The sequence below is a fragment of the Mobula birostris genome, chromosome 4, assembly GCF_030028105.1.
Source record: "Mobula birostris isolate sMobBir1 chromosome 4, sMobBir1.hap1, whole genome shotgun sequence".
Lineage (NCBI taxonomy): Eukaryota > Metazoa > Chordata > Chondrichthyes > Myliobatiformes > Myliobatidae > Mobula > Mobula birostris.
This window is the reverse complement of record NC_092373.1, coordinates 121,878,607-122,111,857: the sequence shown is the minus strand read 5'-3', so window position 1 is coordinate 122,111,857 and position 233,251 is coordinate 121,878,607. Positions and strand designations below refer to the sequence as shown.

The 233,251-nt window shown below is 41.6% G+C and overlaps 3 protein-coding genes across 8 annotated transcripts; 2 read left to right on the top strand and 1 right to left on the bottom strand.

The window, feature by feature from the left end:
• Nucleotides 1-282: 282 nt before the first annotated feature.
• On the top strand, nt 283-50,750 carry LOC140196570 (protein SPMIP2). Of its 3 annotated transcripts, XM_072256004.1 has the most exons (6): nt 283-598; nt 740-837; nt 17,401-17,633; nt 28,245-28,303; nt 39,847-40,036; nt 46,503-50,750. In XM_072256004.1, the coding sequence occupies exons 2-6, from the start codon at nt 756-758 to the stop codon at nt 46,638-46,640; spliced, it is 702 nt and encodes a 233-aa protein (XP_072112105.1). In that variant the 5' UTR covers nt 283-598; nt 740-755; the 3' UTR covers nt 46,641-50,750. The 3 variants fall into 3 exon arrangements, with proteins under 3 accessions (XP_072112105.1, XP_072112104.1, XP_072112106.1); XM_072256003.1 differs by lacking the exon at nt 283-598 and having other exon boundaries at nt 609-837; XM_072256005.1 differs by lacking the exons at nt 283-598; nt 46,503-50,750 and adding an exon at nt 33,034-33,193 and having other exon boundaries at nt 609-837; nt 39,847-40,013.
• LOC140196569 (folliculin-interacting protein 2-like) lies at nt 46,777-134,405 on the bottom strand. 3 transcript variants are annotated; one of them, XM_072255999.1, is made up of 18 exons: nt 134,219-134,405; nt 108,499-108,625; nt 93,770-93,895; nt 91,052-91,152; nt 90,503-90,574; nt 87,937-88,037; nt 87,751-87,840; nt 84,569-84,640; nt 84,190-84,325; nt 82,499-82,700; nt 76,973-77,061; nt 72,564-72,710; nt 70,837-71,006; nt 67,528-68,935; nt 60,811-60,967; nt 59,506-59,703; nt 56,475-56,590; nt 46,777-51,305 (listed from the first exon to the last, which is right to left on the bottom strand). In XM_072255999.1, exons 1-18 carry the CDS (start codon nt 134,305-134,307, stop codon nt 51,227-51,229), a joined length of 3,480 nt encoding a protein of 1,159 aa, XP_072112100.1. In that variant the 5' UTR covers nt 134,308-134,405; the 3' UTR covers nt 46,777-51,226. The 3 variants fall into 3 exon arrangements, with proteins under 3 accessions (XP_072112100.1, XP_072112101.1, XP_072112103.1); XM_072256000.1 differs by lacking the exon at nt 87,751-87,840; XM_072256002.1 differs by lacking the exons at nt 90,503-90,574; nt 91,052-91,152; nt 93,770-93,895; nt 108,499-108,625; nt 134,219-134,405 and adding an exon at nt 89,348-89,353.
• Nucleotides 134,406-169,699: 35,294 nt separating this feature from the next.
• On the top strand, nt 169,700-197,614 carry ppid (peptidylprolyl isomerase D). 2 transcript variants are annotated; one of them, XM_072255997.1, is made up of 10 exons: nt 169,700-169,794; nt 174,397-174,537; nt 174,671-174,777; nt 175,598-175,786; nt 182,431-182,553; nt 186,709-186,815; nt 193,542-193,689; nt 196,909-196,995; nt 197,162-197,204; nt 197,328-197,614. In XM_072255997.1, the coding sequence occupies exons 1-10, from the start codon at nt 169,752-169,754 to the stop codon at nt 197,414-197,416; spliced, it is 1,077 nt and encodes a 358-aa protein (XP_072112098.1). In that variant the 5' UTR covers nt 169,700-169,751; the 3' UTR covers nt 197,417-197,614. The 2 variants fall into 2 exon arrangements, with proteins under 2 accessions (XP_072112098.1, XP_072112099.1); XM_072255998.1 differs by lacking the exon at nt 169,700-169,794 and adding an exon at nt 170,278-170,408.
• Nucleotides 197,615-233,251: the final 35,637 nt, after the last annotated feature.

Here is a 233,251-nt window from a genome sequence, read left to right as displayed (position 1 = left end):
CTATGCATCTAAAATTTCGTATGGGAAATGATGGGAATTTATCGTCAGGGTCAGACTGACAGTAAAATTTGAATATGAATGGATCCGCATGAGTCAGGATGGAGAAATGTCTTTTGCCTACACTGCTTGACCATTTGAGGAGTTATCGTATGATAAGAAAAACAACTTCTACGGCCCTTCTCCCCTGCCTCTGATCTCAGACTGTGCTTTCTTCTGTCTGCTCCACTCCTTCTGATCTTTGCCCTTTTCCTACGTCTGTTCTCAGTTTCCGACTCCCCCCCCCCGCCGCCTCAATACACTCCTCCTGCCTCTGCCGTCTTCCTATCTGTGTTCTCGGTTCCCTATCACCCGTCACTGCCGTCTCTCAATCGCTAGTTCTCTATTCTTTCACTATCTTTGCACTGTCCCTGCCTATGTCCCCCTTCTTCTGCTTTCTTTCCATCGCAGTGCTGTCTCCAATCCTGTCCTTTTCCCTGTCTCTAATCATGCTCATTCCTCGTTTCTACACTTTTTAACGCTGCTCGCCCAAAACACCCGGGCTTTTTGCCACCCCTCCTCACCCGACCTTCGTCACTCACTCTACTGTCATTGCGACCAGGTTTGTGTCCCTGGCAACGCGACGCCATTATCACTTTTGTTCATGCCATGACACTCTCAGTTGAGGATTCCACTTGACACTGAATCTGTAGAACTCAATTCAAGCCTTTCGTGGGTAAATTTTACCGTTTTATTTGTACAGAAATATCCGGAAACACATGTCGCTCCTTGCGGGCGGGAGCAACCCTGTTCGCTCCTGGAGATATGCTGAAACAGGGACAGAATCCGTTGTATTTACAGGTACTTAATGCTGCAGTTTATAGATGCGAACAATTGCCGATCACAAGAGTTTTTGTTGATTTACATCGTTTCCATTACTTTAGTGTTTTAAATTTATTTTAATTAATGGGTAGAATTTGCAAACAAAACTAGAAATCGCGATGCAGAGACAGTTTATTTCGGAGCAGCATAGAAAAGTAACTAATTTCATTTTCAGATTAAGTTGATGTTCAGCTCCAGTGTTGTACACTCTAAATAATTCATGAAAGCAAAAGGTCATATTTCAATCCATCCTTCAACGTGGTAAGATGCCAAAAGGCACCTCATTGTAGTGCTGCAATTCAGAAATTTGATACATAGCAACGCAGTGACACCGTAGAACAGACAAGAAGTTTTTAAAGAGGAGTGAAGTTGGGTAAATGGAGAGATTGAGAAAAGATCACACACACAATGCTGGAGGAACTCAGCAAGTCAGGCAGCATTGATGGAAATGAATAAACAGTCAACATTTCTTCAGGACTAAGAAGGAAGGGAGAAGATGCAAATAAAAAGGTGGGGGGGGGAGGAAATAATGAAGCTAGCTGGGAGGTGATAGGTAAAGCCAGGTGGGTGGGAAAGGTCAAGGGCTGGAGAAGAAGGAATCTGATTGCAGAGAATAGTGGACAATAGGAGAAAGGAGAGGAGGAAGGGACCCAGGGAGAAGTAATAGGTAGGTGTGAAGAGGTAAAAGGTCAGAGAACAAATGTAAAAGGTTACTTCCCCCTTGGTCCCCTCCTCCTTCCCTTTCTCCTATAGTTCACTCTCCTCTTCTATCAGAATCCTTCGTTTCCAGTCCTTGACCTTTCCCATCCACTTGGCTTCATCTATCACTTTTCAGCTAGCCTCCTTCCCCTCCCCCACCTTTTTATTCTGGCATCTTCCCTTTTCCTTCTCAGTCCTGAAGAAGGGACTCGGCCTGAAATGTTGACTGTTTATTCATTGCCCTAGATGCTGCCTCACCTGCTGAGCTCCGCCTGCACTTTGTGTGTGTGTTGCTTCGGATTTCTAGCATCAGCAGACTTTCTTCTGTTTAAGATTGAGAAAGGAAATTGTCAAGTATGGTCTGGGCAATAGGGGTGGTTGATGACCCAATAAATATCAGCTGCCAGAATTACAAAGTGTTGCAGAGCAGCAGGATAAATGGAGTGGGTGTTAATGGAAAGCTTTCAAGATGATTAAAATTTTAATTTCCTGGCATTGCTGGATGACGACCAACATCGGTCACACAGAGGATATTGGCATGGGGACAAAGTGAGGCTAGGCCCTCAGTCACAGTTTTAAATTAAATAAAAAGGGAAAGCTGGAGAGAGTACGTCAGGTACATCAGAGGGAACATTTCAGATCCATGACCATTCTTCAGAAGTGTAAAAGTAAGAGAACAATTATGTTTTACATTGCAGTAAGAGGGAATAAATGCGTCCAGATTGAGACCTGGAATTGTCTCAGTGAGACAAATGATGGTGGTGCCTCCTAAAAAAAAAAAGGTGTTAACGACAGCTGAGCTGTCTGAAGGAGTGTGCACAAGGGAAAAGAGTGGGACGGTGGATAAAATATGCAGGGACTGAGCGATACAGACACAACTATGATGGAGACCGGAAGTAAGTGCTGAAACCCAAATGAGTGCTGAAAATGTTCATTGAATCGAGTAACTCTGGTTCTCTGGAGAGAGTAAAGACTGGAGTGAATAACCTCACATCAGAACAGAAAGCAAGGGCAAGACAGGTCTTTTGAGAATTTGACGGTAGCCAGAAGAAGCTTAAGAGGGACTTAGGAGAGGTAGAAGTGGGCCTGAGAAGAATTATGAGTAGAATTAAGGAAAACCCCAAAATGTGAAGAACAGGAGGGTGACTAGGATGAGGGTTGGACCAAACGAGAATAAACAAGGAAAAGTGTGCCTGGAGTTAGGAGAGGTAGGAGACGTCCATAATGAGTACATTTCTTCTGTATTTACTAGTGAGAGGGACCATGACGAACATGAGTCAATGTAGAACAAGTTGATATGCTGGAACATGAGAAGGTTAAGAAGGGGGATGTGCTGGTACTTTTGAAAATTTTTAGGATAGATACGCAAATCCCTGGGGGCAGATAGAATACACTCAGTTTATAAGGGAAGCGAGTAGAGAGATTGCTGCACTTTTGGCATTCATCTTTACATCCTTACTGGCGACAGGAGTGGTGCCAGAAAATGGAAGGTGGGAAATGTTATTCCTTTGTTCAAGAAAGGCAAAAAGGATAATCCAGGGAATTATAGACTAGTGAGTCTTATATAACAGTGGAGGGCAAACTATTGGAGAGTATTCCAGGAGAAAGGATTTACAAACATTTGGAAAGCTCATCACCTGCAGCCTATAACCCATCCACAGTCTTTTTTCACCCATCAAACCAGCCTGACTCAACCAGTTGCTCCTAGCCTTCAGTTACCTTGTTGCCTGTGGTATTTAGTATCTGTTCTCCCATATTTTATGGCCCCTTGTGGCTTGTTATTTTACAGTTTATTGGTAAAGTATCATTTACAGCTAAATTGTAGGTCAAGTCTCCTCTACATCTCCTGAAAGAAGGATAGTCTGATTAGGGATTGTCAGCATGGCTTTGTGAGGGAAGGCTGTGCCTTATGAGCCTGATTGAACTTTTTGAGAAAGTGACAAAATAAATTGATGAAGGTAGAGCAGTGGATGTGGTGCATATGGATTTTATCAATGCATTTGAGATGATTCCCAATGGTAAGCTCTTTAAGAAAGTCAGGAGGCACAGGATTCAGGAAACTGTATGGATTCAGAATTGACTTGTCCGCAAAAGGCAGAGGCTAGAAGTAGATCAAGTGCATTCTGCCTGGAGATCGGTGATCAGAGGTGGTCTGCAGAGATCTGTTCTGGGACCCTGCTCTTTGTGATTCTTATAAATGACTAAGATAAGGAAGTGGGTTTGTAAGTTTGCAGATGATATCAAGGTTGTTGATGTTGTGGATAATGTTCAAGGTTGTCATCGGTTACAACAGGACATTAGAGAGGGTGCAGAGGAGATTTACTAGGATGCTAGCTGGATTAGAAAGCATGTCTTATGAAGGAAGGTTGAGTGAGCTAGAACTTCCCTCTTTGGAGCAAAGAAGTATGAGAGGCAACTTGATAGAGGTGTACAAGATGATAAGAGGCCAGTTAGAGTGGACAGTATTTCCCAGAGTGGCAATGGCTTATTTTGTTTTTTTGTTAGAACAGTGTAGGAGGCCAAAGAGAGAGGTCAGAATTGGGTAGAATGGAGAATTATAGTAACAGGCAGTTTACTTAGAGTCAGTTTTCATATTGAAGTGTTCTGCAAAGCTATCAGCCTATGTGTACTTAGTTTCTTCAATGTAGAGGAAAATACTAAACTATAAAGAGTGTAACTGAATTCCTGCTTCACCAGTACAATCTGTTTAGATACCTGCCTGCTGAAAAGAGAAAAAGGACAGTTGTTGCATCTCCTGTACTTGCTTAAGAAAGTATTGTTGAAAGATAGACATGGAGGAGCAAACCAAGGATCTACAGAGGGAAGAATTTCTTTTGTATTTTGAAAAGGGAGGACAGGAGTTGTATCAGGAATCTCATTAAAGGCAGTAGAATTTATACAGGATGTTCTACTGAATGTGAAAACTGATGGGATGGAAGGTGAGAAAAGGGGGATATTTCTTCTTCCTCTACCTTGCTCTTGCTGGGAGGAGGAGGAGGCAGGTTTAGAATTACAGGAAATGGAAATTTACTTGAGAGCCTGCCAACTGCAGTAGAAAAGAAGTTACGGTTAAGGGAAGTGGAGACATTTTAGAGACACTGGTGAATTTGTTATATCAAAGAGATGCAAAAACCAGAGAAACTGAAAGAATGGAATGCAGACCTTGCAGGTAGTAGGGTGTGAAGAACTATCATAAAGATAGTTATGAGTCTGTGAGCTTGTAAGGAGAGAGGGGTAGAGAAAATAAAGGAAATGCCTGTGGTAGGGTGCAGACCTATTTCCATTTCTGTTTTCCCAAATTCCATTCCATGCATTTCTTTTCTCATTTCTTCTTTCTCTACCCAGGATAAAGTTATTCTTGTCCTCAGCTTCCATGCTGGCGACCACCATATTCAATGAATCTCCTGCAATTTCTACTTGTGTCAACATGATGTCATCATCAGACATAATTTCCAGCCTATTCTTTCAGCATTCCAAAAGGAGCTCTCTGGTTCACTCTTCCATCTCCACCAGTGCTTGCTCCCCTCCTTTTGCACTTTCTGATGCAATGGCAGAAAGTACCACACCTGATCTTTTTTTCTCTCTTTCCAGTTCACCTTCCAGGGACCCAAACAATGTAGTGACTCCACGACACTGTCTTCAGTTTATTCCTCTGTTTTTTTGGTGCTTACAGTACTGTCTCTTATACATTCTTTTTTTATTCGGAGATAACAGGCCCTTCTTGTCCAACGAGTCCACGCCATCCAATTACACTCATTTGACCAATCAACCTACTAACTTATACGTCTTTGGAATGTGAAAGGGCTATGTTAGTAGTTTGCAGAACTTCTCCATTCATTACACAAGAATGACCTTTAGCTTCAGTTCTTTAGCTCACTCCTAAACTGACCTTCCTGTTTTTGATCTCAAACAATGCTCCAAAGAAATTCAATGTAAACTTAAAGAACAGTAGTCTCATTGACCTTGACAAAAAAAAAGCCCTCAGGATTTGATGTGGAGTTCAAAGATTTCATATAATTAGCTTTTCTGGTTTGTTTCAGAACCAGCATGTTTTACACCATGATACATTCCAGCCTGTTTTTTAGCACCATAATCATACCAGACATCCCACCTCTCCTGGAAGTTCCGGGAGTCTCCCACTATTGATAGCGGCTCCCTGATGCCCGGAAATTATATACAATATCCCGCAAATCGATTTTTTTTGAGAGGGAGAGGGAGAGCAAGAGTGAGCATCCTGATTGGTCTCTCTTCGTGCTAAGTAGACCTATCAGTTTTCTCTGTGGGTGGGCTTTACAATCGACCTCAAAAGTAATGACAGTGTTGCTCACTGCACTGTTTGCAACAGTGACTTTTCTATGCCCGTGGTGGGTTAAAATGTAAAAGACATATTGAGGTGACATAACAGGTGTCATTCATTCATTAGCGTAGCTAATGTTATTTAATCTAGCTGCTAAGGAGCTACTCTATTGATGTCCTACGTGATGATGCCAAACTCCCTGTAGACTTGCTTAAAGTTGTAATAGAATAAACATGATAATATAATATATGTACATATTTTAATGTCACATTTTCTGTATATGCCCAACTTGGTTTACAGATTAGACAAAATCACTAAACAAAGTATTATATACACCCTTGGAGGTCGACCAAAGGGGGGGGGGCTGCTACCTCCCTGAAATGAGTTTTTGCAGGGTGGGATGTCTGTCATAGTAAGTGGAATAAATTCAAAGCAGATCTTCCCGGCTCAAAGTTGGATGTCCATGAGGAACTGTGGGCCTAAAGCCACAGCAGAAGTTTCACTACTACAATTTGTGATCTCGTTGCCTTCATTCTACCATTACTATTAATCCAAGAAGTAAACTCCAGTTCAATGGGGAATTGGGAAGGACATGACAAGAGGAACAACATATATCTAAAAATTAAGCTGCAATGCAAGATGAGACACAGGCTAAACTGCATTTTTTTGAAAGTGTAAACAACAGGAATTCTGCGGATGCTGGAAATTCAAGCAACACACATCAAAGTTGCTGGTGAATGCAGCAGGCCAGGCAGCATCTCTAGGAAGAGGTACAGTCGACTTTTCAGGCTGAGACCCTTCGTCAGGACTAACTGAAAGAAGAGCTAGTAAGAGATTTGGAAGTGGGAGGGGGAGAGGGAGATCCGAAATGATAGGAGAAGACAGGAGGGGGAGGGATGGAACCAAGAGCTGGACAGGTGATTGGCAAAGGTGATATGAGAGGATCATGGGACAGGAGGCCCAGGGAGAAAGACTGGGGTGGGGGAACCCAGAGGATGGGCAAGGGGTATAGTCAAAAGGACAGAGGGAGAAAAAGGAGAATGAGAGAAAGAATGTGTGTATAAAAATAAATAACGGATGGGGTACGAGGAGGAGGTGGGGTATAGTCAGAGGGACAGAGGGAGAAAAAGGACCTCGTACCCCACCTCCCCCTCGTACCCCATCTGTTATTTATTTTTATACACACATTCTTTCTCTCACTCTCGTTTTTCTCCCTCTGTCCCTCTGACTATACCCCTTGCCCATCCTCTGGGTCCCCCCCACCCCGTCTTTCTCCCTGGGCCTCCTGTCCTATGATCCTCTCATATCCCTTTTGCCTATCACCTGTCCAGCTCTTGGCTCCATCCCTCCCCCTCCTGTCTTCTCCTATCATTTTGGATCTCCCTCTCCCCCTCCCACTTTCAAATCTCTTACTAGCTCTTCCTTCAGTTAGTCCTGACGAAGGGTCTCGGCCTGAAACGTCGACTGTACCTCTTCCTAGAGATGCTGCCTGGCCTGCTGCGTTCACCAGCAACTTTGATGTGTGTTTTTTAAAAGTGTATTAAGTTGACGTGAGTGACTCACCTCTTGACACCTCAAATCTTTCCATCATCTACGAGTCAGTCAGTGGTGCAGTGGAGGAATGCAAGCCCATTGACACTCAAGGAGTTGGACACAATTCAGAACTATGTAATCTATTTGACTGATCTATTTGATGGAGTCCAATGTTAGCAAATGCAAGGTCATCCACTTTGGAAGGAAAAATGAAAGAACAGATTGTTAATTAAATGGTAAAAAATTGCAGCATGCTGCTGTGCAGAGGGGCTTGTGCATGAATCACAAAAGGTTGGTTTGCAGCTGCAGCAGGCTACCAAGAAGGCAAATGGAATATTGGCCTTCATTTCTAGAGGGATTGAATTTAAGAAAAGGGAGGTTGTGCTGCAACTGTACAGGGTACTGGTGAGGCCACTCCTGGAGTACTGCATGCAGTTCTGGTCCCCTTACTTGTGGAAGGATATATTGGCTTTGGAGGCAGTGCAGAGGAGGTTCACCAGGTGGATTCCAGAGATGAGGAGAAATTGAGTTGCCTGGGACTGTATTTGCTAGAATTCAGAAGAATGAGAGAAGATCTTATAGAAACATATAAAATTATGAAATGGGTAGATAAGATAGAGGCAGGAGCATTGTTTCCACTGGTAGGTGAGACTAGAACTAGGGGACATAGCTTCAAGATTCAGGGGAGTAGATTTAGGACGGAGATGAAAAGAAACTGCTTTTTCCAGAGAGTGGTGAAACTGTGGAATTCTCTGCCCAATGAAGCATTGAAGACTACCTCAGTAAATATAATTAAGACAAGGTCGGAGAGATTTTTGCATGGTAAGTGAATTAAGGGTTATGGGGAAAAGGCAAGTAGGTGGAGATGAGTCCATGGCTAGATCAGCCATGATCTTATTGAATGGCGGAGCAAGCTCAACAGGTCAGATGGCCTACTCCTGCTCCTATTTCTTATGTTCTTATAACTGGACTACCTCACAGTAGCATGCAAATGATACCTCACACAGCGAGAAAGATAATGCAGATGAGTGGGAACACACCACTATCAGGTTTCCTCCCTTCAGATCGCACACCATCCTGTTTTGTCCTACTATTGCCTCTTCATCAGCGTTGGATATCTATATAACCTAGCCTGTGGGAGTATCTTCACCAGTTTCATTGAAGCTGTTCAAGAAAGCCCTTCCTCACCGTCTCCCTGTGGGCAATTATGGATGGTCAATAGATACTGGCCTTACCAGTGATAACCAGAACCTAAATAATGAGCAAAAGTGCATTCTTTGCTCTATAGATGCTGTCTGACCTATTGAGTATTTCCAGCCCAATCTGTCTTTTACTTCAGATGTTCACCATGTGCAAAGTTTTATATTTTGCAATTCAGCATTTCCTTTTGTGTTCCTGTTTTAATTCATCACCTCCATATAGATAAGCTGTGATTAACAACACTTCACCATCTCTCATAGCCAGGACCACTAATTGTGGTCTCTCTTGAACTCTGTCACAGACATACCGTTTCTTTCCCCCAGCCTTCACTATTTTCTGCAATTTAATAAACATATGATTGCTAACTTTACTCAGTTCAGTGAAAATGAATTAACTTGAAATATTAATTTTCTTTTTTTTACTGATACTGTCAAACTTTTTGAGTATTTCTAGCTTCTGTTCTTGTTTCAGATTTCTATTAGTTGCTTTTTTAAAAACTGTGCTTCAGCAAGACAGATTACCTAGATGAATAATATTGTTGTTTGGTTACAGTTCAAAAGACTGCTTTTTGATCAGTAATACAATTTTGTCAATATCAAATATTGTTGAAGCAACTACATAGAGGAATGGAGGTGGAGCAGTATTAAAGGCAAAAATGGAAACTTGCACTTGTATGTAATGGCCGTGTTAAATACTGACCGAGTACTTTGCACCTGTCTCCACCAAAGGATAGGGTGCTTCCAAAATAATAGTGAAGGAGGAGATAGTTCAGATGTTAAATGTATTTAAAAAATAATCTCATGGAGGTACTAGAAAACTTGAAATAAGTTACTAGGACTGGAAAGAATGCATCCTAGGATTCTGAGAAGCTCTGGAAGGATATTATGAGAACACTGATCTCTCAATACACCTTGGATATATGAGTGTATCCAGAAGACTGGACAGAGATGAATTTTATCCTCTTGTTCAATAAAGAAACATGATAAGCCAAGAAACTACAGTTTAGTCATTTTAACAAGAGAGGAATGCTTTCAAAAACCTTGATCTAGAGCAGAATTAATACTCATCTGGAGGAAAAATGGATTAGTAAGGACGAGCCAGCCAGCAAGGACAAATCATGTTTAATCAGATTGATGGAATTAGTTGATGAATTAATGGATAGAGTTGATGAGAGTAATGCACTTGTTCTTGTATAGGTGAACCTCCACAAGGTTTTTGTTAAGTTGCCACATGACAGAATTTTCATCATAACTGATGCATATGGGATTAAAAGGGACATCAATAGCATGGATGCAAAGTAGGTATCAAATGCTATAATAAATAACTGAAGGAAAGTAGTTGTACTCCACAGGGATTGGTATTGGGCCAAAGTTGCAGAAAAATGTGAAGTGATGCATGTTGGTAGGAGGAATGAGGAGAGACAAGACGGGAATCATGCCAATCTTCTTATAACCTCAGTTGGGGTATTGTGCTCAATTCTGGACACTTCATTATATTTATTGTTGGTTATTTTTTTTTCTCTCAGTCCTCTGATTTTTCTCCCCGTTTTTCATTAAAAGGAGAGCTTGCATCCAATCCTAGGCAAATTAATTTAAACTTTTTCCACCATCAGTTATTTTTTCACAAGAATATTTGATCTTTGCTCATGAAGGTGCAATATATGCAACACCTTGACCAGGTACAGGCCTTGTTCTAACAGCCCAGAAATTTGAATCCCTCCTTTCTGCATTACTTTGAAACTGCTTTATCCCATAATTTCTCTATTTATATGTGTATAACACTGAAATTATTGTTTCCAAGGTCTTATTTCAACTTCACCCTTGCATTGGCCATAGGGCCTTACTCCTTTTCATTCTAATGTCATTGATTCTCAAGTGGGCAATGACATTGGCCTGCTCCCTATACATCCTCAAAAATTATTTCATCTTAGTGACAACTTTTACCCCTGCACTAGGAAGATGAGCCACCATCAGGGACTCACAATGGCATTTGCAGAAGTAGCCGTCTCCCAGAATATTCACTCTCCCATCACCATTGGGCTTGTACCATTTGGTGTACCCCTTCTGTTCAGTCATTTTCCTCACAGTACGAATAACAGTACTTTTAGATTATATATTTTTGGAATCCACATATCATTTTGGTAAATCTACATTGCATTCTTCTAGGACAAGATATCTTTCTTAAGAATTAATGTGCAGAGCTAATCACAATGTGCCAGGAGTGTCAAAGCAAGGTTTTGTAGAACAGTAGTATAACTTCTACCTCCTTAACCCCCCATTCCTCTTGATATAAGACCATTTATTCCATTACTCTTTTTTGCCCATCCATCAATTCCTAAACCTCCTTGGACCACCATTACTTCTAGATTTTTCATAATTTGAGGTAATCTTTTCAACCTTATCTTAAGTCCAAGGTAGATGAATTCATATTTGCTAATACTAAAATTCAGTTGTCACTGATTGGATACCATTTGCTCAGTAAATTCATATCTCTTCATACTTTTAATGTTTCCATCCTCACGTCTTGTAACTTCACCTCTCTATGTATCATTTGGTGATTTCTAGCTCATTATCTGAGATTTTTTTCCCCTCCAACATCTCAAAGACATTTGGGTTGGTAGAATAATTGTGTACTGTACATTATAAAGCCTGCGTAATAGAAATCTGGGAGGAGTTGTAAAGAGAGAAAAACAGGATAGATGTAAGTGGGGTTTTGATAGTCAGTGAGTTGAAGAACCTGTTTGGGTGTTGTATGATTCTATGCCTGGCTCTGATAATCATTAACTGAAGCCATAATGCAGATTTATGCAGCATAGCTTTATCTTGCCAAGCAACACACCTCAAAGTTGCTGGTGAACACAGCAGGCCAGGCAGCATCTCTAGGAAGAGGTACAGTCAATGTTTCAGGCCGAGACCCTTCATCAGGACTTGCAAAATTCCTGTTGTTTGCGATTATCTTGCCAATGCAGTTTTCATTATCCCTGCCATTGGCTTCTGCTATGGAGAAGGATTCCTTACAACATTGTATTTAACTGCATGAAATTCAGCTTCCGATTAATAGTCACTTACTGGGAGTTTTATCAAATGATTTGGGGAAGTCAATATAAAAGTACAAATTTATTCTCATCCCAGCTGCATTAATGACCTTTCAAAATGTTCAGTCAAATTCTTCATTTGTGAGTATCCTTTAGAAATCCACACTGGCTCTCTTAGAAATATTTAGAGGAGTGTTTAGTCATTCTTACTTTCATTGAAGTCTCCAGTAATCTTTCAACAATATCTAAGTTCCTGTTTCTGTTCTTAATTTCTTAAATGAAACAGAATGAACATTTCTGAAATCAAGGGACTGTTGGTAGATTTGTTTAAGACATGTAATATTGAAACCTTTGAATGTTATTAATTGAAAGGTTTTGAAGTTCTCAACTACTGTTACCTTTTTCATTACTAAGCTATTTGCTTACACTAATTTAGGCAAGAATGTTCAGAATTTATTTTCTCTGGACGCTATCATCTTCCTCTTTTATAAGTAATACCAAAAAGAAAACATTTGTACATCTATTCCAGTTTTTCAAACAATATTATTAGTTTGAATCAGAAGTCTATAATGAGTCTCAAATCCCACATTGTCTATACTTTCTCCTACCATGCCTCACATAGGACTTGAATCTATTCTCTGATTCCTCCATCTTGGTCAAATATTTGCAGATGGCATGAATTTCCAAATGAACCTGAGATGTTTTCCTTCTTACTGAACTGTGGTTTTCCCTCGACCAGAGCTGATGGAGCTCTTGACCACATCACATCTAGTTCTGATACCTCTATTTCAGGTGCAGGAAACAGATGAGATTCTGGACAAAGCAAAGACAGAATTCCCTTGGTCCTCACCTCACACACCACCGATTTACATTTTCAATAGATGATCCTTTGCCATTTCTTACAGCTTGAACAAGATTCCACCATCAGACACATCTTCCTCTCCACTCTGCTAATGAGATTTTGACTAGATTGTTTCCTTTGCAACCCCTGGATAGCTTTACACTGCCTATCAATCTCTCTTCTTATGACACTTCCCCCTTTTACTGCAAGAAATACAAACTGTCCTTCTACCTCTTCTCTTCTCACCATCCATGGACCCAAGTAGTCCTTCCAAGTGAAGCAGAGGTTCACTTGCATTAGTTTCAATCTGCTACATTCTCAATCCACAATAGAGACAATTCTACATTTAAGAAACAAAGATGCAGAGTGGGTAGTGGCATTCAGTTTGTACAGCTGACTCAGAAGAACTTTGTGCCTTCCTCTAGTCTCCATCCCACTCTGATCTATCTGTATCCAGCCTCCTGACTGTCATGAAAAGATCCAACGTAAGCTTGAGGACCAACAACTTGTTTTTTGTCTGGGCATTTCACAGCTGTCTGGGCTCAAATTCTGATAACTCACATTCTCCACCTGTATCAGAACTGGCCATTTCTAGTACAAGTCATCCATCAGAAATATCAGCTCAGTTTTCCTTCTCCATTAATACAGCCTGGTATGCCACACACATCCTAATTTGCGAATAGAATGTCTGCCGAAACAAATCTTCTACTCCCAGCTTAAAGAAGGCAAACGTAAAAAAGGCCGACAACAGAAGAGATTCAAAGACGTCTTAAAAGCCAACATGAAGAAATGTAACTTCGACATCAACAATTGGGAAACCAATGCCAAGGACAGGAAACTCTGGCAAGCCATCATCCGAGAAGGAACAGCAACTTTCGAAGCCAACAGATGTGCAGAATTAGAAGAAAAGAGAAGAAAATGGAAAGAGAGGCAGCAACAACCAAAGCCCGATCTGCCATCTGGAACTACCTGTCCTGAATGCGGAAGAACTTTCAAGCCAAGATTGGACTCTTAAGCCACTTGAGAGCCCATAAGTAGATCAACAGAACAAAGACCATCATCCTCAACCTCGAGGGATAGTCACGACAATGACGAGTTACACTGATATCAGGAACCTTTAAAAATTCCAGTTGGACGCCCAAATCTTCTTGTATTTATCATATATACAGTATTTATTTATATCTTTACATCACCATTTATCATTAAACAAGAAATTTAACACCAATTTTCCTTTCATATCTAAGGCTGAGCAGAATTTGATGAAATACTTCATAGAAGCATAGAAAACGTACAGCACAATACAGGCCCTTTGACCCACAAAGCTGTGCCAAACATGTCCTCTCCTTAGAACTACCTAGGCTTACCCATAGCCCTCTATTTTTCTAAGCTCCATGTACTCATCAAGGAGTCTCTTAAAAGACCCTATTGTTTCCACCTCCACCACCGCTGCTGGCAGCCCATTCCACGCACTCACCACTCTCTGCGTAAGAAACTTACGCCTTACCCTATACCTACTTCCAAGCACGTTAAAACTATGCCCTCTGGTGCTAGCCATTTCAGCCCTGGGAAAAAGCCTGTCATTGATCCACACGATTAATGCCTCTCATTATCTTGTACACCTCTATCAGGTCACCTCTCATCCCCCGGAGAAAAGTTCACTCAACCTATTCTCATAAGGCATGCTCCCCAATCCAGGCAACATCCTTGTAAATCTCCTCTGCACCATTTCTATAGCTTCCACATCCTTCCTGTAGTGAGGCGACCAGAACTGAGCACAGTACTCCAAGTGGGGTCTGACCAGGGTCCTATATAGCTGCAACATTACCTCTCGGCTCTTAAACTCAATCACACGATTGATGAAGGCCAATGCACCGTATGCTTTCTTAACTGCAGAGTCAACCTGCGTAGCAGCTTTGAGTGTCCTATAGACTCGTACCCCAAGATCCCTCTGATCTTCCACACTGCCAAGAGTCTTGCCATTAATGCTATATTCTACCATCATATTTGACCTACCAAAATGAATCACCTCACACTTACCTGGGTTGAACTCCATTTGCCACTTCTCAGCCCAGTTTTGCATCCTATCAGTGCACCGCTGTAACCTCTGACAGCCCTCCACACTATCCACAACACCCCCAACCTTTGTGTCATCAGCAAATTTACTAACCCATCCCTTCACTTCCGCATCCAGGTCATTTATAAAAATCACGCAGTGTAAGGGTCCCAGAACAGATCCCTGAGGCACACCACTGCTCACCGGCCTCCATGCAGAATATGACTCATCTACAACCACTCTTTGCCCTCTGTGGGCAAGCCAGTTCTGGATCCACAGAGCAATGTCCCCTTGGATCCCATGCCTCCTTACTTTCTCAATAAGCCTTGCATGGGGTACCTTATCAAATGCCTTGCTAAAATCCATATACACTAATCTACGGCTCTACCTTCATCAATGGTCTATAATTTCCTGGGCTATCCTTACTCCCTTTCTAGAATAAGGGAACAACATCCGCAACCCTTCAATCCTCCGGAACCTCTCCCGTCCTCATTGATGATGCAAAGATTATCGCCAGAGGCTCAGCAATCTCCTCCCTCACTTCCCGCAGTAGTCTGTGGTATATCCCGTCTGGTCCTGGTGACTTATCCAGCTTGATGCTTTCCAAAAGTTCTAGCTCATCTTCTTCCTTAATATCTACATGCTCAAGCTTCAGTTGTGCCCTAAGCAGTTTCTTGGACAGATTCAAATAACTACTTTTGTATTTTTCTGCCACTGTTTTTAAAGCTAAGGATCTTGTTTACTCTACTAATGCATAATGCCTGCTTTTTTCAAGAACTTGGGTACATAAACATTTGAGTCTTCCTGCACCTGTCCAGCATTTAGAATGGTGTAATTTAGTCTAAGTTGCACTATTTCTGAAAAAATTATTACTTCATACTGTGCTGCATTAAATTTCATCTGCCCATTCAGGAACTTGTCTTAAGTCTTGTTGCTATCCGTTAATTAGGCTCCTCATTGTTTACCGTATTTCCAGACCTTGTGGTAATTTTAGCCTCCACACCTATATCTAGTTCAAAACTGTTCCCAGGAATTACCCCCGGCAAACTGTCAGTCCACAAAGCAATCATTTACTACTACATCCTGCATTTTGTTTCTGAGGTAATTTCCTAATCATGCAGATACTTGCCCTTTAATCCCATGGACCCTAATTTTATCAATAAGTTCATTATGTGGGATGCTTTCATTGCAAGCTCCAGGAAGTACACTAACCTTACAAAGTCAAAGTTGAACTGCCAAACCCATATTAACCTTTCTATAATACGATTTTAAAACATATTGAAATTGACAACATGACTTCCTGAAAAGTTTACACATTCCCAATGTGCTCACTAAAATGATTATATTAACAAACGGCACTCTTGTATGGTCGCTGAGGTAAAGATTCTCTCGTGTGAAAGTACATAGTAACAAAAGTATCTCATGTTCTAGATACAACTGTAAGAAAGCTTGGACTGCAATAGACTGAAGTGTATGTAGGCGAGAAAACAGTTTTGGAATAAATTGTGACTGATAAATACTGATAAATAATGGTTTGCATTGAGGGATTTAAAAATAGGTGAAATTACAAAGTTTTGCTGCAAAATTCAGGAACTACCCCTTTACAATGGAAAATTGTCAATGTAATTCCATTATTTAAGAAGTCTTTCAGAGATTTTTGGTCACCCCACTATTGGAAGGTTGTTGAGGCTTTGAAGAGAGTGCAGAAGAGTTTTACCAGGACGCTGCCTGGTTTCGAGAGCATGTGATATCATCAGAGGCTGGATAAACTTGGGGAGTTTTCTCTGGAGTGCTGGGGACTAAGGGGAGATCTGATAGAGGTTTATAAGATTATGAGAGGCATAGATGGAGCAGGCAAGGAGTTTCTGTTACCCAGGGTTGGAATGTCTAATACCAGAGGGCATGTGTTGAAGGTGGGGGGGGGGGGGTAGGTTCATATGAGGGCTAAGTTTTTTTTACTCAGAGGTTGGTGGATGCCTAGAATGAGCTGCCCAGTATGGTGGTAGATGCAAATACATTAGTGGCTTATAAGAGATGTTTAGATAGGCACATGGATGTCAGGAAAATGGAGGGATATGGATATTGTGTATGTAGGAGTGATTAGTTTGTGGGTGTCTTTGATTTACTTTTTAGCTGGTTTGGCACAACATTGTGGGCCGAATGGTCTGCTCCTGTGCTGTACTCTTTTATGTTCGATGTTCTATGCAAACGAAAAAATATAGACCAATTGGTTTACTGCTAATTGTGAGAATTTTATTGGACTCTTATTAGAACAAAAGAATGGGGAGGAAACTTCAAACAAGTGAGCTGATTAGAGAAAACCAAAATAGAACTATGAAATGTTGATCATGCTTAACAATTGTAAATATATTGTAAATATGTCAATTGTAAATAGTAGTAGTAGTAGTCAAGGAATATTTATGGATAGAGTTTAAGGACACAAGTGGATAAAATTACAAGGGGACAATGATAGATGACGACAGTTGGATGCCATTAAGTTTAAGTGTTAGTTGATCCAGAAACTTTTTCTATTAATACTGAAGTTAGAATTACTAGAATTATAAAGAGCCATTGGGGTCTATGTACATACAGTAAATCATGAAAATGTGATAACCAGATACAAAAATATTCAAAAATGGGATTCAAAAGTGGTGGATATTCACTAAACGAAATCTGAGATCAACATAATTTCTCTGGACAAGGATAAAAATAGTTATAAATTCATAGCAGCTGGCTGGAGTTGAAGTACCTTTCAGTCATCACTGAACAGTGGGAAGGCTCAAGCCTTATGGTTTATTTATATTCTGTAACACTTTGAGACCTGATTAATAAAGTGTTGAAACATAGATCTAAATGTTGTTACTTCACAAGTTTTCCTTTTCTAGGACCAGATGCTTCAAGAGATTACAGATCAAAACTCCCTGACTTCCCACACTATATTGGTGAGAACAGGCACATCTCTGCTGAAAGTACTGGTGACCTAAACTACTTGTATCGTTCTGCACGTTATGATTCCTATCAAAAACGCAAGGACTGCTATGTAGGAGAGATTGGCTGGGGCCTGTGTTTCGGCCCAAAACTAAACAGATCTAATCTCTTAAGTGGAATGCAAATCAAGGTACAACTATAAATATTGATTTTTACAGTTTTGTTTAATTGTTAAATTTATGGTTTTTTGGTCAAATTTTGTGCCCCTCAACAATATGCCAGAGTTGAAATCAATGTTCCCCATACTCTCCAGTATTTGTCATTTCCATCCTTAAAAGATTCTAATTATCTCCCCTTTCTAATGCCTCTCATAATTTTATAAACCTTGAGTAAGCAAACTCTCAGCCTTTGATGCTCCAGAGAAAATAGTCCACGTTTGTCTGACCTCTCCTTACAGCTAATGTTCTCCAATTTAGGCAACATCCTGGGGAAATTCTTCAGCATCCTCACCAAAGACTCCACATCCTTCCTGCAACGCAGCAACCAGAATTGCACACGGTTTTCCAAATATGGCCTGACCAAAGTTTGATGCAGCTGCAACCTAACATGCTTACTTTTAGAGTCATGCTGTCATAATTATGTAACACAGAATCAGGCCAACCTTGTCCATACCAACCATGGTGTCTTCTTGGGCTTGTCCCGTTTACTGACATTTGGCCTAAATCCCTCCAGCCTTTCCTATCCAAGTACATGTGCAAACATTGCCACTTCCTGGGGCAGCTCAGCCCATATACCCACCTCCTACTGTGTGGAAAAATTGCCTTTTCAGGTTCCCTTTTAATCTTGCCCCTCTCACCTTCCATCTATGCCCTCTGGCTCTCGGCTCCACTACCTGGGAGAAAGAATGTAACAATCCATCTTATCAATGCCCCGTTATTTTATAAATCTCTATAAGATCACCCCTCAGCTTCCTTTGCTCCAGGAAAGCAGTCCTAGCAATATCCAGACTCTCCTTATAACTCAAGCTCATCAATCCTGGCAACATCCTCATGGAATTTCCTTAAAAATTCATGCTGTTCAAAATGCAAGTAAAGTTCGGTCCCTGAGAGTTGTCTCTAATAATTTCTTTTTCTCATACCACATTTGCTTCATCTACCGATTACATTCTCTTTTGTTTCCCTGGTTACATTCTCCCTCTCCACTTTACAATTTTCTTCCTCTGCTCCAAAACCATTTTCGTTTCCCTATTCATCCACTTAGTAAAGCTATCAGAGATGTCAAGAGACAATACCAGTCCAAAATGGAGTCCCAAGACCAGCCATCAGTTGCGGCAGAGTGCAGAGAACTATAAAACAAAGTTCAGCAGTATCGCTGACAACAGCACACCACTCTCAAAGAGCTTAATGCATTCTGTGCAGAAGGAAATTAGTATGTGTCCATCCACCTGACAACCCACAAAGCATCTGAACCCACAGTCAGTGTCGCAAACCTAAGATTATTCTTCTAGAGAGTGAATCCACAGAAAACCTGATGTCCCTGGGTATGTCCTTAGATCCTGTGCAGATAAACTGGCAGGGGTATTTGCAGACATTTAAGGCACTGTATGGATCAGCTAGCACCTATCTTCACTGAGATATGTAACAGCTCCCTGCAATTATGCAGGGTTCTGCTTTAAAGTTGTTACAATCATTCCAGTTCCCAAGAAAGACAAGATCACTTGAGTTAATGATTATATACCAGTCGCTCTGACTTCAGTAGTTATGAAACTGTTAAACATCTGATGGCCTATCTTAAATCCATTATTGATCCTCTTTTTGACCCACTACAGTTTGCTTTTAGAGAAAATCGCTCAGTTGAGGATGTAGTTAACTTGTGCCTTCATTACATTCTTCCACATTTGGACTCTCCAAACACTTCGTCTAATCCAATGTTGAGAAGCACAAACTCTTCCCAGGCCTGTATTCTTTCCCCCCTCCTTAGAAATAGCTGTACCTCCATGGACAAATCCATTAAATTTCAGATGTTTGTGAATGACATGACTGCAGTGAGTCTCATCACTAATAATTATCTGACCTGCTGTCAAAGGGAGGAAGACCATCTTGCAGAATGGTGTGCTCATAACAACTTGGAGCGTAATGCTATTAAGTCAGTGGAAAGGATGATTGACTTCTGCCGATAACCCCCTTGGAAATTAATGGTCAGATCAAGTTCAAACAAATTCCTGGGGATGACTATTCCCAGTACATTGAAGTGGGACATCATTAGGAAAGACCAACAGCGATTGTTCTTCCTACGCCAGCTTAGGAAATTTAACATCTCAGGGCATATCCTGATGAACCCTTACTCAGCCATCATTGAGAATGTTGTGATCACCTCCATCACCGTCTGGTTCCCCACATCTCGTCCCTCTTCAAGTCCAAGTTACAGTGAGTGGCCCACTAAGATCATTGGCTGTCAGCTACCGACATTAAAAGGCCTGTTCATTGACAGAACAAAGAAAAGAGCTGAAAAAGTTACAGCTGACTCCACCCACCCTAGCAGTCACCCATTTACCGGATTGCCATCAGGGAAATGCGACAAGTCCATCATCACCTGGACTACACGTCATCTCCAAAGCTTATTTCCTGTAGCTGTCCAGCTTCTCAACAAAACTAACTCAGTTGCAATACCCTAACTGTCCCTGCACAACATCTGGTAAATGGTCTTTCCTGCTCTCCTTGTTCTGTTGATAATTATGTAATCTGTTCATATGTGTCACATTTATTCAAGTTTGATTATTGATGTTTGCTCATGTGACCGTTCTGCTAATTGTTGATTGCTTGTGGCTGTTTGCACTGTTGTCTTGTAAATCGTTGGTTGCTATCGTGCTGTCTGTTATGGTATTGTCCCTGTGTTTTATGCTTGGCACTGAACCAGAATTAAATCTGGTATGTTTCACATACTGGCATTAAAGTGCTTCTGATTCTGATTTAATCTCTTCCTGCTTCAGGCTGTGGTTCCTTCCAGCTTTAAAAGGAACAATATAATCCCAATACCTTAGAAAAATAAGGTACCATGCCTTAATGAATACCACCCAGTGGCCCTGATATCAATCATCATGAAGTGTTTTGAGAGGCTGATCGCGGCACACATTAACTCTAGCTTTCCAGTGACCCTCTGCAATTCGCCTACCACTGAAACAGGTCTATGGTGGATGCCATCTCCCTGGTCCTACACTTATCTCCGGAGCATTTGGAAAGGCACCGATGCTAAACTATTGATTACAGCTCCAAGCAAACTCATCACCAAACTACAAGTCCTGGGAGTTAGAATCAGAAACCAGTTTATTAACACTGACGTATGTTGAGAAATTTGTTGTTTTGAGCAGTAGTACAATGCAATGCATAAAACTTACTTCGAATTACAATAAGAAAAAATATAAATATATACATATATAGTGCAAAAAGGAAGTAAAATACTGAGGTAGTGTTTATAGGGTCATGGACCATTCAGGAATCTGATGGCAGACTACATCAGTAAGGATGGGCAACAACCCCTCTGCCATAATTATATTTAAAAATTGGTGCTCCACAGAGTTGCGTCCGCAGCACCTTACTCATCTCTGGAGCAGCTGGACAGTAGAAACATTTACATTAGATTATAGTTTATCGACTTCTATACTATAATTCCAAGCAAACTCATCTCCCAACTCCACACCCTGCAAGTCAACATTTCCCTCTGCAATTGGACATTTGACTTGCTGACCAGCAGACTGCAATCAGTAACGTAGGCAGCAGCACCCAGCTCAGTTATTCTAAACACTGGTGCTCCACAAGATTGTACCCTCAGCTCCCTAGTCTCATGACTGCATAGCCACAATCTTCTCGAACTCCAAACCTGCAGATGATAGCGCCATTGAGGGCCGAAACTGAAATAATGTTGAGTCAGAATACAGGAAGGAGTTAGAGAACTTAGTGACATGGTGTCATGGCCACAACCTTTCCCTTAATGTCCACAAAACAAAAGAGCTGGTCTTTGAGTTCAGGAGAGGGGGGTGGTACATATGCTCCTGTCTCCATCAGTGGTGCTAAGGTTGAGAGGATTGAGAGGTTCAAGTTCCTAGGAGTGAATTTCACCAATCATCTGCCTTGATCCAACCACATAGACACCATGGCCAAGAAAACTCACTAATGCCTTCCGTTCTATTTACCTAGGGAGTTCTCATCTGTGATCCTCACCAGAGTTCACATACCACCAACTGCCAACCATAATCAAGCGCTCACAATACTGCATGATGCCAACTCCAAACAAGAAACAGTCCACCCCAACGCATTTCAAATCATAGTCGGAGACATCAGCCAGGCTTGTTTGAGGAAAACCCTGCCCAATTACCATCAGCATATAACCAGTAGCACCAGAGGTCCCAACACACTAGACCACTGTTATACTAAGATAAGGAATGCCCACCACTCTATGCCCAGATCACATTTCTGATGATCGCTTGGCTGTTCTTCTCCTACCTGCATATATAAGCAGAAGCTAAAGAGCATAGCCAGAGATTAAGACAACAAAGAGGTGGTCACAGGAGACAGAGAAGCAGCTGCAAGATTGCTTCGAGTCAGTGGACTGGGCCAAGTTCAAGACCTCATCTGCAGATCTGAATGAATACACCATGGTTGTAATGGACTTGATTAAAACAGCTGCAGACGAGTGTGTTCCCACAAAATCATACAGAGTCTTCCCCAGTCAGATGCCTGAATGAACCATGAGATTTGAAATCTGCTGAGAACCAGATCAGAGGCATTCAAGTCTGGTGACCAAGTAAGTTACAGGAGTTCCAAGCATGATCTCTGGAAAGTCATCTCACAGGCGAAGTGACAATTCCGGACCAAACATGAATCAATGGTGCTTGACATTTGTGACAGGGCTTGAATACTATCATCTCATAAAGTAAAATTAAGAGACGTTGGAGACAACAGAGACTTTGCTTCCAGATGACCTCAATGCCTTTTATGCTTGCTTTGACTGTCCAAACATTAAGGAACCATCATGGACTCCCACCGCCTCTGATGATGCTGTGATTTCAGTCCCTGAGGCCAATGTGTGAGCAGCCTTCAGGCGGGTGAACCAACAGGAAGCATCTGGCCCATAGGAGGTAGCTGGCCAAGTAGTATAGACCAGAGCAACAGGTTAACTGGTTGGGATGTTCACGGAGATCTTTAACCTCTCACTCTGTCAGTGTGTGGAACCCACTTGCTTCAAGTAGGCTTCAATTATACCCGTGCCTAAGAAGGACATGGTAATCTGCAACAATGGCTATCCTCCAGTAGCACTTACATCCACTGTGATGAATTATTTTGAGAGGTTGGTGATGAACTCCCACCTCCCCGATGATCCTGTGATTTCAGTCCCTGAGGCCAATGTGTGAGTAGCTTTCAGGAGGGTGAACCATCAGAAAGCACCTGGCCCAGATGGGGTAGCTGGCCAAGTACTAAAGACCGGAGCAACGGGTCCACAGCAGATGCTTGCTCATTAAATCTTCACTGAACCTTGGAACATCTGGACAGCAAAGACGCATACAGCAGAATGCTCTTTATCGACTACAGCTCAGTATTCAATACCATAATCCCATTAAAATTAATCAATAAGCTCAAAGTCCTAGGCCTCAATACTCCTTGTGCAATTGGATTCTGCATTTCTCAATTATAGACCCCATTTAGTTCAGACTGGCAACAACATCTCCTCCATGATCTCCATAGCACAGGTGCATCACAACTCGTGTGCTTTGTCCACTGCTCTACTTGTTTGGGTTTATGACCGTGTGGCTAAGCATACCTCCAATGCCTTATTCAAGTTTGCTAGTGACACCACTACCATAAGCTGAATCAAAAATGGTGATGAATCAGCATATACAAGGGACATTGAAAATCTGGCTGAGTGGTGTCATAACAACAATATATTACTGAATGACAGCAAGACAAAGGAGCTGATTAAGTGATCTCAGGAGAAGGAAACCAAAGGTCCACTGCCCAGTCCTCAGAGGATCAGAGGTGAAGAGGGTTAGCAACTTTAAATTCTCAGGTGTTATTTCAGAGGACCAGTCCTGGGTGCAGCGCATATAAGTGCGATTATGAAGGAAACAGTGCCTCTACTTCCTTAGGATTTTGCGGATTCAGCATGACATCTAAAACTTTGACAAACATCTATAGATGTGTGGTGGGGTATTCTGACTGGCTGCTTTACAGCCTGGTGTGGAAACTCCAATGCTCTTGAACAGAAAATCTGATAAAAAGTAGTGGATACAGCCCAGTTTGTCACAGGTAAAGCCCACCCTTATCTACATGAAATGTTGTCGTGGAGAGCAGCATCCATCATCAGGGACCCCCACCGCCCAATATATGCTCTCTTCTCACTGCTGCCATCAAGGAGGTGTTTCAGGAGCCTCGGAACCCACACCACCAGGTTCAGGAACAGTTATTACCCCTCAACCATCAGGCTCTTGAACCAAAGGGGATATCTTTATTCAACCCCACTTGCCCCTTCACTGAAATGTTCCCACAACCAATGGATTCACTTTCAAGGACTCTTCATCTCATGTTCTTGACTTCTATTGCTTATTTATTTTTATTTCTTTTTCTTGTATTTCCACCTATTGTTGTCTTCTGTGCTTTGGTTGAATGCTCCAGTTGGATGGTGTTTCATTGATTCTGTTAAGGTTATTATTCTGTAGATTTATTGAGTATTCCCACAAGAAAATGAATTTCAGGGTTGAATATGGTGACATAAATGTAATTTGATTTAAAAAAATATTTACTTTAAACTTCTTCCTCAAGAGGGTAAACAAATCTGGTACATTCTACTTGCCCTGACAAATTTTTATCAGTGCACCATAGAAAGCATCTTATCTGCACGTGGCTTGGTATTGCATCTGCTCTGACCATGACTACAAGAAACTGAAAATGGTTGTGGACGTAGTTCAGCACTTGACAGAAAACTAGGCTCAACCTCCTCGGACTCGGCGGTATCTCTCACTGCCTCAGTGAAGCAGCAAGAATGATCAAAGACCCCACCACCCTGGACAGTTGCCCTTCTCCCATCAGGCAGAAGATACAAAAGCCTGAAAGCACGTACCACCTGGCTCAAGGACAGCTTCTACTCTGCTGCTTTAAGATTATTGAATGTTTCCTTAGCACAATCAGAGCAGAGTCAGAGATCAGAATAAGAATCAGGATTGTTATCGCTGACATTCGTTGTTTTACAATACATAAAAATTACTTTAAAGCACAACAAGGATGTCTTAAAAAATAGATATTGCAAAATGAGGGCGAAGCAGTGAGGTGGTGTTCATGGGCCATTCAGAAATCTGATGGTGGAGGGCCAAAAGCTGTTCCTAAAGCTTTTGAGCGTATGTCTTCAGGTTCCCGTACCTCCTCCTTGGTGGTGGTAATGAGAAGAGGGCATGTCCAGAATCGTGAATGTCCTTGATGATGGATGTCACCTTCATGAGGCGTCACCTTCTGAAGATGTCCTCAACGGTGGGCTGGCTCGTGCTGTGATGCAGAGTTTACAATCCTCTCCAGCATCTTTTTTTCCCCAATCCTGTGCAGTGGACCATCCATACCAGACAGTGATGCAACCAGTCAGAATGCTCTCCAAGGTACACCTGTATAAATTTGCAGTAATCTTTGGTGACAGAACAAATCTCCTCAAACTTCTAATGAAATAGACACTGGCATGCCTTCTTCAGGGTTGCTTCAATATGTTGGGCCTAGGGTAGATCTTAGCCAGGAACTTGAAGATAGACTCTTGAACTCTTAATCTACCTTACATAATCTTTCACCTTATTGTCTATCTATGCTGCACTTTCTCTGGAGCTGTTACACTTGATTCTGCATTGTATTACTGCTTTATCTTGTAGAATCTCAATGCCCTGTGTAATGATTTGCACTGTATGAAAGGTATGCAAGACAAGCTTTTCACTGTATCTCAGTACATGCAACAATAATAAACCAATTCCAGTTCACTCCTATGCTCTCCCCAATGGTCCAAACAGCATTCAGGACACCTAGGCTTATAATCACCATAGAATTAAAATCTGTGTAATTTCAGATTTCAGAAAATAAGTTGAATATTTTATAAGCGCTAACTCTAAAGGAAGGAAGAACGATACAATCAAGATTATTGCAGGGGCAGGGGCTGATCGATGTAAAAAAGCGAACTGGTATGCACAATGAACTTGGAGAATGTTGTAGAGACAGCTCTGGTGGTATTTATCCAATGAGTTAATCAATATGCTCAGATGCCCATTGCAGACAATGCAGGTGTGAGAAGTTTATAAGAGGGCAGGGATTACTGTTGTCCAATTGGATGAGTGTTGTGTTGAAGATCTTGATCTTCAACAGCCTTTTCCTCATTCAATAAAGGCTGTGCTGGTCTGCTTATTGCAATGACTGCCTTTGCTGAAAGATAATTCCCAAGATATGGGAAATGGTCATGTTTTCCAGAGTCACAACGTGAACCTTAACTGTCAGAGGGGAATGTGGTTTAGTGAGGGCAGACAGGCGGATGACCCATCTGTGGTGTTTCAATGGCTCTAAGTAGACCTGAAAAAAAAAGGGAAGAATGAACTCCACAAAACTCTGCTTACAGCAATGTGAAGTGATCATTGAGAGACTACAGAAGAATGTGGGTTGTATTAAAAGGAAATACAGATTACTCATATCTGTGGGCACAGGTGAATTTAGCAGGAAAAACATTCAGTGCTGTAAAAACAAACCAGACGTATTAATGATAGAGCAGTTGTTACTTAACTTGTAATCCAGAGACCGAAGTTCAAAACCCATTCTGTCATGTGTGGAAATTAAATATTATGAATGATTTGGGAAAGCAACAACTGGTCTTGATAATAATGACCACAAAAGTGACTAGTTTGACATAAAGCCCCAGATATATGACTCCACCTTCTGATGTGGGTTAGGCCAGCCACTCAGTTGTACCATTACTGCAGCATTGAAACTGAGAAAGAATGACACTGGATTGGTATTGACTTCAGCTTACAATGTGGACATACTGTAGCAAAATTAATCCCGACCTAATCAATCTTGCAAAATCTCCCTCAAAGCCATCCAGGTACTGATGACAAAACTGAGGGAGTTCTCCAGTAAATAGTCAGGAAACAGCCTGAGATAGTGTCAGGCAGAGAATAATATATTCCAGACAACATGCTTCAGGATAATTTCTGTGCTTATTATACAGCACAGCAGAAGGGTGAAACTTTTGACCTGCTGCCTCAGCTGCAGTGACCCATGTTGAAGATTGACCTTAGGTTCTGTCAGTAAAAAGTTTGCCTGTTTTCCCTTTGACCATGTGGTTTCCTCTGGGTGCTCCAATTTCCTCCCACATTCCAAAGACGTGCGTTGGTCGGTTAATTTGGCAATATAAATTGTATAGTATCTGAAGACATCTGAGGTGAATGTGGGGACAATAAATTTGGGATTAGTATAAATGAGTGATTGATGGTCAGCATGACTCATTGAGCCAAAGGACCCGATCTCATTCGGTTTGATTCTAAGCTCTGTGACAAGGTGCCATTCCCTGGTTGTGGGACAGACCCACCAGGGTTGAGGCAATGATGTACAGGTAGGAGGGAGCTGCTCTGAGAACCCTGATGCCCATCATGTCAAACAATTATCATCTGGATCCTCGTACAGCTGTAGAATCCGTGTTCTTGAACAGCATTGAAGAAAGACTGGAAGAAGCAAGGGCACAGAATGTGGGAGAATCACGTCATCCATCGGGTAGTGTCACCCCTGAGCCGCAGTGTCCTGAAGGCCATTGTGGTCAGACTAGGATTGTTTTCCGAAATATTCCACTGGCGCAAAGTAACTGCCGCCAACCAAAAGCAGCACAGCTGGGGATTCTGTGGCAGCACCTCACAATAAAGACAACAGAGCCACTGGAACACCTCCTCCTGCAGGTTCCGTTCCAGAGGCCACACTGTTCTGACTTGGAACAAAATCACTCGTCCTTCATTGCTGGATCTAAATCCTCAAAATCCCAACCCAGAACAATGAAAATCCCAGTGGCAATAATATTAACTGAAATTAGGTAGAAATCCCAACAAGTTTGAAATGAGTGAGAAAATAAATTAATCACCAAGTATAACTTATATTTATCCCAAATTATATGGGCAGACAAATTAGGGAGTCTTTGTAATTTGGAAACAACTATTATGAGATCCATTTCAGTTTATTAAAAGTCTGCAATATATATTGGATCACAATCAAATTCTGATATTTGAAACTCAAATTTAAATTAAAATAGAACAAATGTAATAAAAATCAGAATATGACAAAGTGTTTTCATACAAACAAGAAAGTAATAAAATGGAAATCACAATCTGCAATTCTGCCAGTTGTTAAATAATTAACTGATCTTTATCATTATTGATTCAACAGGGAAGCAGTGTTATGAAATCGCATTTAGCAGATTAAGGTACACAACTCAGGAACAAGGAGTTTGAAAACCTATGGAACTTTCTTCATAATCAATCATTAAGTGGGCTACATGTGTGGTATGCATTTAGGTAACAGTGCTGTTTAACCACAGAAGGCAATGTTCCATGCAAATACACTTGATAAAAGAAACTGAAATTCAAATTTCAACTTTTTTTTTAAAATGAAAATTCCTTTTGCTTTGGACCTAATGAAATTATCTGGAAGCTCAACAAATTGCCTCATCTTTGAGAAGTTACCATTAAGTATTACATATAGAAAATATCGGCTTATTCTAAACCATTTTCTTTGTACATATTCATTTATAGCTTGGAGAATTCCGAGAGCGTGCTGAAGACAAAGTGACTCATCGGTATCAAAATCCATGGTGTGTATCTTTGAACATAACATAAAATTGTACAGAGCAGCCTTGAGACCACATCCATAAATTTAACAGAAACAATTTGAAATGATGGTTCTTTTGAGATTACAATGCTTGAGTTATTCACTCAGACATTCTCCTTGATGGTTGATGTTATTGATGTTTGTGAATATCTGCCAATGTACAGTATTTTACATACCAAATAGAATCTTGAAAAATATAATTTGTAAAGGCAGGGTTGCACTATATGTGATCTATTGATTTGCTAGATGCCTTTTATTGGCCACTTGCCAGAGTCTATAACATGGTGGCAAGGGCCAGATAAGCAGGAGGCCTTGCTGGGCAATTACTGTAGCTGGAAGCTCACTTTTGTTCCGCTCTGATAAATTGTTGTGGGCTAGTTAAATTCCAGTAGCAGCCCCGTATATATCTGATTGTCCTTACTGCTCTGTGTCAATCCACATGTAAAATTGCTGGAATTTGACAAGAGGAAAAAGATTTACTATTTCAGATCACTTTTCAGAAGAGGGACATGGATCTGAAATATTGACTTTGCTTCCCTCTCTATAAATGCTGCCTGACATGAAGAATGGTCCCAGCATTTTCTGTTTTAGATTTCTTGTATAACCATATAACAATTACAGCACGGAAACAGGCCATCTCGGCCCTTCTAGTCCATGCCAAACTCTTACTCTCACCTAGTCCCATTGACCTGCAATCAGCCCATAACCCTCCATTCCTTTCCTGTCCATATAGTTGATATAGTTGTATCTGTGGTTCTTTGGTTTTCTACAGTTGACTGTTAGAGGTCAGAAATGGGGCTTATGTGTCCATTAAGCACAGCACATCAGATAAACACAAATTCAGCAAACGTCTAATATTTTTGAAACAACTTGATCTGGAAACTCTTATTGATTGACTTGACCAGATAAAAATAAAACAAAAGCAGATTAGTGCTGAGAATGGAAGATGTTCGCAGGGAAAGTGTTTTCTCTTTCTGAACCACTATAACCACAAAATTTGAAACAATACTCATGTTATTCCACACACCTTTTCCTGTCTCATGAAACCCGAGTATGTACTTGCAGAATAAGAACAGAAAAAGCTGTGTGCAGAATCTGTGGAAGGAGAAACAGTTAGCATTTCAGGTTGTAAGCAATCCATCAGAAGTGGTACATGGGAGAAACTGAGTTAATTTTAAGCAGTGGAACTCAAGAATAACCCATGATTTGATAAATCCATGAACACTACCTTATTCTTTTTTTTGCACTATTGACTTATTCTGTAATTTAGTCATTTTTATGCCTTTGCACTGTACTGCTGCCACAAAACAACAAATTTCACGTCATATAAATCAGTGAAAATAAACATGATTCTAAATATCAGATTTTTCTCAATTTATAATTGGAAACATTTGTAAAAAGTTTCCATAAAAGAAAAAGCAAACTAACAATTCTGCAACTCTGAAATTAAAACAGAGTATGCTAGAACTCAAACAACAGGAAATCTGCAGATGCTGGAAAATTCAAGCAACACACATCAAAGTTGCTGGTGAACGCAGCAGGCCAGGCAGCATCTCTAGGAAGAGGTACAGTCGACGTTTCAGGCCGAAACCCCAAGGGTCTGTACCTCTTCCTAGAGATGCTGCCTGGGCTGCTGCGTTCACCAGCAACTTTGATGTGTGTATGCTAGAATTACTCAGATTGGCTAGTTTCTGTGGAGAGAAACAATAATGCCAATTGTCTTTCCACAGAGGTGCATGACTTGCTGGTTCTTTGTAATCTAATAAAGTAGTTAACCCTAGATCAAATGAAGAGCTGAGTAATTATCTAGTATAGAATAAATATGGATACAAGTGGCTAAATAAACTTTGGAGAGGAGGCAATGGAGAAAATGGTAGGGATTTTATAAAAAGTGAAAATAGACAATGCCAATGCCGCATGCATATTTTATGGAGGGACATTTACCCTGTAAAAGAGTGGCTATTTTAACAAAGACCCAAATGCTATTGAGTCACTGGGGCTGCTAAAGAATTTTAAAACGATTTCAATGAAATTAAGCTGTCAGATATATCAGAACACCAGTTGTAGTTCATTGCCTTTTAAACAAGGAAAACATTGTTGGCTTCTTGCTGTTTGGCAGCAATATGGGTAGAAGCCAGCTCACAAACAAACCTTAGAATGCACACTCATGTTTAATGCTACAAGTATCAGTTTCTAGTTGTATCTGATTAAAAGGGAACAGATTTTATATATAATAGCCTCAAAACTGATTCAAGGTTTCAATCTCTATCCATATTCTACACAAAAAAATGTGCACACTCCATTAAGACAACTATCTGCAACTATATATTACTTCTCCCTGGGTCCCCTCCTCCTTCCCATCCTCCTATGGTCCACTCTCCTCTCCTATCAGATTCCTACTCCTCCAAACCTTGACCTTTTCCACACACCTGGCTTCACCTACCACTTTCCAGCCCCTCTTCCCTATCTTTATATTCTGGCATCTTCCCCCCTCCCTTCTCAGTCCTGAAGAAGCATCTCAGTCCAAAACGTCAACTGTCCATTGGATGTTGCTTGACCTGCTGGGTTCCTCCAGCATTTAGTGGGTGTAACGATATGCAAAAGTCTACCTACCAGTTTGATTTTGATGCAAATTTTGAGCACGAAAGACTTTGGATCTGGATTGGTTTGTAAAATTAAATACTAATTGCAGTTTGAAGGTATCATAAATAGATGCAGGTCATCTTCTTTTGTCTCTTAACTATCAGGTTAACATCATGCTCATGTCCATTCCTTGAGTTCCAGATATGTAGTTACCAGACAGTCTACACTCAATCTCTCACGTTCTTCTCCACAGCAGTCATTAATCTTTTATGGTGGATGCAGCGCTTATTACATTAACCTCAGTCCAAATTTCCCTAGTAATAGCTATAACATGTTGAGCTCAAATGTAATTTTGATGCAAAAGTGGTTCAGGAGTAAGAATGGTAAGCTGAATGACAATGACAAAGTAGTGATGTCATTGGTACGCCATTCAAACATTAATCAATAAAAAAGTTTTTTTAAAATAATAGATTTTTCATATATCACAGGAACTCAAGAATAACCCATGATTTGATAAACCCATGAACACTAGCTTGTTATTTCTTTTTTCACTCAACTTATTCTGTAATTTGTAGACATTTGTACACCTCTGCACTGTACTAGCCAACTGCAAGAGACTGCAGAACCTGGAATCTGGAGCAAAAGGCAATATGTTGAAGGAACTAAGCAGGCCAGGCAGCATCTGTGCAAGGGAATGGACAGTCAACGTTTCTGGTCAAGACCTTTCATCTGGACTAGAAGATAGAGGGATGACAGGCAATATAAGAAAGTGACAGGCCTACCCCTTTACAGAGCAGAGTGCTCTCACCAGCCATCAAAAGGCAGGCAGCCAGCATTCATCTTCTGCATTCACCTCAGTCTCCCTCATTGCTTTAATCAGTGAAATGGAGCTGAGCATTGGCTCATGCCCCATTCCACAGCCTCCTCACCACAAGGTTAACTCATGCTACCTCTGCCTCCTGGAATCCTCTCAGAGACTGCAGAGTGCTGAAACATCCCAATGATCTCTAAACTACAAATCAGAGGACTCATCAGTTCCAGAATCCCACTCAAAACGAAAAACAAGCATAAAATACATAAAAGAAGCGAAATATGATCTATCCAGAAGATGTCGACCGAAGGAGCATTGTATGCAGGTGCCATCTTGACTGGAAGTTTCAACCTCCCTAACCTTCCAAGAAAGTAAAGATGTTAGCATGCTTAAAGAGGTTACAAATATCATGGACATTGAACCCATGAACAGTACTAACAACTTTTTAAAAATTTCTGTTTTTTACACTATTTAATTTTTTAAAAATGCAATATATTATATATTTTAATGTAATTCAGTCCCCCCCCCCCGATAATATATTGCATCTTACTGCTGTTGCAAAGTTAACAAACTTCACAACATATGCTGGTGATAGGACCTGAGTTATAAGGAATGATTGAATAGATCAGAACTTTATTCCCTAGGACACAGAAGATTGAGAGGAGGTTTGATAGAGATATACAAAATTATGAGGGGTATACAGTAGATAAGGTAAATGCAAGAAGGCTTTTTCTGGAGATTAGGTGAGACTTCAACTAGATGCCATGGGTTAAGGGTGAAAGTTGAAATGTTTAAGGGGAACATGAAGAGAAATTTCTTCACTCAGAGGGTGGTGAGAGTGCCAACTCAAGTAGTTGATGCAATTTTGATTTCAACATTTAAGAGAAATTTGGATAGCTACATGGATGGGAGGGGTAGGGAGGGTTATGGTCCAGGTGCAGGTCCATGGCAGTAGGCAGCTTAAATGGTTTAGCATGGACTAGTTGGACCAAAGAGCCGCTTTCTGTGTTGGAGTTTTCTATGACTCTATGCCTTGATCAGTGGTGAGTCATCAGCAGATACAGGACTGGTCCTGGGGAATGGGGTTCACTACCTGCAGTCATTGGCCTAGTTACCTCTCACCTCTTGGATGGGCCACAGAGTGATGGCTTCCAGTTTAATGGATCTTCTCACACCATACGGGTTAGTGGGACCACAAGGATCAGGATAAACCCGAGGGGCAGGTCAGGTCAAGCATGATAAAGTCCACGGTGGAAAGGTTCCTACAATCGCATGTGAGACCAATTGATCTAAAATACTAATATTCTCCTAATTGCTAGGCAACCTCCTCCTGCTGTACTTAATCACCTACGAGATGGCAGAGCCTTCCTAGCATGGCCCCTTAAAAGCGTTAGAGAAGGCAGGGAGTCTGCATGGTGGAAAATGACCACAGTCAGCCCCATTCACAATACCGACTCATCTACATCCAACGAAATGCTGGTATGTATTATTTTGTTATCTTACTCATCAAACATAAATCAGTGACATCTGACACCAGGATACTGCTGCACAGCTTCAATAATTCAGCCTTCATACTGACCTTTGCACCTTTTCCCTGTGAACCATTGGGTTTTCTCCAGATGCTTCTGTTTCCTCTGACATACCAAGCGTTGGGGTTAGTAGGTTAACTGGCAACTGCAGGTAGCTGAGTTGTAGAATATGGAGGCAGCGGATGGGAATGTGGGGAGAATAAAACACTTTCAGACTAATATTGACATGGACTTAGAGCCCAAACAAAGAGCTTGTTTCCATGCTGTTTCTCTTTATCAGTACGCTCTTTGGTTTCCAGTATAACTATTGTAAGTGCAATACAGATTGTCCATTTGATTCCTTGGTCTTAAAATGCTGCAGGATTTGAAGTCAGAGAACCTCAATGAGTTAATTGTTAAGGATGACAACATTGACGGTTTTGTGACCAAGTTTGCAGATTGGTACAAAGATAGGTCGAATGGCAGAAACTGTTGAGGAAGCAGGGAATCTGCAGAAGGACATAGGCAGATTAGGAGAATGGAAGAAGTGACGGAGAGAATACAGTGCAGGGAAGTGAACAGCCATGTTTGCTGTTAGAAGGAATAAAGGTGCAGGTTATTTTCTAAATGGGGAGTGAATACAGAAATCGGAGGTGCAAAGGGATGTGAGAGTCCTAGTCCAGGATTCCCTAAAGGTTAACTTACAGGTTGAGATGGTAGTAAGGAAGGCAAATGCAATGCTAGCGTTCATTTCAAGAGGACAAAAATATCAAAGCAACGATGCAATGCTGAGGCATTATAAGGCATTGGTTGGTCCATATTTCCAGTATTGTGGGCAGATTTAGGCCCCATATCAAAGAAAGGATTGGCTTAATTGAAGAATGAAAGGGTTGAAGTAAAAGGCCCATTTTAATGGCTTTGGTCTGTGCCTGCGGGAGTTTAGAAGAATGTTGGGAGATCTCATTCAAACTCATCCAATATTGAAAGGCCTAGACAGAGTAAACGGGGAGAGGATGTTTCGAATAATAGAAAGTCTAGGTCCAGAGGGTACTATTGTGCATTCAATATTTCAGTACTATTTGAATAATATTGTAAATGAATTGCTTAAGCATCTTCTGTTCTTTATATAATTCATTGCAGGTTATATGTAAAAGTACGTGAATGGCATACGTCATCACACCACCATGTCATTGGTGCGTGTCGCTAAAGTACAAACAAAACTAGAGTACATAGCAAACAACAGGAATTCTGCAGATGCTGGAAATTCAAGCAACACACACCAAAGTTGCTGGTGAACGCAGCAGGCCAGGTAGCATCTGTCGGAAGAGGTGCAGTCGACATTTCAGGCCGAGACCCTTCAGTCCTGACGAAGTGCGTTGATGTGTGTTGCTAGAGTACATAGCCTTAGGATTCAGGGGAGTAAATTTAAGATGGAGATGAGGAGGAACTGCTTTTCCCAGAGATTGGTGAATCTGTGGATTTCTCTGCCCAATGTGGAGGCTACCTCAGTAAATATACTTAAGACAAGGTTGGAGAGATTTTTGCACAGTAGGGGAATTAAGGGTTATGGGGAAAAGACAGGTAGGTGGAGATGAGTCCATGGCCAGATTAGCTGTGATCTTATTGAATGGCGGAGTGGGCTCGACGGGTCAGATGGCTGACTCCTGCTCCTATCCCTTATGTTCTTATGTAGACGAGTTATTCCCGGCTCGGTGTTTTTCTTTCAATTAGTTTTATGCTTTGGAGTTACAAAACATAACAGTGGCAATGAGGTAGTTTTCAGACAAGCCAGAGACAACACCTACCTGCTGAAGCACAGCAAGTCGTACAACTTTCTAAAAAAAGCACAGTGAGACATCAAAGTCTAAAAAAAATGCGTAGCACGTTTTATTTCTTTGGAACAGCACATAGTTTCTTCGGAAAAAGAGAGTAGAGTTTAAAAAAGGTGTTATAAACGGATTACTGAGTGATAATAATCGTAAATTTAAGAATAAAGGCAGAAATGGCTGGTTACATCAGAAAGATAGACTCGTTCAATTGCAGAAAGGATAACTGGGTGATATACACTGAGTAAATTGAGCAGTATTTTAAAGCAAATGAAATAACCAATGAAAAGCAAGTGCCAGTTTTGCTGAGAGTAATAGACAGAAGAGCACACAGTTTGCTTATAAATTTGACTGTTCCAATCAAGCCAGCGGAAATGAGCTTTGCTGCTATTGTGAAAGTAATGCAGGGACATTTAGAACCAAAATCGTTGCTGACTGCAGAACACTTTAGCTTTCATAAGTGGAATCAAAAAGGGAAACCCATTTCAGCATACGTGGCTGAATTGAAGAAAATGTCTGAGCATTAATGATAGGCTTAATGATGCACTGAGACATCGTTTAGTATGTGGAATCTTACAAGAAGGCATTCTAGAATGGCTTTTAACTGAACCACAACTCATTTAAAAGAACAGTTGAAATCACTGTATCAATGGAAACAGCACTCAGAAATGTAATTGAGTTGCAGTTAGCAATGAAAGTTAGTGTGAATAAACAAAAGCCAGCCTGGCCAAACAAATTCTGTTATTGTTGTGGCAAGTGCTCATATACACCAGACTTTAAAAGCAAAACTTGCAGAAAATGCAACAAAGTCGGACACATATAAAGAGCATGTTGTGCAGACAAAAATAAATGGACAACACAGGGAAGAGAAATAGATTAAGAAATCAACTTGAAGTTTCAAAAAGTGCCCCAAAAAAAGTGTTAAAAGATTTCGGTGAGAGTATTGTTGAATGTGACATTTGCTCTATTTTCAACCACATGGTGTCATAGAAAAATGCAACACATAGAGGCCTTTGGCCCATCTAGTCCATGCTGAATCGTTTAAACTGTATACTCCCATCAACCTGCACCCAGACCATAGCCCTCCATACCCCTACGCGAACTTGTCTTAAGTGTTGAAATCAAGCTTGCATGTACCACTTGTGCTGGCAACTTGTTCCATACTTTCACGACCCTCTGAGCGAAGAAGTTTCCTCCCAAGTTCCCCTTAAATGTTTCATCTCTCACCCTTAAGCCATGACCTTAAATTTTAGTTTCACCCAACATCAGTGGAAAAAACCTGCTTGCATTTACTCCATCTATACCCCTTATAATTTTGTATACCTGTGGCAAATCTCTCCTTAATCCTCTACATTCCAAAGAATAAAGTCCTGATGTATTCAGTCTTTCCTTATAACTCAGGTCCTCTAGTCCCAGCAACACCCTTGTAAATTTTCTCTGTACTCTTTCAAACTTATTTACATCTTTCCTGTAGATAGGTGACCAAAATGGCACACAATACTCCAAATTAGGCCTCACCAACGTCTTATACAACTTCAACATAACATCCCATCTCCTGTACTCAGTACTTTGATTTATGAAGGCAAAAGTGGCAAAAGCTTTCTGTGGCACCACTTTCAATGAATTATGGATCTGTATTCCCAAATCCCTTTGAATGGTAGGGCACCAAGGAGTGTGGTAGAACCTGGTTAGTCCTACCAAAGTGCAACACCTCACACTTGTCTGCATTAAATTCCATCTGCCATTTTTCTAGCTGGTCCAGATCCTTCTGCAAGCTCTGATAGTCTTCCTTGCTGTCCACTACAGCCCTCAATCTTGATATCATTCACAGATTTGCTGATCCATTTAACCAGCTACCATCTACTACCATTCTCTGTCTCCTCCCACAAAGCCAACGTCTAATCCAATTTACTACCTCATCTTGAATGTCGAGCAACTGAACCATCTTGACCAACCTCCCATGCATGACCTTGTCAAATACCTTACTAAAGTCCTTGTAGATAACATCCACTGCCTTGCCTTCATCCACTTTTCTAGGTAACTTCCTTGAAAAACTCTACAAGATTGGATTAGACACGACCTACCATGCAGGAAGCCACACTGACTATCCTTAATCAGTCCATGTCTATCCAAATACTTATACATCTGATCCCTTAGAATATTTTCCAATAACATTCCCACAACTGATGTCAGGCTCAGCAGCCTCTAATTTTCTGCTTTATGTCTAGAGCCTCTCTTCTCTTAAACAGTGGATCAACATCAGCTATCCCCCAATCCTCTGGTACCTCGCCTCTCACTAAGTATAGTTTAAGTATCTCTGCTCGGGTTTCTGCAATTTCTGCACTTGCCTCCCACAGGGTCCGAGGGAACGCCTTGTCAGGCCCTGGAGATTTATCCACTCTAATTTGCGTCAAGACGGCAAACACCTCCTCCTCTGTAATCTGTAGAGGATCCATGACCTCACTGCTGGTTTGCCTCACTGCTATAGACTCCATGTCAATCTCCCGAGTAGACACAGATGCAAAAATCCATTTAAGAACCCCCCCATCTCTTTTGGCTTCACGCATGGATTATCATTCTGATCTTCCAGAGGACCAATTTTTGTCCCTTGCAATCCTTTTGCTCCTAGCATATCTGTAGAATACCTTCGGATTTTCCTTCACCTTGTCTGCTAGGGCAACCTTATTCTCTGCATAGATTTCAAAAGCTGGTGTGCTCAGTACGCCCAAATTTAGCTCCAATGCAACCTCATAGCAGTTAATAGCAAGCAATCTGCAGTTATGCTAATTAATTAAGCTCACATTTTTAATTCTAATTTAATTACTACTACAGGGAGGTCATGCATCCCATTGGGTTCATGTCTGCTCCCAGCAAAGCAGTCCCATGAGTCTTATATTCCTTTATTTTTGTTTTTTTCTCTATTCCTACAACTTATTTGCTCTCAAACACCATTAACCCTTCATAGCTCCCCCCCCCACCTACCTACAGTAATTCATGGGCAACTTTCTAACCCACCTTGGGATATGAGAGAAAAAACAGAAGACTCTGGGAAAACCCATTTGGTGCAAGTGCCATACTGACAACACCAGAGATCAAAGTCCAACTCATGTCCCTGGAGTTGAGGCAACAGTGCTCTGCCACCATACCAACTAGTAATAAGGACATGGAGAAGGACTATTCCCCCCCCCCCCAAAAAAAAGGGTTTCTTACATTAGTTCCAACGTGTTTAGAAATACAGCATTCAAGATTTGTTACCTTTCTTTCAGCGTGGTTGTACGACAAACTAGGTAAATGCAAAACCACAAATTAGAGTGAACATTACTTCTGTTAATTCTCACTTCAGTTAAGATGATCAGCATAAATCACTGAATGCCTAGCACAGAATGCTGCTGTAATACTCAGCCATCTATGTCACTGCTCTGAAAAGGCCGATTTTAATGATGGGATCTAACTGGAATCATAGCATGGTTCCTTTCATATACAAATACAGGTAACTTCACTTGTGTCCTTTGACCTTAACCTTGAAAAATAAATCAGACTCTAGTGACACAAAGAAGACATCTTGTGGGTTGTACATAAACATACCACGAAGTAAACTTAAAATTAGTTCAGAGGAACCAAAGTCAGTTCTCCACGGAATCAAGTATGGCAAGCTGAGAAGTTTCATATGTTAAACACGTTTTGCCGATGAAAACTAACACCACCATTCAGAATTTAATATAAATAAATGGATAGAACTTTTCCTCTATGCAAAGCTTCAGAAATTACCAACTCTTAAGTTACTTGTGGGCCAATGGGTACCATTGTCTGGCAGCTTAGCTGCTCTCAGGGGGAAAAAAACACATTTGATGGATTAATAACTTTGAAGTTGGGCATCCATCTCAGACTGTTCTTGATTGCTACACAGTGATGGAGTTAGTGAATGAGGCTTGGATGTCTCCACAGTTAATTATCCTGCAGCCAGTCACTCCGGAATCTAAGAAGCAGAGTTAGGTTCCAGAATTTTGTGACCCATTTGAATAAAAGCCAGAAAGAAGCAGAACAGAAACTGTGTGTACACTATGCTAAAAGCAAAGCAACTCAAAATAATATTTGAATGTGTGAAAACATCGCACAGATGCCCTGAATTGAGCAAATAATTTATCTGTAGTGGCTAAAGAATGGAACTTCAATTTCCAATGTCTTAGTGACTCAGTTAATATCACCATTACTGGGTATTAAAGTTTCATAAAAGGTTGTTAAAGTATTCAATTACATTGCAAAAATATAAAAATAGTAAAAACTAAAAGGAATTTTCCTTATACTTGTAGAGTCATACATGTGACTTTTTGCCCATCTGCACCATTCATTATCCTCCTATGCCCTGCCTAGATAGGTTTGAATCATGTTCCAATATCGATATTCCCTTTAGAACTCCTGCTTCTCATCTTAAACCAATGCTGTCTGGGTGTCGATACCCCTACATTGGGGGAGATGAGGAGAGATTCGAGTACTGACTGTATCTATATCTCCTATCATTTTATATACCTCTACTCATCGAACCTGGACGGAAAGTTCTGATTCCTTCTTCACTTTTTTTTAAAATACACAAATGCAGTATGCCAGGATTGCATTTCACCTACAAAACCCTGGAGTTCCAAGTTATTCTACCTTGTTGATGCTCTAGATCTAGATGTTGTCCTTCAGTATACCACTTCTTGAAAGTAAACTGATTTTTTAAAAAAAATCATTGTGTGAACAAAAAATATTCTGAGTTGTCATTACATTATGTCCTAAAATGTAATATTTTTTCCTCTAGGATTGTGAGCCACTACCACCCTGTGAAGAGGGAGCTGCCATTCCATTCAACTCCAATGAAGACATCGCTGAAAGCCATTAGTTCAGATTGTTATGGATTTCCCTTTGAATTTCTCATCTCACTTTATTCCACGTTGATCACTGAAAATCTAACTGAATACAAGATGCAGCACGCTCAATACCTCAATCAGGTGCAGACTTTCAAATCATCTGCAGTTAGTTGAATCACTGTATTACATTCCATTTCAAAATGATCAGAAATTGCATCTTAACTATATTGATAACTTCCAGATGTACTTTTGGCAATGTAGATAATAAAAATAGATTTTACCATGAAATCTTAAATCACCTCTGCTTTAGTTAACAAATGTAATTATTCAGAGGCCTATTTGATGAAAAAAATTCAAGTCATTTAGTACTTACAGGAAATGATTTTTGTGAGAGTGTAAATTGTATCTGGTATGGAACAGGTATTATGCGGCAGGAAAATGTCTGTTCCTAGTGTAAGGAAAACAGGTTTCCAAAAGATTTTTCTGACATCAGTTTAGATTGCAAAACTTTGCAGATCGTTTTCCTACTTCCTTAGCAAGGACTACTTTCTTAGCAAAGGATTACTTTCTTTTAGGAAAAAAAAAATTGTTTGTATTGCAACTTTCTTGACTTCTGGGTGATCTATGGTACTTATTCCCAAAAAGTACTTTTCAAGTGTAGCCACATTTGTAATGTGGGAATTGGAACAACTAATTTATGCACAGCCAGCAACTGATGTGTGCTGACCATCTGAAAGACATCACTTCCAACAATGCAATACTCTCTCAAGACAGTGTAGGTGCATCACCCTGGATTTGCTCCCCAGTCTCTGACAGGTGAGAATACGGTCAACTACGTTATGGCTGTAATCATGCCTCAGGAGTGCCACCATGTGGACATATCTTTGTTGGCCAATTTTAATGCAAATGAAAATAAGCAAAACAAAAATGCAGATACTGGAAGGCTGAAACCAAAACAGAAAAACTCTGGGAAAACATGGCAGATCAAGCAACACACACAGAAAAAGAAACAGTCTAGGTGGTGACCCTTCAACAGAAACCGATATCAGGGCTTAGCCCAGTCACTGATTACCTTTCCGTACCTGTCCCACTGGTGATTGAGATTATCAGTTGGTACCACGGGTGATTGGCAATTGTAGCAGAGGGCCAGTACACACATGGTCTCCTGGCAAGATCGAATAAGCCCAATGGAAGCAAATCAAAAAACAATTTTTATTTGCATTACATCTTATAATAGAAAGTAGATTGATGTGCTAGATCAATGTTCAAAGTAAATTTTATTTTCAAAGTGCATATATGTCACTATATACAAACCTGAGATGCATTTTCCTGTGGGCATACTCAGCAAATCTATAGAATAGTAAATACAATAGAATCAATGAAAGATCAGAGTGCAGAAGACAACAAACTTTGAAAATGCAAATATAAATATAAATACTGGAAATAGCAATAAATAACTAGAACGTGGGATAAGATAGAGTCCTTAAGGTAAGATAATTGGTTGTGGAAACATTTCAGTTATGGGGCGAGTATAGTTATCCCCTTTTGTTCAAGAGCCTGACGGCTGAAGGGTAATAACCGTTCCTGAACCTGATGGTGCAAGTCCCGAGGCCCTTGTACCTTCTACCTGGTGGCAGCAATGAAAAGAGAGCATGAGCTGGGTGGTGGGAATCTCTGATGATGGATGCTGCTTTCCTATGACAGTGTTTCATGTAGATGTGCTCAGTGGTTGGGAGGACTTTACCTGTGACGTGCTGGGCCAAATCCACTACTGAACCCTAATGACCACAACACGCTGGCCAGTGTCTTTTCAGCGAGAGCGGCTCAGGACTGGACAGCAACTTTATCCAAATTAGATAGGTTGAGTTGTTCTCCGACCTTGGCAATTTACTTGCAAATGTTTTGTCACCATACAAGGAGACATCATGCTAATTGTGGTGTGTCCTCCAACTGCTTGGCCTTTATATACTTATCAATCAACTGATTGGTTGTCCTTTCAGACACTCAGTTGAGACGTGAGGAGGAAATCTCATCGCTGATTGGTTGCAGAGTGAACTTTGTGCATTGGGGTCTGGAATTTTGCCCGCATTAGCTCATAAATAGGATCAAGGTCTACCTACATGTCTGTTTACAGAATTGCTCAGGGAAAACCACGCTTCTAGGAATACTCCACAAGCTGATGCCCAGTTGAATTTGTGCTCCTCTCGATCTTCGTGGGTAGAGACGAGGGAGAGAGGGGTTTACCTAAGTTGCCTGAAGGAAAAGCATTCAATCACAAGGCAGTCACCTCTCAATATGGGACCACTGGCACCCCTCCTTCTGCCTCCCCTCAATACCTGTGCAGTGGTCATTCTGTCAGCCACCCAGCTCAGAGGCACAGTTTGACTAGTGACCAATGTTGTTTTAAATAGGACTTGTTTTGCAGAGCTACTGCTTCATGGGGAGACTCACCCCCAGAAACCTCTGCTAGGGGTGACACCAAGGGAAATTCACCTGTGTTTTTTCAGTCAGAGATAAACTGTCATTGCTTGGCTGCAGGCACCAATATCCTGATAATTCAACACTTTCAGGCTTGGGCACATCCTTTGCTGGTTATGGTCTAGGCCAGGAATAATCACACACATGCCAGTCTACTTCCTATAACAACGCCAGAAAGCTGCTAACTCAGCACTAGGTGAGATGGAGCACGATGGTCGCAAGAGTCGGGTTATCTGCATGAATCACACTAGATTCTGAAATTAATTTTCAGGATAGATGTTGAGTTGCCTTATGCAGTTGAAGCTAAAATGAGTTTTTTTGCAGCAGCTGATTGGTAAATAGGCATATGGAGAAGGGCTCATCCTTTCAAAGAAAAAGTTCAAAGTAAAATTTATTGAAGTCACCACATACGTGTCACCACGTACAACCCCCTGATTCTTTCTCCTGTGGGCATGCTCACCAATAGAATAGTAACTATAAACCGGATCAATGAATGAGCAAGAACATAGAAGACAACAAACTATGCAAATGCAAATATAAATATAAATAAACAATGAAGGCAGGAAATAAGACAGAGTCCTTAAAGTGAGATCATTGGTTGTGGGAACATCTCAATCGATAAGTGTAGTTATCCTCTTTTGTTAAAGAGTCCAATGGTCTTAGTTTGACATGTCAACTACCCATTTCCCTCCACGGATGCTGCCTGACCTGCTGAGTCCTTTAGGAGTGAGTCTGATGCTCTAGGTTAAAAGTTTGATATTGTTTGTAATGAAGAGGACAAGCTGAGGTTCATATTTCACATTTACAGGTTCATCCAGGAATGTAAGTTTGGCAGAGTAGAATTAAACACGATTTAATTCAAACCAGTTTGACAATGGTGAGAACAAAGCCAATGCTGTAGATAAAGTGGACAATTGTAAAATATCAGATGGATTAAACATGCAATATTCGGGCTCTGGTCTTTGCTGGGCCCAGAAATATATTGCACAGTGTTAGAAGAAGAAAGGGAAGACAAAACAATGGAACGATGTGATGGATCTATATGAAAATCAGCAGTCACACATTCAACTGAAAATAAAGGGCTGCAGCACTGAAAAGTTCAAAGAACTTTAGAATTCAGTCAACAGGACCTCAGCTGCAAACAACAGGCTTGCAGGCAGCAAGACAAAACATCAAAATTATTCATTAATTTCTGCCACATTGGAAGAAAGTTCATTTTCTGGTGTCATAACAGCTTAAATTAGAACACTTTTGACTTTTTGGTTCAAGAATGTGATTTTGTGGCCTGGAGTGTTTCGATGAGATTTCTAGCTTGTCATCTGCTCATTATATTTCGGTGTAACCAGATAACATTCATGATGGCTGAGAGCAGCTGGGTGGCATCAACATACTTCTGGTATTTTATAAATGACATTTAGATTTACAACATTTTTCCTTTGAGCTACATAGAATGACTGAGATCTTGCATGTTTGGATTTTTTTTTTACATCGATTCTTGCATTTGTGCATCAAGTCAAAAATTTTGCATTCACAAGTCAACCAAACTTCAGGCCCATTTGGCTCCTTCCCTATACCTCAGTCTATTTTAATAACATTTTAAAAGTTCAAACCAAAATTAATATCAGAGTATGTGTATGTCACCACATACAACCCTGTGATTCATTTTCTTGCAGGCATACTCAATAAATCCTATACCAAAAAAAAAATCAGTGAAAGACCACTCCAACAGGTCAGACAACCAGTGTGCTAAAGACAACAAAAAATGTAAATACAAGGGAAAAAAAAACAAATAAATAAATAAGCAATAAATTATGAGAACATGAGATGAAAGTGTGTTCATTGGTTGTGGGACCGGGTCAGTGATGAGGCAAGTGAAGTTATCCCCTCTGGTTCAAGAGTCTGATGATTGAAGGGTAATAACTGTTCCTGAACCTGCTAGTGTGAGTCTTGAGGCTCCTGGACTTTCTTCCTGATGGCAGCCCAATAAGAGAGCATGTCCTGTGCAGTGGGGGTCCCTGATGATGGATGCTGCTTTCCTGCAGCAGTGCTCCATGTGAATGTGCTCAATGGTGGTGAGGGTTTTACCGGCAATGGACTGGACCCTATCCACTACTATTGTAGGATTTTCTATTCAAGGGCATTGGTGTTTCCATACCAGGCTGATATACTCTCCACCACACATCTACAGAATTTTGTCAAAGTTTTTGATGTCATGCTGAATCTTCAGAAACTTCCAATGAAGTAGAGGCACTGCTGTGCTTTCTTCGTAATTGAATTTACACACTGAGCCCAGGACACACCCTTTGATGGCAGACAAATGTTCCACAGTTTCCTACTGTGACCACCTCAGATCCTTGTGCTTTCATAACCACCGACTAAACGACAAAATTCTGGAGTACCATATGAGAGTTCGTGTATTTGATAGCTTCCCTCACCAGCTGTGGCAATCTATTGCCTTAAGAGGACAGTTATCACAGGAGAGAAAGAATTCAGGACCGAAGCACGGATGATTCTAGCACAGAAGAAGCAGTAAGTCTGCTGAGGTCAGTACAAACATGTTGGCACAGTCTAATCTCAGACTGCTTAAGATCACATCCAACAGTGCAATATTAACTGGCTCTGCATTTCCTGCTGGTTCCCACCATGAACATCAAGGCCAAAATTTTCAAAGTGGGAATGGCTAAAAACTGTATTAAGACTGTTTTCAAGACCATTCTCTGAAACTAACCACCTTTTGCCAAAAACTTAATGGAATGATAAGTTGACTTTTAGTTTCAGTAGTAAAGTTTGACTTCCTATGGAGTGATTTAGCCTCTAGGACGCAGTTCCTTTTGTAAGAACTTCACTTCCTGTACACAAGTTTTTTTTAAAATATCATTTCCTGCACGTGATAATTCTGATTACATTTGATGACCATGGTACAAGATACTCATCTCATCCACTCTCTATTTGCCCTTGAAACAGCAATATCCATGAGACTGAAGTTTTTGGTTATATTGGTAAACATTTACTTAAGATATATTTTTAAGTATTATGTTTATTGCTTATTGTTATTAAGTTATCATCGCGCCACAAGTTTACTCTTGTTTACATGACAGAGTTACATAGGTTGACAACACTCTAGCCAAGAAGCAACCAAATGGATTGGGCTTCCATACATTTGAAATATCTCAGAAATGACAGCTCAACTGCTCCAAGAACAGAGAATTTCAGTTGCGCACAAACCAACAGCAGCGTTGATGAGAGTACTCTGCAGACCAAAAGAACAAACCAAGCTATTAGACAAGATTAGTGTGGTCTACATCTACAAAATCCTATGCGGGACTGCAGCAAATATTAAGTCAGCCAAACCGGGTGAAAACCATCCAGAAGGACCCATGAATGTCAACTGATTGTAAAGCAGCATGACCAACTCTCCGTAGTCTCTAGCCATTAAGACCGGGGCGACCACATATTTGACTGGGCATCGGTGAATGTTCTGGTGCAAGCGAACACATGGCATGCAAGAGAATTTCTAGAAGCATGGTTCTCTGCAAAACAATTCTGTAAACAGACATGCAGATCTCAATCCTATTTACGAGCCAATACAGGCAAAATTCCAGACTACAACACTCAGAGTTTGCCACGCTACCAATCTGCGACAAGACCTGCGTCACAGTTGAGTTTCAGAAAAGGCGGCTAATCAGCTGATTGATAAGTATATAAAGGCCAAGCATTCAGAGGACTCGCCACAAATGAACACATCACTGATGACGTCTCACTGTATGATGATGACGACAAGTTTGCAAATGGATTGCCAAGATCGGAGAACAATTCAATCCAACCATTTTGTAATCCACATGGATAGCTGATAACCCAATGATAGGAACACTGAAATTTCCAGGTCCAGGTAAGGAACAGCCCAAGCACTTTCCTCTAACACATATTTAATGGGCCCTAGTTTCTAATTCTCTTATTTGTTCATCGCTGCCATCCCCATCTTTGTTCCATCTGTCCATAAGCCCCTTCCCACCAAGCTCTATCCCCCACCACATCCACCCCCCCATCCTATAATAATGTATGCCAGTAACTTTTTGTGCTTGCTCAGACCTGATGCAGGTTCTTGAACTTAATACTTTTGTCTCCACAGATGCTGCTCGACTTGCTGAGTTCCATCAGTGTCCAGTTTTTTGTTACTCATTGGGTTGGGTACTCAGGTGACATAGACAACCCAACATTTTTAGAGCACACAAAGGATGAAGAAGAAAATACCGTGGAAAGCTGGTGAACGTGAGCTTCCCGTATCACGCTGATACGCAAAGCACAACTCAAAAATAAGTAGCAAGATTGATGAAAACCAAATGCATTCCACTCCAAAGACAACACATGCTATCAAATTACCAAAAACAAATTATATTCAATGCTTTATTGCACATAAAGATTCAAAATGATACATTGACATTTGCATGAAAATGTTCCTTTTCAATCCATCATAGAACTGAAGAGATAACAACAACAACACGGTAAATAGTAGAAGTTTCCTGGACATGAAAAATCCGATTACATTTTAATCTGAAACTTCTAATTCTGTACCATACACAAGTTATTTTTTCTTAAAGCTGCAGGATTTCAGAATTTGTCTCAAATTTCCATTGTTACTGTTTTAAACAATTTAAGTCTTGTTTGACAGCTAAAAATGTCAAAATACTGAAGTAAAAGATCAACATTAAGTACTATAGAATGTTACCCATTTGTTTCACTGATCATATAGCTACTAGAATAAAATGCAACTAGCTGGGATTGGTACAGGATTTCAAGAGTGTAAAGAACGTGAAGAGTTAAACAATGATATGAACAATAACAAATTAAGGAACACCTTTGTCAGCCATTTGTACTAAAAAGTTACATTCAAGAACTATTATCTTCCATGCAAACCAGTGTTTGTAAAATCCATTCAACACAAATTTTAAGATATCACAACAGAAAAGCTACACCAAAAATTATGCTTAGCATAATTAAAACATTCTCATCATGCCACATATCATTTTAGGAATTTTTTTGTAGCAAATTAAAAAAAACAGACGAATTTCGGAAGGTAAGATATTGCAAACATAAAGGAAGTTTGGATTCCTGTCAGCCAACTGAGGTAGTTTTAACAAGTAGCATTTCTCAGAAATTTTCAGCAAGTTCAAATTCCCACTTAAAATAGAAATGTACTTCAGTGTTTTCTTTTAAAAAAATAGCTTTATGAAAGTCTTTAGGCTTCTCAGCTTCTCCGTATTCGAACACTGATGTATTGAGATTAAGCTTTGACATTTATAGAGTAGCAAAGCCTGCTAAACCCCAGCCAATTAAATTCACAATCAGAATTTAGCAATGCGCAGAGTAACTGCAGCACTTGTTTCACTTGAGAAGCAGGACAGTGGTAACATTAAGATGCAAACATAAATAAGGTAAGCACATCCCATCTGGAATTGAAAACAATCTAAGCAGAAGATACTGAAAATTCCCCAAAATATTGTTCTCACTATTGCAAGTTACAGAGTGTTCTTACAGATTGAACAATGAAAATACAAACTCTGCATCAACTACACTATAGCAATAAGAGACAAATCAAGGCATTCATATACGAGTGCAATCATTAAGTACATACATTTACTCCTATAGCTTGAGTTTTTAAAATATAGACTGGAAGAATATTAACAGCAACTGAAAACTAAACCTTTCGCTACTGGTACAGTATTTCCGGATACTTGTATATTGGTCATTGGTTTGTATTCTTCAGTTACCCAGAAATTAATTTATACAATATAATGGCCAATGCTGACAGATAAAAAGGAATTAAGATACTCATGCAATTTATCCTTCTAACATTTAAATTCAGATGATCTGAAAGTTTTAAGTCTGATGAACTTAAAAAATATTGAAGTGTCAACATAGGACACTGAAGGATCAGGAAATATGCCAGACCACTAAATAATACCATAAGAAACATCTTCAGCAGAGTCAGCACATTATTGATGATTTTGATCTTCCCAGGCAAATTCTATGCTTGTCCAGAATCTGCTCCGATAAGTTTGTGAATTTACAGATCAAATATCTAAGCAACATTTTAGGAGCAGGGTCAACAGCAGCTCAAGTTAGTGACTACAACTATTGTGCCAAAGTTATGGAATATCAAGGAATTTTGTTCTGTTTCTAAGAGCTTTGTCACTTCCCTAATTCTAACAAAAGATCTGCAGCAAAAGGGTTAACTGTCCTCCTTTCACCAATACTGCCTGACCATTTGTTGTCTTATTTCAAATTACTTTTCAAATTAACTTGCACCGTTGAGAATTCAGCAGAGATACTCTACTTTTCTCCACAAAAAAAATGGTCAGCTTGTCAAGGTATCTAAAATCACAGCAGCTTTCTGAGCTGCCTCCCTAGAAAAGGTGAATCACTCTCAAATCTATATTAGGAAAGAGAATAAACTGTGTTGGTATTCAAAACAGAATGTATTAGGGTGCCAAAGTGATTCAGTGACAAGATTTAGATGCATGACTCAATAGGAACAAATTCCTTTTTATCTCTGAGTTCTTCTACCAAAGAATCAAAACGTGTGGTCACTAATAACTCAGCTTATGCAGTAAATCCTAATATTAATCTTTAAGTCAAGTGGCTGCAAACTCATTTAGGTTTTGTCTGTGTTGTAACTTATCTATTTTAAGATGACATGACTCCTCGTGTATTTCACTTTCCACCACAGCTATGGTGGGATTTCAGGAAAACAGCTATGGGCCTGTTGTGCAAGTCACAAAACAGCACGGGCTTGAAGCATAAGGGGGGAAAAAAAACACATGCTGGATAACACACCTCCCACTGCCTTGATGCATATCAAGTTATGGACCAAAGTAATGTGAATTTCCAGATGTTTGCAATGCAGATTACAAATGATCAGATCCCTTCATCACTGCAGAAAATTTTAAAAGGGGTTAAACTTCATCTGGAATATATTCAGTATTTTTTGTAGTTTACTCAATTGCTAAATTTTAGATCTGCAGCTGTTCTCATTGGCAACCTACAAGTATTTGTGGTAAGAAAAGTTAAATGCTGATTTGTTCTCAACCAGCAGCACAAGTGTTCTCAGATTTCCATGTTTTATCAAAACACCATTTGAAAATTTGAGGGCAAATCCATTTCACCTTTACCTAGCGACAGTAGGTTCAGGCACGATGCCCATAACTGTCCAAGAATAAACATGCAGACTTTAAAAACCTGTTGCATTTCTAGTTTCCATGGACTTTCCAAAAAGCTCCAGTTTTCCCATAATATTATGCCGGAAGGAAATACTGTACCAGCTTTATAACTGCTTAAAGTACCTGAACAGTAAAATAAAGCACCAATATTTGTTTCAAAATTTGATTGAATTCTTTCCATTAATTCTACTTGTAGTTTGTTAAATATAATCAATTGTAATAACATTGAGTGTAATAGAAATCTGCTTATAGGACCCCTGCCCACAGCCAGAACAAAACTAAAAATGTTGCACTCAATACTTAGCCTTTTCACAGAAACTATGAGGAGGTGATTTCCTCGTTACACTTGTGGGACAGAATAATGAGATTTCTCTGAAGACACAAGTGACCATAGATGCTGTCACCTAGAACGAAAAACAAACTAGGAAGAAGTCTTCCTTCAGTTTTGATGCAGGGTCTTGACGCAAAATGTTGACTACATCTTTGCCTGACCCACTGAGTTCCCCCAGCAGTTTGCTTCTTGCAATGAAGTTTCACTAGCCAATAATTATCTGAAAAGTTACTATTTGTAAAACAGTTTTTTTTGTACTTGGCTGGTCCTTCACAGTAAAATAAAATGGGAGAGAGATCATCTCAAAAGTCCTCTGAGCATTATTTCACATACGTAATGCACCAGTGAGCTTGGTATTCTGTTCCACAGAGAACAACGCTGGCTTAGATATACCCAGCTGTTTGTTAAATCGCTGTTACATTATTGGAGAGATTTTTAATCAAGAAGTTTCTAACACAATTCTCACTAGCCCACTCCATACTGTATGTATATAACACACCAGATTACAAATCATCCCTTCCCTCACTCCATTCAACATCATACATTTCTTTACAACGCAAAAGTTTCATTGAATTTTCTGTACAAAACTGTTATCAATATTAGTTCCAACATCCTGCTCAATTAATACAAGAATGTTAACTTGCATAAAATTATAAATCATCGTAAACACTCATTTAAAGATAACACAAACATTTAAAAAATGCCTTTGTCCCTTTGAATAGGCGTACATATAAATGAAAAAGTTGTCAAACTATTGTACAATGTAAACAGACAAATGCTCAAACTCTACTTCCTTTGTTATTTTTTGCAAGACAATACAGTATCCATGTGATTCAGAAATGTAGAATTAACAGATGTGATTGTAGGCATTTCTGAACAGGAATGCTATGTGTTGTTTTTCTAACACTCAGTTATGCACCAATTAAGGCAATTGTTGAACTGATTCAAAAGTTAAAGCACAGTAAAAGCAAGACATGTCAACCAGGCCTGTGTTTTTTTTTTGAATAACTGGTTTTGTTTGAAATACATGCTTTTAATTGCAACTTTTAGAATTTGACTCTCAAAAAAAAACTCCAAGCATTAGTTATTAAAATTCCTCACTGAGAGACACTCGTGCATGTCACAAAATGTCTGAAAAGTGGTGGAATATTTGCACTGCTTATTGGATGCACACTTCAGCTCTGATCCAGTCATCATTCTCATTGAGAAGTAAATACACATAACAAAACTTTCCAACTTTACAGCATCCAATGCTCAGTCCATTTCTTTTTGTCCCTTCTGGTCAACTGCTTTTGAGGTTTCAGTTCATAAGAGTATCTGGGCAACAGAAGGAGAATGAGTACTTGCTATTGCAGACAAGAGAGGCAAATCACTTGATTCAATTCTGCAAAAGAAAAGCAAAATTGCTAAGTTTCTTTTCTCTTTGATCCAACAAACCCCTATGTCGTTCCCTCTCCCCCATTATCTGCTGATCACCCACATATTCCTCCCACAGATTCCCCTCCTCCTATTCCATGTTCCACCATCCTTTCCAATCACATCCCATTTTCAGTCTTTTGTCATTTCCATCTATCACCTTCCAGCTTCAAATATCATTTGCATCCCATCAGCTCCCTCACCTGGATCCACCCATCACCTGCAGGTCCTTGTCCCTCCCCTTCCCCTTAGCCTTATAGTAGCTATCTTCCACTTTGCAGTGCAGATGAGGGGTCTCTGCCTGAAACACTGACAATCTATTTCCCTCCAACCTGATGGCATGAACATTGACTTCTCTAACTTCTGCTAATGCCGCACCTCCCCCTTGTACCCCATCCATTATTTATTTATATACACACATTCTTTTTCTCACTCTCCTTTATCTCCCTCTGTCCCTCTGACTATACCCCTTGCCCATCCTCTGGGTTTTTCCCCCACTCCCCCTTTTTTTCTCCCTGGGCCTCCTGTCCCATGATCCTCTCATACCCCTGTTGCCAGTCACCTATCCAGCTCTTGGCTCCATCCCTCCCCTTCCAGTCTTCTTCGATCATTTTGGATCTCTCCCCCTCCCCCTCTCAAATCTCTTACTAGCTCTTTCTTCAGTTAGTCCTGACGAAGGGTCTCGGCCTGAAACGTCCACTGTACCTCTTCCTGGAGATGCTGCCTGGCCTGCTGCGTTCACCAGCAACTTTGATGTGTGTTGCTTGAATTTCCAGCATCTGCAGAATTCCTCGTGTTTATCTATTTCCCTCTATAGATTCTGCCTGACCAACTTTCTCCAGGGTGTTGTGTTGCTCTAGATTCTAACATCTGCAGTCTCTTTGTCCCTCTTTAATTAGCAAAATAGTTGAAACCAACTTTTGGTAAAGAAGATGGGTCACCGGAAAATGCACAAATTTGAAGGGAGTTTGCAAACTAAACACACACACACACCCACCCCATTCAAACAAAGGTAGAACTTCCATCTTTAGAAGATCATAGACATCCCTGCAAGTTGACAGATTCCCCATCTGAATAAGGCAACATGGCAGGAGGATTAATAGGTCACCATGCCACAGGAAGAATGTGATTAATTTGGAAGGTGAGCAAAGACTTCACAAGGATGATGCCTGAACTGGTATTACAAGAACCTGGATAAGTTGGACATTTTTTTTCCCTGGAGCAAAGGAAGCTGAGGGGGAACTTAAAAGAGATTTATAAAATCATGCAAGGAATAGAACACTGGAAGAGGAAACCAGGAGGGCTGAAAGAAGGCATGAAATTGCTCTAGCGGGCATGGTTAAGGAGAATCCTAAGGGCTTCTAGAGATATATTAAGAGGAAAAGAATAGTAGACAAAATTGGTCCTCTGAAAGATCAGAGTGGTAGTTTATTCATACAGCTGAATAAGTTGGGTGATATCTTAAATGGATTTTTTGCATCTGTATTTACGTAGAGTCTATAGAACTGAGGCAAAAGAGCATTAAGGTTATGGACCATATACCAATTACAGAGGAGATGTTTGCTGTCTTGAGGCAAGTTAGGGTAGATAAATCCCAAGGTCCTCAGAAGATGTTCCCTTGGACCTTGTGGGAGGCAAGTGCAGAAATTGTAGGGGCCATAGCAGAAATATTTAAAATATCCTTAACAATGGGTGAGGTGCCAGAGGATAGCTAATGTTGCACTCACAACATGCTGGAGGAACTCAGCAGGTCGGGCAGCATCCGTGGAAACGATGAGTCGACGTTTCCGGCTGGAACCCTTCATCAGGACTGAAGAGAGAAGGGGCAGAGGCCCTATAAAGAAGGTGGGGGGAGGGTGGGAAGGAGAAGGCTGGTAGGTTCCAGGTGAAAAACCAGTAAGGGGAAAGATAAAGGGGTGGGGGTGGGAACTCGCGTGGGCCCTAGCTATGCCTGCCTCTTTGTTGGTTATGTGGAACAGTCTGTGCTCCAAACCTATTCTGGTACTGCTCCCCAACTTTTCCTTTGGTACATTGACGACTACATTGGTGCTGCTTCCTGCACCCATGCTGAGCTCGTTAATTTCATTGACTTTACTTCTAACTTCCACCCAGCCCTCAAATTCACTTACTCTATCTCGGACACTTCTCTCCCCTTTCTCGATCTCTCGGTCTCCATCTCTGGAGACAGACTGTCCACTGACATCTTCTACAAGCCCAATGACTCTCATAACTACCTCAACTATACCTCTTCCCACCCCGCCACATGCAAAAATGCCATTCCCTATTCCCAGTTCCTCCGTCTCCGCCGCATCTGCTCCGAGGATGAGGCTTTCCGTTCCAGGACATCTCAAATGTCGTCTTTCTTTAAGGATCGTGGTTTCCCTTCTGCTGTCATCAATAATGCCCTCACCCGCATCTCCAGTTCCCGCACTTCGGCTCTCACTCCATCCTCCCGCCACCACAACAGGGACAGAGTTCCCCTTGTCCTCACCTACCACCCCACCAGCCTCCGGATCCAACACATTATCCTCTGCAACTTCTGCCACCTTCAACAGGACCCCACCACTAAGCACATCTTTGCCTCTCCACCCCTCTCTGCCTTCCGCAGGGATCGGTCCCTCCCCACGGATCTCCCACCTGGCATTTATCCCTGTAAGCGCAAGTGCTACACCTGTCCTTACACCTCCTCTCTTGCCACCATTCAGGGCCCCAAACAGGACTTCCAAGTGAGGCAACACTTCACTTATGAGTCTGTTGGGGACATCTATTGCATCCAGTGCTCCCGGTGCGGCCTCCTCTACATCGGTGAAACCCGATGCAGCTTGGGGGACCGCTTCGTCGAGCACCTCCACTCCGTCCGCCACAACAGACAGGATCTCCCAGTAGCCACCCACTTCAACTCTGCTTCCCATTCCCATTCAGATATGTCCATACATGGCCTCCTCTACTGCCATGATGAGGCTAAACTCAGGTTGAAGAAGCAACACCTCATATACCACCTAGGTAGTCTCCAGCCCCTTGGTATGAATGTAGAATTCTCCAACTTCCGGTAATTCCCTCCCCCTATCCCTATGTCACTCTGCCCCCTCCCCCAGCTGCCTACCACCTCCCTCATGGTCCCGCCTCCTTCTACTACCCATTGTGTTTTCCCCTATTCTTTCTTCACCTTTCCTGCCTATCACCTCCCTGCCTCCCTTCCCCCACCCCTTTATCTTTCCCCTTACTGGTTTTTCACCTGGAACCTACCAGCCTTCTCCTTCCCACCCTCCCCCCACCTTCTTTATAGGGCCTCTGCCCCTTCCCTCTTCAGTCCTGACGAAGGGCTCTGGCCCGAAACGTCGACTCATCGTTTCCATGGATGCTGCCCGACCTGCTGAGTTCCTCCAACGTGTTGTGAGTGTTGCTTTGACCCCAGCATCTGCAGATTATTTTGTGTTTATGATAGCTAATGTTGTTCGGTTGTTTAAGAAAGGCGCTGAAAATAAGTCGGGAAATTATAGGCCAGGGAGCCTGACATCGGTAATGGACAAGTTATTAGAAGGTATTCTAAGGGGCCGGATACACCGGATAGACAGAGACTGATTTGGGACAGTCAACATAGCATTGTGTGTGGTAGGTTGTCTAACCAATCTTAAGAGTTTTTTGAGAAAGCTACCAGGAAAGGTGATGAAGGGAAGGCAGTGAATGTTGTCCACACAGACATTAGCAAGGTATTTGACAAGGTCCTGCATGGGAGATTGGTCAAGAAAGCTCAGTCATTTGGCATTCACGAGGAGGTAGTGAATTGAATTAGACATTGGCTTTACGGGAGAAACCAAAGTGGTAGTAGATGGTTGCCTCTCTGACTGAAGCAAGTGGGTCGCGGTGTACTGCAAGGATCGGTACTGGGTCTGTCTATAGAGACAATCTGGATGATAATGTAGTAACCTGGATCAACAAGTTTGCAGATGACACCAAGATTGGGGGCACAGTGGACAGCCAGGAAGGCAGTGGGATCTCGAACAGTTGGGAAAGTGGGCCAAACAATGGACAATGGAATTCAATGTAGACAAGTGTGTGGTGTTGCACTTTAGGAGGACAAACCAGGGGACGCCTTGCATGCTGAATGGTAGGGGACTGTGAAGTGTGCTAAAACAAAGAGGTCTGGAAACACAGATGCACAATTACTTGAAAGTGGCATTGCAGGTAGATGGGTTGTAAGGAGAGCTTTTGGTACATTGGCCTTCATAAATCAAAGTATTGAGTCCAGGAGTTGGGACATTCTGTTGAAGTTGTATCTGACGTTGGTGAGGTCTAATTTAGAGTATTATGTGCAATTCTGATCATCTACCTACAGGAAAGATATCAATAAGATAGAAAGAGTGGAAAGAAAATTTACAAGGATGTATCCGGGGTCTTGAGGACCTGGGAGATGGAGAGAGGTTGAATAGTTTTGGACTTTATTCCGTAGAACATAGGAGAAGGAGAGAGGATTTGATAGAGGTGTACTAAATTATGAGGGGACATAGACAGGGCAAATGCAAACAGGCTTTTTCCACTGTTGGGTGAGGTAGAACTAGAGGTCATAGGTTAAGGGTAAAAGGTGAAATGTTTGAAGGGAAAATGAGGGGGGAATTTCTTCACTCAGAGGATGGTGACTGTTGAATGAGGTGCAGGTTCAATTTCAATATTAAAGAGAAATTTGGATAGGTATCTGGATGGGAGGGGGATGGTATGGAGGGCTATGGTCCAGGTGCAGGTCAATGGGACTAGCCAGATTAATAGTTTGGCGTTGATTAAAGATATTGTAACTATAGCACAAAGGCAGAACTTCACTTTGAGACAGAAAAGCAAATTCAGAGAAAAAAAATACAAAAGTTGCCACAAAGTAACTTGTATAACTATAACATCAGCATAACTTGATTTAAAAAAAGATGCCATAGTATCTTTTACAGGCACCAAAGTAGTGGTTGCAGAGTTTAAGATTTGGAGCTTACTTCAGAATTTAATCTGCAAGTTACAATGGGCACATTTTCAATATTGCACTGGGATGACAAGCGAAAAATTTGAGTTCCAGTCACTGGGGTCTGGATAGGAACTTGAACACAGCCTTTTGACTCAAGCAAATAGGTGAAATTATTGAAATACTTTGATTTACCCGAGCACCACTCCCAGTTCTTTTACGTGGACTCTAGTGTGGCCTTTGAGGTATTCAGACAGCATCTTACTTTTAAAATACAACTCTTGAAGTCTATCCTCAAGATGGATTACACACTGTGATAAAAAAAATGTCAGAATTAACTTTACAAAAATGGAATTCTGTGTAATAAACATATATATATATATATATATATATACACACACACACATACACATATATACACACACATATATATACACATATACACACACACATATATACACACACACACATATATACACACACACATGCATATATATACACACACGCACGATATATACACACACACGCACACACACACATGTGCACACATATACACACACACGTGCACACATATACACACACGCGCACAGATATACACACCCGCGCACATATACACACACACGCACACACATATACACACACACACACATATACACACACACACATACACACACACATATACACACACACACATATACACAAACAAATACACATACACACACATACACACACACACATATACACAAACAAATACACATACACACACATACACACACACATATATACACACACATGCACACACACACATATACACACACGCACACATATACACACACGCACACATATACACACACGCACACACACATATATACACACACATACACACACACATATACACACACGCACACACATACACGCACACACATACACACACACATACACACACACGCACACATACACACACACACAGACATACACACACACACACACACACGCACACACACACATACACACACGTACAAATATACACACACATATATACACACACACACATATATATACACACACACACATACACACACACACATGCGCAAACACACATATACACACACGCGCACACATATATACACGCGCACACACACATACATACACGCGCGCGCACACATATATACACACACACGCACACATACACACACACATGCACAGATACACGCACACATATATACACGCGCACACACACATATACACACACACACATACACACGCACACATATACATACATGCACACATATATACACACGCACACATACACGCACACATGCATATACACACATGCACGCGCATATACACACGCACACGCGCATATACACACACACATACACACACACACATATACACACACACACACATACATACACACACACACGCACAGATACACGCACACATATATACACACACACACATACATATACACACACGCACAGATACACGCACACATATATACACACACACACATATATATACACACACACACACATACACACGCACACATATACACACACACGCGCGCACACACACACATATATACACGCGCACACATATACACACACATAGACACACACACAGACACACACACATACACACACACACATACATATATACATACACACAGACATACACATACACACACATACACACGCACACACACATATATACACGCACACACACATGCACAGATACACGCACACATATGTACACACACATATGTACACACACACGCACACATATATACACACACACACACATATACACACACACATATATATATACACACACACACACACACACACACACGCATATAATTCCTAATAAAACAATGTCAACATATGTGCAGTCACAAAATGCAAATAAATTCCTCTTGAAATAATTATTACCTCATGAATGGAAAAATGTAAATGGATTGACACAACAGGTAATAAAAAACACAACTTTTGCCATCATTTGATGGGAATTTTCCATTCAGATTATTTCAGCTGATTATCAAGGAGTTGTTTGTCTCACTCATTTTCAGCTGCAATAACTTGCATTTACATTGTCAATTTTGAAAAAAAAATGGCAGAACACAGGTGGACAGCTAAGAAAGCACCACTGGGGAGTTAAAATTCGGAGGTAACCAATAGAAAGCTCAAGAAAGTAGTTTTTGAAATTCATTCCAGCAATTTAAAAAAAAAACAAACTTGTACTGTCCTTCCATAATGCACATTTTGTACAACCATTTCTTGCACTGATTTTACTGGAATTGGTACTGCTAATTTGTAATCAGTTGTGGAATCTCAAAGGGATCAATGCTTTGGTCCCTGTTCTTCACAATGATTTGGATGAGGGAACAGAATATAATATTTCTGAAATTACCAGTAATACAAAAATGGTAAAAGTTTTGGTAAATGTACAAAGAGGTCTGAGTATCTTTGAACACCAAGTACTAAAACAAAACATGTTGATCCAGCAACAGAGTAGCATGTGTTATACAGATCTTCACTGCAAAATGTTTTGAGTATTGGGACTTGGTGAGACCCCTAGAGTGGTGTGTGCTATTGTGACTTCAACAGGCAGCAACAAAAGTTTATCAGGCTGACCCGTTGGACGGTGGGACTATCATATGAGGAGAGACTGGGTCAACAAGATCTGCATGCAGCAGAGTTTAGAAGAATAAGAGATCTGACTGACACACAAAATTCTGCCAAAACTTACTACATTGGATGTGGGGATGACATTTCCCTATCTGAGTGGGGAATGAAAGTGTCAAGAACTAGGGCATCAAGTATCATTTAGTATCTGATGAGAAGAGATTTCTCCACTTAAAGAGTGAATTAAAGATGGAATTTCTCACCAAAGAGAAATGTTGAATACTCTTTAAAGAGATAAGAATTTTAAACACAGAAGGCATCAAGCAGTAGGAGAGGCGGGAGTAGGATCACATTTTTATGAAAAGGCAGAAAGGCCTGCTTCTGCCCATTTATTGCTATGCTTCTTTCACATTTATAGTCGATGACCTTTCAAACTTTCCATCAGAAGCAAAATGAAAGAGGTAATGTTTCAGGTCAATGCTACTGCACTCCAGCACTTCTAGTTTTTAATTTCACATTTCCAGTCTCTGCAACTCTTTGCTTTTCAAGCACAAAAGTAGTTTGACAACCACAGCACTATTTTATAGTGATGTACTTACAAAATCAGCTGGAAGCTGTAGTTTATACAGTTGAAGAATCGACTGCAGTAGGCAGGACACTAAGTTAGAGACCTGTACTTCTTTGCCAAGTTTGTTATCCACCGCCTTCCTCTGGCTTGTTGCCACTTGGACTGACCATTTATCTGTGTCTGCAATAATGCAGATGGCTTCTGCAATGGGTTCATCTAAAACAGGATGCTAAAATGCCAAAGAGAAAAAAGGTGACATCAGCAATTTAACATTTCCCCCCTATAATGCATGACTATTAACTCACGTAATTGAAATCTATTCAATACACCGACAGTCACACAAATTCCATCCTTCCAAGTAAACTTCAATAATCTGTCCCTTTGACTAGTTACATGACCACATGGAGGAACTGGAAATCAGCAGGAGGTGGAGCTGGCAAGAGTGTTATTTCAATACGACCTTGCGTGCTCTGCAAGATTGGCAGATGTCATGATTGAAAGCTCACACAGGTATCAGAGTTCCTCTCACTCCTACACTTATGTAGCTGGTTATAAAGGCTCCCAAGGCAACCAATCCAACCAAGTCCCCCATCCACGAAACAAATCCCTTTTCGGAAGTAATGGCAAGAACTAAGGGACTAGAACCATTGACCTGTTCGGAGGTTTCCAAGCACTCTCGTATATTGACAACAAAACAGCATTTTAGATTTGTATTAAAGGAAAAGGTGGTGGTAAATGTGAATGGCTCCATTCCATTCTGGCATATAATTGGGATCCTACAGGATCCCAATATTTCAATGCTATTTCATGCTTTCTTTTAAGCTGAACTTTGGCCCTGATTAATCTTTTAACTCATCTTTTTAACCTAATAGCATAAAATTGATGCCACCGATTTTATCAACTCCACAGTGTGGTTTCAAATTTAATTCCATGTTTCGAATAAAGCAAAATGATACTTAACAATGAAATCATAGCTTTTTTTTTTGTAAAAGTATTACTTACTCCTGTCAGTTTTTATTTTTCCCAATATTTCTTAAACAATCCCGACACAAAGTTACGACAAGTGGTAAGCGACATTCAAAGTCCACTTATTATCAAAGTATGTATGCAGTATACAACTCAGATTTGTCTTCCCCACAGACGGCCACGAAACAAAGAAAATCATGGAGCCAATTCAATGAAGAACATCAGCCCCACCCTTATGCGCAAAAAAATCACGCAAATGGCAACAAGTATACTACCCCCCCCATGCACAAACGGCAACAACAAACTAGCGAGCGAAAACACTGAAAATAAAACAAGAACAAAAGGGACCTTATTCAGTAACATTACTGACCTGCACAGCATGAGCCAAATCTGCCATTAAACAATGCTTCAGCTTCTCATCTGAATTAATTCCATGCAAAACAAAATCTGGGACATACTGTGGACAGTAGCCACCAAACAAGGATTTTCCGAAGTTATTGAGACTTGGCTTGCTGTTCATTTTAATGCTGCAAGACAACCATAGGGAAAAGATGTAATTTGCAAACATTATGACATATACGTGTCTACCACCATGTATGGACACATACATCTAATCCACAATTGTTCAGCATTTAAGTATGTATCTTGCAAAGCAGCCTCTTTTTTTTTTTTTTTAAGACTCCAGGAGGTTTATCAGGACCCAGAAATTATGCTGCTGCAATAGGAGGTTAGCTAGGGTTGACAAAAGTCTGAGATGTACCAAACCACATACTGCATATAGGTGTGGTTCTCTATGGTACCACCAGCCAGCTCGATTAGGACATTAGACAAAGTAGCTACAGATGTGAGGTAGTTTTTTCTGAAGACTAAACTCAAAATAGATTGAGATTAGCAGATAAATTCCTGCCCAAGCACATCCTCGATGATATATAATAACCCTGTAATAAGATGTATTTTTTTTAAAAATGCGTTTAGCATCTGACCAGAAATGCAAATAGTGTTATTTACAAAATAACAGCAAATAATAAAAGTGCTACAGCACAAAAACATAGAAGTACTGAGACAGTACAATACAGATGCAATACTGCTTAGCGCTGTGATGAGAGGTTCAGCAGTGTCACAGCCTCAGGGAAGAAGCTCTTCCTGTGCCTGCTGGTGTGGGAGCGGAGGCTCCTGTAGCGCCTACCAGATGGGAAGAGAGTAAAAAGTCCAAGGTTAGGGTGAGATGCATCCCTGATAATGCTTTTCGCCCTGCCCAGGCAGCAATTATGATAGATGTTCTCAATGGTGGGCAATTGGGTGCCGATAATCCACTGGGCAGACAAATGGCAGGCAAACTAAGTATTCGGCATCAGTCTTCACTGAGGAAGACACTAGCAGTATGGTGGAAGTTCCAAGTGTCAGGGGTCATGACATGTGTGAATTTACCATTACCAGAGAGAAGGTTCTTAGGAAACAGAAAGGTCTGAAGGTAGATAAGTCACCTGGACCAGATGGTACATACCCCAGGGTTCTGAAAGAGGTGGCTGAAGGATTGCAGAGGCAATAGTAATAACCTTTCAAGAATCACTAGAATCACAGAAGACTGGAAAATTGCAAATGTCACTCCACTCTTCAAGAACAGAGAGAGGCAGAAGAGAGGAAATAACATACCAATCACTCTGACTTCAGTGATTGGGGAGATGTTGGAGTTGATTGTCATGGATGGGGCTTCGGGGTACTTGGAGGTACATGATAAAATAGGCCATAGTCAGCATGGTTTCTTCAAGGGAAAATCTTGCCTGACAAATCTGTTGGAATTCTTTGAAGAAATAACAAGTAGGATAGACAAAGAAGAATTGGTTGATGTTGTGTATTTGGATTATCGGAAGTCCTTTGACAAGATACCACACGAGGCTACTTAACAAGCTACAAGCCCATGGTATTACAGGAAAGATTCTAGCATCGATAAAGCTGTGGCTGATTGGCAGGAGGCAAAGAGTGGGAATAAAAGGATCCTTTTCCAGTTGGCTACTGGTGACTAGTGGTGTTCCACAGAGGTCTGTGTTGGGACCGATTCTTTTTACGTTACATGTCAATGATTTGGATGATGGAATTGAAGGCTTTATTGCAAAGTTTGCAGCTGATACGAAGATAGGTGAAGGGGCAGGTAGCTTTGAGGAAGAAGAGAGACTACAGAAGGATTTAGACAGATTCAGAGAATGGGCAAAGAAGTGGCAGATGGAATACAGTATCAGGAAGTGTATGGTCATGCACTTTGTTAGAAGAAATGATAGGGTTGACTAGTCTCTAAATGGGGAGAAAATATAAAAATCTGAAGCACAAAGGGACTTGGGAGTCCTTGTGCAGGATTCCCTAAAGGTTAATTTGCAGATTGAGTCTGGTGAGGAAGGCAAATATAATGTCAGCATTCCTTCCAAGAAGACAATATAAAAGCCAGAATGTAATATTGAAATTTTATAAAGCACTGGTGAGGCTTCACTTAAGAATATTGTGGAAGGACATGCTGAAACTGGAGAGGGTTCAAAGGAGATTCACATAAATGATTCCAGGTTTGAATGGCTTGTCATATGAAGAGCATTTGATGACTCTGTGCGTGTATTCACTGGAATTCAGAAAAATGAGAGGTGGCCTCACTGAAGCCTCTTGAATAGTGAAAGGCCTTGAGAGAGTGGATTTGGAGAGGATATTTCCTCTGGTGGGAGAATCTAAGACCAGAGGCCATGGCCTCAGAATAGAAGGGCATCCTTTTAGAACACAGATGAGGAGGAACCTCATTATCCAGAAAGTAATGAATCTGTGGAATTTGTTGCCACAGGCAGCTGTGGAGGCCAAATCTTTATGTATATTTAAGGCAGAGGTTGATAAATTCTTGATTGGTCAGGGCATTATGGGTTATGGACAGAAGGCAGGAGACTGGGGCCAAAAGGAAAAATGGATCAATCATGATGAAATGGTAGAGCAGACTCAATGGGCCTAATTCTACTCCTATATCTTATGGTCTTAATATACACTCAGTGGCTACCTTATTGGGAGCGTTCTGCACTTAATGAAGTCGTCACTAAGAGTATGTTCATGATCTGCTGCTGTAGCCCATCCACTTCAAGATCCAATGTGTTGTGTGTTCAGAGATGCTCTTCTGCACACCACTATTAAAACACATGGTTATTTGAAGTACTGCCACCATCCTGTTAGTTTGAACCAGTCTGGCCATTCTCCTCTGACCTCTGTCATTAACAAGGTGTTTTCATCCATAGAACAGCTGCTCACTGAATGTTTTTTGTTTTTCCACACCATCCTCTAAACTCTAGAGACTGTTGTGCTTGAAAATCCCTAAGAAATCAGCGGTGTCTGAGATACTTAAATCAACCCGACTCAAATCTGGCACCAACAATCCCTGCATGGTCAAAATTACTTGTATCTCATTTCTTCCCCATTCTAATGAACAGCAACGGAACTTTTTGACAATGTCTACATGCTGTTTGCATCGAGTTGTTGCTGATTAGATATTAGCATTAACGTATAGGTATTCCTAATAAAATGGCCACAGTCTATATCTAGGTGCTTAATATTGAATCAGTAATGAGGACTCACCATGATTAATGCACAAATTAATTATAAAGAAAACAATGATATTCATGAAAGATCAATCTTCAAAGACAAATGGTTTTCACCCTAGTGTTTAAAGTTAGCACATAATGTTAGTTCAGAGAGGCACCCTGGCAGACAGAGACCCCACTGACAGTAAGACAACTAGTAATAAATTAAGCTTAGAAATCAGAAGAAATTTCTCCATAGTTTGGTAATGACATGTATCATGATTGCATGATGTAGTTGATAAACTAGTATAGGTGTGCTTACGGATAGCCATATTAGTTTTCAGGGATTACAAGATTATGTTGATTGAATTAGAGTAGTAATTTTGGGCTAATGATTGAATAAAGCACAAAACATTCAACAGCCCATTTTGAGCTTTACATTTTAATCAAATGAAAACATTGCAACAGCTGTCAATTTCAATGCAGGGTGGAGCAGCGGCATTCATTTAGAACCATAAGTGATGCACGAAAATACTTTCGGAAAAGGATCATATTAAGACTGAAAATAACTTCGTGGTCCATGTACACAAATCATTAAAATACCAGGAAGGGCAAAAAAAAATATATTCAGAAGTTCAATAGAAATGCGATCTCAATATTTCACGATCAGAATAAAAGCGTTGGAATTCTGATCAGAATCAGAATTCAGACAGGCAGCATGAAATCCTTGCTGGAGCACACTAGGACATCACATTTTACATGTTACTGAAACAGGCCTTTTGAGCCACTGGGTCCATGCGAACTATCAAATATCTTATTTTCCCCACACTCCATTCAGAAGGACACACTGGCCTGAAGGGAGTGCAATTTAAATTATCAAAAATGTGGAATCCCAATGACTTTGAAGATCAAGTGATCTTATCAAATATTTCAAAATTTGAAGTGGTACTGTTAAGCTAAAGTAAAGCTATTTCTGGTCAGAAAAAATTCTTGACCCAAGCCACAAATAACATTGGACAGCAAATTTTTTCTAAAGTGTTGCTTCCGCAGAAATGTTTACACATTCACATAGGAATTTAGAGAAACAAGAAATCAACTTCTACTGCATGTTATTAACTTTTAATGCATTTAATTGCATAATGGTACTGATGCTTTGTAATAGTTCAATTAAGCTAAAAATGTTATACTGATGATTTTCTTTTGTATTCAGTATCTGAGGCTTCTCATTTAAGTGTCCAACAATAATGAGCCAGCATTGATGAATTCCAGTTGTCCAGAACAAGGGGTCACAATTTGAGGATAAAGGGGAAGCCTTTTAGGACCAAGATTAGGAAAAACTTCTTCACTCAGAGAGTGGTGAATCTGTGGAATTCTCTGCCACAGGAAGCAGTTGAGGCCAGTACATTGGCTATATTTAAGAGGGAGTTAGATATGGCCCTTGTGGCTACGGGGATCAGGGGGTATGGAGGGAAGGCTGGGGCGGGGTTCTGAGTTGGATGATCAGCCATGATCATAATAAATGGCGGTGCAGGCTCGAAGGGCCGAATGGCCTACTCCTGCACCTATTTTCTATGTTTCTATTTCTCCATGACCACAATTTCCTGATGAAACCTTTCACCATGTTCGTCAATGATAGTGTCAAGATTTGCAGGGAAGAAGTCTAAATGGGAATGCAGAAAATGAATCTTTAGTGACATGTTGCCCTTAATGGTTTTGTATGCTTGAAGCATGTTGTCAACCAGCTGTATGTGGTTTGGTGCTCTACAGCTGTGAAGAAAATTTTCAGCAACATTCATAAATGCCTTCATCCAGTCCCACTGGAAGTTCTTCGAACTGCCCGTCATTGATGACCCATTTGATTTATGGACCAACAAAAATGCCTTCTGTAATCTTGGCATCAGTTATTCTGGGAAACATTTGCTTCAAATATCAAAATTCTTCACCTTCCTTGTATACCGCTTTCACAAAATTTTTCATCAGCCCCAGTTTTATATGAAGAGGAGGCAAAAATATCTTTATTGGATCTGCAAGTGGCTTTTCAGCCACATTTCTCAGCCCCGGAATCAACTGCTTACGGAGTGGTCAATCCTCTTTAATGTAACGAGATTCTTTAGCATGGTTGTCCCATTCGCAAATGAAACAGAAATACTTGGTGTATCTGAGCTGCATTCCTAGTAGCAGCGTTACTACTTTCAGATCACCACAGATGTTGCAGTTATAGTTGCGGTACTGTAAATGCTTCAACAAGATTTCAAATTTCAGTAGTTATCTTTCATGTGTACTGCAAAGTCGATTGATATTGAAAGGTGGACGGTGCCATTGTGTAGCAAAACAGCTTTCAGGCTTAACACTGAGGAATCAATAAAAAGCTGCTATTGCTGTGGGTCATGCTGGCAACCCAAAGCACGCCCAGGGCTTGCCTGGGCAAGATAGAAAACTTTTCAGCTTACATCGCGGGCAATGTTTCAATTGACTTGAATTATAAATTCAAGTAACAAATACAGGTGATACCAAAAAAAAGTGCGTGATAGGGAAATCTCATGGTGATTTTCATGATCAGCAGCCCAAAATCCTTAAGACAGACCCAAAAGTATTCATGAAGCAAAATCTTTGTTGTCCAGTGTAATCAGAGGCAAACTTCTGAGGAAAGAAATTAGAAGCAATTCTACACACCAAGGCTTGTGAAGTTTGGAATTAATTCTCTTAATAAACAGCAATTTATTTTATGAGAATATACAATTTTAATCTGAGATCAATGAATGCTTTGTTAAATAATATAATGGTGAGTGACCAGGTGAGCAAGTCTGTGTCTTTATTGATGCTTTGCTGCAGGCTTGAGTGCTCGGTGGGGGGTGCAGATGCTGTTTTGCTGGTTGGGGGGCGGGTAGTCATTGCCTTGCTGCTGCTTGTGTGTGGGAGGGGGAGCTGGGGGGAGCTTTGAGGTTCTAACGTTTTAACTATCATTCATTCTTTGGGGTATTCCTCTGATATTGTGAGTGTTTGCGAAGAAAAAGAATTTCACTCTGAAATTAAATGTACCTATTGAAGAGATATGTGGGAAGGGCAGGTATACAAAGTCTGGCAACAGAAATGACAATCTCACTTATGGGAAGGCCTAGACATTATTCACCTTGTGGCAGAGGAATTTAGAAGAGGTCACATCACAAGCAACTTCAATTAAGTTAATTAGGTGGAAATCAAAATAAATTGAGAATGCTGGAAATTTTAAACAAAAACAAACAATACCGCGAGGTAGTCAGCAGGGACTATTTCTGGTTTTGCTCTAGTTAGGTTCAACCAGTTAGTTTTGTAGACTCAATGGCTATGTTGCACAAACAAAATTCCTATTCATAATCATTTCAAAACAACGTATACTCTTTCAATAAAACGCAAACAACAGGAATACTGCAGATGCTGGAAATTCAAGCAACACACATCAAAGTTGCTGGTGAACGCAGCAGGCCAGGCAGCATCTCTAGGAAAATACTCTTTCAATATTATTTTTCATTGTCCACTGAAAGAACTTTTCACTCCATTAATGATCTTACCTTGGTGCAGGAAGTTCAAACTTTGCCACCCGAGCTTGTGTCTCATTACAACATTCAAGTCCTTGTTTCGATGGATTATGGGATCCCTCTTCATCATCACTGTCTCCAAGGGCACTGTCAGAACTTTCATTTCGAGGAATGTCACCATCTATCCGTAGTGTAGATTTCTTCCCAGAATCCTCTTTTTCCCCATAGGGGATGTGGGGAATGATTCTGTCTTGACAGTCCTGATCACCAGAACTAGAGATAACCATAACAGAAGTAGTTTTCATGTTACAAGTCCTCATTGTTTCAACCATTTCTTTATCATTTTGCCCAGTTGGTACAGAGGATTCAGCCGCTGCATCTGTTTTGTTGCTGCAAGCAACCTTGGTGGTTCGTTCTCTTAGTGTACTTGATTCAATACTATTGTCCTCAGTGAAACATTCCAAGATACTTTTTTCACAAGGAACTCTTGAAAGGTGTTGCTGCCTCTTTGCCTCCACCCTTTCTTCAACTTCAGTTACCTCTAGCTGGTCCACAACAGGTTGACGGAAACCATCAATTTCTGACAAAGCAGTATCATTTGGTATGGGAACATCAGTACTGTTTTCTCCATCTTGATGTTCAATATTTCGCTCCACCACCTTCCTTCTAGAATCAATGTCTGAATCAGGTGAAAAAGAGCAGCCAAGTTGAAACATCACTCTGTCTTGCAGGTGTGGGCTCCTCTGAAGGGGCCTTTCTGGACAATTTATGCCCGTACTGGCACTGGAATCTGGAGATTTTTTCGCTGGCGCCAACTTAACTGTGCCTAATGGCATCAAATCAGAACTTTTAACCTGCCCAACTGCCTCATGCCCAAGTGTGTGTACCTCATCATTACACGCAACCGTATCTCTCACTGACTGCACCTTGGTTTCCTGAACTGGCACCGCAATCGCTCTTAAACTGACAGTATTGTCCAGATTGGTTTCATCTCCAGCTGAAGGTACTCTACAGCACTGTCCAGAGGTCTGCCTCTCACACGTATCAAGTTCAGTATTTCCACTATTTCCACTGCTGCTAGGTCTGAGACCTAAATCTACACTAGTGTGCTTGTCTTTTATTACAGCATTTCTTTGTCCAGCATTTGTCAGAGACTGAACTGGAGTCTTGGGACCAGGGTCATCCTTATGGACAGTGACTACAACATATTCAGATTCTTCCACTTCTCCCTTCTCTAGTATAGTGCTGATCACAGCTCCTGATTGGGCAGTCTCACTTTCCAAGAGCTTGCCGTTCCATAGCATCTCATTCTCCTGAAGATCTGAGCATCGTATGAAGTAACTAAGGACATAAAGTAGTTGCTGAACGAGTTCTCCACGCTTCCCAACTACCACAGTTTTGGTGAGCCTCACTGGTGAGCCAATTGCTCCATATAAATCGCCTTAAAAAAAGAGAAAAAAAATATTAACAGTTTTTAAAAGCTAAACAAAACTTCTTAAATACTTTAAAAACACCATTTTAAAAAATAAACACGTTAGGCACCAAGATGCACAAGGAAGTGTTCCAACCTACATTTATCCCTCAAGTAAACATGTTACAGTTCATTTACTTTATTAATGCTTATAGATCATTTGTTACTGTGCAGCTTGCATAATTGACAATATTTTGATGGCTGTGAAGGATCAGAATCAGGTTTAGTATCACCGGCATATGTTGTGTTATTAAATAAGTTGTGCAAAAATGAATATAGTGAGGTAGTGTTCGTGGGTTCAATATCCATTTAGAAATTAGATGGTAGAGGGGAAGAAGCTGTTCTTGAAACATTGAGTGTGTGTACCTCCTTCCTCACGGTAACAACGAGAAGACGACATGTCCTGGTTGATGAGGGTCCTTAATGATGGATGCCGCCTTTTTGAGGCATCACACCTTGAAGATGTCCTGGATATTATGGAGGCTTGTGCCCAAGATAGAGCTGACTTATAAAGATAGGAAAAGGACTAGAGAAAAGCCCACTTCTTTGCAATCTTGGAAAAGCACTAAATGAGTGCAGATTTTAAGATACTGGGCACTGCTCATTTAAAAGTAATTCCTATACACAGACCAGTATTTCTGTCTCTGCTCCTGTTTCACTCAATCCCACTGTTCTTTTCATTAAGCGAACCTTCCCAGGTCCACTTTGCAATGCGCTTTCATTCATACTGTCAAACATGTGAATGCCTGAAGGGACCAGAAGAGCAACTTTTTAAAATTCAGAGGTTGGTGCAGAGGAAGTGGTAGAAGTACGATTACAACATGAAAGGCATATGGACAGGTACATAAATAGGAAAGATTTAGAAGAATATGGGCCAAATATATTTCAAAAGACATGTATGATGTCTGTCTGTCTAGGTACCATATCTGATGCGGACGTTGGTGACCATGGTTTTCCATACAGATCTATCCTTCGTTCTTTGGATGACTTCCATTTCCTTGATGTGTAACCACCTGGCTAGTCTTTTGATGTACATAAGCCGAGGTCTTCCCCTAGGTTTGCTCTGCTCGATCTTTCCAGAGAGCATGAGTTTTTCTAGCTCTAGCATTTCTTTGTCCAGCATTTGTCAGAGACTGAACTGGAGTCATGGGACCAGGGTCATCCTTATGGACAGTGACTACTACATATTCAGATTGGATATGGATTATACAAGAGGTAAAAAATCATTTTGTATAGGAGTTGTTGTGATTCAGAATTCATGACAAATGGGTGGTGAAAGGTTTACAAAAGGGAATCCGATTAATGAGCTACACAAGAAAAAACTGGAAAAGCCAAGGAATAGGATAACTTGATGAAACAGACGTGATGCATGAATACCACAATTCTACGTGCCTTCAGGATTTAATCCATCACTTTATGCTGCACTTGTTCTAACCAATACCAACTACTCTCAAATTTATGTTGTATATGAAGCAGCAATGCTGCACCTGCTACTTTCAGAGCTTATTGCAGCTAACTGAAAAGCAAGCCATAATTCCAATTTCCTAATACAGATTCAAGATTTTGAAATCAGCAACTCTCAAGAAAAACTCCAAAATCTGGTTGCATACTTGATGCTTCCAAACAAAACTGGAAATTTCTAAGTGAAAACATTAAAGCTATGGAAGTTGGAAATCTGTAATAAAAACAGAAAGTCATTCAGCAAATCTGGCAGCATTAGTTGAAAAAGAAATGGAGTTAATAGCTCCAACATGAAGACCTTTCACGAGAATTGGGGGAAAAAGAGAAACCGCGCTTGTTTTAAGATTGAGGTATTGGGGAGACATAGCTAAGGCAAAGGGAATATTCTTGAAGAAGTGAGCCATACTTACCAAGTTGAGCCCAGAGAGGATTGTATGGATGTGATTTACCCAGTAAATTCACATTCTGTGATGCGTGTTTCTCATGAAATGTTTTTATAGGCGGAAGGTCATTTGGCATAACTGTGGGCACCCAGGCCAGGTGATATGTGAGCACAGCTGTCAGCAAAGCTGAAAGGAACCTGAAATTGGAGAAAAACCTGGCTTACCAATAGTTTCAAGACCACCTCAAATTTTGAATACTGATGAAATAGGCACGTCACAAAATTTGGGCTGCTTCCTGAGCCTGTGCCAATACCTCAGCTGCAGCTTTTGCAAGTCCAAAAGAATTTAAAGCCTCACTATTGCCATTGTCCTACAAAGCAAATCAGTCTGTGAGTGACTACTAGGCCTCAGACAGTGGATCCCAAGGTTCCATACCTGGACCACCTTAGTGTCCTTTTGACTGCTCACTGTTGTTATACACCTTTTAAAACAGTTTTTAAAATGCAAATGACTACCAAATTGTAATAAGTTGTATTGACCAGCACCTAAGTTGGTCATTCCCACTTTCAGGAATGAGCATGAAAGATGCCCTTTGGCACAATGCATTGAAGCTGATCAAAGTGCTAGCTAAGCTCGGCTGCGTGTGGCTAATATCCCTTTAAATCTTTCCTATCCTTGTCCATATGTCTTTAAAATGTGTAATTTCAACTACCTCTATCACTTCCCCTACAGATCATTTCTTGTACACAGCACCCTCTGTATCTGTCACTAATCAGTTCCTTCCCACAACTCACTAGACAATGAGCAGCCCAACTGAATGAAAATTATAGGAAGAACTAATCTTTTTTTTTTAAAATCAGTAATTTAAAGGCGATACGAAGGCTCATTTTTTTCTGATTATGGAACCACAATATGGAGAAAAGATACACACTGAGAAAATGTAGTAAGTACTGCCTCAGGTTACAAATGCAAGCAGGTTTAATAAAGAGAATTAAAAAATGCTATTAAACAGTAAGTGAAAAGAGCTGCTCTAAATGCCAAAATGGTGGAGAGATGTTATTAGCTAACTGACTGACTCCTACTCAAATTTAGATTATGGAAAAACAGAAATGCCACAGTTAGAAAGAATCAAAAATCTTTGAATGCACACGGTTGGTATCCAGACCACTTTGGATGAAACTATCTTTGTAACTATGTGACCAATGGATCAAAGTACCAAAATGAAGAGGTAGATGACAACAGGCCATTTTGCTCGATCCCAGGTTTGTTTTCTGTTGCCACATTGAGCTTCTGATATTCTCATCCATCCATCTTGCAAAGCAAAGCACTCAACCAGACCTTCGGTGGGAATCCTGAGGACCAGCTTTAGAATGACTCTCTTGTTGCGATCAAACACCTTTGACAATTACAAAGCATTGTGCTAATAGACTTTAAAAAAAAACAAAAAAATCTCTGACCTACAGTGGTGAGTCCAGACGACAGATGCATCAGCATGTGACCTCCAGTCACCTCGGGTTTCTACCCCCTCACATAGGAACACAGAAATCAGAGACAAGTCTAACAATGAGGATGACTTTGGCATAGGTTCTCTGCAGACTCAGTGGCAAAAGAACATTTCAGCCCAGTGTCTGAGTGAACACACCTAAGGTCAATACACAATTTATCAGCAGCTGTCTAACATGGTATAAACAACTTTGTGATACTTTGACATGAGAGAAATGTCAATTTTAATATTTAAGAGAATGTATACATACTGATTCTTAGTTAATTGCTCTATCAGCAAGGTAAAATCTCTGACAAAATGATGACACAGCTTTTTCTTTTCTGATGTATTAAACATCATGGTAAGCCAAGCGGGGTCAATGATCCTTGGTGCAGAGTAAAGATTGTATATTGTGGTCCTGAAAAGCAGAAACAATTATAAACATCAGCATTTTCTTGCCATACATTACTTATACATCAATACATGCATTACTTGATCAGAGAAGTTTACTTTCACACAACAGAATTAAAAATAGACTACTTGCTGTGGTCCAAATATCATTTTGTATTCTGTTAGTCTTTTCACAATTTTTCCGACTGTTTATTTTTGTAGTTAAAGCAGTTTTTATATTGAGGGAAGTTGATGGGCATCAGATTCAGATTTTTTTTTTGTCACATGTACATCAAAAGATACAGTGAAATATGTTGCTTGTATTAGCAACCAACACAAACTAAGGCACCAACATACATGCCCACAATGCTTGGCAGAACACCACTGGAAAAAAAACAGCAAAACAAGCCTTATTCCACCCTCTCACCCACCCACACAGTCCACCAACCCCAGGAGGTCTTGACTCCAGTCTGACTTCTAACTCTGCACATTCCTATCCCTAAGCTGATCCCTAACTCCCCTCTCTATCCTCAAAACCATCTCTACGAACCTAACACCTAAATCTGAGCCACAACCTCAATGGAGAGCGCAGTTCGGCGTCACCTTGACCAGAAAAAACTTGATAGTAAAGAGAAAGGTGGTGCGGAGATACAAGATCAGCCACAATATTATTAAATGGCAGAGTGGGAACAAAAGGCAAGTACCTTTTACATTCTGATTCAGGTATTATGTTAATCAGCATGAACTAAAGCATTTAATGATAAAGATATATTAGGAATTGCTTAAGCTGTAAGTGCCTGATGTAGGCATTGCCCAGACATGAGGATGTCATATTGAAACAGTAGGCATAGAGGGACAGGAATGCGCAGATTCAGAAACATTTGCAAGTCTGAAGCAAAAAAAAAAGAGAAACAGTTATATTTGGTCTAAGGTCTAAAGGAATGATGTCAAAGTTTAAACAGCTGTGGAGTAGAAATTGGTAGAAAACATTCAGGTAACTGAACTATGTAATGGTATGAATGGTAGGAGAAGATAGCGGCGCGCCTGCGCGTGCGCAACCCTTCAGTGAAAAATGATATCGTATCTGTTAAATAGGGGCCGTGGACAATTCTGATTTGATGGAGAATGGATGTGAAAGCACAGAGGAACATCTGGAGAAATTTCTGAAACGCTCGTTCGCTGCTGTCGTTACTGTGTGGTCGGGGATCTTTCGGAGGGTAGCCTCAAAATCCCCGGCCCTGCCTGCTTTTGGCGACCGAGAAGGAGGTTGAATCGTTCAGACAGAGATGGCGCTCAGTACTCAGTGTCGGACAGCTGATCAGAGCTCAAAGTTTTCAGATGACTCAGAGTCGGATTGTGGTTGGCATGGCAGGGAGCGTTTTCCTTCCTTCTCCTGTCTGCGGAAGATGTGGGACATTGGAGAGACCTTGAACTTCACTGTGCTCATGGACTTCTTCATCAAGTTATGGTATTGTTGCACTGTTGTAACTATATGTTATAATTATGTGGTTTTGTCAGTTTTTTCAGTCTTGGTCTGTCCCGTGTTTTGTGATATGACACCAGAGGAAATAATGTATCATTTCTTAACGCATGCATTACTAAATGACAATAAAAGGGGACTACATATCTTCATAATCTAAAAAAAATGGGCTCGGTAACATAGCAGTTTCTGTAATGTTACCACAGCTTCAATCCCACCACTGTCTTTAGAGCATTTCGACATTCTTCCCGTGATCTCATGAATTTCCTCCAGGCGATCCGGTTTCCTCCCACATTCCAAAAACGTACAGGTTCATATTGGTCACGAGTGTAATTGGGTGTCGGCAGCGCAGACCCATTGGACCAGGTAAAGTACTCAATGCACTGTATCTCTAAGTAACAATGACTTAACACCACAGTAAAACTTCCTGCAATGGCAGAGACACTAATTTACAGGCGTACCGTGCACCTGAGGTGGGGTGGCGGGGGGGAAAGAGGTCAGCTACATTTAGAAAGTGGGCTGCGTCATGATTTTCTATAGCACGAAGCTGCATCATCTCATGTCAAGAAATGTACTCTGAAGTAGGCAAACTCTACAGATGAAATTTAACATGGAACCGCAAATTATGAAAAGGATGATTCAACTGGATGGGAAGATGACAAATTGTAAACAAATGGCATTTATAAAGGGTACGCAAACAGCAAGATCTCTGCGTTTGTACACAGCTTTCAATGGTGGAGAAGGTTGCTTAAAAATACGGGATCCTCTCAGTTATATTAATGGACAAATGAAGCTTTTTTTTATTTTCATAACCCTCTTGCAGATAGAAGTAGTGCTGCTATCTCTACTCTTAAATAAGTACCAGGCTACAAACTGGAAAACTTATCAATGGGGCAACAATCAGATTCCATCACTGGAAGTCTTGTGCACCTCATTATTATCAGTGGATCTAGCAGGTGAATTGATTGGTTAATGCAGCACATTATTTGCATAAAAGAGCTGAAAAACACTCCCATAGAATGCAACAAGCTACTCCAAATATTGGTTAAATTATCGTTCATCTTTAGTTGGAGAATAGAGCAGTGAAAAGCCCTGAAACATGAGGAATGACATCCATAGAGTTGCCAACACCATCAAAAATAAGCATGTGGCTTCTGAAGAGAACAATAGGTGGGCAAGATCTGTTTTAGTCTGCCAGATTTTCATGAGCTCATTGGAACTATTGCTCCAAATAAAGTTTTGACGTATTTCCAAGGTCAGTAATAAGCCAAAGGACACCATAGAATTGGGGCTGTTATGTCTATTAGGTCACACCATCCCAGTCAGAAAAATAGAGTGTTTGTAATAAATTCACACAGTACAATCAATGTGTTATTTAAGTATGCAGCACCTTATCTAACTCTGAAATTGTTGCCAACTCTGCCTCTTCTCAACCCCTCTGGTTTACTCTGGTGTACTTGTACTGTTCCCATTTCCCACCCCTAACCAAAGATGAAGGGGTCAGCAGAGATTGGTCAACATATTCAATGTTATTTCCCATTGTTTCAATGCTGAATTAACTAACGCTTTTTTTCTTAAACACAAATGCCACAATAACATCTAGTTAATATCAAGGGGCACTGCCAAATTCAATGACTTAACAAGCTAACCCAGGACTTGACATCACTGATTCAGGGAAATAGTACAATCATGCTCCATGTTGCCTTTAAAAAAAATCATCACTGATTTCCTGTATGTTCTATATTTCCTTCCGCATTATCCCCTTAATTATACATTTATTTTTATTCAATCTCAAAGTGCACCCATGATTTTTGTTGCACTTTATCAACATAGTATATAAATGTCAACATCAAAGAATGGTGCAGAAGAGATTCTCTAGTATGATACCAGGAAGTGAACCAGTTTGAAGCAGAGGTTTTCTGAAGAGCTAGAAGTATTCAGAGTTACAATAAAGCTATGATAACACTGATTGTCTGAACAATCAACAAATTGATAGGTCGATGGAGTACATCCACTTGATCGAAGATGCAAAATGCAAGGCAGAATTTCACAATGGAGAAAGGTGCCATTTGATTCAACAAATCCATGAAGGTGTCTTGGCTTACATGAGCCATTTGAAAATTTATTTCATACTCCTGTTCCTTGTAGTTATCTAAAATCTTCTCAAATGCATATACGCTCTTTGCCTCAACATCATGCAGCAATTGGTTCCAAATTCTCATTTTCCAAGTTCAATTTCTTTCTCTTTGTTATTAGGTAATACAAATTATTTAAAAACAAAACAGAGGCTATCAGAGCATAGAAATCTTAAATCAGAAACAGTTAACATGAAATGGATAAATATTTGAAATAGAAAATTTGAAAACACAAGGTCTTTGCATGTTAGCTCAGATTCAACAAACAATGGTGATGGAAGATTAAACCAAATCACAAATAAGTTTTCAACTACAGTGCCACGTAAGGCTTCTATACAGCCCAACAACCTTAAATTCTAAATGTGCATTTGCATAATTCACATTACGTGTTTAACTATATATAAAAAAGACAGTGTGATCTTTTTCCTTATCTTTTAGACATGGGTTTCAAGAGACAAATCTTTTAAATTATATCTCTAAGAACTGACAGAAAGTAAAGTCATCTCCCTTTTACTTGGGCCAGGAAACACCTATTTAGGTACTTGGACTTCAATATATTATTTGTGGATTATATTAATCATTACTAAATATTTGCAGAGTAATTCTGATAACCTGCCATATAGGAAACCACAGTAGTACTCATGAGCAAAATTACTCAGTTCCTTCAGATCTTACCTGAATTCGCCCAGGCCCTCCATTACCCGGCTGATGTAAACTTGCACCCTCTGACTAGATTCGGCAATCTTTCTGGAAGAGATCATTGCCTAACAAGAAGATTTTAAATGGCTCAGATCAAGTTCTCATAAATTGTTGTTTACTCTCATTATAACATTTCATTGCCAATAAATAGAACACTTCCTAACCTCTTATTATTCAAATTACAAACACACAAGTACTTTGCCCTAACACTGCAAGACAGTGTAGGCTATGGAAGATGCTGTAATAGTGGAATATTTTCTATTTCTCCACACTTGCTGCCAGCAGAGCTTTGCAGAACAATTAAAAAGCTCAGTGTCAAACTATGCGATGTTAAATAAAGGGCTCTACACCAAAATCATGATTAGTGCTGTTGAGAGCACCTACACATATTATGCATGATATTGCATTGAGGCTCAGGTGAACTGAAGCAGCACGGGAGCATAAAGATCAGGAAGCTGAGCCAAAGAGTGGGAGGCCAAGAGGTTGAGGGAGAGAGTAAGGGCAAGCTAGGCTGTCAGCACCAATGTACAACATCACCGAAGGACAAGTAGGTGATATGTATATTTTACCCAGTCTTTCCTGACTGACACAGACTCCAGTATGGGCACGTTTATCTACACTACCCCTCAGCTTTGGAGCACCTGGACAACAGCAAGACAGCTGTTTAGCAATTACAGGTCAACAGTTTGCACCATCATCTCCTCACTACTGATTAGCAAACTTCAAAACAAGTGCCCTGGGCTTCTGATTCATCTCAGATGACAAGGTAGAGTACGGATCAGCTGGCTGACTGGTGTCAGAACAACAACCTTCCACTCAACAACAGCAAGACCAAGGAATTGATTGTAGACTTCAGGAAGAAGAAGTCACGAGAACACACACCAGTCCTCACTGATGAGTCAACAGCTCCAAATTCTTGGGTGTCAACATCTGAGATATCTATCTTGGGCCCATCAAACTGATGCTATCATGAAGCAGGCACACTAGTGGCTATATGTACTTCATTAAAAGTTTGAGAGCATTTCGTATGTTAGCAAAGACTCTTGCAAAGTTATACAGAGAATTCTCACTGGTTGCATCACCGGCTGGAATAGAGCCTACAATGAGCAGAATCGAGGGAGGCTGCAGACTAAGCCAGTCCCATCACAGACTAAACTCTCTCCACCTTTGAGGACAACTTCAAAAGTCAGTGCCTCAAGAAAGTGGCATTCATCACTGTTGAATCTCGCCATCTGAGACGTGCCCTCTGCTCACTACTGCTACTGGGGAGTAAGTACAGGAGCCACACTCAACATTTTGGGAATAGGTTCTTCCCCTCTACCATCAAATTTCTGAGCGTACGATCACCCTTTGAACACCATCTCACTATTCCTGTTTTGCACTTGTTTTGTGACAGTAATTTTTCTGTTTTGTACTGCTGTCACAAAACAAAAATTTTCTCATCAGTCATAATGAACTTGATGCCGTTATGTTCAGCGGTGAAAAGTTTGAAATAACGACATGGAACAGAGATGGCGGTGCTCTGATGTGCTGAAGCTGTAACCTGTGGAAACCAGTGGACCCCTCCAGACCAAACTCAAATCAAATGTTGGCCACTCAAGGACTTTGGCTCAGAGTTGCTGAGCTGGAGTTGGAGCTTCAGATACTGCCTCACATTTGTGAAGGAGAGAGTGTTACTTGGACACAATTAGCCTCAAAGTGGACATTGCCTGAGATTGCCTCAAATTTGATGAGCAGTCGGACATATGGATGTGACTACATTGGGAATAGTTGGGAGCTCTGGAGGAGTTTTCACTTTTACCCCAGTTTAACAGGCAAGTCATTGCTGTTCCCCATTTGGACAAGTGTAGAAACTGTAGGAAGGATGTATGTACCATTCAGAAAACCACAGGGGGAACTTCAGTGGGGCATGAATAGAAAAATGCCATCGAAGATAAAATAATGAGAACAAACATTGTTCTTTGCAGCAAACACAGAGCATTGAAGTCTGTGTTGCCTGCCTAGTATCAATCTTCTGGGAAGGAAAGGGACGAAGTTACTGTGGCCCACGTAGGCAGGAATCATGTACTTAAGGCCAAGGTGGTGTTTTGATGAGGGATTAGAAATAGTCCAGGGCAAAACTGATTAACTGGGCCACAAAGGGTGATAATCTCATATTATTCCCCAGCCCCATGCAAATTGGCAAATGATAACAAGATAGAAAGTAGACTGATGACTGAAAGACTGGTGTGAGAGTAATGGGTTCTGGTTCACAGGTGACTGGCACTGGACGAGGGGTGAAAGAGCTCTTTGGTTTCAAAAAGCTTCATTTGAACCTACTGAGACCAGCACTGTGACAAATGGCAATGGCACAAGTATGATTATAAACAGATCCTTGGCCAGAGCTGGGTTGGGGAAGAGGATTTGAGTAAGAGGAAGTTTAATAAATCTCAAAGCAATGAGACAGTAGTAGCACAGGGTAATAAAAGCTTGAATAATCAAACTGAAGGGATATACAAACACAAGCATGTCACAGAAAAACAGTGAAAAGTCAAAGCTTATAGCTGGTTATCTGAATGCATGCAACATTTGCAACAAGATAAATAGAAATAAATGAGCTGATTTAACAGCTATTATAGAAACACTGTTGCAGTGTTTCCCGGACAGGAACTCCATATTCCAGATAATTAATATTCCAATGGAATATGCAAAAGAAAGTGAAGGCAGGGTAGTGCTGTTAACTAAACATTGTTTCAGTGAGGTGTCAATGAACAAGGTACAAGTAATGACTAGCATTATACATCAGCTTGATAGCAATAACGAAAAGCAGGGGAAGGACAAGTTGGAATGGTCTACAAACCCCCAAAACAACTTTGACAACTACAAAACAGTAATACAAAGTATGTGAGGAAAAGTGAAAGGACATGAAAGAATGGAGACAAGACCCTGCAGATGCTGGAAATCTTGAACAACATAACAGTACTGGAAGAACTCAGGAGGCCAGGCAGCATCTATGAAGGGGAAATAAACAGCTTGGTATGAAGGCTCCAATGCATAAGACCGTGAAAGGTTGCTGTCGTAGGCACAACCCTTCCCACACTGACAACCTCATCAAGAGGTGGTACTTCAAAGAGGCGGAATCCATCACAAAGACACCTCACCATTTAGGATATGCCCTTTTCTCTTTACTACCATTGGGAGGTGATACAGGAGCCTGAAAACTCCCACTTAATGATTCCCCTCCACTGTAAAATTTTTGAATTGCCAATAAAACAAACAGTAGTTCATTATTCCTTTCTTTTGCAGTATTCCTGTAGTTTTTAGCAATTTTTATCTTTGCACTGTACTGTTGCTGTAAAACAATAAATTTCATGGCACATAAATAATATCTGATTTTGAGAACTTGTAATTCCTATCACAACTACTAAAGTATTAGAAAAACTAAAAACAGGCATGTTGCCTGGATGCAATTGCCAGTATCCAAGAGTACGAAAATCAGCTACACAGATGTTATAGCCATTAACATTTTTCAAAACTCACTTTGGAAGCCAACAGTTGATTGGAAAACAGTGAAGCCTTTGTTCAAGAAGGAAATGAGACAAAATGTGGAACAATAGATCAGTTAACTTAAAATCTATTGCTTAGAAAATGCCGGGCTCTGTAATCAAGGAAACGTAGGCTATTAAGGAAAGCTAAAAGTGATCAAGCCAAGTCTAGGTGGTGCTACCAAAGGAAAATCACTGGAAAAATTGCTAGTTCCGAGGATGCAACAAGCAAAATAGTTAGGAAGAGATCTACCAGGCAGTGTAGTCTATTTGGTTTTCTAGAAGGTATTTGATAAGGTGTCACGTAAAAGGCTGGTGCATAATACAAAAGTATGCGGCACTGAGGAAAGTGTTAACATGGATTAAAGAATGATAATCATATGGATGAAAAGGACTGAGTAAATGGGCTTTTTTTAAAAAAATGCCTTTTCAGTCTTAAAAAAAGTACCCCAAGGAACAGTCTTGGCCCTTTCATGTACACATTTGTACTTACCAGTTATGTTAATGACTTGGAAGGGACAGAGTCCAAGCTGGAATTTAGAGGGATGGGGGTGGGGGTGGGGGAAATCTCATTGAAACCTTTTGAACGTTGAAAGGCCTAGACAGAGTAGATGTGGAAAGGATGTTTCCCATGGTGGGGGTGTCGAGGACAAGATGGCACAGCCTCAGGATAGAGGGGTGTCCATTTAAAACAGAGATGTGGAGAAATTTCTTTAGCCAGAGGGAGGTGAATTTGTGGAATTTGTTGCGACAGGTAGCTGTGGAAGCCAGGATACTGGGTGTATTTAAGGCAGAGATTGATAGGTTATTGATTGGACATGGCATCAAAGGTTACGGGGAGAAGGCCAGGGAATGGGGCTGAAGAGGGGAAAAGGATCAACCATGATTGAATGGCAGAACAGACTCGATGGGCTAAATGGCCTAATTCTGCTCCTATGTCTTATGGTCTATATCCAAGTTGAGTGATGCCACAAATACCTCACTGTTCCAGTGACCCAGTTTCAATCCTGACTGCCAAAGGTGTTGCGTGACATTCACACACTTTTCTCTGTGATCGCTTGGGTTGAGTAGTCCAATACCAAAGAAGTGCAGACTGATGGGTTGCGATCCTCTGAAGTGTGTAGGTGACAGAATCTGTTGTATGCTGATTGGAGTGTGATCAGTATTTGAGCATTGATGTGGGCTTGTTGGGATGAACATGCTGCATGACTTCATAGCTAGTGGGAGAGCATACTGGGACTCCGTAATAGCACATGGACAAGTGAAATGAGCAGGGACATTTTTTGCCATTGGAGTTTAATGTAGGGAAGTAAGAGGTCATCCACATTGGTAAAAGGATTCCAAAGACAGCTTTGAAGTGGAGAAACTACAACTGAGAAAAAAAAATCTAAATATTCTGGTGCAAGAAAAGATACCATGCAGGTGAAGCAAGTAATTATGGAACAGCATACTGGCCTTGATTATGTTCGGGCTGGTGTTTAAAAAGAGCATTGTACAGGGTATTGGTGAGGCCACACCTGAAGTACAATATAGAAGCTTGATCTGTTTATTTAAGAAAGGGCATACCAGCACTGGAGGTAGTCCAGAAAAGATTCACAAGGACAATTCCTGGGAAGAGAGAATGTCCAATTCCAAAATTTTAAAATCAGATCTCTATTCTTCAGAGATTACAATTATTGAAAAAACAAGATCCTGACAGAGTATTGCAAGGTAAAAATGTATTTGCAAAGTTGGGCATGTTTGAGGGCTAAGCTCTTGCTCCTGTTTTCATCTGTTGTTAATTTTTCCATTCACGAACTACATAGTAAATTCAATAAAAGTTAACGATTATACATATGGAACACATACACTAATGCAGCTTTGCAAAAAAGAAAGTTCTGCATTTAAACTCCATTAACAGGTGGAAATAAACTAAAAGGCATTGTAATCAATAAAACTAACAGGAAAAGTTCTGAGTTGAAGTCTAACTGCTTGATACCTTCTCAATAGCAGTCTTCAGCTTGTTCAGGTGAGTCTCAAATAGGGGGAAGTGAGAGAAAAAGAACTCCTGAAAAGTTCTGTTCTCCTCTTCCTTCTCGGGCAAGGAGAAAACAACACTGATTGCAATCTTCTTTCTCCGGACCATCTGCGGGTTGCAAGTATAGCTCTCATCTGCCATCATGAATGTTTCCTCAGCCGACCTTGTAATAAGCACAGAAATAGAATGTTTTGGAAATATGAATACGAAAATACTAATTTCGCCACCAAAAGGGGCAGCTCAATGTTAGTTAAAAAAGGTTGGGAATTGAACAGGTAAAACTTCCCATAAGTCTTCAGAAGGTGGAGGTTAACCAGCTTCTTGAACCCATGTAATCAATCATAAGGTAACCCCACACTCTCAATATCTATATGCTTTCTACTGATTTTGAAGAAAAGGAACTTCTTTTCTTGTCCTTGTTACTTGAGACATTAGGGTGTAGGAGGCGTTTTGCATCACAGTTGCACTCACTCAAGAAAGATCACGTTAGTTCTTCCTAATAAACTTAGCAGTTTTAATATTATGAAATAACACAAGGAACTTTATACGAGTTACATCCCGGCGGCACTATAGTGGAGCGACTAGCATTACACTGGATGCCAGCAACCCAAGATCAATTTCGTCTGTATCTGTACGGAGTCTGTAGGTTCTCCCCACGACCAAAGGGCCCCAGTTTCCTCCCACATTCCAAAGATGGACAGGTTAATAGTTTAAATGAGCACAGGCTTGTTGGGATGGAGGGGCCTGTTACAGTGCTGTATCTCTGAATTTAAAAAAAATATGCTGTACATCTCCATAAGTTTACAAAGTACTGTGGTTTCCGGTTAATTGGGATACATCAGGACCAGTCCATTATGGCCCAATTAAGCAGCTGCCGCAATTGGCCTTGGTTTCATAGAGAACGTTAAGGTACAAAAAGACAAACTTGCATTTAACTGAGTAATTCATCATGTATTTAAGTGAAATATATAACAAATTAGAATACTACCAAAACTACTGCAGGTTGCCTGTCATATCAGATGATGACAGGAAACTTGTGCGGGAGAGTTTAAAGTGAAAACCCCATTGCTCTGGGGCAGTTACACTTTCTCAATCTCAAAAGTCTGGGTCTAATGGTATGAGTAACACAGACAAAATGCTCTAGGAACTCAGCAGGTCAGGCAGCATCAATGGAAAAAGGGTACAGTTGACATTTCGGGCCAAGACCCTTCAGCAGGACTGGACAATGTTTCATTTCCACTCCCGGCCATTTCTGGCATCTCCAAGACTAAATACTTGAAACCACAGTGAGCAAAACAGTTCTGCATTGTCATACTGCTTAGATCTCACCAGCTATCACTGAACACAAACATGCAACTGACACAATTTAAAACCAGTAGACTTCAAGCACGGCGTAGTGTGTCTAACTGGCACTAGTTAGAAACTGTTCAGCAATAGTCTCCTGTATCAATTAGGCGGTGTCCCAAATGAACAAAGGGAATATCAGCTATTTTCTCAATAAGTTGTCCCAAGTAAGCAGCTGCTCTGACTAACCGATGGCCCAGTTAACCAGAATCCAGCTGTATTTTAATATTACAGAGTTATCAGCTTCTTTCTTCAGAGATTGTAATACAGCAACCCTTGCCTTGGTTAAAAACAATCTTTAAACCTACCATCTGGGAAGAATGCCATTTTCAAGGCTGGTGGTCTGATTGCGCAGCCAGCGCCGTTGAAAACTACTGGCACAATTAGTGGAAAAGGAAGAATTTGGAGAGGGGAGTGGTGTAATCAAAAGACTGCTCAGGGAAGCTGTAAGGCAGAACAGAAGCAGAATAGGTTAGAAACTTCAGCCATTGAATATATTACAGACAGAATGTAAAAATACTGAGAATTTTTAAAAGATCTTCTCACCATACCAGTTTAGTTTCTGAAATAACTTCTTTGAACTGAGGGTTTAAAACCCACCTCAAAATCTAGAAAGCTTATCATTTAACTTCCTTCCTTTACTTCATTACACATTGAAATTCAGAAGTAGTTTTTTAAAAAATCTACCTGATCTTGCTATACCACTGTCTCCGTCTTCATTTTGACCTCGACTTGGCATGTCTACTGGTGTACTATGAGCTGAACACAAAAGATTTTATTAGGACCTTGCAACATATATAAAAAAAAATCTCTACTCAATTGACCTTCATTTCTGCAAATTAAGCAACAATTAATCCATATGGAGAAAAGATGGAAGATACTTTTAGATTAAATACAAATTAGCTTCAATGATCCAGATTATGCTTGACCCTGACTAGCTCACATTCACTGCCACTGGATTCTTGAAGCTGCTAGGCTATCCAGTCAGGAAGAGTGGCAATAAATCTCAGGCACCCTTAACACACAAAATTCAGCCACCCCAAATTTCATTGTAGAGACCTCATGTAAAACAAGTATTGCTGAACACACTCAGCTCTCTCCAACAGCATACTAATACATGGACAAGTAAAAGAATAGATTTTATAATATTCTTCTCAATGTTACATGATTTTATTCTTGATTTGCTGTGCTGACAAGAAACAAAAAATAATGACCATTGCATTAGAAATTAAGATTGAATACAGTAATCCTAAAATCTAAACAATTCCAAGAGAAATAATGCATACAATGTTGTGAAAACCTAGGACGCAGGCTATTACATTCATGACATCATTTGCCTTTTTTTTAAAAAAAAGTCAGTTCTATTTAAAATTAATTTCCTTAAAATTAATAACAACCTATACATCCCCATTTTGTGCCTTCCATTATGAAAACTAATGAGAGGTATTTATGTGTAACTGCCATTGCTTTTTACCACATTATAAAACGTTTCAGCTTACTTCTTCCTTAGAGGTTTGGTATTAAAAGCCTCCCACATCCTTCCTTTCCTTACCTTAGAGAAAAATAACCAAATACTATCTGCTGATTTCTAGAATACTTCCAACCTTTAGGTTTAGTTATTCTTGTTATTACAACATTTCCTTTTAACCCAAGTATAATTGTTAATTTTCCCAAAGCCTTTACTTGTGCATTTAAAACTCCCAACAAATATGCACCCTCCTCCATGAGGATTACAACTTTATCGAAGGGTTTGGAGGCATGCGTGCTTCAATGACCCAGAGAGATGTGTTGGCTTGAGCCTTCTGCTTTGACTCTTGGTAGGGTGACCCATGCCAAACAGGTCAAAGGGTAGTAGCCAGACCAAGTGGTCTACCTGTGCTCCAGGTTTTGGGGTTCAACTCAGGGCTAACAACCCTAACGGGTCAAAAAAAAAATTGTTATGGAAACAGCAATGTAGAATCCTTCTTTGTTAATATGGACAAACAATGCTGGAGGACCTTCGTTGCTGCCCTAAACGCCAGTGGTGTAACGGTCGTAAGTAAACAAGTATACAGCTTAAAAAGTTTGCAAAATATATTTACCTACCAACATATCATTTATTTGAATTACTCTATCCATTTAGCCAACTCGCAACTCATAGCTGCCTTCAACAGTTGTATTATCACCTAGGATCACCACCCACTATTAATATCCCAATGCAATTCTGAATCTAATTGGGACTGACTCTAATTAGAATCAGAATTAGATTTTCCCCATCTATAGACTGCACCACCAGGGCACAGATTTTGACACACAGAAGTCACCACCAGAAGTGTGACAGAATAATTACTGCTCCTTTAGTGGGTGCAACTGCAAAGCATACAGTGCAGTTTGATTTATTGACACATCTGGCCCAAGGAAAGCACAACAGTACTTCATCAATATTTCAATATTCATGTTCTGTGAACCACTTAACCAAATGATTAGAATCACTTCTGTCCCCATGATCAAAACACATACAACAAATGAGGAACCAATATAACTTATTTCCAAGCCACATCATCCAGAGTCCCCCAGATAATGCCAATTCTGCATCATCATCGGATCAAGGTCCTGCAAATTCCCAACAGTGAAATGAAAATTGCCTAATAATGACAGATAATAATACAATGAGAATGCATGTCACAGGACAGCCACAAATACTAGGATTTAATGCACTAGAACTAACTGGATTAAGAGGAACATAACATATTTTTGACAGTTTGTAACACAAGTATAGAAATAATTTCCATCAGCTCAGAACTAATTCCTCAATGTGGGAAGGAAATGTTTCATAATGAAAGAATAGAAAATGCACAACAGAACTGCTGTTGAAATCATTAGAATTCAAGTGGAAATATGATGAGCAGTTGCAAGTGGCGTATACACCAAAAATGGAGCTAAACCTACAGCAAAACTCCAATAATCTCCTATTCAACTGTTCAGAAGTTTTGACATCCAGCTCATGGGTGCCTACTCGCATAGTTCTTTTTGCAGACCACTGTACCAGGCTCTAGGTTCCCTTGTGACCCACCTGGCCCTTGAACCCCCACACTTCCTTTAAAGTTACCAGGTTCACCTGAAATTTTGTTATTGTACTGCATTACACCTAATAACAAGTGAATTGATGACAAAACCCCATTGTCTGGAAAATCCGCTGATCTGTCACCAAAGCTCCATGCATGCTGGATTAAACAAATTTCACTATTATCTCAATTTTGAATGCCTTGGCTACAAAAAAAAAGTAAAATGCCTTCTCACAACAAAATATTAATTATTCAACTTTCTACTTCATGTGGGAAAATTAAGCTGACAAAACAAAATGCAATCAACATGCAGAATCATGCAGTTTAAAGAAGAGTGCCAAACATTATACAAATTCAGTGTCATTAGTAAGTTCAGATCTAAGCAGTTTAATTGGTGATTATGAATTTTTTCCTCTCAGTGCCCAGTTATACAAACAGAATAGGCATTTTATAGGAATAGTTAAGCACACAACATTACTGCACAACTGAAAGTTACACAAAACTGGTGGAGAGCATTGTTACTTGGAAGCAAAAACTGAAAACTGCATCCTTGTATCAATCAATCCACCAATTAAAATGCTCCTGAATGCACAGACAGAAATCAACCTCAAGTCTATTCTTTAACTATTTAGATCTCATTTACAAAAACACATCCTTTGGGATGAATTTCGAGAATTAAAACTTTGAACATACGCCAATGAATAGGATTTATTAAATGACTCTATAAAGCTTTCTGCCTTTGTATTCAGCTTTCCATCTAAACCAAATGAGACAATCAACGTGCTTATTGTGTGGTCCACACTCTGCTCAGCATTCCACACGAACCTGCAAAGAAAGAAGCGCTCCTGATGAGGTGGAGCGGTCCTGGATCAGTGGGACACAACAGCAGTTTGCTACCACAAACCACCAAACGACCTATTGATGCAAAACAAAGGGTAAAATAATAATGACCACACATGCAAAAATAGAAATTATTATAAAAATAATTAAAATATTTGTGTCCGTTCTTACCTAGGTTATTGCAAGCATGGAAATTGCTGCTACCATTCTGACCAGAACAAGGTTTTCCAGCAAAGTTTTCTTGGTTGATATATTCAAAGCTGTCATGCAGCCTGCAAAATATTGGTCCAAGATTAAGCACTAAAGCACACAAATAACTCGTGTCTGAACTAGTTAATTGATTAAAAATACTTTTACTGATATGAGCAATCAACTGATTCCAGAAGCTAGGAAAGTCTCATCAACTTTGATTGACAGCCATACCTTTACAAATATCCTCAGCACATGAAGAAAATGTGAGATCCTTTCTATTGCAAGTTCTTAATTTGATTAATATTAAGGTTTTCTTTGGTCCTATTGAAAGCAAGCATTTTAACTTTGGCACCCACAATTCTGGATGTGTTTCACACTTACCCAGTGACACTAAGGAACTCAGATAAGAAAGTTAACTTGATGATTCTACCTACAACAGTCCCAGCCATTGCTTGGTAAGCTAACTCTTATCGAAGACATAACCATGATACCACAAATCAGTATATGACAGAGACAAAGGAAGATTCACAGTATCATACAAATTTATACTGACAAAGGTTCCATTGCTCCCATCGTCTCTATGAAGAATTTAACAGTTCAGGCTCATAACCACCTGATTTTGTTAAATTCTTTCTCTCCATGGACTGCCTGAGTGCTGACCTTTTTCTACCATTTTCTGTTCATATTTCAGTTTTTCCAGCTTCCACTGCTAACAAGAAATATTCACTTTTAGCTATTGCATCCCTCAGAGCAAATGTAGCAAGATCTGAGAGTACACCTGGGCAGAAAATATGAAATATTACATTTTACGCTGCACAACAAATCCAAACAATTCAATCCAACAGCAAATATGAAACTAATTGCAGCTAATTCTAAACTGCAGAAATTAGTTAATGACGGTTCAAAAGGATGTTCACAATGAAAGAGTTGCAGATTAATTATAAGTAAATTGGGAAATGTCAGAATCAGGATTAATATCTCTGCCGCATGTCGTAAAACCTGTTCTGTGACAGCAGTACATTGTAATATATAATAATAAAAACTATTAATTACAATATGTATTAAGAGAGGGTAAATACTGAGGTAGTGTTCATGGGTTCTTTGTCCATTCAGAAGTCTGATGGCAGAGGGGAAGAAGCTGTTCTTAAACTGTACTTCCTCCTGATGGTAGCAATGAGAAGAGGGCATGTCCTGGCGGATGGGGGTCCCGAAATGGTGGATGCTGGGGAGGCTAGTGCCCATGATGGAGTTGAGCTGGCAGAGTTTACAACTTTCTGCAGTCTTTTATGATCCTGTACAATGGCCCTTCCATACCAGACAGTGATGCAGCCAGTTAAAATGCTCTCCACAGAACATCTGTAGAAAATTGCAAGGGTCTTTGGTAACATACCAGTTCTCCTCAATCTTCTAATGGAATACAGCTGTCGTCATGTCTTCTTTGTAGTTGCATCAATATGTTGGGACCAGGATAGATCCTCAGAGATGTTGACACCCGGAACTTGAAACTGCTCACCCTTTCCACTTTTCATCCCTTGATGAGGACTGGTATTCCCTTGACTTCCTCTTCCTGAAGTCCACAATAAATTCCTCGGTCTTACTGATGTTGAGTGCAAGTTTGTGCTGCAACACACCTCAACCAGCTGATCGCCCACTCTTGTACACTCCATCACCATTTAAAATTTTGCCAACAATAATTGTGTCATCGGCAAATTTATAGATGGCATTTGAGCTGTGCTATCTTATCATGCAAATTTAATTTCCTTGGTTTTTATTTGTTCAATCTTCCATTGAGTATAAAATGTTCAAAAGATTTGTAAATACAAAGAACATTTGTTTCCTCACAAAATATACAAGCAAAGAAGCAAGATTACTTGTACTTTGAGTAAGCTTGATTGGGGCAGTGCTATGGAAAATTACAAACAGCTATCAATGAAATGAAACCAACATGAATAAAGAAATCCTGATCAAGTACAAAGTGATTAAGTATAAGACAATCTACATTTTTTTTTAAAAGAGCAACACAGACAAAAATTGCTGGAGGAACTCAGCATGTCAGGCAGCATCTATGGACATCCCCAATTTTAATTCAAAAGTGTTTCTGAACTAAGTTGGAGGGTCCTCAAAAACCAACAGATAATGTACTACTTGACTTCCACAAATATTCACTATCACAATAAGGTAATTAAATAAGACCAAGGTCTACAGACTATTGTACAAACAACAAGCTGCTAAGTACATTCCGAGTGAAAACAATTAACAAGTTGCAATTGCTCTATACGGGTATTAATAATTAACAGGATCCTCAAGAAGAGGAGCTGCAATTGTTCTTCATTTTTATCAATGATAATAGATTCCAGTTTTATTTGCAGTAAATGTATCATGGAAATAGGCCCATATCAATATAAACAACTTAATACGCACAAATCTAAAATTAGTAACTGAAATGTTCAATACTCTATCATGCCTTATAAATCCAGAGATACCTCAGTTAAAGACAGGAATTTTTTAAAAATAAGAAACAGTCACACAGGTTGTAGAATCTCACATGTTTGAACTTCCACCAGCGGTTCCCATCTTGGCAGAGAAAACCTTACTGATCATCAACTGAGGGGGAGAGCTGAACAGAAAAATGCAAAACACTTCAATTATACAAGTGTAATGTACCAAAGCTGATATTTGCATTATGCTGACATTCATGTCCAAATTAATTGCAGCTTGCAGGAATGATTTTTGATTATCACACGTAAATAATTTGTTTTCAGCCCAAGAATTTACAATTATGTATTGCCAATTCATCAGGAATGTTCACACTAGCACAACAATTGAACCTACTATTGCCACTGATTTGCAGTATAGCAGCAAGCACTACATTATAATACATTTTTCACTATGGAGTAATTTCCCATGGGTTGCACAGAAAACAATCTGATCTGTTAATTTAAAAAAACATTGTTTTAAAATAAATGTGTAAATGTAAGGGCAAGAAGAATCAATGGGATGATTATTTTAATATTTCAAGCTAAATTAATTTGAGAATCTTTCACTACAAGTGCGGGCAGATAAGACTCAAAGAACTTTCCGGTGCATTGCTTACCGAATGTGATGTATTTTCAATGTAGAACCTTTGTAACTCATTGCAACAGAGCCAAACATCATTTCTCCAAGCATATTGACATCAGAAGCAGGTCGGGAATACTGTGTACAAAAGCTCATGTTGATGATATTCATACAGGATAAAAATGCAGCAGAATCACATGTTTCTTTTTCAGCTATAATCCGGGAGTGAAAAAGCAGAACTACAGTTGTAATGATGTTTTGAATATTATTACAACCCAAAATAAAAGGGCAATTACCCTCAAAGAGAATTGGGCTCTACAACCACGATCAGAGCGTATTAATTATTTTAGGCTTGAACGTTAAATTTTTAAACTAATAATCACAAAAGCCATCTCTGAAGATCCTTTTAAAGTATAAAAAATATAATGTTTATGGAAAATAGAAGTCAATTTCTTTAGTGCATTTTAATTTAAGAATGGTCTTTCAAAATGAAGATAATGGGACTTATTTGAAGATATAGTAGAATATCAAGTCAGTGACCAAGTGATCTCTTTGTTGAGGGATGTGGTAAGCAACCTAACCACGCAATTCAAACTGTAATTGCAGAGCCTATAAAAAGTATTCACCCCCTTGGAAGTTTTAAGTTTTATTGTTTTACAACATTGAATCATAGTGGATTTAATTTGGCTTTTTTGACACTGATCAACAGAAAAAGACTCTTTCGTGTCCAAGTGAAAATAGCTCTCTACAAAGCAATAACCGTAAAATAATTGATTGCATGAGTATTCACCCCGTTTAATATGACACACCAAATCATCACTGGTTCAGCCAATTGGTTTTAGAAGTCACATGATTAGTTAAATGGCGATCTGTTTTTGGAGAATTGTGTGCAGTCAAAGTGTTTTCAATTGATTGTAGTAAAAAAAATACATTTGTATCTGGAAGGTCCAACTGCTGGTGAGTCAGTATCCTGGCAAAAACTACACCATGAAGACAAAAGAACACTCCAAGCAACTCCACAAAAAGGTTATTGAAAAGCACAAGTCAGGAGATGGATACAAGAAAATTTTCAAATCACTGAATATCCCTCGGAGTACAGTTAAGTCAATCATCAAGAAATAGAAAGAATATGGCACAGCTGTAAATCTGACTACAGCAGGCCGTCATCAAAAACTGAGTTACCGTGCAAGAAGGGGACGAGTGAGGGAGGTCACCAAGAGACTTATGACAACTCTGGAGTTACAAGCTTCAGTGGCTGAGATGGGAGAGACTGCACATACAACGGTTGCCCAGGTACTTCACCAGTCACAGCTTCATGGAAGAGTGACAAAGAGAAAGCCACTGTTGATAAAAACATGGAATCTCAGCTAGAGTTTGCCTGAAGGCATGTGTGAGACTCTGAAGTCAGCTGGAAGAAGTTCTATGGTCTGATGAAACCAAAACTGAGCTTTTTGGCCATCAGACTAAATGCTACAGCATGGTGATGTCTGCATCATGCTGTGGGGATGCTTCACTGCAGCAGGCCCTGGAAGGCTTGTGAAAGTAGAGGGTAAAGTGAATGCAGCAAAATACAGGGAAATCCTTGAGGAAAACCTAGTGCAGTCTGCAAGAAAACTGCGACTTGGGAGAATGTTTGTTTTCCAGCAAGACAGTGACCCCAAGCATAAAGCCAAAGCTAAAACAACAATGGCTTAAAGACAACAAAGTTATGTCTTGGAGTGGCCAAGTCAGAGTCCAAACCTGAATCCAACTGAGAATGAGTCTTGAAAGGGCCTGTTCACTCATGATCCCCATGCAATCTGACAAAGCTTGAGCAGTTTTGTAAAGAAGAATGGGGAAAAATTGCAATGTCCAGATGTGCAAAGCTGATAGAGGTCTATTCACAAAGACTCAAGGCTATAATTGCTGCCAAACGTGCATCTACTAAATACTGACTTGAATTTTGTGTTTTATATTTGTAATTAATTTAGATCACTTTGTAGAGATCTGTTTTCACTTTGACATGAAAGGGTATTTTTCTGTTGATCATTGTCAAAAACAGCCAAATTAAATCCACTGTGATTCAATGTTGTAAAACAATAAAACATGAAAACTTCTAAGGGGGGTGAATACTTTTTACAGGCACAGTTTATTTGCATATTTCAATTTAATTTCTGATGAAAGCAGGTAAATGATATAGCTTTTTATAGTTGAGGCCCATTCGGGAGAAGTGTGTAGGGGGAGCAGCAAACCCTAGTTCAAACACATCATGTCAATCCATCCACACAAAAAAAAAATACTTCTGGTACTAATCAGCACACTGTCTGAAGTGTGCCTTGACATGTTTGACAACTCAAATAAATATTTAGTCATTCACCCCTTACTTTTGACAAATTGATATAACAAGTGAGGTTTTTACTTAACGAGTGGTAAAATGGCCACAGAAATAAATTGATTATTTGAAGTATTTTAGATAAACAATAACTGAAACTGTAAGTTAAACACAGGAACATAAGCATTGTGGCCCATAGAGACAAAATGGAGTATTAGTTGCAATTAAAAAGTCAATGAGCTACTCAGAACCACAGAAATTCACAGTTGTAAATTGTGCTTTTAATTCCATTTACATGGATATTTAAAATACAGATTAAAGTACTCAAACAGGCTATACTCCTTTAGCAAAAATTGTCATGACAATTATTTTTCATTTGATAAATTATTTTAATATTTAATCTGTCTACTGTAGTAAAATTGACTTGTAATTTTATGAACCTACCTGATATCTAGGCATGTGCTCCTTTGTGTTTGAAGCACTGGAAGATGAGGAATTTTGGGTGCAATTGCCACTGCTGCTTGTATGGCAACATTTTCCTTGCAATTTGGACAAATCATCCGAAGTTTTCTAGGACACAAAGATCAGTTTCCAGAATGCATGTTGTACAGTTAATATGCAACCCTTAATTTACTATATTCACAGGGATCCTACTTCAGACATGCATCCTAATTTACAGTGTCCAGAATTAGCCGCAATATTCCAGATGAAATCTAATCAGTGCTATAAAGCTATCAAGGTCAAATTCCTGTTTTTATATACTATTTCTGACTTTTAAAGTAGAAATTTGTGCATACTTAAATTTTAGCCTGTACCTGTTAAGACTTGAAATACAAGCCTTGGTGATCCTGCAACCCCTAAAAATCTACTCTTTCCATTATATCCATTCAAAAGGCTTTATGTCTGCCCATTCCACCAATGTGTCCTTCGCCACTTCAGGCTGCTCCTAACCTCTTCATTATGTACAGTATTCTCAGGTTGCATCGCCTGCAGAATTCAGCATGTCCTTCAGTGGCCTGGAATGGGAATATTGTACATTAAAAGACTAACGAGCTCAATTGAGAAAAGTCACTGGTAATATCTGAAAAGGAATGTTACAATATAATTCTCCAATGTCTTTTTACTAGTGCTGTGACTTTGTTAAACTCTGCAGATTTCAAATTATTGATTATGAAAACATTACAGTTCAAAGTAAATTTATTATCAAAGTACATATGTTTCACCATATACAACCCTGAGATTCATTTTCTTGCAGGCATACTCAAATCCATAATATAATAACCATAATATCAATGAAAGACTTCATCAACTTGGGCATACAACCAGTGTGCAAAAAAGACAAACTGTGCAAATACAAAAAGAGATATAAAAATAATAAATAAATAAACAATGAATATCGAGAACATGAGATGAAGAAATCTTGAAAGCGAGTCCAGTTCAGTGATAGGGAGAGTGAAGTTATCCCCCTATGGTTCAAGTGCCTGATGGTTGAGGGGCAATAACTATTCCTGAACCTGGTAGTGAGAACCTAGAGGCTTCTGTATCTTTTTCCTGATTAAGAGTTAAAAACCCTGTATGGCTGTGTGTTTGTTTTTTTTTTAAAAAGAGAAAAGCCAAGGTGGTGAGGAGTGGAGAGGAAGTAAGCAGACTGAATATTCACAATGTAACAAAAGGGTCTCAAACAAATCTGTTTGGATCATTAGGTTATTGAAAACAGACTGTCCAATGGACACTGCCTATCTCAGTTTTCAAACCAGCCTTTATCAAATTTTTCCACAATCGTGCACCAAATAGAAATTCTATATATACACATACACACACATATTTATTTACATTTATATTTGTTGAGAGATTCAAGATTAAGACATGGTTTTCTTTCTCATAGAAAGTGGTTATTAATCCCGATGGTTCTGCAGGAACAGCAAATGCTACAGAAATCAGAGATCAGTATCAGAATGTGAGCAAAACAAAAATGTCATTTCTGGAAATCCAAATTATAAACCATTCAAGGAAAGAAAATTGCAGGTGAATAGCCATTTATAAAGATTGGAAAAGTAGGAAAACAAACACTTTAAGATGCAGAGAGCTGCAAGGATGGAGCAGATAGAACTTCTGTAATAGCTCCTACCTTTATTCAGGTTTGAGGTTCTTTCTCAATCTTAAAATAAAGGGGAGGAGTACTGGGAGAATATGCAATTTGTTCAAGGGGAATAAAAGACCATTCAAATGGGTGGGGTTGAAAGGGATTAAGCATTTGATTTATTGAGTGCTATAATTAGCAAACAAGAAACAGCCTAACCTGCCGTCTTTCAAATCATTGTCAGGGACTTCAGCCAGGTTTGAAGGATTCTGTCTAATTATCATCAACATATCACTTGCAGCACTTGAGGTCCCGATACACTTGCCACTGTTACACTATGATTTGAAATACCTACCGTTCCATGCCTAGCCGCATTTCGGTAAATTCTATCATTTGGCTGTTCTCCTCTTACCTGCATACAGGCAGAGGCTAAAGAACAAGGCTCCAGAGATAAGGACAACAAAGAGGTGGTCACAGGAGAATGAGGAACAGCTACAGGATTGCTTCAAGTCAGGGACATGTTCAGGGACTCAGAGGATCTGAATGAATGCAACACGGCTGTCATGGACTTTATAGTAACAGTTGTAGACCATTGTGTCCCCATAAAATCATTGTCTTCCCTAACCAGAAACCTTGGATGAACCAGGAGATCTACAATCTCCTGAGGGCCAGATCAGTGGCATTCAGGTCTGATGACCAAGTTAAATAAAAGAAATCCAGTATGATCTCTAGAAAGCCATCTCACATATGAAGTGGCAATTACAGACCAAATTTTAATCACTGAAGGATATCCTACAGTTGTAGCAGGGGTTGAAAGCTATCACCCCCACAAGTGAAACCAAGCAACATAGGTGACAAGGCTTCGCGCCCAGATAAGCTCAGTGTCTTTTATGCTCTCTTTGACTGACAAAGCATGGAGGTACCTTCATGAACTCCCACAGTTCCCGACGATGCTATGATTTCAGTCTCTGAGGCTGACATGAGAACATCCTTTAGCAGAGTGATCTCACGAAAGCATCCAGCCCAGATGGGGGTATCTGGCTGAGAACTAAAGACCTGTGCTGATCAACTGGCTGGAGTGATCACCAATATCATTAACCTCTTGCTTTGTCAATGAGGTACCCACATGCTTCAAGCAGGCTTCAATTATACCAACGTCCATGAAGAATGTGGTAATTTGCCTCAATGACCATCATCCCGCAGCATTTATATCCACTGTGAAGCAATTTAAGAGGTTGGCAATTCAACTCCTTCCTGAAAAGCGACTTGGATCTAATTTGCCTACTGTCCCAACACGTCAACAGCAGATGTCATTCCATTGGCTCTCCTCTCAATCCTGGAACATCTGGACAGTGAAGAGGCATACATCAGGATGTTCTTCATTGACTACAGCTTGGCTTTCAGTACTATCATTCCATGAAAACTATTCAATAAACTTCAAGACCTAGGCCTTGATACCCCCTTGTGCAAATGGATCCTTAACTTTCCCTCTTGCAGACCCCAGTCAGTTCAGATTGGATTTAATACTTCAGTAATATTTAAGTTTGGGTGGCGGGGTGGAGATGCGCCTCTACCAAAGGAGGCTCTCCTTCCCTCTGCTAGTCTGCAGGTCACCCTTGTGCAAGGTGTAGTACCTGCTTAGCACACTCCACCCTCACCCCCCAATCAGGGTCACGTGAAGCCATGGGAGCAGGTGGTGGGTGGTCATATGAGCAGCTGGTGCACATCACAAGTCTTGGTTATGCAACCACTGATGCCAGGCAGACGATCTCTGATGAGTATTGATAATGGCTGAGGTCAACTGTCTAGTAAAGGCACTGCCCAGAAGGTGGCAATGGGAAACCACTACCGCAGAAAAAGTTGCCAAGAACAATCATGGTCAAAGATTATGACCTCACAAATCATTCAACATGTATGATGATGATGAATATTTAAGTAAATGTAAATATTGTTTGAGTAAGCATTCTTTTAGTTTAAATAATTGCGAGTTAAATGTAAAAATACGTAAATTGCATACCTCATGATGCTACGTGATACGTGCGTGTCTTGCTTAAAGTAAAAGACAAAGTTAGACTCGCATTTCAGGTTCTCTTATTTTCCTTTCGAATAATTTTCATGTCTTGGAGTTACAAAACATAACAGATTTGGCTTTTATGCAGAATGTCACAGCCATTTTAACTACATCACCTCCCACCTTGTTTCTTGGAAGGACTCCTATATCCCAATTTGTTTGATAGTGAGCTATTCCACACTAGTACCTTTAAGATGGCTTCCCTTTTCCTTACCTGCAGGTTTCCATCAACCACAGATGGCAGAGCTCACAAGAGTGTTGCCTCTACTTCAACTGTACAAAAATGTTGGTATATAGTAGGCTTTAGAAAATAGTGATCTTAACATCACCAAATTTCTGTTAGCTAGAGAAAGGATGAGCAACAATCCAAAGTAAAAGTAACTCATGAGGCGGTCTGGATCTGCTGCAGGTAAAACAGAATAATTCAACAAGAAAAACTACAGTAGAACAAGTTGTCTTTAAGGAACAGATGGTTTAGGTACAATTGAGATATACTTTATCAGCAGTTTGAAGAGGTTTGCCATGTCAACAAATTTACTCAAAAACTTTTATAGTTGTACCGTGGATAGCATTCTGACAGGCTGCATCACTGTCTGGTATGGAGGGGCTACTGAACAGGACCGAAAGAAGCTGCAGAAGTTGTAAATCTAGTCAGCTCCATCCAGGACATCTTTAGGGAGCGGTGTCTCAGAAAGGCAGCGTCCGTTATTAAGGACCGCCAGCACGCAGGGCCTGCCCTTTTCTCACTGTTACCATCAGGTAGGAGATACAGAAGCCTGAATGCACACAATCAGCAATTCAGGAACAGCTTCTTCTCCTCTGCCATCCGATTCCTAAATGGACACTGAAGCTTTGGACACTATCTCACTTTTAAAAAAAAATACAGTATTTCTGTTTTTGCACGTTTTCAAAATCTATAATTGATTTACTTGTTTAATTATTATGTTTATTTTATTTTTTTTCTCTCTTTGCTAGATTATGTATTGCATTGAACTGCTGCTGCTAAGTTAACAAATTTCATGTCACATGCTGGCGATAATAAACCTGATTCTAATATATTACCATGAAAACCCAAAGGGAAAAAAAAATCCAGAGCTCTCTGGATGTTGAAAGAAATGTTGTACTTTGGAAGTTAAAAGGTTGCACTTGACTAGAATCAGAATGCAAATAGCTACAAGAACCAGGCTGAACATGAAAGAAACAGGGGAGGTGAAAATTAAAGATAATAGATGCAAAGAGGATATGAAAGAAAGATCAGTTGTCAGATTAAATGGGGAGTTCAAAAGTCTTTTTGACATATCTGTAGTAAAAGGGTTGTACATGAAAGAATGCTGTTTGTCAAAGACAGAATGGGAACCCACACACAAATACCGAAGTTAATGTTAAGATAATAAATTAACACTTTATATCTCTATTTACCAAGGATATGGTGCTTTCTACATAATAGTGGAGAAGATATTTGAGACACTAGACATGCTAAAAATCAGAGATATTGTGAAACTTGGCTGAATCCAGTCCTGGCAACTTGAATTGGTGGTTGGAAAAACAAAAGGCATAGGGGACAGTGATTCAGAATTTTGTAACATTGGGATCTCTTCTGGGGCAGAGATGACTTGTATAAGAGGGAAAGACTTGAACTGGAGGGAGACCAGTATCCTGGCAGGTAGAGCTGCTAGTGCTTTCTGGATGGATTTAAACCAGATCGACAGGGATAATGGGATTCCAGCATCAGGGAAATAAGAGGCTGGAAAGTGATGCAGAAGTCAGTGAAAGCAAACTGAATAGCCATGACAGGCAGGAAAACAGCAGGGAGCAAGGAAAGCCTATTGAAGTGAATTGTATTTACTTCAATGTAGGAGGTCTCACCGGTAAAGCAGATGAACTAGAAAAGTAAATGGGAAGGTTTTGGGGGTGATCCACAATAGAGGTGGAGTTCGATTGCTTAAAAGACAAGTCTCCAGGGCCTGACCAGGTATAACCAAGAACACTGTGAGGTAGAAGAGAAATTACAGGATTCCTAGCTGAAATATTTGCATCATTGTTAGCCACAGGTGTAATGGCAGCAGAAAGGAGGAGAGCAAAGAAAAACCTGGGTTCTTTAGGCCAATGAGTCTAACATCTGTGGTACATAATCTACTAGAGAGGATTAGATTCTGAGGTACAAGATATTCATATATTTGGAAGAAAAGGGGCTGAACAGGGGTAGTCAGCATGAGTTTGTGCATGGGAGATCATGTCTTATGAACTTGATTTGAGTTTTCTTTGATAATGTGACCAAGGAAAGTGATGAGGGCAGGGTTATAGACATGGTTTATATGAACTTCAGTAAGGTCTTTGATAAAGTTCTAAATGGTAGACTGCCCTGGAAGATTAGGTCACATGAAATCCAGACAGCTGGCTAATTAGATGCATAACTTGCTTAATGGTAGAAGGCCGTTTCTCACACTTGAGGCCCAATGACTAATGGCGTGCCTCAGAAATCAGTGCTGGGCCCATTGGTCTTTGTCACCTATATCAATGATTTGGATAGGAACGTACAAGGCATGGTTGGAAAGTTTGCAGGTGACACTAGAATACGTGGTATACTGGATAATGAAGGAGGTTATCAAAAATTACAGGGGAATCTCAATAAGCTAAATGAAAGGGAATGGCAATTGGAGTTTAATTTGGATAAGCATAAAAAATGTTGCATTTTGGAAACTGAATCTAGGTAAGACTTCTATAGTGAAAGCCAGGGCCCTGGGGAGTACTATAGACAGAAGGATCTTGGAGTACAAACACATGGTTCACTGGAAGTGGAATTACAAATAGACAGGGTAGTGAAGGAGGCTTTTGGCATTTTGAGCTTCACAGATCAGGGCAATGACAATACATTTTGGGAGGTCACGGTGCAGTTCTACAGGATGCTAGTGAGTCCACACTTGGGGTAGGGCGTCCAGTTTTGGTTGCCCTGCTGTCAGAAAGATGTCATTAAACTGGAAAGAGTACTGAAAAGATTTACAAGGAGGCTGCCAGGACTTGAATTATAAGGAAAAGTTGGACAAGTTTCATTCTTTTGAGCATAGGAGACCAGAAGATTCATCTTATAAAGTATAAAATTGAGGGACATAGATAAGGTGAATGTATTGTTTCCTCTCCCCGTCTCCCCCCCGCCCAACACAGTTGGGAAATTAAGAACTAGAAGGCATAGGATTTAAGGTGAGAAGGGAAAGATTTAAAAAGGAACTTGAGAGTCTATATATATGCTTTATTATATATAATATGTATTCCGTACCATATCATAGGTTGGATTACAGGCTTGTATGATATCCCTGCTCATTCTTCTAAACTCTTGTGGACTGACCTTATCTCTCTCCACATATCAGTCTAACAATCATCTACAGAGGATAGGGAAATACATTTCCCATTACAGGTCCACAATCCCTTATCTGAAAGCCTTGGGGGCAGTTGCATTTCGGAATTCAGAATTTTTCAGATCTCGGAACCCCCCCCCCCCATCCCCGATACCAAAAAACATGTATGCTCAAGTCCCTTATTTAACCTGTCTCAGTGTGGTGGACTTTAGGACCCAGCGGCGCACCCAACCTACCCACATCCTCCTGTATGCTTTAAATCATCTCCAGATTACTTATAATACCTAACACAATGTAAGTGCTATGTAAATAGTTGTTATACTGTATTGTTTAGGGAATAATGACAAGAAAAAATTTATTTCCAACAAAAACATTCAATAAAACATAAAAATCTACGGCTTCAAATGAACCGAATCAAACACATGGTAAATGACTTATTGGAATAAATGCAGAACGTCACTGTCACTATAAAACTTCAGTAACTTGTCTTTCTGTTTATTTAAATCATATACAGTGGTAGTTCCGACACTATTTTCTTCAGTAAGACGCCGCACAGACACACCACGATAAAGCTTCTGCATAACTCCACTTTCTGCATTATTGATAAGAGAAGATTCCTTCTCTTTTTCTCATTGTTACCCATAGGGGTAACTACAGCTCTTTTTAACATTTTCACAGTGAAATTAAACACAAAGTCAACAGTGAACACAAAATATCTGCGAACAGCAAATGCACGTGTAACCAGTAAGAGCACTGAGCCACAACCGACGTCTGGTGGCCTCTGCTAGTGCTGCCACGTCACACTTGAGTGACATCAGCTGTTGGTGAAAAAAGCTTCGGTTTTCGGAGCTTTTTGGATTTCAGAATTTCGGATAAAGGAATATGCACCTGTACTATGGTTACGCAAACTTTACCTGATCATTTTAGAAAATTAGGAAACTTTCCAGAGGTTCCCCACCCCCACTGCTCTCCACAGTTTGGCTTAAATTTCCTCTTTTCCCCAGGGAACATTGTGGCTCTTAAATACAGCAGCGTCAGGCCATTAGCCTTAGGTGGGTTACTGGAATTTACCATCTGAGGATCTGAATAAGCATGAAGTTATTAGAAAGAATAACCATAGATCAGTGTCAAACAGGAGTGTTGAAGATGGTTGTGGATATGCAAAGACATTTGATATTGTAGTGGCAGAATATGACAGGTTCTGTAGGTTTAGATTCATAATACACCAAGTGTTTTAGATGAAGGAATGATGAATTAAATGTAAGCTTGAAGTCGCTAAATAAGGAGTTATGGAGTATTGAAGATGGAAAGGGAAAGTTAGAAAAGGTGCACATGTATATTAATTAGCAAATGGGCAAAATTCTGGCAGATATAGTTCAGCGTTTGGAAGCATGAACTTGCTTCAATACACTGGTATTGGACGACTTGATGAACCACTTCAGGGGCTATTCTAAGTCAACCACATTGTTATGTCCTGAATCATATATGGGCAAGGATGTCAGCAAAGTTCAAAGTTAATTTATTGTCAAAGTACATATATGTCACCATATACAACTGAGATTCATTTTCTTGCAGGCATACAAAGCAAATCCAAGAAACAATAGAATCAATGAAAGACCGCATCCAACAGAATGGACAAACAACCAATGTGCAAAAGACAACAAACTGCGAATACAAAAATAAAACAAAAAATAGAGAACATGAGTTGAAGAGTCCTTGAATGTGAGTCTATAGGTTATTGGACCAGTTCAGTGATGGGGACAGAAAAGTTGAGTAAAGTTATCTCCTCTAGTTCAAGAGGAGTAATAACTGTTCATGTACCTGATGGTGTGGGTCCTGAGGCCCCTGTACCTTCACCCTGATGGTAGCAGCAAGAGGAAAGCATGGCCTGGGTGGTGGAGGTCCTTGATGATGGATGCTGCCTTCCTGTAACAGTACTGTGTAGATGTGCTCAATGGTGGGGAAGGCTTTACCAGTGATGGATTGGACCACATCCATTGCTTTTTGTGGGATTTTCATTTCAAAGGCATTCATGTTTCTATACCAGGATGTGGTGCAACAAATCAATATACTCTCCACCACACATCTATAGAAGTTTGTCGAAGTTTTAGTTGTCATGCTGAATCCTGAAACACCTCAGTAGAGGTGCCACCATGCCTTCTTCAAAATTGTACTTATGAGCTGAGCCTATCATGTGTCCTCTGAAATGATAACACCAAGGAATTAAAGTTGCTGACTCTTTCCACCTCTGATCCCTGATGAGAACTGGCTCATTTCCTCCTCGTGAAGTCAATAATCATTTCCTTGGTCTTGCTGACGTTGAGTGATATGTTGTTGTTGTGACACGACTTGGCCAGACTTTCAATCTCCCTCATATATGCTGCTTTGTCAACACCTTTGATTTGGCCAACCACAGTGGTATCATTGGCAAATTTAAATATGGCATTGGAGCTGTGATTACCTCACAGTCACAAGTATAAAGAGTAGAACAGGATGCTAAACACTCAGACTTGTAGTGCACCTGTGATTGTGGAGGAGACGTTGTTGCCAATCCAAACTGACTGGGATCTGAAAGTGAGGAACTACAGGATGCAATTGCACAAGGAGATATTAAGCCCAAGTTCTTGGAAGTTTATTGCTTAGTTTTGAGGGGTGACAGTATTGAATGCATCCTGATATGTGCATCTTTGCTGTCCAGATGTTCCAGGGTTGAATGAAGAGCCAATGAAATGGCATCTGCTGTAGACCTGTTATGACGATATACAAATTGGAGCTGATCCAAGTCGCCTTTCAGGCAGGAGTTGATAGGTTTCATCACCACAATCTCTCAAAGCACTTCATCACAGTGGATACAAGTGCTACTAGATGATTGTCATTGAGGTAGGTGACCTCGTTCTTCTTAGGCACCAGTATAATTGAAGCCTGCTTGAGGCAGCTGGGTACCTCAGACTGCTGAAGCAAGATGTTAAGGATATTTGTAAACACTCCAGCTAGTTGATCAGCACAGGTCTTTAGTACTCTGCCAGGTGCCATATCTGGGCCAGATACTTTCCATAAGTTCATCCTCATGTCAGCCTCAGAGAGTGAAATCACAGGGACATTGGGGGCTTAGGAGTTCGTGATGGTTCCTCCATGTTTTCATGGTCAAAGCAAGCACAGAAAGCATTAAGCTCATCCGAGAGCTTAGCCTTGCTGTCACATATGTAGCTTGGTATCACTTTGTAAGGTGTAATAGCATACAGGCCCTGCCACAGCTGTCGAGCATTCTTCAGTGATTCAAGTTTGGTCCGGAATTGCTACTTGACACACGAGATGGCTTTCCACACATTATGCCCGGATCTCTTGTATTTTACTTGGTCTCCAGACCCGAATACCACTGATCAGACTCTCAGCAAACTGCGGATTTTGTGGTTCATCCAGGCTTCTGGTTGGGCAAGACTGAATGATTTTGTGGGGACACATTCATCTACAACTGTTCTTTTAAAGTCTGTGATGACCCTGGTGTACTTATTCAGATCCTCTGATGAGTCCTTAAACACACAAGAATACAAGAAATAGGAGCAGTAGGCCATCCGGCACGTCCAGCCTGCTCTGCCATTCAATCAGCCTGACCTGACCATGGACTCATCTCCACGTACCTGCCTTTTCCCATAACCCTTAATTCCCCAGCTATGCAAAAATCTCTCCAACCTTGTCTTAAGTATATTTACTGAGGTAGTCTCCACTGCTTCATTGGGCAGAGAATTCCACAGATTCACCACTCTCTGGAAAAGCAGTTCCTCTTCATCTCTGTCCTAAATTTACTGCCCCAAATCTTGAGGCTATGTCCCCTAGTTCTAGTCTCACCTACCAGTGGAAACAACTTTCCTTTTCATAATTTTATGTTTCTATAAGATTTCCTCTCATCCTTCTGAATTCCACATGGCCCAGTACACTGAGTCAAAACAATCCTGTAGCCATTCCTCTGCCTCCTGCGACCACCACTGTTGTCCTTATCAATAGAGCATTGCTCTTTAGCCTCTGCCTGTATGCAGGTGGGACAGCCAAGTGATTAGACTTCCCAAAATGCGGTCTAGGCATGGGAAGGTAAGCATTCCTAACCATTGTACAGCAGTGGTTGAGTGTGTTGGGACCCCTGGTGCTACAGGGCAGAGATGTCTTCAAACAAGCCTGACTGAAGTCCCTGACTCCAATATGAAATGCATCAGGGTGGGCTGTTTTTTATTTGGTGATGGCAGCATTCATCTGATTAACATTGGCTTTTGGTGGTATGTAAACTGTGGTGATGATCACGAAGGAGAACTCTCTTGATAAGTGGAATGGTTAGCACTTAACTATTAGATATTCCAGGTCAGGATAACAAGAGTGCAACAAGAGAAAGACCGTTGCATCCGAGCATCAGAGAGTTTATCTTGAAACACAGACCCCCATTTTTTGCCTTCTTCAGCAATTCAGTCCATCTGTGTATCAAGAGCCTTTGGGTCTTACTGACGTATCCAGAGTGAGCCAGGTCTCTGTGAAACACAGAATGCTGCAATTCCGCATTTCCCTCTGATATAGCAATCCTGTTCTTAGATCCTCAGTCTTCTTCTCCAGCGACTATATATTTGTTAACAAGATACTGGTTAGAGGAACTTTCACTTCTTAGCATTTCAATCTGCCTTGGAGTCCTCCACCCCTCGGTCGTCCAGCCATACCAATGTACTTTTGTCCAAAGGTGCCATACCTGCATGCTTGAGAGTTAAGTATGCCGAATTCATCAGGAGATTGTGATGTCGCTAGTTCACTAAGACAGTTGAAAAACAAATTGCTTAAAGGGAAATTAAAGGCTGCAGATTGCAGTGAGAGCAACTAAGAGGTATATTTATTAGTTTTGTAAGCAGCCTGCTACACATCACCACCCTTTATTCCCTGAAATACACTAGAAACCAAATTAATTCATTTTATAATAATCAAGTTATTATTACATATCTAATTACTTCTTTCTTCAAATTCCAAATTGTAAAACAAGTTTAAATTCCACAGCAGCCATGGTAGGATTTGAACTCATGTCATTGGATTGGCAGTCAGGTAAGGAGAACTGTTCTGCCACTACTGCTCCCTGTTTTAACATCTTATTTTTAACCACAGGCTGCTCAGCTTACCAAGCCTTGGGAACCCTGCAGCAGAGAGAAGACCTTTTTAGCATTGCTTGCAAACCCAAGCAGAGCAAAAGGTTTCTTTCCCTCTGGATTCAAACTAGTAAACACTCCTTACCTCGTGTCCCTTAAACATGAAATTGATACTGCCACTGGCCACCATCTTATCACCCCGTTGCATTTTGCTACCCAAAAAGCCTCTTGTCTGCAAATGGATACCCGACTTTAAAATGCTCCATTTCTCAGCCTCACACAACTCATCTACAGGTTCACATGCCAGTTGTGGAAAGCCCTATTAAATTTTGGAGAGAAAACATGAATTAACTTTAGCATGGGATGTGGCATAAACACTAGAATTATGACAGAGCCTTTGTGCAACATTGGGATTCTAGATTACCTACATCTATATTGCATTACTCAGAGGTTGGAAGGTTGAAAAGATAACCAGGCCTTTTTAAAATGAAAAGCTACAGATAAAGCGCAGGGACTGATAAACTGATATTTCTCATGAGATAATCCAGAACAAGGGAGTTATGCAGATTTACGATTAAAGCCATGCTCCTCTAAAGGAAAGGGAAAACAAATCACAAGTGCTACAATAGAACTCTTCACACCTCCGTTCCCACCCAGGAATGCATTGGATACAGTTCCAGTTAAAAATTTTAAAGGAAGAACACCAAAGATATGAATCACAGCAACACAAATGGAACTGACGTTACAGACCAGTTCTTCCACAACTGAATAGTGACACTAGCACAAGTGCTAAATAGTCAAATCCCATATCCAAGTTTGTGCATAACTGAACCTCAAAACCTTCTCACTTCCCCAAATGGCCTTCCAGTTTAGGTAATTATCGATTCTTTCCTTCATCTCTTTTTTTTTTTTGCAATTGCCTCTTTATACACCTACGCCCCATTCTAAATCTCTCCCAAAATACTGCATGTTTTTCTTCTAGACTCCCCTTGAGCTACATACTACAAGCTTTTGCTCAGTCCCAACTTCTTTAATTTGGCAATGGTTTCTCCTTACAATTTTGGAATTTTGTTATTGAAAATGTGATATAAAAGTGTGATATAATTATGGTTGATAAACTAGCAAAGAAATGAAGACAACACTGTTGTGTGATTATGGAGATATTTCATCTCCCTCCCCCCACTATTGACTAGATGCATCTCAGAACACCCTGCTTTCAGGACTAACAAAAGGTTGAGGTGACAGAAATAAATTATTAAATATGATTACAATATCATAAATAACTTCAGGTCAGAATCTGCCTCTGAGAGGATACACCCCAAATGAGTAATCCAGCAAATAATGCCAATCACATGTGGAGCAAGCAATAGAGTTACTGTTTCAGTTCAATGGTGTTACGGCAAAATTGCAAGTTAGATATGGAACAAAACTTCAGTATAAAGCGGTAGTGGTACGAGTGGGTTCGCGAGGGTTAAGGTTATGGTTTGAACTGTACAGAGAAATGGTCTGTGTTAAAAGTGGAGTCTAGAAGAGATTACTAGGAAATACTGAATAGGCTAGGGTTGCTTTATTTTTGGGGAACAGGTAAGATCGAGGAACTTACTGAAGGTGCATGATATTATGACTGGCCTGGAAGGAATAAATAGGAATACCCTGTTTTCCTTAGTTGGAGAGGAGGTTGCTTTAAGCAAGGGACCTGAATTTAAAGAAATTGCTGAAAAGATTAGAGTGGAGATGAGGAAAGTGATTTTCACCTTGGAAATGAAAAGGTTCTGAGCTCACTGCCCGAAAGACTAATCGAAGCAGAAAACCTCACCACGTTTTAAATGTGCAGGTCCATGAAGTGTAGGATCATATGCTGCTAGGTTTCTTTAGGTTCTGTAGTTTTCTTATAGCCCTGGCAAAAATAGCCTCTTTCCAAGCTGCTCAATTTCTATAATTTTATGAACCTTATGCACCACCTTGCAAGAAGCATATTCACCCCATCACAGGTCCTGTGTGACTACTACTGGTCCCCACTATTAAATATGTTCTTTCCTACCCACAGATTCCTTATCATTTACTCCATTTCAATGAATCAATTGTGTCAATTTCTGCCTTTTCATCCTTGAATTGATTCACTCCACCACCAGTGGAGTGTGCCAAAACTATCAAATGACAGTTTCATTCCCTCCACCTCTTTCCTGCTTGAAGACACCCATACCTCCTCTCCAGTTCTTTTAGTCATCTGCCCCGCTAGCTGCTTGACATCAAGCTTCAATTACATGATGTGGGAGGCTTTTATTCAGATTCAGACAGTAACAAAATTCATCAGGAGTTTCATTACCTTATTTATAAATTACAAACTGTACATTTCCACCTCATGACAAAGCAGGCTGCTGATTCATTTCTGAACATTTCCTCTCATTATAAACTGAACAGATTATACAATATACATATCACAAGCACTGTGAACTATACTACATCCGTCACATCATTCAAAAATATCACCCACCCAAACTTTTATCTTTAAGCAGTGAATTCAGACGTTCAGTATAATTTCAAACCATTGCCATTACCTGCACTTTGGCACCGTCAACTCTGTGCACCGCTTTAGAATCAAAAAGAACATGTCTACCTCGCCTTTCACAATCCTGGTAAACAATCAGTCGAATCTGGTTAACTTGAAACTCCGCAAGTGTCCAGCTGTAAAAGGAGGATATTAAGAATAAAAAATAATCTTTGGTGTATTTTACTGTTAAATCATTTGCATATTGCTTAAAAGAAATAAAAAGTGTAGAATGAGATAATGGAAAGTATTGCACCAAAATTACAAAGCGAATAATTTACAAATTTTGCATAATTATGGATGTGAGTGTAACCTTTTCTTTTCTTTCTTGGCTTTGTGGCTATCTGGAGAAGAATTTCAGAGTTGTATATTTGATAGTAAATGAACCTTTGAACCTAATGGGATAGCACAATGCAGTCTTATGCTCATCAATGTTTATTTTGAGATCTGAATGTCAAGGATTGCTAAGGGCAGCAGAAAGAAATCTACATTGAAATGGAAGTGACCTTCTATAGCTTTACTTCTCTGAAGGTTTCCAGATGTAGAAACTGATGGTACTGTCCTATAGACTTGCTAAGCCACACACACACACACACACACACACTCACTCTTGTCAATCCAAAGCTTTCTACATTACATTACAGCATCTGGCAAGAGGATAACCAGTCAATTATAATTATTTAACTATAAGCTGCATTTTCTACATCAGAATTGCTCAGTTAAACTATCCTTATAAACAACCAAGCCACAGAGCTTTAGAAACAGCAAACATTGAAGAATGTTGCTTATATCAGTGGAACTGAAACTACAATGTTTGGACAGGATCCATGAAGCATGTGCCAAAAAGTTGGTCAACATGCAGAGGATGTGAACACATTTTGTAGAGTTACTGGATATAACTCTAGACATTTATCTATATATATTTGTATACCATCAAATGAGACAATGTTTCTCTGGACCAGGGTGTAAAACACTGTAGTACCCAAAACACATAAACACATAATAATTTAGAAAATTAATAATTAAATCTATAAATGAATAACACATAAATAAACAAAGTAAAGTGCATAAATATTGTAGGGTACAGAAGGATTAAATGGTGACACTTTGAATATGATGTAGCAGGGAGTTCAGAAGCCTGATAATGGCCTGAGGGAAGAAAATGTTTCCCATCCTGACCGTTCTTGTCTTTATGCATCGGAGTCTCCTGCTGGGTGGTAGAAAGTCAAAGAGGATGATGGATGGATGGGTGGGAACCCTGATAATACCAAGGGCTCTGTGTAAACAGTGTTCCTGATAAATGTCCCTGATGGATGGTAGGGAGACCCCTATGATCCTCTTGGCCGTTCTCACAGTCCTTTGTCGGACTATGCTGTTGATATAGCATCAATACAAAGACAATCTGGTTAACAACATTTTGTCTAAAGCCCAAAAAGGCACGAATTGCAGCAGAATACTATAAACACAGAAGTGTAATAAATTGCACATCATCCACAGGTAATAAATGGAATTAGTAATTCTCTGACATTGGCCAAAGGTGATCAATACAAATTAGCAAACTGAAGTAGATATGGAAAAAAAATCCTAAAAATTGCTTAAGCACCATGATTTTCAATTTTAAGAGACGTTTGGTATCTTTGACACATTGGTTTTATAATGTAATCGATTTGTTGCTATTTTAAGCCATCTGACCCAACACCTGAAGCAAAGAATCTGGCACGGCAGTGCCAAAAATTCCAGGACTTAGCTGGAGCCCAGAACTTGGTGGCATGGTCTCAAACAACTGAGTGATTGCTCGTTAGAATAGTGGGAAAAAAATAACTCAAGCTGTTAAACTTCAGTTGAGTATATTCAGAGAAAAGTTACCCTCTATTCTGAGGGAATGCCTATGAAAGTATTCAACTTTAATGGAAGTACAATAGATGGAGCTTCAAATCTCTTATGTAAAAGATCTACATGCAAATTTAACAGCAACAGGTTGACTCCACTTCTAGTACTAGTGAAGACTTTTTTTATGGTCGGGTGTACATGTCAGTTATCTGCACAAGTTTGAAGTACTCTGTACCATTATGCAGGTAAATGTTGATTAGCCTTTCTCCTTATGTACTCGAACATCAGTACTCACCCCAATACTGTTAATACTTAATGTATAAATAAAAAGGTCCAAATTTCTAATCTTGACATGTTTCAATTTCTGTTATAATCCCTTATAGAATAAAATGACTGTTAATAAGGTTTTTGATTTTTGCATTGTCCCCTGATAAAATCCTCACGCTGGAGAACTCATTACTTCTAATCTGCTCAATTAATCCAGTTCTTTGTTTTTATGAAAGAACTTATTCTTACTTCAAAAAACATCTGAAACACAATTTGCAAAAAAATGCCACAGATCCCAGAAAGACACTCAGTAAATTTGCCAACTGACATAATCACAGTGACAAGTGAGATATTGTCAGACATGATTTCCTTGTGATTTTGGAAAACCATCGAACAAACAAGCTGCTGTAACTCTCATCACAAATTCAAATAGTCTACAATCAAAGTCATGTAGATTCACTTTCATTATTTTCTGAATTTTTGATATTATATGATTAAATGAATGAAAAGCATTAAAGCTATTTTCAAAAACTTGCCGAAAACTTTTTGGTCTGCTGTGGAAAAGGACTGCCTTGCCTCCTTAAAACATATCTGCTGAACTTGGTAACTAGCTCTTGTTGTTCCTAACTCTTTTGATCAAGCAGTTAGCACAGCAAGCTAAAAACTACAGTCCAAGGCTCAATACATGTTCAAAAGAAAAAGGAAAACACCTTTCATCTCAGCCTGAAACGTCGACTGTACCTCTTCCTAAAGATGCTGCCTGGCCTGCTGCGTTCACCAGCAACTTTGATGTGTGTTGCTTGAATTTCCAGCATCTGCAGAATTCCTGTTGTTTGCGAGGAAAACACCAAGGTGTTTTGTATGCTAATTGGAAAACAAGCCATTCTTCTTTAGTACAGATTGATGTCTGGTATAAAGACATTCTGGGAAACCATGCTCTAAGTAAAGATATATAATCAATTCCATTGAAGTTACATGCATACAAACAGGTTAAAATGATTAAGATTACTTAATCATTTTAACTTACTTGTATGCATGGATTTCTCAATTTGTGAAGACTACATACTTCAACACAGTTCCTATTATCTTTAAATTTAGTCAACATGATTTATTCAAATCAAGTTTATTGTCATTTAACTATATTCATGTATATAACATATATAACCATATAATGCATACAGAAACTACGCAATGTTTCTTCGAACCAGGGTGTAAAGCACAATATCATACACAGCACACGACAGCTTAGCAAGGATAAAATTTACAGATCAATCACACAAATAACAAACTAACGTGCATTAATATCAAATATTGTAAGGTACAGAACAGATTAACCAATGACACTTTGATTACGATGTGGTAGGGAGTTCATAAGCCTAATGGCCTGGGGGAAGAAACTGTTTCTCACCCTGGCCAGTCTTGTTTTTATGCATTGTAGTCTACTGCCTGATGGTGGAAAGTCAAAGAGGATACTGAATGGATGGGTGGGATCCTTGATAACACTAAGGGCCCTGCTTGTACAGCGCTGATAAATGTCCCCAATGGATGGTCGAGAGAGCCCTATGATTCTCTCAGCTGTTCTCACCGCCCTTTGTAGGGACTTCTGATCTGATGCTTGACTACTCCCATACCAGGTGGAGATTCAACTTGAAATACTAATTAAGGTACCAAAAGAATACATGGCTTCTATCAGTCATCCAGCCAATATCAACTCTATGCTCCCATCATTCTATTAAGACCAAAAGTTTGAAGGGTGTGAGACATCAATGAGCAATAGTCCCTGGCTGATGACCCTGCAGCTGACCCAAGGGCCACCTTGGAGGTACAGCAGGCAGCAACGCCAATCAGGAAACATCTTCCTGTAAATCTCGCTTGGCAAGTTTTTCAAATGTATTTAATTGCTACTGGAAATATGCCATGCATTGAATCAACCACAACTGCTTACGTACTCAATGCACACAAAAACAGCAAATATAATCTAGTTTAAAAATCTTATCCAGTTAATAATGGTGGAAAAAAATGGAAATAGAGATAGCATAGTCACTACTTCACTGTAGTAACTGCTTTACCAATGTACAATTGTCCAGGTAGGAAGGAGTCAACAAACTATGCCTTATTTGGTATACATAATGATTATACTTCAGAATACTTTCCCCATGGCTACGCTGCCTGAAAATGGAAAAAGAGACAAGAGGCCAAGGCTAAAGGCATTTGAAGTTATCTGTCAAAAAAACCTTGTGATGATCAAGTTTGGAGATCAAAATCTATTAGAAAGTGGAGAACAAATGGCAGGGATCTCAGGCGTCAATACAAAGAAAGACCTTGGGGTACAAGTTTATAGCTCCCTGAAAGCAGTGACAAAGGTGGGTAGGGTAGTGAAAAAGGCATTTGGTATGCTCATGCTCATAGGCTGAGGCAGAAAGTACAAGAGAAGGAATGTTATGGTGCAGTAGCGCAAAACATTGGTTAGACTGCACTTAACAGCATTGTGCACAATTCTGGTCGTCATACCACAGGAAATAAGAAATAGATTGCTAAAGAGATTCACCAGAATGTTGTTGGAATGGACAGCTGTAGTCATCAGAAGAAAAGACACACACTTTTTTGTTCAACTCCAGCTTCAGCAAAGCCCTGGACCTTACAATTCACCTACTACCACAACACACCCACTGCAGACATAATTTCACTGACGTTCGACTCTGCTTTGGAGCACCTAGACATCACCAAAACATCAGGCTGCTGTTTACCAATTACAGCTCAGCATTCAATACCAACATCCTCTCAGCACTAACAACCAAGTTTTGAAACCTGGGCCTCTACACCTCCCTAAATCCTCAACTTCATCAGGAGACCACCATCAGTATGGATTGGTTACAACATCTTGACAATACAAGAGCAAGTCAAAGATATGTGCTTAGCCCATTGCTCTACTCTCTCTACTCATTACTGTGTGGGCACTCAAACAACAACTATAAATTTGTCGATAACATCACAGTCATAAAATCTCAGATGGTGATAAGGAGGCACACAGGCATGAGATAGATCAGCTGTTTGAGTGGTGTCAGAACAATAAATTTGCACTCACTCAATGTCAGCAAGAAACTGATTGTAGGAAAGGGAAGTTGGAAGGCAGCGTCCATCGTGATGGGCCTTCACCACCCAGGACATGCACTGTTCTCTTTGCTGCCATCAGGAAAGCGGTACAGGAGCCTGAAGATCTATACTCAATGACTCATAAGCCATCAGATTTCAGAACAGTCCATGAACTCATGACCACTACCTCGTTATTTTTGAACCATTTTGAAATTTATATTAATTTCTGTCTCTGCACTGCACTGCTGCCCAAAAATAAATTTCACACAAGTCAATGGTAATAAACTAATGATTGTCAAGCTTTCTTAGGAAGACATGTCTGAATAAGGTCATCTTTTTTTTTAAAAACTCCAAGGAATGGACACAAAAGGATCTGTAAATGCAATGCGACCCCAAAATAAAAAATTAGTTTCGCTTACCTTAGATATTGCCTAACATCCAGCATTTTCTGTCAGAATCTAGTATCTGCAGTTTGGTTCTGATATTCAAATTCTGAATTATTCCCTACACAATCATCTTTTCAGCCCAATAAAATGAAACAAACAAAACACGTTTAAGCCAAAGAGAATGGAAGAGATGGTAATTTGTAAGTTTTCTTTTAAAAAAGATGCAAAATACATTTTAAATAAAAATCCACTAAGCATACAAAACCTGCAACTGCCATATGTATCAACGATAACCAAATTACATAACAGATGAACCATTTCTAACCAAGTACTTCATTAGTTAAACCAGTTGAGTGTGACACTTGTGTCATGAGTTAATAGCTTATCACATCATCACATGATACCTTGTGCTGCTCCTTCAGAAACAAGCTTTTATGAACTAGCTCTGCAAGGTTGTTCAAACATTGGCTACAATAGTCTAAATGCTATCATGTGAGTGGCTGTCATCTGACAGTTCTTGGCAGCCTTGCTGATCTCCGCAGGTCACACAGAAAGCAAATATATGGAAGCTTTCAAAAAAAAATGTAAATCTACAGTGCAACTGACATGAAGCTACTGAAATAGAATATGCTGAAAAAGAATTACTGAAAACTACAAACGAAAACCACCTATAGAAACTTCAAAAAGGAACACAGCATGTTGCCTTGTTCTTCAAAAACAGGAAAAATGTGTGTTTTCTATTCATCAAAAAAAAAAGCACTCAGGCATTTGAAAGGTCTTACATTTGGTAAGTTCTGAAAGCACATCAGTTGCACACAAAAAAGGTAAAAAGACACACAATCCACAGTTCTGGAGCAACTTCTTCCCCTTCCCTCCATCTGATTTCTGAATGAACAATAAACCCATGAATACTTAATCAGTATTTTATCCACTTTTTGCACTACTTATATGCTTGCAGTAACTTATAGTTTTATTATTATGTATTGCAATGTACCGCTGCCACAAAACAAATTTCATGACATATGCGGATGATATTAAACTTGGTTCTGATTAATCTTCATGTTCTGGTACTGACAGCAAAATAACAAGAGCACAATTAGATGACAAAACAAGGGCAACTAGATAAAATTACTGCTGTAAGACAGTTCAAGAACTTGGCCTCCAAATATGCAAACATCATTTGAAGCTCCAAGACCAATTCTGGGATATTCATGGTTTTGAAGTGGAGGCACTGGAGGTCAAATAAACGCTCCTGTCCAGTAAATTAAGTCCATCCTATCAAGTAGCTTGTTTGCAAGCGAGATGCACTGAGTTATTGAAGCATACAAAGAGAATAGGTTTCAATGAATATCTTCATAGTCTTTGTTTTCATGTTAAGTATGAAACCCATCTGTATTCCAACCTGCCAACACTCCATAAAAACAATAAAGGTCCACAATGAACCCTTCCCAAAAAAAAACAAAAAAGACCACTTCCCATACTTTAAGAGCCACCTTTCAGTACAAAAGATACCAACAATGAACTTTACTATTGCCTTTAGTGCACCTACCCAACCCTTAACTATCTGGGAGATAGAGTAATTGACAATCAACAGCTCAAACCTGGCACAAATCTTAAACATTTATTAAACAGTTGTGAACTCTGTATGCTTCTAAAAAATGAGGACAACTCTGAAGATGTTTGAGGTAGTTGAAAGTCAATCATTTCAGCCACGGGACATTTCTGCAGAAGTTCTTAGGTAGCATTCTAGACTCAACATTGTCAGATCCTTCAAATACCAGATCAGAAGTAGGGAGGTTCACTGATGATAGCACCATTTGCACTCCTTACGTTACACAACAGTCCACATGCAAATGCAGCAGGATCGAGACAAGGGAAGACAACGGCACCTACTTTACTTGCATCTTCAGAAATAGCTCTATTTCTATCTTTAATATCCTCTTTTTAATATCTTCCTTTTCAGGGTTCTTTTGAAGACTCTGACCTGGTTCTGACTCATGCTGACTTTGGTTCTTTGCGGGAATGGGATCCACTCTTGGGGTCTCACAATCAGCCGTTTCTCGATATGCCAAGGACGCGGTCTGGAAGACTAGCGCACCTTCGGGGTACCAGATTTTCGTGGCTCTGGAGGCAGGTGGACTCAAGTTTGGTGTCAACGTCTGGTGCATCGTGGAAGACAGAAGATCAAAAGCAGCGAGCTGGCTGCATGACCAGAGACCCAAGTTCTTTGGGCACAGAGCTCAGAAAAAGCGACAACATATTTTCAACACCATAAATCTGTGAGTTGTTTGGTTATGTCTCCCTTCTCACTGTGAAATGGATTCACCTTTTTCCTTTATTAGAGGGGGGGGAGAGGGGGGGGAGGGGGGAGAGGGGGGGGAGGGGGGAGAGGGGGGAAGGGGGAGGGGGGAAGGGGGAGGGGGGAAGGGGGAGGGGGGAAGGGGGAGGGGGGAAGGGGGAGGGGGGAAGGGGGAGGGGGGAAGGGGGAGGGGGGAAGGGGGGAGGGGGAAGGGGGGGACGAGTAGTGCAAGTCTGTATCTTTACTGATGCTTTGCTACACACTGGAGTGCTTGGTGGGAGTGCCTTTGCTTTGCTGCTGCTTATGCGTGGGAGGGGTGAGCTGGGGGGGGCTTTGGGGGTTCTAAAATTTAACTGTCATTCATTCTTTGGGACACTCCTTTAGCTTTTGTGGATGTTTGCAAAGAAAAAGAATTTCAGGATGTATATTGTATACATTTCTCTGACATTAAATATACCTATTGAACAATATGCTGGCCTGGGCTGATAGAACATTCACACCACATTAGTGCTGAGCAACCATGAAACCCCAGCAAAGAGAAAATCCAGTTATCACCGTTTGCCATTTGATGGCATTACCATCACCCAATCTCTCATCATCCGGTCATGTTAGGAGTGCAACTTTGCACGTGAGTGGATGAGTAGCTTTAACAAAACTGAATGACATACTGTCACACATCCTTCCGGGCGGAGCTGCCAAGTTTTGAAACGCTTAATTCTATCCTCTTCTGTTATTGTCACTTTTGTCACATTCCTATTTGCATTCTAGTTACTGCCATATTGTTCTGTTGTACACCCCTCTGTTGTTTTACACACAACTTGCTATTACCATGTACATTGCTTACAGGAGGAAATCCAATACACACTGGCGTATATGACAATAAACTAATCCGAATCTACAGCAGTCCACCTGACAGCCACTCCATCCATCCAAGGATAGTAGCAGCAGGTTGCACTAACTAAATATACAGCAGTGGCTCAACAAGACTCCTTAGGAGGCACCATCAAAGCCAGTTACAAGGACAATGGCCAGCAAAAGCATGGATCACCATCCTGAACTTGCTTTCCAAGCCACATACCATCCCAACTCCATCAGGTAGACAGTACAGTTAGTGCATTAGGCTGCTTTGTCCTATTAGCAACACATCACAAAGCAGCTCAATGCACTAACTGCTGCATGAATTCTCAGATTTATTGCCTTTGGTCAATTCGCTGCTCATCTCTCATTCCCAGTATGAAATGAGGACTGTTGGACATGAAGCCCACTTAAGTTCCCAGCATTTTCTTATATTGTAATTAGTGAGATCAACATAACTGCGGTCACATTGTTATATCTACTGTTCAAATCCCAAAATATCATTGTACTTAATGAAGGAGAGTCAGCAAGCTGTTATTAATGCATCCCCTGGCCTCACAACAGTGGAAAGGCACCATTCAGATGACGACTTTTGAATAGTTGCATTTTGCAGTACAGTGGATTCCTGTTAATTCAGCCATCTGTTAATTAGGTCAGCCGTTTATTTGGAACAACTCTGAAAGAACAAAAATCTAATGGAGAAAATCATCCAGATTCCCTCTGTTTATTTGGGACAATATGCCGCTTAAATGGGACAACTGACTGCTGCCAAACAGCCTCTCACTAGCGTCAGTTGTCTGCACTTGTGTGGCTGTTAGACACTACTTCAACAAGTTAGGAACTAGGAAGAATTAAGGTACCAACCAACAATCTTGAATGCGACCCTGAAAATGAAGATTTGGAAGAATCAATCGTCAAAAACATCGGATGAAGGCAGTTCATTATCTGCACTCGGTGATTTTGTTCATTTACAGTCAATCAAAAGAACACGGTAATGTTCACTGGGTGAATTCCTCCTTCGCTAAATATTAGGAACCAATGCAGTTTAAAGCACTGTAGAAGTATTAGCAGTATTCCAACTTGTTCTGCATTTCATTTAAATATTAATTTGTTAATCAGTTAAACTGCAGTTTGTCATTTTTTAAAAAATATCTTTTTAACTACTTCCATGAAACTTCAGCTCACTGGGGCAGCCACTTAATTGGGCAAAATCTGGTCCCAACATGTCCCAATTAACTGGAATCCACTTTATTTCATTTCTCACCTGAAGCTGCTTAATGTCAAATCAATAACATAATATGGCAAAGCACAATTGAGAACAGCTGTATTATGCTGCCCTCCAAAGAAAGGACAGCAATAAAAAAGTGGCTCTCTATTTTGGATTAAGTGGATCATGTATAGCAACAGAAATATCGTCATGCAAAATACATTAAGACAGATTTCCTTTCACCTCTCAGGAAAATCAAAAGAGAAAGGAAATAATCTTAATTGAGACATACAAGTTAAAAACTATTGTTTCAAACAGGGGTTCCGGACCATTTTTATGCCATGAACCTTTCCCATTAACTGAGGGGTCCGTGGACCCCAGTTTGGGTATCCCCGACAAAGGCTCCTGTATGCGGTAATGTCCGCCATTACTCTTAGTTACATCTGAAAACAGCAGTCATATCACCCTTTCCATATGACGTATTTTAATTGTGCTCTTTTAAACTCAAAACTGTTACAAAAAAACATGTCAACATTCAAGCTCAGAACTACCCCCACAGTACAAAGTCATCAACTGCGCCTATAAACAAACACATGATGCTCTTGCACCCTGGCACAGCTCAAATCAGAAGACAACTGCTAATCACAAAATTAAGCAAGTATGACAGGTCACATTTGGAGTTTAACTTGGTTGACAGAGGAGAAAAGCTGCCAGGACATGTTGCAATAGACACAACAGAACAAGTTATTTAAAAAATATTTTGAATAACAAAAAAAGAATTAATCAAGGGATTGAAATGTGCTCCACATCTTTTTCAATTAATCTTAAGTGACAAGGTTTTGGCAGAAACTTGAATTTAAAGTTTGGCTGAAACTCATAAGTTTTTTTTAAAAAATATGCAAAATTCAGTCTCCCTTGGCAACACACATCAAAGTTGCTGGTGAACGCAGCAGGCCAAGCAGCATCTCTAGGAAGAGGTGCAGTCGACGTTTCAGGCCGAGACCCTTCGTCAGGACTAACTGAAGGAAGAGTGAGTAAGGGATTTGAAAGTTGGAGGGGGAGGGGGAGATCCAAAATGATAGGAGAAGACAGGAGGGGGAGGGATAGAGCCAAGAGCTGGACAGGTGATAGGAAAAAGGGGATACGAGAGGATCATGGGACAGGAGGTCTGGGAAGAAAGACAAGGGGGGGGGACCCAGAGGATGGGCAAGAGGTATATTCAGAGGGACAGAGGGAGAAAAAGGAGAGTGAGAGAAAGAATGTGTGCATAAAAATGAGTAACAGATGGGGTACGAGGGGGAGGTGGGAACTTAGCGGAAGTTAGAGAAGTCGATGTTCATGCCATCAGGTTGGAGGCTACCCAGGCGGAATATAAGGTGTTGTTCCTCCAACCTGAGTGTGGCTTCATCTTTACAGCAGAGGAGGCCGTGGATAGACATGTCAGAATGGGAATGGGATATGGAATTAAAATGTGTGGCCACTGGGAGATCCTGCTTTCTCTGGCGGACAGAGCGTTGATGTTCAGCAAAGCGGTCTCCCAGTCTGCGTCGGGTCTCGCCAATATATAAAATGCCACATTGGGAGCACCGGACACAGTATATCACCCCAGTCGACTCACAGGTGAAGTATTGCCTCACCTGGAAGGACTGTTTGGGGCCCTGAATGGTGGTAAGGGAGGAAGTGTAAGGGCATGTGTAAGCACTTGTTCCGCTTACACGGATAAGTGCCAGGAGGGAGATCAGTGGGGAGGGATGGGGGGGATGAATGGACAGGGGAGTTGTGTAGGGAGCGATCCCTGCAGAATGCGGGGGGGGGGGGGGGGGAGGGAAAGATGTGCTTAGTGGTGGGATCCCGTAGGAGGTGGCGGAAGTTACGGAGAATAATATGTTGGACCTGGAGGCTGGTGGGGTGGTAGGTGAGGACCAGGGGAACCCTATTCCTAGTGGGGTGGCGGGAGGATGGAGTGAGAGCAGATGTACGTGAAATGGGGGAGATGTGTTTAAGAGCAGAGTTGATAGTGGAGGAAGGGAAGCCCCTTTCTTTAAAAAAGGAAGACATCTCCCTCGTCCTAGAATGAAAAGCCTCATCCTGAGAGCAGATGCGGTGGAGACGGAGGAATTGCGAGAAGGGGATGGCGTTTTTGCAAGAGACAGGGTGAGAAGAGGAATAGTCCAGATAGCTGTGAGAGTCAGTAGACTTATAGTAGACATCAGTGGATAAGCTGTCTCCAGAGACAGAGACAGAAAGATCTAGAAAGGGGAGGGAGGTGTCGGAAATGGACCAGGTAAACTTGAGGGCAGGGTGAAAGTTGGAGGCAAAGTTAATAAAGTCAACGAGTTCTGCCCTCCTGGCACTTATCCGTGTAAGCGGAACAAGTGCTACACATGCCCTTACACTTCCTCCCTTACCACCATTCAGGGCCCCAAACAGTCCTTCCAGGTGAGGCAACACTTCACCTGTGAGTCGACTGGGGTGATATACTGCGTCCGGTGCTCCCGATGTGGCCTCTTATATATTGGCGAGACCCGACGCAGACTGGGAGACCGCTTTGCTGAACATCTACGCTCTGTCCGCCAGAGAAAACAGGATCTCCCAGTGGCCACACATTTTAATTCCATATCCCATTCCCATTCTGACATGTCTATCCACGGCCTCCTCTACTGTAAAGATGAAGCCACACTCAGGTTGGAGGAACAACACCTTATATTCTGTCTGGGTAGCCTCCAACCTGATGGCATGAACATCGACTTCTCTAACTTCTGCTAAGGCCCCACCTCCCCCTCGTACCCCATCTGTTACTCATTTTTATGCACACATTCTTTCTCTCACTCTCCTTTTTCTCCCTCTGTCCCTCTGAAAATACCTCTTGCCCATCCTCTGGGTCCCCCCCCAACTTGTCTTTCTTCCCGGACCTCCTGTCCCATGATCCTCTCGTATCCCCTTTTGCCTATCACCTGTCCAGCTCTTGGCTCTATCCCTCCCCCTCCTGTCTTCTCCTATCATTTTGGATCTCCCCCTCCCCCTGCAACTTTCAAATCCCTTACTCACTCTTACTTCAGTTAGTCCTGACAAAGGGTCTTGGCCTGAAACGTCGACTGCACCTCTTCCTACAGATGCTGCTTGGCCTGCTGCGTTCACCAGCAACTTTGATGTGTGTTGCTTGAATTTCCAGCATCTGCAGAATTCCTGTTGTCTCCCTTGGCAGTTAGGAGGGAATTAAATCAAAAATATTTTTCTTATTTTACATCTCAATTTTTAAAAAAGATAGCATAGATCCAAAGAAACTTTGGCATAAAATAGCAGCAAAAGCAAAGGCAACAGGAGTTGTCCATTAGATTCCCAATGTGTGCCTGCATCTTGCCAGTTTTATGCATATAAACACTATGCCCATCTACACATCGCCATCTTTACAGCCTACAACCAGGGACAGTGCATTGTATGGGGCCCAAACAAACTCAGAGCAAAAATAAAAATGTCAGACCCACATCCATTCTTCATGTGGGAAGCATGCAAGGACATACCTCCTGCTTCTCATATGGTAGGAAAACCACTGAAGCAGTTTTTGAAGCCACTTTTTAATAGCCATATTTACCCCATCATGCACAAAAATACACCTTAGTGTGACAAATGCAATAAACAATTACAATTAATCTAAAGAATCTATCAGCAAACAGCCTTTACAAAATTTGGTTCCACTGTGTGACGAATAAATTGAACACAAATCTAATTAGGCATTGCTTGGTGAACTCATCGCATTGTTCCTTTTTATACCGAGTTTGGTAGGATTACAAATTGTGTATAGAAACATTAAATATACATAAACTTCATCATCCACAACCAACATTTCAATTTAAAGTTTCAGAGAAGTTGCAGATGTTAATAATATGTGGAGAGGGGAAGAAAAAGAGGCTTTGGTAATTTGCTGCAGAGAAAAGCAAAATTATTACTGATAATTTACATAACTGACCAGTTACAAAAACAGGAAGCAAGTTAGCTGTAAAATTTGAGTTCAATAAGAGGCTGAGAAGCTCCAAGTACCCCAAAAGAAGCAATGTTGTTCCTCCAGCTTCTGGTGGGTCTCATCGAAACAAAACAGGTCAGGGCTGCTTCCCACATACGAGTATTAGTGACTGGGTAGGCTTGCAAGGAGGGATGAGATCAGAGTCTGGGCTCGATACACTGATTCACATTTGCCAGTTGATTGGAGTGGCACACTCTAACGTCGGAGTAGCGTGGAGAATTAAAATGAACTGATCTTGTTGTAATGTTACTTTTCTTCTCTCTACTTTTATTGTCCAAAGCATTGGATGTTTCCAGAAATACGACCTGTACGTCTCAATATCCCTTTGTTATCTTCTGTAACTGCTCTCGTTCATTTATCAATCAGATGCTTCATCAGCAGCAACTCTGGCCTCACCCAAAAGATAGTCACCGTATCCTGTCCCTGCCTCTTCTATTCCCTCTGTGACCTAAACTATCATTTTCTCACTTCAACCAACACACATCAAAGTTGCTGGTGAATGCAGCAGGCTAGGTAGCATCTCTAGGAAGAGGTACAGTTGATGTTTCAGGCCGAGACCCTCCGTCAGTTCTCACTTCCCCCATTTTGACAAAAGACCTTCAGCCAGAAATTGTTTCTCTTTCCCCAGGTGTTGCCTGACCTCAGTGTTTTTCATTTATACTTCTGGTTCCAAAAGAACTACTTTAACCTCAGTTCATAACGTAATGGCTTCGATTATAACTTTGGACTCAAACCTAACACTTCCCACTGACATATCAGTACATTACTGAGAGGTATATTAAACTAAACTTTCCAATGGACAACTTTTCATGGTCTATTTTGGGCCTCAAACATTTTCTTATGGATATCAAATAACATGCAATAGATAACACATGAGTTAACACAGATTAATACAGAGCCCAGTTATGATAACGACTTGCAGTACTGGATCAGGACTTCCAAAGTCAAGAGAGTGGAACTATGAAACAGCTATTCCACTTTAAAAACTCTCCCACACAGGTTTCTGTCATCATTGGATACAAATGACAACTAATCAATCAATGGAGATTTTGAATACACCCCAGATATTGTCTTCACAACACTGAAAACATGATATGCAAGTATATAAATTGCTTAGAGGAAAGAGTGCAACAAGTTCACCTGCCAAACATTTCAACGCACTTGCACATGATTAAAATTAAACTGTGCCTTAAAGTCCTATAAGCACAGAAGTGTAAATTTCTCCAGAGAGCCAGACCCTCCAATCAATCTGCACATGTCAATCAGTGCATTGAGCCTCGATTGTGATTTTATCTCTCCTTCCATACCTACAAATTATATGACCTTATTGCTAAATAAGCTTTATACACTTTCACCGACTTCACAATGAAGTTACCATCCAGAGCAACTGAGATACAGCGGCTGACAGAATGCTGCAAGCACAACAACTTGTGTCTCAACATGGATAAGACTAAAGAGGTGATTTAGGAAGGTACAGGCTGACCAATCCTCAATTGTGCAAATACGCCTCCTCGGCTGAGAGGGTTAGGAGCACCAAGTTTCTGGGAGTGCATATAACGACAATCTCATTTGGTCCCTTACCACCACCTCTTTAGCCAAGAAAGCACAGCAACACTCCACTACATGAGAGATTGAAGCAAGCGAGGCTGCCTCCCCTCTTCCAATGTAACCAATTTTTACAGGAGCACCACTGAGTGTCCTAACCATCTACATCATCTTCTGGAAGGGGAATTGCAAAGCATCTGACCCCAAAGCCCTATGAATGATGCAAAGACTGCTGAGAGGATCTTATTGTTCACCCATCTGAGATATTTATCAAGAGCACCACATACACAGGGCCCTTAGCATTGTCAATGATCCCTCCCACCCATCCCACAATCTCTTTGACTCCTATCATCAGGCAGGAGGTACCATAGCATTAAGATAAGGACTGTTAGGATGGGAAACAGCTTACCCAAGGCTATGAGACGACTGAACTCCCTGCCACCACCCAGGTCTCATCATGCATGAAGCGCCAGTAGCATTTTACAGTTTACTTTTTAAACTTATTAACTTATTTTAAGCAAGTCACACAAGAAAGCTGATAAATAATGGGAAATTTGTCTTACAAGGTTGGCCAAGTTAAGCTAGTAGCTGTTGGAATGTATAAGTGTGAGAGAGGTCTTGAGGGTCTCAAAAGACTGAATGCAAAAAGGATGTTTTTACTTGTGAAGACATCTAGAATTATGACATATTGTTTAAAAATAAGGATTGCACACTTGGCGACAGAGAGGGTGCATAATTTTCTGAGGGCTGAGTGTCTTTGGAACTCTTTTCCTTTTAAGTGCATAAGAAGCAGTCTAAATATCTTAACACACAAGAAGTTATGCAAGGGGATGAGGGGTTACCAGTGCTGAAAATCCAGCCATTCATTGTGGATTACAGGCAAGAGGCCAAATGACCTGCTCTGAACTCATGGACATTGATCGTTCCCCATTTTAGAGCCATCTGTACCATCTTAAATTTCATATTAGATCCCAGTTTCTACATTTATAATGGAAAAGTCCGGGACTGCACGAGGGTGCAATTACAGTTTCAAATCAGAATCAGGTTTTTTTTAAATCACTGACAAATGTCGTGAAATTTGTTGCTTACGGCAGCAATACAATACATAACAATTACAAGGCTCTCCTCCGTTATGTCCTGTTTAAGTTTAGAGAAAATAAGTCGGACATTCGAAACACCCTTTAAATTTGAGCAAATCTGGCGACCTTTTAGCCAATATTTTCATTTAATTTGATTTATTACTCTTTCAATCTTTTTTCCCCCCCAAAGTTTTAGAGTTGATCGGAAAGTCTTTCTTTTTTGGTCTTATCCTCAAAATGGACTGCCCAGTCCCCTTTTTTTGTTTTTCTTTTAAATGTATAGTGCAGTGGGTTTTTTTTCTCTTCATTTAAAACTCTCTTTTCATAAACTGATAAGAGGAGAATTGCTGTTTTCAGTTTTTTTTTAATCTATTTTATACTAGTTTAACAATATCTATGATTTTGACAATGTCTATCTTAATCTTGGTTTGTATTATTACTGATAATATATTTGAGATAATTATGCTCCTTTTAAATAAAGAAAAATTACAATATTAAAAAATAAAAAGAGTGAGAGAGCAAAATAGTGACGTACTCTCCACAGACTCAATAAAAAAAAACCATAAGGCAATGCAAACACTGAAAAACATTCATACAAAGCCAGGCTATGGTAAGAATATGTGGGAGTTGGGTATAGTGAAGAGCAAAGGTTGTTTTGAGAATTATAGGAAATGTGTGTGGTTACCATCGACGTTCTTCCAGCAACCAACGTCCATTCTAAATGTTGATTATTTTTCTTGCCCCAAGACTCATTACTTCTCATCAAAATGGAATGGCAACAAAAAAAATTAAGAACAAACTAGAAAAAAATGAATGCAGATTCATCTGGATATGAATACAGACTCTAGCTGAACACCCACATACTGACAAGTGTCAGAGATGCTGCCTGACTTGCTGAGTTCCTCCAGCATGTTGTGTGTATTGCCATAGTTCTCCTTGCACATCTCTGATGGTGGTTTCACTATGCCATTTCTCTCAGTCTCTACCTTATCCGTGATCCACCTCTGCCTTCATGCTATAGTTCAACTAAATTCTGGAAGTGAACCCTTCATCTTCAAGGGCATCTTTGGACGCAAGCCAACTGATCACAGTTGCACCAGAAGAAACCTGGATAGGTCAAGTGTTCACTTCTAAAATTCAGCAGAGATTCCATTATCCCACTTTGAGCTGAGTTCACTCCACTATATAGCACCTCTCTGACTTTGCTCTGCAGAAATGCTCAAGTAAATTTTTCAGCAGCAAAATTTGATGGCTACATGAAAAAAGAAATCCTTGTAGCAGTTGAGGCACATAAATCTACATGACTGAGCAAGTGTTTTAAATGTCACTTGCTTTTTCTTTCTAGTTTAAAGAAATACGGTTGAACACCATTTTGGATTATAAAAAACACAGATTTTATAGATAAAAACTGAGGTGCCAATAGCATTGACTCTCTGAAAAAAAAAAGGCTCACTGAGAAGTTTAGGAACTTTTGGTCTAGACCTAGACCATACCCTTCACACATTCTCTTCATTCCACCTTCGAAGCATGTGATGCAATCTAATCCAAGCACCAGCTAAATAAAGCAGTTATGTTACCAGGCATATTATTGGTCTCTGCAATGCATACAGAGAACAATTACCAACTGCCACACAGTCTAATGGCTGTGTTCACCTCGCAAACTGCCAGGAAATGCTAACTTTAAAATCAGCCACATTATGCATGTATGATAGATTCAGATACATTCTAAATGAAACTCAAGTGAGAAAATAATTTCATGAATGAAATACTTCAATTTCTGATAGAAGAGCAGAATTAAATTTCTTCTGAAACAGAACTGAATGGTTGAGTTATTAGTTATTAAATTTTCTGTCAACATTAACTAGATTTTGCATTATAGTATTTACTATATGGTGTAATTAATTTTGCATTCTAATGCTTGTGTTAATCACAATGAGGTTCAGAAAGGCATTAAATTCCCAAGGAGAATTATGCCATCCTAGAATGTCCCATTGTAAATGTGCTCAAACATGTAAAACTAGATAATTTTATGACATGACATATTTGCCTGTCTGCATGGACTAGGGAGACAAGGTACACTGCATTAGAAGATAACACTCCCTATAAAGCATTTTTTCCCGAAGTGGTGCCCAGTAACAGACAATTACAGACCTACTCTTACAGTTTCTACGGTAAATCTGCTGGTGCAAACGTATCCAATTCTGTATCAATTGTTAATTTGCAAATTTATAAAGTTTCAGTAATGAACTGCATCTGTGGTACAAGACAAAGATTTATACAGAAATATGGATGATAACATGCTGCACTAAACCTCTAATACAAATACTTGCCATGAAGTGTAGCATTGGATTTTCAAGTGATATTTAAATGGTATTACTTACGTCCTTCGTATGAGTAAAAATCTTTACGTTATGTCTCTGTCTAAACGTACAATTTATCATATTTTATAATAAATATTACATACAACAGGATAGTCAATATAACATAGAAATACAAGCAATCATTAAATGTCTCCAATGTGCTTGCATTTAAGCACTCAGAATTCTCTTCCATTATATGCTTCAGAAACCAGCTTGTTTCACTCTGAGGTTTAAAAAGTTTCAATGAGATTTTATATATATACTTAATATCATTAACAATTTAGAGATAGATGAAAATTGTCTTCTCAGTAATGAACAAATATTTAAATCAGCAAGGCAAACTAAAAGTAAGATCACCTTACCTACATTCCTGCCTACAAGTGTGAATGGTCACATCTAGTACATTTCAGACTGAGTCCAATAAATATCAAATACTATTGAGGGAATTCAAATTCCAGATAGCTGCTATGTTCGGGAATACATCTACTTTCTGAGAATTGCTTTAAAATTACTCAATTGCCCACCTTCAATATTGTCCAATAACAATCACCAGAATCCTAAATGGCCCAACCACAAACACCACAGCTAGGTACTGTACAGACAATGCGTCAAGTTCTGATTCTTGAGCCTTTTTATCTTCTAAAGAATACTACTCTTCCTGCTGATATGAATTCTAGCATCATCCAGAATGATGCCCCTAATCAGAAACATAACCATTCCACCACCATCAACATCGATTTCTTCCAGCTCCTGTTTACATCATAAGATGAGTGGCAAAAACTGGAAGTTTCCCTGAAAGACTCCCAAACCTATGAATTCTCCCACCAAAAGGCTCAAAGGACAACAGGCACATGGGCTGTTTTCTGCTTCGTGGAGACCGCTTTCACTTGGTTACAAATCATTCCTTAATTGCCACTGGAGCGAAACTGTATAGGACTCCTCACCGAACAACACATATATAGGAATACCTAACTGTAGTGGTTCAAAATGATACCTCACTGCCACCATTTTATTGGCCATTAGGTATGTGGAATAAATAATGGCTTGTAAATCACCATGAGTAAACAAAGTCAAAATATAGAAAACGGCATTTCCTGGTCAAGGTTGAGTGCATTGTCATATACACAAGTAAATATATGCACAGGTTCAATGAGAAACACACTGGCACATTGCATCATATAAACAGCATTCACAAGAAAGACTAATTAAAAATTACACCTCCCCCCCCCACACACAATTAAATCAAAAGCCACTGTGATATTACAAAGGTATGAAACGTGACAAATTGATGAATCTTTCATATTTCCACACACACATAGAAATTACAGTTCGAACAACACCATGCCAATTCAGCATAGTGACACAGTAAAATTGACCTGTAAAGTTAGTTCGGAATTCTTCAAGTGGTAAAGTCACAAGCTGAACTTCTGTAGAGCTCCATGCCAATAAGGCTAATCTTTTGTCTGGGAAATAAAAACATTCCAGAAGAGAATCAATCACGTTATGAACACATATGGAGAGAACACAAAATCAAGTGACTTGTCAGAAGTTGAGTGAAACTCCTCTGCTAGCTGTTAAAGACCATAAAGGAAAGCAAAACTGAGAAAAGATCTATACTGATACTACCCACGTGACGCGTGCAAAATGAGGTACTATTTTCCGAAGGATGCAAAAAAGGGAAAAAAAATCCAGTTATACAGTGTATTTAACAACTTCAGATTCCCCCAGAAGTAATCCATGAGAGTATTAGTTATTCTAGGCTCAACAAAACCCCATAAACAACCACAGTAATAACCAAAAAATCTGTACTAGATGAGACAAATTCACCAAGACATCAGAGATATGCCTAAATAGCTTCCTACTATTTCTATGATGCAGAGCTTTGAGTGATCAGAAAGTTACTTTCTCCGGCCTTTCTGTTTTCCTCTCCTAGCTATTGCTACCCCAATACAAATGTCAGATGAATCTGAGAACCAGGCTCAGCTGTCTGTAAGCTACAACCAAGCTATACTAAAAGCAGATTCATGCTGTTATTAATCATACTGGAGATTGCTTTCAGTAACCCTGAGCTATGCAAACACATTTGTCATGATATTATTCCACCAGCATTAGCAAGGCAAAATGCATTCATCTTACACTGCAAATGAAGTACTGACAGGACAATAATTTTTTTTAAAAAGTTCGATATTCCATACTTGGGTTTGCTTGCCCATTATTTCTGTGAATTGACCAAAGGAACATGACATATTATTAACAGAGAAAGGAAAAGTACCTCAAATTATCTGAACTGCTCATGCCCCTGGTGCAAATTGAAAAGCTCACTGGAAACAAAATATAATGAATGGGTTTTCAGAATCTCTGGGCATTATTTGTTAACATTAAACAATCCTCATAATTGGCACTGAAGACATCAAACTATTGTCTTTGATCACTTTACTTTACTCTCTCCATTATTACACTGTTTATATGGTGAATAAAAATTTTCTGTTGTAGAATGTTGAAAAATCTTTCGTCTCCCATTACAATTTCCATTTCTTAACTATACATATCATAACCCACCCTTGAAGCCGCTTAAATCTGAACCACACTGCTTTTAATCGTGTTGACTGGGATGTTTTGACATTTCCATGCCTTCAAGTTCACAAACCTGCTTCAACTCATCTGGAGTTAAAACTCCAATCTGCATCTTTGTTCTCACTCAACTCCAATTCATATTCCAATTTTGCTTCCTTTGTTTTACTTTCTGTAAATTTTGCATTGAGCAAAACTCTACAATATTGTCTCAACTTTCGCACTCTCACCACCTTGTGCTCCCAATTACACATATTTTTGCTCCTGGTCTAGTTGCTCCACATTTCATCTTCTGTAATTGTACAACCAGAGACATCTATACTCTTCTAATTAAGGCCAGTTACTCATCCCCAAACTTCCGAGAGCCACCCTTTCAAATGCCCAAATCCAATCCCTGGAACTTACTTCACCCCCTTCCTTCTCTAAACCAAAAAAAGTCCTTTAACCAATCTTTTGGTCATCTCTTTAAAGTAGGTTAGAAAACTTGATAATATTTCCAATGAACTGTTTTGGGACAAGTTCTGGACAAAGTGTACCTCGATTAAAAAAATCGCAAACACCCGAGATAAGAAAACATAATGAAATCAATGGATTCTGTCTATGTATAACAGAAGTTACTTCACAGAATATCAAAAAAATAACCAGAGTATCTTTACATTTTGATTAACATATATAATTTATTGAAACAATAGATATAATCAATAACAGATTTTCAATTAATGACATGATCTGCTGAGATTTGAACCCAATCTGATTCCATGAAAAAATTGAGAGATTAACAATAAAAGTAAACTGAAGGACAAAGGTAGTTATAAAAATAGTATACAAATGTAACTAGCTATTATATCGCAATTGCTGCTGGAAGTCTGTGCATAGTCATTAAGCTGAGCCATGACTAACCTCAGACAAACGTGTTGCTGACTTAGATCAAGTTCATATTTGAAAGCTGAACACATAACCACGAGGGTGAAGAAAGATAACTCCACCCCTCACATGGGATGAAACAGCAGCCAAAAGGATTATAGCTACTAGGGAGGGTGAAAGCAGTTGACAAAGAAAAATAATGGGGCTATAACCGCTGCTGAGGAATATGATAAAAACCCCATAATGTTTCTATTAAAAGGGCTGTACTTCATGAGGCAAAAAAATATAAAAGGCACAGGAAAATTTCTGAAATTTCAGCACAATCTACAGTGAGGTAGAAATCACAGCATCACCTTTTTTTTAAAAAGAGCAAGCAATATTAGCAAGTGTTAATACTTAATGACGTGAAACATCACTCTCCACAAATGCTGCCTGACATGCTGAGAATTTCAAGGTACAAATGAGGCCTTCCGTTGATTGGGGTCAACCATGGATACTACATCCTAAACTGTTGCAAGTCGATATGCATGCCAGGGTGAGCGAGCTGTTGCCCATGCAGCAGGCTCCCTCACTTTCCACCTAATAAACCCAAAGGAACAGCAGAGACTGATACAGTTTGGCACGAGTGGCGTCTCTGAAGTTGCTAGTCAGCGTTGAACTCAACGAAGCCTTGGGATTCCAGCTCAGGATTTTCCTTGAGGCTTACTCCCGAAGCCATCCCCATGAGTGGGTACAGCTGCAAGGCAGCAGAGGTTTGAGATCAGAGTTTTTCTCCTCCAAGATGTCAACCACAGTTGACAAGCCCCATCTGCACAAAGCGACTGGTTTTAAGGTGCCAGTATCCCACCTTTGCCCCTTCTCCTGTCAGTAGAAACAATTCCAGGAGCTAAGCCACACGTGAAAGCCAGGAGCTGGACTTGGGTGTTAGAGGCTATTTGCCACATACACCATTGGGAACATGTAGTGGGAACTTACCCCCGCTACCTCCTATGGCTGTGACAACCTTACGGAATCTTCAAGATACAACTTGCTGCCTTTAAGTACGAGCAATTCTTGAAGCATTACATATGTCATTACTTTAAAAATACACATTTAACGAAAATGCAAACAAGGTTCTCTCAATTTTTTTTAAAGCATCAATCCAAATTCCTTCATATTGCTCCCTTCAAAACAATTTCATGATAAGCAAGGGCTTATCCTGGACACAAGGAATTCTGCAGATGCTGGAAATTCAAGCAACACACATCAAAGTTGCTTCTCCCTTGTGACTGAGGAAGCTTATACAACTTGGAAATGAGAAACCAGGCTTGCCCCTTTCTTTTCATAGATCACAGCAGTTGTGGAGGTTGTATCCCTAGAACACCATCCATACTCACAATGTTCCATAATGTGAAGTCCTATTTCCATTGAACCCCACACCTCAGAGAGAGAGCCTTTCCTACAGGAGGATTCTCTCTCATATTAAGCTATTTTATCCATGGTGACTAAATGATCAACCACCATAACTTATTAGCTAAGACCAATATTAGACTTCAAGATGGACAAAACTTATGCACCAGGAACAAGTTTAGAAGTGAAGATACCAGGGAAAGGAAAAGAGATTCAAGAACCAATTTCATGGGTAAAAGGTGGAGGAGTTCAGATGAGTAATGGGTTAAACTATGATGACTTTGTGGAGGTAGAGCCATCAGAGAAAATGACTCTCAGATAAAGAATGTGGCAGCACTGCATGCTGAGATATCTGTTCATTTCCTCAGACTGGAGCGACTCACCTGGGACTGCTAACCCAATCACAGAGGTCATATTCAAGTCTTATTGTTAGTATTGAGTACACAGATAAAAATTGAAAGGCAAGAGAAATTAATTATATTTCCCCACAGACAAATGCTGCAAAGGCAAATTTAATTCTCTCTCAAATTTTACATATAACTTGTCAATTTCCATTACCAAAACACACCGTAATGCAGGTGTCACTTGTACTTCTGGCTCAATCTTTCTCAATTTACATCCTAACATAGTTAACACAAGTGTTTCTCCAATTGAACACTCTAGTGTAGAACATGAAATGACTTTTATACTGACGTCATGTGATAGAAAAGTACTTAGAAAGTATTCACAAACTCAAATATACTTGAAATTCTGCTTCCCCTTAAAGGATTATAAAGCAAAGAACATCTGTGTTTTGGTAGCATAATTTTATTTTGTTGAAATATTAGTAGATGAGCTCCAAAGCTGCACAGATAGATCAATAAGCAAATACCATTGTTAAGTGCTATTTCTTTCAGTTTTATGAAGAACTTAAGAAATAGGAGTGGTCTATTTGTATCATCATGGAGGTTTTGACGATCAAAAGTCATTGATCTTTTACAAGTGTCACTTCTCTGCAGTAATTTCATTCTCTGTGATTCAATTAATACCTAAATAAAGTTTTTAAATGTGACTTATACTTAGTGACTAAACCTCCACAGCTTTCCTTCGGTTAAAAAAAAATGTATGATTTGCTACCTTTTGGGTGAAAAAATACTTTTGTCATCTTCATCATGAATGGCAAAATCATTACTTTGAGGCTGAGCCCTGGTTCAAGACACCAGAAATATCTGTGGAGATAAATAACTGCAATAGCTCTCATGAAATAGAAGCAAGCCCTTTAGCCCATCAAATTGATGCTGGCTCCCAAAACAATTCAATTCACCCAATTATTTCACTGTAACTCATTTTCTCACAAAAGTCCAGCAACTTCACCCCAATTATCCTACCAATGACCTACAATAGGGGCAATTTATTGCAGTTAATAATCTACAAGCCAGCAAATCTTTCAAATACAGTAGGAAAACAGGATCCAGAGGAAACACACAGAATCAAAATGAAAATATGCAAACGCCACAGATAGCATGAGAGGACAGAATCAAACTGGGGTAATGGAGGTACAAGGTATGAACAAAAGTAGCTGTCCACCCTTGTCATACTTCGAATCTTAATATGTATTTTAACTACACAGAACAAAAGCAAGTTATCAACACAGACGTGGTAGAAATTTCTATCCAAACATAATAACAGTCCTGGAATATTATCGTTAAACAAACTATTTATGACATACCCCAATTTGTGTTTTATCAGTATTAATACGTTCTGACGAGAAAAACTAATTATAGCAATACACAGCTAACAACACCAGGTTAACTTTCAATCAAAAGTACTAATCACTTATTGTCTTCAAGAAATTTTCAACTGATTGAAACAAGTGCTGATGATATTAAACGCTAAAGCCTTCAGCTGCCCCTCGAACCCGCCCAGCATCCGGACCCAGACCCCATTCCCTCTCAATACACATCAGGCATTTCACTCGACATTACCTAAACCCCGGACCCTCCTTGGAATTTTTCGAAGGCGATGCCGCATTTGCCCTTTTATTAAATAGCTTCTGTAGCAGAGTTGGAGCCATTTTGTACCATTTTATTGGTACAAAATAAGATCATTCGGTAGCATTGTAAATAAAAGTTAAACAACTCCATTTAGAGCTTCACAGTCATGTGACTAACATCGGCAGCCAGCCGCACCGTACGCTCCCATTGGACACCATGTCAACAACGACCAACTTTCTGATTGGATGTTGTCTCGGTACCGCTATTGATAATTGGACTGGAGCGTACAAATGGGCGTGTTTTCATTGGCTAAGTCCTGAACGCCCTACATCCTCCAATCAAAGCGATTGGATAGTAAGCGGCTGAAGCACGCCTTTCGCATGTGGCCGGTGAAACTCGAGTGGGCTCTGGCGGTTAGCCAGGTGCCTTCTTTCGGGATCGGGTAATGTGGCACCCAAGAGCAAGGTAACCGTAATACAGCAAATAACTGGCAATGAATCAGTAAAGGACACCACGGCTATAAATAGCGTACTCAGAGGATGCGCTTTAGTGCCTTCGAACTGGAGATGATCTCGTTGAATTGGATGAAGACAGCAGTGTTAAAGGTGGACACCGCCAACAAGTGACATCGTTTTTTAAAAAAAAAGTTGGTGGAAAATACGGGTTTCTAGATCAAAATGCTAAAGAATCAACGAGAAAACACTGATTTTTAGATCCAGTATTGCGTAATGAGAGAATGGTTGATTTAAAATGATAATTTTTAAGGGAAATAGCAACACACATCAAAGTTGCTGGTGAACGCAGCAGGCCAAGCAGCATCTCTAGGAAGAGGTGCAGTCGACGTTTCAGGCTGAGACCCTTTGTCAGGACTAACTGAAGGAAGAGTGAGTAAGGGATTTGAAAGTTGGATAGGGAGGGGGAGATCCAAAATGATAGGAGAAGACAGGAGGGGGAGGGATGGAGCCAAGAGCTGGACAGGTGATTGGCAAAGGGGATATGAGAGGATCATGGGACAGGAGTCCGAGAAGAAAGACAAGGGGGGGGGGACCCAGAGGATGGGCAAGAGGTATATTCAGAGGGACAGAGGAAGAAAAAGGAGAGTGAGAGAAAGAATGTGTGCATAAAAATGAGTAACAGATGGGGTACGAGGGGGAGGTGGGGCCTTAGCGGAAGTTAGAGAAGTCGATGTTCATGCCATCAGGTTGGAGGCTACCCAGGCGGAATATAAGGTGTTGTTCCTCCAACCTGAGTGTGGCTTCATCTTTACAGTAGAGGAGGCCGTGGATAGACATGTCAGAATGGGAATGGGATGTGGAATTAAAATGTGTGGCCAGTGGGAGATCCTGCTTTCTCTGGTGAACAGAGCGTTGATGTTCAGCAAAGCGGTCTCCCAGTCTGCGTCGGGTCTCGCCAATATATAAAAGGCCACATCGGGAGCACCGGACGCAGTATATCACCCCAGTCGACTCACAGGTGAAGTGTTGCCTCACCTGGAAGGACTGTTTGGGTCCCTGAATGGTGGTAAGGGAGGAAGTGTAAGGGCATGTGTAGCACTTGTTCCGCTTACACGGATAAGTGCCAGGAGAGAGATCAGTGGGGAGGGATGGGGGGGGGACGAATGGACAAGGGAGTTGTGTAGGGAGCGATCCCTGCGGAATGCAGAGAGAGGTGGGGAGGGAAAGGTGTGCTTAGTGGTGGGATCCCGTTGGAGGTGGCGGAAGTTACGGAGAATAATATGTTGAACCCGGAGGCTGGTGGGGTGGTAGGTGAGGACCAGGGGAACCCTATTCCTAATGGGGTGGTGGGAGGATGGAGTGAGAGCAGATGTACGTGAAATGGGGGAGATGCGTTTAAGAGCAGAGTTGATAGTGGAGGAAGGGAAGCCCCTTTCTTTAAAAAAGGAAGACATCTCCCTCGTCGTAGAATGAAAAGCCTCATCCTGAGAGCAGATGCGGCGGAGACGGAGGAATTGCGAGAAGGGGATGGCGTTTTTGCAAGAGACAGGGTGAGAAGAGGAATAGTCCAGATAGCTGTGAGAGTCAGTAGGCTTATAGTAGACATCAGTGGATAAGCTGTCTCCAGAGACAGAGACAGAAAGATCTAGAAAGGGGAGGGAGGTGTCGGAAATGGACCAGGTAAACTTGAGGGCAGGGTGAAAGTTGGAGGCAAAGTTAATAGGGTCAACGAGTTCTGCATGCGTACAGGAAGCAGCGCCAATGCAGTTGTCGATGTAGTGAAGGAAAAGTGGGGGGCAGATACCAGAATAGGCACGGAATGTAGATTGTTCCACAAACCCAACAAAAAGGCAGGCATAGCTAGGACCCATACGGGTGCCCATAGCTACACCTTTAGTTTGGAGGAAGTGCGAGGAGCCAAAGGAGAAATTATTAAGAGTAAGGACTAATTCCGCTAGACGGAGCAGAGTGGTGGTAGAGGGGAACTGATTAGGTCTGGAATCCAAAAAGAAGCGTAGAGCTTTGAGACCTTCCTGATGGGGGATGGAAGTATATAAGGACTAGACATCCATGGTGAAAATAAAGCGGTGGGGGCCAGGGAACTTAAAATCATCGAAAAGTTTAGGAGCGTGAGAAGTATCACGAACATAGGTCGGAAGGGATTGAACAAGGGGTGATAAAACAGTGTTGAGGTATGCAGAAATGAGTTCGGTGGGGCAGGAGCAAGCTGAGACAATAGGTCGGCCAGGACAGGCAGGTTTTTGGATCTTGGGTAGGAGGTAAAAACGGGAAGTGCGAGGTGTGGGAACTATAAGGTTGGTAGCAGTGGATGGGAGATCCCCTGAGCGGATAAAGTCGGTGATGGTGTGGGAGACAATGGCCTGGTGCTCCTTAGTGGGGTCACGATCGAGGGGTAAATAAGAGGAGGTATCCGCGAGTTGTCGCTGTGCCTCGGCAAGGTAGAGGTCAGTACGCCAGACTACAACAGCACCCCACTTATCGGCGGGTTTAATAATGTTAGGATTCGTGCGGAGGGAGTGGAGAGCAGAGCGTTCTGAAGGAGTGAGGTTGGAATGGGGACAAGGTGCGGTAAAGTCGAGATGGTTGATGTCCCGTCGGCAGTTAGTGATAAAGAGATCCAGAGCAGGCAGAAGACCAGAGCGGGGTGTCCATGAAGAAGAGGAGGGTTGAAGATGGGAGAAAGGGTCATCGGTGGGGGTGGAGAGTCCTTGCCGAAGAAGTAGGCTCGGAGATGGAGACGGCGGAAGAAAAGTTCTGCATCGTGGCGAACACGGAACTCGCTGAGGTGTGGGCGAAGGGGGACAAAGGTGAGGCCCTTACTGAGAACGGAGCATTCTGCCTCCGACAGTTGAAGGTTGGAGGGGATGGTAAAGACCCGGCACGGATGAGAGCTGGGATCAGAGGGGGGAGGCTGGGGGTGTCAATGGAGAGGGGAGGGTTGGGGTTAGAGGAAGATGGAGCCTCTGAGGGCCCAGGAGTTGACGGTGGGATCTGAGGAAGACAGGGCTGCGGAGTGGTGTTGGGGGAAGGGGAGACGGGAGTCACAACAGCAGCACATAAAGACCCGGCCTGGAGTTCAAGGCTGGCGTCGCAGTTGGTGGTTGCGCAATCGCTGTGAAGGTGTCCATGGCCTATTTTGCAAATTTGTTGTTCTATTTGAGAGGCACATTCAGACAGTTCCTTTTGATTTAGAGGTGATCTACTATAAACAGTACAATTTGTCCATAAGTGATTTATTCCATGAACTTCTCTCACTGAATCACCTACTGCAAGTTCTAATCTGTGATTACGACAGTGCCAAATTATCACATTGAGGTAATGTTCCTTGAGAATTGCAGCAGCACCAGATTTGACACCAAGCATTACTCTCGCCCCCATCACTAGCAAATGCTATAAGGTTCTGTTTCAAGTAAGAGTCATCAAACCCATACTTAGTGAGACAGTTCAATAGATGCTTAGCAATAGTTACAGCTTTCTGATGTAGATGAAGCTTGTGTTCAGAAACTGAGTTACAAGTTATTGTTCACCCATTCCCTGCAACATGAGCCTTCTACAACATCTGCATGACCGTGATCCTCTACCAAACTGTCCCTGCTGTACCACACTGCTCTTTGATAAAAGGTTATGACATTTTGTAAAATATGGACTACTTCGCATAACTTAACAAAATCAGGATCAGGTTTAATATCACCAGTGTATTTCAAGAAATTTGTTGGCTTTGTGGCACAGTACAATGCAATACATAATAATAGAAACAATGGTGAATTATAGTAAGTATATATAATAGTTAAATAGTGAAAAAATCTAAATTAAAAAAAAAAGTAAGGTAATGTCCATTCAGAAAGAAGCTGTTCTTTGAGTGTGCGCCTTCAGGCTTCTGTACCTCCTTCCTGATGGTAGCAACAAGGTGATGGGGGTCCTTAGTGATGGACACCACCTTTCTGAGGTATCACTCCTTGAAGATGTCCTGGAGGCTAGTGATAAGATGGAAGTTTACAACTCTCTGCAGCTTACTTCAATCCTGTGCAGTAACCCCCCTGCCACCTCCCCCCCGATACCAGATGGTGATGCAGCCAGTTAGAATGCTCTCTATAGTATATCTGTAGGAACCCTCGAGTGTTTTTGGTAACATACCAAATCTCAAACTCGTAATGAAATATAGCCACTGTCGTGCCTTCTTTGTAGCTGTATCGATATGTTGGGTCCGGGTTAGATCCTCAGAGGTATTGACACCCAGAAACTTGAAATTACTCACTTTTTCTACTTCTGATCCCTGTATGAGGACTGGACTATGTTCTCTCATCTTACTCTTTCTGAAGTCCACAATCAGTTCTTTGGTCTTACTGACTAGCTGGTATATCTTGCGCCTGTACGCCCTCTCATCACCATCTGAGATTCTGCCAACAACGGTTGTACCACGAGCAAATTCATAGGTGGCATTTGAGCTGTGCCTAGCCACATGGTCATTTCTTGACAGTCATAAACATTGAAAATGAAATTCATGGTCAGTTTCAATCCTCTAGCATTTAATTACAAACCAGAGAAAATCTGCAAATGCTGGAAATCCAAGCAACACACACAAAATTACTGCAGCATTTTGTGTGTGGTGCATGGCCTTTATTCAGCTGAGCAATTGGACATTTGAAGATCAGTACCTCAGACCTTGCAAAAAAAAAACCTCATGTTCCACAGGGCAGAGTGGTTCCTCTCTGCTCCTGCAGTTTGGATGACCTACAGCATGCACCTCAGTACTGACTACATACCATCAATCCTATTTCTGCAGAACCCTTCAAATTCACTGGAAGTATAAGGTAAGCATGGTCAATGGTCAACTCAACATCCTCAGCATTTTGGACTTAAATGCATTCAATTGGTTTCATTACACGGGCCATGTTGTTCATACTGTCTGCCTGACAATAGGCTCCTGATGTTGCAAAGTGGACAGAGAAAAAGGTTCAAGCCTCCTGGGGAAAAAAGTGCAACTAGTTTTTCAAAAGCCCTACTCTTTGACCCCACTGAAAGTGGGGAAAAGAGTATGGGAAACCTTGAGTCCATGCATCAGACCGTACAAAAACCCTGTGTAAACAATGGAAGGAACTCACCATCACCCCTTTGTTGCTCCTTCAACCACTGGTGGAAGAGTCTGCAGTTCTCATAGTGGCTTAATCAATCACACAACTCAAACATACAAATGAAAGCAAGTCAAAGTACATCTATTATCAAAGTATGTATGCAGTATACAACCCTGAGATTCGTCTACGCCACAGACAGCCACAAGACATGAATAACCATCGCATCCATTCAAAGAATTAAAACATCAACAGCCCTCCCCCACATGCAAAAAAACAAACTCTGTAAACGGCAGCAAAAAACACAGAATATAAAACACAAATTCAAAAGGCATATTTCAGTTCACCTCAGTGTTCCTCATCTACAAGCCACCCCAGATTGCCCGAACTACCAACAAAACAACAGAGCAACCAGAATAACTATAAACATATCCTAACGTCTTTCAGTCCGCAATCCACAAACTGTGTCGATTAAGCCTTGCTCCGGCACCATCCTCTGACAGCATTGGGGGAGAAAGAGAGAGAGAGAGAGATCTTTTGAATGTAAGGACCTTCCCTTAGAAACAGTGAGGGAGGAGGAGAGAGAGACAGTCACAGGCAGACACCTTCCTGCGGCAGCAGTGGGCAAAAGGCTGGTAGATAGCAGTGAACACTCACTTTCTGCACCTGCCCCAGCAGGCCAGGTAGCATCAATCTTCCTCAGTGCTTCAGTCAGTGAGATCATTGAGAAGTAGAGTTGACCAGTTGATGGGGCCCGTACCCCATCTCCAGGCTTCCTGCCTACAAGCTGCCTTGTGGAATCATCTCAGAGCCAGCAAAACACCAGATTGCTCAATGGGCCCAAATACGCACCACCAGACTGTAGATCACAGGCTCCAGCAGTAGTAGAACCACATATGAAATAAAAGGAAGGCACAAAAGAAGTGAAAGGAGTAGCTTCGTAAACCGTTTTGAGGACATCACCTTTCGTAGTGTTGTTTGCTGGCTTGAATACAGAGACTGCTGCAGAAGGTGATATATAAAAAGAAAAAGATTAATGTAAGCAACCCTCTTACAGACTGCAATAGGAACAAATATATTTGGCAGGTATTTAATCCAGCTGCCTTCATGGAATAAGAATAGAAAATCTTGCGTAAATTGGGGAAAACAAGTCTAGGATGAAGAAGGAGCTCAAAGACATTAGCGTCGGTGAAAAGGAAGTGTTCAAGGAATTCATTAGGTTGAATACCAAGTTTTTGACAGAAATAGCTGTGGATATGGCAATTGTACCTAGTTGTCACCTACAAAAGTTGCAAAGAATCTAGAAAGGTTTCCAGAAAAATCTGAAATTAACAAATATAAACCTGCAACACACAAAATGCTGGAGGAACTCAGCAGGCCAGGTAATATCTATGGAAAAGAGTACAGTTGACGTTTTGGGCCAAGAACCTTCATCATTAGTTTTCATATTTAAAGAGTTATATCCTCATATTCACAATACAGAACATTTTCACTATATCAGTTTCTGGGATAAAGATGTAGGAGTACAAAGGAGGAGTGCACAAGATGAGCTCAAACATGCGAGAGCACTATTTCCCAACCTTTTTTAGCCCAACACCTCCCAAAGCACTTTCATGCTTGCCAATGCCTCCCTAAAGCACCTTCATACTTGCTAGCATCCCTCTTAAGCACAATATACTTTCCAGGGCCCCCATAGTGTAAAAACATGTCTACTATATGCTAACATGAGAAAGATGATTCTGCTTTAAATTTTTATTTGTCTTTATACCTAGCTTACACAGTACCTGTGCACTGTACAGCAGTTTCGATATCAATGTGATTCTTGAGCTTGGTGGTTTTTAGCTAGAGTTGAAATATCTTTTTCAAGTGGTGACAGCAATAAACTTAAGTCCCCGTGCATAACAACGTCCAAATGGTTTCATTTTTTTGTGAGTATGTGGTTGACTGCACTGAAGCCTCTTTCAGCAAGGTATGAGGATAGAAAGGCAATGAAGAGCAGTTTGGCTCTTCTCCAAAGACCAGGAAACTTCGCATGACAGTGTAGCCCCATAGCACAAAAGCTGACATTTTTGCTTCTTCATCATTCTGAATTTTGATAATTCCTTCTTGCGAGCTCTCTTCCTGTTCTTCCGCCTTACAAAGGAATGGGTTAATTACCCAGTCTGGAGTTTCCAGATCATTTGAATGCTTGAATCAATTCTGAAAATCCTTCTTCAGTGACTGCAGGTGTAAGCAGTACTCTTACAAATCGCCATCTGTGAAAGAGAGTGCCATACTTCCCATGCAGGGAAACCATGAGAACATTCTTCTCCCGAAGTTTTGTTTATGTATTTCCAATTCTCTGATAATGATAGACACTAGACTTTTTGCCTGGATTAAATTGAAATTCTCACCCTGCAGTTTCCTATTTAACATGTTGATTTTGTCATACAGATCGGCTAGGTATGCCACATCTCTACGTAGAAGTTCAATCTTGTTTCCCAAGCTGCTGTTGACTTTGAGCAAAAATTCAACCACAGTGTCAAAAAGATGAAAGAAATGTTTTAAGCAGCAGCCTTTTGACTGCCAATGTACTTCAGTGTGAAGAAGCCAGTGTTCAAACTCTTCATCGTTATCTTGGCATAACTGGTGAAATATTTTGCTATTTAATGGATGAGCTTTAATTTTGTTGATAGATATTTACTTTTACTTTACTTTGTTGTTGCCAAACAATTGGTACTAGAATGTACAATCATCACAGCGATATTTGATTCTGCGCTTCACACTCCCTGGATTACACATATTAAATATTAAAGATATTAAAAATAGTTAAAAGTAGTAAATATTAAAATTTTAAATTATAAATCATAAATAGAAAAGAGAAAAATGGGAAGTAAGGTAATGCAAAAAAAACCGAGAGGCAGGTCCAGATATTTGGAGGGTATGGCCCAGATCTGGGTCAGGATCCATTCAGCAGTCTTATCACAGTTGGAAAGAAGCTATTCCCAAATCTGAGTCTTCAAGCTCCTGAACCTTCTCCCAGAGGGAAAAGGGACGAAAAATCTATTGCCAGAGTGGGTCGTGTCCTTGATTATCCTAGCAGCACTGCCCCGACAGCGTGCAGTGTAAAGTGATATTACAAGAGTCATGCTTGAAAAAAGTCGCTGACTGAAGTTTTGGGCTGCGAGATGTTGATGATGAATTACACAATGGATTGCAAACAGATTTGGAATTTCTTTTTCCATAAATGCCACAAAACCAGCATGGTGATCTGTCATACATGGTGCTCCATTTGTTGCACAAGAAATCATGTTTCTAATCGGAATAGTTTTACCCCCATTTTGAGCTCATCATAGCTTGATTCTCCATTGATATTTGTTTTTAACTTTTTACAAAAGAGAATCTCCATAAAATTTTCCATCTTTGATAAACTGTACATGTGCTATTAGCAATGCTTCATTGTGTCGCACAATCGTCTCATCCAGTTGTACCCCAAATTCTGTTTTTTGTAGCTCTGTGCATAGTTGATACTCAATGTCTTCACTCATTTTGTCAATATGATGAGCTATAGAGTCATTACTCAAAGGAATTGATTTTAAAATATTGATATCCTTTTTGAGAACAGTGGTGAGCACTTCTGATACAGCAGGCATTATTAATATTTCACCAACTATATGAGATTTACCACATTTTGCTCTCATTTTGGAAATGTTATATGAAGCATTGAGACCACTATCAGGGTCACTTTTAGCTTTCTTGGCAAATAGTGTGCAATACTTTTCTTTTCAAATCTTTTTATTGCATTATAATCAATTAAATGAACATATCAATAATAACAATACTAAGAGAACAGGATTACAATAATAGCAATAATATACACAAACATAAGTTCCAAATGTCATATCCAGACAAGTCCACCCGATCTCTTGATAATTGAAACAGGAAAAAGTTCAAAAGATCTGTTCAAAAAAAAACAAAAATCCCCTAAACTAAACACAAAACAAAACAAAACAAAAAACTGGGCTGCCATAATTTGTCAATTATAATCATTCTGTCCTTGACTCTGTTCCTCCTTCCATAAACGATTAAGTATTAGGAAAAAGGATTTTTAAAAAATCAGCTTAAGTCATATGTATGGAAATATTGAATGAAAGACTCCCAAGTTTCCTCAAACTTAATTGTGCCACTCCTAATTTTTTCTAGGTTTAAACAAGCTATGGTTTGAGAAAACTATTGAAGTGTAGTAGGGGGATCAAAACCTTTCCATTTAAAGAAAATGGATCTTCTGGCCATCAGCGTAACAAATGCTATCAAATGGCAGGCTGAAGATGATAAGTAACTAGAATCAATCATTGGTAATCCAAAAATTGCAGTAATAGGATGGAGTTGTAAATCGATATGTAAAACTGCTGAAACAATATCAAAGATGTTTTTCCAACATTTTTTCAAAAGAGGGCAGGACCAAAACATATGGGTTAAAGAAGCAACTTCGGAGTTACATCTGTCACACATAGGGTTTATATGGGAATAAAAACGGGCTAGTTTGTCTTTTGACATATATGTTCTATGAACCATTTTAAGTTGTATTAAAATATGTCTAGCACACATTGAAGAAGTATTAACTAATTTAAGAATCTTTTCCCATTCTTCTATGGATATACTTACTTGAAGTTCTCGCTCCCATTCATTCTTTATCTTATCAGATATACCTGAATGTATTTTCATAATCAAGTCGTAAATAGTTGCTATTACATTCTTCTGTAAGGGATTTAAACTTAAAATTTTTTCCGTAATTTCAGCTTGATGTGACATCAGAAAGGTAGGCAAAATAACATTCAAAAAATTTCTAATCTGTAGATATCTAAAAAGTGTGATCTAGGCAAACTGTATTTATTTGGTAACTGTTCAAAAGACATAAAACAGTTATCTATAAATAAATCACGAAAACAGTTTATTCCTTTCATTTTCCAAAAAAGAAAGGCTTGATCAATTCTGGATGGTTGAAAAAAATTAAATAAAATAGGGCTAGAAAGTATAGAGCTATACTTTTCAAATTGCTTCTTTCAGCTTCTTGAACTGAGTAATACCGTAAATAGCTTTTCAAGGTGTCTCTTACAGAGGTGTTCTTGTAATCTTGATGGTTTCATAGCTTCATTAGACAGTACAGTATTACAAATAAGATACATAGAGTGTCGCTGATCTGACGGAACAGAATAAACCGTACTCCAGGTATGTAGCATCGTATTGACACCCGCTGTAGTTTCTGTTTCTTAGCAGGATTAGAACTCAAGGCTTCACTGCCTTCAGACTCATAGAGGTCTCACCATACACATTTATCCATTATTTACGGGGCTAAATTAAAATAAAATATTAACATGAACTGGGAATGCTAACGGATGTTGACGATGGCAGCGAGTTAACACAGATGGAACGATGGTAGCGACACACAAAGGAATGACAAGGCGAAGATGAAGACGATCACAGCAATGAAAATTACTTTGACAAGGATTCAGATTGGAATCTGAACGTTAGTCAGGATAGAGCTGGTGTTTGGCAAGCTACCTTCATACTGTTCCAGTTAGGGTGATTGACCAGTCACGTAGGGTCTCATAATTATGGTGCCATAGTTAGGGTGCTGCTTACCACCCCCTAAAGAATCTTGAATGCCCCCCGACGACTTCTATTTCCCCTAACACCCGCTTAGGATACATAACCACCCATGTTGGAATCACTGTGTTAGGGATTGGAAGATTATTTGTCATATGTACATCAAAACATACAGTAAAATGCATCACTGGTATTAACAACCGGCACACCCAAGGATGTATTGAGGACAGCCTGCAAGAGTCTCCACACATTCCTATGCCAACATATCATGCCCACAATGTTTCACAGAACAACACCAGCAGCAACAGCAAAAAGAACAAAACAATTCCCTTTCCCAAATGCAGGTTTGAGAGCTGATTGTACTTCTGTTCCTGATGTTTAGGATCTTATAAAAGGAAAAGGAAAGACATCAGAAAGAAAATAAATAACACAAGAAAGCACCAAATGCACTAAATCAAGACTAAAAAGGCAGAACTTCGCCCCAGTTTCTTGGATTTGGACTGTGATTAATCACCAAGTGGGAGTACGTAAAGAGAGTTACCATTTCAATGAGGTCCACAATCGAAATTAAAAATGCAGAATAGTTTCTCAGATTTGGACTGCGACTGATCACTGAGCAGGAGTTATTAGAAAGAGTGAATAAAAATAACACAAGTGCAAGTGGAGTGGCCTTTGCTGTGAGTGGGTCAGTGTGTGGAGTGGCTTTGGTTCATCAGGCTGGGGTGAGGTAAAGTATCTGTGGCAAATTTTTCTTTTTGTTCTTAATTCTACATTCTTCATCTGCTAGGGCATAGTGATGCAGTGAGATTGGGTCCTGGGGCAGTATTTTGGTTTGTGTGTGATATGGGAGGATTCTGGGAGACAGTCAGCCTCCGGAATGATCACATCTGCACCAGGTGCATTGAGCTGCAGCTCCTTACGGAACGTATTAAGGAACTGGAGCTGTAGCTCAATGACCTTCAGCTCATACGGGAGAATGAGGAGGTGTTAGATCGGAGCTACAGGGAGGTAATTATCCCAACGTTGCAGGAGACAGGTAACTGGGTGACTGTCAGGAGAAGGAAAGGAAATGTACAGCCAGCGCTGAGTAACCCTCTGATGGTTCCTGTCAATAATATCACTTCAGATACTGTTGAGAGGGTCTGGGTCTCTAGCACTGAGTCTGGTGCTGTGTTCAAAAAGAGTAGAGAGTTGAAGAGGACCACAATGGTGATAGGAGATTCCATAGACAGGGGAACAGTGATGAGATTCTGTGGCTGCCAATATGGGGCACCAATAACTTAGGTGGAAAGGAGGTCCTGAAGAAGGAATTTCGAGAGCTTTGTAGAGAGCTGAAAAACAGGACCTCCAGCATTGGATTGCTGCCTGTGCCACACACCACTGAGGGTAAGAATAGGATGATTTGGCAGTTAAATGCGTGGCTGAGGAACTGGTGCAGAGGGCAGGGGTTCAGATTTATGGATCATTAGGATCTCTTCGGGGGAAGATACAACCTGTAGAAATATCCTTGTGGGCAGGTTTGCTAGAGTTGTTCGGGAGGATTTCAGCTAATTTGGCAGGGGGATACGAACTGGAGTAATGGTGCTGAGGATGAGGTAGTTGGTTTACAAACAGAGGGAATGTGTAGTGAGACCCCTGGCAAGGAGAGGCTGATGATAGGGCAAAATTGCAGTCGAGTGGATGAGTTGCAATGGAAAACATGGACAAAATTGAAAAGGGTGAAAAGACTGAAGGTGTTGTATTTGAATGCGCGCAGTATAGGGAGTAAGGTAGATTAACTGGTCGCACAGTTACCGATTGGCATGTATGGTGTTGTGGGCATCACTGAATCATGGCTGCAAGAAGATTATAGCTGGAAGCTTAACATCCAAAGATACACATTGTATTGAAAGGACAGCCAGAGAGGCAGAGAGGGTGGTGTGGCTCTGTTGGTTAAAAAACATGAAATCAAATCATTAGAGGTGACATAGGGTTGGAAGGTGTTAAATTCTTGTGGGTGGAGCTAAAGAACTGTAAGGTTACAAAGATGCTGATGGGAGTTGTATACAGATCTCCAAACAGTAGTAAGGATGTGGTCTACAACTTAGAACAGGAGATAGAAAATGCATACTAAAACAACAATTTTACAATAGTCATTGGTGATTTCAATATGCAGGTAGATTGGGAAAATTAGGTTCATGCTGGATTCCGAGAGGGAAATTTCTGGAATGCCTAAGAGATGGCTTATTTTTAAGCAGTTTGTGTTTGAGCCCACTGGTGGATCAGCTGTTCTGGATTGAGTGTTGTGAAATGTACCAGAATTGATTAGAGAGCTTAAGGTAAAGGAACCCGTAAAGCAAAGTGATCATATTATGACAGAAACTTGAGAAGTGGAAGTCAGATGTATCAATATTACAGTGGAGTAAGGGGAATTTCAGAGGTATGAGGCTGGTGAAAATTGACTGGAAAAGAACACTGGCAGGGATGATGGCAGAGCAGTAATGGCTGGAATTTCTGGAAACAATTCAGAAGGTGCAGGATATATACATCCCAAAGAGGAATAATCATTCTAAAGGCAAAATGACACAACCATGGCTAACAAGAGAAGTCAAAGACAACATAAAAGCCAAAAAGGGGACCCATAATAGAGCAAAAAATAGTGGGAAGTTAGAGGATTGGGAAGCTTTTAAAAACACTCAGAAAGCAACTAAAAAAGTAATTAAGAATGAAAATAATGGAGTACAAAAGTAAACTAGCCAATAATATTAAAAAGCATATCAAAAGTTTCTTCAAATACATAAAGTGTAAAAGAGAGGTGAGAGTGGATATCAGACAGATGGAGAATGATGCTGAAGAGGTAATAATGGGGGGGAAGGAAATGGCAGATGAACTGAATAAGTATTTTGCATCAGTCTTCACTGTGGAAGACACTGGAAGTATGCTGGAAGTTTGAGAGTGTCAGGGGGCAAAAGTGTGTAAAGTTACCATTACTAGGGAAAAGGTTCTAGGAAACTGAAAGGTCTGAAAGTAGATAATTCACCTGAACCAGATGGTGTACACCCTAGGGTTCTGAAAGAGGTGGCCAAAGAGATTGTGGAAGCATTAGTAATGATCTTTCACTAGATTCTGGAATGGTTCCAGAAGACTGGAAAATTGCAAATGTCACTCCACTCTTCAAGAATGGAGAGAGGCAGAAGAAAGGAAATTATGGGCCAGTTAGCTAGGGGAGATCTTAAACCTCAGTGGTTGGGAAGATGTTGGAGTTGATTGTTAAGAATGGGGTTTCGGGGTAGTTGGAGGCACATGATAAACTAGGCTGCAGTCAGTGTGCTCTTCACAGGGGAATATCTTGTCTGACCAATCTGTCGGAATTCTTTTAAGAAATAACAAGCATAATAGACAAAGGAGAATTGATGAATGTTGTGTCCTTGGATTTTCAGAAGTCCTTTGACAAGGTGCCACACTTGAGGCTGTTTAACAACAGGTATTATAGGAAAGATACCAGCGTGGATAAAGAGGTGAGAATAAAGGGAGCTTTTTCTGGTTGGCTGCCAGTGACTAGTGTTGTTCCACAGGGGTCTGTGTTGGGACCATTTCTTTTTACGTTATATGTCAATGATTTCGATAGCGGAATTGATGGCTTTGTTACAAAGTTTGCAGAAGATATGAAGATAGGTGGGGGGCAGGTAGTTTTGAGGAAATATAGAGGCTACAGAAGGACTTAAGACAGATTAGGAGAATCAGCAAAGAAGTGGCAAATGGAATACAGTGTCGGGAGGTATATGGTCAGGCACTTTGGTAGAAGTAATTCAGGGTTGATTATTTTCTAAATGGAGAGAAATTTCAAAAATCTGAGGTGCAAAGGGACTTGGGAGTCATTTTGGAGGATTTCTTAAAGGTTAATTTGCAGGTTGAGTCAGTGGTAAGGAAGGCAAATGCAATGTTTGCATTAATTTCAAGAGGACTAGAATATAAAAGCAAGGATATTATGTTGATGCTTTATAAGGTGCTGGCGAGGCCTCACCTGGAGTATTGTGAGCAGTTTTGGGCCTCTTATCTAAGAAAGGATATGCTGACATTAGAGAGGGTTCAAAGGAGGATCATGAAAATGATCCCAGGATTAAAAGGTTTGTCATATGAAGTGCATTTGATGGCTCTGGGCCTCCACTCACTGGAATTCAGAAGAATGAGGGGTGACCTCATTGAAACCTATCAAATCCTAAAGGATTCTACAGATACGTTAAGAGCAAAACAATTGCAAGAGACAAAATTGGTCTTCTGGAAGACCAGGATGGAAATCCATGTGTGGAGCCAAAACAAATGGGGAAGATCTTATTTGAATTATTTGCATCCATATTTACTTAGGAAATCAGAGACTATTGAAGTGAGGCAAAGTGGCATCAACTTCATAGACCCTGTACAGATTACAGAGGAGAAGGTGTTTGCTACTCTGAGGCGAATCAGGGTGGATAAATCCCCAGGGGCTTACAGGAGGCAAGTGCAGAAATATCTGGGGCCCTAGCAGAGATATTTAAATCATCCTTAGCGACAGGGGAAGTACCAGAAGATTGGAGGATTGCCAATGTAGTTCTACTTTTTTAAAAAAAGGCTCTAAACAGAAACAGAAAATCATAGGCCAGTGAGTCTGACATCAGATATGGGAAAGGTTGAAAGTTTTCTAAGGGACCGGATACAGTATATAAGTATCTGGATAGACAGGGACTGATTAAGGACAGCGTGGCTTCATGCATGGTAGGTGATGTCTAATCAATCTTATAGCCTTTTTTGAGGAAGTTACCAGGAAAGTGGATGAAGGCAGTGGATGCTGTCTACATGGACTTTAGTAAAGTATTTGACAAGGTCCTTCATGGGAGGCTGATCAGAAAGATTCAGTTGCCTGGCATTCAGAGTGAGGTAGTAAATTGGATTCGACATTGGACTTGTGGGAGAAGCCAGAGAGTGGTAGTAGACGGTTCCTTCTCTGACTGGAGGGCTGTGACTGGTGTGTGTTGCAAGGATCTGTGCTGGATCCTTTGTTGTTTGTAAGCTATATCAACGATCTGAATGATGATGTGGTTAACTGGATCAGCAAATTTGCAGATGACACCAAGATGATTGGTGATGCAGTGGACAGCGAGGAAGGCTATCAGGGCTTGCAGAGGGATCTGCATCAGCTGGAAAATGGCAGATGGAGTTTAATGCAGACAAGTACATGGTTTTTCACTTTGGTAGGACCAACCAGGGTAGGTCTTACACAGTGAATGGTAGGGCACTGAGGAGTGTCAGAGTACAAAGTGATCTTGGAGTAAAGATTCATAATTTGTTGAAAGTGGTGTCATGGGTAGATAGGGTCATAAAGAAAGCTTTTGGCACATTGGCCTTCATAAATCAATGTATTGGGTACAAGAGATCTGATATTGTTGAAGTTGTATTAAATGTTGGTGATGCCTAATTTGGAGTGTTGTGTGCAGTTTTGGTCACTTACCTAGAGGAAAGATGTAAATAAGGTTGAAATAGTACAGAGAAAATTTACATTGGCCTGAAGGACCTGAGTTATAAGGAAAGATTTAGACGATTAGGACTGTATTCTTTAGAACATAGAAGATTAAGAAGAGATTTGACTGAGATGGACAAAATTATGAGGGGTATAAATAGGGTAAATGCAAGCAGGCTTTTTCCACTGAGATTGGGTGGAACTACAACTAGAGGTCATGGTTTAGGTGTGAAAGGTGAAAAGTTTAAGGGGAACATGAGGGGAAACTTATTTACTCAGAGGGTTGTGAGCGTGTGGAACAAGCCACCAGCGCAAGCAAGCTCAATTTCAACATTTAAGAGAAGTTTGGATAGGTACGTTTGTACATGGATGGTAGGGGTATGGAGGGCTATGGTCCAGATGCTGGTCGATGGGAGTAGGCAGTAAATTTAAATGGTTCAGCACAGGAGATGGGCCAAAGAGCCTGTTTCTGTGCTGTGTTTTTTAATGACTCTATAAATTTATACTGTAGCACTTTATATTCTAAATATGTGAAATACATCACCTAAAATATTCCACCACCAGAAAGTTGAATTCTCAGGAGATTATAAGGTGGAATGAGCTGCCAGCACAAGTGGTGCATGCAAGCTCGATTTCAAATTTGAGGATTTTGGACAGGTACATGGATGGTAGGTGTATGGATGGCTATGGTCCCGGTACAGGTCGATAGGATTAGGCATGAACTAGATGGGCTGAAGAGCCTGTTTCTGTGCTGTACTTCTCTATGACTCGTTGACTCTATGTTGAAAGGCCTCGATAGACTGGATGTGGAGAGGATGTTTCCTATGGTGAGAGACCCGAAGACCAAAGGACATAGCCTCAGAATAGAGGGGCATCCTTTTAGAGCAGAGATGAGGAGGAATTTCTTTAGCCAGAGAGTGGTGAATCTGTGGAATTTGTTGCCACAGGTGGCTGTGGAGGCCAAGTCATTAGGTATAAACCAGAAGTGACAGCCTCAAAATAAGTGGTCAGCCATTCAAGCTAAGACAATAATTTTCTTTTCTTTGAAATTCCCTAACCTAGAGGCTCATTTACTAAATATTTTCAACTCAATAATCAATAGATTTGTAGATGTTAAAGAAGCAAAGATGAAATAAGTGCAGGAAAGTATACCAAAGGTAAAACAAATAGTATGATTTTACTGAAAGCTCCCGCAGGCATAAGAATCCAAATAGCCCTATTCGTATTTTACACAAGAAGAGTGTAAAATAAAGAGGAGGTAATTAAAAGGTTGGTGATGTGCAAAAGTCACTGAGTTTTAATGGATTGGAGCTTAAGTTAAGGGAAGTTGGAAGATAGGTGAAACCTAATGTAGAATTATGAAGTGATAGATTATAAAGTGAATGAGCAGAGGCAGTGTAATCTAGATAATTTCTTTATCAGATGTAAATGAAATCACATACTGGTTATTGTGTCACATTGTTCTAAAGTACAAAATACAAAGTAGATTATGTTATCAAAGTACATATATATCACCATTTTCAACCCAGAGGTTCATTCTCCTGGGCATACTCAACAAATCTATAGAATAATAACTATAACGGGATCAATGAAAGATCAACCAAAGTGCAGATGACAACAAACTGTGCAAATGCAATTATAAGTAAATAACTATAAATTACAAGAACATGAGATAATGAGGTAAAAGTCCTTAAAGTGAGATTGTTGGTTGTAGGAACATTTCAATGATGGGTCAAGCAAGTGTAGTTAGATTAGATTAGATTATGAGGACACTCAGTCCTCGTTTATTGTCAATTATAAATGCATGCATTAAGAAATGATACAATGTTCCTCCAGAGTGATATCAGAGAAAAACAGGACAAACCAAGACTAACACTGACAGAACCACATAATTATAACGTATAATTACAGCAGTGCAAAGCAATACCATAATATGATAAACAGCAGACCATGGGCACAGTAAAAAAAAGTCTCAAAGTCCCAATCAACTCCTGATAGTCCCCGATATCAGGGGGCAAAGGGTGAAGCTCCCTGCCATAAACCTCCAGGCACCAACAACCGCCGATGCATTGGAAGTACCTGACCACAGCTAACTCTGAGCCCATCCGCCTGAAAACTTTGAGCCTCCGACCAGCCCCTCCAATACAACCTCCTGAGCACCATCCTCTGCCGCGTGCCTTCGACCTTGCCCCAGCCGCCGAAACAAGCAAAGCTGAGGATTTGGGGCCTTCTCCTCCGGAGATTCCGGACCACACAGTAGCAGCGGCAGCGAAGCGGGCATTTCAGAAGTTTCTCCAGATGTTCCTCCATACTCTCACATCTGTCTCCATCAAATCAGAATTGTGCACGGTACCCTACTTGACACATACCAGATATCATTCACTGGAGTGGCCGTGCGCGCTGCGTCGCGCTGCCATCTTCTTCTCCTCCTCCTCCTTTTATCCCCTTTTATTCAAGAGCTTGATGGTTGAGGGGTAATAACTGTTCTTGAGCCTGGTGATACGAGTCCTGAAGTTCTTGTACCTTCTACCAGATGGCAGCAGCCATGACTTATCGTTCTTGCTGATGAGACCCACCACAGTCATGTCTTGATGATGTGGATCGAGCTGTGTGTTGCAGCACAGTTGTGTGTCAGCAGACTCCCTGTTGTACCAATGAGACGAAATGGAATGTGAGAATTGGGGCTGTGGTGAGTTTAATTGAAACTGGAGTCCCAGTGGCTAGGAATGAGAAGCAGGAACTGGGACCATTGTGATTGCAGATAATTGAGGTTTTACTGTATGCGGATAACATATTGTAATAGGTCACGTTGAAGCAGATAAGACAACAGGATTTTGATCAGGTTCAAACTGCATTGCAATCAACCCTTTGAGAGACTCCTTGAAATTCAAACTACCATCCATTTATGAGATTACCATTAAGGGAACAACAGGTAAATGGAGTATAAACAAGCTTGAGAACCACTATTAAAAAGAGCAGAAAATTCTGGAAACACATAGTAGGTCAAAGAGTATCTGTGGAAAGACAAACAGTTAATATTTCAGATCTGGGACCCTTCATCAGAATTTAAATGTTTTCCTTTCACAAATGCTGAGCGACATGCTTAGTGTTTGTGCCATTTTCTGGTTTTAGTTTGGATTTCCAACATTAATAATTCTTTTTCATTTTTATTCACTGTAAAAGTAGCTGTTAACAGTCAATCATTTGAAATAAATAAAATAAGCATAAACCAGATATTAAGCCACCAGATATTAGAGTTAGAGGTCCAAGGTGTTTCAATATTCAGGACATGTTCTCTCTTTTCATTACTACCATCAGGGAGGAGGTACAGGAGCTTGAAAAATACATCCATTGATTCAGAAACAGTGATCCCTGTGGAAAGTTGGGGGGGGTGTGTAGGGAAAGATGTATTTGGTAGTGGGATCCCACTGGACATGGTGGAAGTTGCGGAGAATTATGTGCTGGACGTGGAGGCTGGTGGGGTGGTAGGTGAGGCCAAGAGAAACTGGTAGGGTCACAGGAGGATGGGGTAAGAGCAGACGTGCGTGAAATGGAAGAGATGTGGTTGAGGGCAGCGTTGATAGTGGAAGAAGGGAAGGCCCTTTTTTTGAAGAAGGAGGATGTCTCTTTCGTTTTGGAATGAAAAGCCTCATCCTGAGAGCAGATGCAGCAGAGACAGAGGAATTGAGGGAAGAGGATTGCATTTTTACAATAACAGGGTTGGAGGAGGCATAGTCCAGGTCGGTGTGAGAGTCTGTGGGTTTGTAATAGGCATCAGTAGATAAACTGTCTCCCGGAGATCAAGAAAGGGGAGGGAGGTGTCGGAAATGAACCAGGTAAATTTGAGGGCAGGATGGAAGTTGGATACAAAGTGGATGAAGTCGACAAGTTCGGCACAGGTGCGGGAAGCAGCACCAACGTAGTCATCAATGTAGTGTAGGAAAAGTGCCGGACGGTCACCGGTATAGGCTTGGAACATAGATATTCCAAATAGCCGACAAACCATTCTAATATGTTTATCCATGGCCTCCTCCACTGTCGTGATGAGGCCACTCTTGGGTCGGAGGAACAAAACCTTATATTCAATCTGGGTAGCCTCCAACCTGATGGCACGAACATCGATTTCTTGAACTTCCGGTAATCCCCTCCCCCTTCATCTTTTCCCTCTCTCACCTTATCTCCTTGCCCGCCCACCACCTCCCTCTGGTGCTCCTCCCCACTTTTCCTTCTTCCATATCCTTCTGTCCTCTTCTATCAGACTCCCCCTTCTCCAGCCCTGTATCTCTTTCACCAATCAACCTCCCAGCTCTTTACTTCATTCCTCCCCTTTCTGGTTTCACCTATCATCTTTTGTTGTCCTCTACCCTCCCCCCACCTTTTAAATCTACTCCTCAGCTTTTGTTTTCTCCGGTTCTACTGAAGGGTTTCGGCCTGAAACATTGGTTGTACTCTCTTCCATAGATACTGCCTGGCCTGCTGAATTTGTCCAGCATTTTGTGTGTGTTCCTTGAAAAGATTTAAGAAAGCAATGCAAGTTTTCTATTCTTAAATATTGGCAAATAAAAACAACTAATAGCTTCACACACGAAATGCTGGAGGAACTCAGCAGGCTAGGCAGGACTGTCAGGGAAGAGAGTACAGTCAATGTTTTGGGCCGAATTAGACTGTCAGGAAGGGCAGGCCAGTGATGGGACTTAGATGCAGCCAACAGGCTGAGTATCAAAACATTTGGGATGCAGAATCAGAAAGGATGCAAATACGGTACTCAAGGTGTTGTATCTAAATGTGCGTAATATAAGAAATAAGGTGGATGATTTTGTTGCACTATTACAGATTGCCAGGTATGATGTTGTAGCCATGACTGAATCGTGGCTGAAGGATGGTTGTAGTTAGGAGCTGAATGTCCAGGGTTATACTTTATATCGGAGGGACAGGAAGGTACGCAGAGGGGGTGGTGTGGCTCTACTGGTAAAGAATGGCATCAAATCAGTAGAAAGATGTGACATAGGATCGGAATATGTTGAATCTTTGTGGGTTGAGTTAAGAAACTGCAAGGGTAAAAGGACGTTGATGGCAGTTATATACAGGCCTCCCAACAGTTTCTGGGAGGTGGATCACAGATTACAACAGGAAATAGAAAAGGCATGTCAAAAGGAAAACGTTATGGTAGTCATGGGAGATTTTAACATGCAGTTTGATTGGGAAAATCTGGTTGGTAAAGGATCTCAAGAGAGTGAGTTTGTTGAATGCCTAAGAGATAGTTTTTTAGAGCGGTTTGTTGTTGAGCCGACTAGGGGATTAGCTATACTGGATTGGGTGTTATGTAATGAACCGGAGGCGATTAGGGAGCTTAAGGTAAAAGAACCCTTAGGAACCAGTGATCACAATAGGATTGAGTTCAACTTGAAATTTGATAGGGAGAAAGTAAAGTCTGATGTAGCAGTATTTCAGTGGAGTAAGGAAAATTACAGTGGTATGAGAGAGGAGTTGGCCAAAGTAAATTGGAAGGAGCTGCTGGCAGGGGTGTAGGCAGAGCATCAATGGTGTACGTTTCTGGGAAAAAATGAGGGAGGTGCAGGATATATGTACCGTATTCCAAAAATGAAGAAGTACTTAAATGGTAAATAGTACAGCCATGGTTAACAAGGGAAGTCAAAGCTATTGTAGAAGCAAAAGAAAGGGCATACAACAAAGCAAGAATTAGTGAGAAGATAGAGGATTGGGAAGTCTCTAAAAACATACAGAGAGCAACCAAAAAAAATCATTAGAAGGGAAAAGATGTATTATGAAAGCAAGCTAGCAAATAATATCAAAGTGGATAGTAAAAGTTTTCTCAAGTATGTTAAAAATAAAAGAGAAATGAGAGTGGATATAGAACAGCTAGAAAATGATGCAGGAGAAATAATAGCAGGGGCAAGGAGATGGCAAATGAACTAAGTGAGTATTTTGCATCAGACTTCACTGTGGAAGACACTAGTAGTATGCCTGATGTTGTAGCTTGTGAGGGAAGAGAAGTGGGTGCAGTTACTATTGTAAGAGAGAAGGTGCTGAAAGACCTAAAGGTGGATAAGTCACCCGGACCAGATAAACTGTACTCTTCTGAAAGAGATAGCATTAGAGATTGTGGTGGCATTAGAAATGATTTTTCAAAAATTATTGGACTGAAATGGTGCAGAGGACTGGAAAACTGCAAAATTAACTCCACTCTTTAAGAAAGGAGGAAGGCAGCAGAAAGAAAATTATAGATCAGTTAGCCTGACCTCAGTGGTTGGAAGATGTTAGAGTCAATTGTTAAGGATGAGGTGATGGAGTACTTGGTGACATAGGACAAAGAAGTACAAAGTCAGCATGATTTCCTTCAGGGAAAATCCTGCCTGACAAACCTGTTTGAATGGTTGGGGGGTGGGAATCAAATTAAAGAGGCTAGGCGTGAGGAGGTTAGTTCACAACAGGGGGATGGCAACCAGTGCAGAGAGACAGAGGGGTGTAAAGTGAGGGTAGAAGCAAAAAGTACTAAGGAGAAAAGTAAAAGTGGCAGGCCGACAAATCCAGGGCAAGCATTAAAAAGGGCCACTTTTCAGCATAATTGTTTAAGGGCTAAGAGAGTTGTAAAAGAGCGCCTGAAGGCTTTGTGTGTCAATGCAAGGAGCATTCGTAATAAGGTGGATGAATTGAAAGTGCAGGTTGTTATTAATGATTATGATATAGTTGGGATCACAGAGACATGGCTCCAGGGTGACCAGGGGTGGGAGCTCAACGTTCAGGGATATTCAATATTCAGCAGGGATAGACATGAAGGAAGGGGAGGTGGGGTGGCGTTGCTGGTTAAAGAAGAGATTAACGCAATAGAAAGGAAGGACATAAGCCGGGAAGATGTGGAATCGATATGGGTAGAGCTGCGTAACACTAAGGGGCAGAAGACGCTGGTGGGAGTTGTGCACAGGCCACCTAACAGTAGTAGTGAGGTCAGAGATGGTATTAAACAGGAAATTAGAAATGTGTGCAATAAAGGAACAGCAGTTATAATGGGTGACTTCAATCTACATGTAGATTGGGTGAACCAAATTGGTAAAAGGTGCTGAGGAAGAGGATTTCTTGGAATGTATGCGGGATGGTTTTTTGAACCAACATGTCGAGGAACCAACTAGAGAGCAGGCTATTCTGGACTGGGTTTTGAGCAATGAGGAAGGGTTAATTAGCAATCTTGTCGTGAGAGGCCCCTTGGGTAAGAGTGACCATAATATGGTGGAATTCTTCATTAAGATGGAGAGTGACATAGTTAATTCAGAAACAAAGGTTCTGAACTTAAAGAAGGGTAACTTTGAAGGTATGAGACGTGAATTAGCTAAGATAGACTGGCAAATGACACTTAAAGGATTGACGGTGGATATGCAATGGCAAGCATTTAAAGGTTGCATGGATGAACTACAACAATTGTTCATCCCAGTTTGGCAAAAGAATAAATCAAGGAAGGTAGTGCACCCGTGGCTGACAAGAGAAATTAGGGATAGTATCAATTCCAAAGAAGAAGCATACAAATTAGCCAGAGAAAATGGCTCACCTGAGGACTGGGAGAAATTCAGAGTTCAGCAGAGGAGGACAAAGGGCTTAATTAGGAAGGGGAAAAAAGATTATGAGAGAAAACTGGCAGGGAACATAAAAATGGACTGTAAAAGCTTTTATAGATATGTAAAAAGGAAAAGACTGGTAAAGACAAATGTAGGTCCCCTACAGTCAGAAACAGGTGAATTGATTATGGGGAGCAAGGACATGGCAGACCAATTGAATAATTACTTTGGTTCTGTCTTCACTAAGGAGGACATAAATAATCTTCCAGAAATAGTAGGGGACAGAGGGTCCAGTGAGATGGAAGAACTGACGGAAATACATGTTAGTAGGGAAATGGTGTTAGGTAAATTGAAGGGATTGAAGGCAGATAAATCCCCAGGGCCAGATGGTCTGCATCCTAGAGTGCTTAAGGAAGTAGCCCAAGAAATAGTGGATGCATTAGTGATAATTTTTCAAAACTCGTTAGATTCTGGACTAGTTCCTGAGGATTGGAGGGTGGCTAATGTAACACCACTTTTTAAAAAAGGAGGGAGAGAGAAACCGGGGAATTATAGACCGGTTAGCCTAACGTCGATGGTGGGGAAACTGCTGGAGTCAGTTATCAAGGATGTGATAACAGCACATTTGGAAAGCGGTGAAATGATCAGACAAAGTCAGCATGGATTTGTGAAAGGAAAATCATGTCTGACAAATCTCATAGAATTTTTTGAGGATGTAACTAGTAGAGTGGATAGGGGAGAACCAGTGGATGTGGTATATTTGGATTTTCAAAAGGCTTTTGACAAGGTCCCACACAGGAGATTAGTATGCAAACTTAAAGCACACGGTATTGGGGGTAAGGTATTGGTGTGGGTGGAGAATTGGTTAACAGACAGGAAGCAAAGAGTGGGAGTAAACGGGACCTTTTCAGAATGGCAGGCGGTGACTAGTGGGGTACCGCAAGGCTCAGTGCTGGGACCCCAGTTGTTTACAATATATATTAATGACTTGGATGAGGGAATTAAATGCAGCATCTCCAAGTTTGTGGATGACACGAAGCTGGGTGGCAGTTTTAGCTGGGAGGAGGATGCTAAGAGGATGCAGGGTGACTTGGATAGGTTGGGTGAGTGGGCAAATTCATGGCAGATGCAATTTAATGTGGATAAATGTGAAGTTATCCACTTTGGTGGCAAAAATAGGAAAACAGATTATTATCTGAATGGTGGCCAATTAGGAAAAGGGGAGGTGCAACGAGACCTGGGTGTCATTATTCACCAGTCATTGAAAGTGGGCATGCAGGTACAGCAGGCGGTGAAAAAGGCGAATGGTATGCTGGCATGTATATGGAGAGGATTCGAGTACAGGAGCAGGGAGGTACTACTGCAGTTGTACAAGGCCTTGGTGAGACCACACCTGGAGTATTGTGTGCAGTTTTGGTCCCCTAATCTGAGGAAAGACATCCTTGCCATAGAGGGAGTACAAAGAAGGTTCACCAGATTGATTCCTGGGATGGCAGGACTTTCATATGAAGAAAGACTGGATGAACTGGGCTTGTACTCGTTGGAATTTAGAAGATTGAGGGGGGGATCTGATTGAAACGTATAAGATCCTAAAGGGATTGGACAGGCTAGATGCAGGAAGATTGTTCCCGATGTTGGGGAAGTCCAGAACGAGGGGCCACAGTTTGAGGATAGAGGGGAAGCCTTTTAGGACCGAGATTAGGAAAAACTTCTTCACACAGAGAGTGGTGAATCTGTGGAATTCTCTGCCACAGGAAACAGTTGAGGCCAGTTCATTGGCTATATTTAAGAGGGAGTTAGATATGGCCCTTGTGGCTATGGGGGTCAGGGGGTATGGAGGGAAGGCTGGGGCGGGGTTCTGAGTTGGATGATCAGCTATGATCATAATAAATGGCGGTGCAGGCTCGAAGGGCCGAATGGCCTACTCCTGCACCTATTTTCTATGTTTCTATGTTTCTATGAATTCTTTGAGGAGATTACAAATAGGAGATAAAGGGGATGCAGCAGATGTTGTATATTTGGACTTTCAGAAGGCCTTTGACAAGGTGCCTCACATGAGACTGCTTACCAAGTTAAGAGCCCATGGTATTACAGGAAGGTTACTAACATGGTTAGAGCATTGGCTGATTGATAGGAGGCAGTGAGTGGGAATTAAAGAATCCTTTTCTGGTTGGCTGCCAGTGACTAGTGGTGTTCCGCAGGGGTCGGTGTTGGGACTACTTCTTTTTATGCTGTATATAAATGATTTAGATGATGGAATAGATGGCATTGTTGCCAAATTTACAGATGATACGAAGATTTGTGGAGGGGCAGGTAGTGTTGAAATAGGTAGAATGCAGAAGGACTTAGGCAGATTAGGAGAATGGGCAAGAAAGTGGCAAATGAAATACAATGTTGGAAAATGCATGGTCATGTACTTTGGTGGTAGAAATAAATGTGCAGACTATTTTCTGAACGGGGAGAAAAATTTAAAAATCTGAGATGTAAAGGGACTTGGAAGTCCTTGTGCAGAACATCCTAAAGGTTAACATGTAGGTTGAGTGGGTGCTGAGGAAGGCAAATGCCATGTTAGCATTCATTTCAAGAGGTCTAGAATACAAGAGCAAGGATGTGATGCTGAGGCTTTATAAGACACTGGTGAGGCTTCACCTTGAGCATTGTGAACAGTTTTGGGCCCCTCATCTTAGAAAAGATGTGCTGGCGTTGGAGATGGTCCAGAGGAGATTCATAAGGATGATTCCAGGAATGAAAGGGGTAGTCGCTGGAATTCAGGATGGGGGGTGGGGGTGATCTCATTGAAACCATTTTAAACGTTGAAAGGCCTAGATAGAGTAGATGTGGAAAGGATGTTTCCCATGGTGGGAGAGTCTAGGACAAGAGGGCACAGCCTCAGGATAGAAGGGCGGCATTTCAAAACAGCGATGTGGAGAAATCTCTTTAGCCAAAGGGAGGTGATTTTGTGGAGTTTGTTGCCACATGCGGCTGTGGAGGCCAGGTCATTGAGTGTATATAAGGTGGAAGATCGATAGGTTCTTGATTGGGCATGGCATCAAAGGTTACAGGGAGAAGGCCGGGAACTGGGGTTGAGGAGGAGAAAAAAATAAGGATCAGCCATGATTGAATAGTGGAGCAGACTTGATCTGCCAGATAGCCTAATTCTGCTCCTATATCTTATGTTCTTGCGGTCTAAATCTGTCAGCATACTAGCATGTAGTACATCATCCACAAAAACACTGCTGTTAGGATTTTAGCACTGTTGTCGTATTAACAGCAGATCCTCGGGCACAAGGACAAGGGTGCACATTCCAAGTCACACTCTGTCCTTTTTCATTGCCAGAGTATCTAAATCATTGGATACCATACTCAACAACATAGGAACACCACTGTAATGGTTCAACATGACTTTCCTTGTGTAATTGAAGATGACTGATGCCACAACCACTGTTGAACTATTCCCACCAATAGTTCTTGTTTCTTTGAAAACAAGTCTGGTCTTACCAGTGATATAAACACGTAGGGTGGGCATGATTGAGCCACGGTGCAGACACAGTAGAAGTGTTGCCGTGCAAGTACGGAGCAGAGCTTGAATAACCACAGTCTCCATAAAAGAGAGGCACCATCTAGTGGAGTGGTCATCATGGGAGTGGTCTGAGTCAGAGTAGTAAGACTTTGGCTTAACAGGCTTCAGTGAGAATAGGCGGAGGTGAGGTAGATAGGTAAGTTTATTTCTTTTTCTTATTAAACTCTTGAAAGAATAGGGGTTATGTCTGCAGGGCCAATGTTCTGTTCTGGGTGTCAGATGTGGGATTTTGAGGAGACTTCCAGCCTCCCCAGTGGCCACATCTGCACCAGATGTATCAAGATGTAGTTCCTCAGAGACTGTGTCAGGGAACTGGAGCTGAAGCTTGATGACCTTAGGGTTGTTAGGGAAAGTGAGGAGCTGATAGACATTGGCTTCAGGCAGGTAGTCACCCCCAAGGCTACAGGAGACAGATAAATGGGTGACTGTCAAGAGAGGGAAAGGAAAACATCAAATAATGTAAAGCACCCCTGTGGCTGTTCCCTTCAACATTAAGTAGTCTATCTTGAGTACTATTGGGGGGGGGGAATGATCTTCCTGGTGGAAGCAACAGCGACGGTACCTCTGCCACTGAGTCTAGATCTTTAGCACAGGAGGGTAGGGAAATAAAGAGGAAGGCAACAGTAATAGGGGACTCTATAATTAGGGGGACAGATAGGCAATTCTGTAGGCAACTATAGGCCAGTTAGCTTAACATCTGTAGTCGGGAAAATGCTTGAAGGCGGTCATCCTGACCTGGATCTGGGCCATACCCTCCAAATATCTGGACCTGTATCTCAGTTTTTTTGCACTACCTTACTTTCCATTTTTATATTTTCTATTTATGATTTATAATTTAAATTTTTAATACTTACTATTGATTTGTAATCCAGGGAGCGGGAAGTGCAGAATCAAATATCGCTATGATGATTGTACGTTCTAGTATCAATTGTTTGGTGACAATAAAGTATAAAGTAAGGAAGAAATAGTGAAACATTTAGAAAGGAGTGGTTCCATTAGAAGACACAGCATGGATTCAGAAAGGGCAGGTCCTGTTTGACAAACTTACTGGAGTTCTTTGAGGACATAATGAGTGCAGTGGATAGAGGGGAACAGGTGGATGTCGTATACTTGGATTTCCAGAAGGCGTTCAATAAGGTGCCGCATAAGAGACTTAAAAATAAGATACAGATGCATGGAGTTGGAGGAAGTGTATTGGCGTGGATAGTGGATTGGTTAACCGATAGAAGGCAGAGAGTTGGTATAAATGGGTGTTTCTCCAGTTGGCAGTCAGTGGTGAGTGGGATGCTGCAGGGGTTGGTGTTGGGCCCGCAGCTGTTTACCATTTACATCGATGATTTGGATGAGGGGACTGAGTGTAGCGTAGCAAAATTTGCTGATGGCACTAAACTGAGTGGAAAAGCAAATTGTACAGAGGATGTGGAGAGTCTGCAGAGGGATATAGATAAGTTAAGTGAGTGGCCCAAGGTCTGGCAGATGGAATACAACGTTGGTAAATGCGAGATCATCCACTTTGGAAGGAATAATAGAAGTACAGATTATTATTTAAATAGTGAAAGATTGCAGCATACTGTTGTGCAGAGGGACTTGGGAGTGCTTGTGCATGAATCGTAAAAAGTTGGCTTGCAGGTACGACAGCTTATAAAGAAGGCAAACGGAATGTTGGCCTTCATTGCTAGAGAGATTGAATTCAAGAGCAGGGAGGTCATACTGGAACTATACAGGGTACTGGTGAGGCCGCACCTGGAGTACTGTGTGCAGTTCTGGTCTCCATACTTGAGGAAGAATATACTGGCTTTGGAGGCAGTGCAGAGGAGGTTCACCAGGTTGATTCCAGGGATGAAGGGGTTAACCTATGGGGAGAGATTGAGTCGCCTGGGACTATACTCTCTGGAGTTCAGAAGAATGAGAGGGGATCTTATAGAAACATACAAAATTTTGAAAGGGATATATAAGATAGAAGTAGAAAAGTTGTTCCCATTGGTAGGTGAGACTAGAACTAGGGGACATTGCCTCAAGATTCAGGGGAGAAGATTTAGGATGGAGATGAGGAGAAACTGTTTTTCCGAGAGAGTGGTGAATCTGTGGAATTCTCTGCCCAGGGAAGCAGTTGAGGCTTCTTCACTATATATATTTAAGAAACAGTTAGATAGGTTTTTACATAGTCAGCGAATTAAGGGTTATGGGGAAAAGGCAGGTAGATGGAGCTGAGTTTACAGACAGATCAGCCATGATCTTATTGAATGGCGGGCCAGGCTCAATGGGCCAGAAGGCCTACTCCTGCTCCTATTTTTTATGCTCTCATATTCTCCCAGCTGCCAGGGTCCATGATGTTTCTGAATGCATCTGCAATATCATCCACAAAGTTTGCAGGTGATATGAACATAGGTGGAGGGGTACATAGTGCTGAGGAAGCAATATGATTACAGAAGGATGTAGACAAATTGGAAGAATAGGCAAAAAAGTGGCAGATGGAATACAGTGTTGGGAAATGTATGATAATACATCTTGGTAAAAGGAACAAAAATGGGGAGAAGATTCAAACATCAGAGCTGCAAAGGGACTTAGGAGTCCTCGTGCAAGACTCCCAGAAGGTTAATTCACAGGTTGAGTCTGTGGTAAAGAAGGCAAATGCAACGTTGGCATTCATTTCAAGGAGAATAGAATATGAAAGTAAGGAGATAATGCTGAGGCTTTATAAGATACTAGTCAGGCCGCACTTGGAGTATTGTCAACAGCTTTGAGCCCCATATCTCAGAAATGATGTGTTGTCTTTGGAGAGGGTCCAGGGGAGGTCCACAAGGATGATTCCAGGAATGAAGGGATTAACATAGGAAGAGCATTTGGCAGCTTTGGGCCTATACTCACTGGAATTTAGTAGAATGGGCAGGGGATCTGATTGAATGTTGAAAAGATTAGACCAGGTGCATGTGGAGAGGATGTTTTCTGTGGTAGGGGTATCCAGAATTAGAGGGCACAGCCTCAAAATTGAGGAGGCAACCTTTTAGAACAGAAATGAGGAGGATTTTTGTAGCCAGAGAATAGTGAATCTGTGGAATGCTCTGCTACAGTCTGTGGTGGAGGCCAAGTCCGTGGGTATATTTAAAGTGAAAGTTGTGTTTCCTTATTTGTCAGGGCATCAAAGGATATGGCGAGAAGGCAGGGGTATGGGGTTGAGTGGATCCAGGATCAGTCATGATGGAATGGCAAAGCAGACCTGATGGGCTGAATGGCCTAATTCTGCTCCTATGTCTTATGGTCATGATAATTCTACTTCTAATCAAGCTATTTGAAGTGACCATTTGATATTCTTTATATAATCTCTTTGTAACAATACTATATTCTCTTCTTCCTGGAGAAATATTCCTGCTTTTAATGGAAGAACAGGTAATTTCTGTTGCCTTAGTTTAAATACAATTTCTTGGACAACTTGTACTTGCCTTGAAATAGACTACTTACTGTACTTTGAGTCATATGAACAGTCCTGACTTCAGCCCATTGGCTGATAACTAATGTCAACAATTTTTTTTTAATACTAGTAATGAAAGCCATCCCACAGCAATAACAGGGTTAATCTGAGGCAAACATGATTTTGCTCCTATTATTCATTTCACGTCTTTTCTTGAAGATGGTGATGAATACAGCATTAAAGGGTATATTTTACTTAGGAAAGATAGGCAAGGTCATAAAGGCGGTGGAGTAGCCATATACATAAGAGGGACTTTAAACATGAAGTTGTTGATGCTTGGAGATGAATCAAGACTTAGTGAGGATACATAGGTGAGAATTGAAACTTATAAGGATAAAGGAATAACGTTGAGTGTATGTTATAGACCCCCCCCCCCCCAAATGCTGGTAGTGAGCTTAATAAACAACTCTATCAGAATATTAAAAAATGTGTTCTGAGGGTGCTGCTACAGTTATGGGAGACTTATAATTTCCCAAATATTGAGTGGGAAAATCCAGTGACTAATGGATTACAGGAAAGTGAATTAATTCAGTTATTGAATGAATGTTTTTTGACCCAGTATATAAATGCACCAACAAGAGAGGTGGCCTGTCTAGATTTGATATTCCAACAATCAGGATAGAATTTTGAGCACAGAAGCTGTTGAGCCTTTAGAAACAAGCGATCATAACGTTGTTGATCTCAAATTTTTTGGGGGAGTATATCAGTAAAAACTAAAGCCATTAAATTGAATTTCGGAAAGGCAAAGTTTGTGCAGATGTGGCAAAGACTTTAGAAGGTAAACTGGAAGGAACTGCTTGATGTTGAGTCAGTTGAGGAACAATGGGGTCGATTTAAGGAGGTAAAGATACAGTGCGGGAAACGTTCCTACCCAAGGTCAGGAGAAGTAATAAAAACAATGAATCAACTACATGGATAAATAAAGATATACATAAAAAATGAAGAAAAGACAGCTATATACGGATTACAGAAAAAATTGTGATGATGTTAACTGTAAGACATATGAAAATATGAGAGCTATAGTCAAGACGGAAATTCAAATTGCCAAAAGGCAGGTTGAGAAGGATATTGCTGATAATGCTAAGATTGACCCCAAGATTTTTTCAATATTTTAGTAGTAAAAGAAAAGTCAAGGAGGAAGTTAAGTGTATTAGGAATAATAGTGGGGTGTTAATTATGCAGAGAAGGACATAGCGGATACTCTTAACTCAGATTTGTCTAAAGTATTCACTTGCAAAGATGTTAGCAATCTGCCATAAGTGTAGAGAAAAATAAGGTTATTTTAAGTGAATTAGAGATGAAAGAAAATCTAGTGCTTTCCTAGCTTCAAGCCGGGTACAGGTATCGATTATAACTGACATCTCAATAACAAACTCTGCCATCTTCTTCAGGAATGATCTAGAGATCTTAGAAAGTGAGTTCCTGTTTCAGCTGAAAAGGCTGAAAGTTAATAAATCTCCAGGGCTAGACAACTTATATCGAAGGGTACTTAGAGGTCTGTATATACAAGACCCTAATGTGTATTTTTCAAGTCGGTGAAAACCTGTGAAATCCCTAAGGAATGGAAATCGGCTAATGTTGTCCCAGTATATTAGAAGGGTGACCACACTGACCCAGGTAACTACAGACCAGTAAGCTTAAGTGACGTGTATCATAATGGAAACATTAATAAAGAATGAGATGAAGAAGCAGCTGACAAGAACAGGCATGTTAGCAGAAAGCCAGCATGGGTTCAGAAATGGGAAAATCATGTTTTACTAATATACTGGAGTTCTATGAAGAGGCAACTAAAACTTATGATAACAATAGAGTGGTTGATATCATATACTTGGACAATGTACCCTACAAGAGGTTAATAATCAAATTACAGGAGGTAGGGATTCAGGGTAAGATGTGCATATGGGGGCAAACTTGGCTCAAAAACAGAAAACAGTGAGTTATGGTGAGAAGATAACTTTCACACCTAGAAGATGTTAAAAGTGGGGTTCTGCAGGGATCAGCTTTGGGGCCGCTGCTGTTTTAATTTACATTAATGATTTGGATAAGCAAATACACTAGTAAAGTTTGCTGATTACACAAAATTAGGGGGATGGCCTGATAACATTCAGGCAGCAGAATCAACACAGTTAGATCTAAACAAACAACACACATCAAAGTTGTTGGTGAACGCAGCAGGCCAGGCAGCATCTCTAGGAAGAGGTACAGTCGACGTTTCAGGCCGAGACCTTTCGTCAGGACTAACTGAAGGAAGAGTTAGTAAGAGATTTGAAAGTGGGAGGGGGAGGGGGAGATCCAAAATGATAGGAGAAGACAGGAGGGGGAGGGATGGAGCCAAGAGCTGGACAGGTGATTGGCAAAGGGGATATGAGAGGATCATGGGACAGGAGGCCCAGGGAGAAGGAAAGGGGGGGGACCAGAGGATGGGCAAGGGGTATAGTCAGAGGGACAGAGGGAGAAAAAGGAGAGAGAGAGAAAGAATGTGTGTATAAAAATAAAAAACGGATGGGGTACGAGGGGGAGGCAGGGCATTAGCGGAAGTTAGAGAAGTCGATGTTCATCTATACAAAGTCCAGATGTGGGCAGATAAATGGCAGAAGAAATTTAATGTAAGCAAATGTAAAATATTACATATAGGAAGTAGAAATATTAGATATGAATATATAATGGGGGTCTTGAGTTAGAAAGTGCACAGTATGAGAAGGATCTGGGTGTCCTGGCAGACTCATCACTATCCATAACTAGAAGATGCTCAGAAGTGATTAGGAAGGCTAATAGAATGTTGGGCTATATAATGCACTCAGTGGAGTTTAAATCTAGAGACGTTCTCTTTATGCTATATAATACGCTTGTGAGGCCACACCTTGAGTACTGCGTACAATTTTGGTCTCCATATTTTGTGAGGGATGTGAAAGCATCAGAAAGGTTTCAGAGAAGGGTGACAAGACTCATTCCAGGTCTGCAGGGTATGAGATATAAAGAATGATTAGGGGGGAGAAGATGGTGGCGCGACGGCAGCGCGTGCGGCCTCTCCGGTGATGAATATCTGTTATCTGTCAAGTAGGGGACTGTGCACAATTCTGATTTGATGGAGACAGATGTGAGAGCACAGCGGAACATCTGGAAAACTTCTGAAATGCCCGCTTCGCTGCCGCTGCTACTGTGTGGTAACCGGAATCTCCAGAGCCGAAGGCCACGAAATCCTCGGCTTTGCGTGTTTCAGCGGCCGGGGGGAGGTCGAAGGCGCTTGGCAGAGGATGGCGCTCGGGAGGCTGTATCGGAGAGGCTGGTCAGAAGCTCGAAGTTTTCGGACGGATGGACTCAGTGTCGGCTGCTTCCAAGGTATCGGCGAGTTGACGGTGCCTGAAAGTTTATGGCAGGGAGTTTCTCCCTTTCGCCGCCTGGTATTGGGGACTCGGGAGTCGATTGACTCGGGACTTTGAGACTTTTTTTTACTGTGCCCATGGTCTGTTCTTTATCAAATTATGGTATTGCTTTGCACTGCTGTAACTATATGTTATAATTAGTCTTTGGTCTGTCCTGTTGTCTGTGATATCACTCTGGAGCAACATTGTATCATTTCTTAATGCATGTATGCATTTCTAAATGATAATAAAAGAGGACTGAGTGTTCTCATAATCTAAATCTAATAATTCAATCTTTCTAGCCTAAATAGACATAAATGAGAGAAGACATGATAGAAGTGTTCAGAATCATAAAGGGTGTAAGTAAGGTGGATGCTAGCTGCCACTTCAAATTTAATCCATCAACGAGGACTTGGGACCATTAGTGGAGACTGGTTAAGGGGAGATTTCAGACTAACATCAGGAAGCATTTCTTGCCACAGCAAGTTGTACACATACATAGTTGTGCAGCTGATAGTAGTACCTTAGAGTCTTTCAAATCTAAACTCAATAGTTATTTCAGCACACTATGTGAATAGGAATTTGGCAAGCTTTATTGGGCCGAATGGCCTGTTCTTGTCAAAGACTTTTTAATGTTCTAAAAACTAAAACATATTTAATAAATTATTTACTTTGGAAGTGCTACTTTTCTGCAGTAACCCCACATACCCTGATTCTTTTAACATCAACAGTCAGTCCTTTTTACAGAGAATTCAAAGGACTCGCTACTGTATAGATGATGACAGTTCTCATCAGCCTTGAACTTTGAGACTTGTGTCCCGTGGTTCTCGGTATGCAGCGCCGGGAAAGCATTATCCCAAACAAGAGAAAATCTGCAAATGCTGAAAATCCAAGCAACACACACAAAATGCTGGAGGAACTCAGGAGGCCAGGCAGCATCTATGGAAAAAAAGTACAGTCGACGTTTCGAGCCGAAACCCTTCGGTAGGAAAACATTATCCCTGCATTTTCAGTAACAAGAATTTTGCGTGTTTCAATGCGTTCACCCCTCTTTCCTCCAAACACAAAACAAGTTAGACATAATCATCCCTGGTATGGCACACCCATAATTTCAGGGATTTATCTAGCAAACTATTGCTTTACCCTCGCTGTTCGTAATATACCCTTCTCTTAGGAAGGAAGGCCAGACCTACAGACAGCTTTCCTACTGCAGTCTCATTACAAATTTATAACGTTGAAACAAAAACTGTCCTCTAATCCTCCTACATGCAAGGCTTTCGCAACTACTTGCTGAAACCGCACACTAGCTTTCAATTTCTTCCTTCAATCTTGCTCTTTAAAAAAAACGCACTTGACCGTTCGGTTCGGCTTAAACGCTTCAGGAGTTCGCACACTTTCACTTGAGTGTTAAATCAAACCGCCGAGGATTTTTTCGCAGCGTGTGAGCGGATATCCGTTCGAGTGTGAGCGGAAATCGTTTGTGTGTGTGTGTGCGCGGCTGCAGTCGTTCGGAATGGCGAGTCCTTCTCCCAAAGTGAAGCCCGCTAATGCGGCCAACCCGCGGGTCTTTCTGGACGTGAGCATGGCGGGCGAGTTAGGTAGGGAGCTGGGGGCCGGAGGTCGGAGGTGTTTTGGCTGCAGGCCGGCGGGCTCCTTAATCCTCGCCAGCAAGCAGACGCTCCCTGCCCCTTAGTGGCTGGAGATTGCGCCTCGTCCTGCCAACGAAAATAATTGCCCACTGGTTTAGGTTCGGAGAGGAAAGCTTCGTGCGTGAGGGCTCTGGGGCATTCTGAGATGTGGAAGGTTTTTCAAAGGTCGAAAAGGACTGCTTTAGGCTTAAATTTTCAGCAAGTCGGGCAGCACGTGGAGGCTGGGGCTCGGCTAATGTTCCAAATCATCCAAACTAGGAATCATCTGAGGTAAACGGGTCGTAAGGTGGAGGGAAACGGGAACAGAGGGCAAATGCGTGACAAGTTAGAATGCACGAGTCGTTAAATGACTCAAAGTCTCGATAGGCGAAAGCGCAACCGTAACCTGATCAGGTTTGGGGAAAACGTAAAGGAGAACTGTCAGAGCTAGTAGGAAGATTAAACACAGGTGGATGAGCGCATGTTAAATTTAATTGGAACTGTATCAAGTCCAGACAGAATTAGAATGATCAATCGCTTAAAAATATGGGTTCTCACATGTCAATGCAATGAAGAGAAACATTCAGCAATGTGGCCCATTTTGGTTAATTAGAATATCCATTGTTAAGCCTAACCACATTGCCTGCATGTTGGAAAGATGGCTGCAAAGTAAACATTGAGTATGGTATTCTGTTTGAGAGCCTGTATAAATACATTGCAGATTTGCTTAGAGTGTTTATGGCTTGGACTTTGGGAAAAGAGGAAGTATTGCATTATGGCTGGTTTCATGGGAAATCTGTTTAGGAAGAGGGATGGATGCCAGTGGACATGAACAAGTGAATATCAGTATCCAAGGGAGCAAGGCTCTAGGGAGTGTTGATAGACTTTGAGTGTATTCATTTCTCCCGAAAGTGGCATTGAAGCAATAGAAGTGAAGAATAGAATCTTTCTGGATGAGGAAGTATGCTGATTGGGTTTAGAAGAGAAGGGCAAAATCAACTGGATCTGAGAGTGACATCAAAATAAATAGTTTTGGAGTTAAAGTCTGGAAGGGTGCTTGGTTGGCAAGATCTACAACTAAAGGGATACCAGGTTATAGGAAACATTGCAAGTTAGTTGGCAATAACACTGTGCAATTCTCACTTGATAACGTATACAAATTAATCACTCTTTGACTGAAGTGTATTATTGTAGGGAAAAAGGATACATAGACTTCACTGACATTCTGGATTAAATTCCTGGAGCTACATCTGGGGATTGAGCATAAATCTATTGATTTCTGTTTTGAATGAACTGATATCTGAACCTCCACATCATCTGGGGCAAGAATGCCAATGATTTATTACTCTGAGTGAAGGAATTTCTCATCTTAATCTTAACCGGTCTACACTTTATTCTGAGTCTTATTCCTGGCTCTTGACTCCTCAGCTAAGAAAAGTAATCTCCTGTGCATCCATCCGGCATTGTTCCAAAGGTTGCATGGAAAGTACCCTGAGGATAATTTAGAGCTAAAGCTGAAGGGCAAGGCAATGGCCTTAGAGTCATATAGCACCAGAGCAGATTCCTCTGCCCACTACGTCCATGCCAGCCTTCAAATGTCTCTGTATACTTATCCCTTTATCCAGCACTTGGCCTGAAGTCTTGTTGGCCACAATGTTTCAAGTGCTCATCTAATAACAACTTAATTGTTGTGAGAATATTTTTCTCCTCCAACTCCTCGAGTAATGCATTCTACCATTTCAGAAGTATTCTGGGTGAAAATAATCTTCCTCAAATCCTGTTTTAATCCCTTCCTCTTGCTGTATTCCTCTGTCCTCTGGTTATAGAAATCTAAAGTAAAAATGGTTTCTCACTCTTATCTTTGCTACTCGTAACTTTGTATACCTCATTTAGGCATGCCATTTTCACTCTTCCTTCCCCCTCCCCCCCCCCCCATTCACCTCACAAGCCTTCACTGAAGAAAAACAACGTCAGCCTATCTGGTTTGCCAGCTGAAGTACTTCCTCCAAGGGAGTATTCTGGTGAATCTTCTAAATCCCCTGTAGCGCTGTCACATGCTTCCTCTAGTGTGGTGACCAGAGTAGTGTTTTGTACAAGTATAACTCTGTGTACCTATGCTTCAGATATCATTGGACGTTTAACACCAATATTCCAGTGTTTTCTTCCATTTGCTGCCGTTCTAGCTGGATTGATCTTGTACGGAGCCGGCTTGAATTTGACTTGAACAGGAATTCTTGATTTGGTGGGGTTAGGAAACTGGAGATTTTTAAATCATTACATCAAAATAAAATTAATTATTAGCAATTTAAAATGTAATTCTGGTAAAGGTCTTAGTGTAAACTGGTTGATGCTTAACTGCTAGAAAAACCTCGCCACACTTCATGGCTCATTCATATTGTGATGCTGAAGCCAGTTGAACTCATATTTCCCGTAATGAGTTAGTACAGGTGTTGGAGGCAAGACTGGACAATTTACTGAATTTAGTGCACACCATGTGTCAAACTGCTGTGGTGCTTGCACCTTTGTTTTTGGGACTCATTGTTCCCTTATTAAAATTCATAGTATCTATAAATATATACACCATGGAATATATGGAAGGAGTTGATCGTGGATTACAGGAGGAACGGAGACAGACTAGCCCCTTTTGACATCAATGGGACTGTAATTGAGAGGGTGAGTAGTTTAAAGTTCCTCAGTATACACATCACCGAAGATCTCACCTGGACTGTATGTACCGCTGTGTGGTGAAAAAAGCACAACAGTGCCTCTTTCACCTCAGGCAACTGAAGAAGTTTGGCATGAGTCCCCAGATCCTCAGGACTTGCTACAGGGGTACTGTCAAGAGCATCCTGACTGGCTGTGTCACCGCCTGGTACGGCAACTGCAGAGAGTGGTGCGGACAGCCCAGCGCATCTGTGAACATGAACTTTCCTCTATTCAGGACATTTACAGCAGCAGGTGCATAAAAAGTGCCCGAAGGATCATCAGGGACTCCAGTCACCCCAATCACAAACTGTTTCAGCTGCTACCATCTGGCAAACAGTACTGTTGCATTAAGGCCAGGACCAACAGGCCATCGGATTTATCAATACACATTGATCTGACTGTATATACATGTATACAATACAATTATGTACACAATTTTAGTGCTTGGATAATATCCTCCCACATTTTGTGTGTACATTGCGACGGAGATACAACATAAAGATTTTTACTCCTTTGGATGTAAGAAATAAAATAAATACAAATACTTTTTACTGACAAACAGTATTTTTTAGAATAATTTGATTATGTATCTGCCAAGCACATGAGAACAGAACTGAGATGTCTTAACTCAAAAAGGCTTGATATAGTTTATAGCCTAAAATGATGCTATTAGTATTTTCCTTACGAGCTGAAGGAAAATTGATTGCACATGAACTAGATTTCAAATGATGTCTGTACTCCTGTGTTTTGTTGTGTTTTTGATATTATGGCTCTCAATAGTTTCATGGAGCACAAAATCTCTGTGGAAACAGTGGTAAAAGTTCAATAATGTAATGGTTAAAGTCATGTAAGTCATGTAAAGTCATGTTTGTGTAATTTACCAGAATTACATTTGTGATATGCAATTCTGCTTTAAACATAGATAATAGGACAAAAAGGTGGCCATTCAGGCCATTGAGGTTGTGTTCTGGTAAATTGGTGAAAATTCTTCCACGGTCATCAAAAAGAAAAAGTTTTTTTGTCCTATATGCCTTCTCTCAATACAGAATCCTCAAAGCTGATGGCTCAGCTTTATGAGGATAATGTTTACAGAAAGGAAGCTGGACAGGGTTAATGGGTATATGTAGATGAACTGTAGATGAACGTAGACTGCTGAAATGTTAAATTTCCCGTTAAGTTTCATTGTCTAAAATGTTTTAGATTTTTTAAATAATCCATTTATCTGAAATCTCTGGTATCTTTATTCTTGTAGTTGGGCGGATAGTTCTGGAACTTTTTGCCGATGTTTGTCCTAAAACAGCTGAAAATTTCCGAGCATTATGCACTGGAGAGAAGGGAGTTGGGCCGACCACTGGAAAACCTCTGCATTTCAAAGGCTGCCCCTTCCACAGGAGTAAGTCAGTTGCTTAACATGGACGCTATAAACGAATGTAATGAGCTTCAAGTTTAACTTTGAATAGAAGATTATTGTTTAAAAAATAAATGACTATTACAAATAATTACTCAATTGTTTTCAATCTTTTTAGTTATAAAGAAGTTTATGATTCAAGGAGGAGATTTTTCCAATCACAATGGAACTGGAGGAGAAAGTATCTATGGAGAGAAATTTGAAGATGAAAATTTTCATTACAAGGTTAAAAAGCAATTGAGTGTGTTGTGAACATGTGTACTAACTGGACCAGTAACTGTATTGCTGAGTAGGCAATGTAGATTTACCACAGAGTATGTAAAATGTGAGGTTTGTAAGCGTTGGGTAGAGTAAAGGGAACTTTGATACTCAGTTGAGCACAAAGTTCTGCATTTCTCTTAACTAATTCCGATGTCCTCTTAGAACATTTGCTGATTTATATTTCTAATCGTTAGCAAAAGCTGCTGAAAGATATTCAAAAGAACACTGTCAGTAATTGTATGTGACGGGGGATTTCACACATTGATGAATTAACTGCATTAATAAATGTGTCAGCAGACATACTATGAAATAAGTATAACATAAATAACTTTACTTAAAAGGTAGAGCCAAAGTAATGCTATTATGATTTCTGCTGTAGTTTAGTAATGCGCCCTCATTTATAAGTTTATTTATTTATTGAGATACAGCACAGAATAGGCCCTTTGAGCTGTGCTGCCCAGCAATCCCCGATTTAATCCGAGCCTAGTCAGGGGACAATTTACAATGACTATTCAAAATACCAACCTTTGGATTGTAGGAGGAAACCAGAGCACCTGGAGGAAACCCACGCAGTCATGGGGAGAATATACAAACTCCTTACAGACAGTGGCAGGAATTGAATTGGCATTGCCTGTACTGTAAAATGTTGTGCTAACTACTACCGTGCCACTCTTAACATATAAGCACCCTCATGTACAGTTATAAGTAGCATTGCAATTTGTATAGTTTCCTTGGATCTCACTTGTATATATTTTCAATGAAGTTATTTACCTTCCTCCTGCAGCATGACCAAGTAGGACTTCTTAGTATGGCCAATGCAGGACCAAACACCAATGGCTCGCAGTTCTTCATCATAACGGTGCCTACTCCTCATCTAGACAACAAACATGTGGTTTTTGGTCAGACATTGAAAGGATTGGGAGTGGTAAAGATGCTGGAAAATGTTGAAGTAAAAGCTGAGAAGCCTGTAAAGGTGAGAAGAACATCAAAAAAAAAGAACAGGTCCAGATATATCTTTTGGGATTATTGATGACCGATATTTTATGTAAGTTTTAGAATACAATTTTTACTCTTGCTTTTTGACAATTTCACTTTTAACTACCAATTCTGAGCAGATTGCTTTTGAGTTTGTTGCAGAAGCATTATCAATTTTTAGTAATGGAGATGTAACCTAGAAATGTGTTCACCAGTCATGGTTTTCTTGGCCTTCAGTGACAAATGCTAAATAACTTTACAAGTATAACAATATCTGTAGAGACACGACTATTTGACTGAAAATCCAAAGAACCTCAAATACTTAAATCTAAAATATTGACAGAAATTCAGGAAAAAAACTCAGCAGGTCAGACTGCATCTACGAAAGAAGAAATTAATTGATGCTTCAAGTCTGAGACCCTTGGTCAAGCCATTTTAATCTTTGCCTTGTCCCATTTGACATTGGAAGGTTGCTTGTAACTTAAATCTTCTTTTATCATGGAAAGAAAGGCTATGGTGCTCATGTCAAATCCCATTTAGAGCACTTTTTAGTTGCTTTCTTTGCCTTAGTGATTCAGTGTTCTTGATATTTTTTAAATGTTGTGAACGAACCTTCAGTGAGTTCCAGGTTTACATCATCCTTGGGTTAAAAATGCTTTTACTCCAAATCCCCTCTGAACTTCTTAAACCTTTTGCTAAGCCTTCGCCCACTAGTTTAGATACTTCTGCTCTGGGGAAAAGTTTCCCACTGTCTGCTCTAGTTATGCCCCCATTCCTTTGTATTCTCTTTGGCTTCAAGAAAAACATTCCTGGTTTATCCAGTCACTCCTCATAATTGAACCACACTTGCCCAGACAATATCTTCACGAATTTCCTCTGCAGCCTCTCCAGTACAATTATATCCTTCCTATAGTGTGGGGAGCAGAGCTGTATAAAGTGGTCAAACCTGTGTTTTATAAAATTGTACCATATCCTCCTGCCTCTGGTTCTCTGCCTCGGTTAACAAAGGCAACATCCCCATATGTCTTCCATTTTGGGGTTCTTTGGTTTTGTACACTGTGGTCCCAGTTTATCAGTATTCCCTAGGGCTCTCCCATTCATTGTATATGCCATATCTTTAGTAATCCTGACAAAGTGCATCACCTCAGGCCTATCAGGATTAAATTTCATCTGCAATTGTTCTACCCATCTTCTGCCCAATAGTAGCGTATTTTTTTTTTATTTCAAAATATACTTTATTCAAAAATAAATATATACAATAAACCATTCAATAACTTTTCATCCTTTACATACGTTTCCATTATACTCAGTAAAATACCCGTGTTTATAGCCACCCACGTGGCACTCCAGTAGTTCAGCTTAGCATCTCATTGTTGAGGGGTATACTCCTCGCCCACCGACCCCTCCCACTCCCACGGGTGGAGAAACCTATACTGTGGTCCTTCCCCACCGGGCCCTTGCGGTGGCTGCACCAAGTTTCAGTGCGTCCCTCAGCACGTACTCCTGCAGCCGAGAGTGTGCCAGTCGGCAGCATTCTCCCACTGACATCTCCATGTGCTGGTAGATCACCAAGTTTCGGGCTGACCAAAGAGCGTCTTTCACCGAGTTGATGATCTGCCAGCAGCACCGGATGTTGGTCTCCGTGTGCGTCCCCGGGAACAGCCCGTAGATCAGAGAGTCCTCTGTCACGCAGCTGCTGGGGATGAAACGTGACACTAGCCCGTCCATCCTCCTCCACACCCTCTTTGCGAACTGGCAGTGTGCAAAGAGGTGGGTCACAGACTCCTCCTCACTGCAGTCCTCCCGTGGGCAGTGGGGTGCGGAGATGACGTTCCGGGCGTACAGGAGGGCTCTGACTGGGAGGGCCCCTCTCACCGCCAGCCAGGCGAGGTCTTGGTGCCTGTTGGTGAGATCTGGCGATGAGGCATTTTGCCAGATGAACTGGACAGTCTGCTCAGGGAACCACCCCACTGTGTCCATCACGTCCTTCTCCTGCAGTGCCTGCAGGACACTTCGTGCCGACCACTGCCTGATGGCCTTGTGGTCAAAGGCGTTCTCCTGGAAGAACTTTGCTACGTGGGATAGGTATGCCGGCAACGACCAGCTGACTGGGGCGTTGCGCGGGAGTGGGGCCAGACCCATCCTTCGCAGCCAGGGCGACAAGTAGAACCTGGGCACATAGTGGTACTTGGTGCCCACATACCTGGGCTCTACACACAACCTGATGCAGCCACATACGAAGCTGGCCATCAGGGTGAGGGCGACATTGGGGACGTTCTTGCCCCCGTTGTCCAGGGACTTGTGCATGGCGGTCCGTCTCACCCGCTCCATCTTGGATCCCCAGACGAATCTGAAGACAGCCCGGGTGATTTCCGAGCTGTAGGAGCGGGGGACGGGCCAGACCTGCGCCAAGTACAGCAGCCCTGAGAGCACCTCACACTTGATGACCAGGTTCTTGCCCGTTATCGACAGGGAGCGCCCTCCCCACAGTCCCAGTTTCTGTTTCACCTTGGCAGTCCGCTCCTGCCAGTTCTTGTTGCACGCCTCAGCCTCTCCGAACCAGATCCCCAACATCTTCACGTGGTCAGACCTGATGGTGAAGGGGACGCTGGATCGGTCGGGCCAGTTGCCAAAGAGCATGGCTTCGCTCTTCGTGCGGTTGACCCTGGCCCCCGACGCTAGCTCGAACTGTTCGCAGGTGCCAATCAACCTGCGAACTGACCTCGGATCAGAGCAGAAGACGGTGACGTCGTCCATGTACAGGGAGGTTTTCACTTGGGTCCCTCCACTGCCTGGCAGCGTCACCCCTCTTATGCCCTCATCCCTCCTGATGGCTTCCACAAAGGGTTCTATGCAACAGACAAACAAGACAGGGGAGAGGGGGCAGCCCTGCCTGACTCCAGACCTGATGGGGAAGCTGTCTGTTTCCCACCCGTTGACCTGGACTGCACTACGGATGTCTGTGTAGAGCAGTCTGATCCAATTCCGGATTCCCTCCCCAAATCCCATTTTGGAGAGCACGTCCGCCATGTACGTGTGCGATATCCTGTCGAAGGCTTTCTCCTGGTCCAAGCTGACCAGGCAGGCGTCCACCCCCCTGTCCTGCACGTAGGCGATGGTGTCCCTCAGCAGCGCGAGGCTGTCTGAGATCTTCCTGCCCGGTACAGCACAGGTTTGGTCCGGGTGGATCACCTGTCCCAGAGCAGACTTGACCCTGTTGGCGATAGCCTTGGACAGGATCTTGTAGTCCACATTCAGGAGAGAGATGGGTCTCCAATTCCTAATGTCCTCCCTTTCCCCCTTCTGCTTGTAGATGAGGGTGATGATGCCCTTCCTCATGGACTCAGACATACTGCCGGCCAGAAGCATAGCGTTGTACACTTCCAGCAGGTCTGGGCCCATCCAGTTCCACAGAGCCGAGTACAACTCGGCCGGTAAGCCGTCGCTTCCGGGAGTCTTACCCGACCCGAAGGAACGGATGGAGCCTGTCAGCTCGTCCAGGGTCAGTGGCTGATCCAGACTCTCCCGCTTGCCGTCGTCTAAGACCTGCGTGATAGACGACAGGAAGTTGCGGGAGGCTGTGGATTCTGTGGCCTTTTCCTCGTACAGACCGGCATAGAAGGACTTGCAGGTCCTCAGTATGTCGGTCTGCGAGGACGCGACTGAGCCGTCCTCTTCCTTAAGGTTGTGGATCACAGAGCTCCCCCTGTGCACCTTTTGGAAGAAGAAGCGTGAGCACGTCTCGTCCTGCTCCACGGTTTGGACCCTTGATCGGAAGATGATCTTGGAGGATTCAGCGGCGAGGTGCTGGGCTTGCCGGCCCTTCACCTCTCGCAGTTCCTCCCTGACATCCACCCCCTTCGACTGCAGAAGGAGAAGTTGCTGCAACTCTGTCTGGAGTTTACGCAGTTCCCTCTGCTCCTGCCTTACCTTCTGAATACCCTTGCGGATGAAGAACCTCTTAATGTTCTCCTTGGTGGCTTCCCACCAGTGAACCGGGGAATCAAAGAAGGCTTTCAAGGTTCTCCAACCTGTGTACTCCATCTCTAGTTCCTCGATGTTCTCTGGGGTCAGCAGCTTTACGTTCAGCTTCCACGTCCCCCTGCCTGCCTTCTGGTCCTCCCGTAAGTGACAGGTGGCTCTCAGAAGGCAGTGGTCAGAGAAGAACACCGGCGTGACGTCGGTGGACCTGACCATGAGGGACTCAGACAGGAAGAGGAAGTCGATCCGGGAGCGGGCTGAGCCGTCCGATCGTGTCCAGGTGGCTTGCGGCTGTGCTCCACCTGTGGGGGTGCCAAAGGCGTCGCGCAGCTTGGCTGTCTTCACCATTTCCCTCAGGAGTCTAGAGGTACTGTCTAGCCTGCCGTCGGCACTGCCGGGTCCTCCAGCCGCATCAATGGTGCAATTGAAGTCTCCGGCCAGAACGACCGGCTGGGTCGTCACCAGCAGCTGTGGGAGCTGCTCGAAGACGGCCAGCCGCTCGCTCCGCACGGGGGAGGCGTACATGTTGATCAGCCGGAGCGGAGTGCCCCGGTATTTGACGTCTGCTACCAGGAGGCGCCCCGCAACCACCTCTTTAACTTGGGTGATTGAGAAGTTGCCTCCCCGCAGCAGAATCCCCAGGCCGGAAGCGCGACAATCGTTGCCCCCCGACCACACCGACAAACCTTTTTTCCACCACCGTGACCACCTCCGGTAGTTACGGAGATGTGGTAGTCCACACTCCTGGAGGAAGGTCACATCGGCCTTTACAGTGTCTAGGTACTGGAGCGTGCTGACGCATCGCCCAGTACTCTTCAAACTTCGCACATTCAAGCACGCCAATTTAAGGTCTGCCATCGTTAAGTCTTTTATTTTGGCTGCTCTCCGTCCTCACTCTTGCCATCCTGAGCCTTCATCCCCACCGCCTTTGTGAAGTTTTCCACCTCCTGTGGGCTCAGGTACTGCTGGTAGTACTCCTCCGTGTGTGGCCGTTCTGGTTCTGGTTCTGGGTCTGGGCCCGGGGGGTTGCTGACTTCCTGGGCTGCTTCCCCTTCCGGCTGCTGGGTACCAGCCGTGGCTCTGCTCCCGGATTCCCGGAGCTCTGTGCGTCTGCTGCTCTCCGCCTCCTGTACTTGGGGGGTGGCCAGCAGACTTTCTCCCCTCTCTCTCCTCCTCTCCACCTGTTCTGCCAGCCGCTTCTTCCGCCGGGGCTGCTGGCCTCCCCCAACTCCTTCCTCCTCTGAAGAGGACAGGGTACCAGGGGCTGCGTGGTTCCCTGCCCTTTTCTGGCGTTGCTCCGCCTTCTGTCGCTTGGCCGCCGCCTTTTGGGTCTTTTTTCGTTTCACGACCTTCCATTCGGTTTCCGCCTCAGCTCTCCCCTCCTCCATGGACTCCTGCTCGTCGTTTGCCTGGTCCTGGAGGGTCTGCAGTGGGGTGGCAGGTCTTGGGGTGCTTGCACCCTCCTCCCTGGTCTCGTCCTCCGTCCTGTCGGGTGCCTCATCTGCAGCGCTGGCGGGTACGTCCGCATCAGCCTGGGCCCTTTCAGGGCCAGCACCTCCCCTGGTCGCCTGTGCGTAGGTGCCCCCACGCTTCGGGCAGGCTCTGTACAGGTGGCCGGCCTGTCCGCAGAGGTTGCAGGCCTTGGCCTGCGTGCAGTCTTTGGTCAGGTGGCCTTCCATTTTACAGTTCTTGCACATCACCACCCTGCACTGGGCTGCGATGTGCCCTTCCTTGCCGCAGTTTCGGCACACCCTGGGTTGTCCCGCGTACACCATGTACCCTCGGTTCCCTCCGATGGCGAAGACGGAGGGGGGGTGGATGATGCCGCCGTTGGAATCCAACCTCAGCTTCACCTTCACCTGCCGTTTGCTGGTCCAGATTCCCAGCCCGTCCTTCACGTCTGCTGGTGTTCCTACGCTCTCCACATACCGAGCGAGGAACGTAAGGACATCTACCACTGGCACGTGCGGGTTGAACATGTGCACCGTGATTGTCCTTTCCTGTTGCGTAGCCGTTGCAAAGAGGGGCTGTGCTTTCAGCAGCGACAGCGGCGCCTCTGTCCCCTTCAGCTGAAGCTGCTGGTACAGCTTCTGCCACCCTGCAGCCTGCCGGAAAGTGACATCGAAGAAGCCTGCGAAGTCCTGGACGCAGTAGATGTCATCGGGCGTAAATCCGCAGCAATCCAGCAAGACCTTCCGGATGAAGGTCTCTCGGGTGAAGCCGGTGCCCCCGTTCTGGTCTCGCACTGTCAGCCTGACAGTGTTCTTGATACCCTGGCCTCGAGCTGATGTACTGCTCGCTGCTGCCATCTTCTAACTCACTGCTGTCGTCGCTGGTATGGGGTGTTAGATTGGAGGCCAATCAGCATTGACTCGCTGTAAGGCTGCACCAGTTTTCATGTTATCTGCAGTCTTACTTCATATATTCGAGTTGTTACTGGACATCACAAACTTTAAAGTTGTGGCATATGTTTTGAGAACAATTTCTAGAAATATAGTATATAGTATATCCTATAATAAACCTGTCCTACTTTGTAATGAAAGAAACTGAAATATGAGTCTCTGATAAAAGTAAATGTTTTCATTTGCCGAATATTCTTAATACAGTCAACATTTAACCTGTGCTCTGCTGTTTACTAAAGGTGTATTTGCATTTCTGCAGCAATGTATTATAGAAAACTGTGGTGAACTTAAAGAAGGAGATGAGTTATGTCTTGCTCCTTCTGATGGATCAGGGGATGCATACCCAGACTTTCCAGAAGATAATGATGAAGATATAACTAATGTAAGTTTGTAGCTCTTTCGAAATATATTATCCAGGAAACCTGTGTGTACTCCAAAAGCAATTGTTAACAGCTTAAATTCATGCCTAGTCTTGTGCTCTTTCATTGTTGAGTGGGAGGTCACTAGATGAGAATTGTGAATGGTAACCGTATCTCCCAGCTTAACCAAAGGTTAGTAATTAAATGTTCCCATTCATTCCTTGTCTGATGGCTGGTGTTTATGGGGGAAATAAGGAAGGCGCAGGATAGATACATCCCAAAGACGAAGAAATATTCTAAAGGGAGGATGAGGCAACTGTGGCTGACAAGCGAAGTCAAAGACGATCTGAAAGCAAAAGAGGGGGCATGTAATATAACAAAGATTAGTCAGAAGCTAGAGGATTGGGAACCTTTCAAAAACCAACCGAAGGCAACAAGAAAAGCCATAAAGACAGAAGAGATGAAATATGAAGCTAAGCTAGCCAAAAATATGGGATACAAAAATTCTGCAGAACTGACCCTCACCCTCGACAATTTTTCCTTCAGCTGTTCTCACCTTCTCCAGACTCGAGGGGTATCCATTGGGGCCCATTGAGTCTGCCTGCACTCTGAACTCGTGTTCTCTTACCTTTATCTATCCCCTTGGTTCAGTCCCTCCCAACTGCCCCCGCAACACTTCTCATGATCTCCTCATTAACTTTCAATTCCCTGGCCTTGACCACCTCATTTTCACCATGGATGTCCAGTCTCTATACACTTCTATCCCCCATCAATAAGGTCTTAAAGCTCTCTGCTTCTTTCTCCATCACCATCATTCTCCATCTGGTAGAAATGGTCTGCACTGTCAATGACTTTTCCTTTGGCTCCTACTTTCTCCAGACTTTGGGATTCCTTGGGCACCTGCCTGGGTTCCAGCTATGCCTGTCTTTTCATTGATTATGTAGAACAGTCCATGTTCCAAACCTTCCATGGTAATGCTCCCTAAATCTTCCTCTGCTACATTGACAACTACATTGGTGCTGCTTCATGCACCCACACTGAGCTTGTCAAGATCATCAGCTTTATCTCGAAATTCCACCCTGCCCTTAAATTCACTTGGTCCATTTCTGACACCTCTCTCCCCTTTCTCAATCTCTCTGTCTGTGGAGAAAAACTGTTGACTGACATCTTTTATAAGCCTACTGATTCTCACTTGTTATCTTGACTATACCTCTTCCCACTGTCAGCCTATAAAAAGGCTATTCCCTTTTCTCAATGCTGTTGACTCTGCCACATCTGTTCCTTTTCTTTCCAGGACACCAGCAATGTCTTCTTCCTTCAAAGAGTGGAGTTTGCCTTCCTCCACCATTGATGCTGCCCTCACCCACATCTCCTCCATTTCCCAAATGTTTGTGCTCACCCCATCTTCCCGCCGTCTTAACATAAGGACAGTTTCACTTGTCCTTATCTACCACCCCTGAGCCTCCGTATCCAACACATCATTCTCCACAACTTCTGTTATCTTCAACGGGATCCTACTACCAAACACATCTTTATCTCCCCCCCCCACACCCCTCCCTCTGCATTTTGCAGAGATCACTCCCTCTGTGATTCTCTTGTCCATTTGTCCCCCCCCCCCCCCCCCCCCACTTATTAAGGATGAGGTTTCAGGGCACTTGGAGGCAGGTGACAATGGTTAAAGTAATCATAGTTTTTTTTGAAGGGAAAATTGTGCCTGACAAATCTGTTGGAATTCTTTGTAGAAATAACAAGCAGTAGACAATGGAGAATTGGTGGATTTTGTTTATTTGGATTTTCACTTGAGGCTGTTTAACAAGAGTCCATGGTATTACAGGAAAGGTACTAGCATGGATAAAGGATTGGCTGTTTGGTGGGAGGCAGATAGTAAAGTAATAATAAAGGGAGCCTTTTCTGGTTGGCTACCACTGACTAGTGTTGTGCCATAGGGGTTGGTGTTGGGACAGCTTTTTACGTTATATGTCAATGATTTGAACAATGGAATTGATAGTTTTGTGGCCAAATTTGCGAATGATATAATGGTAGACGGGGGAGGTAGTGGTGAAGCAGGGAGTCTACTTCAACAGAAGTGGAAGATGGGGCAGATGGAACATAGTGTAGGGAAGTACGTGGTCATGCACTTGGTAGAATAAAGGTGTGAACTATTTTATAAACAGGGAGAAAATTTAAAAATCAGGTACAAATGGACTTGGGAGTCCACGTGCAGGATTCCCTCAAAGTTAACTTGCAGGTTGAGTAGGTGATAAGGAAGGCAATGGAATGTTAGCATTTATTTCAAGAGGACTAGAATATAAAAGGAGGGATGTAATGCTGAGAGTTTACAAGGCATTGGTCAGACCATACTTTGAGTATTATGAGCAGTTTTGGGCTCCTTGTGTAAGAAAAGATGTGCTGGCATTGGAGTGGGTCCAGAGAAGGTTCACAAGAATGATTCCTGGAATGAATGGTTTAACTAAGTGTAGTATTTGATAGCTCAGGGCCAGTACTCACTGGAGTTTAGAAGAATGGGGGGGAGAGATGGGGAATCCCATTTCAACCTATCAAATATTGAAAGATCTGGATAGAGTGAATATGGAGAAGATGTTTCCGATAGTGGGGGAGTCTAGGACCAGAGGGTAGAGCCTCAGAATTGAGTGATGTCCATTTAGAACAGAGATTATGAAAATATTCTTCAGCCAGTTTGTGGTGAATCTGTGGGACTCATTGCCACAGATGGCTGTGCAGGACAGGTCATTTGGTATATTTAAGGTGGAGGGTGATAGGTTTTTTATTAATCAGGGAGTCAAAGATTACGGGAAGAAGGCAGGTGAATGGGGTGAGAGGGATAATAAACCGGCCATGATGTAATGTTGGAGAAGATTTGATGGGCCGAATGGCCTAATTCTGCTCCTATTAACCAGACTAAGAATTAAATCCACAAAGCTCAGTTGAATCCTATTTGCCAGCTGGGGGATCATGAGAATTCTCGCTATTGTGTCGCTTAAAACCAAACTGGAATTTGTTTCATACGACATTTAGGGGGTTTGATGGTGCACAACTTTGGAAGTTAAGTGCTTTGTCCTCATCAACAAAATGTGTGCCCGTGTTGAATCTGCTGATCCGAAATATGAGGAAAATTATATCGTAGAACTTTTTGCCCTTAAAAGTCCAGGTTCATGGTGAAGAACATGAAGAAAAGCTGCTGATTTTTGCGCTCTGTATGTATTCTTGAGCCCACTATGGCGTGGTGTTGAAGACACCCTCTGGCCTTTGTGGCTTTTCGCTGACACAGCTGTGTGTGTCATACACGATCAGAATCACCACTTGCTCACTGAAACAAGCATGATTAATGTGCTATATTAGTGGTTCAGAATTCCGTGATTCCTGGAACTGCTGACACAAATTGATCATTTTGATCTCTCTACACCACAGTTGGTGTACAGGTTAAATACATCGAAATAGTGGAACCATTTTGACATTGATCAAGCAAAGATATGAAACGAAACATAAAGCAACTATTCGAATTCCAGCAATAGAGTGCTTTTTAAATGCAGCTACAGAATATAGATATTGATTTTATTAGTGGGCAGGATAGAATTGATTTAGATTTTGCTGAATTGAGCAACTTTTGAAAATCTTAGCATTTTTCATGTCTTGTTTTTAAGAAGTGTTACAAGAATCACTGCTACGTTTTTACATCTTATTTCCTTTGAACATGCCAATCCCATTGATCTCAAATTTAGGGCTCGATGCTAAACTAGGTGCATAAGTACACAGTAGAAAGCTGGATGTAACATAAATACTTTGGAGAGTGAGTTCTATAATTCCGTTGATTTCTAAGCTGTTAAATTTTCAGCACTGTAGCAGAACACAAAAAAATTTAAACCCAAGGGAAACTGAGTCAAAAAATTTGGGAGCCATTTAACTATTTTCCTTTGAGGGTGACTTCTAAAAGTCACAGGGCTGCTATGTGCCCTGTTATGGGCAGACTTCACTCTGCTGATGAGACAATTCAGCTATTTAGAAGTGCTGTAAGAGGACAAAAATGAAAAAATAGCTAAAGCAATAATTTGGAAGCGTAACTGGGATAGAGCATGTGAGGTTCTTCTTCTAATCTGTATGTTCATTGTTTCAACATATTTTCATAGAATGACCAAACTTTATTAAAATTATTTAAACAGATTGATACCGTTTTTCGGATTGCAGAAGACTTAAAGAATCTTGGGAATAACTTCTTTAAATCCCAGAACTGGATTATGGCAGACAAGAAATACTCCAAGGCTTTAAGGTAATTATGCGAGGCTGGGATATGCTGATAGACTTAATTGAACTGGAGGTTGTGCTGGCCATTAGATCATAAGACATAGCAGAATTGGGGCATTCAGCCCATCAAGTCTGCTACACTATTTGATCATGGCTGACTTACCCTCTCATTTGCATTCTCCTGCCTTCTCCCCCCCATAACCTTTGACACCCTCACCTATCAACCTTTCCTTTAAATATATCTAGTGACTTGCCCTCTACTGCCATCTATAGCAGTGAGTTTCACAGATTCGCCACCTTCTGGAAATTCCACATCATCTCTGTTCTAAAAGGATGTTTTCTATTCTGGAGCTGTGCCTTCTGGTCCTAAACTTTCCCACTATTGAAAATAACCCTCTCCATATCCACTCTATCCAGGCCTTGCAGTGTATGGCAGGTTTCGGTGAGATCACCCCTCCCCCTCATTCTCCTAAACTCTAGCGATAACAAGTCCAGAGCCATCAAATAATCCTCCTACTCTAACCCTTGATTCCCAGATCAGTCTTGTAAACCTTTTGTGGGCCCTCTCCAATGACTCTACATCCTTGCATATGGGGCCCAAAGTACTGATAATATTCCAAATGTGGTCTGACCAATGTCTTAAAAGGCCTCCGTTCTTTCAGAATGCATGCTAACATTGCATTTGCTTCCTTACTTCCAACTGAACCTGCAGTTAACCTTTAGGGAATCCTGCACTGGGACTCCTTGTCCCTATATACCTTCAATTTCTGAACTTCTTCTCTGTTTAGAAAATGGTCTGCTCTTTTATTTCTTCTACCAAAATGCATGACCATACTTTCTCCTATATTCCATTTGCCACTTCTTTGCCCTTTCTCCTAATCTGTCCAAGTCCTTCTGCTCACTCCCTGCTTCATCAGCTCTACCTGCCTCTTTATCTATCTTTGTATTGTCAGCAAACTTGATCACAAAGCCATTGATTCCCTTATCCTTATCATTGACATATAGCGTCAAAAGAAGCAATGCCAACACCAACCCCTGCTGATCACCAATGGTCACTGACAGCCAATCAGAAAATGCCTCCTTTATTCCCATTCTTTGTCTCCTGCCAGGTAGTTAACCTTCTATCTTTTCTGCAATATCGTGGGCTCCTATCTTGTTCAGCAGCCTCAAGTACGGCACTTTGTCAAAAGCTTTCTAAAAGTGCAAGTAAACAACATCTACTGGCTCTCGTATCTATTCTGCCTGTTAATTCCTCAAAGAATTCTGGGGTGGCAGGGTAGTGTAGTGGTTCGCACAATGCTTTATAGTACAGGTGACCTGGGTTCAGTTCTGGCCATTGCTTGTAAGAAGTTTGTACAATTTTCCCGTGACCAAGTGGGTTTCTTCCAGGTGCTCCGGTTTCCTCCCATAGTCCAGAGATCTACTGGTTGGTAGGTTAATTGGTCTAGCATTAAACTGGGAGGTTGCTGGCCAGCGTGGCTCGAAGGGCCAGAAGGGCCTGTTCTGTGCTGTATCTCAATAAAATAAAATAAAATCCCAACAAATTTGTCAGGCAAGATTTTCCCTTTAAAATACTATGCCAAGGTCAGCCTATTTTTGTCATGTGCCTGCAAGTACCCCAAAACCTCATTCTTAGTAATAGATTCTAATCGTTTAGGCTAATTGGCCTAAAATTTTCTTTGCCTCGCCCCCTTAATTTTCTAGTCCTTTGGAATCATTCCAGAATCTGGATTCTTGACAGACCTTTACTAATGCTCCACAATCTTCAGCTACCTCTTTCAGAATCTGGCATGTAGTCCATTTGGTTCAGGTGACTTCCCAATCTTTAGACCTCTCAGCTTCCCAAGCACCTTCTCCCTAGTAATAATGAGTGCACTCACTTCTGCCCCCTGGCTCTTGTATTTCTGGCATATTGCTAGTGATTTCCACAGTGACGACTGATACAAAATACATATTCAATGTGTCAACATTTCTGTATTCCCCATTGCTCCCACTCTAGCATCATTTTCCAGCGGCCCAATGTCCATTCTTGACTTTTAATATATTTGGAAGAACTTTTGGTATACTCTTTTATATTATTGGCTACCTTTCTTTCATTATTTCAGCTTTTCTTTCTTTATTGCTTTGTTTAGTTGCCTTTTGTTGGTATGTAAAAGCTTCCCACTAATTATTGCTATACTGTATGCCCTTTTTGCTTTTATGCTGTCTTTGATTTCCCTTACCAGCCACGGTTGCCTCATCCTCCCTTTAGAAAGATTCTTTCAGGTGGACTGATCCTGCTTCTTCCAAATTAGTTCCAAAAACTCCAGGCATTGTTGCTGTGCCATCATCCCTGCTCCTGTCCCTTTCCAATTCATCTTTGGGCAGTTCCTCTCTCATGCCTGTGTTTTTACTCAACTGTGATACCAATACATCCAATTTTAGCTTCACCCTCTCACACTGCAAGGTGAAATCTGTCATATTATGATCACTGTCTCCTAAGGGTTCCTTTTATCTTTAGCTCCCTAATCAAATCTGGTTCAGTGAGCAACACCACATCCAGAATTGTCTTTTTCCTAGCGGAAAAACCACAAGTTGCTCAAAAACACAAACAACAGTAATACTGCAGATGCTGGAAATTCAAGCAACACACATCAAAGCAGCAGGCCAGGCAGCATCTCTAGGAAGAGGTACAGTCGACGTTTCAGGCCGTGGATAGACATGTCAGAGTGGGAATGGGAGTGGAATTAAAATGTGTGGCCACTGGGAGATCCTGCTTTCTCTGGCGGACAGAGCGTAGATGTTCAGCAAAGCGGTCTCCCAGTCTGCGTCGGATCTCGCCAATATATAAGAGGCCACATCGGGAGCACCGGACGCAGTATATCACCCCAGTCGACTCACAGGTGAAGTGTTGCCTCACCTGGAAGGACTGTTTGGGGCCCTGAATGGTGGTAAGGGAGGAAGTGTAAGGGCATGTGTAGCACTTGTTCCGCTTACACGGATAAGTGCCAGGAGGGCAGAACTCGTTGACTTTATTAACTTTGCCTCCAACTTTCACCCTGCCCTCAAGTTTACCTGGTCCATTTCCGACACCTCCCTCCCCTTTCTAGATCTTTCTGTCTCTGTCTCTGGAGACAGCTTATCCACTGATGTCTACTATAAGCCTACTGACTCTCACAGCTATCTGGACTATTCCTCTTCTCACCCTGTCTCTTGCAAAAACGCCATCCCCTTCTCGCAATTCCTCCGTCTCCGCCGCATCTGCTCTCAGGATGAGGCTTTTCATTCTAGGACGAGGGAGATGTCTTCCTTTTTTAAAGAAAGGGGCTTCCCTTCCTCCACTATCAACTCTGCTCTTAAACACATCTTCACCTGTGAGTCGGCTGCGGTGATATACTGCGTCCGGTGCTCCCGATGTGGCCTTTTATATATTGGCGAGACCCGACGCAGACTGGGAGACCGCTTTGCTGAACATCTATGCTCTGTCCGCCAGAGAAAGCAGGGTCTCCCAGTGACCACACATTTTACTTCCGCATCCCATTGCCATTCTGACATGTCTATCCACGGCCTCCTCTACTGTAAAAATGAAGCCACACTCAGGTTGGAGGAACAACACCTTATATTCCGTCCGGGTAGCCTCCAACCTGATGGCATGAACATTGACTTCTCTAACTTCCGCTAATGCCCCACCTCCCCCTCGTACCCCATCCGTTATTTATTTTTATACACACATTATTTCTCTCACTCTCCTTTTTCTGCCTCTGTCCCTCTGACTATACCCCTTGCCCATCCTCTGTTCCCCCCCCCCACCGTCTTTCTCCCCAGACCTCCTGTCCCATGATCCTCTCATATCCCCTTTGCCAATCACCTGTCCAGCTCTTGGCTCCATCCCTCCCCCTCCTGTCTTCTCCTATCATTTTGGATCTCCCCCTCCCCCTCCCACTTTCAAATCTCTTACTAACTCTTCCTACAGTTAATCCTGACGAAGGGTCTCGGCCTGAAACGTCGACTGTACCTCTTCCTAGAGATGCTGCCTGGCCTGCTCACCAGCAACTTTGATGTGTGTTAGTTGCTCAAAAAGGCTATTTAGTAGGTATTATATAAATTCCTTCTCTAGGGAGTCAATATCAGGCTGATTTTCTCAATCTACCTGCATATTGAAATCCCTCTGACTATCATTATATTATGATGTTTTGTATTTTATATCGTAATATTGGCCATAAAAATGCCTTTTCTATCACCTGTTGTAATTTGTACTCCCAACAATGGCTACTATTCAGAGGCTTGAACATAATTCCCATCAAGGTCTTGCAATAAATTGAAGAAACGCTATAGAATCATTGAAAGACTGCTCCCAACAGGACGGACAAACAGCCAACATGCTGAGTGCAGCAGGCAAGAGATGCATTGAGCAGAAGTCTCTTATAAATCGGACAAAGTCCAGCACTGTGCTCGGTTCTGATCTTACAAAAACTACTGGAACACAAATACAGCCCTCTACAGTCCAGACAAGTCTTGTCATAAGTGGTCTTCATGGAAGAGTTGCTGCCAAAATGCCATTCCTCTGAAGTGGAGAATCACCTACACACAAAGACACAAGGACTGTGGTGCTGAACAATGGCAGCAAGTGCTCTGCACTGACCAGTCATAGTTTGAAATTTGTGGTTCAAGCAGGAGGCAATTTGTCTGTAGGAGACCTGGAGAGTGCAACATGGATGAGTGCCTACAGCCAACAGTGAAGCACAGTGGAGGTTTGGAGCTGTATTACTGCAAATGGAGTTGGTGATCTGGCCAGAAGTAATGGAATCCTCAATGCTGAGAAGTACAAGTAGATTCTCATCCATCATGTAATACCATCAGGAAGGTGCCTGATCGGTCCCAACTTCAATCTGGAGCAGGACAATGACCCCAAACGAAAGGCCAAGGTCATAAGGACCTGTCTTCAGCAAAAAGAAGAACAAGGAGTTCTGCAACAGATGGTATGGTCTCCACAGAGCCCTGATCTCAAGAATGTCAAGGGGGTCTGGGATTACCTGGAGAGACAGCAGCAAGCGAGACAGTCAAAGTCTGCAGAGTAACTGTGGCACGTTCTCCAAGGTGCTTGGAACAGCCTTCCAGACGATTTTAAAGGCAATAGGTGGTCTCACCGAATATTGATATGATTTAGCTTTTTACTGTTTATTGCTCTTTGTAGTTTTTTTGGTATTTAGAAATTTTTCATTACATTATTTTTGAAAGCATTTTCGCTTTACAGATTGTTTTTACGTGTGACAAAGACTTTTTGCACTGTACTGTAGGTGACTAAGGTCTTACTAATGTGGTTGAATTTTAACTTCCCTCCAATATGGAAGACCATAGTGGACAATGAAGGCCAGTGACACCATATCCCATGATGAAATAAAAATATAAACATCATCTCCAAAGTGCCAAGTATTTTGGAGTAGGTCAGTATATCTTTTCCATTGAATATACCTCAGTTTATCTACCAAGGAGTTATACCAGATCACCTCCTTGTTTGTGCATATTGCACTCCAAGTATTGATCATAAAGGTCTATATTATCTAGTCAACCTGATGGGGGTTTCTGACTTCATTTTGCTGAGTGGAGCCATGCTAGACAACGTACCTTTCTGGTCCAGAAGATAACACTAAAAAATTAAAACACAATATAAAACAAGCAGTGGGACTCCGAGCCCCATGCACAAATGCAAATGTCCTTTCTTTACTCTTGGGCTCTAAACCAGATGATCCACAATGATGAATTCTGAAAGTGAAAGGAAGCCACATGCTCTGATAATTTATATTTTGAGGATCCCAGCAGCAGATTCCTGGAAGAGATCAAGTTGCTGAACCAGATCTATGGTGAATGACGTAGTGGATAAGCTGCTGGAAACTTGGTTGCAGTCTTGCTGTGCTAGGTCGCAGCATCAAATAAACCCCTCCCCCACCTGGAAATGTAATTATAGAAACATAGGTTGAGCTGAACGGGTTCATATCTTTGTTGACATTACAAATTGTTGTTGTTGAGTCGTTAAGTCAAGTCTGACTCTGATAGAATACATCCTGCAGTTTGAGAGCAAGAAGCTAAAGTCAGATGTATCAGTATTACTGTAGAATAAAGGAAATTACAGAGGCATGAGAGAGAATCTGGCTAAAGTTGATTGGAAGGGAACACTAGCAGGGATAATGACAGAACAGCAATGGCTGGAATTTCTGGACGCAAGTTGGAAGGTGCAGGATAATAAATCAACTATAATGGAATGGTGGAGCAGACTCGATGAACTGAATGGTCTAATTCTCCTCATTAGTCTTATGGCTGAGTTTACACGTGTATGTTATAGGGAAATGACAGTGAACATCATACAGATTTTTCTCTCCGTCCTCCTGAAACAGTTGCTTGAAAATTGCATATATGAATGTGGGTGAGTATTGGATCAGGCTGGGCCATGATATTCTTTTGGAATAGTTTCTTGATAGCAGATTGAAGGTCACAGTTTTATTTTGGTAAGGCTTTCACTTAAACTTGTCCCAATTGAAGGGGGAAAAGGGCATGTTTTCAGGTGTGGTAGATAGAAAGGACATAGCAGTAAATGGATTAGGCAGAAAGTGAAGTGGACAAATGGAGAAAATTGCAAGCAAGTGTTTTAAAAGATGTCATTTACCTGGGGAATGATGGGAATGGCTATGTAAGTGGTTCTGAAAGTACTCCTGTTTTAAATTTGTTCGAATTTTCCAAAGTGACTGATTTTAATCTTCATATGTTTCTCTTTAAGATATATAGACGCATTAAGAGATGAAATTAATCAAAAATCAGCAGAGATTACAAAACTGGATTCTGTTGCACTAAGTTGTCATCTGAACATAGCTGCCTGCAAGCTGAAAATTTCTGACTGGGATGGTGCCATTGAAAGTTGTGATGAGGTTTGTGTTTACCTGAAGCTTCTATCTTTGTTGCAAAAGAGTTTTTTAAAATTTAAATTATAATATGATTTTGCCATGATGTTAATCATTGGTTTACAGGGGAAACTTTTTCCCATGGATGGAAGTTTCTTTTATTTGAACAACTTTAGAATAAAGTAAACAAAAAAAATTCTGATGGGAAAAGTTGAAGAGGATCGATCAAGAAACCTCAATGATTAATGGTTTTGTATGCAAATTTTCAAAAGATAAAATAAATGACATCTAATTAGGAGCTGAAAAGATGCTTTAAGCAGGAACTGATAGTTCAGTACCTCATACTTAATCTGCATTCAGCTAAATGATGGTGAATAAGTTAATAGCACAATTTTCTTACATTCTGTTTGTTTTTCAAATATACAAATAATTTTAAAATGTCTTCTGTTATTAATGTACCACAGAGATCTTGGATAGAGAATTCTGACAATTCATTACCTTCTGGGTGAAGTAGTTTTTCCTTGGCTTGGTCTTCAGCACCTTGTTGTGATTCTTTTTACTAGAAATGCAAAGCAGCATACCTGCATCTATCCTCTCAATCTTAAAAAAGTTCTGTATGTTTCAACGACATCACCTCACATCCTCCAAAGTTAGGAGTATAGGCCCAGCCAAACCACCCCCCCATCCCAGAAATCAATCCAGTGAACCTTCGCTGCTCTCTATTCTTTGGGTAGGGAGACAAGGTTATCAAGCAATATTCCAGGCCTGGTTGTATTACTGCTCCGTATAATCCGTATAATTAGAACATTTATGTTCTTATGCTCATCTATCCATAAAATCTTGCAACAATAGCCAAAATACAGCTTAGATTTCTAATTGCTTGATGTATCTGAATGTTAGCTTCCACTGATTTATGTACAAAGGCACTTGGGTCCCACTGAATACCAATATCTTTTGATCTCCCACTACCTAAAAATACTCTGTTTCTGAAAACGTATATCAGTAGGATGATCTGTTGTTCTTCAGTTGCACTTTGGGCACGAAAGCAGATTTTGTATCTGAAAGAATATTATGTTTTGGAAAGAAACAGGTGTCAGGGATGATAAGTAAGTTGCCTTTCTAATCGCTGCTGTCCTTTTAGTGAAGGTGGTCCCATTGGCTGTATCTAAAGGAGGTCATCCTTACTTCCGTGTTCATCACCATGTGCCCCCACTCAGCGATTTGGGAAGTTTCTTCCCCTTTGCCATTCCATTTCTGAATGGACATTGAACCCATGAATGTGCATTCAACACTAGCACACTTATTTATTATTTCTCTTTGCACTATTTTTATTTAACTATTTAATATGCATATATATTTACTGTAATTTATTTATTTTCTACATTTATTATGTATTGCATTGTACTGCTGCTGGTAAGTTAACAAATTTCGTGATACATGCTGGTGATATTAAACCTGATTCTGATTCTCCCCCTTTACGACACATCAGCCTGAGTTCTGAACCTTTCCCCACCCACTTAGCCCAAAGTTTTCAGCTCTTTGCTTCGAGGGACTGCTAAGTAGGACTCCAATTATGTTGTCTCCATGTCCTAGTTAAAAATACCATCTTAGAAATTCCCAAGTCAGGAAAAATGCTTTTGAAAAATGGGAATTTGCAGCATACATTCCACCCAGTCTGTATTCTGGTGCTAGAAATTATATTCTTTTAATGTACGTGAACCTAGGTATTGGAGACCTCTGCGCTCAAGAGATGACTTTATTAGGCATATAGAGCTTTGGCCACTCAGTGGCCATGTGATTGTGGAAAAGTCCTGGGAACTCTTTGCCTAGAATTTAGATCAAGTTACATATTGTACTGATGCCACAGTAGTGTGGCAGATAACACTACACTAATAGAGCTCGGGGCATCAGAGTCCAATTCCGATGTCATCTGTAGTAGTGGTTAGCAGAACACTTTACAGTAACAGCAACCCAGGTTCATTTACCGCCATTGTTTGTACTGAGTTTGTAAGTTCTCCCCGTGACCACGTGTGGGTTTCCTCTGGGTGCTCTGGTTTCCTCCTACAATCTAAAGACGTAGCAGTTGGTAGGTTAATTGATCATTGTAAATTGTCCCATATTAAGCTAGTGTTGAATCCGGGTTTGCTGAGCTGTGTGGCTCGTTGGGCTGGAAGGGCCTGTTCTGTGCTGCATCTTGAAATAAAATAAAAGTCTAAAAATTGCTATAGCTTGGAGAAATTTCTGTAATCATCTCTGGTTAAAACCGTGCCTGTCTTCAGCGATGCACTTTTCTGTCAATATCAACACTATATTTTCTGATGTTTGCGCAGTGTTAAGCTTATAATGATGATCTTAGTTGTCATGCGATGCACATTAATAGTGTTATGGATGTAAATGTAAGCTCCCAGGGCCAGAAAAGAGATGTTACTTGGCAATTCCATATTAATACCATTGAAAGGACCATCCGGCTCTGAATTGGAAACTTCAGAAGGCAGATTCCGTGCGCGCACACACCTCCCACAATGCTTAGCCTGACGCCAATTTGGCGAAGAATACTTTTTACAGAATTTAAATCTGGAGATACATATGCAATGGACGCTGCAGAGGTTCTCTGCCCATGAGGTGCATCCTTAGGAGCCATATTACTCATAGAGGCACCCTCCTGCACTTCCCCACGTCTTCCATCCTGGTTCACATAGCCCCCTTCCTAATCCTAGCAGTGTTTTGTCCCAGTGGAGGACGTGAAGCAAATACTTACCTTTATACTCAGCGTTTATAAGCCTCATCCATGTTTTAGTGTTTCAGACAGCACAATAGACTACCATGGGATGTGGTTCAGGCGAGAATGTGTGGGAGAGTATATGTGTTCATGTGGTTAAATGTCGGCATTAAAGAGCAGTTTTTCTTGGTATCATTTCAGTTTTTTGTAGGATTGGATTATTTTTCTCTTTAGTGTATATTTTATTCAATAATCTTCCCAATGGCCGCCATAATGTATATCGTTACTGTGGCTTCTGTGGTGAGAGTGCTTTTGAGAGTTTGTCTCCACCATCTCTCTGCTGCACAGCCAAGTGGTATAAGCTATGGTGCATTTATAGAGTGAAAAGATAACTCCTGTAAAATTGTTCATTCACTCCATTTCAAAGTTCAAAGTAAATTTACCCTGCTTTGCTTTGACACTGCAAAGCTGAAGTTTAATAAATCACAGGAAACTGATCTCTTATCTAATTCTTTTCTTTTTAAAAGGCTTTGACGATTAATCAATCAAACACGAAGGCACTTTATAGAAGGGCACAGGCTTGGCAAGCAAAGAAGGATTATGACCAGGCACTGGTACAGTAGCACATTACCTTGTTATGATTGGCGTATTTTTCTTTATCTCTTAATCACAATTGTTTACAGAAGACATTGCCAATTTGGAATAAATTGAGAAGAGATTTAAGCACTTAAAAGGTACTAGTATAACATAGGAGTAACTTATTTTTTTCCCCCTCTGTAGGGTGATCTTAAGAAAGCTCAGGAAATAACACCTGAAGACAAAGGCAAGTTGTAAAAATCATTCAGAAATTTGTTTCTGATGCTGGCAAGAGTAGCAGAGAAAATAAATTAGAATTTTCCTTGGCTCACAAATATTAAATGCTTTTCTTTTTGTTAAATTCTTGCAGCTATAAACAACGTAATACTCCGGGTGAAACAAAAGAAGAAGGAAGAGAAAGAGAAGGAAAAGGCAGCTTATGCAAAAATGTTTGCTTGAGAATTTGTTTTTTTTTTAAACAGTTCAAAATAGCCTAGTTTTTTTTTGGTCTCCATTTTCTTGGGCACTTCTGTTTGTTGGGTCTGTTGTCTGTCAGATAATGTGTTTTGTCTATAGAAAACAAGAGACTAGATGGTGAATAAACATTGAAATTTAATTATGCCATGTGTAATAAAATTGTTAAAATATTAAAATAAATATTGAAAATAAAGTTTTGAACTTTTTCCTGCCATCTAAGTTGAGGGTTCTCTTCACAGTGGTTGCATATACTAAATAATACATGTAAGAAGAATTGTTCTTTCTTTAACTTGCCATTGTAACCTCTTTTTCCCCTCGTCTGCCCTTGCGACCTCCCCATCACCCACAACTTCCTCCCTCTGGTTACCCTCCTCCTTCCCTTTATTCGATCTCCTCTGTCCTATTAGATTCCTTCTTCAGCCTTTTGCGTCTTTCGTCTTTCTACTTTCCATCTTACCTGTTCCACTTGCACTCACTTATCACCTGTCAGCTTGTGCTCCTTCTGGCCTCGTCCCTCTGTCTTCTCAGTTCTCATGAAGGGTCTTGGCCTGAATGGTCGACTGTTCATTTCCCTCCATAGACGCTGCCTGACCTCTAGAATTCCGCCAGCATTTTTTTGTGTCAAACTCCATTGGATATTATTTTCATAAATACAATTAAAGCATAGATTGATGCTTTTTATTTTGTCTTTTACCTATGCTATTTAATGGTTAAAGTAAAAATGAAATGTTTATTGCTGACAGTACATGGCAGTAACTGAACTCCAGTTTACATGTTATATGTGTGCATGGAGACTAATAATTTTTTTTCCTTGATTTTAAAGAAAACTAATTACTTTAGATGTGTTAATGTTGAAGTTAGAATTATCGAAGGAACTAGAGGGCCTGAGTTTTAGGGAGATGATGGCCAGGTTAGGTTATTCCTGGGAATGTAGGAAAGTAAGGGGTAACGATTTGGAAGTGTTTCAAGTTCTGAGAGGCTTAGGTAAGCGGATGGTAATGGTCTTTTCCTCCAGTGTAGGTGTGTCCAAAACTAGAGGACATGGATTTAGGGGGAGGGGGGAAAGTTTTAAAAGGGATCTGAAGGGTAACTTTTTCTCTACGCAGACGATGGTGAGTATATGGAATGAGCTGTCAGAGCAAGTGGTTGAGGCAGGTACAATAGTATCATTTAAGAAGCACTTGGACAGATACGTGGAATGGAGGGATATGGGAGTGAGTGCAGGAAATTGAGACTAACTTGGTAGACAATGTGCTTGGTATGGACTTGTTTGGCCAAAGGCCCTGTATCTGTGCTCTATGACGAATCCATTTGAAGTTGACTAAATTTGTGCTTGTTAACTCAGTAATTGAACTACTTCTTCCTAGGGTCCAGTAGTATTTTTTTTCTTTCAACCAATATAATACACAATAGATGATTTATACTTTATTGTCACCAAACAATTGATACTAGAGCGTACAATCATCACAGTGATATTTGATTCTGCTCTTCATGCTCCCTGGAGTACAAATCGATAGTAAATATTAAAAATTTAAATTATAAATCATAAATAGAAAAGGGAAAGTAAGGTAGTGCAAAAAAACTGAGAGGCTGGTCCAGATATTTGGAGGGTATGGCCCAGATCTGGGTCAGGATCCGTTCAGCAGTCTTATCACAGTTGGAAAGAAGCTGTTCCCATATCTGGCCGTACGAGTCTTCAAGCTCCTGAGCCTTCTCCCAGAGGGAAGAGGGACAAAAAGTGTGTTGGCTGGGTGGGTCGTGTCCATGATTATCCTGGCAGCACTGCTCCGACAGCGTGCGGTGTAAAGTGAGTCCAAGGATGGAAGATTGGTTTGTGTGATGTGCTGGTCTGTGTTCATGATCTTCTGTAGCTTCTTCCGGTCTTGGACAGGACAACTTCCATACCAGGTTGTGATGCACCCCAGAAGAATGCTTTCTACGGTGCATCTATAAAAATTAGTGAGGGTTTTAGGGGACAGGCCAAATTTCCTTAGTTTCCTCAGGAAGTAAAGGTGCTGGTGGGCCTTCTTGGCAGTGGCTGCTTGGTTGGACCAAGTCAGGTCATTTGTGATATTGACCCCGAGGAATTTAAAGCTTTTGACCTGTTCCACTTGCACACCACCGATGTAAATGGGGTCTGTGGTCTGCTACTCCTGAAGTCAACAACCAATTCCTTTGTCTTGCTGACATTAAGGGTTAGGTTATTGTCTTTGCACCATGCCACCAGGTTCTTACTTTCCTCTCTACTGAAACTCATCATTACCTGAGATACAGCCTACAATTGTGGTGTCATCAGCAAACTTATATATTGAGTTTGATGGAAACTTGGCTACACAATCATGGGTGTACAGTGAGTACAGCAAGGGGCCGAGTACACAGCCTTGTGGGGCACCGGTGCTTAGAGTGATTGCAGAGGAGAGCTTGTCCCCTATTTTGAGAGTGAAATTGAAACAGATCCAAATTTGGATGAGGCTCTAAGATTGGTACTTAAAACCTCATCCTCGCGCTATAAGATTGCGGTCCTATAGAACCACCTGTTGGGTTTTGGGATTAAAAACTTTTACAGATACTCACTTCTCCATTCCCACCCTCTTTAAGATTATGGAGCAGTGTAGTTCTTAATGCTAATTCCATTTTACGGTTATCAGAAGAGATAAAGCAAATTATCAATGTTTATTGCATCAAGAATAATGCTGCTTTTACCATGAAACAACATGCATCCTGAAACCCATTCTGGGCAGGTGACAGCAAGTTTTACTTTGCATTCAACTTTTTTTGATGGAATAAGAAAATTAGGTACAGACTAGAATATTGCTTTGATTGTATTTAGTTCAGTTAACCTCATTATCAATGGAAACATTTCAATTTTTGTGTCTTATTGCTATGAGAACTAAATTTCATCTGTTCTGTAAATTAATAAAGTTGTATTATATTAGATGGTTACTTAAAGGAGTTGACTGAATAATTAGTATTATTACCACAAATTTTGGCAATGCATTTTAGATTACAACAGCCTTCTGGGTGAAAAGCTTCTTCCTCAGATCCTCTCCAAACCTCTAACCCCATACCTTAAGCTTATACTCTTTGGTTTCCTACTACAGCGGTCCCCAACCACCGGGCCGCAGAGCATGCGCTACTGGGCCGTGAGGAAGCGATATGATTTGGTCAGCTGCATCTTTCCTCATTTCCTGTCACGGCCACCGATCAGCCATTACGCATGCGAGGTCATGACCGGCGCGTCATCCGTGTCAGGGCGGGAAGGCGATCAACTCCTTGAGCTTGCAAATGACGACAGGCTGAAAAGTATGTTTGACATAACATTTCTGTTGGCATTTTGGATCAAAGTCAAGGCTAAATATCCTGAGATAGCCACGAAAGCACTTAAAACTTTGCTTCCATTTCCAACATTTTTCTGCAACGAAAACTAAACTGCGGAATAGACTGGACATCAGGAACCCCCTTCGAGTATCGCTGTCTCCCATCACCCCTCGATAGGACGGTGTTGTTGCAGGGAAACAAGCCCAGGGCACCCACTGATACAGCGATATTGGTGTGTTGCAATGATTTTATATATTCATACGAGGAAAATATGTGCTGTGCGTTTAATATCCAAATATTACTTAAAATGTTATGATGCTATTGACTTATAAGTGACCTATATAACCATATAACAATTAAACAGGCCATCTCGACCCTTCTAGTCCATGCCGAACGCTACTCTCACCTAGTCCCACCGACCTGCACTCAGCCCAATACCCTCCATTCCTTTCCTGTCTATATACCTATCCAATTTTTCTTTAAATGATAATATCGAACCTGCTTCTGCCACTTCTACTGGAAGTTCGTTCAACACTTCAAGCTCCCCTGATAATTGACTTATCATTATATCCATGCGAGGAAAATATGTGCTGTGTGTTTAATATTAAATTCGTTAGATAAACCTTTTTAGAAACAAAATTGAGTGTATTACCCACTTATCACTTATATTCCGGTAGTGATTTATACCCACCCCCACGAACAGAATCGCCAAAAAGGATTGGTGGGGGTGGGGGTGGGGGGAGGAATTGGCAGGTCACGACGCGCATGCACATTGATGCCCGCGCAAGGCTTCATGGTCATTGTAGTCTTGGGTAAACAACGCATTTGACTGCTACTCTTGTTCGTTGGCAACCCTACCCCCCCCCCCCCCCCCCCCCGCCGGTCGGCCGGTCCGCAAGAATATTGTCAATATTAAACCGGTCCGCAGTGCAAAAAAGGTTGGGGACCCCTGTCCTACTATCTGTCGTAACTCTGCCTCCTAATTTCCCCTGTTCCTCCTTCACCACCCTTACTAATACTGCCACTAAAGGGATCATTGAACTTGTGCACTGAGGTCCCTTCTCCTCAGTATTCCCTAAGGTCCTACCAGTCATTTTATCTGCTATTGCTCTGAACTTCTTTCCAAGTGATCAATGTTGGAAGTCCATACTGTTCTGTATTACTATACATAACAAACAGCAAGGTTGCCAGCACCAGCCAAGACACAGAGGCCGCAGACACTGCAGTATGGACCAACAAACAGTCAGGTGGAAGAACAGGTCAAAACCCTGCATTAGGAAGAGGTGAGATGGCCAGTATAAAGTGAAGTAATGAGAAAGGATTCTGGGGTGTAAGGTAGGAGAAGTGAGAGGGGTGGTTTTGGAAGATTGTGGCAGGTGAAAGATAGATGGAAACAGAGAGAGGAAAGAGGGGGATGTTGAAGTTGGGAGAAAGTTGCTGGAGGGAGATAAACAGGAATACTACTCAAAACACAACCAGTGCTGGGTTCTGATGAGTAAAGGAGGTGTGAATTGGAACTGATGGGGGAGAGATGAATGGCAGTTGGAACCAGCTCGAGGTGGGGCATACCTGGGTGTGAAACGGTGGTTGGAACCAGGAGGGAGAAGGGGGCATAAATGGGAGGACTGGAGGATGATCAGAAGGAGAGGGAAAGGGGATTTATCAATTTTAAAAAAGGGAAAATTGGGAAATGTGTCATTAGGCTGCAGACTACCCAAGTGGAATATAAGGTTCCCATTCACACAATTGCAGAATTACAGACAAAACAGAAATTGGTCATATTCAGTGCCATCTGTCAACAAGCATCAGAGTAGTCACTGTCTAGATAAAAAAAGTATGTGAATTACTGGAGCAATGCTTTCCACAAAAGCTATTTGGAGTCAAGTGTTCCAATCAATGAGATGAGATTGGAGGTGTGAGTTGCAGAGGTGCCCTTCCCTGTAAGTCAAGTTACTGACATATCTTCTTGAGAAAGATATGTTTATGTTCCTATGCCTCTATCAAAACAAATTTCAGAGGACCTTAGAAGAAGAATTGTAGAGATGCATGAAGCTGGAATAAGCTACAAAAACATTTCTAAAGACCTGAGGACCTGAGTGTTCATCAGTCTGCAGTAAGAGAAATTGTCGTCTAATGGAGGAGATTCAGTACTGTTGCCACTCTCCCTAGCAGTGGGCGTCCTGCAGAGATCACACCAAGAGCACAATGTGCATGCTGAAGGAGGTGTAAAGAACCCAAGGGTAACAGCAAAAGACTTGTAGAAATCACTAGAACTTGCTTAAGTGTCTTTTCATGTGCCCACTATAAGAAAAACACTGAACAAGAATGGTGTTCATGGAAGGACACTACGGAGGAAACCACTGCTCTCCAAAAAAAAACATTGCTGCATGTCTCAAGTTTTCAAGAGTTGAACTTTCTGGCAGAAATGGACACTGCTCTGTTTGGAGGAAAAAGGGCACTGCACGTCAACAACAAAACCTCACCCCAACTATGTAGCATGGTGGAAGGAGCATCATGGTTTGGGGCTGCTTTACTGCCTGAGGGCCTGGACAGTTTGCAATCGTTGAGGGAACAATGAATTCAAAAATGTATCAAGATACTTTGCAGGAGAACATCAGGGTTGTAGCCTGTCACCTGAAGCTTAATAGAAGTTGGATGAAGCAACAAGACAACGATCTGAAACACAAGAGTAAATCAATAACAGAATGGTTTAAAAAGAAGAAAATTTGTTTTATGGAATGGCCAAGTCGGAGTCCAGGCCTTAACCCAATTGAGATGCTGTGGCATGACCTGAAGAAAGCTGTTCATACAAGGTATCCCAGAAATATTGATGAACTGAAACAGTTTTGTATGGAGGAATGAATGGTCTAAAATTCCTCCTTGCTGTTGTGCAAGTCTGGTCAGCAGCTACAGGAAACATTTGGTGGAGGTTATTGCTGCTGAAGGAGGTTCTACCAATTATTAATACAAGGGTTCACGTACTTTTTTCAGCCTGGACTGTGAATGATTAAACAATATGTTCAGATGAAGACATGAAAAGTACAATTGTTTGTGTGTTATTGGTTTGGGCAGATTGTGTTTGTCTAGTTATTGTGACTGAGATGCAAATCAAACCACATATTATGAGTAATTAATGCAGAAAACTAAGTAATTGAACAGAGTTCTCAAACTTTTTCTTGCAACTGTATATGTATTTTGATAATAAATTTGCTTTGAACTTGCCAGAATCAGGTTTATTGTCACCGGCATGTGTTGTGAAATTTGGCAGCAGCAGTTCAATGTAATAGATGATAATATAGAAAGAAAATAATTAAACAAATCAATTACAGTAAGTGTATATATGTATATTAAATAGTTAGATTAAAAATAGTGCAAAACTGAAATAATATTAAAAAAGACTTCCCGGTCGCAACATCCAACCTGCTCTCAGTCCCATCACATTCTGACTTGGTGCTCTGACTTTCAACCCCTCACCAAGCTAGTTGAAACCCTCCTGAGAAACACTAACAAACCTCCCAGCCAGGATATTGTTTCCCCTGTAGTAAAGGTACAATCCATCTCTCTTGGAGAGGTTGTCCTTTCCCCAGAAGTGTTTCCAATAATCCTGCACTAGGTCCTCAGCTAAACATTCATCTCCTTGGTTTTCTGTTCCTGCCCTGATTAGTACATGGTACCAGAAGTAATCTGGAGATGATTCGCTTTAAGGTCCTGCTTTTCAGCCTCTTTCCCAACTCCCTATACTCAATGTGCAGGACCTTTTCACACTTTCCACCAGTGTGTACCATGACCTCGGGCTGTGCCTTAAGAAGGTGGCATCCATCATTAATGGCTCTCACCATCCAGGGCGTGCCCTCTTCTCATTGCTATCATCAGAGAAGAGTTAATGGAGCCTGAAGACACACAATCAGTGTTTTAGGGACAGCTCTTTCTCCTCTGCATCAACTTTCTGAACCTACTGACACCATGTCATTATTACCTTTTTGCAATAGGTATTTATTTTAGTAATTTAATATTAATTTTTATGCCACACACTGTACTGGGGCTGCAAAACAAATTTCACGACATATAAGAGTGATAATAGAGCTTATTCTGATCAGTGCCCACAACTCATCATATACAACAAACCCTTTGGATTAAGTTACATATTCTGTTTTGTCCATTCTTTAATCTGTTTATTGTTTACCCTGCTTTGCAAATTTTCTCAATTCATTTTCTGCCTTTCATTTCAGTACTTCTTCCCCCCCACCCCGAACCTTTGTTCAGCTTCCCATTCCCCTGCTAAATTAGGATAATGTTGCCAGTCTTCAGGAGATGCAATCAGATTGATCTGCTCTGATGAAAAGTTACTGACCTGAAGCATTTCTCACTTCACAGCTTCCGCTTTACCAAGAGCCAGCCCCACCCTCCAGCAATTTAAAGTGCTTCCTTCTGCAATCTCCCCTCAGCCACATGTTCCCCCATCCAGAGATGGCAAACCTCTTGACACATATACCCAAGAGTTTCCTTGGCCATGGAGCATGCACACATTCTATGCCAGCATAGTGCCAGCTAGTTGGTTGTGAGAATACGTGACATTGGATTATACATTTTGAAATCCTCACAGACCTGATGTACAGTAAATGCTGATTTATCACCACCTTTGATTTGGCAGATGACAGTGGTGTCATCAGCAAACTTAAGTATAGCATTGGAGGTGTGCTTAGCCTCACAGTCATAAGTGAGTAGGGGGTTAAGCGCACAGCTTTGAGATGCATGTGTGCAAATGGAGATTGTGGAGGAGATGTTCTTGCCAATCTGAAATGACTGGGGTCTGCAAGTGAGGATCCAATTACACAAGGGGTTATTAAGGCCAAGGTGTTGAAGCTTATTACAGTGATTAGTTTTGAGGGGTTGATGGTATTAAATGCTGAGCTATAGTTGATAAAGAGCATCCTGATGTGTGTATCTTTGCTGTCCAGATGTTCCAGGGTTGAGTGAAGAGCCAACAAGATGGCACCTTCTGCAGTCCTGTTGCTCCTGTAGGCAAATTGGAGCAGATCCAAGCCACTTCTCAGGCAGGAGTTGATATGTTTCGTCACCAACCTCTCAACACACTTCATTACTGCGTACATAAGTGCTTCTGGTTGATAATCATTGAGGTAGGTTTCTACATTCTTCTTAAGCACAGGTATAAACCTGCTTGAAACAGGTGGGTACCTCAGACTAACGAATCAAGGGGTTAAGGATCTTAATGAACACTCCAGCTAGTTGACCAGCACAGGTTTTTAGTACTTGGCCAAGTACCCTGTCTGGGCTGAATGCATTTCATGGGTTCACCCTCGTGAAGGCTGCTTGCACATCAGCCTCAGAGACTGAAATTACATGGATCATTGGGGGCTGTGGGAGTTTTCACAGAGTGAGCATAGAAGACCTTGAGCTCATTTGGAAACAAAGTTCTGTTGTCACCTATGTTGCTTATTTTATTTTATAAAAGGAGATAGCATTCAAGCCCTGCCACAATTGTTGAGCATATTTTGTTGATTCAAGTTTAGTCTGGAATTGCCATTTTGACTGTGAAATGGCTTTCTGGAGATTGTACCTGGACCTCTTGTAACCTTTTTGGTCACCAGATTTGTATGTTTTTGATCTGGCCCTCAGCAGAATGTGGATCTCATAGTTTATCCAGGGCTATTGGCTGGGGAAGACTGTGAATAATTTTGTGAGGACACACTCGTCTACCACTGTTTTAGAAAATCTGTGACAATTATTCAGATCCACAGATGAGTCCTTGAACATGGCCCAGTCTACCGACTCAAAGTAATCCAGTAGCTGCTTCTTTGCCTCCCGTGACCACCGCTTTTTTGTCCTCATCTCTGGAGCTTTGCTCTTAGCCTCTGCCTGTGTGCAGGTAGGAGAAGGGCAGCCACATGATCAGAATAACTGAAGTGCTGCCTGGGCATGGAATGGTAGGCATCCCTTATCTTAGATTAACAGATGTTTATTGTGTTTGAACCTCTGATGCTACAGGTTATGTGCTGAAGGTACTTAGGCAGAGTTTTCTTGAAACGAGCCTTGTTGAAGTCTCCGACTATGTTTAGAAATGCATTGGGATAGACTATTTCTTGTTTATTAATGGCATCATGCATTATCTCAAGCACTTGCTTATAGTCGGCTGCTGGTGATATGTAAACTGCAGTCAGGAGAACTCTCTAGGTAAATAGAACGGATGGCATTTAACCATTAGATGTTCAAGGCTGGGGGAACATGAGTTTGATAAAACCGCCACATCAGAGCACCGCTGAGAGTTTATCATGAAACAACACCTTCTTCCTTTACCGAATCACCAGTTCGGTCCATCCGGTGAATCGAGAAGCTGTTGGATCTGATCGCCATATCAGGCATGTCTCAGTCAAATATAGAACCCAGCAATCTCTCATTTCCCTGTGATACAGCAATCTTGCTTCTAGTCCTCAGTTTTGTTCTCCAGCAACTGAACATTTACCAACGAGTTTCTGGGGTCTCATTCCTCTGTGTTTCAGCGTGGCTTGGAGTCCTCCACATCCACACCACCTCCTGCCTCACTTCCAACCATGGCGACGATTCTTCATTCGCTTAAAGATGACATTCCTGCTTGCTTGAGAGTGAAGTCCACCGATCATGAAATCTGTGGACGATTAAGTCAATTTAAAAGAACAGGCAAGGTGGCAGACACAACGGGGTGGAAGGGCTGAAGTGTGTTTATTTTAACGCAAACAGTTTTAGGGGTAAAGATGATGAATTTAGACCATGGATCAGCACACGGATCTATGATTTTGTAACAGAGACGGTTGAGAGAGGGCAGGACCGGATACTTAATGTTCCGGGTTTTCAATGTTTTAGAAGAGGTAGAGAAGGAGGTAAAGGGTGTGGAAGGTAAGTTACACTATTCCACAGGGATAATATAACAGCAGCACTCAGAGGTGACATGATGGAGACTACAACACTAACACACACACACACACACACACACACACACACACACACACACACACGCGCGTGCGCATGAACAGTTTTTGGGTTTAGCATATCTACATTTAGCAAATCACTGGCCACCGGCCTTCACTTCCGAATATGTATTGTGGATTTAATTTGGAGAGCAGCTGTGAACAATGGGTTCCTAAAAGCCGTGAATCCCAGTCCAGACAATGCAGATTAAAATTCATTTGGATGTTTGTGGTGTGGATGTGAATCGGGAGGTGTGAAGTTTGTGTGTAGTTTCAAAGAAAGCGTTGTCCATATATGTTGTAAATGTAGACAACGCACACAAAATGCAGGAAAGTGCCAGCATCTATGGAAAGTTTCTGGCTGAGACCCTTTGCCAAGAAGGCTCATGGCCTGAAACATGGACTGTACTCTTTTCCACAGATGCTGCCTGGCCTGCTGAGTTCCTCCAGCATTTTGTGTGTGTTGCTTGCATTTCCAGCATCTTCAGATTTTCTCTTGTTTCCTCTTGTAAATACAGAATTGTACTTTGAGGTTTAGCACATAAAATATCAAGCCCCACGTTGGGCCAGACAGACCTTTTGACCGGAAGTGGCTCCATATGATGCCTATTGTATCTTGTTTTGTCGAATAAATAAACTTTTCTCCAATGACTTCATTCAGGCAACAACATTTGGTGTCAGGAGTGAGACACCTTCGTGACCCATAGTGTGGCCAGTGATCTTAGCAATTTAAGTCGGCGAGTATTTTCTAAAATAGCATTCACAGTTGGATCTGTTCAGGTCTGTGGTACATGGGACCGTGAGGTACCACGAACACAGAGAGCTGAACTGGTAGATAGAAAAGTCGTGAGCATGTGTTTATGTAGGAGACGAAACTGTGTATGTTAATTTGGTGAGATGTAGTAACCGGTTGCGAAGGGCGGTTACCGTCGGTTTGGGATGCCAGAGTGTGGGTGTGTATACTTGTTCGAGGAGCTGCATTTTAGTGTACGTTTTGCGAGTGTGATGCAAAGGAATACAGCAGGCATCATGATTTCAGGTGCTCAAAGGAGACAGATTACAGAGTACATACTCTGCGATTTTAAGTATGTGCTGTTTAACTGGTACCGTCTTTTATATTTTGTGTACTGTGGGAATTAGTGTGGAGATATTTCAGGGAGAGGTTTTACCCAGCTATTTTAGCAGGATGGCACCCATTGAAGTCAGGCAACATCAGGTCAAGAACTCTAATGATTTGAGCCAGTCTTGATCCTGATTACAATCATTCATAAGCCCTTCTCCTCCAGGGAGAAACAGCATCTTGTCAAAGTTTCCCTCACTTAAAGTTGCATGTGGGAATTCGGAATTCTGGTGCAAGCTCGAGGAAATGGTTGAAATTCACTAGATGCAACCTAAAGATATACCGGTGTTGGTAAAAGCGAAGTGCCTGAGGAATGCGTGAGACAGTATGGCAGGGGGTGCGGGATGGTATCTAGGCAACTACTGGGAACGCCAGCAATGAAGAAAGATGTTGCTTTTTTTTAAAGGGGAAATGAGGCAGTGACAGGGGTGAGGTGAAAGTAACTGGGGAACGACAATGGCACAGTGATTCAAAAAGCTGATGAGCCCGTCATGGATTATATAGAACGTAAATATCGAGCGTATGAGGAGTATTCTAGGTTGGATAATCCAGGAAGGGACAACCAAGTCTTCCTGAAAATGCTGAAGGAAGGCCTGAGCTCAGCCCACCAGGAAGTTTTGGATTTGGGGATAACGGTGGGGTCGACCTACTCTGCGATAGTTTCGTGGGCCAGTGAGATAGACCAAAGAAACTGCAAGAGAAATTGTAAAGTGGCTAGAGCGGATGTAGCTGCTGTGATGCCCTAGAGAATTTGTTTTGTTTGCCGGTGACCAGGGCACGAAGCAAGGAACTGCTGGAATAGATGTGGGAGGGTAAGGAGTTGATATGCTACAGGTGCGGCCTATTGGGACATGGTTGGAGGCAGTGTCCAAAAAAGAGGAAGAAAAATAGGTGAACGTCACAGCAGACATGCAATCTCTCACCCCAGTGGTGCCCAGTCTGACCAATCTGACTGTCGAGCTAGTGAAGACGGCTTCTAGGTCAGAAAAAGATGTGGCGACCCTCACTGCTACCACTGGTGACCCGCGGATGTACACAACAGCATTGTTAGGGGACTGCCAATGCGATACGTTAGTGGACTCAGGAACATCGGTATAAATAACAGATCTACCCTTGCCAACAACCGGACCAGTTATTTATATTAGGGGTGTAGGAGGGAAAACAGTGAAAGCAGAAAGAAGCGAGTCACAAATACCCGAAATCGGTGGAGTGCAGCTTCCGGTGTATTTCTGAGTCTGTCCAAATAATGAGCACACGATCCTTGGAATAGACATCCTAAGGAAAGCAGGGGCCGTTATAGATTCGGGAGAGGGAGAAATAATATTGACGAGTCAGGGGCAGCGAACGCATACAACCAACAGAATACACAACATGGCTAGCATTGTTGCAGCTGCCCCGATCATCAGACTGGAGCCAGGATGGTGTCTCTGGGTTACTTTGTCAGCAGTTCCCAGCAATGTGAGCAAGACGCAAGCAAGATTGTGGTCGAGTAAAGATAAACCCAGTTAAATAGAGGGGCCCCGCATCAACCCCATAAGTAGTACCCTATAAAAACTGACGCACTGCCAGCTGTTCAGGGCAAAGTGAAGGAACTAAAACACCAGAGAGACTGTGGCAACTTATAACTTGCCTAAATGAGGATGTAACTATGAAAGTAGGCAAGGGAGAGCCAGTGAATGTAGTGTACCAGGACTTCCAGAAAGCCTTTGATAAAGTCCCACATAGGAGATTAGTGGGCAAAATTAGAGCACGTGGTATTGGGGGCAGAGTACTGACATGGATTGAAGATTGGTTGGCAGACAGGAAACAAAGAGTAGGGATTAACGGGTCCTTTTCAGAATGGCAGACAGTGACTAGTGGGGTACCGTAAGGCTCGGTGCTGGGACCGCAGCTCTTTACAATATACATTAATGATTTAGATGAAGGGATTAAAAGTAACATTAGCAAATTTGCAGATGACACAAAGCTGGGTGGTAGTGTGAAATGTGAGGAGGATGTTATGAGAATGCAGGGTGACTTGGACAGGCTGGGTGAGTGGGCGGATGCATGGCAGATGCAGTTTAATGTGGATAAATGTGAGGTTATCCACTTTGGCGGTAAGAACAGGAAGGCAGGTTATTAGCTAAATGGAGTCAAGTTATGAAAAGAGCAAGTACAACAAGATCTAGGTGCTCTTGTACATCAGTCACTGAAAACAAGCATGCAGGTACAGCAGGCAGTGAAGAAAGCTAATGGCATGCTGCCCTTCATAACAAGGGGAATTGAATATAGGAGCAAAAAGGTCCTTTTGCAGCTGTACAGGGCCCTGGTGAGACCACACCTGGAGTACTGTGTGCAGTTTTGATCTCCAAATTTGAGGAAGGACATTCTTGCTATTGAGGGAGTGCAGCGTAAGTTCACAAGGTTAATTCCCGGGATGGCGGGACTGTCATATATTGAAAGATTGGAGTGACTGGGCTTGTATACACTGGAATTTAGAAGGATGAGAGGGGATCTGATTGAAACATATAAGATTATTAAGGGGTTGGACACGTTGGAGGCAGGAAGCATGTTCCTGCTGATAGGTGAGTCCAGAACCAGAGGCCACAGTTTAAGAATAAGGGGTAGGCCATTTAGAACGGAGTTGAGGAAAAACTTTTTCACCCAGAGAGTGATGGATATGCGGAATGCTCTGCCCCAGAAGGCGGTAGAGGCCAAGTCTCTAGATGCTTTCAAGAAAGAGATGGACAGAGCTCTTAAAGATAGCAGAATCAAAGGTTATGGGGATAAGGCAGGAACTGGGTACTGATTGTGGATGATCAGCCATGATCACAGTGAATGGTGGTGCTGGCTCAAAGGGCCGAATGGCCTACTCCTGCATCTATTGTCTATTGTCTAAATGGCTATTAGGGAAACCCGATGGATCATATCAATTAAACTATTTGGCCCTTAATAAGAGCATGTCAAGATTGCATCCCATTGTGGTGAGCCCTGCAACAATCCTGAATAGCCTGTGTCCCGAACATACAAAGTTTTTTTTAGTCCTGGATATCGCGAATGGATCTTGGAGGCTCCCCTTAGCACCTGAGTCCCAAAACCGATCTGCCTTCTCCCTGGATGGACAGCGGTAGACATGGCAACCCAGCCATTTTTCATAAGGTCATGGTGCAGAATTTGGAAAAGCTCAGTCGACCAGTTTACACTATGCAGATGATCTACGAATTGCTTTGGAAGATGAAGCAGGTCGTTTAGAGGTGATAGCCAGTGTTTTAGAGATACTATGAGACAAGGGGTTTAAAATCGGTCCACACAATAGATAGGAAAGCAAACCGGACAGTAACCGGGCTACACCATTTCCCGGGGCGGAAGGACATGTCAGATGTCAGGCGTTCGGCAATCAGCTTCATGCCCCGCCCAGTACACGTAAGAGGAGTGAGGAAGGTAGCGGTAATTTCATACCAGGATTCTCTGCACTGGTGGCCCCGATACACGCCTTGATTAAAGGAGGGAGGCCCCCCTCTGAAGGAAGTTAAGATGGGGGCCAGATGAGAAAAATGCTTTTGCAGATACCTTTGCACCTACACTAGGGTTCCCGGATGCGGCTCGCCCCTTGCCCCTGTACTGCATCAGTGAGGGAGGGGACCACAATGCAGTGGTAGGGGGAGGGGCACAGGAAGGCCAGGGGCCTATTATTCAAGGAAACAGCCTCCCATTGCAGTAGAACTTCCCCGCTGCGTAGCCGCTTTTAGACTGCGCCGCGTGGGCAGTGCAGGTAAATGAACTAGTGGTAATGATGGGACAATTCACACTACACACAGCCCATACCATTGTCGAGCTCCTGGATGCGGGGAGGCTGAGAGCTGTCGTCGACAGGACAATGAGTGGGGGCAGACGTTGTTGCGAAGAAGGCAGCAGAGGGAACAAGAGGCAATTGAAATTGCAAGTGTGCAGGAAGAGAAGTCGGAAGCCCGTTTAGTAAAATTATATAAAGAGGTAGAGGCAGAGGAGAAGGAGAAAGGGAGCAAAGGTGGGACCGGATGGGAGCTGGACCCACGGGGAAGAAGGAGTCGTGGTAGCCCCACCATGTATTAGGCAGATACTACTGAAGTTATATCATGGGGTGATGCATCAGGGAAGGCAGAGCATGATCACAACCCTCCAGCAGGACTGGTGGTGGCCAGGGATGGGCGGGGATGTTGAAAAATTCTAACGCTGTTCTGTCATTTGTGCCCAGCATAACCCTGGTGAGGGCAGAAAGTTTTAACTGGCAAATCAGCCACGGCCGAAAGTATTCAGATGGATTCTACGGGGGCCCTGCCAAAATGCAGTGGGGTAAGCTACTGTCTAGTAATTATAGATCACTTCACTGGATGGGTAGAGGCTTTCCCAACAGGTACTTCACCGCCAGCGCCTCCGAACAGATCCTAGTTCAGGAAATCCTCCCAAGTGGGGAACCCCAGTTCAGGAGGACTCGGATCAGGGAGCACATTTCACAGGGAAAGTGATGAAGGAAACGTGCTGACTGTTAGGGATTCGACAACAATTCCATGTACCCCACCGCCGTCAGAGTTCGGGAATGGTAGAAAGGATGAACTGAACAATCAAGAATGACTCAGCCAAAGCTATAGCTGAGACGGGAAAGACACGGGTTGATGTATTACCAGGAATCCTGATGAGATTGTGAGCAACCCCGAACCGCACGCTGGGTCTCAGCCCCTAGGAATTATTGATGGGGTGAGCGATGCGACTCCAACATGGAGTAATTATGGGTTGTGGTGAGCCTGGGGTTTACAGGGATAGAAAACCACAGTGTGCAAAAGGCCTTTGTAACCATTTAGAGAGTTGAATGACCGAGCAGGACAACAGCAGCACATTGGTGATCAGAGAGAGCCGGAGGGAAAGGAGATAGTCCTCCCATAGCCGGGTGACCCAATCAAACCCAGGCAGGGTTTGCTCCCAGATGGATAGGACCATAGGTGGTACTCTTAACAAGTGACACTTGTGTCTGTGTGCAGACTCGTGAGGCAGCCAGTGGAAACACTGGACTCCAGTTAAACTGTACAACTCATCTTCTCATTGCTCCCACAGACAGAGCGGGGGAGCAAATGTACCCAGTAACTGTGTAATTACAGAGCACCTAAGAGATGAACACCAGCTGGCCACACCAGACCCGACCACAGCTGATGAAACGGGCAGGAAGCGCAAAAGTGTAAGACACCGAGATCCTGACAGAAACCCGTGAATAGCACGCTGAAGTGTGATGGTGACGGTACTCTGTAATGACGACTGGTTACTGAAGGTAGATGATTAGTTGAATAGCACTGAATAGAAAAGATATTGGGGAAAATAGATGGGGAGGGATTTAAATTAAAGCAGAGACAGCAGGTTCCACAACTTCGATGGCATGGCAGACCGAGAAAGAATGCACACGGCATCTGAAGGCAGTCACCCCCAGCCTGAATGGGGAGCGAATACAAATAAGCTGGGCCCTTTCAGCAGTCGACTGGACAGTTCGGAAGGGCGTACCATCGGGGAGGAGAGGTCCTTACAGTCATTCAAACAGAGACCACCCCAACCCCTTCCTGTACATTGATGAGAGAGCCTGTGAGCCTGATGCACTTGCCTTGCTGGTGCCCGTGTAAGGTGAGAGTTTTATCTGCCAGAGAATGAAGGGGTGAAGACGAAGGATGTGTTTAAGCTGAAACAGCCAGGCAGCGAATGAACGAAGCCGCATTTCCAGAGACTCTTCAAATTTCCAGGACAACCTCTCTACTTAGCATTATGTAGGTAGTGATTAGGGATGATCGGGTAGATGTAGATACATGTAAAGTAATTGAGGGAAATTCCGAGACAGGGCATTTTTGCTGTCCTATTTGAGAAGATCCTCCTTTAGGTTAGCCTTTTCTGGTACAAATTTACTTTTCCAGGAGGGCCAAGAGGAGGGACTGTTAGAACAATTTTCGGGTTTAGCACATTTACATTTAGCAAATCACTTTGGCCGCCAGTCTTCCCCTCTGAATTGGTACTGTGGATTTAATTTGGAGTGCAACTCTGAACAATGGGTCCCTAAAAACCATGAATCCCAGAGCAAACAATACTGATTAAAATTCATTTGGATGTCTGTGGTGTGGGTGTGAATCAGGAGGTGAAATGTTTGTGTGTAGTTTCAAAGAAAGCATTGTGGATATATTGTAAATATGGAATTGTCCTTTAATGTTTAGCATGCAAAATATTGAGCCCCACAGTGAGACCCTTTGACCAAAAGCATCTCCGTATGATGCCTGCTGTATATTGTTTTGTTGAATAAAGAATCTGTTTTGTATTTGCCAGTACTTTTCTCTGGTGACTTCATTCATGCAACAACAACTCATACATCGCCACCAGAAGATTGAAGAATGGGTATATAGATTAGAGAAAGGTGAAAAAATAACAGGGTTGTTACAAGCGACTTCAACTTCCATAAGACCATAAGATATAGGAGCAGAAGTAGGCCATTCAGCTCATCGAGTCTGCTTCGCCATTCAATCATGGGCTGATCCAATTCTTCCAGTCATTCCCCACTCCCCTGCTTTCACCCCATACCCGTTGATGCCCTGGCTAATCAAGAACATATCTATCTCTGCCTTAAATATACCCAATAACTTGGCCTCCACAGCCGCTTGTGGCAAAGGATTCCAGAGATTTACCACCCTCTGACTAAAGTAATTTCTCTGCATCTCAGTTCTAAAAGGACGTCCTTCAATTCTGAAGTCGTGCCCTCTTGTCCTAGAATCCCCTACCACGGGAAATAACTTTGCCACATCTAATCTGTTCAGGCCTTTTAACATTCGGAATGTTTCTATGAGATCCTCCCTCATTCTCCTGAACTCCAGGGAATACAAGAGCTGCCAGACGTTCCTCATATGGTAACCCTTTCATTCCTGGAATCATTCTCGTGAGTCTTCTCTGAACCTTCTCCAATGTCAGTATATCCTTTCTAAAATAAGGAGCCAAAAACTGCACGCAATACTCCAAGTGTGGTCTCATGAGTGCCTTAAAGAGCCTCAACATCACATCCCTGATCTTATATTCTATACCTCTAGAAATGAATGCCAACATTGCATTCGCCTTCTTCACAACCGACTCAACCCAGAGGTTAACCTTTCACAGGATCACAAGATCACAAGACAAAGGAGCAGAAGTAGGCCATTTGGCCCATCGAGTCTCTCCGCAGCTCCCCCATGAGCTAAACTATTCACCCATCTAGTTCCAATTTTCGGCTTTTTCCCCATATCCCTTGATACCTTGACTAATTAGATACCTGTCAATCTCCTCCTTAAACACCCTCAATGATCGAGCCTCCACAGCTGTATGTGGCAACGAATTCCACAAATCCACGACCCTCTGGCTAAAAAAAATTTCTCCTCATCTCTGTTTTAACTGGGTACCCTCTAATTCTAAGACTATGGCCTCTTGTCCTGGGCTCACCCACCAAGGGAAACAACCTTTCCACATCTACTCTGTCCAACCCTTTCAACATTCGAAATGTTTCTATGAGATCCCCTCTCATTCTTCTATACTCTAATGAATACAGTCCAAGAGCCGACAAACGCTCCTCATATGTTAGCCCCTGCATTCCAGAAATCATCCTCGTAAATCTTCTCTGAACTCTCTCCAACATCAGTACATCCTTTCTAAAATAGGGTGCCCAAAACTGCACATTGTATTCCAAATGAGGTCTCACTAATGCCCCTTAGAGCCTCATCAACACCTCCTTACTCTTATACACTATTCCTCTTGAAATGAATGCCAACATAGCATTCGCTTTCCTTACTGCCGATCCAACTTGGTGGTTAACCTTTAGGGTATCCTGCACGAGGACCCCCAAGTCCCTATGCACTTCCGATTTTTGAATTTTCTCCCCCATCTAAATAATAATCTGCCGGATTATTTCTTCTTCTGAAATGTACAACCGTACATTTGTCAACGTTGTATCTCATCTGCCATTTCTTTGCCCACTCTCCTAAACTAACTAAGTCTCTCTGCAACCTTTCTGTTTCTTCAACATTTCCTGCTCCTCCACCTATCTTGGTGTCATCCGCAAACTTAGCCGCAAAACCATTTAATCCATAATCCAAATCATCGATATACATCGTAAAAAGAAGCGGCCCCAACACTGACCCCTGCGGAACACCACTAGTAACCTGCAACCAAACAGAATAGGATCCCTTTATTCCCACCCTTTGCTTTCTGCCTATCAGCCAATGTTCCACCCATTTCAATATCTTTCCTATAATTCCATGGGCTCTCATCTTATTAAGCAGCCTCGTATGCGGCACCTTATCGAAGGTCTTTTGAAAATCCAAATACACAACATCCACAGCCTCTCCCTTGTCAATCTTATTTGAGATTACCTCAAAAAATTCCAATAGGTTGGTGAGGCAGGATCTTCCCTTCATGAAACCATGCTGGCTTCGGCCTATCTTGAGGTATTTCATAACCTCGTCCTTGAGGATTGACTCCAATATCTTTCCAACTACCGATGTCAGACTAATAGGTCTGTAATTTTCTTTTTGCTGCCTCCTTCCTTTCTTAAATAGCGGAACTACATTTGCGACCTTCCAGTCCTCCGGAACCATGCCAGAGTCTATTGATTCCTGGAAGATCATTTCCAATGCTTCCACAATCTCCAAAGCCACCTCCTTCAGAACCCTTGGGTGCACCTCATCCGGACCGGGAGACTTATCTATTCTTAGTCCACTTAGCCTCCCAAGCACTTTCTCTCTAGTAATCTTGACTGTACCTAATTCTATTCCCTGATACCTCTGGCTATCAGGTATATTGCTCATGCCTTCCACTGTGAAGACTAATGCAAAATACTCATTCATCTCTTTGTTATCCGTTATAATTTCTCCAGCATCATTTTCAATTGGTCCCATATCTACCCTTGTCACTCTTTTACTCTTCATATATTTAAAAAAACTCTTAGTATCCTTTTTTATGTTAATCGCCAACTTCCTTTCATAATTCATCTTTTCTTTCCTAATGACTTTCTTAGTTTCCTTCTGTAAGTTTTTAAAAGTCTTCCAGTCCTCATTTTTCCCACTAATTTTTGCTTCCTTGTACGCCGTTTCTTTTGCTTTTATTTTTGCCTTAACCTCTCTCGTTAGCCACATTTGTGCCATTTTTCCATGCATGATTTTCTTTTTTCCTTGGAATATATTTTTCTGCATTTTCCTTATTTCTTGTAGGAATTTCATCCAATTCTGCTCTGCCATCCCTCCATTTAGCTTACTTTTCCAATTGACTTGGGTCAGTTCTTCTCTCATACCACTGTAATTTCCCCTGTTCCACTGAAATATCGATACACCTGATACCAGCTTCTCCTTTTCAAATTTGAAACTGAACTCAATCATATTATGATTATTACTTCCAAGGGGTTCCTTTACCTCCAGCTCCCTAATCGCCTCAGGTTCATTACACAGCACCCAATCCAAAACAGCTGGTCCCCTGGTGGGCTTCTGGACAAGCTGCTCCAAAAAGCCATCCTGTAGGCATTCTACAAACTCCCTCTCCTGAGATCCATTACCTTCCTGACTTTCCCAATCCACTTTCATATTGAAATCCCCCATAATTATCTTGACATTTTCCTTCTGAGACGCTTTTTCTATTTCCAGCTGCAACTTGTAGTCCACATCCTGGCTGCTGTTTGGAGGCCTGTATATAACTGCTATTAGTATCTTTTTACCCTTGCCATTTCTTAATTCTACCCTTGCCATTTCTTAATTCTACCCATAAGGATTCTACCTCTTCTGATCCCATGTCCCTTCTTTCTATTGATTTGATATCGTTACTTACCATCAGGGCCACGCCGCCCTCTTTACCTACCTTCCTATCCTTCCTGTACACTGTGTATCCTTGGATATTCAGCTCCCAATCACATCCATCATTTAGCCATGACTCGGTGATGGCCACAATGTCATATCTTTTAACCTGCAGCTGTGCAACAAGGTCATCCACTTTATTTCTAATGCTGCATGCATTTAAGTACAGTACATTTAGAAAAGTATCTGTTGCCGATTTTGCTATATTTCTATTTTGCAGCAAATTATCCTGTATATTCTCCGGCCTGTCCTTCTTGCCATCTTTGCTGCACAGTATTTTTGACTTATTTCTATTTTCCTCTTCCTCGACCCTAACACCTTGGTTTCCTTCCCCTTGCCAGCTTAGTTTAAACCCTCCCTAACAGCTATATTAAACAATCCCACCAGGATATTAGTACCGTTTGAGTTCAGGTGTAATCCATCTTTTTTGTATAAGTCATATCTCCCCCAAAATAGATCCCAATGACTCAAGAATTTGAAGCCCTGTCCCCTGCACCAGTTACTTAGCCACACATTCATCTACTTAATTCTGCTATTCTTACCTTCATTAGTGCGCAGCTCAGGCAGCAATCCTGATATTATTACTCTGGAGGTTCGGCTTTTCAATTTTCTTCCTAGCTCCTGGTAATCTTTCTTCAGGACCTCCTCTCTTTTTCTGTCTATGTCATTGGTACCAACATGTACCAAGACTTCTGGCTGCTCGCCCTCTCTCCTCAGAATACTCTGGACTTGATCTGAGACATCCCATACCTGGGCACCAGGGAGACAACACACCATCTGGGTATCCTTGTCCGGCTCGCAGAATCTCTTGTCCATCCCCCTTACGATGGAATCCCCTATAACTACTGCATTTCTTCTTGCTCTATTGATTTCGGCACTGGGCAGAATGCCAGAGTCTCCTTCACTGTGGCCCTCCTCTGTCAGGTCTGCCTCTTCAACAGTATCCAAAACGATATATCGATTTCTGAGGGGGACTGTCACAGGGGTGCTATCCACTACCTCTCTATAGGTAGTATCTATCACCTCACTTTCCCTAATTAGCCGAAGGTCATCAATTTCCATCTCCAGTTCCTTAACATGGTCCTTCAGGAGCCTCATCTCAGTGCACCTGGTGCAGATGTAATCCTTGGGAAGGCGGGGAGGCTGGGAGTCTCCCAGGGTCCCGACATCTGGCACTCCATGCACAACACTAATCCTAGATGCATACATCTGGTGCTACTGTTTGTACTAAATACCAAAAAACTGTAACTTACTCCGTTACTATGAGACTCAACGGTCGCAGGAAGCCTCTTCCCGTCTCCGCCGAAGCCCGTTGAGCCAAAGCCCTTTCACTCTGCACCCTCTCACTCCGCTGCCCGCTGGATATGGCAGTGTTCTTTTTAAACTGTTTGCACTCAACTGGCTGACATCATGCGTCTGTGCAGTCTGGCCTCTCTCCTACTCCGAGAAATAAAATGTCTTCTCGCTGGAAATCCTTAGCTTCTTACCGCTGTCTTCTTGAACCGAAGAGAAAAAGTCTGCGACTTCCTTCCTCTTTTTAAATTGTTCGCGCTCAACTGGCTGACGTCACGCGCCTGCACAGTTTGGCCTCTCTCCTACTCTGAGAAATAAAATGTCTTCTCGCTGGAAATCCTTAGCCTCTTACCGCTGTCTTCTTGAACCGAAGAGCATCTTGCACAAGGACTCCCAAGTCCCTTTGCATCTCTGCATTTTGAATTCTCTCCCCATCTAAATAAAAGTCTGCCCATTTATTTCTTCCACCAAAGTGCATGCCCATACACTTTCCAACATTGTATTTCATTTGCCACTTCTTTGCCCATTCCCCTAAACTATCTAAGTCTCTCTGCAGGCTCTCTAATTCCTCAACACTACCTGCTCCTCAGCTTATCTTTGTATCATTGGCAAATTAATACCGTAGTCCAAATCATTGACATACATCATAAAAAGCAGCGGTCCCAACACTGACTGCTGTGGAACTCCACTGGTAACCGGCAGCCAGCCAGGATAGGATCCCTCTATTCCCACTCTCTGTTTTCTGCCATCCATCCAATGCCCCACCCATGCTAGTAACTCCCCTGTAATTCCATGGGCTCTAAGCAGCCTCATGTGTGGCACCTTGTCAAAGACCTTCTGAAATTCCTAGTACACCACGTTTACTGCATCTCCTTTGTCTATCCTGCTTGTAATTTCCTCAAAGAATTGCAGTAGGTTAGTCAGGCAGGGTTTTCCTTTTAGGAAACCATGCTGGCTTTGGCCCATCTTGTCATGTGCCTCCAAGTACTCCGTAATCTCATCCCGAACAATTGATTCCAACAACTTTCCAACCACTGATGTCAGGCTAACAGGTCTATAGTTTCCTTTCTGCTGCCTCCCACCTTTCTTAAATAGCAGAGTAACATTTGCAATTTTCCAGTCATCAGGTACAATGCCAGAATCTATCGATTCTTGAAAGATCATCGTTAATGCCTCCGCAATCTCTCCAGCTACTTCCTTCAGAACCCAAGGGTGCATTCCATCAGGTCCAGGAGATTTATCCACCCTCAGACCATTAAGCTTCCTGAGCACCTTGTCAGTTGTAATTTTTACTGCACAAACTTCACTTCCCTGACACTGTTGAATGCCCGGTATACTGTAGATGTCTTCCACTGTGAAGACTGATGCAAAATACACATTCAGTTCCTCTGCCATCTCTGCTTCTCTCATTACAATATTTCCAGCATCATTTTGTATTGGTCCTATATCTACCCTTGACTCTCTTTTACCCTTTATATACGTAAAAAAGCCTTTAGTATCTTCTTTGTTATTAGTCGCCAACTTCCTCTCAGAATTCATCTTTTCCTTCCGAATGACCATCTTGGTTTCCTTCTGCAAGTTTTTAAAAGTTTCCCAATCCTCTATCTTCCCACTAGCTCTGGCTTCCTTGTATGCCCTCTCTTTTGCTTTTACTTTAGCTCTGACTTCACTTCTCAGCCACAGTAGTGTCCTTCTACCCTTTGAAATTACTTCTTATTTGGAATATATCTGTCTTGCACTTCCCTGATTTTTCTCAGAAACTCCAGCCATTGCTGCTCTGCTGTCCTTCTTGCAAATGTCCCTTTCCAGTCAATTTCAGCCAGTTCCCCTCTCATGATATTGTAGTTTCCTTTATTCCACTGAAATACCAACACATTGGATTTTATTTTCTTTCCTCTTAAATTTCAATGTGAACTTGATCATACTGTAATCACTGTTCCTTAACCTTAAGCTGTCTTATCACCTCTGGATCATTGCACAATACCCAATCCAGCATGACCGATCCCCTAATGGGCACAACAACAAGCTGTTCTAAAAAGCCATCCCTTAGACATTCTACAAATTCTCTCTCTTAAGGTCCAGCACAGAGCTGGTTTTCCCAATCCACTTTCACATTAAAATCACCAACGATTATCATGACTTTGTCTTTCTGACACGCTTTTTCTATTTCCTGCTGTAATTTGTAATCCCCAACTCAGCTGCTGTTTGGAGGCCTGTATCCAATTGCCATTAGGGTCCTTTATACTTCCCATTTCTTAACTCAACCCATAGAGGCTCTACACCTTCCAATCCTATGTCATCTCTTTCCAATGATTTAATATTATTTCTTGTACACAGAGCCACACCACCCCCTCTGCCTACTAACCTATCTTTCTGATGTACTGTATATTTTTCCCTGGGACGTCCTTATTGTAAGGAGTTTAGAAGGAGCAGAATTTGTTAGGTGCATCCAGGAGGGATTTCTTACATCACTTTGTTGATGGTCTAATGAGGGGAGAGGCCATACTGGACCTGGTTATGAGCCTGGCTAGGTGATTAACCTTCAGTGGGAGAACAATTCAGGAATAGTGACCACAACCCCTCCAGTTCTATTGATAAGGGCAAGTATGGACCTTGCGGAAGATTATTACAATGGAACAGGGCAAATTACAAGAGTACCAGGTCAGAACTAGGAGGAGTCAATTTGGAACAGCTGTTTTGGGGCAAATTCACATCTGACATGTCGAAGGTGTTTAAAGGCCAGGTGCACAGATAGTAGCAATAAGAACAGGACATGCCTTTGGTGATGGGGGTCCTAAAAGATGGATGCCATCTTTTTGAGGCATCGCCTTTTAATGATGTCGTCGATGCTGGGGAGGATAATGCCCATGATGGAGCTGGCTGAGTTTACAGCTTGCCTGTGCTTGACCCCTCCATAACAGACAGTGAAGCAGCCAGTTAGAATGCTCTCTGCAGTACACCTGTAGAAACTTGCGAGTGTCTTTGGTGAAATACCAAACCTCCTCAAATTCCCAATGAAATATAGCTGCTGACGTGCCTTACTCAATATGTTGGAGATCTTCAGAGATGTTGACACCCAGGAGCTCCAAGCTGCTCACCCTTTCCACTGCTGTCATCTCAATGAACACTGGTGTGTGTTCCCTCAACCTCTCCTTCTTGAAATCCACAATCAATTCCTTGGTCTTACTAATGCTGACTGCAAGGTTGTTACTAGATTAACTAGGGAGAAGTAGGTCCACTCAAGGATAAAGGAAGAAACGTGTGCTTGGAGGCGGATGTTGTGGGTGAGATCCTAAATGAATACTTTGCATCATTATCAGCCACTAATCGTCAGGGGATCAGAGGTGGAGAGGGTCGGTAACTTTAAATTCCTTGGCATTATCATTTCAGAGGATTTGTCCTGTGACCAGCACAAAAAAGGCATGACAGTCCCCCTGCTTTCTTAGTAGTTTGTGTAGATTCGGCATGTCATATGAAATATTGACAAATCTCTGTAGATGCACAGTGGAGAGAATCCTGGTGGGTTGCTTCACAGACTTTGGCAAACTTCTGCGGTGGAGAGTACATTGACTGGTATGGAAGCACCAATGCCCATGAATGGAAAACCTACACAAAGTAGTGGATACAGCACATTCCATGAAAGGAAAATCCCTCCCCACCATTAAGCACGTCTGCAAGAAGAGCTGTCACAAAAAAGCAAGTTTTGATCATCAAGGACCCCCACCATGCTGGCCTTGCTCTCTTCGCGCTGCTGCCATTGGGAAGGGGTCACAGGTCCCACACCACCAGGTTCAGGAACTGTTATTACCCTTCAACCATCAGGCTCCTGAACCATCATGGATAACTCCACTCATCCCTATACCGAACTGATTCCACAACCTATGGAGTGAGTCTGAAGCAGTCTACAGCTCATGTTCTCAATATTAATTAATTGATTATTTATTTATTTACCTGCCTATCTGACTATAGGCTTTTATTTTTGTTATTGCATTTGCAGTTTATCTCCGTTTGCATATTGGATCTTTGCTGTAAATTAAGTTTTCATTGACTCTAATGTTTTTTTCTTGTGTCTACTGTGAATGCCTGCAAGAAAATGCATCTCAGTGTTGTATATAGTGACATACATGTACGTTGATAATAAATTTACTTTGAACTTTTATTTAACAAGGAAAAGAAAATGGGTGATTTTGAGTTCAGTTTAGAGAATGCTAGAGCATTTTGAGACAAAGAAGGAAATAGCTTTGAGTCCCTTAAAGAACATTCCCCAGGAATGGGAAGTCAGGTGGTTATTGAGAGAGACAAGGAGTGAGATTGCTGGGGCTGTAACCAATATTAATTAATTGATTATTTATTTATTTACCTGCCTATCTGACTATAAGCTTTCTAGCTACAGGCGAGATCTGGGAGGACTAACAAGTAGTTAATGCTGTTTTGTTATTCTAGAAGGGAACTAGGGATAATCCCAGAAACTATAGATAGATGATTCTAATGTTACTGGTAGGGATGCTATTGGAGAAGAATCTTAAAGACAGGATTTATGAACACTTGGAAGGCATTGGCCTAATTATACAGGCAGTCAGCATTGCTTCGTGTGGGGCAGGTTGTGTCTCACTAGCTTGATTGTTCTGAAGAGATAATGGAAGTGACTGATGAAGATACAGTTATGGATTTTGTCTGCATGCAAATTACTAAAGTATTTGAATAGGTCCTTCATAGGAGCATCATGCAGAGATTAAGATGCACAGTGATTTGGCCATTTGGATTCAGAACTGGCTTACTCATAGAAGACAAAGGGTCGATGGGACTTATTCTGTGACCAGTGGTGTTCCACAGGAATCCATACTAGGACCTCTGCTCTTTGTGATACATTTTTAATTATATCTTTAAAATGTAGATGGGTGGGTTAGTAAATTCTGAGATAATATACTGATTGATTGGGTTGTAGATTGTATGGGTGTTGGCACGTGGCCAAGTGGTTAAGGCGTTCGTCTGGTGACCTGAAGGTCGCTAGTTCAAGCCTTGGCTGAGGCAGCGTGTGTGTCCTTGAGCAAGGCACTTAACCACACATTGCTCTGCGATGACACCGGTGCCAAGCTGTATGGATCCGAATGCCCTTCCCTTGGACAACATCGGTGGCATAGAGAGGGGAGACTTGCAGTATGGGCAACTGCTGGTCTTCCATACAACCTTGCCCAGGCCTGCGCCCTGGAAACTTTCCAAGGCGCAAATCCATGGTCTCATGAGACTAACGGATGCCTATATAAAAGATAGTAATGAAGGTTATTGGCAGAAGGGATCAGTTTAGTTATGTACTTAGTTACCAGTTTAATTAACTTGACACAACACTGTGGGCTAAGGGGCCAATTTCCGTGCTGTGAGGTAAGGTGAGGGCCTCCGTCAGTCAGAGTTGACCGCGGATATTGCATCCTAATGGTCTAGATACACAAGCCTGGTCAGTACGATATGGAGAGCAAGTTGTTGCCCAAGTACCAGGCTCCCCTTCACCACCCAACTGATGAACCCAAAGGAACGGCAGAGACCGATGCAGTTTGGTACCAGCAGTGTTGCAGGAGTTGCCAGTCAGCATTGAACTCAATGTAGAGGTCTGCCTTAGGGACTTCAGCTCTGGCCTTTTCCCTTGGGGTTTCATCCCGAAGCCTTCCCCACAAGGCAGCGGAGGTTTGAGATTAGAGTTTTCCTTCTCTCAGATGAGCTGCCAAACACGGCTGACAATCCCCGTCTGCCTGAAGCGACTGGTTTTTAAGTGTCACTAACCCGTCTTTGCCCTTTCTCCTGTCAGGAGAAATGGTTCCGCTGGGCTTAGTAGCTAAGCCACATGTGAAGGCTAGGAGCTGGTCTTGGTTGTCATAGGCTGTGTGAGGCTCATGCCATTGGGAGCATTTAATAGGTAGTGGGAGCTTGTCTCCATTAGCACCCCCAGCTATAACAACTTAAGAACCTTCTGCACTGTACTATGTTCTTTATAGCAAGCCCAACAAGGATAGCAATTTTGGATTTAGTTTTAGAGAGTGAAGCTGAGCTGGAGGAAGAAATTTCAGCATGTAAGTGAATTTTGTGGCAGTGATCCTACTTTTGTTAGCATGGTTCTGGAAGACAACAAAGACAAAATGGAAGGTAAAGGCCATAAGGCTAATTTTGCCAAGTTTGTGATTTACCAAAAATGGCGTGGAAACATCTGTCACGTACCCCGTGACGGGTTAAAGAACCGGCAGAAATAGAAAACACTTTGGAGTCCGGTGCTGCTATTAACTAATAATATTTATTAGTAACTACGCAATACAGTAATATAGATGTAGATAAATCAAACAGGTTAGCAATGATTATATATAAGTAAGTAAATCAGTAAGTGTGGAAATATATATGAAAATCAAGCTTCTTTAGGTCTAGGGGTAAATAGATACAGTCTTACTATGGTGAGTAAAGTTCAGTTCAGTTCAGTTCGTGGTATTGAGCTGAGTAGTGATGGAGAGAGAGAGAGGGAGAGGTTTAAGTCTTCAGGTGAGCTGACGCCGTCGATCTTCTCGTTGTCCTCCGAAATCCTTTAAAAGTCACTGACTGTGACCACAACAAAGGGGACTGTTTTCCTGTGGTGGAGCTATCAACCCAGGCAAAGGTTGGACACATGGACAATTCGCCACTGGTCAATCCCTTTTCCTCACTGCAAGAGCCACTGATCAATCTGCCTGATTGATCCTCCAAAAACCCACTTTTTCTGCAGGCACAACAAAGCTCATTCAGTATCCAAAACATGTGTCTGAGGTCTATATCATTTGACCTCCTATTTATCTCACCGTACTGAGTACCAACTGTCATTCAAATAACTCCTCCTTCCTTTGACTGTATAAGAAATGTACAAGCAGGCAAATGTCCTTGGAAGTATAAACATGCTGCCGAAAAATCATAACGTTGATTGTCCATCAAATAACGCGGCCCTCGGTTACCATAGCAACTTACAAGCTGCTCGGTGCCCTCTCTCCGACTCAGCAGAAATCCAAAAGTTCCTCGTGCCTTAAAGTGACAGTCCAAAAGTTAGTCTTCGTCACTCTGTCTCTCTCTTTTCAAAACAACATGTCAGTGTTACATACCTCTCTCTCTTTTCAAAAGCGCAGCTCATAGGGGTAATTGAGCACAGTTCATAGGGGTATTTGAGCATAATTCATAGGGGTAATTCAAGACCCTGTCCCACACTTCTTGGAAATGAATCAGTTCTAAAGCCAGGTGAGGGACTTAAAAAGTGAGGCTTCTTCAACCTGAGAAATGCCACATTTTGGCAGTAGAGGTGGCCATGGGAATATGTCGAAAATGGGACTGGAATTAAAGTGGTTGTCCAGCCTGTGGATGGAGCGAAGGCACTTGACAAAGTGTGCCACCAGTCTACATCAGGTCGCACCGATGCAGAGGAGGCTGAACAGGGAATACCAGCGACAGTAGGTACCTGGAAGGACTGTTTGGGACCTTGAGTGGTGGTGAAGGAGACGCTGAATAGGCAGGTGTAGCACTTGTGCCACTTTTAGGGGTAAGTGCTAGGGGGTGGGGGGGGGAGATCAGTGAAGAGGAATGAATGGACAAGGAAATCATGAAGCGAGTGCTTCCTGCAGAAAGTGGAGAGTTGGGGAGGGGAAGGTAAAGATGTGTTTGGTGTTAGGATCCCACTGAAAATGGTGGGAGTAGCAAAGTAGGCATCTATTTCTTATGTTCTTAAATTAAAAATATAGTTGGGTGCTGCCATGGAGTTTTTATGGAAAAGGCAGGGATTGGTTTACAAGTGGATTAAAACCAAAGGTTCTGGTTGCATCTTCCAATTACCTCTCCCCAGTGGTTCCCATTTATGATGTTCCTTAGAGTCCAGCACTGGTAGCCCTCTGTGTTCCCGCTTATCACCCTTCTGCAGTTGTCTCCCCTTCAACAATCTCATTCCATGGGCCTCATTCATTTTGTCTACGTCCAAATATCATCAATCTGCCTGTCGTGCCCTACCCCATCACCTCTACCCAGTGCAACCAGGCTGTCATCTTACACCTCTCCAATTGACCAATCAACTCTGACTCCTGTCCCAAAACTGCTCTTTATCTTGGCCACCTTGCTTCTCCATTCTTAGTACTGATTCAGGGTTTCAACCTGAAATGTTAGCAATTCCTCTACCCTCACGTCCCGCCCCAAACACACACAGCTACTGCTTGACCCACTGACTTCCTCTAACAGACTGTTCATTGCTTTGGCACTTCAGTTACTGGATTACTGGTGGGATGATTTCAGTCCATTTGAACTTGCAGAAACTGTTGAGCACATGAAGGTGGTTAGCGGTGGAAGCGTGTCAGAAGACTTGTGAAGCATAAATGCTAGTAGAGGCCGATTTATACTGACACAAGAGTTTGCCAATACTGGAATCTGGATTAAAGAATAAACTGTTGGAGGAACTCAGCAGATCAGGCAGCTTCTGCGGAGGAAAGTGGAGCAGATGAAGGTCTCAACAGAATATTAGCTGACATTTCCTCCCCTACCAATACTCTCTGACACACTGAGTTCCTGATTCGGATGAATGACTGTAAATTTCATCCAAAACAGATGGGGAAGATTTTAAGTAGATTATTTGCATCTGTATTTACTCAGGAGATAGACAGGGAGTCTATGACATGAGGCAAAACAGCAGTGAGGTCAAGAACTATATACAGATTACAGATGAGGAGCTGCTTGCTGTATTGAGGTAAATTAGGGTGGATAAATCCCCAAGGCCTGACTAGGTCTTGTGGGAAGCCAGGGGTTCTAGCAGTGGTATTTACAAGGTACGGTTAGAGAATAGCTAATTTTATTCCATTGTTTAACAAGGGCTCTAAGAAGAAGTCATGAAATTATAGACTGGGGAGCCTGACATTAGTAGTGGGTATATTATTGGATGGTATTTTAAGGGAAAGGACATATAAGTATTTGGATAGACAAGGACTGATTGGGCTAGTGAACATGGCTTTATGCATGGTGGGTCATGTCTAACCTATCTTAAATGTTTTTCAAGGAGGTTACCAGGAAAATTGATAAAGTCGGTGAATTTTGTCTACATGGACTTTAGCAAGCCCTTTGACAACCTCCCACATTGGAGGTTGGTCAAGAAATTTCAGTCCCTTGGCATTCACTGTGAGGGAGTAAACTGGATTCAACTTTGGCTTCTCAAGGGAAGCCAGAGAGTGGTAGTAGATAGTTGTCTCTCTGATCAGAGGCCTGTGACCAGTAGTGTGCCACAGAGATCGGTGCTGGGTCCATTGTTGTTTATGGAATTTGCCCCAGCTGGAAAAATGACTGATGGAATTTAATGCACACAAGTGTGAGATTTTACACTTTGGAAAGACAAACCAGGGTAGGACTTGTACAGTGACTGGTAGTTCATTGTGGTAGAACAGAGGGGTCTGGAGATACAGATCCATAATTCCTTGGCATCACAGGTAGACAGGATCATAAGGAGAACTTTTGGCACATTGACCTTCATAAATCAAAGCACTAAGTACAGGAGTTGGGAAGTTTTGTTGAATTTGTATAAAATGTTGATGAGGCCTAATTTGGAGTATTGTGTGCAGTTTTGGTCACCTACCTACAGAAAAGATGTCACTAAGATTGGAAGAGTGCAGAGAAATTTATAAGGTTGTTGCCAGGTATTGAGGACCTGAGTTTTAGGGAAAGGTTGAATAGGTTAGTACTTTTTTCCCTGGAGCATGACAGAATGAGGGGAGATTTGATACATGTATATAAAACTATGAGATACAGATAGGGTAAACACAAGCAGGCTTTTTCCACTGAGATAGGGTGAGACTTGAACTAAAGGTCATGGGTTAAGGGTAAAAGGTGAAATGTTTAAGGGGAACTTCTTCCTCAGAAGTTGGCGAGAGTGTCAAATGAGCTGCCAGCAGATTAGTAGATGTAGATTCGATTTGGTGTGTATGGAACTGGAGGAGATAGCAGAGGTACTTAATGAGTACTTTTCTTCAGTATTCACTACGGAAAAGGATCTTGGCGATTGTAGGGATGACTTACAGTGGACTGAAAAGCTTGAGCATGTAGATATTAAGAAAGAGGATGTGCTGGAGCTTTTGGAAAACATCAAATTGGATAAGTCACCGGGACCGGATGGGATGTACCCCAGGCTACTGTGGGAGGCGAGGGAGGAGATTGCTGAGCTTCTGGCGATGATCTTTGCATCAGCAATGGGGACAGGAGAGGTTCCAGAGGATTGGAGGGTTGCGGATGTTGTACCATTATTCAAGAAAGGGAGTAGGGATAGCTCAGGAAAATATAGACCAGTGAGCCTTACTTCAGTGGTTGGTAAGTTGATGGAGAAGATCCTGAGAGACAGGATTTATGAACATTTGGAGAGGCATAATATGATAAGGAATAGTCAGCATGGCTTTGTCAAAGGCAGGTCATGCCTTACAAGCCTGATTGAATTTTTTGAGGATGTGACTAAACACATTGATGAAGATAGAGCAGTAGATGTAGTGCATATGGATTTCAGCAAGGCATTTGACAAGGTACCCCATGCAAGGCTTATTGAGAAAGTAAGGAGGCATGGGATCCAAGGGGACATTGCTTTGTGGATCCAGAACTGGCATGCCCACAGAAGGCAGAGTGGGTCATATTCTGCACAGAGGTCAGTGACCAGTGGTGTGCCTCAGGGAACGGTTCTGGGACCCCTACCCTTTGTGATTTTTATAAGTGACCTGGATGAGGAAGTGGAGGGATGGGTTAATAAATCTGATGATGACACAATGGTTGGAGGTGTTGTGGATGGTGTGGAGGGCTGTCAGAGGTTGCAGTGGGACATTGATAGGATGAAAAACTGGACTGAGAAGTGACAGATGGAGTTCAATCCAGGTAAGTGTGAGATGGTTCATTTTGGTAGGTCAAATATGATGACTGAATATATTATTAATTGTAAGACTCTTGGTAGGGTGGAGGATCAGAGGGATCTTGGGGTCCGAGTCCATAGGACACTCAAAGTTGCTGTGCAGATTGACTCTATGGTTAAGAAAGCATACGGTGCATTGGCCCTCATCAATCATGGGATTGAGTTTAAGAGTTGAGAGGTAATGTTGCAGCTATATAGGACCCTGGTCAGACCCTACTTGGAGTACTGCGCTCAGTTCTGGTCGCCTCACTATAGGAAAGATGTGGAAACCATAGAAAGGGTGCAGAGGAGATTTACAAGGATGTTGCCTGGATTGGGGAGAATGTCTTATGAGGACAGGTTGAGTGAACTCGGCCGTTTTTCCTTGGAACGACAGAGGACAAGAGGTGATCTGATAGGGGTGTATAAGATAATGAGAGGTATTGATCGTGTGGATAGTCAGAGGGCATAGTTTGAAGGTGCTTGGAAATAGTTACAGAGGAGATGTCAGGGGTAAGTTTTTTTAATGCAGACAGTGGTGAGTGCGTGGAATGAGCCGCCGGTGACAGTGGTGGAAGCTCAAAAAATAGAGGGCTGTGGGTAACCCTTGGTAATTTCTAAGGTTCAGCACAGCTTTGTGGGCCGAAGGGCCTGTATTGTGCTGTAAGTTTTCTATGTTTCTATGATTTCAACATTTAAGAGAAGTTTGGATAAGTACATGGATGGGAGGGGTATGGAGGGCTATGGTCCAGGTGCAGGTTGATGAGAGTAGGCAGAATAATACTTTGGCTTGGACGAGGTGGGTTGAAGAGCCAGTTTCTGTGCAGTAGTACTCTTTGTCTCTAAAATAAAAATACCCAATCTTACTAATAGAGGACTGTGGCGACCCACTTTCTAGTACACACGAACCGGCTCACAAAACGGCGCCTGCTGGCAGACAGGCCGGCCCCAAAAAGGGCGCTAGGCCATCTTCACCAGCAGGGGGAAAAACCCGTGCGCAGGAAAGGTCTGGGAATATGCATTCCCCACAGCAGTCCCGCCCAGGGAGGGCGGGAACGGGAAGGCTTTAAAGGAGGCCGCGAAGTTTGAATTAACCTCTTTTATCGCAACTCCAACTCACCGACTACGTGTCGTTATTCTAGTGCTGTGTGTAGCACACCGCTACAATTGGTGACCCTGACAGCCCAAACAATATTTGGACCAAAGATGACCAACGCTACATCCGTTCATGCAGTTTCGTTAAAACTGCCAAGCTTCTGGATGTTGCGATCCCGCTTATGGGTTGAACAAGCAGAAGCACAATTCCACATTCAGCAGATAACCTCGGATCACTCGATACTACTATGTGCTGAGCTCCCTTGACCAGGAGACAGCTGCACAAGTTGAGGAGTTTATACAGTTGCCCCTGGAGGACGGCAAATACACAGCATTCAAAGCCCTGCTCATAAGGACTTTTAGACTGTCACGGCACGAGCGAGCTGCCTGCTTACTGCACCTGGATGGTTTGGGAGACAGGCCGCCGTCAGCATTAATGAACGAAATGCTGGCCCTGGCTGAAGGACACAAACCCTGCCTCATGTTTGAGCAGGTGTTCCTAGAGCAACTGCCCGAGGACACATGCCTGCTGCTGTCCGACGCAGATTTCAGCGACCCCCGGGAGGTGGCGGCCTGGGCAGATGTGCTGTGGAATGCCAAGGAGGAGAGAGGGGCGTCCGTTGCACAGATCACCAAACCGCGTGCCCAACGGCAGACCACACCAGGCCTGGCAGCAGAGCCTACAAAACCCGGTGACGGGAGTACGGAGCCCAATGAACAATGGTGCTTCTACCACCAGCAGTGGGGCACAGAGGCCTGCCGCTGTAGACCACCCTGCAAATTCCCGGGAAACGCCAGGGCCAGCCGCCGCTGATGGCTACGGTGGCTGGCCATCAGGACAGCCTCCTGTATGTCTGGGACAAGCAGTCAGGACGCCGCTTTTTGGTTGCCACTGGAGCAGAGATCAGCGTTTTACCTCCGACAAGTTACGACACCCGCAACGGAGAACCGGGACCCACTCTGAGGGCTGCAAATGGCAGCACAATACGGATCTACGGCACCCGCACGGTGCGGCTACAGTTCTGCTCCAGCCGGTTCACTTGGGACTTCACACTGGCCGCTGTGGCCCAACCACACCTGGGGGCGGATTTTCTGCGAGCCCACAGCCTGCTGGTCAACCTGCAAGGGAGGCGACTAGTCCACGCCAAGACTTTTCAAACGTTCTCCCTGGGTGCCAGCCCCACACCTGGGCTCCATCACGTTGTCCGATGACGAATTCACCAGGGTCCTGGCGGATTTCCCATCAGTTCTGACACCGCAGTTCACAGCAGCCATGCCCAGACACAAAGTACAGCA

Coding starts and splice junctions, on each gene's coding strand:
- LOC140196570 (XM_072256004.1), top strand. CDS start 756: ATGTCGCTCCTTGCGGGCGGGAGCAACCCTGTTCGCTCCTGGAGATAT. Junction 838..17,400: donor AGAATCCGTTGTATTTACAG/GTACTTAATGCT, acceptor TTCCTTTTCTAG/GACCAGATGCTTCAAGAGAT. Junction 28,304..39,846: donor CATCGGTATCAAAATCCATG/GTGTGTATCTTT, acceptor TTTTTCCTCTAG/GATTGTGAGCCACTACCACC.
- LOC140196569 (XM_072255999.1), bottom strand. CDS start 134,307: ATGGCTCCAACTCTGCTACAGAAGCTATTTAATAAAAGGGCAAATGCG. Junction 72,711..76,972: donor GAGGGCCTGGGCGAATTCAG/GTAAGATCTGAA, acceptor TCTGCTTTTCAG/GACCACAATATACAATCTTT. Junction 68,936..70,836: donor TCCTCTCTGGGCTCAACTTG/GTAAGTATGGCT, acceptor TCTTTTTTTAAG/GCGATTTATATGGAGCAATT.
- ppid (XM_072255998.1), top strand. CDS start 170,324: ATGGCGAGTCCTTCTCCCAAAGTGAAGCCCGCTAATGCGGCCAACCCG. Junction 170,409..174,396: donor GAGCATGGCGGGCGAGTTAG/GTAGGGAGCTGG, acceptor TTATTCTTGTAG/TTGGGCGGATAGTTCTGGAA. Junction 196,996..197,161: donor AGGATTATGACCAGGCACTG/GTACAGTAGCAC, acceptor CCCCCTCTGTAG/GGTGATCTTAAGAAAGCTCA.